The sequence below is a fragment of the Rousettus aegyptiacus genome, unplaced genomic scaffold (assembly GCF_014176215.1).
Source record: "Rousettus aegyptiacus isolate mRouAeg1 unplaced genomic scaffold, mRouAeg1.p scaffold_m13_p_3, whole genome shotgun sequence".
Lineage (NCBI taxonomy): Eukaryota > Metazoa > Chordata > Mammalia > Chiroptera > Pteropodidae > Rousettus > Rousettus aegyptiacus.
In genome coordinates, this window is record NW_023416306.1 from 25,761,865 (window position 1) to 26,050,222 (window position 288,358).

Below are 288,358 nucleotides of genomic sequence, written 5' to 3' on the forward strand. Positions count from 1 at the left end.
GAAATTCCTTAAATATAAATCATATGAATAATTCTGGCTAGAGGTCACATATAGGGGACCAGAATGTTTTGAAAAAAAAAAAAACATAACATTTTTTAAAAAAATTTATATTCAATAACCTGGAGAGGATTCTGAGGTGTGATGCACGTATGTGACTTTGAGAAACTCCCATACCCAATTCCCTTCTTAGGTAGATCGGAAAATCCTATTCTACAATTACCTTAGAATATAAAAAAGGATTTCCTCCTCTACACGCAAAAAAACTTTCTGCAAAAAAAAAAAAAAAAAAAAAAAAAGAACATTGAAGAAAAGGGTGGACAGCCTAGCTGCTTTTTTCTCCACCAATAGTCACAAGCTGAGAATGTTCCTTTCTGGCATCTCCTTTCTGCACACCTTGCCAAAAGCAGACCTTCCCATCCTGTGCCACAGCAATCAACTGCCTAAACTAAAGGGATCTAACAGGGGCCGGCGAATCTCTTATTTGGGTATGCAAAAAAAACAATTAGCTTAGTTCTGATTTGCCTGGTTTCTTCTAGAACATAAAGAAACTGAAAGGAACATCCACTATCTTTACATGAAATATTTCGTCAGAAAGAGGATCTGTGGAAAATGTAGTTTATTGTTTAAAATTTACAAAACCAATTAGCGCAATTCTGACTTAGCCATGTCTGAGCATTTACAAACTCATAAATAAGCCAAACCATCCATGCCAAGACTATTTCTTGAATTGAAAGGTAAATAGCTACAGGGCCTTTGATTGGTATCATGACAAATGAAGTAATTAGTATAACAGTAACTTAATAGTTGTGCTATGGGAAAACATGCTAAGAAACTACAAGGAATTTACATCCTGTATGCCTATATTTTCCACTTTAAAAAGAACAGATATAACATTCTTAAATGTGTTATTCCTGAAATGAGTTAATGAGTTATGTGGGTACAACCTCCAAAAAATTTCATATCATTTTGCCCAGCATGTTTGGCTCTTGGAAAGACAGGTCTATCCCCCGAAGGTCAAATCACAACTTTTTATGAGAAGTCAACTGAATGCTAACCAGATATGAAGCCTTCTAAACAGTTTTTATCCCTCTAGACCAGATGTCCCCCAATTTTGTCTTAAAGGGTCAGATAGCAATTTTTTTTGGCTTTGCAGAACCTATGGTCTATGTCACAACTAAAGGTTGATAATGTGTCAACAAATGGATGTAACTATTTCAATTAAATTTATTTACACAAAGAGGCAGAGTGCCAGATTTGGCACTAGGGCCATAGCTTGCTAACCCCTCCTCTAAACCTTTCCTCTAGAACTCACAGTTAATGCAAAACAAAGTGTGAAGAGAAGGGCAATAAACACTCTCCTCCACTGCTCCCCAGCCCCATGTCCCTGAATCAGGGCTCAGAGTTCCTGTGGTTTTCTAAAGAGTATAAGAGCCAGCCCCTTAGGCAAGCCAATAAGAATCTCTCCTTTGTTCTTGCCATTTGGTATCCCAGGTTGTTCCTCAGAGTCAGTGAAGAAGCTAAGATGCAGAGGACATTTTCAAAGAAATCTTCTGTAGTGTGTGACTCAATCTCACTTCAAAGGAATTCCCTTCTGCCTCAGAGAAGGGCATTTTAATCTGAAGTACCACTTCTTTCGCAAAGAAAATGAAAAAAACAGAGTTTCTTAGCCTGCCATCTTGTGGCAAATTGGAGTCTGGAAAGGGAAATCACTGGACCAAAACAACTGGAATAAGCTAGACTGTCTCTGCTTTGTAACAGGCACTCTGTAAGCAGTGCTGAACACTGTGCTATGCAAGGAGCCAGAAGAGCAACAGTCTCTTTCTCTCAAGGAGTTTACAATCTGTAGGGGAGGAGACAGATGTCAATCCAAAACAATTACAAAAACATTATGTAAAATCTCAGCCATGAAACAATGCTCTGAGGGAGCCTTACATGGTGCTCTGACAGTGAGTCAAAGTGATTCAACCTAGGCAGGGAAGGCGAAGCAAGCATTCATGAGAATGAGATTAAACTGAGGCCTGAAGATGAGTAGGGGTTTACCAGGTGAATGCAGGAAGATGATTTCAGAAAGAGATCGGTGTCTGTAAAGACACTGCATGCAGGCGGAGGAAAACATGGAGGACTCGGGTATGGGACAAAGGCGAGATCAACAGGAGCCAGATTGTGCAGGGCCTCAGAAACCATGAAAATGTTTTTTTTTTTTTTTCTTTATCTTATAAGCAGAGTGAAGCCATAAAAAGGTTTTAAGGAGGAATGGCAAAATCAGATTTACAAGTCAAAAAGACCACACTGTGTAACGGTCAGGGTTCAATCGGGAGACAGAAACTACACAGCAATTTGGGATGTTTAATATCAAGAATTATTAACTATTTAAAAGATTGGAGTAACAGGAGATGGCTCTGTAAGAAATAGAGAACTCTAAAAATATAAGCATAGTCAATATAAAGCGCAACCACTCCCCAGGGAAAAGCTTCCCATTCACAGAGCTGAGACCCAGAGGGAACCATGTGGCTCCCTGGATGGCAGAGATGTCTCACTGGTGGACCTTCCTGAATATCCCTATTCTAGGGTACTGAGGGAAGCCATTCATTCAAAGGGAGGTAAGTCTCTGGGGTCGCTCTGCTGTGAAACCACACAAGAGAGGCATCATGAGAAGCTGCTGGGTGCCGCTGACCACAGTGCACGCACTGCGGGAGCTGTGCTCAGGAGAAGCCAGGCCCTGGAAAGCCATGCACACAGAGGAGCCTGGGCAGAGCAGTACATCTCAACTAGAAAAGTCTCTCCAGTGTCTCTCCAGTGCCCTCTGCTGACAAAGTTATCATAATGCAGCTGGCAAAGGAAGCATATTTTAAAGGACCCAGCAATGCACAGTGGACTTTAGCTGAGAGGTCATAACTTGATAACCAGTACACATTGACCTCTATGTGGAGAGCCTTCTAAGAAGATGAAGAGTGGATGCAAATAGACCAGATGGGAGGTACTTAAGTAATTCAGGAGAGAGAGGGAAAAGTAATAATCTATAAGATGCTACACAAAATACACTAGCAAGTTCTCTGTGGGCTATGGGAAAAACACCAAATTGCATGGTTTATGTCCCTGTGCTCACTGGACTTGCAGAAGAGCTGCCTCAGAAGCCATGGCTAAGAGAGCAAGGAGTATCAGCGGTCACGGATCGTAAGACCAGAGATTGGTAGCACCAGCTGTACTGAGTCAATTCTTTGTATACGAAAGGCACAGGAATGGTATTGCTCCCAAGAGACAGACTTGCCAGGCTTAACAAGCACATCCTGTGCAGTCAAGGCTGCACCTGATCTATACAAACACTATCACAGCCAGGCTTGCAGGAGCAGGCCTTTGGGTCTAAAAAGTTACTAGAGAAAAGTTAGCATAACTTGTGACAAACCATCGCCCCTATTTTCAAAAAGACTTGAATGAAATCCTTTAATTAAAATCCAGCAAACTTGGTGCTTCATACGGGCCTTCAACTTGAGACCTGCTATCTCGAGATCATCAGAGGGGTGAGGTCCAGGTGAAGGGGTTAAAGTGCCCCAGCTTGTCTATAAAAAAAGAGTCACCCTTCTATCTCCAAAACATTAACATCATGAGGTGGTAGAAGCTCAGTGCCACCTGAGAAGGCAGGGTTGAAGTAAAGTTGTCAACAGCTAAAACTTGTTACCTAAACACAAAGCCAAACACGAGTTTATAATGACTCTCTCTGGGCAGTGGGACTGAGTATGGGACAGGAGTGGAGCAGGTGACTGTTGCTTTTCAAATAAATGCTTCTATGTGGTTCGATTTTTTTTTTTTTTCAGTCAGCGAAGGTGTACAGCAGCTTTCAAGTGGATGAGAAAAAAACTGCTATAGCATTATGATCCTGGACTGAAATTTTAATTTCTCAAAGATCACAGTTGGGTCTGAAAGTGACACAAGAATTTTTTTACTATCCAAGAGTGACTAAAGACGTTTTAGGGTCCGCCTGAGATAGTCAGTAGGGAGAGAACATAGTTCCCCTCTGCGGACACCCCTTTAAATCCAGCTTTCTCAATATAATGCCATGCATAAGAAGTGAGTTGAGAAAGAACTACTTGGAGTTGAGCTCGGCTTGTTTGATGGAACCAGGAGTTGGATATGTCTAGAAGTAACTTTGGTTTCTGACATAGAATTGAACAAGCTCTTCTATGAAAGTTTTGCTTGTTTCTTGCAGATTGACTTTGATAATGCTGCAGCATCAAACCAAAACTCTTCCTGTTTGAGGCATGAATCAATATATCAAAATGAGTAGCGAAACAGACAATCCTGGTGGATTTGCAGAGAAGGACTTGGCCGAAAACATCTTGAATCCATCATCCTGACCGTAAAGAAGATATGAAAGGGTAAGAATAGAGGTGGGAAGGGGGCAGGGTGGAAGATTTCTTCAGAAAGCCTGCTAATCCTCCAACCAACAGGTGGTGGGTATGAGAGGCCTGCCTCTGACGTCAAGCTTAGTGAAGAGGACTTCTGTAGGACCACTCAGCTTACAGTCCAGGATTGCTATCTGGCTCCCACCTAGGAAATCTGAACACCAGTGGCATATTCTTGCGGCTGACTCTTCTTCTTGTGGAGCATTTTCAGAGGTTCTTCCTGTAATGCCTCTCCTCCAGCAAGCCCCTGACAACCAAAGCCCTCAACTTCTGCATCTAACAGTGCAGCTCTAGGCCCTTTTTGTTTGGGTCTCCTCACCTCTGGGAGAAGGCCCTTTTAAGGGGAGTTATTTTCCAAGTTCTTGTCCAGCCCCCTACCATAGACCCACTTGACCCAGAGAAAACTCACTAATCATTGCCCTTCTCTCATTATAACAACTTGTTCCTAAATCTAATTTGACCCAAGAGAAAAAAATCAAAACTCATTTGTCCCACCTGCAAATCTTTGATTAACAGCTTCACTGCCAGCCACAAATAACAGTTCAAGGAGAGAATATCGGTATTTTGACTGTAAAAATACAAAAATTTTAAAAAATTATTTCCAGTTTGTGTGGGTGGGGCTATAAAATATTCCATATGTACATAACCATACTTTAACAAATTCCCTATTGATAGTTAGACTGCGACCAAGTTTTTTTGCTTATTAGCACAAAGTCCTAGAAATCAAATTGCAGAGTATCAACGGATGTCTTTGGTGCCAATTCAACACCAACAGGAATCCCCAATTTGGGGTGCAGCTAAAAAGGAAACTTTATTCAGTGCAAAGAGCTCAATTTGTGATACAGCGTGGCTGTGGAAAAATTCAAGTGTTACAGCTTAATTACGAGACAGCACAGCTGCCGTGGCCCTCAAGTGAGGCCCTTCTCCAACCAGGCAGCTCTGCTCTGGTCTAGCTAGATGGCTTCGGTGTTTCAACTTGGACCAAGGAAATGCAACCTCCAGTTGAATGGAAAAGTGTGATCTCTGAACTAGAGGGGAGCCGATTAAAATAGAGAGAAGTCCCTGCCCCTGATCCCTGATTGGCCAATCCTCATGCAAATGAAACTCCAAGTCCTTACATTTTGATTGGTCCAAAAAGCACTGTCCCGAGCACAGCCGGTTGAAGATGTTAATGGTGATATAGCTGCACAGCTTTGATAGGATGGGGGAAGTCTCAGTCCTATTGATTGAAATACTATTCCAGGAACTCCTGGAATAGTATAAGGGTTGACTCAGCTGACAGGACCAGAGTGCAGGCTGGGAATTCAGTGCCTCTCCCTGAAGTGTAGCTTGCATGAGAAGCCCTTGTTTAACATCAGCTGCTAGGCTTTGTTTGTAAATTTGAGTCCAATTAGCTACAGAGCCCTTATTGATGGTATTTTCTTGGAGTCAACAGGAGTTACGTGGAACTCCAGTCAGGCACACAACTGGGATTGGAAGGGGGGTGGGGGCCATGCCAGGTAGGCCTTGGAGCCCACACACTGGAGCCAGCTCTGCCACAATCACGTCTGCAACGAGCATGCATCACCCATTCAGCTTTTCATGGCCATCTTACCTGTTCCCATATGCCTCCTCTGGGAAATAGTCTTCGCTGTTCCTCCTTCCTTTCAGAACCTGTTTCTAGATGGTTGGGGGTTCTTCCGGAAACTTCCAGCACTGGAGAGCACGCCCCGCCACAGCCACCCACCTACCCTGATGCCTGCCTGCATTCACTCCCTACCTGGGTACTGGGAGGGACTCCAAGGAAGGAGGGAGCCTATCAGAGCCTAGGCCCTGCCCCCTTCACACCACTAGCTCCGGCCAGGTAGGGTGGTATTCTACTTGAAGATTTGTTGTTATAAAAAGTACTTAAAGTTCTTGATGATTAAAGAGCATAAAGAAACTGCAGCTATTGTCACCTGCCTCCATGTCCATTCATCTTTCTTCTGGTGTCGGTAGCGGTTTGGCTCTGCCTCTCCGAGGCTCACTCCATGTGCTCAATCATCTTTCATCTCAGGATCTAACCAGTTGCCACTACTGTGGCCTTCGCTTGGTCCCTTTCTAACTCGACATTCTCTTTCACCCCATCTCCCCCATCATTTACACACTAACATCCTCCTGTTCTCTTGGCTCCTCACGGCTATATCTACCCCTCCTTGTCTCTCCTCCTACCTCATGAAAAGTATAAAAGGTTATCACAGCTGTCTCTTCTTCTTCCCTCCCAGCCCATCCTCTTCACTGGACTCTGTCTTCTTCCATCTGCTCCACTAGAACTGCTCCTAGCAAGGCCTTCGGTGGTGGTGACATTAAACCCACTGAACACTTCCCATGCTGTTCTCTACAGCACCTGACATGTCTGCCTGTATCGGCTGCAAACCCCTCTGCTGCTCCTTCTGGTAGTCACAATGCACACACTCCTGGCACCCCTGCCTCTCGGGTCACACTTCACCTGCTGTGAGTGTCTTCCTTGCCCTGCCTCCCTCCCTCTGCTGGTTCCCAGGTCACACTAGTCCTGTTTCTTTCATTCTCCACATTTTCATGGGTGAGCTCTTTCATGTCACTGTCTTGATGTACCAAGGACTCCATGCCTCTACCTCTAGCCCAGACCTTTCTTCTAAGCTTCGACTCCTGGCTATCCCACAGGAACCTCAGACTTAGCACCTCTAAAACTTATCTTTTCCAGCTTGCTTTGACTGTACATTGTCTTTCTCTTGTGTTCATCTCAATGGATGGCATCATTTGCTGTCTCAAATCAGAAATCGAGGAGCTACCTCAGCTTCCTCCTTTTCCATTATGCCCAGTTGTGGGCCAGGTTCCCTAGGAAACAGACTCAGACTTGTTTGCAGGTGGTTTATGGGGCGGGGGGCGGGGCTCTCAGGAACAGCATCTGTGAGGGATCGAGGAGGGAGGATAGGGTGGTGGAGGAAGCTGTACAGTTGTTGGATGCATTTCGAACAGTGGTCTCAGCCATTCCTATGAACAGCTCTGGACCTGGGATGGACCTTTAGAATCGTTCCACGTTGAGGCAAGGGGTGGGACACATAACCTCCAATCAACCTGGCACTGGATGTGGGCTCCTCTTAGGAGGCAGCATATCCTTGGATGATGTAGTTCTCTTTGCTGATGGCAATTCCTGTAGAGAAACTAGACTGAGAAGCATCAGCCATCAAAACTCCCAGCAACTCTAAGTGTTTTACCTATTTCTACATTTCAATTTTCAAGTAAGATCCCTCTCTCTTCAGACTACTCTATTTACTATTCAAGAAATACCTGAAGGTCTAAATGCACCAGACACTGTGACAGGGACAGAGCATAGGGTCAAACAGCCAGTTCCAGCCTTCAGAATGCTTGCAACCTAATTGAGGAGTGAATCATCATCCAAATATACACTCTGAAACTACAAATGTTTCAAAGTATATGTTTGGATGCAGAAAAATTAAAAGTGCACAATGCTATGAGATCATGTAACGAGAGAGGTTTGCCCAGTGGGGAGTAGGGTAGAGGCAGAGAAAGCTTCCCTGAAGAAATGCCATTTGAACCTGAATCTGAAAGACAAATGGGCGTTAACCAGGTGTATCGGCTTGGTTGTTGGGGTGGGTGGGGTGGGAATGGGAGAGGTGTGAACAGGCTAAGGGAACTGCCTATGCCAAGGTTCTGAAGCAGGTGTGACAAGGTACTGGAGAACCTGGAAGGCGGCCAGCAAGTCTGGGATGCAGAAACTGAGGGGAAAGAATAATAAGTGATGAGGATCAAGAGGCAGGCAAGAGCCAGATCCTGCAGAACTAAATATTTGGGTCTTTTTTCCTAAAAGTAATGCAAGCCACTAAATAGTTTTAATATTTATGCAATATAAATGATATATCTTAGTTAAGCAGAATATTCGACTACCCCTAATTAATACAGATTAAATGGATCATAGAGATATACAAAAGAGTTAAAAGATAAATTCTTTTAAGTGCTGGGGGCAAAAAAAGTGTGTGTGTGTGTATGTGTGTGTGTGTGTGTTTAAATGCAGATACTATTATTACTACATAGCCTATTTCTCTACCTCCAATTGCTACTGTGGTTCTTCCAAGCAATAATACCTAGCTATTACAGACTGCTTCTAAATGCTACTGGGCTAAGTGCTTTGCATAAATTATCTGACTTAATAAAACATCTATTTAAAAACAACTTGCCCAAGTTCTCAGTCAGTAAATGGCAGAATAAGACACAGAGCCAGATGTCCAATTATAAAGCTAATGCTCTTGACTCTACATTGAAATACCCCTACCTAGGTTTTGGGAAACACTCAACCTCACCTGAGTTTGAACATTTCCACACTGCCTTGCACTTCCTCCCACCATGCCCTTATTTACCAGATCACACTCCTTTTATAACTCAGTGCTAACCTGACTCAAGCCAGGTTTAGAACACACACACCCTTAGACACCACACAACAAACTACTGACTACCTTTGGAGGGCCACTCCTGAAGTAACATCACTTCCTCCCTGTTGATCCCACCTGGTCCTGACTTATTATCCCCTTACCAGCCCATCACTTTGATACTCCAATCTTCTGGAAGCTAAACTCACCAGTTTTAATGGATATACACTAAAGAAATGCAAACTTACCTGAATTTGAGCCAAAGCAAAACAAGGAGGCAAATCTACTCTAATATTCTAATAACATTGTTATTGTTCTGTCATCCTGTTTGTGATGTTAAAGTTCGCCCTCTATTCTTAAGAGCGGGAATGTTCCAAACTTTATGTTCATAAACAATTATGAAAGTGTCCACTAGATGTCAGCCTTGAGCCGCAGTGGGTTTCCTGGGACAAGGAGTAAGCATTAAGCAACAAACGTCTGAAGTCTGGGTGATTTCCTTTGCAATGTGAGCTAAGACAGTAACTGTAGTTAGCTTTTTGTATGAACACCTTGGTTTGATTTTTTCCAATGAATATAACTAATTAGGTCAATAAATTATATCATCTCCCTGCTCAACAAGCTCCAACGCGTCCTTCTCAATCAGAATATAAAAATCAAAGTCCTTACCACATCTTATAACACCCCACTCCTCCCGCTCTTCCATCTTCACCCACTTCAGCCTCACTGTCCCCAGATCACACTGAAACTTTTTTCCCAGAAACACCTGCATTGGTCGACTCTCATTAGATTCAGGACATTGTGCTCACCTTCCCACAGAGGCCTTCAAGACACCCTAAAATGGCATCACTACCCCACCCATAATGCCCTACCCTCTAACCCTGACTTTTTTTCATTCTTAACACTTATCACCACCTGACGTAGTATATTTACTTACTTCTTGTTAGTCTCTCTCTGGAATGTTAGCTCTCTGAGAGCAAGGACTTTGTCCTGTTGCCATTTTATTCCCAGTACCAGGCTTACAGGAGGTAAAAATAAAACCAAATTTATAAATGCCCTTAATTCAAAGATCTTCAAAGATATCATAGTTCAGAGTCATTTTCAATACTTAATACAATTTACTAAATACCTAATATAAAGAAAACGTCAAATTATGAGAGGTACAAGAGACACTACACTGTCTTATCAATGAGAAGCACAGTAAGACACTCGTCTTAACTTACAGAATCTCAGAGAGAATACATGCACAGTATAGAACGGTTTACAAAAAGAACGATGTGAATATGACACTCACGGCTGCCCACTGTAAACAGACTTTACCAAAAGAGCTATATGAATATGATACTCATGGCTGCCCATTATGAAAAACTACAAAACTGACTCAGACATTCATCTCCAGGTACTTAATTTACTACGCTACTTCCAAAAGAAGATTGTTCCATTTTTAAGCCCTCTCTGGAAGGAAGTGTTTCTGCAGAGTAGAAAGAAGCCTTTCTTTGTGGGGAACCCAAATCCCTTCCCCTACATTTGAAACCCATTTTCGCTTTCTCGTCAGTGACAACAGATACCCTTCTTCTCTGGATGCCTCAACAGGCACTATTTAAAGATTTTCCTGGCTTTGAGCTTTAATTCGTTGTTTTTTGCCTCAGAAGACCGTGATGAAGTTTCATGATTTCCATGTCCCTTCTCCCCATTTGTACACCTCATGCCCTTAGGGGAGAAAAATGTAATCATCATATCCATTCTGCACAAAATTGTAAGAGAAAGTTAAGAAAAATAATCTACTTTATGCATATGGCCTGGTTTTCATCAAACCTAAGAGGACATTACAGGCTCCTTTGGATCCCAACCAATTATTTAGCCTCTTTCCAGCCTTGCTCCCTTCATAGATGCTGTCATTCTGGAGAGGAGGGGAAAAGAGAAGAGAAGAGAAGAGAGAGACAGAGACAGAGAGAGACAGAGAGACAGAGAGACAGAGACAGAGAGAGAGATTTAAGATTATCATTGGAGGGTGATAACGTTTTAAGAATTTGGGAGAATAAATAGTAAATCTTGGGTGATTTTACTCTCCAACATAGGTTTTCCTATAATGCCAATGATCTCTTTTTATGTAAGAAAGATGCATGAATTTCAAGTACAGAATATTTTGTGCACCTTCCTCATAGATCTATATCCTGTGGTTTGTTTGAAAATTTTCTCTCCTGTTTCTTTGCAGTTAACGAGCATATGCATGTTTCCCACTAAAATATTCTGCATTACTTTGAACTAGAGCCAAGTACATCCCATGCATAATCCTGTTAATTTCTTTCTTCTCCTTATGGAAACATTCCAAATAAACACGGGCACTTGAAAGATGCTAATACAATTAAAGTGACAAACTCATTTCAATGGATGTTATTTTACCCTAAAGCAACATATCTAAGTAGCCAGTTTGAGGATTTAAAGCTTATTCAGATAAAAGGCCTTAATGAGACTCTGATATCAAAGTTATGAATATCAGCCCATGAGATTATCAGGGTAACTTGGCTGCTTTACAAGATTATGCTATGGGCAAACTTCAGCCAGGAGTAAATACCTCACTGAATCACAGCAAGAAACTGAACCCAACCCTCCAGATTATAATGTAGTTCTAAATTTAAGCTTAGAACAATATAGAATGTTTCTCTTATCTTAAAGTGAAATTGTATCAGGGAAGTCTGGAAAACAGTGTCTGATAGAGAATTCTCACCCTTTCAAAGGTAAGGATAGTAACAGAGTGATCAGGAGAAAACTCTTGAAATGTGAACCCAAGAAAAAATGTTGAGAATTATAGCTTAATTTAGAAGTTAGCCAACTTCCTTATCAATTCCTATCTTCAAACTGCCTGAACTGTCTCATAAAAACCCACGATTTCACTTAACTGAACTTCATCTAATATGTTTCTCCCGCTCTCTCAGGTGGGGTGTGATATGTAATATCCAAATTGCCCACCCCTGACCTGGTGTTCACTGAAGATTAGCACAAATCAAGGTATTCAAACCAGGCCACAGAGGAGCAGCAGCTGTCTTCACTGGGCTACATTTAACTGTCCCTTTAAGGTCATAACAACATGAACCAGGCTATGGCTTCAAATTAGACCCTCCATTCTGGTGTGGTGGGTTTTCTGGCTCATGGCCTCTCTGCCTCCCTTCTCTTGCTACCTGTCTACCTATCTAGGTTACTCAGAGGAGAGGCCTCCATTCTCACCGTTCGTCCTGATGAGTATATGGGACAGGCCAGTGGGCTTCACGGCTAGCTGAGAAAATGGATTCTGCTTCTGCTCCACAAACCTCACTCTCCCTACAGCCACGTCAGAGCATGCAGGTCCCCAGGGGGAGACAAGAGGATCTGTCTCCTACCTTAAGTCTAAGCCACATTCTCCAAGAGAATTTACCAGAGGAATTTATTGGGCATTTGCCTAACCAGTAATAAAGATGACTTCAGTCTTCATTTTGCTGGTGACCCTTATGTGAACTCTTCTATCAAGAACCTTGGAGAAGAATGGGTTTCATCAAATCCTACTTTGGACCCCTAACTCATTTGTGATGCCATGCCTCAGATCTAACACAACAGACACCAAGAGATGAGATTTGAAACCAAAGTGCCCTGAGGAGATGGAGGCTCCTGCTGTAACCATGGCAGCTGACGTGAGTCACTACATGAACATGGGAAATTGGCCTCAGACAATGTACCAGGTTACAGCAGCTTTTACTGTAGTGTCAGCTGCAAAATCAAGCACAGCTTTGGCAGGAATCCTCAGGTGCCAAACAACAGCTGAGCTTAGAGAGGGTAAAATCCATTCTAAGAATCAGGAATAGCTCTTCTTCGGAGCACGCGATGAGCAAGCAGATATCTGGCCTTGAGCAAAGCCAGAGATGGGAAAGAAGTTGTTACAAAGGCCTTAGACCTGAAAGCTAATTCTGCTTCTAAATCCTGGCAGAGAAGGCAAGGCACTTGCTAGAGCCCAGAATGAATCAGTCCAAGTCAGGCTTTCCTTCGGGCACAGGTGAGAGCCACGATGGCTAGACGAGCAGGCCCCTAGTGTGGGAGCGTCTGGAGGCTCCTCTTTTGTCTCTCAGATTATGGTGAGGGACTGAGCAACCAAGGCCGTTGAGAGCATAAAGTAAAAGGAGCACTGGGAGAGTGGTATTCTAGAATCCCCAGACAGAATATTGTATTTCCTATCTCAGTAAATGACATAGCCATTTGCCCAAGTCAGAAATTGTCTATCATTTGCTTCCCATCACAATCCACATCCAAGTTTACCCTGTCGAGGGCTCTGTTAACACTTCAGGTCAGGTACTGATCTCTTACCTGGAAATGCAAGAGCCCAAAGAACCGGTCTCTCTGCCTCTGGTGTGTTAAACGGAGCGACCATTCCAAAAAAAAAAAAAGTAAATCTTAGCACTCCTTGGCTTAAAACCCCTTGATGACTGTTGCCTTTGATGTAAAACTCAAAACACCTTCACAGAACCTTTCTAGCTACATCTTGCCTTGAATTCTATGTTATTAGGCTGACTCCTGATTGGTCTTCATATGCCAACTTTAGCATCACTTGCTCTAGTTATCCCTGACGACCCTTCCCCAGCTTATTAGATGCTCTTCCTCTATGCACACACCATCCTTTCTTAAATCTGAAGTTCAACATATTGCACAAAGATGCTGAGTTACATATCTATCTCCTCCACCAGTGGAAAAGCTCCTTAAGTGTTAAGGACCATGTCCTCCTCCGGATTCATGGTATCTAACGATAGCTCTCCAAGTGCTGGTGACCCGAATATGAATACGGTTCCTGACCTTGAGAAGCAAAGTCTAGTAGAGAAGACAGTTACACAAACTAGAATACGAGGCAAGTGCTACGACAGATGCAATGATCAAAATCCTACATAACCATCTTCTATCTCTACAGTTCCATCATCTTATACACAGCACTCGTCACGACTGCAAGCCCGAGACGGGTTGGGAGGGGGCAAAGGGTCAGGGAGAGGGGTGAAAAAGACAGTGTTCTATTCATCTTTGAATCTTCAGTGCCTCACATAGAATCTGGCAGATAAAGGTGCTGCTATATACATTGAATATATGAAGTAATTAATCATGCCCCTTCCTAGAGGGTGGGAGGTGACCAAAGAAAGTGAAAATGAGAAATATGACATTATCACTGAACTTGCAAGTCGACTCCCAGAATAAAAGAAACAAATGGCATGAGCAAAGGCATCAAGTAGCAGGACAGTCTGGCAAGGGCCCTTGATGAGCACAGCTGATTTTAGGAAGACGCGCAGAGTACATTCAAAGCCTGAAGATATCTGCTACTCCATTCTATCCTCTCGAGGATCCGTGGAAGTCCTAAGAGACTCACAGTGAAGGGATAGTTATCCTAGATCGCCTATCCACTTACAAAACACACTGAGGGATTCTGACCTGGTAAGGACAGCTATAAATCCTCAGAAGCGGTCACAAGAACAACGCACATAACTCAGAAATGGTCACGAGAACACCACAAAATTCAGCACTGAGGTTCTCTCATTTTTCATTCACTACAAACCAAGTACTAGCATGCCCCAAATTCAAACAGAATTGAGGATGAGACCACAGTGATCATTCTCCTAATCTTGGCTCAAATATGCCAGAGTAATTTATTTTGGGATCATAATCTAATTTTTTAGCAGGTTTCAATAAAAGCAGCTATAGAAAACATGCCCAATTACTTTATGTAATGGAATTAAATGTACAGTTAACAATGATTCTGTGGAATATTTTATATGACATGACCCATGCTTTCCGGCCGACAGACTCAGTGACCCTCAAGCCTTGTTCTAAAGCAAAACCTTAAATGTGCCTGAAGACAAAGAATAAAGTCGAAATGAAAATACCGTATTTCGGTTTGTGTTTTTAACTGATGAAAACTTGTTCAAGGGAGTGCACATACCACAGCCTCAGCAAGCTGAATTTCCATGCACTTCTTATCACTGCTTCACACTTGGCCTTGTTTCTCTAACCTACGAGCCAGAACCAGGTCACCATGAACTCCCAGAGGAAAGCTCTGGGTCTTCATGTGCAGGACACAGAACTGCACTTCCCCACTCCGCTCTGTCCACTCGGTAGAAGAGCTCAGCTTGCGAGTGGGCTCCAAGCCCTCGCTGTCTAAGGATGTCACCTTGTTCTGCCTCATACAAAGAAGAGAGGATAAATCCTGCCAATGGTTTTATTTGAATAAATTGTTTAAAATCTAACACATACTCATTTCAAAAGCAGAGAAGAGTAAAATAAGCGGAAAATCTGTTCTGTGTCTGAAACTTTAAAAATAAGCAATATTGTTTAGAATATTTCTTGCATTAAGTGGAGATGTGATTTTGCAACCCACTATATTAACATCAAGAAAATGGGGAAAAAGAGAAAAAATATGAATCCAGAACTAAGAAATGGCCTAAATATGAGGAAAAATGTCAAGAGATAGATAAAAATGATGCGAAGGGAAAAATCCTAGTTCGAGAGAGCAGGACAAGGTCACAATGAATCTTTGGGGGCATGACATTGTTTTAGAGTTTCTGGGTTTGCACAAAGTCTACCATGAAGGGATGACTGGGTTATAACTCTTTTCTTATCAAAACTCAAATATTTCTATATCAGAAATGTTCCATAACACATCAAGTCCCATTATATAATGAACCAGGAAGCAAAAAGACATTACAAAAATACCTTGATAGGAATATTTGCAGAAAAATATTTCAGCCCAATTGATATTTACTCTGCACAGGGCTAGAAATGGAGAAAAAGCTTATAACGTCTTCTCATTCTTCTCAACCCGGAAACATATCTATTATTAAAAGGGTAACTATATCAAATTCATACCATGCTATTTGTATTCTTTATTAGTAACAACGTTTACAAACAGGACACTGACATCAAACTTTGTAATAATGTTTTTAAATGTAAATTTATTATGGCTTTAAGGAACTATGAAATTAGGCATCCAAGCTTTTTTTAAACGATGAGTTTAATTATTCATTTCAAAGTACTGTTCAATGTTGTATACACTTTCATTTTCAATATAAAAAAAATGAGAACAATTTGTGATTTTATGTATTCATACAGTGAATAAGAAATGATGGCGAATCAAACTCCCAACCCAAATATCTGGGTAATCGAATCAAATATTTTAAAATTGATTTGTTGTGTGTCTGTCTCTGTGTGTGTCTGTCTGCGCATACCTTTATTATAATTAACGACTACGTGAGCATCTAAAACTGATCTGAGCTCTTATTGTTGCCCAAACCCTTCAAATTTAACAATTTTATCATTTCTTCCCTATTACAAAACCTTCTGATTTAAACATTACCAGAAGTGCTGAACCAGTATGACTGTTTCTCTCTTTCTTCAGTAATAATATCTACTTCTGGATTAGCTAGATCTAAAGCTAAGAGTGGAATCTGGCTTCCTCCCAAAGAAGCTACGATGAACTCCTATGAACACTATTTTGTACAGTTGCACCCTGAGGAGTTCATTCTGTAAAACAGAAATATCCGAGGTTATTCCCAAACCCACTCCACTAGGGCTGACTTTAGAAAGGCCTCTTGAAGATATAGTCACAGTTTAATGCTTCACAGCAGTACATTTTGAATTTAGATAGGTCTAAATCCAAAGAAAATTAGAAAAAAATTTTCCAGGAAGCCTTTTAACATTAAACCCAACTTAAAGCTAAGGTGTGCGGTTTTAGTCTTTGACAAAAAAAAGATGTCTCCCAAACATGTATTTTTTTATTCCTGATTCTGTGAAAAGGCTTCTGAAGACTAACTTTCATTTCCATCCAACCAAGGCTCTTACCACTTGGTGCTCGGGGCTGTGTAATTATTTTGATTTTAGTGTTAAAGACTGAGTGGGGCGTGTTTTCTCTGGATGCGTTTTACGTTCTTCCAGAACATACAGCGCTTCCTTCAACCCTCCACGAGAGTCTCGAGATGGGCTGCACAGGCAAACCCTCTCCATTTTGCTGAAGAGCTTCTTGGCCAACCACTTGCCAAGTTGGCTGGTTCTAAGTAAAGCTGTTGATACCAGAACCAAATGCTCAAGTCCAGGACTTCCATATTTTTTATGCAAAAGCATCAAAAAGGTGTGTGGTTCCTCATTTACTAATGAACCTGTTGATTTTGAACATATGAATGAAATAATCCACACATGAGTTTTTAACCCTGGAGGTCAGCCACATTAATCTGTACCGAAATTGAGAGATCACTTGCAAACAATGACCACAAAAATTGGCCCTCCACTTGTTTTAGACGACTAAGCACCTAATCGGCCCTCATGGGCAACTGTTTTTCTGGTGGGTGAAAGAAAGGAACTTAAAAACCCACAGCTGTCATAAGAGTGACGTGAGAGAAAGTCGCTAGAATCGTATAAGTCTGGGGGAGGAAAAAAGAATTCCCAAGGAAATTACTAGGAGATGTAGGTAATATTTGTATAACTGTTTAGATTTTAAACTAAGAAATGAAATGGTCATACCATTTATTATTCCTATACGGCATAAAAATGTAAATGTACTATACTATTTAAAGTGGAATTGTGTAATTAAAGAAGTTTACACTTAAAATATACTTCATTTCTCTTTAGGATGACTGCTTTAAATCTAGCAAAAGAGATTCGTCATCATCTACTTTCACGTGGGGTTTAAAAGTAACTTTTAAAGGCTCAGGGGTTGAGCTCTCCCCTCCTTCTTGGGGAGGATACGCTGCCCTGGCCTCCTTGGGGTCTGTCTCACTGAGTTCCTCAGTGTAGAGCTCACTGACAGGACCCAGAGACTGGCTCCTGGCAATGACGTCCACGCCCATCTCCCTGACCTCTTCGGGACCTTCAGTCACAGTTCCATCTTTAGCTTTCCGAAGGCCAGGCATCTTAAAAGTTTCCCTTGAGGGAGCAGCATTAGAGATAGATTTCTTAAATCTCTCCCCCGACTGTTTGAGCCTCTCCCCTGACTGTTTGAGCCTCTCCCCCGACTGTTTGAGCCTCTCTCCCCCCGACTGCCTCAACCTCTCTCCTGACTGCCGCAACCTCTCTCCTGACTGCTTCAACCTCTCTCCTGACTGCCTTAGCCTTTCTCTCCTCTCCGGGGTCACTATTCTAGTTCTAATTCTGTTGACTTTCTTGTCAAAATTCTGCCGTGTCTTCTGCATGTTTTCTTTGGAAAATGCCTTTTTGATATTATCAATGCGCTCCTTGCCTGACTTTCTAAGCCTGGAAGATCTGCTTTCTTCAACGTAATATTCTTCATCCGAAGACAGCTCTATTGGGGGATCAAAGATCTCCTCCTCCTCCTCCTCCTCTTGATTCTCAGTTAAGTTTTTGTCTTTAACAACAGACAGGGATGTCGGACACCGAATCTCCTCCTGAAGGAGAGAAAAAGAAAGCATGGTAGAGATCAGTTCTTTTACCTTCTGCCACAGCTTTTAAATCTCCTCCACAGGCTGTTTATCCTCTGTCCTCTCCTAAATGTTAGTATTTCATTGTGTTTCTCTCTCCTTGGCCCTTTTTTCTTCTTCATCTCCCAAGCTCATCCCCTCAGCAAACTTATCCACTCCTCCGCCTTCGGATCCAACTGTTAGCAAACTTACAAATATTTTTTCTTCACCTCTGTTCTTCTCCTAAGATAAAAACACATTTTTAAATAATGCACAGACTGCTCCATTCAGATATAACACATCTCAAACTTACCATGTCCAAACCTCAAGGTGCATCATTATTCTCTTCACGGCGACTCCTTTTCCTCGACCTCTCGACACCAATACCCAGCTGCCACCTAGCTAGAAACCCCAGAACCATCATCCCAGAGATTTCATCTCCTCCTCAGCCCATATCCAACTGCTTACTGAGTACTGTCTATAATACTGCTTAATATTCCTCTGTTCCCTCTTCCTTCCTCCTGCCCTCTACCAATGTCTTAATTCAGGCCCTTTTCACCTGGGGCCTGAAATCGTGCAATCCCTCTACCTCCAAAACACCATGTAAGCATTTCCTGAGGAACACTTCTAAAGCACAGTTCTGATCACTTCCTTTCTCTACTTTAAAACTTTGGGGGAGCTCATCAATACTCAAAAGGATTGCATTCGAATTCTTCGGTATGATTAGAAGGCTCTTCAGTGTGAGCTAAACCACTTTCCCGCTCCTCCAGTCCAGCAAAACACGGCTGCTCTCAAGGCCTCAGACATACAACAAAAACACTGTATACACGGTTCTTGCTACTGTAAGTGTCCCTTCGCCTCTTTTCAGCTTTGTAAAGAAAAAAATATCTTTCTTCAAGAATGGATTCAATGTCCCCAACTTCCCCCAAGAGGCCAATTCTGTCTCCAATTTACACCAAAATGTCATGTGCATACCTCTATTTATAGCATTTATCACAGTTTGAATTGAATTGGAACTCAACTTATTTATAAATGTCTCTCTGAGGCTTTCACTCAATGGTAAATTCCATAAAAGCAGAGATGTGTCGTATTTATGTTTTATGCCCAGCATGACTGTTGGATCAAGTAAAGAGGCTTAAGCCTTCATCCAGCAAATAGTTACTAAGCACCTGCCATGGCACCAGTCAATGTTCTAGGAACTGAGACCCTCCTCTGGAAAAAAAAAAAAAAAAAACCCAAAGGAAAAAGAGCTTTTAGTCTTGGAGAAATAAATATCAATGAGTTAAAAATAAAGCATGTTGGATGATGCTAAGTGTTAAGGTAGAAAAAATAAATAAAAAAGCAAGGGAAAGGGATATATAGTGAGTGACTGGGGAGGATTCTCAGAAAGGCCTCACTAAAAAGGTGACATCCTAGCCCAGACCTGAAGGTAATGCATGTATCTGGGAAGGAGGGAGAAACAGCGAGGAAGGCAGTGTGGCTGAAGCAGTGATCGAGGGGCAAGAGGAGGAGGAGAGGGGACAAGAGAGGTGGCAGGAGGGCCAGACCATGTAAGGGCTCTATCCAGTATCAAAGACGATGGCTCTTATTTTGAGTGGGAGAGGAAGCCTTTAAAAGAGTTTTGAGGAGAGTAGTGACATGACTTGACCTGTGTTGTAAAAGGCCCACTCTCCTGAAAAGAGGCAAGATAAGAAGCAAGGAGAACAGGTGGAGACCACTGAGATTAGTCAGATGAGAGATGGATCAGGGCGTTGGCAGAAGTGGTGGTGAGAAGTGGTCTGGTTCTCCATCCACTCTGAAGGGAGGAGCCAGCAGGATTTGCTGCTAGATTTGGATGTGGAGTGTTAGAGAGTGTCAGGGATAATTCTCAAGCACATGGCCTAAGCAAGTGAAGGGCAGATTTGCCATTAAATGAGAAAGAAAGCAGGAGGAAGAGACTGGAGGGTGAGCATGGGATCTGAACATGATGACTGTGAGATGCCCAAGGACATCCAGCAGAGATGTCAAGTATGTAGCTGAGTATGTAAGTCTGGAATTCAGAAGGGAGGCTATACCAGAAGGGAAAACTTAGGAGTCATTAGCATAAAGATGAAATTAGAAATCATGAGACTAAGATGAAAGACACCTCCAAAATATTGGGTGAATAGGTCTATACTTTGCTATTCAAAATTCTTGTATATTTTCAAGCAATGCCTCCGATGAGAGCCTAATATCCAAAATATATAAAGAACTCACACAACTCAATCACAACAAAAAAACAAAGGATCCAATCAAAAAATGGACAGAGGATCTGAATAAAATTCTTGACACCAAGGTGTGTTTCAGAATTCAGAATATTTCAGATTTGGAGAAAATGTGATATATAACATTCTCAGTAAGATCTTGGGGACAAATATTTTTATAGCAGGAAATATGAATATTAAATCTAAGGGAGAATTAAAGACTGTAAACAGCCTTATGCTATTTTGGGTCAGATTTTGCCACCAAATGAGTTCAGGTCAAGCTAGGTCTTGCTGCCAAATAAGATACGAATTATTTTTTACTTTAAGAAATGTTTGTATTTTGGTGTTATAAATATATTTTGGACTTGTAGATAAGAAGAAAGATGAGAAAGAATCAAAAGGAGAAATATCAGCCAGTGAGGTTGGAGGAAATCTGAGAGAGAGAAGCACCTCCCAGAAGCCAAAAAGAAAACAAGTTTCAAGAAGAGAGAAAGGACCAACTGTCAAGTGTGTCAAAAGGATAAGGATAAGAACTGAACTTGGGAACATGGCAGATACTTGTCACTTTGAGAACCAGCACAGAAACATAGCTGCTAAAGGAACCCAAATCACTATTTAGTGATTATTTCTAAAACTAAACATTTAAAGATCATGAGACTTTTAACTAAGCCCATGAGTTGAAATTTCTAAAAGAAACTGTGCTCCTACTTAAGATCCAGATTAAATGTGTTAGAAAAAAAAAAATGAGCAAGGATGTAAGAAATACACTTACATGTATTTTGAAACCTATCAGCATAATAGTCAAGAAGGTACCCTTGGAACCTTATTTCTTTGGATATATATTTAAAATTAAATTCTTTGGCTACAGGATTGGAGAGTTTAGGACCTTTAAAAAGAAAAAAAAAACAAAAACAAAAAAAGGAGGGTGGGTGTCTCATAGCTCTCTGATGAATCAGAAGCAGCAAAATTATTCCTCTCCTTTCCTGACACCTGCTGCAGGGCATAGCTTCAACAACGCCAAGTGGGCTGGTATGGCCCACGAAGGTATAATTAGAAAAAGAAAGAGCCATAGAATAATTACTGCTTGGTAGAAGGGAAACACCTCAGGATCCTTCTGCGAGATCAGATAGAGCTTAACTCAGAAATCACATACACTTTTTCAATTGCACAACAACATATACAAAAGCAGTCTTAAAAACAAAACAAAAGAGGCAGAGTCAGAGAAAGTACTTGTTATGTGGATCTATTTGTTGCAACCCTTGTGAGTCAGAGATGCCATGAGTCAATGATGAACATACTGTAATAATAATTGAAGAATACAAGGTTGAATCATAGTTGATTTCCAAGTATAATTATTATATGTAAAATGATGATTTTCATAACAAAATGAGTACTTTTGGTCAGGTAAAGAGGCTGTGATTGAACATCATAGTAATATAGTTAGAGGAATTTGGAATATATAGATGTCTGGAACTTATTATTAGGGAATGGCCAAATATCTCTTTTGGCAACCATGGTCATGTAGTTAGTAAGCTAAATTGTTAGAAGATAAGGCAAGACTCTGGGCTTGCACGATGAGAAGGTAATCAAGGTGAAAAAGTATGTTCAAAGAGAATTGATAACTGTATGAGAAAAAGTAAATAGTTTTTTAAATGCTGATGTCCAGGAGTAGGTGAGAGCTCAGCTTTACACAACTTTGGGAGATAAAATGCCAAGAAAGAATGCCACCAAAAGATACACCCAGGGATATCTTTTTGAGGAAAGACCCAAATGGAAATGAACATACACTACAGCTGAATTAGTCAGCTTCAAGTTAATTTTAGTTAAAAGGGGCATTCTCAATATAACTACTTATACATATTAACTATGAGAATGAATTATAAGAATTAACTTTAAGAATAACCATGTGAATACTGTATGGTGTTCTAACATCTCATGAATCATCAAATCCGAGTTCTATACCCATTGTAATTTCCTTTATCTTTGCTCTACAAGCTCTCCCAGTTATCACAGACAGCAAGTGCTTATTGATGAACTGGACTTTCTCTGAACAACTTAATTTTACAGAATGCTCAAAACATTCTATCTTACAAAAAAAGAGATCGGACCTAAACTAGTACCTTTCAGTTGCCTTTTTATACTATCCTCTACTGGATCAAGTAATTATGGGAGCTCAAAGAAATGAGAGAAATAGCAAGTTTCTGGGAATTAAAGGGTGAATATAGAAACATTTTAACTTTACAAACGAGAATTATGTCAATAGACAAACAAGAGTCAATTCGAACTTTTTAGAAACCTCTTTGCTCTAGCCTCTCTAAATCTTGATGGGAACCTGGTCCAATCCTGGCAAAAAGATTCTCAGGAAAAATGCTGGATACCAAGACTGTTTGCTAGTATGTCTCATGCAAGTTCAGGGTGACATATGTCCATTACTGTTAAGGCCCTTGGAGAGTGAATCAAAGAATAGATACTGCATTCTCCAATAACAAATCTAGATCCCCGGGACACAAACTAACACTGGACTGGCCTCTAGAGTAATATGACTGATTTCTTTCAGATTTTTAAGTCTATAGTAGGGCTTCCAGGGACCTGGAAGGAAATGGACTTCAAATGGCATAGTCCAACCTATTTACCTTTGAAATAAGCAATACTGCTCTCTCCCCCCTATTCTTCTTCCTAAATAACTCATAGCCTCTTTAAAAAAAAAAAAAAAATCTAGTCCAAAATACCACTCACTATCAGTCGACAGAGGGCTATGGAAAATTGACTAATGTGTAAAGAATTGCTGTGGGGAGTTATCGCCCACATCCTTAGTGTCTTACAAATATCTGCCTACAGAATCCAGCTGTGTTCCTATTGCATTTTGTATTTATTCTTCTAGGTTTATTTCCTATGCATATGGATCGCAACCCATTTTAAAAATACAGTGTGATAACACTGTATATGTACACCAACGAACATCCCTGAATACATTACCAATTTTATATTTAGAACAAATTCTTTGACATGAAATTTTTGGTCCAAAAGGTTTGTGAAGTTTTAAGGTTCTTAATACACACTCACAAAACTGCCCTCCAGAAATGTTGTACCAATTAATACTCCTATCAGCAGAACACTGAAGTGCTCTGTTTTCTCACCCTTAACCTTTGAGTATATATTTAAGTAATTGCAAACATTTAAAGAAGTGAAAGTGAAATTCTGCTCATTTATTTTGTCTTTTGTGAACTGTCTGATCATGACTTTCTCATTTTTCTACCATGACAGGAGAGTTTAACTTTTTCCTTTTGATTCATAAGAGTTTTAAAATATATTATAGATACTATGCACTTCCCATGAATATGCTCCTATTTCAAAAAATATGCGTGTCAATGGTACAGTAATATAGGAACTTAGCTCAATATACAATACTATACAAAAACCGTTAAATCAGCTAAGTAAAATGACTTTGTAATCAAAACAAGGAATCACTTATGTGTCTCCTATGTTTGTATAACTATAATAAGAAAAATAACAATTGCCTGATTCACTATGAAACAGTTTATTATTGTGACTCATATCTAAAAATCCCAACACGTAGATTGTGAAAAGCTTATGTATTACTGTTCAGGGCTTTCCTGACTCTCTATAATAATAATAAAAACACATACACTCTGGAGCTACTCGTCCTTAGTTTCCTTCTTTATACAGTTCAAAGGTGTTTTAAACTAGAGGCTTCTCAGGTCTCTTCTAGTTCCAACATTCCAAAGTCTCTGATAGGGCATCATGCTAATATGGCTAATATGCTGAAAGAACCTTACCAATATTAAGTTTCAAAGGCAAGAAATAGCTTCGGCCATGACCCACAAGAGTTCATATTACACAAAATGGTTCAGAGGTTCAAAATGCTGATGATAGTATGTTAGTCAACATAGAAATGGATTTATACTGAGGTCTCTGTTGATACAGAATTCCACTACATGAATACATACATATACATATATACACATATACATATATACATATACATAGTTTAAGATCCAACATTGGAAACCTTGGATAGGACTTTTTGGCAATTAAAAAAGCTGAGGGACTGCAGGAGCAATTAGGGTAAACTCAAATGCAGGCTTACCTGGAAGATCACCACACGGAATTTGTTCTTCTTCATTATCTCCTCTTGCTTCGTTTCAACTTTTTGAACGTGAACTTGCTGCTTCTCCACCCGGGCCTTCACATCTTTGATGTGAGCGCTGACTTTTCGGGTTTTTTCAAACAACTTGTTAATGACATAGCCTGTATTGCTGTGTGACTGTGAAAACTTCAACAGGTCGATCTGGACAGATTTGATGGCATTTTCCATTCCCCTGTGTCTCTCCTCTATTCTCTTCTGGCTTGCCTGCACGCTGTCCACAATGGCGGCAACTTTGTCCAGCACAGTCACGATGGTAAGGGCAGCGTCTTGGTCTTCATCGTCTGTTACACTCGACAGGCGATTCTGGTGGATCTTATCAGCACTTGAAGCAGACCCGTTATGTTCCATTTTATTTATTTCTCAGTGAAAGGTGGCCTACCACGATCAATGCTGGCACTTGGAGCAAAAAGTTAGCTTAAACAGGTGACAGGGTTGTTTAAAGAGCTGGAAGCCCCACCCCTGGAGACTGGTCAAGTATTTATAACTACAAATACCCATACGTGACTGTTCTGCAACATGAACCCTTGCAAAGCACTGGGGACTGTTCCAAACATGCTTACTGACTGACTAAGGGACTCAAATAAGACTGCGTGGATGGAAGAGGAAAGCTTTTTTCAAAAAAGTTCACTAAAGCCACCATGTTACTAACATTAAGCATAGAAGCCAAATGACCAAAACTGTGAACTCCAAATGTTGGGTGAAGTTTCTGTCTTTAGATAATTTCCAGCAGTATTTGTAAAAGCAAAGGGGAATTTTGAACTAAAATCTGCTTTTTCTATTAATTTCATATACTAAATGCGCTGACATATCAATATCAAAGAATGTAGTAAATAAACACACCAAAACAGAGACCATGTAGTGAAAACATTATATTATGACATGCTTTTCCAAATCAAATATTAAAATTAATATTTAATTTTGAACATATTCTTAAATTCTACATGCATACTTCTGAATATCTAAACTACACGTTAAACAGCTGAATACACTCTACTCACACTTCAGATCTTTAAACATCACTATCGATTAATATAGCTATTACTTACTACAGGATGAATTTAGATAGAGGTCTTAGGTAATTTTTAAGCTCACTTCAAGAGCACCAATCATTAACGATCATTTTTGTATTTTATTCACAAACACTGATACAATTTATTTATGTTAAAACAAGTATTTTCTTTAAAAATTATTGTGTATTAAAGTGGTTTAACTGATAGAGTAGGCTTTATTCCCATCTGTTTGTTAAACAAACTATTTCCACAATATCTAAATCTACTTTTCAGTGATCTCTGTTCCATCATTACTATCAGATACTTTTTTGAATTATCAGAATTATTTTTCAAAGAGAGGAATAATCAAATTCCAGTCCATACATCTTATAAATATTTTACATCTAACACACACGGCTTTACAGTTCATGCGATAGGCAGTGTCTAAAAAATCAGTTACTAAATCTCAAAAACATTTAAATGTTTATTTAAACACAGTGTCTTCTAAATTTTGTTTTGTAAGAAAAGTAATCTGTAAACATCTTTACCTTTAGTTCATGCTTGGTCATTTGCTGTGGTCATTGTGGAAGAAGTGGGTATGACTTTGTAACCATTTGTGAAGTGGTCCATCTTTGCAAAAATATTACATTCCATGGGTAAAGAACAAGTCTTAGAATTACCATGTGGTACAAATTTGTGAAATCAACTTTTGTATTTAAAAACAGAAAACAAACTCTACTAAACAGTCTGAAACTGTCGTAGCTGAATATTCTAAATACAAGCCAACAGTACTACACTAAAAATGTCCAAAAATAAGGCCTCTGAAATAAATATTTCCATTCTTTAAAAAAAGACATAATAAATGTACATCACATGGTCAGTGTAAATATAAAAGTCATCATTTTAAACCATTCTGGATGACGTATCTGAAGTAAAATGACCTAAGTTTTGCTTCTGTCGTCGTCCTCTATTATTTTTAGGGCATTTTCTGTTGAGTTAAAAAAGAAGAAGATAAGAAAATATCATTTTGTTTAGGATATTTCAAATGTTTCCAAAGTAGTGTACATTTCACACACAAAGCTAGCATGTCATCACATGAAAAGGAAACAAGATGCTATTTGATATAAGACAAGGTGAGGCCCAACAAATCAAATTGCCATCCTCTGGACAAAGCTGGAAGATGAGAGGGTTAGATACATGATGCAGGTATGGACAAAAGCAAAATTCATTTCTGGGGTCTCTACTGCTGACTTGCATCCCAAGAGGAATCCTCACTCTTCCCGTAGCCCGGCAAGCCCCCCACCACAGTGACTGATAACATATAAACCCGTGACAGTAGAGAAGAACATGGCCTACATACTTTCCTCCCGAGATGACAAGAACAGCTTAGAGGAAAGGAGAAATCAGGAAGAAATATGCTTATTTAACCTCCGATATGAATACATAGGAAATACCTAAAGATTGTAGACAATGACTCAAAAGAAGTCCTTCTACATCCCGCTTTGTGGGCAAACCACGAAACCCAATAAAGAACAGCCGTGCTGGGGATAAGTAAGGGCTATTCCTGGACTCTGTTCTCACTTTACCGTGCATGCCTCTCTACCGTGGTATAAATCTCATGGTGTTGTGGCTGCACTTGTACCTGCCCCATAGAATGCAAACATATGAGCTCTTACTATGCACAAAGCGCTGTGCTACACCACATGGAATAGAGAGACTGAGGTGACGCCTAACAATTCTGAGCTTGAGCTCTGCTAAAAACTAGCTGTGCAACCTCCTTTTCCTACATATAAAATATTAAGAGTTGGACCAACCTCGCCAGCAAGGAATTTATAAACTAATGAAATTAAATCTTGAGATGGTGAGTACTCCTACTCTAAAGTTCCATGGTTTTATTCAAAGAACATTGCTTTGCCTTGATTTAAAAGTGCTGATGGTAATAGTGCTGTTTTATACATTGTTTCTCACAAATTTTACCTAATTCTCATAAAAATACTTGGAGGGAAAAGTGCTGGAATGATGTCTATTTTAAAAATGGGGAAACTGGTCGAGAGGTCAAGCGACCTCTTTAACTGTCACTAATTTGTCATGACCTTGGAAAAGTCCCACCTTCCTGGGGCCATGGTTTTTCATCTATAAATTAAGGGCTCGGATGGTATTCAAGGTTCCTGCCAATCTGTTATTCTGAGTCTAAAAACATGAAAGAAGATTCCAAACCTAAAAGATGAAAAGTTTACTCATGCGGCCTTGTTAAGTGGGTCAGTGGGAACATCCTTTTTAAAGGAAGATTCCTCACATGTATAAGTGAACAGCTGTTCTGTAATGGACTGCGTGGGAGAGGCACTCCTTAAACATTCATAATTATCATATTCTAAATTCAAGACAGCAAGATATTCTAGGGGAGAAAATACCACAATAATAAGGCGGGCATCAAGGAAAGATCTATGATAAACTCAATGAGATGACCCTTCAGTCATGGAGACGGTGGGCGGTGAAAATACCGTAACACAGTTAATAATATCCTGTGATGTACAAAGGTCTGTGAAGACAGCAAATGGGTTTGGGGTACAAACTGCAGAGTACTAACTTGATGACTACCCATCAGGTCATTTTAATTTAGTACTTGAGGATTATAGCACACTGAGAACAGAAGCACAGAGCTGGATAAAAGGCTGGGTTGGGCTTTGTAAAAGGGCTTAACCATCTCTACGGTCTTGGGTAAGGTACTTCCCGTCCCAGGGCTTGTCTCCTCACTCCTCTAGAATGAAGGAGTTGAACTCATAAGTTGCATCTCGCTGACTCTAACATCCTTTAACCTTCTTAAAGACGGCACTACCACATGGCCTCAAAATCTTCCCTTACCTTCACCTTATTTCTTTCACCTTCCAAATCATTTATTACTCTACTCCTGCTTTACTCTAAGTATGTCCTAAATGGTCTCCCCGACCTCACATTTCCTTTCCTCCATTGATTTTTGCAAATGACCCTCAAATTAATGCTCTGAAAAAAATGTTTCATGTGAAATTCCTCCCCTGTTCAAAACCCTGAATTGCCACAAAACCAAGTGTGAGTCTTGCTCTCATGCAGTGGTCACACTTGGCAAATCTATTTCCCAACATGACACAACATGGACCTTCCACTTGATGGTTCAGTGAAAAGAAAAATGGTTTGGGAATCAGGCAGCACTGCATTCAGGCCCAGGGACTTCCACTTACTGGTGTGGATGAGCACACGCAAATGACCATACACAAATTCCTTAACCTCTGAGCCTATATTAAACAGCCACGGGCAGGCCTGCTGTTGTATGTTTTTTCTATCTCCTCTTTCTGCTGTCATTACTTTTTATATCATTACGTCCCTACTTTTAATTGACTGCCCAATTTTATACTCAATAGTCTTGCCTAAGGGCACATCTTCTGTTCTATGAAGTCCACTGACTTCAGTGCCTAAATTTTATAACAAATATCTGTTACTCAGAGAACAATTTTTTTTTTTATCATTTCTAGATTTATCATTTCAGCTCCAGATGGCTGAGACTCCTGGAGGTCTGGCTTCTATCCAGCCTTGGAGAGAAGAGCCATAAATCCATTGTGGCCTGCCAATATCTGCACTTGATGTACTCCAATCTCCTTCCCAGAATAATGCAGAAGAGTATACAGATGTTGTTTATGGGATTTCTAAACCAAACCTTAAAGGAGGTAAGGAAGAGGCAAGCAAGAAGAGACATGAGGCTGGAAAGAATAAAGACAATATGAACTCAATTTGCTTTGACTTTTCTCAGGTCCAGTTCAGTTCTGACTTAGATCTATTTCTACTCAGTATGGAAAATACCTGTTTTATGCCAAATGCACTCTAAGTAGCCTAATTTGGTGTTTTAGTTATGAGAAACTCCAATGGTTTTAGTTAAGATAGAGAATTTTAAAGCTGAATAGTTATGACTGTATTCCAGAAAATGAAATAATATTAAGACAATGATACAACAAGAAAAGTAGTTTTCTTTAACCTCTGGTTTCTTCCTTTCTTATTGTATTTACTATGAATAAAGTATATTCTTAGGGCATTAAACATCTTGCAGGGCTTAAAAACTTTCAACGTGGCTCTTCAGTGCATGTGTAGACTAATCTAAAAATTCTGCTACTAGTATTATTGTCCCTGAATGCAGTTCTCAGAACTACCACACAGTTCTAAGATCCCTGAATTCTTTTATGCCACGGAATATTCTCATGCTCTCTCTCTACCTGCAGCCTAGATAGATCTGTAACCCTGGAAATGAGTTCTTGCCCATCTTCTAAAGAAGCAAGATATGGAGAGGTCAGATCCACATGGAACGTCAATGAACTGATACTAGGATTTTTTTAATAGACTGGTGGACTTGAAGCCCCTACCAGTTTGAGTGTGTTTCAAGGTTCTTCTTTAATTTAACAGCTACCCATACCTCTGATTTAAAGTTATTATTTCTTAGGTCATCACCTACCTTGTTATGCACATGACAATTGCTACTATAATGGCGATCTGTACAGCTCCAATAATTGCTGCAATAAGAACATGAGTGAGCTTTTGCCTACTTGGCACTACATAGAGAATACTAAAGTCTGTCTTTTCACAGTGCTGTCCAGTGTAACCAGATTCACATCTGAAAAGGGAAAAAAAAAAAAGAAAGATTCCTGTGAGAATTACAAATTTCAATAATTCTAGATTTTAAAATTAAAAGATACAAAATAATAATTTTAAACAGGAATAGAAAATCAGGCACTCTCTCGCCATCTGAAAAAAACTGCCGTTTCTGTTATTTCCTTTCATCCTTTTTGATATGTCTATTTTACACATGCTTCTTTCCTCCATCATTATATCACAGTAAAGTTGCTCAATAGTCTTTATTACCTTCATTCAAAAATCGATGCATAATCTACTACTATTCAGTGGCTAAAATAGAGCTAACTTATTTATCCCTTGTTATAAATTCAGGAATAAATTATTTTTCATTTTTCACAATTATAAATTAGGTGTGGTGAATGTGTACTTTTTTCTTTTTCTTTTTTAACCATTTAACTTGCTTTAATGTTTCTTCATAAATGGTGAAAAATACTGAAGTACAGACAAGGAATAATCATAATGTTGTGGCCAACATTATAAATATGAAATTATAAATTTAAAACATTTTCTGGTTTAAAAAACAAATCTGGTTGTCAGTGCAGCTCTGTGGGGTCTCTGCATCGAACAGGGCCGGCCTCGGTGTTCCTGACGGTGCTCGTCTTTCTTATACATTTTTCCAGGTCCTCCATGCCCGCCTCTTCCTCCCATCTGTTCCATTAAAGGTCCAGGGGTACCCCCAGGGGCACCTCATCTTCCTCCACCAAAGCCACATCAGTCCATGCCCCGGCCATCACAGAAGCCACCTCTGTCTCCACCATGGCCACTTCTGAACATTCCACCAGGACCCGCCTTGGTCCATGAGGCCACCTCTTCCTCCCTGCATGCCACCGGGGCCACCTGTGCCTCGGTTACCACCTGGGGGTAGAAAGGGTGGCGGGAGGAAGCCTTCAGGCTTTGGGGCCTTACACTAGTTGCATTTTGTTCTCCAGGCGAGGTTCTGGCTTCCACACCCAGATTAGGGCACTGCCAGGCTCCAGCTCGGTGCTGAGTTTCCTCCTGCAGAGGAGTTGCCCCAGGAGCCTCAGGGACCTCTTGTGGGGAAGCCTCCTTTCTCCTCCATGACCCCCCATGCAACCCATGGGTCCCCTGGGACATCCTAGGGCCCTGGACTCTACAGAGCCGAGGTGGCATCTCCCCGCCCTCACGGGGCGGCGGGGGGGGGGGGCACATTCCCCCGCATGCTGCTCATTGGCAGCAGCTTCTAAGCAAGAGAAACTTTAAGTTTGATCCCTTGAAAATCTTTTCCATCAAACCAATCCACAGCAACCTTGGCAGTCAGTGGGTCTTTAAAAGACACTGTAGCATCACCTTTGGGCTTTCCTTGTCCAAGTAGATATGGATCATGGGATGTCTGGTTCTCTTGTTCATCTTAACAACTCCACACTGCTTAAAGAAGTCTGCCAGATCATCTAGAGTCACAATGTCATTTAATCCTTGCACATAAATTGCACTGTTGTCAAGAGTTTTCATCTGGATCAACAGATGGGCTAGATCAAGATCTGGTCCTTCGTCCATGGGTCCTCCAGGCTTATCCAAGCCACCTCACTCTCCAGTGCTGCCCATTCCACCGTGTCCTCCTCCCCGCCCACCTCGGCTCACGCCTCCGCCATCAAATCCTCCTCTTCCCCTGCCCCAGTTATCAGGGCCACTCACACTCCAGGTTCTCTCCTGGTCTGGAAAATCCTGCAGACTCCTGCCCATAAACACTCATGCTACTGGGGTGGTCCTGTCCGAATGAACTCTGCTGCCCGTAGCTGCTGCTCTCTTGGCTATGTTGACTTGGAGCCTGGCTGTAGGATCCAGTTTGCGGAAAGAAGGGATGACTGACTAGTGGGCAGCTGCTGCCCATAGCCACTTTGTTGTCCATAGCTGCTCAGCTGCCCATGGGTGTTCTGCTGTGAGAAACTGCACTGGTCATAGCTAGTCAGCTGTGTAGAGGAACAGCTGGTAGGAGGATAGGATGGTGGTGCCGTGACTGGCTGCACGCAGCGGCTCCCAGGTACCTGAGGATAACCGCAGTTACTCTGTCCATACCCCAGGCTGGCCTGGTTGTAAACCCATGTGCTAAACTGAGGCTGACTAGTCGCAGCAGATTTGTCACTATCCTGTGGTCCTGCAGGAGCAGTGGCTGCTGGCTGTTGCCCATAAGCCGAGCAAGCAGGCTGAGTGGCACATGCAGAATGAGCTGCATAGGAAGCCTGGGTGGTAGTTACCACAGTAGTAGTGGTATCATAAGCACCAGTGCCAGACCCCTGGACGAGCTGACTGGATGCCTGGGCAGGGGCAACTGAAGTAGTATAATCTGTGGGAGGCTCTGCATAAGACATTGCACTGGCTGCGTGCCCTTACGTCACAGGTCTGAGCCTGCGTATAGCTGACATCAGTGGGCTGTCCAGAGGTTCCATAACTTTGTTGCCCATATGCCTGGCTGGTCTGTGCACATCCTTGAGTGGACTGGGCCGTATGAGCACTATAGCCCTGCTGGGCTGCAGCTTGGCTACAGGTACTGAAAATCCATGGACGCCATTTTCTCTCCTTGTACTTTTCAATATTTAGTGTTATTCCTTAGGCTAGAAACTTGGAAATGAGATTACTGAATAAATAGGTATAAACATTTACAGTTCTTTGAACATAGTACCAAATTATATTCAAGACACCTTTCAGTGTACATAATGTAATCATTTAAGATGCAGGCAGGAGATGAAAATAAGTTATTAATGACAGAAATGGAGACAAGCAGTCAAGTAGGTGTTAATCTTAGAAATTATCTAATTCCAATTAAAAGTAAATTAAAAGGCAACAACATAAGCTGATAATAATAATACGATAGGAGAAAACATTTAAGATGTTTAACAGAAAATTTACAATTTTAACTGACAGAAGTACAATGTATAAATTAGCCAGCTTTCAGATGGAACTGATTAACAGAAGTGTAAGGATAGTGTATGTACTGATGTCCCACACTTCATTACCTGCCCCCCCCCCCCCAAAAAAGCCTTTTCATAAAGCATATGTAACAACAAAAAAACCTGCGGGCAGGGATGAAACAGGGGAAGCCAAGGATAACAGGAGTCCACCAATCTCATCCCTGAGGTTCCTATACGCCTGCCAGAAGGTTTCACACTGAGCTCGAAGTTCCCCAGCAAACAAAAAAAGAAAAGTAGTAAGGTAGATATATACACCATAGACTAAAATTGAGAACCCAGAAATACACTCAGACATCTACGGCCAACTGAGTTTTGACAAGGGTGGTAAGATAAAACAATGGGGGAAAAAACAATCTCTTCAACAAATAGTACTGGGACAACTGGACATCCACATACAAATAAAGGAAGTTGGACCTCTTCTTCACACCATATGCAAAAATTAACTCAAAATGGATCATAGGTCTAAATGTAAGAGCTAAAACCATGAAACTTAGAAAACAAAAGAAGTCTTCATAACTCTAGATTAGGCAATGATTTCATAGCCAGGATGCCAAAAGCATAAGCAGCAGGAACAAAAAACTTAAATTGAACTAAATTAAAATCTTTTGTGCGTAAGGACACCATCAAGAAGGTAAAAAGATAACTCAGAATGGGAGAAAAATTTTGCAAATTATATATATGATAAGAGACATATCTAGAATACATAAAAAACTGTAACAACTCATTAACAAAAGACCAAAAATATTACAAAATGGGCAAAAGATATGAACAGACATTTCTCCAAATAAGATATACAAATGGCAAATAAGCACACAAAAAGATAGCAGCATCATTAGTCATCGTGGAAATGTAAATCAAAACCACAGAAAGATACCACTTCATACTCAATAGAATGGCCAGAATCAATAAGTCGGAGAATAACAACCGTTGGCAAGGATACTGTAAGAAATATAAAACGGTGTAGCCGCTTCTGAAAATAACCTAGAATTTCCTCAAAAAGTTAAATATATAGTTACCATTTGGCCCAGAAATTCCATTCCTAGGCATTTACCCAAGTGAAATTAAAAGATATATCCATACAAAACCTGCAACCAATTATTCAGGGCAGCATTATTATTATTAGACAAAAAGTATAAACAATCCAAATAGTCATCAACTGGTGAGTTAAAAGATGTGGTATAAATACTTGAAACTAATTGAAATAAATACATTTTTTTCTAAAACTAATGTGGTATAATCCATTCAATGGAATGTTATTTAGCCGTAAAAAGGAATGAAGTACTGATACATGCCACAACACAGATAAACCTTGAAAACATGCTAAGTGAAAGAAGCCGAACACAGAAGACTACATATTATATGAATCCACTTAAATGAAACTTCTAGAATAGGTAAATCTAGAGAAAAAAAAGTAGATTAGTGGCTGTCTAAAACTGGGGAGGATGGGGAAATTTGGGAGTAATAGCTAAACGGAATGGAGCTTGTTCTTGGGGTGATGAAATGTTCTAAAATTGAGTGTGGTGATTGCAGCACTTTGCGAATATACTAAACACCGCCGGATTATTTAAAAAAAAAAAAGAAAAAAGAATGAAAGAAAAGAAAGTGATAAGATCGCTGACACAAAATACAATCTCCACGAAATAAAATCAAACCAGTTGTTCAAAAGAACCACAGTTACTATTGTTATTTAATTAAAGGGAACTTTATCTCACTGGTCCTCATTAAAAGGGCACCTTCTGATATAGAGAACATCACCCTCAACAACACAGTTACATTAAAGTCCCACAGAAGTTTTAAAATAATGTCTTTCATGGTAGGCTACTGGCCAAAACTCAAAGCTCAGTAAAATAAAAACAGTTCCACAGGGAGCTATAACAATGTCCTAGATTTGCAGCTCTCTGAGTTAAGCTTAATCCAAAGATTAAAATCAGAATATCGAAAAGAATGGATAAGCCTTATATCATTCAGGCAATCCTCCCTGGATATTATTTTCTGCAACTGAATTTGGGATATACTCTCTACATATCTAGAGTATTAACTTACAAGTTATTACTTCTTCATCTGCTGTTTATTAAAGGCAGAGCCAAGCATTTGGTACCCTACCCGCTATCCTTCATCCCACATATCCTTCACAGTAATCTCATTCACTCCGATTGCCTCAAGTGCCAATTCATTCACTTATCCATTTAACACATTTATTGAGCACCTGGCCTGTGCCTGGTACTGTAGGGAGCATTTGGGATACATCAGTGAACAAAATAGATACAGATCCCTGTCTGTTTGCCCTCTAGCTGGAAGAAAGAGGATCAATAAACATGAGAAGTTAATACATATTATTAACAGAGAGAAAATGAAGGGAAATTACAAGTGTCAGGTATGAGCCAGAAAGGGAGGATTGCAATTTTAAATAAGACAGTCAGGGTTGGACTCACTAAGAAGGTAACATGTGAGTAAAGATGTGAAGGGGGTGAGGGCATCTGCCACGTGGAAAACTGGGAGGAGAGCATATCGGGCAAAGGAAGTTAGTGCAAAGGCCCTGAGGTAGAAGCATGAGTGCATGGTGTCTCCAAGGAATAGCAAGTGTGTCTGAGCGGGCTAGACAATGGGGAGAGAAGCTGGGGACCAAGACAGAGGCGAAAGGGCCAAACTGTGTTGGGGTTCTGCACTCAGTGAGATGGAGGAGCGAGCCACTGAAAGGGTTTTAGCAGAGGAATGACATGAATTGACCTTTATTTTTAAATAAAGGCCAGCTGCTGTGCTGAATATTGACCATGGGATACAATCAGGGAGGCTATTGCAATAATTCCAGAGAGAAAAAATGATGGCCTGGACTAAGAAGAAGAGAAGTGGCAATGGTGAGAAGTAATCAAACTCTGGATATATTCCGGAACAGAGCTAGTAGGATTTCCCAACTGACTGGATATGGGGAATGAGAGAAGTCAAAGATGTATCAGAGGTATTTTGACTGAGCAAATGAAAAGATGGATTTGGCATGAACTGAGATGGAAAAGGCTGAAGGTGAAGCAGGTTGAGGGGAGGGGGATTCAGATCAGGAGATCAGCTTAGGTCCTGCTGAACCTGACATGTTGGACATCCATGTGAAAATGTTAAGGAGGGAGAGGGATCAATAAGTCACACTGAGGAGAGGTCTGGGACTTAAATTAGAAGTCAGCAGCATTCGTCATGTAAAACCCTGAGACTGGATGGAATCACTACAGAAGAGGAGCAGGAATGCACCTGGTTCACGCCAACCATAAATGGTCAGGGAGCAAAAGAGGACCAGCCAAAAAGACCTAAAGGAATGGCCAGTGAGGTAGAAGAAAACCGAGAGAGAGAGAAATCACTGAAGCCCAGTGAAGCATGTGTATGGCACAGGAGGGATCCATCGTGTCAGATGCTACTGGATCCTTCAAAAGAAATTTAAAACTAGGAACTGACCACTGAATTTAGCAACAAAAACATTCTCAGTGAAGTGTTGAGGACAAAAGCTTACCTACTGGGTAGCTTCAAGAGAGCTAAGAAATGAGGAACTAAAGAAGAGTAGACAACTCACATGAGTTCTTCTACAAAGGAAAGAAATGGACAGTAACTGGTGGGAATAAGAACGTGGGGTTTTTTTTTTTGCAAGATAGAAGAAATAAAAATGTATTTATAAATATATGTAAAAATATATTTATACATTTATATATGATATGAAGAAAAGAAGAAGTAACAGTAGGTGATAGTGAAAAGCATATGGAAGTTCTCTACATATTGCTTCAGTTTTCTCAGAGGACGTAGAAACGAGATCGTCAGCCAAGAGTAGTGAGGATGAGAGAGGAGGTACTGACAATCGGAAAAGAGGGGTGAAGGTATAAAGCAGACACCTAGGCAAGGAGGAGAACGAATGGACCACAGTTACAGAATGACTGCCTGGCAGCATGTAGGTTCCGCTTTGACTATAAACATCAGTGACACGAGTTAAGCTGGTGGTTTGCTTTTCAACAATAGCCATGTTCGGCTGTATGGGTAGAGGAATGCAGTAGATGGGAGGTTGGAATAGGCCAGGATTATAGTTTTGTCAAGTGAGTGGGATGAAGCAAGGGACTATAATGACTGACCATGGAATTAAAGCTGAACAAGGCAGGGATGAGGCCGGGCAGGGGGTGAGGGACGCTGAAAGGTTATAGGATCAATAAATTGGAGGCCTACAGGGGTGGAAGGACCGCAGGGTAGGAACTAGAATAAATATGCTAGAGATGAAATGATTCCTGAATGGATGTCTTCAACCAACATCCGTCTCATGAGTCCTAAAACCAATATATAACCAGTAGTCTACTAGACAGCCATAAGTGGATACCCCACAGGCACCTGAAATCAAGCATATTAAACCGAACACATCATTCCCCACCAAAATCTCTTCTTTCTTCCCGTTGTATTTCCTCACTCAATTTTGCCTTAGTCCAGGAAACTCTCTTGGTTCTTCCTCCCCACTACACTCCACCAACCTCCACATTCCCATTCTCACACTCAACTGGTCACCAAAACCTATGGATTCCACCACCTTACTGTCTCTCTGCAATGTATCTACTTATCTCAGTCCCACTACAACTCCTTCACTGAGTTCAGGCTCTCACTTCTTACTAATACATAGTCTCATAACTTTCAGTCTCCTAATCCATTTTCCACAAAGCCAGCAGAGTGGCTTTCAGATCTGATCACATCTTTCTTACTTAAATCCTTAAATGGCTCCTCACTGCCTTTAAAATAAAGGACAAGTTCCTGGGCTCGCACAAATGGTCCTGTAAGACCAGCCCCTCCTCCCATAATGTCCCCCATCTCCTTGAGCAGTCCCAAATCATCTCATGTATATCTATATAATAGCATGTTTCATAATACATTTTAATTGCTAATTACTCACCAATCTCTTCTACCAGCCTGCATGTTTTTTTCGAAGCAGTTTCCCTGGATCCCTGACACATTCAAATTTGAAACCCCAGTGCCAGGCAAAATTTGTTACAAAGCAAACAATAACAAACCAACAAACGGAATAATGCTAGAAGACTTTAACCAAATAATAGGGCTGTGGCTAAGTTTGTCCATCCCTGCCCGTTTACTGTGGCCCAAATATACCCACCTACTAGTGAAAATGCATGTAATGTTATTTATTCTTGGAGATACTGTAAATACTCAAATGAAAGAAAAAGGTCAAGTGCTTTTTAGGGGTTATAAGTATGCAGAAAGAGATTTTTTAAGAAACACCTCTGGTCTGGAAAAAAGGGAAAAGTTAATTATTATCACATGTCACTCAAAAAAAGTGTTACTGAGTAGCTGCTGGGCTAGGTTCTTTGCTAGGCATGGGGCAGAGTCCCTAATCTAATGGTGAGTATGGTCTAATAACATCACTATTTATTAAATACATACTGTGTTTCAGGCATCGTGCTAAGCACCTGACATATTATCTCACTTAATTTTACCAACGGTAGGAAGTGCTATTATTATTATAATTTTAGAAATTAGGAAAACAAGGCTTAGAAATTTTAAGTAACTTCCAAAAGGTATAGCCAATAATTGGCCCATCTGGTGTATCTGATTCTAATGCTTTTAACCACTGTACTATTCAATCCTCTTTCTGTCAATTGCTAAAATACTAAAAGCGACCTGGTTATCACTTCATTATCAGGACATCAAACTCTCTTATTCCTCACTTAGGTATCTTAAAAGATGTCCCATCCTAACAGGACAATACAATCTGAACTATCAAGATATGTATGCCACAGTGAGACACTCAAGGAATCCATTGTAAGATTTTGTTTTAAAACTGGTCTAATGTTATACATCAATTATATCTCAATTTTAAGTAATTCATTTTTAAAACTGGCCTGTTCTTGTCTGTGTAGCTGTATTTTTTAAATTTCAGGGACGCGGTGGGGAAGCTAGGCTCTTTCAAAGACCAGGAGAACTTTCAATCAGGAAAAATTCTTAAAGCTTACATTTAATGAATAACTATTTAATAGTTTTGTGTGTTTTGTTTTGTTTTTTAATCAAGAGGAAAATGAAAGAGTCAGAAAGGGGCTAGAGAAGTAAAAGGAAGGCAACCGGATTTCAAACAGCCTCTTCTACCTCTCAGAGAGAAAGATTCACTGGTTTCTAAGTTGATAGAACAAAATAAAGAGTATATGTCTCCATGTTTTGATGTTTTGACAAACTGAAAGAGGCAGGAGTGGGCAGAATAACAGCAATCTCCCCTTGTCTATGGAAACTGTACCTGCCTAACAGACCAACCTGAGGGAGAGGAGTTGTACTATCAGTAAGAAGTATCGTCAGTAGACAGAATAGCAAAAAGCACTAAGGTCATTAGGTTGAGTATCAGGAAATCAGCTCTAGTTTTGCCCCTGCTCTATTTCCAACTCATTCCTGACCTTAAACAAGTCACATAAACTCTCTGGAATCAGACAGGTTTACACCTTTTCCATTTCTATCTCGCACATCACACCTGGTTCTACATCCTTATCCTCTTATTTTTAGAAATCTATTCTAGTATATAATTCGAGTTACATGTTCTCTGTTCTTAACACATTCTTTAGTCCCTCAACCACTCTGTAACAGATTGCCCAAAAACCAAAATAGTGTTGAAATATGGCATATTTATTTTTATATTTAAAAATATGTTCTATTAAAAATGTTAATTCCATATTCTCAAATCCCTAATATATAGTTTTTGCAGATTATTTGCCAATTTTTTCCAAATGATGCTAATTAATTTTTTTTACCTCTCTACTACAGATAAACACTACATTTAGTCCATATGTCAGAGCAGCGACCACTGATGAAAAAATGTATCACCTCTGATCTGGAGGTACTGACTTACCTGCAAGAAGCCTTCTGAGTAGCATAGATAAATTCGCATTTTCCATGGATGCAGTAACCATTGAGGTTTTCAGGGCAAGGCATGTGGTTTCCAATATAAACATCTTCTCTTTGATCACTAGCATCTTAAAAGAATATAAACCAGGTCAGTAAGCAGTGAAATGCAAATTGAGAAAGAAATATGGACTTTTCAAAGGTTCTGAGACAACAAATAAATTCACTACCCTGCTGGGTAATTTGGAAAGGAAATTTATCAGATAGGGGCCCGAATAAGAAAGAATCAAGGTCCCATTATGCTACAAACAAAGCAGGTAGATTGTTTAGACTTCTAAGCATCTGCAAATATTTGCAGGATGTGACCACTATGAGCTACTGCTGTTTAAAAACAATCTGCTAAAAATTAAAAAAAAAAAAACTAAACATTTTTGTTAAAGAAATAAATGCTAGTTCTAGAAGAAAGCTCACCTCTGTGACAGAGAGATGATATATATATAACATTGGCATTTGGAGGATTGACTTACTCTCATCGTTTACCTGGGGGCTATGAAATTGAGGCCAAAAAACACTGGAATGGTCGAGAGCAAGGTATGGTATGCTGAAATTTTAGGATGAAAGGATTATCTTTGGAATGAAAACTAACAAGGATACCAATTTTTTTCCAAATGAGAATAGCTTTGCTATTCTTTTTACATAGTTTTTCTTAGTATACGCTAATGTAAAAAAATTCAAATAATATAGAGGACAGAAAAAAAATTTAAATCACCTGAGATCCCTCTATCCAAAGAAAACCACTGTAAACATACTGATGTACATCTGTTCAGACTTAGGTACATTGATTTGAACTGAACAGAGTTGAAGTGAAGAAAATGCAAGTGTAGTGAATAATTCCACTGTCAGAAATGGGAAGAGGGTCAGGAAGGAAAGACAGAAAGGGACAGGAAAGATGAAGAAGACATAGGGACCCAGTGTTCAAAATCGGTCAGAATCATTCATTCATTCTCTCTCTATCCTTCTCTGTCTCTCTCTCTCACATACTATGCACATACTCGTTCACACACTTTGGAATGGATTTTTGTCCTTTTCTTTCTGGCATGTACACAAACACATTAATCCTCAACTGTACGGTCACAGAGCTCTCTAACGTTTACAGGCCTGTGCATGTGTGGGAAAAATTCCCAGGCCTCCTGCTGTTTCGATCTACAGTTCCATTTACAGATTCTGTGCATTAGCAGCTGCGTGACCTTGAACATACCGCTCTCTAAGCCTGAGATTCCATAACTGTAAAATTAGGTGGTTTTGAGAGGATTATGTGAGATAATACATGCACAGGAGCACTGAAACAACCAGCTAACACATCATGTAACAGCGAGGACTTATCTCCCCAAAATACAAATAAATTGTGCTAATATAATGAAGAATGTTAATGGAAACAAAAAAAGGAATGAAATAGGAGGCTCTGTGTGTGTGTGTGTGTCATGTATGTACATGTGTAAGCGTGTATGTAAAAGGAGAAGAGCAAGGGAGGAGTGGGTACAAAGGTGTCAAGTGGTGGGAGGACTGAGAAGTAAAAATGTAGATTCCCCCCCCAGATCAAAATTTACATATAAAAAGGAAAAATTTTAATAATCATTAACCTCATTGACAGGATAACTAAAGCAGAAATTATGTCATCCCTAACAAGACCAAACCGATGCCATTTTACTTCAAAATTTATGTATTTATATTGTACTAATTTATGCCTAGGAAAAAAACGATGCTAGAATTTAAGAACTCAAACATGTAAATTCTCAATTTTAAGGATATCTCTATTTTGTGACCTTGTTCAAATCACTTCTAACGGAGTTAAATGAGATCAGCATTATCCAACAGAAGTATAATATGAGACATATATGTAATTTTTACATTTTCTAGTAACCATATTTTATAAAAGTAAAAATAGGTGAATTAATTTTAATCATATATTTTATTTAACCCAATATATCAAATAAAGATCATTTCAACATATAATCAATATTAATTTAAAAATTGGTATTTTATACTTTTTTCTTAAATAAGTCTTCAAAATCCAGTGAGCACTTTACACTCACAACACATCTCAATTCAGACTCATCACATTTCAAGTATTCAATATCCACATGCAGCTAGTCGCTACCACACTGGGCAACACAGAATAGCTGACTTATTCATTTATCATTTATTGATCATCTTCCATATAATATGCAAGGCGCTCTGCTAGGTGCTGGCGATAGAAAAATAATTAAGACATATCCTGTCATCGAAGTGCTTAGAAGGCCTCCTCCAGCTCCCAAACTGTAATTCTGCCATGACAGAAGAAATCAAGCCCTCCTTTGGGCTGCTATGCTCCTGAACACCTACAAGTCTATTACAATATTCATGAGACTATTGTCTTGTAACTATCTGGGTTTTTTAAACAGTATCTACCATGAGACTATGAGCTCCTTTGAGAATCTAGACGTTTGTATTATTCATTTCTGTATGACTCCTAACACTTAGAATGCAGTGCTTTCCTTGCTATGGTTTCAAGCTCAAAGTGCTATTCAATGTTTGCAATTAAGCCATAGTGACTTAAGGAATGAAACTGTCTCCCACAGCACTCATCCTGCAACTTCTCAGAACATAGTACTTTCCTGGTGTGATACACCATGAAGTATATAATAATGGGACTGCAGAGACTGAGGTTATGTACCAACCTATAAAAATAAAGTCCTATAATGTGCTTAACAATAGGACTGTATAGGTCTCTAGAGGCTGTGATAATGTACTAATCTAACATAAGAAAGTTCTATAAACAGCAGGAAATTTCAAGAATGATGCAAAGCTAAAAGCTATCAGAGAATTCAGCTACATGACAGCAATAAGGAAAAGGTAACTAATTGAAGAACAGGGTTTTGAGAAATTAATAGACAAAGTATGGTACCAACAGCTCTTACTGAATGAATTAATAAAAGAGTGTGGAAGAATGTGGCATCAAGCTCTAAACAAAGCAAAGTCATATAAAACATGGACATGTCAAAAAAGACTATGAAGTCTGTGGCTGTCACAGAATCCAAATTCAGTCGTCTTCTCAACACCAACACTATTCATTCCATTATACTTGCATACTATTTCTGTGCACAGCCATATGCTCAGCAAAGCTACAGAAAAAATATTTTTTTAAAAGCATACATGGTATCTGCCCTTCAGAGGCTTATAATCAATTTAGGAAATCAACGTACACATGAAAAGCTGAATAATACAAGGAAAGGGGTTCGCCATGGCAGTTTATAATTAAATGTCAAAAGGTTTTACAATATTAGGTGCTATGAAGTCCAAGTTGAAAGGACAACTAGCTTTATTTTCTTTTATTTATTTATTTATTTGGACAACTCACTTTAGAAGACATTAAGAAAGGATTCATAGAAAAGGTAGGACTTAAACTAGGTCTCAAAGCATAGATAGATTTAGATAGAGGAATAACAGAAATCAAAGGGAAGGCAGTAGATGAACCTACAAAGATGAACCCCCATTCTGATGGGGGAACAGTATGAGTCAAAGTTGGAAAAATAAGGTGAAATAAGATTATGGAAAAACTTTAACTCCAGGTGAGAAATGTTCTCTTAATCATATGGGCAAGAAAGACCCTAGAGGCCTTCTAGCTGGAGAGCAACACAATGACAACCACGTTTTACATAAAAAATTGAGAGTGGTTGCCTATCACTGGTGATTAGGGGGATGGGGAGTGACTGCTAATGGGTGTGAGGTTTCTTTTGGGGCTAACAAAAACAATCTAAAATTAGATTATGGTGATGCTTGTGCAACTCTTGTAAATGTACTAAAAACACACTGAATTATACTTTAACATAATGGTTTGTAAAGACTTAAAAAGCTGTTGAAAAGACTGGATAGCAACATGTTAGATATAGGGGCAGGAGAACCAGAAAGACCGGGTGACCAATTAGGTTACTACATAATCCAAACTTGTGACAAAGAAAAGCTAAGGTCAGAGCTCAGCAGTAGGAATAGATATTAGAGATGCAGAAAAAATAAACATGGCTTGAAGATACTTTTGAAAAGCACTCAAAAACTCGGATCTGGAAGGGCCCTTGGAGGCCACCTGGTCTGATAAAAGAATCCTTTTAGTATTAACCCCCAAATCCTCTTTCTCCTTCAACACTTCCAGAGGTAAGAAACTCAACATAATACAGTTAATTCCAATATTGTCAAATTTTCCATATGTTAAATGAAATATCTTTCTTCAACTTTGCATATATTTTCCCATGTCTATCCACCCCCTGAGTCATGGCCCACCGATTTTTTTTTCTTAAGGTCACACTTCCCCAGGCCCATCCTTTAGATAGTTTGCAACAATCATCTTTAAGAGTGGTGCCCAGCACTAACTCTAGTACATTTAAGCATTTAGTAGAAGAGAACTGCCCCCTTTATTGAAGATGCTCTTAATACAGAATTATATAAAATGACTCTGCTCCAAGATATACAAATGGTCAATAAACACAAGAAAAGATGTTCAACATCACTAATTATTAGAAAAATGCAAATCAAAACTACAAGATAGTACCTCACCCCTTAGGTGCTATCCAAAAACCAGAAAATTACAAGTGTTTGCAAGGATGTGGAGAAATCAAAAGCCTTGCAGGCTGTGGGCAAGAATGTGTAATGATACAGTCACTGTGGAAAAGAGTATGGTGTTCCCTCAAAAAATTAAAAACAGAATTTCCATATGACTCAGCAATTCCACCTCTGGGTATATACTCAAATGAACTGAAAGCAGGGTCTCAAAGAAACAGCTATAAACCCACATTCGTAGCAGCATTGTTCACAGTAGCAAAAACGTGGGAGCAACCCAAGTGTCCATCAATAGATGAATGGATAAACAAAATGTGGTATATACAATGGAATATTATTTAGCCTTAAAAAGGAAGGAAATTCTGACATAAGCTACAAGATGGAGAAACCTTGAGTGCATTATGTTAACTGAAATAAGTTACAAAAAGACAAACACTGCGTGATGCCACTTACATGAGGTACTCAGAGTGGTCAAAATCACAGAAACAAAAAGTGGAATGGTGGCTGCCAGGGCAGAAGGCGGGGGAAAATGGGAATTAATGTTTTATGGGTGTAGATGGTAAATTTTATGCTTATTTTACCACAATTTTAAAATCGGGGGGGGGGGGGAAGCTAAATGTGAGCCTAATATCAGGAGGTTCAATAGAGGGAATGTAGTAAGTTGAGATCAAATTTAGACCTATGGTCATCTAAAAAGTATTTTTTTAGCGCCTGTTAAGTTCTCTGCACTATTGTAGTTCTTGGAGTTTCAGGCAATGGCAATATAAACAAAATGTAAGTGAAAAAGAGCCACTGAAAATATAAAACTAGCACTTAAATAAAGATTGAGGCTAGAGAACAAATTTTCGCCAAGGTGAGAGAGCCGAGAAGAGATTAAATATTCTCAAGGAAATTAAGTAAGGAAAGGAAGGGAGCAGAACAGAATTCTGGAAGAGCTACCAGAGAAAGAGCACCAGGGCTGAGAAGTCAGAAAGTCTGAATCCTAGTCCTTGCTCTGCCATCGTACAGAAGCCACAAAATCTCAGCTTCAGCTTCTTCATCTGTGATGAATATTAAATAACACAAACATGTGAATGCACCTGGCACATAGTAGGGTGTTCAACTGATAACTGTCAAATGAGTCGATATCCTAGTGAAGTTACTCATGAACCCTATTAAACATGCTGTAGACAGAAAGACTTTTGAGCACAGCCAGGCTATCAACAAAAGAAAAGTATTAACAATCACCATAATAACATCAATAAGGAATTTGGCATTATAGCATTTAATATTCAGAGAACTCCTAGGCAGTAGCTATCACTGCCCCACTTTACAGATGTGATGACTGAGGCTCAGAGAAATCAGGCCACCCAGCCTTTAACTGTCAACCAAGTCTGGCTCCAGAACACAAGCTCTTACCCATCACACTATTATTCCACCCAGCTTCCCTGGGAAGTGCGTACAGAAAAGACAAAGGCAGAATGTCCAAGCACCTGCTCTCGAGGCCAAGTAAATTAATCACTTCAATTAAAAAAAAAAAAAAGGCTTTAAAAATATCATAAAGCAAGGTTTCAGAAACCACGGCAGGACTGGGCACAGAATGGTCCCATCTGAACAATGCCCCCAGGCAAGTGGTGACAGGCTCCGGGAACAACAGCTGCAACTGCTAGTCTCTGAACAGTGTTTGTGTGTGTGCAGTACACTGAGTGTACTTGGTCACCCCGTGGCTCCTTCCACCCACAGAAGTATTCAGAAACAAATCCGCCACCAGCCGCAGTGTTTTCAAATACAAAGGAGAGCACAGTCTAAATGATGATGTTGTAAGAAAACCCAGCACCAGATGGCTGATTTGCAAAGGCATGTTCCACTGGCTATCTGGTCTATCAGTGTATGACTCAAATAAAGCAAGAAGAGGTATATTAACAACCAAGACATGTACCTAGAAGGTCAAATGCTGAGGCCACAACTACTACATTAATACTGCATCAGTAACTCTCTAGGGTTCATTATTTGTACAAATCCCTACAGTTAAAAAATCCAACATGCTCTTCCCTGCTTCCACTATACTACACTGCACCCCAAGATTCATCACTAACATATCCCTCCATTCTTCCTTCCCTAACCCCAATCATCTCAGACCCCGTCAAAGGATTAACTACCTACGTATAAAATGCTACCTTCCCTTCAAACATCTCCCACTCTCTCATTTCTAAATCCTGTTTTCCACACCAACCCTAACTCTTCCTTTCCTAGCCCTTCCGCTCTGCTTGTGAAACATTTTTTTGATGTGAATAAACTCATCCGCCTCAGCTATTCCCTTTGAAATAAATACTCCTCTCTGATATACCGAGATTACTTCCTACATCCCCTTTCCTTTCACCTTCCCCTGCTGTGCTTACCACCTGTGCCATCCACCTACAGCCTTATAACCATCCTCACCATGACGCTCCACCATGCTCCACAACACACACCTTCAGACTTCCTTCAAGGATGTTAGCAAATGGCTCAGTCTTACCTTTGGATGGGGCAAAATTCAATACCATTTTTAAAAGGGCGTGTTAGAAGAATTGTATTAAAAATATATAAACAACAGTCACCTAGTAATGGAAATAGCGATATAGATATCTCAGTATTTCTGCTATTCCTGGTCAGCAGGAGTAGGGATTATTGAGAGAATGAGGTCATAGGCAGGGCGAATTGAAGTCCAGGAAAGAAGCAAAAATATATTGATACTAAAAAGGTGTTACGGCTGTATGGAAATATCTTTAGATAAAAACGCCACATTAAAATGTCATATGCCACAAAGGAACTTCCTGGGTGGATGGAAATAATACAGATTGTGATAAGGTATAGTGTCAAAGCTGATAGCTTAATATTTGTGCATTTCAGTATATGTAAATTATACCTCAAAAAAATGCCTGTAAAATAAGAATAATGATAATCAAGTGGGTAAAGGCATACAGACGAAACAAGAATGAGAGTGCTGATTAACTGCTGAAGGTGGGTATCGGTTACACGAAGGTTCATTACGCTATTCTGTTCTTAGATGTTTGAAATTTTATATAAATCAAGGCTTCTAAATGTCACATAACCCCGTCTCCCACACACCTCATGCTCAACCTCGTGCCCTTTATGACTTCGACTTCAACAACGAAGCTTTGAACACTGTAATTTCAATATTTACCAATGGTTTTTTCCTACGGCCCAAGAAAAGTACTAATTCAGCCATCGTGCTGGACATTCAAATGCTCCATCCATTTCATGAGCTCTCTTCCCCAAGGGCTCAACTTTAAAAGGCCTTTCTTGCTGAGCGCTGTCTTAAAATTGTTCCAGCGACCTGCCAATGCTGTGCTCCTGCTTTTCACTTTGTAGCCTCCATCCCTAGATCCTTGCCTGACTACCTAGTCTCGGTTGTGTACTGGGGACACGAATATCTACTGAGAGCCTCCTACAAATGTGCACGAGTACAAAAAGATAAAATAAAAGTAAATGGTTTAAAGATACAAAATAGAATTAGTTACCTTTTGATCTCTATTCCTTAGTATGAGAACATTTCTTAAGTCTCACAATTTGGGTTTTGCCTTTTTAACTCTACAGAAAATCCTTGGTCCAAGACTACTATTCAAATTCAATGCTCATCCTCTAATACCTGTATGCAGTATTATAAACCACTAGCCTAGCTTTCCTTTGGCTTCTGTGTGACTCTATTCTTCATGGTTTCTTCCTCTGGATTCTCCTTCTGCTTCAACCTAAGTTAGGCCTCCCTGACTTTCCAAACGGCAATGCTGTCTGACAGAACTTTCTGCAACTCTGGACAGGATCTATATTTGTGCTGCCCAATATCACAGTCACTGGTCACGTGTGGCCACTGAATACGTAAAATAGGACCAGTATTACTGAGAAACAAAATCTTTCATTTTATTTCATTTTAATTGATTTAAATAGCCACATGCCGCTACTATACTAGACAATGGAGTTCTATCGTATCTCTCACTCACACCTCTATATCCAAGAACTGCCTCGTAAATTTATTCTGAACAAAGTTACCTCTCAAGCACCCTAATCTCCAGCCAAAAAAGGATTCCTTACCATTCTCCGATATATCCTATCGTGTTTATATCCAAACTTCTATTCATGCTGTTTCATACTCCTTAAAATATCCTTTTAACCTGTTTAAAACTTAACCATCCTTCAAGGTTCAGCTCAAATTCCACCTCTTCCATAAAGTTTCTCAGATGCTCACTACCTCCCTGCCTCCACCACCAAATCGTAATCTCTTCTTTTCTGAATCCCCTTTACACTTTTAACCACAAATTTATGACAATAGCCAATTTCTACTTTGACAGAAGTAGGTAATATTCATTTCTCATTATAACATAAGCTCTTTAAAGATGGATGTCATGCATAAGAGGGTATCCCACTAATTAAAATAACTTTCTATCCACCAATAATGACCAATATAAAGTAGGCACATAATAAATTATATCTGATTATGATAATTTCACTTGAATTAGTTATAGATCAATCCTTACATATAAAGAACTTTTAGTATCTCAAGTGTCCTAGGCACTAAATTATCCCTGTGATTTTATCGAAGGCAGATGAGTATTTTAGGCATACATAATTCTCCGAATTGCCTAAAATATGAGCTTTTACCTACTGAAAAATAGCCTTCCTATTACCTGTACTATCAGTGTAGAGAATAAAACCAGGGCTGATCTATTATTTCTCCTATAGAGAATTCAGGAGATTTCCCATTTTAAATATAGTACTTTGTATCAACATAGGAAACTGGTATTTCAGGGGCTCACGGGATATAACTGATTCAGGTTTGATATGATTCAAATGAGGAAAATAACAAATTATTCAATGATAATAATAGCCACGATTTATTGAGCACTTAGGAGTATGGCAGATCTTTATAAAACTCTGTGAGATAGGTACCATGATTATTACCATTTTACATATTTTTTTAGAAAGTAGGCTTACAAGGTAGATCAGACATCTAAAGAAATGTGTGCATTACTATAACCAAACAAATGATGCATTTGGGGAAGTGCAATTCTACAGAAGCCTGGTCTAGGAGCCCCAAGATCTAGGCCTGCTCTGGTTCACTAGACATAACCTCACCGAGCCTCAATGTTCCCAACAGTCCTTACCCCTCAGAGTGGTTGTAAGAATCAAATAAAATAATGGATATGGAAAAGAAAAGTGAAAAAGCACTAGACTGAGGTCAAGGGACATGGAATCTAATCTCTGCTCTGACCTTTACTACGTGTAAGACTTCGTGCAAATACATCCCACAGCTTCTTTGAGCTGCATCCATTCTGCTGACAAGTATGAGGCACCTACGCACGTGCCAGACATTCTGCTAAGAGTTAGGACTACAGACGTAAACATGAGAGATACAGTTTCCTGTCCTCGCAGAACTCACAGCCCAGAGGGGTATACAAATGAGTGATAAAAAGACAATCAGAGTGGCTCAAGTGCTTGGATATGGAGGCACATAAGAGGGGTAATCTAGATGTAAGGGTCAAGGAGTACCTCCTAAAAGGAAATGACTTCTAAGCTGAGACTGAAAGGATGAATATTAGGCAAAGAGTTCAGGCAGAGAGGGCAAGTGTAGTTTCTAGAGAAATAAACAGTAGGTTCTAGAGCAGTAAAGAAGATTTTAAAAGCAAATATGAGGGTACTTTCTACAGACTTTCTTAGAACTGCATGTGAATCTACAATTATTTCAATAAAAATTTTAATTTAAAAAAAGCATATGTGAGAGCACTCTGTAAAATGAGAAGCATCTTAGCTATTTCAGTTAATATTATTACTAATAATCAATTGTACAACATATATTGCTACACAGAGCAAAGTTAGAAGGGTAGTTATAATAGAAATAGAACTACTAAGGACAGCTTGTGACCATATTTCAATAGTAAGCCCAAAATTTTGAAAATCATGCTTCAGTACCTTTCACATCTGGTCGATATTGTAGTCCATCTTCTTTCTTTCCCAACAAACTAGTGTTATCTGTGTCTATAAGAGAAAAGTTTTCAAATTAAGATACAGATGGTGTTAAAAGTCACACTACTAAACTCCCAAATATTCCAAACGCGCCAGGTCTTTCCACTTATCCTGCTCACATTTTCCACCATTCTCTTGATCTATTGTGCAATTTCTACCTCAAGCCTCAAGGCATCCCAGATGTGCACGTGCTTTGCATGATAAACAGTCTAATTCCATTTAGACTTCAGCTCAAATGTCATCTCTTTAAAGCCTTCCCTGTGTAAACAAAAATAACACATACCCTGAAGAGAAAGGATTAATCCTTTCTCCAAGTGACAAAGGTCTCAAGATTTACCTTCTACCACTGTTTCCTTGGAAACATAACAGATTAAGATAAATGTGGAATCTCGGCTGTGTTGTCAGACAAATTTACTATAAAAATGACCACTGACTGGTGAATTGTATTTGGACTGAGAAGACTGTAAATGAACCATAAATATCTGTTGGGAAGCACCAGCTCCACCTTTCCAATACAGAGTGGGGTAGGAAAGGGAAGGCATAGTTAGGCATGGATGGAAATATTATAAAAGGACCAAGCAAGATAAAAGTTACGGCCCAACAATTCCAAAGGATTCTAAATCTGTATACATTTCAATTAACAAAATTCTCAAGCTTTGCCAAGTATTCTGAATTTGAAATTTCAGGTAGTACCATAAACGACATACCAGCTCCTTTGAAAAAATAGTCTTTCTCTAAGCTACTCTTTAAACCTAGGTTCTAAATGCCACCCCGTGAAAGAAAATAACCATGCTACTTCTTCAAGATCAAAGCTAAGTGGACTGTCTATTTATAAGGGGTCCATATCAGCAAATGGTTTCCTCTGCCTTACCCACCCCTGACCTCGACCTGGAAATCCTCAGATGAGTTTCTTGGGAATTCTTTGGTAGATAAGACCAGAAGTATTGCAATCTGTTGTGCTGTATTTCACAAATAATTTGTTACCAGTGTAAAGTACCAAACTTTGGCTTACAACTTTATTCCCTTACGGCAGATAAAAACATATCCTTTTAATTAGTCCAAATGAGGGAGGGGCTGAAGAGAGGGTTATTAGACCTAGTACACAAGAACAATTTACAGTCCTAGTCCAGGAGAACCTGCCCGGCCCCCCTGTGTTACTAGAAAATGATACATTATCCCAGCCCATGCGCGTATTACTAAGGAAAGGAGGTTTGAGAACCTCTGCCTTTATTTCTAGGAGGGATGGAAAAAAAATGCATTTAGTTGGTATCATGGTTTCTAAACTATGGCAAAAAGCAAAAAGGATGAAAATAACTTTTAACTGAAGATAATAATTTCTCCTTACATTCTATGATTTCACACCAAAAGCTCTAATGCACAATATGTAGGGGCAAAAACTACAGAGAGAATGTGAAAATGAACTATTATGCTCTAGAAAAAAAGTCGAAGAAATATACGGCAATATTTATAGTTTTGCTACACTCAAAATAAATTGACTAATTCTTAAACAGCTATAATCATTACAAATTTGAGACAATCTTTAAGAACTATAAATACATCTATAAATCTAGTAACTAAATAAACAACCAAAAAGCATGGTTTCTGCCTTGAAAAGATGAAAAAAAACCCACTAAATTAGTAACGACACAGAAATTCTAAAGTGTAATGAAAGAAAATAAAGCATCAAAGATTTCTCATTTTACAAATATGGAACACTACCAAAGTGTACAAATAAGATTACACACATATAATATTAAGGACAGGTCAATGAATAAGTAAACGGGATTTTACCTGTGCAATGACCAAGGTGCCTTATGTCAATTTGTTCTTGCTTTATACAAGATGCTTCTCGAACAAAGCAGGGATTGTTATAGGAACTCCCATCAGAAGCACACACAGGATTAAAACTATATCCACTGCAATCTATATTACATACACACCTATAGGAAAAGACAAAAATTAGCTATATTTTACAACAAATATATTTCACAATGCTACAACAGCAAAGAAGAGAAATTATTTTTTTTCTGCTTTCTGTAACAGAAGTCAACATATTGTTTTAAGTCACCGATAAAAGTTTAAGCAAAGTGAATGCTTGGCTAACAATTTCTTTCGGGTGAGAATTTATAGATAAATTCATCCAGATATTATTAATCCAGTAGTTGCTCTAGAATTTTCATATCTATATACAATTATCAGGAGATACCAAATGTCAACAACATTAATTAAAAAGCAACACAGATGAAAGTCATGAATCTAAATCCTAGACTAATTACCAGATTTATGTCCAGAGTCTTCCTCTAAGTCTTAGCTTACTGTAAAAAAAAAAGAGTTGATAATAATATGCTAAACTCACCTAATAATTGGAAAGATTAAAAATATAATAGATATAAAACATGTAAAATGGAAGCCCTCAAAAGTTGTACATCTACCTATATAAGTGAGTGTCCACTGAACACTGAGACTGCATTACAGAGAAGGCCAAGGGAGTCCCAGGTACAGCCACTCCTCGTAAGAAGAGTAAAATCTAGTTAGGAATATAAAAATAATAAATACACTATGGCCGTGCTACCCTAAACAAGCCCAATCCCATCTGATCTCAGAAGCTAAGCCAGGGTTGAACCTGGTTAGTACTTGGATGGGAGACCAATTAGGAAGACCAGATACTATAGACGTAAAAAATAAAAAAAAAATTAAAAAATAAGGGATTGTAAATTGACAAGGTCTTTGCAATCTGTGACGTCAACCAAAGGCTGCCTCGCTTAAAAAATATATATATATTTAATAAACACAGAGACACTTTTGTTTCTAGAAACATACTGGACTCAGAGTCTAAACTAACTCTCCTGCTGAAATAAAAAATATCGGATAAAATATTTTTAAACATTTTCTCGAATGCATTTGTAAGTTGGCAAGAAAGCAAGAAATATGCATGATGTAAGTTAAATGAAGACAGGAACAGAGAAAGGTCAACTGAGGTTTGGTAAAGCTGATTTTCACCTTGAAGGTATTTGCCAAACTGGGTAAATTCAATTATCAACATTTTTGGCTTTGCACGCCCCTGGAAACAGAAGACAAAGAATACTGACCTAGGTAAGGTGGAGAGTCTAGAGATCCTAGAAAACCTGGTATCTCAAAAAGCTACAGCCTTCAGCATGAGGGCATAAAATAAAAATGAGTTGCCACAGTTCATGGGGACTTTTTAAAGAGAGTGGAAAAAGCACTGGCTTGAGCCAAAGCATTGAAGAGTGGGAAGAAAAGCACATCCCCTAAGAATTCAAAACCATTGGCCAGCCTTCACATGGGTAAACTACAATTTAAAATACTACTTGGGTGTTCTTAAAAACCTCAAGCCCAGAATTTATTTTAAGAGTCAAAGAGTGCAAGGGGCCCCAGGCAACTGACAGAAGCAAATGCAATCTCCTCTGGAGAAATTCAATTTTATTATCCTAGACCACAAACATTTTCCAAGATACAGTTCCGAGAAAAATACACAGCTCACACACAAAATCACTCACATACCCACAAAAAAACAAGGAGTTAGAACACCAGGAGGAAAGCAAGCCAGTTTTTAAAAGAACCAAACAGAACTTCTAACAAATAACATATTAGTAGAAATTTTTAAAAATTGAATGACCAGATTTAACAGCAGATTAGATGAAGTAAATGTAGATTAGTAAACTGTAGGATAGATCAGAGGAAATTACCTGGATCACAGCAGTGAGTCAGAGAGACAGAACATTGGTGGGGGGTCGGGGGGAGCAGCGATTAAGAGACATAGAAGATAAAGTCACAAGATCTAATGAAAATCTGATTGGAGTTCCAAGAGTTAAAGGAATGAAGCAAGGGCAATATTCTCAGCAATTTCTCTTCAAACTTTCTAAAACTAAAAAAAGATCATCTAAATATCCAAGAATCTTAATAAATTCCAAATGAGATTATTAAAAAAGAACCTAGACACTGAAATATCACAGTGAAAATTTATAACGACAAAAATATCTTAAAAGCAGCCCAAAAGAGAAAGATTACCTTCAAAGAAGCAAGAATAAGAGGGACAAGTATCTTCAAAAACAATACTAAAGCCAGATTGCCAAAAAGACAGTGAAATATACCTACAATGTTCTGAGATAAAACAAAGTTCTATATAAAATGAAATGCCTTTCATGAATGAGGGTAAAATAAAAGTAATTAGGAAGAAATAAAAACTTTAGAGTTTGTCACCTGCTGTCAGTAAAAAAAAAAAAAAAAAAATTCTAAAGGCAGTAGAAAATGATCCTATAAGGAAAATTTGAAATACAAACACAAATGAAAGACAAAAGTATAAATATGTGGGTGGTTAAATATTTTTAAAACAGGAAATTAAAATATATTATAATGATAGCCTCCAAATTGAGGGACTGAAATTATAGTGTTTTAAGAAAAACAAAGATATTGATGAACTTTAGACTGTTGAATATGCACAGTAAAATTGCTAAGATTACCCCTGAAAGAAGGAACACTTATGACGCTGAAACTAAGAGAGAGAAAAAATCCAACAGAAGGCAAGAAAGGAGAAAGGAATAAAGAAAGATCAATACGAAAGCATAAAATAATAGAAAAAAACAAATACATCAGTATCTATAATATATTTAAGTGAACTAAATTTATGAGTTAAGAAACAAAGGCTGGATAAAAATACAAAAGCCAGCTACGTGCTGTTTATAAGATACATGTTAAAATGTAATGATATGGGAAGTTGCCACAGGCTAGAGTAAAGGAGAAATGGCGGGGTATTTTTTAATAGGTAGAGTTTCAGTTTTACAAGAGGAAAAGAGTTTTGGAGGTAAATGATAGTACAATATCACATTAAGAATATATTTAATACCACCAACCTGTACACTTAAAAATAGTCGACATGGTAAATTTTGTTATGTTTATTTTACCACAGTAAAAAAATTGAAAAGAAATTTAATGATGCAAAAAGTTGAAAATAAAAGGATGAGAGATATACCATACCTGGAATAGAAAAAACCTGATATACCTATTATCAGACATAAGAGACTACAGAGTAAAAAGGATTGAGAAAATTAGGTCCCCTCATAATAGTAAAAAATTCCATTGACAAGGAAGATAGAATAATCTAAACATTTTAAGATAGCCTCAAAATCTATAAAGCGAAAACTGATAAAACTATAATGAAAAATAGCTAACTGCACCATAGTAAATTTTAACATGCCTCTCTGCAGTCATAAATCAAGCAGATATAATATCGGTAAAGCCAAAATATTTACAATAGAAAAGATATGATGCCGATAATTTGCTTTAAAAATACTTCCCCAAAAAATGTGGGGAGGGAAGAACAGATGAAACAAATTAGACATTTTGAAGCTGAGTGATGGATATATGGGAAGAGGGTCCACTTTAGTTATTTATTTATTTTTCTTTTCTGTATGTTTGAAGATTTCCATAATCCCTGGTGAATTAAAGACCTACATTTGAAAGGTAAAATTACAAAAGACTTAGAAGATCAAACATAAGAGACTGATAAATTTAACTTTGAAATAAAGAATATCAAAATAAAAGCTATAAACCAAAAAATCAGTATAACCCAATAACTAACAAATAATCGGTATCCAGACTCTATAAATAAAAATTAATTTTAAAAATGTATATAACTTAATAGGTTAAGGGGAGGAAGCCATAAATAGGAAATAAACAGAAATAAATATGAATAAAAGAAGAAGCTTATAAGGATAACATATGTGAAAAGATGTTTGTTCGACTGCTCAATGATCAGGAAATGCAAATTAAAACCACAATGAGATACTAAACATTCACTAAAAAAACAAAAACTGAGAATAAGGTCAATACCAAGTATTGGCAAAGATAAGGACAGAAAGTAATTCTCTTCCTCTGCTGAGAGAGCGCTTACTGGTACAACCACTTTGGAAAACAGGCCTTAAGATGAAAAGCTAGACTTGCACATCCCAACAAATTCACTACTAAGTAAGGCCCCTGAAAATCTCTTACACATGTGTACCAGGAGACATGAGTAAGAATGTTCACAACAGCATTATTTGTGAGAAAACACAAATGTCCATCAACAGTAAAACTGACTATAAAAATATCTGGTATAGTCAACTGAATTCAATAAACAGCAAAGTCGAATGAACTACTGCTATGTGCACTGATATGAACGAATCTCAAAAAAATAACCATGAGCAAAAGAAGGTGCACACAGTATGATTCCACTTACGCAAAGTTCAAAATCAATCAAAAGCCAGTGATATGTTATTATGAAATTTACCTCATGTGCTAAAACTATAAAGAAAGCAAACAAATGATTTACATAAAATGCAGAATAGCAGGTGGGTGGCAAAGATGCAACTGGAAAGGGAAACTGGGGCGACATCTCTGAAGTACTGATAATATTCTATTTCTGGCTTGAGAGGCACGATTCGCTAAAGTTTGTTTCATTTTTGTGCATTAAACCAAATGTCTACGTTTTTCATAAACTTCTGAAAACATGCTCTTTTTCATGATTTAAAAATTAAGGCACCAAAAAAATTAAAAATTCATAGGAAGAATATTTACTAGCTTAAGTCAAAAATGCCTTTTACATTTTTAAAGAGTTGGTGGCGGGGGAATATGTGACAGAGATCACACGTGGCCTGCAAGGCATAAAATATTTCATCTGGTCCTTTATAGAAAAACTTTGCCAACCCCAGGTTTAAGAGATATAAGTGGGTAAAACTGGGATGACAATAAAATAGACGTGGCGGCTAATGGATAAAGTTATTATAGAACTGTTTCAGAAATAAGAAAAGGCTCAGGAACAAAAGCAAGATGCCATTCCGATTCAATGAGGAGGAAGAAGTGATTCAGCAGTGGGCACTGCAGCTCAAACAGGAACCGCCCTGATCAAGCCTATGGAAAAAGCCGCCATTCCTCAGCGGGGTGGCGCGCTGCCCGGAAGACCAGGAACTGTGAGAACAAACCATCACTACGTTTTCAATGCCACATAAGGAAAGAAAATGAAGTTAACACCTCAAGGAAAGTCTAGCTTAGTGACACAATGAGCAGAGAACAATATCAGACTCCAGAGGCCACTGATACCGCTGATGACAGCAACTACAGGCTTTTGCAGACCCGCAACAGTTAGTCGAGAGCAGGTGCCCAAAGCTCAGGAGTGTGCACTAAAGTGGAAGGAAACCACTTCAGTAAATATGACAAATTCTAAACATTTAACAACCATTTACTCTGCACCTGCTGTGCGGGAATAGTCACATGTGCCTCATTTAATCCTGACTGAAACAAACTATGAATAGGGAGACTGAATGTGAAGGAAGTTAAAAAAGGCCAAAATCACAAAACCAGTGAGTGGCTGAGACAGTGTTCTCTCTTCCCCTCATGGCCGTTACATAAAATAGGTATCTTGGCACAGAAAGTGACAAATGAAAGTAGAAGTTATTTTTCACATTATATATCGCGAAAGGCCTTTTCACTAAACTGGCCTCACTTTTCTCTCAAACGTGCCAGGGATACACCTGCTCCAGGGCTTCTGCTCCTTCTAGAACACTTTTCCCTTAAATATCCACTTGGCTCCAACCCTCATTTCCTTCATGTTTTTTTCTCAAATCTTAAAAGAATGGCTGGAAATTAAATCACTGAGCATTCACTTAATGAACTAGAACAATGGCATAAATCCAGTGGAAAAAAGGGAGGGAGATAACATAAACGATACAGATATGAACATGGATATAAACATAAATATATACAGATATAGCTCAGCAAAAACGGAAAACAAAGTTGCAGCGAAGACCAATAAAGCCAAAAGTCGGTCCTTTGAAAAAGACTTTTAAATTGACAAAGCAGGATGAGAAAAAAGAAGAGAAAAAAACCATTACTAGAATGAAAAAGATGTGAGGTTCAATGGGGATTATGGATTAAAAGATAATAGTGATTATAAACAACCTTATGCCAGGCAAGTCTGAAAACAGGTGAAATCAGTAACTTTTTGAAAATATTAACTTTCAAATTTTACCAAAAAAGAAATAGAAGCTGAATGGTACTGTAACTATTAAAGAAATGAAATTAGTTGTTTAAAAAAAAAAATCCCTCAAAGATAGCATCAGATCCAGGTGTTTTTTTAAAAGAAAATTCATGAACCCATTCATTCCAATCATTTGAGAAACATAATTCTATTATTACGTTAAGTCATCCAGAGGATAGAAAAGAACACTCCTTAATTTATTTTATAAGGCCACATAACCTTAAATAAACAAAAGTACAGATTATAACTTACTGAATAAAAATGAATAAGAGAAAAATCTCATCCTTACAGCAGACAGAATACCAACTAATAATGCACAGGCACAAAAAAAGATATTACAATCATAAAACAACAATAGGGTGCTTATAAAAAAGGATCACCATGAGGACAAAAATGAGCTCTTGGAAATTAAAAATTATAGTAGATATGAAAAACCCAAAAGAGTACCAAAAGATAAAGAAGAAGAAATCTCTCAGAAAGCACAGCAAAAAAACAATTTTTAAGAGAAAATAGGAGAGAAAAGCAAATTAAAGAACTAATTGAGGATGCCCAACATCCAAGTAACAGAAGTACCGGAAATAAAAAGAGAGGAAAGGAAATCATCAAAGAACTAACTCGAGATTTTCTCAAATCAGAAGTCACCAAGTTTTTAGAAAAGGGCATAACACTTTGAGCTTTCATGACACAGAGGACCAAACGAAGCTGCTGCGATAGACAAATCAGACACAAACGGTCAGAAAACGAAATTGCTTCAGACTTCAGCAATAACTTGGGAAGCTAGAAGACAACAGAGCAATGCCTTCACAATCCTGAGGGGAAACACTCTCTCACCTAGAAATACACACTTGCCAAGCTATAGTATTAAGTGTAGGATAAAAACACTTTCAAACAAATAGACTCGAAAATTTTTTACATCTTGTACCCTTTCTCAACAAGCTACTAAAAGATATGCTAAAATAGAAGAGTAAAACCAAGAAGTTAAAGGCAAAAAAAGTACAAGAAACAGAGTGTCCTGTACAGGAGAAAGGTAAAGGAATTTACAGGAATATTTGTGGCATAACGAAATATATATTTGGTCTTTGTCCTCTGTTTCTGGCACAGAGCTCCTAAATACTTGGAACTTTGAGTTCCCTCAAAAGGAAAGAGTCTTCTGTATGCTATTAAGATAACTCACAGCTCTTTCCTCAGTCCATAAGGAACCTCCCTGAGGGGAGGTTGGGAGAACCTCCAAATTAGTAGTACGCTGGGCAGAAGTGCAAGGGGCCTCATTCACGGCTAGTGTCTAAAGTGGAGACAGTCTTGTGGGTCTGAGCCCTTAACCTGTGGGGTCTAATGTTAACTACAAGTAGATAGAACTGAATTGAACTGAAATGAACTGTAGGACATCCAGTTAGTATAGAATTGGAGAATTGATCGTTGTTAGAAAACACAAAACACTTGAGGAAGATCCTGGGGAGATAGCTATAAGGGCAACCAGTGCACAATGAAATCGTTTCACTCTGTAGACAGTCGTGTTGCTGGCCATTATCAAGCCATCTAGTGCAACTCTGCCATCTTTTAAGCCAAGGCACAGAATGCCCAGGTAAGCCTGGTCCAGACTCGGATCTGTACTTGGTTTATCTTGACCAGATGGTAATGAAGTTCCTACTTTCTCCTCCGCGTCCTACTGCCAGAACCAAATGAGCACACTCATTTAATTGGCATCCTCCTGAGCGCTAGCTGGAAGTCAGCTATGGTGAGATCAGAAGTAGAAAACACTAAACAGTCCACTCTGATGACATTTCTGTCAGTCATCCATACCTGGTAATACTGGAATCCTTACAGGTGTCTCAACTTATAGTGAGCCTTATGTTTCCCATGAGTCACTCATGGTCTTGCCTACTGACTATCCCGGAAGGGAATCTTGAAACTCTCTGGAAAGCCAAAGGCCAGACTATGGCCCAATACTGTTCAATGTATCATCTTCTATAAACCTTCATGTTAACAGCAGCACTACTGGCCTTTCTTTCTATGCCTGAGTTAATGTTTGGTACTGGTAACGTGGCAATATTCTACTGTGTACTCCAGGTGTTAGGTATATAGATATAGTATTCTTTAAATTACATGTGTATGTTTTAAACACTTCTGTATGCAATGTACATTTTATAATAAAAGTTTTAGTTAAAGAGTAGACCAATATGTATAGTGTGCTTTCATTAGCTTAAAAATAAAAAGCAAAGATAGAAAATATATTTACATATTTGCTTGCTCTTAACATAAAATATCTCTGGGAAATTAAATAAGAAATAGATCATAGTAACTGCCTCTAGCAAAGGCAACTGGGTGGCTGGGGAACAGAGTAGAAAACAGACCTTTTTAGTGTACTGCCTTTTAAAGTTTTTGAATTTCTAATACTATGAATTTCAAAGGCATGAATGCATACATACATAAATGATTCAATGACTTCTATGATTTAACTCTAAGATTTTGGCAAATCACAAGTCTGAGTCTTTAAAATAGGGATAATACCTTGTAACACCGGTGAAAGAATCAAATAAGCTTTTGTAAAAAACCCTTTGAAGTCACCAAATACTATGCACATCTGAAGGTATTATTATTATTATTATTATTATTGAAAAATACCTATCCTTTCCTTTCCCTTTCTCCTTGCCCTACATAGAAAGTGCTAATCCTCTCAATATGGTAAGTTTAGCAGTATGAAAAACACTGGCTTAAAATAATTCATGTGAAGTTATTCAACAAACATCGAACAAAGCCTGCAACAAGTTCGGTACAATACTAGTCTTTTTTTAACGCATATTAAATCCTCAAAATGATCCAGTGTGCAGCTCTAAGTGAATAATAAAGCCATAGTGTGAATTACCAGGAGTTCACTAAAGACCCTAATATACCCAACCTTATGGCAAATTCATCCAATATAGAAGTCAGCAGGACGAAGTTCCTGTCCTCGGGGAGCCCACAACCTACTATTGATCTCAACAGTATAAAAAGTGCTATGCAGAGATTGTTTCTCAAGACCAAGGACAGATGCAGAATAAGGCCACCTAACTCATAGGGGCTGCAGAAGAGAGCAAGAGAGGCTTCCAAGAAAGGTGCTGACTTCTAACCTAAGTCACACTTCATCCAAGTCTAGAAGGAAGAATAGGAATTAAACAAGTAGATAAACAGGGTTGGGACTCCAGGAAGAAGAAATAACACAGGCAAGGTATCAAAGAGTAACAGAGCATTCAGAAAATGGCAAGAGGTTATGGGGATATTGCATTTTAAAAACAAACATCTCAAAGGAAATCTTTACTGGCAGCTGTGTAGAGCTATAGGAAGATAATTCTGGACAAAGGAGTCTGTCATTGCTAACATCCAATTTATGCTTTATATAAAATAAAGTCTGATAGCGTCTATTTTCTGTTACCGGAAGGAAAAAAACAGCATACAATTATTTTTCCATTATAATTTAGGGGCCACGGTAGGAGTTTATGAAACTTAGTTTTAAAAGTCTACTATTCTATATACCCAGAGTAAGGCAGTTAAATGACAAAAATTACTGTCATCTCTGATTGGGAAGAAATAAGAATAGAAGAGTAGATAATGGTAGAAAAGATACTTCTTTGGTTCTTTTTTTTTTTTTTTTTTTTTTTTTCAGAAAATAGGACATAATGGAGGATGGAGATATATAACCTAACTCTCACTGTTTAAACATGGGAAAAGACTACATTGCACCTTCTGAGGGACAGACTCATCAGACTGTGATACTGACCAACAATCTGCGTCAAAACAGACAATTGTACTAAAAAAAATGGCAGAGATGCCCAAATGGTGGATTAACTGCTTATCGGTGTTGTCTGTCATATTGCACACCTACATGATTCTCTGAGTGACTCTGAGATCTGACATCGCTCAGGGGAAAAACTGGAAAAAGCGCCTCCAAAGAGACTGACATCAAAGAGGCAAAAAAGCAGAAGCTATTTCCATAAAGTGAACTGCAGACAAAGTTCAAAAGAAATAATGTGAGGATTTTTAGAACTCACCTGTACTGACATCATGCCTGATGATTCTACAGACTCCTCAAACCATTCATTGGCAGGGGAGTTAGGTCAGATATTTAAGAGGTACTGATGTGAAGGGCTCCTATGATTATTTGGCCCCACTGTCCAGACAAATAGCCGATGGCTATCTTGCAACAATAACTTCAGCACTGGACAGATTAGAAATACTGTTTAGTAAATAAGGGGATGTGATTGCTAAGAACATATAGTTTAAGAAACATAACTTCTTGTAAAGGAGGTACTGTTTCCAACTTTTAAAACTAAGTAGAAAGTCTATCCACTGTATTCTACAATGGTCACAATGGAATCCTGAAACCTCACCTATCTTTCAATTTCTTGGAACCCCGCCCTACATATAAATTGAAAAGGTAAAGCTAATAAAGGTAGCCATCGCGAACCAATGCAAAGCCAATAATGTCACTTGAGAGACACAGTGCAGTTCAGGAAGGAAGGGAAAAGGCCTCTCAGAGGCCAAAATAATTCAAATTATAAAAAATTTAAAATAGTCACTGAGCAGATGAGAGAGCAAATACATATAATTAATAAAGTTCAAGTACTTCACTCAGAAGAACCTATTTACTCAGATATTACATTTGGAACTTCTTCTTACATTACAGTTCCTACAGGCATTTTGTTTCCTGTTCCATAGAGCAGAAAAGCACATTAAAAGTTGAGGTCATCTACAGTCAGGCTCACTGACAAGGCACACTGGCAGCACCCAGAAGCTGCAGCTTAGAGCCTGACTTGGGAGAAGAAACATTATTTTTAAAAACCAGATATAAGAGCCCAAAACACAAAGCAGAACGGAGCCTTACATGTAGGGGTGAAACCACCACCAGTAAGAATGTCGGTGGCCTCTGAGATCATCATGGTATTACTACACCTGAGTGCACAACATAATGGATAAATTCCTTGTTGTAAGACCTGTGTACTCTGGTTCTGCTGCTTAATTGCAAGCCATTCAGCCTCTCTGACCTCAGCTTCCCCTGTAAAACCAGGGTAACACTTCCTTGACCTACCCATCACACAGAACTGCCATAAAGAGCTAAAAAATAATTTATTTAACAATGTCTGAAAACTATACACATAATAAGTAACAATAATATTGTTAAAATATGTTCTGTATACTCTGTACAGGAAGACTATATTTAAATCAATTTCCAATTAAGTAGCTAAATAAAAACTCAGCACTTCTCTTATCAGCAGAAAATTAACCTACATGGTACCACGTATCCCTCCCCCAGAAATGCCAGATTTTTAAAAACTATTAGTAAGAAAATAAGTTTCTTAAAGTAAGAGAAAGAGTTTAGCTGCCCTTTGGGAACCAGATAAGTTATAATATTTCTTCTGACAGGAAAAGACATTTCAAAATGAGGAAAGACAAAATACTTTGAAATGAACACTCATAGCTAAAAGAATAACATGAAATACCATATCTGTTATAGTTATATAACAGAGCAGTATTTTTCAAACCAGCAGATTATGAAGTCAATTTGGTGAATAACTAGTAGCACTTTTAAGAAAACAGGATATAAAATATTAGAGTATACTGCATTTAATAAAGGTAAACATTATTTCACAGAATATTGTGTTACTTAATATGTATTACCACGTGTATCTGTACATGAGTGCTAGGGTCACCATGTAAATGCATTTCTTACATGAAGTTGTGGTCAAAAAAGTCTGAAAGTCACTAATAAAACCAATAAACTGGCATGTGGTAGTCTAGATAAAAACTAAACAAAGAATTTAAAAGCACCCAATACTCAGAGTGACCAGAAGATGATAAAGAATTCACAGTTGGGACCAGGCTGCAGAAGAAGGCACTGTTTTTCAAAAAGTTTATCAAGCAGTCCATGACACAGGAAAAAGGTAACAGCTTTCCTTCTAGGTATAAAAAAGAGAAATATGGGGAGGCAGATGGTAAGAAAAATGGTATTCGTACTTAGGAGAATCCACCTTGTAAAACCCTTTGACTTTAATCCTCAGTTTTCTCGTATGTAAAGGGAGAGGATTAGACTAGAAGATAAAGTTTAAGAGCCTATTAAACCTTAACATTCTCCAATTCTGGTAGAGTTTATAATAATTAAGTCATACTACAAGTACTTGGTTTATAAGTAAGATCTTTTGTATTTAATAACTAAAATTTTATCTTTTAATAAAAAAACTATATAATACCTTCTTAAATAATAGGCTTTTCTATAAAAATCAAGGCTTAATAACTGAAGACACATTTTAGTATCTCTCGCTTTTCTCTACATAAAGATCTAGCTGGCGGGGTCAAAATAACCCTTAGACAAGCATGGTACTATTTACCTGGTGACAAGAGAGTACACAGAAGGTGCCTTGAAGAAGTTACATATCTTTCGTATAGCTTTCCCGGTGCTATGGCCCATTTAAAACGTTTTTTTTTTTTTTTAATTACAAGAACCATTGAGATACATTTACATTGTTAAACCCAACCCGCAATCAGTAATAAATGTTTCATAGCCTAAAAGATCAGATGTTCCTAATATTTCCTTTTATCTCCTTCCAAAATAGGATCAACCATTTTAGCTTACTCACTTATTGTCTAGGTAAAGGTACTAACTGCTTCCTTAATGTTTTCCTGTTATTGCATTAATTTCCTAGCCTGGATATGGCTGCCTGCCCCAGTCCATGTGCTCCTTAGCCTGCATGTTCTTTAATACTGGTAAGCCCTCCCCTGGTCTGTGCCCACTCCCTTACGCTTGGAGCCTGTATCTGCAACAACAGTGGCTACAAGCTCTCAAATAAAGAGACAAACACACACAAAAAATGAATTTAGTACACAGGCTACCTATTATTTCATAAGGAGGTGATCATAGAAAGATGCGTATTTTACACATATAGATGTCATATTTGGGGCCGCCTCTGAGACTAAGTGAGATCTATTCTACTTCTAAACAACAGATCTCTTTCAATTTAGGGATAAAAAATGACAGCAGAGAAATGTATAAAATAGGGCTGAATAGAGGTACTGTCAAAGGAATAAAAACAGATCAATAGAACAAGCCAATCAATCCTGACTGCTATTTTGACTCTGAGTACTACTATAAAACAGTCCTAAGGAAAAACACTGAAAAGAACAAAATCTTGACACACACACACACACACACACACTCTCTCTCTCTCTCTCTCTCTCTCTCACACACACACACACACACACACATACACACACAATATGGTGTATGATTGTGCCATATCATTACTACAAAGAGAGAAATGAACACATCACCTATTACCTGTTCTCTGCAAGTCCATATTGCTCATTTCTCTCTTGTCCTACACACTAATATCTACTTTGGAAGACATGTTTTTCCAACTCAAACCACTCTGGTTGAAATGCATGGACACAGTCAACCAAAGGACCATCATGCAAAAACAGAGCAAATTTAGGTTGTGCTGAATTGACTTTTTACTGAATTACTGGTCTTTTGCCAATTATCACCTAGTTTGAAATATATAACAAGTAAATTATCAGACATTAATTTTACCAAGTACCATCCAAGTAGCTAATTTTGAACATTACTTAATACTAAAAATGGTGTGATCACTTTGGGCATGAATGCTAATTAAAGCACATGCTGTTCAGTGAAAGGCTCAGATATGCATTTAAGGCTGAATAAAACATAAGACTGGAAAATACAAAGTGGAAATATGTATGAGTAAAGAAGAGCAAATCTCTATAAAATGTTTTAAAATAGGCACTAAGGGGAAATTCAGAAAGTGAAGATCCATTTGTGCTATACGGTCCTGAAGTCGGCCTTTAAAGCTTTTGGAATCAACTATGCAAAAGGCAAGCGCCACAGGGAAATGAAAGAAGGTTGAGACTTGGAACAAACAGGAACCTGATGAAAGGAAGAAAAAACATGAATGTGTTGATGTTATTGTTACTATTACACCAAGCTTCACCATTTCTTATAGGGAATGACTGGAAAATTGGACAGACAGACAATGCTGTCCAGCTACAAAACCTACCTTAGTTAAAGGCTGGACTTGAATGAGAATATAAAACAACATAACGTCAGTCTGTGTACCTGGGATTGCTAGAAAAAAGTTTTACTTAGTAGATAATATGTACTTACTATGATCGAAAATATCGAAACAGTTTTGGATTTTTTTACTATACTGAAATATAAGAAATTTTTGTGTGAAAAGAAACTTTACTATTGAAACTAGTTGAAAGTATAATAGAAGGATAATGCAAAATAAGAGTATTTCTGGTGAATAAAATTAGCCCTTGGTATGAAATATATAAAATTACCAATGAAAAAAATAGGCAGAAGTATAACCAAAAAAATTATAAATGGGTTCTCATTCTAAATTATAACACTTAAAAAAGTAATTATAAAACACTTAAACTGACTTAAATGACTACAGTATTATATTAATCTTAAGAGATAAGTCAATAGGCTAGTATCAAACAAAAAAATTTAGAAGGCAAACATAAAATATATAGAAGCAGGTTAAATACCTTTCCGCAATATAATAAAGCTGATGATTAACCTCCAAGTTTATCCCTTGTCCTCAATCAACTCACCCAACATTTTCTGCATCTTCATCACATTCAGCTTTATATTTGCAAGGTCCACACTTGGAGTGTTTTCTGTGAACTTCTGCCCCTGACCCTTCCTCTTCTGTTTAAAAAGAAAAATTAAATTTTCAATCAAAAGTTGGGATCCTTTCCCAGTATGCTTCATGTTTTCAGCAGCTATTATTCTATTTCTGGGGGAAATGTACCCGAGCTCTTGAAAACAATCACTTTCCAAATCTATTCAAAAATGTTGCCAATACTGAGTATAGCAAATTGTGAGGAAAACAATTATTGAAGCTAGCAAAAAAAAAAAAAAAAAAAAAAAAATCCCTTAACCTATGCACAAAGAAACAACATGGTAGGTTTTAATAATTAACTGCCTTAAAGAGAATTACCATATAACATTATCTAAGGGGGGGAGGGAGAAACATGAGCAATAATTTTAGTCCATTACTAAATTTCGATTACTCTATGAAATAGCCTATGCAAGGCTGGTTAGCGAATAAGTGATTAAACACAGAAGAGTACAACCATCACCTTTTCCTCACATCTGTTTCATACCTGCCTTTCTAACTGCATAGAAACAGTAATTCCAGAGTTGTTTTTTTTTTTTTAATTTCCAAAAGGGGTCCCTTTACAAAGGATTTGCCCCTTTTTCTGCTTTGCCACTTAGCACAGACAAAAATCCCCTCAATGCAGAAGTGTGTGGTACTCCTATGATCCAGCACAAAAAAACCAGTGCTTATCACCAGCCCCCAGCTTAGCACGTGTCCCACATTTTAGGGAACCCTTCATTTGTGGGTCTCACCTTGAGTGAACCCTAACCTGATCAGTTCAAACTGGGCAGGGAGATCAGTTCTGAGGCCAGTTTAGGGATTATAGTTTACTCAAGAAATTTCTCAGTCTGGTTTAGGAAAGAATACCTTATTCAGGTGGCATCAATCAGTAGGAGAAGGTATTAAAAGGCAAGTACACAGACCTAATATGTCTGTTTGGTAATACTTCTAAACTTGCAATTCTTGGTGTCCGCCTATGCTTTAAGTAGAAATCCTCCCAAAATTCTTATGAACTCCCAAATAGATTCTAGGGATCATAATCCTAAGTAATTCTACCAAAGACCTCAGAAACATCATGAGATCTTGAAATTATACAGCCACCATAAACTCACTAATATTTGTGTATTAATCTGAGCAAACCACTCAGCCTTTCTAACTCATACTCCCTAAAAAAAAAAAATTGTCAACCTACATCTGCAGGGCAAGACATCCAGTGTTCGTACTATTAAGCAAATTTTGAGAACAACTTCCACTTCTTTAATGACAGTTTCTTAAGTGAATATCTGACCACAGGGGCCAGACCACATTATCTCAAAATCCTTTACAGCTCTAAGATCTAAAACTTGTAATCTGATCCCTTCACATATGACGTTTCTGCTTGAACATGTCCATTTAAATCAAACTGTATTGTTGGATAGTTTTAATCATTTTTTTAAAGCTGAAACTGTCATCCCTGAACTTCTTCAGGACAGTTATTCTACTCTCTTGGTGACTGTTAAAGCCCCCACCAACTCTGAAATTTTAGGATTCCACGAACTGTGGAAGTATGGAGTAAGGTTTCAGATAGTGCTGAAAAAAATCTTAACTGTAGTTTTAATTTGTATAAGTGAGCTTTTACCAAGTAAGTTTTCTTTTACTGTACTCCCATAGTACCTCAAAGGTTATTTTGCATACAGTACATACCCATTAAGAATTACGGTCTCATTAAATTACAAAATAGGTAAGTCATCCCTAATTCTGATAACCTAGAGTAAACTTTGTTAGATGCTATTGCCAAATATTAGCTTTTCAAACAGCAGAAATAATTCATATACTTGTAAAATAAAACGGAAAACAAACAGCAAAATTTCAATGGTTCAAATTAAACTCTAGATTCCACTAGAGTTGCTCTAAAAGTCTTCTCTTTGCTGTGCACAACTCACTCTAGAGTTTTTCTAATATGGTACCCCTGAAAATTCCTTATGAGCAAAAATTTGTAAACAAGGGGTGGGAGAGAGTCATAAATACTCTGGTCCAAACTAATGTCACCTGTGGGTATGATACTACGGAGAGGGCACTTTAGTGCAAGTTCAATTTAACAGGAGCAATATTTCCTCTTCGTCTGACAGCAAACCTTTAGTGAAAAATAACTGCATCAAACAAAGAAGGCCAGGGCTAAGGGGGGACCGAGGGGTTGGGGTGATGGCTAACGGATATAGGGCTTCTTTCTAGGGTAATGAAAATGTTCTAAAATGGACCACAGTCATGAATGTACAAATCTGTGAATGTACTAAAAGCCATTGAATTATACACTTTAAATGGGCAAACCGTATGGTATGTGAATTTTATCTCGATAAAGCTATTTTTAAAAAAGTGAAAGAGAAGAAATGTCCTTTAAGGGGTACTTCAAACTTACCTCCTTCTCCAGATCCAGAGCCATTATCTAAGAAGAAAAACAAAAAGTAAATATGAATACTTTTCCTAGAAATTTTGTCTTTATCAAATAGTAAAATTTCTTATCAAAAATCAAACTGGGATAGCCATTCTCATGTAGCCCTTTTCTCATTTTTCTGTGATAGCTAACAGTTTATTCTTATATATCTATTTTGTGCCTTTTTCCAAATATAAATTCCTTGGATACATAATCATCTACACCTCATACATTGTTGTAGCCAATTCGAAAAATATTCAGGCGCCTTGCACAGAGTAAAGACCAATAAATATTGTAAAGTAAATGGCTAAATACAAAATATTTTAATTAACTCACTTAAAAGGTAGAAGAAAAATTTAATTTTGTTAAAGCTTGAGAGGAATAATGTATAAGCTGCTTTTATTAGAAAGGGAAGAAAAAGAGCTTTGGGTCTTGCTCTAAAGATCTTCTTAATGAAAAATGTGGATAAAAACCCAAAGCCAAAAGTTAAGAAAGGCCTCAAGGTTCAGAAGCAAAGAACCTCAGGGGTGAGGTTTTCTACTATGGATGAAATTAACATCCTCCAGAAAACCTAACCAGAAGGAATCTTACCAAGATGTAGGTGGGAGACATGTTATGAGTGAAATTAAAGAGCTTCCCTCAAAGTTACCAACAAGGAGCCAGCCTAAAATATAAAGAATGTAAAATATTTATTTTATCATCTTAAAAGAACCAACATATGGCATAGAGCATACTGAAATGAGAGTACTGCTGCACACCATCAGCGCACAGCAGTAAAAAAAAGCAGAGATGGCAAGTGAAGAACTTGATGCTTTATCCAGCACTTCCCAGGGAGAGGATATCCTAGAGAACCCACTTCAGTTCTTCAAATAGTTCTCTAGAGTGGGGGACAATACCCCTAACAATGTTGTTCCTCCCTTCCCTTCGAGCTCCTTCAGACAATCATTCCATTTCCAGGTATGGCAGAAATAGGAGGAACTGGAAAAATACATATTTTATGTAGTACTCATTGCAAAATCTTCTCAGAATTTTATAGAAAGTCTTAAATTACATTCAAGTTTGGTTAAACAATCATAAAAAAAATTATATATTCTCTGAGTAGTAAGATAAAGAATGAAAGAATAGGAAAAAAAGAGAAGATGAGAACTCAATTGAAATTGTTTTGATGACCAAAATTTTCTTAGAAAACACTCCCTTTTTCCTTCTATTCCACATACACTGACTGGTACATAGTACACACTAGACAACATGGTAAATGCCAGGAATAAAGTGATAAGTTATAATACAGTCACAGTGCATGAGATGCTTACTCCCAACCTTTTTCTCAATCTATGTCCAATTTTTAAAAATATAATATTTCACACTTTCCTTTAATGTCATTTAAAATTCCAAAATAAATTAAATATTGTTGGAACCGCAGAACCAACTCAGACTAGTCTTATCCTGCTTCTAACCAAATACTGAATTGTTTTTCAGAAACCACAGAACAAAACTGTTAAGTCATGCAGCTGAAGCATGTGCTGAGGAGAGAATTTTGACCTTCAATAACACCAGAAGCAACATTTCATGTTCCCCCAAGGAACCAAAGTGCTGGGACTCGAAAGGAACTCCATCACCGGAATCTTTTCAGAAGCAAAGGGTCTGTTATCCAGGAAAATCCATTGCTAAAGCCTGCCAGCCAGAACTTCCACACGCCACCAGCCCATTCTTCCTTGACCCCAAACCCTTGATCAGGAAGAGATTTGAACCTTGTCTCCTGTCTCCTTGCCAGTCCACCTCACAATAAACCCCTGTCTTTTCTCAAGAGCTGACGTCATAGTACTGGCTTCTCTGCAGGTCAAGCAGAGAGCCTTTGCTGGGTAACTGTGTGACTACTCTGATAACGAGGTTGAGTTTCTTCATGTAGATTCTATTTTCCCTGTACACACAACTCCCTCTCCCACACAACCATACCCCAAACCTGGGATTATGATGTACCTCCCTAGGCAGGGCATATTGCCCTCTTGTTGAGAAGACTGATCTGGATAGAAACAGATATGTCAGAGAAGTAAAATACAGGAGCATATATACATAGAGAAATGCACAAAATATGAATAAACTTTGCCAGGAGAAGCCATGGAAGAAAGATATCACAGAGGAAAAAGGCTTAAACTCAATCTTAAATCATAAAAAAGGAGTTTTCAAGTAAGCAAAAGAGAGTGTTATTTCTAGCACAGGGCACACAACAAATCAGAGAGCAAATGACATAAACACTGGCTACTCAGTAAAAAACAAGATCAGTGTTGCACTTTACAGCTTACTTAGTAATTTCAATACTCATTAAGAACGCCAGGAGATGATATCCGTTTAACAATTCTGATTAATTGGAACTCGAAGCAGCTAAGTGACTTGTCCAAGGTCATACAGTAAATAAGAGCTAGAGTTAAAGACAGGTCTTTTAACCCTGGTGCAAGCACTTTTTCCAGTCTACCACTCTGCCTTTTAATGTTTAACATTTACTGCCTATCAAAGCAGTTGGTGTCTCAAACACATACTCCTCCAAAAATGAGGCAGAATTAATCTGACATTGTAAAGAATTCCATATTCCATTTTTGTCTTAAAATCAAATCTCTGAAATAATGTACTTAGGGAAGCATGCAATGACCACACCAAATGATAGTTGATTGGCCTAAGAACATAATAATTTCACGAAGCACCTAATTATCTAGTGTATGGAAAAGAATTTGGCCTTGGCCAAAGACAAGTCTGGCCTTTGTCCTCAGCTTCTGGAAGGTAATCTATGTCATACCTGGTCAAAATGTCTTGTTTAGGGAGGGTGCTGACCACATCAGATCTTAGGTGGGGCTAGCCACACTAGTCTTAGGGTGAAAGACCAACTATGTAATCTAAAGTGGTGGCTTTGATTCATGTGATATTAGTGAACCTGGAGTTTGAGATCAACTGCATGGACAATCAATCACTTATGTATTGGAGCCCCCAATAAAATCTGTGAACACAGTCACTGCAATACAGAGGAAGAAAGGAAATGGGAGCGCATCATATAAGAATAGTTTCAACGTATTGTTAACCTTCACACAATTATTTTAAATACCACACCCTCATCACTGCCCCCAAATACAAATGCAAGTAAAAAACTGACATTAATGCCTTCCAAAATTAACCACTACCAACTCAGAAAGGAAAAGAGAAGGAAGTAAATACAAACAACTGGGAGAAGGTGGGTGACAAGGGTTGGCTGACAGAAAACTGAAGATATAAAAAAAGAAGAGCTGGGGAAGAGACACATCCTGGGATGCCACCTGTGTTCCTTAATCAAAAAATAAAAATCAACAAAATGGGTCCCAGGTCATTTCCCACCCCAAATCTTAACTCTAACAGTCAAACCATAGGCAAAAGAAATGCAAAGTCCCCACAAAAAAAGGCATTAAGCATTAAAACTATACTGAGAAATAACACGTCAATAACGAGACCACCAGGGGTTAAAAAATGACGTGAAATGGTGACGAAAAAGAGTTCTCCATTCTCCACACGACCACCGCCAATCCATACAGCAGTTCTGGGATTACACCTCTGACTGGTTAACTTCCTTTTAGATGTTATGGCGGAACCGCTTCTAACATTTATTCAGAAGAATATCACACGTACCAGAGTAGCACGGCCCTCTTGCTACTACTGTTATCTCTTTCTGGTGCTTACAAGCAGCCCTTCTGAGAAAGCATTCATTTTGATAAGTGTCCCCATTTGATCCACAGACAGGAATGTAATTTGTATGGCACTGCGAAAGAAACAAAAATAAATTCTCAGAACTAGGCATGAATATTAATAGTTTTATTTCATATTCATGAATGCACTACCATAGTATTATGACATACTTCTACTACAGAAGAGTTGTTCTTTTATTTGGCTTTAAAAAGGGAGAGTTATACTGTTTTTTCACACTTTTTTCCACATTCACAATGAAAATAACTATCAAGTAGCCATAAAAATGAGAATGAAAATCCCTATCCTATCCACTTCATTTGCTTGCTATAAAGATCCAGTGAGATAAAACAAGAGGAAATTCTTGAAAATGTTTGTAAAAAGTACTAATTATGAAATGTCATTTTAGCATGATCAAAATCCACTTATTCAATACCTCTAGTACACAAAGTCCCAAGGTAAATACTATAGAAGACACAAAGAAATCCAAGATCTCTGTTCTCAGAGACCTTACAATCTTGTTAGAGAACCATACAAACAGAAAAAAAAAAATTAAATGACACTGGATCTGTAGGTTTAAAAAACTTTAAAACTTCTATATATCAAAAAGATCATAAACAACTAGTTTTAAAATCTGCAGAAAACATTATAATATGCCACAAGTTATCATTACTAAAAAAAGATAATACAAATTATTTCTAAAAATGGACAAAAGGCAATTTACAGAAAAATTATAAATGGCCAATGAATATGTTAAAAACGCTGACCTTCGCAAGTAATCAGAGTTATACTAAAATGATGTGCTACTTTTAGTTTATAAAATTGGCTATTAAACAAACAAATTTTCAATTTGGTGGGCGTATACACCTGTTGTGGTAACCTAAATTGGTTCAACAATTAAAATTTTTTTTCAATTACAGCTGACATTCAATATTATATTAGTTTCAGGTGTACAACATAGAGGTTAGACATTTATATACCTTACCAAGTGACCCCCCCCATAAGTCTAGTATCCACCTGACAACTATACAGTTATTACAATATTAGTGACTATATTCCTTATGCTGTACTTTATGTCGCCATGACAATTATGAGACTGCCCATTTGTACTTCTTAATCCCTTTACCTTTTTTCACCCAGCCTCAAACCCCTGTTCCATCTGGCAAGCATCAGTTTGTTCTCTGTATCTACAAGTTTGTTTCTTTTGTTTATTCATTTACTTTGTTTTTTAGATTCCACTTATAAGTGAAACCATATGGTATTTGCCTTTCTCTGTCTTATTTTGCTTAGCATAATAACCTCTAGGTTCATCTGTGGTTAAGCCTTTCAAAAATGTAATTTAGCAGTATATTTCAAGAGTCCTGAAAAGGAAAGTAGTTTTTGATTCAGAATTACTTATTTAGGGGTCTATCTGAAAGAAATTATTGTAGACAAAAATTTATTACAACCATTTCAACCGGAAATGTATTAATATCAAAAACAGAGAAACAACTAAATATCCAAAAAACATGTTCTATCTGTTCAAGAAATTAATATTGCAGCCATTGAGAATTACCTTGTAAAAGAACACTGTGTGACAGGAAAAGATAATGTGATATTAGGTGAAAATTAGACAATAATACCACATATATAACTTTTGAGAATTCTGTGCCATTTTTAAAAGTATCATTTAGCCCACAAAACTGAATGCAAATTAAAAAAACGACATAAAAATACAGAAAAAATAAATTACATATAAAATCTCAATTATTTAGAAAAAATAAATATTCATAAATTAAACTGTAGAATAAAACATCAATCAATTTTTCACAGTACTTGTCATGGTTTTTTAGTTCCACAATTTTCTGTGTTTCTCAATTTTTCTCCAATGAATAAGATTTTTTATCATTTAAGGGGCTGATTTACTTTATGAACCATAAATATGACATGTTACCACAGGTCAAGCACTGGTAAAAACAATTTTTAATAGAATATTTCATAACCAAGTTAACTTGCTATACATTATTAGCACATCTACATCAACTTTAATTAAAATTAAAATTTAACTTTAGAAAAGCGTTTCAATATTGCTCCAATTTTCCATGGATCACGTTCCTTGATTCTCTTTCTCTAAAATGTATACAATAACTTGTATTATGTCTGCATGAGTCAGCATGTTACTTTGTAATTATACAATGCATAATTAGCAAAGAAGACCATAAGCCCATAAGCACGAAGACATCAAGCGCTACCTCCATGGGCTATTCAACCAAACCCTGGTCAACTAATGCTTAATGATGTTCTTACTGGAGTGCTCTCGAAGATGCGAATATCATCCCCAAGGCATGGGTGCCCCAATGAGATTTTTCTGGTTGTCGTAATGATAAAAGAACATTATTGTTATTTAGCAGATGGATTCCAAGGATACCAGATGTACTACAAAGGGAAGGACAGTTCTACACAACAAAGACATACATACCACACAATTTTTGAATGCTTCTCTAGCCATTCACGTAGAAACTATGGTAACACTTACCATATACAAATAAGCTTGCTCTGTTATAACACATCCTAATAACAGTTTTTATTCTAGCATCCACCATAACTCTACTTTTTTGTTTTCAAGTATTTCTGGTACGAAATTGCACTGATCTTTATTAAATCCAAACATTCATTATAAGTAGATATAATAAGCATCTATCATATTGTCTTCTAGTGTAATAATCCCAAAGCATTTATATTTTGAATAATTTATAGTAAAATGATTTATTTTAATTATTTATAGTAAAATGATTTATTTTAATTATTTATAGTAAAATGGTTTATTTTACTATATATTTTTATTTCTCCTTTACATTGCAATTATACATCATATTTTTTTAATTATATGTTTATGTAGGTTACATATTCTACAAATTTCATTAAAGAATAGTAAAAAAAATGAATACTAATTGTTGGTTATAAAAAAGGGTCATTAAGTCTAGTAAGGCTGAGGATCTCTAAGGTAATAGCGAACATTATTCAAGAGTTTCTATCTAGTAAACAGTGGCTACAATTTCCAATGTCTTATCTAACTTAAATATAACAATCTCATGAGGCACATGATTTAGTGCCGAGACTTGGGCTCAGAAGTGGATGTTGAGTTCAAGTCCTGGGTCCACCACCCATATGACTCTGGGTTAGTGCCATATTCTCAATCTGTAAAATGGTAATTATAATATTATCAACTAATAAAGTTGTTATGAGGATTAAGTAAGAGAAATTCACCTTGAGCATTTATATCTAGCCACGGTAAATTCTCAATAAACATTAGCTGGTTTTGGTAATTGCTGTGATCATTTCTAAGTTTTAAGTAGTTGTCCCAGGGTCATAGCTAACAAGTAGAAGAGCTACAATCCATTACAAGCGAGTACTCTAACCACGACACACTCAAGTCATGTCAATTGGTGGTAGTGAGCAAGAAGCTTAAAATAGTCCAGGCAATGTCCCTGAAATCCTACCTACCAAGCACATACCTGGGAGTGAGCATGAAATGGGAGAAGAAGACTTGCCGTTCCTTGGTCAGTCTGCTTCCAGGGGGTCTCTCTATGGAACCTCTCATTATACTATGGGCAAATTAAGGGAGTTGGGCAATTTTAACAACATGCGAGTCATGATTTAGGCACTGCCTTTAACCTAAGGTACTGACTCTAATCTAAGGTCTCCCTCTTCTATACTGCCACACTTGCTGGTGGAAAGAACTCCTCTATATCTTCTCTTTAGCTAGAAGAATGTGATTCGAAGTACTTTTTAAAGGTGCAGCAGTGTACAACTCTGGAGATACTTACCGTGTACCTACTGTGTATCAGGAACTATGCTGAATACATGAAATAAGAAAAAGAGGCTAGGATGGATAACTTAATGTGTCAACTTGACCGGACCCCTGGGTGATCAGATTAAACATTATTTCTAGATGTGTCTCTGAGGGTGTTTCTGGATGAGATTAGCATTTGAATCACTAAACTGAGTAAATGACCTCCCCAATGTGATTAGGATCCTCCAATCCTTTGAGGGTCTGAATAGAATGAAAAGGTGGAGAAGTAAAGAATTAATTCACTCTCAGTTTAACTGTTGAACTGGAACAATGGTCTTCTCCTAGTTCACCAGCCTTCAGACTCAGACTGGGACTTAACATAATCAGCTCACCTGATTCTCAGACCTTCAGACTTGAACTGGAACTACACCACCAACTCTCCTGGGCCTCCAGCTTGCAGACACCAGATTGTGGGACTTCTCAGCCTCCATAATCAATCAACCAACCAATCAACCAACCAACCAACCAATCTCTCCCCCGCCCCCAACACACACACAACACACACACATAGTGAGAGTAGGCACTGATAAATTCAAGAAGAAAGGAATATAGTCCAGAGGACTCCAGATAAAAGAATGAAGAGAAAGAAAGAAAACAGAAAAAAAGTTATAGGTACTCCTCTTTGTGTATTACCCATGTTTTAATGGAAAGATCCAATATTGATCATTTTCTTTGTAGAAAATTAACAGAAGTAGCTTTGTTTATATAATGTGGCAAGGTATAATAGCTCTTATTCACAGACTGAAAATAAATAATTTTAGACTACTTAAAATCCTGTTATTTGTTAAAATATGTTAAAAGTACATCCCAGAAAGCTTATATTAACACTGAAAGCATGCCGAATCATAAGCAAAATTTTTAAATGAATTGAAAGATATTGCTGAAGCGCCCTGATGTTTAATGGGCTTATGATGAGGCCATTGTTCTTAAACTGGCAAAAACCTTTATAAGCTTATAAGAAAGCAAAGTAGTCAAAAGAAGGTTCACTCAGCAGTAGGATCAAATCATGCTGTAAGCCCTTAGGCAGTTGCTCCTACAAGGCAGAGGACTTACCTTTAAACATCTTTATATCCTTGGCAGCTAGCCAAGCAACTAGCAACAGATAAGCACTGAAGAAATGTCTACTGATCTCAACTCCTCTAACTTTTTTTTCCCTTTCCTGCTTTGCCACAAGGTAAGAATGCAAGGGAGTCAGATCATGACAGGGTTTCTAGCTGTTCGAGTATGTTTTAAAAGGTCAAAAATGCTATTTCTTCGCAGGGAAAGACTTTCAAAGAATAAAAAGCAGAATCATAAAGACAAAGACATAAATATGATGTGAAAATTTTAAGCTTTATATCAAAAAAATTAAAATGACACTAGGATAATTTCTTTAAAATACAAAATTCTTTTTTTTGTGATCTATATAAACTGAAAAGGAACCATCTCTAAGGTAAATTCTATTACATGACTTAGTACTTAAAAGGGAAATTAAACACATATATGTCTGTATAAGATGCAGACTATTTCTAGAAGGAAATATAAGAAATAACAGATGTTGCCTCTAAAAAGAGCAATTGGTAGTATGTAGTGCAAGGAAGACCTTTTTTCATTATATTACATATATTCTTATAATACTGTTCAAGTTGTTTACTCTGAGCATATATTATTCTTTTAAAAATATCAAATTAGTACATATATCATAGATTCTCATGAAATTTTATGAATTATATAAACTTATATATAGTATATATAAAATGTTTAGAACAGTTAATGAATATAAAATGCTCAGCACAGTAAATAATACAGGTACCCAAATAATGTACTATATATCATGTACAACAAATACATATACATATACATACATACATCTCTACAAATCAACATAAGGAAAAAGAAAATACTTCAAAAACAGGCAAAGAATATGAAATATTGATTCATAAAAAAGTAGCCTATAATGCATGAAACATTTTCAGTATCTCTGGTAATCAAATGCAAATTAAAAAAATATTTTTGCTTTTTAGATCTACAGAATTTAAAAGGATTGACAAAATCCATTACCAACAGGCTGAGAGGAAACAAACAGTCTAATATAGTCTTACTGGTGAGCACATTAATTTGCACATGAGCATCCCACTGACCCAACAATTCCACATCGAGAAATTTAACCTAAGGAAATACAAGACAGTTGGAAGAGGGTGACAGTCCCAGGCTTCCTGGCACAGGGTAGTCAAAATAATAATAAAAAACCTACAACTTTTCTGGGTTGAAGAACCAGAGGGAAGAGTTCAGGGCCACCAGGGCCATTAGAAAGTGAGAGAGAAAATCTCCCAAAAAGGAGAGTATCAGTGGGAACTTCCAGATTCTGGGTATAAATTCGGACCAAATTTCTGGCTAACTTCTGAACCACTCATGGGCAGCCAAACAGCTCAGCTAAGGCTAAAAGAAATGAACTGATATTTGTGTTGCTGCCACAAAAGGGAAGACAGTTTGCCACTGAGTTCAGCCAAATTAACTGTTTCGAAAATGACAATACTCTCCAGGGTAACAAAACAGAATTCAAACACTCTAAAACATATCTATCATAAACAACATGTAGAATAAATTCAAACTTATTCTAATACCAAAAGTTAAAAAAGAAAACAGAAAACACAATCTATTCTAAAATGAAAAGAACAACAGAGATGATCCCTGAGATGTCCCAGATGTTTAAATTCACTAACAATGATTTTAAAGCAACAATAATATCTGTGCGCATGGAAAATACATTTGCAACGAATGAAAAGACTATAATATCAGATGAATAGTAACTATAAACTCTTGCAATAAAACATTTGAAGTTAAAAACTCCCGGGATGAGAAGAATGGACTTGACAGAAGGATTTACTGATGTAACCTGAAGATAGATCAATAAGAATTATCTAACATAAAAAAAAACAGAAAGTAAAAGTTGATGAGAGCTTGGTATACACTGCATACCAACACCTTTTAAGGAAAGAAGTCCACTTTAGTTACCATCTTTGTTAAGAGGGTTTGGGGGAGGAAACAGGGCAGCCAGACACAGCATACTGGCCAGACTATTGCATAAGTAACCATGTAGGTAGGGGTGAACATAAGATCAGCTAGCCACATCAAAGGTGGCTTTGTAAATAAATAATGGATTGTAAAGCCAGTTTTGACCATGGAGAACATCTCTGATTGGACAATAGCATACCTACACTCCCTATTTCCTTTAATAAAAGTAAACAATATGATAGATCATATTTTTCGGAGGTTCCATATGTAAGCTCTCTTTCTTTCTACTTTTGATTCTCATTACAATATCATAAGAAAGGGTAGGAAATATGCCTTCTCTTTTCTGATGGATTATACAGAAACTTGCCTGAAGTTACAGTTAGTGGCTCTCCTATGCTTTATCCCTGATCTCTGTACCTTTTCCTTCCCTTAAAATTCAAATGGCGGGTATGATTAGAACAAGATCATGAGTGGAAAAAATTTCTAGTTCTTTCTTTGTCTCATCTCAAATCTTGAATCAGGGACCACCTTGTGAGCAACATTCTAAAGCCAGACTCTAATTCAATCACAGACAATGAACAAAAAGAAAGAACTGAATGCAGCACACATTCTGCTTCCCTTCTTTTGACTTCTTTTTAGACAACAGAATCGCAACTAAAACAGTACCTGAAAAGCAAAGAGGCATCAAGTCAGTCATGTTCTTCAGCCTAAAAAGATGAGACAGCAGCAAATAACAATGGAAGGGAAAGAGACTTTTAGAAAGAGAAGGGAGAAAAAAGTCAACATTTTACATAAGACAATCTACTGCACCTTGCACCTTATTTCTTTTCAGTTGCAATTATACCTTACGTTTGAATAAGAACTTTAATATGTTTTTCAAAGTATTTTCACATCTATTATTGCTATTCTGACCTCTAAGTTCAAGCAAAGAAGCATGGAAAAAGGTACAAATAACAGTACTTCACCAAACAGAAAAAGAACTAGTGGGCTGTGAACTCAATTTCTTTATGGGATTCGAGGTGTTTTAAGTTTTTTAATTTGAAAAATGTAGAATTATAAAATATGAGAAATGTAAAATTGTTCAAAATAGGTTGGGTTTCCTTACCTGAAATTGACATGCACATTTCAACCCATCTCCTTCTTCTTTACAGACTCCTCCATATTTACATGATGATTCATCACAAACTCTTACATCAGACTCCCTCACATTTAATTCTGTAAAAGAGGAAAAATTGTTTCTCATATATATGTCTGTCTGTATCCAAATATACATGTAGAAATAATTTTTTCAAAATCCTTAAAATGTTAAGCATCTCATTCACAAGTATAATAATAAGTAAGACATAATATACAAATCACAAGTTCCATAGGTTACAAAATGTTCAGGATTCCCCAATGAGAATATGCTTAAAAGTAACCCAAGCCAAAATAAAACTCAAAATATCAGGACTTCAAGGAATTTCAAAAGGTAAATCTACAGAATTTTTCTATTTTGGTCCCCCGAGATCTTAAGATAATCTTCTTACTACTGTTTTACTCAACCTTTTAGATTATTTTTCTAGTGATTGCTACTTTTAAGGATAACAAATAAAAATAACTATACAATGTATATAAATATTGAATCATTATGTTGTATACCTGAAACCAATAGAATGTTATATATCCATTAAACCTCAATAAGAAAAGAAAAAAGAAAAAGCAAGTCACATCCAGAATGATGCCATTCATACGAAGCTCAAAACCATGAAACCCAAACAATATTTTGTTTAGGAGTGTTATTTTGTTTATATAAAATATTATATGATAAAGGATTTTAAGTACTTTCAGTTATCACTTCAGAAGTCAAAAAAGATATTGAAGAAAAAGAATAACTAGTCTACGGCCATACTACCCTGAACACGCCTGATCTCGTCTAATCTCAGAAGCTAAGCAGGGTCGGGCTCAGTTAGTACTTGGATGGGAGACCGCCTAGGAAGACCAGGTGCTGTAGGCACTAAAAAAAAGAAGAAGAACTAAAAGGAATCTTAACTCTTTTGGTACCTAGAATAAAGTCTAGGTGATCGGTATTCATTCTGTAGACAAACTTTTAATTATAAAAGAATTATAAAGTGAATATAAATTTCGTATAATAAATATATATGGAGCATGTATGTGTACAAAATGAAAGAGATTCAAAATCTTACTAGACTTAAAATTTTTAAATGACCAGTTTAGTTTTATCCTACCACAGGAAGCAGAGCCAATCAACAATGCTGGCATTCTGCGGTCATTTGCTCCTGCCCCAAGACTGTCTTGCTCTGGAAGCACCAAATTAAGTTTTCTAAGAAACCTAATAAAGTGCTTCACAATAACACTAAGTAAAGCTGCCAATCATGTGGAATTGGGTAAAAACCCCTACAAAGCAATTTTCACATCTTCCGTATGTGGAATGAGAGCTACAACAGATGTCTTTATGCAAACAAAAATCAAATGATCGCTTTAAAAACCCATCCCAATGTAGTGGTGAACACAGGAGAGTGAGAGCAGAGAATGCTAAGTTAGCTTCTGACTGCTACCCAACACCTAAGAGACTAGGAAGACCATATGGTTTCCTGTAGCTCTAGATCAAGATGAGGTCTTGGCAAGCAGATCTCGGGAGCATTTTCTCGTGATCCTCGTCCCTGTTTGTCTATCTCCTTTAGATTTCAAAGCAGGACTCGTCAGTGGACTGGGTCAAGGAAGTTCTGTAACTAGTGACATCTGTCCTAGTGACATTTCATTGCCTCGCTCTTCCCTGCTTGTTCTCACTGCTCTGGAATGGTGTTTTGGGTCTCCTACTCTTAGCTGACCCTCCAGAGAGCTAGCCATCAAGTACCTAAATACCCAAGGAGCTGACAGTCAACAGTGCTTATTCGAGTAACCACTCTGAACCAAACACTGCACTAGAGCTGGTAGACATAGTTTATATACCTAGAGGTTACAAAAATTTGTTTTCTTTTTTCTTAAATGGATCTCAGGTGCACAGAACTGGATTACTCTAAAGTTTAAGCGTACATGAAAAAAAAAGACACGAGCAGAAACTCAAAACAACAGGAAACTAATATCCCTGTTTTGTTGTTCTCACTGCTTTACAAACTTTCCCAGGCACGGATGACCATCTTTTAGTTCCTTTCACCTTGGCAATGCAGGCTTTATGTTCTTGGTCCTGTTCATCTCCCAATTTTTGCTCAGTCATCCCTTTCTCCCTTTAGCACTTGAATTAGCTCTTGAGGCTCAATCCAAAGTGTAAGGTGTGCTTTTTTTCTATCTACCTTCAGTCCTACTGGGAACTTACACAGGTTTGCTTCTAATTACTGTCTAAAGTACATCTTGAAACCTAAGGAAGATAACTAAATGTTATTAAAGAACCATTCTGGAAAAGAGCATAGGAATGTATAATGCATTTGCTCAACTATAGGCTTAACCAATTATAAGAATTTAATAATTTCAAAATTAAACAGTGCATTTCTCTCTATTCTTTGTAGCCTTAAATTCGCACGGTGCATTTCTCTCTTTTCTTTGCAGCCTTAAGATTGTTTCAAAACAATCAGACATATAAAACAAGAATAAGCAAAGTTTTTGTTTAGTCTATGGGTCAAGATCATGCTCTAAGTTACAACTTTCTACTTTGGCTTGAGATTCTTTGAGTTACAATATGCTTTAACCTATAGTATTTGAAAAAAAAAAAAAATGGGATTCAACCTAGAGCCTAAGCCATCCCCACCACTAGGATTCATCTGTGTCTGGACGCCTAGGGTTGCTCAACTACCTGTTTGCATGAGGGACTAAAAAACATGTGGGAGAATACTTGTCCTTACTAAAGTGAGGCAGAGAAGCTTGGCCCAAAAAGCAAAGCCTTGTGTGGTAGAAGTGTCCTAAGCACAGGGTGGTGTCTATCACTCGGGCTGCTCCCACAGCCCGGCCCCAAAGGCCCATCACGACAGAGACAGGGGTTACGATGAAACTAAAGAATGATTTTCACTAAAAGATCTGAAGCAACAAGATATAAAGAGCCTCTGCTTTGATGTCCACATAACGAGATATAACAACAGGAGAGAAAAGGGGCTGGGACACCTCAATGGCCCCAGCATATCAGCAGCACACCTGGAGCACAAGGCCAAGGTGACAGTATCAGGCACAGAGGTATTTCTGAGATCTAAAGGAAGGTAGCACTATGCAACTACAAGGCAGCAAACATTACAAGAAGAAAAAGATGTGCCATGTGGTAGTGGCCAAAATACATTAGTGAGCCCACACATGAAACGCCCTTTGTTGAATCCAAGAATAAACCCGAGAGAGAGGTATTCTGGGGGACCTAGAGGTCCTATATTAATAGGAAAGGGTGAGAGTCATGAAATTCTGATTACACTGATTAGTCATGTTTTACTTTATGCATATCTTGCTATCAAATCCACGTTATATGTGTGTTAATGTGTTAAATATGATTATTTAGTTAATCAGAGGCAGGTAAGTACCTACTATGTATCTAATCCTATGACAGTAATCTGGGACACACAGAAAAATACATAGAGGGAGCTTATGATCTTGCTAACATATGGAACAATTAGTGGTAAATTCAATATGGTCCATAATTAAGAGAAGAATTGTGTTGTACAGGCTATGATTGCTCTAGGAATTTCAAGAAGAAGATAAAAATAGATTTGAAGCATAGGGTCCAATGTCAAGTCAAAGATGGTAAGATTTGGGAAGACCTTGAAAAATTAATTAAGACCCTTTTTTCTGATTTTATAAGACTAATATAGGATCATTATGCGACATTCAGAAAAGATATTTTAAAATAATGTTTTAATTGCCCACAACATGTGAAATATATCAAAAGTAACAGGAGAAAGGAGAATGTTCTTATCTAGGGAAATAGTATTAGTGAAAGTAGAGACACATGTCATTTAATGGTACACACAAATATTAGTATCAGTGATTCTCAAACCACATTCCATAGGGAAACTGGGGTTCTAGACTAGAGTGTGCCTTCATTAAAATATGAATTTCATTTTCTCATTTGCAAGGGGAAAAAAGTCAGTGGAAAGAATTTTCTCATTTTAAGCATTTTCTTCACTTACATGTCTTAAACTTTCAAAATCTGAGATTACTTCCTTGCTATCAACAAAATTTTTCAATGAATGTAAAGAATATGAACAGAAAAATTCTAACAGTAGTTTATAAAAATGAATGCCACACATTCATGGATGTATATTTTTAAATGTTTCATTATTGTGGCAGTCATTACTAACACCCTAGTTTGAATCTATTCTCTCCTTCTTACTTAGTAAGGGAACCACAATTGCATTCAGGAAAGCAAGGTACTCAGCTAAATAATCCATATTTCCCTGACTTCCTCACTCCATGCCATAGTTCATATAGCATTGTCCTTTCCTCCTTCATTCTTCCATTATTTTCCTGCCTGGAGAGAAAACCCATACCCAAGGTTATAACAGCTATCTTACATGCATGAACATGAAAGTTACAAGCTAAAGATGATAAACAACCAAGCCTAAAGAGATTCACTGAAGACTGAAAGACAAACACAGACTGAAAGTAAAGGGATGAAAAAATACATTTCATGAAAATGGAAAGGAAAAATGAAAAGCTGAAGTAGCAATACTTATACCAGACAAAACAGACTTTAAAACAAAGGCTATACCAAGAAACAAAGAAGAACCTAGCAATTTTACTTCCAGGCACTTATCCAAAGAACCTCAAAACACTAATTCAAAAAGACGTATGCATCCATATGTCCACTGTAGCATTATTTACAATAGCCAAGATATGGAAGCAACCTAAGTGTTTATCAACAGATGAAAGGATAAAGAAGTGGTGTGTGTGTGTGTGTGTGTGTGTGTATGTGTGTGTGTATCATAGCCTATTACTTATTCATAAAAAAGAATGAAATCTTACTATCTGCAACAACATGAATGAACCTAGAGGGTATTATGCTAAGTGAAATAAGTTAGACAAAGAAAGACAAATATCACATCATTTCACTTACATGTGGAATCTAAAAATCAAAATAAAGGAACAAACAAAACATAAACAAACCCATAGATACAGAGAATACTTTGATGGTTGCCAGATGGGAGGGGGTTCGGGGTAGGGTTGGGTGATAAGGGGGAAGGGATTAAGAAGTGCAAATTGGTAGTTGTAAAATAATCACAGGGATGTAAATTATAGCATAGAGAATACAGTGGATAATATTGTAATAACTATGTCTGGGTACTAGATTTATCAGGGTGATCACTTTGTAAGTTTTATAAATACCTAATCACTATGTTGTACACCTTAAACTAACATGATATTGTACATCAATTGTAATTAAAAATAAAAAAATAAATAAAGATGGCAGACCAAAAAGACAGGAATAAGAATCTGGAAAGAGACAAGAATTATGGAATCACCATACCTATCGTGGATTTCATCCCTCCAGACTTACTTATAATAAACAAACACATAAAGAAAGCTCTTATCATTTAAGCCACTACTAGCCAGATCATTGACACATGTAATTAAACACAATCCTGATATAATGATTGCATGTAAATTTAATTAAGTATTTCTAAGCAAAAGTCTGTAATAATTTTGTGCTACATCATAGTCCACGTGATAAAATTAATTTCTCAAGAGCATCATGACTTCCCGGTGCTCTGACTCCTCTCAAATTTGAGAACCACTATCTTAGCTCGAACTCACTACAGAGGAATTCTATTTTGGGATCATCTTCTGAATGTTATTTCTTTTCAAGTATTCTGTACAGTACCTGGCATCAAGAGGGTACTCTACTACCTGTCAATGATGATGATGATTACACACCTGCCTTTCTGAGCCCAAGATGGAAGTTCAGCAAAATGGATGAGCCATTACCAAGGCCCTCAAAAAACAGTTTTCCAAATAGAAATATTTTACACAAAGAAGCACTCAGGAGGGTGGCTCAAACGGAAAATATTTTGCTCTAGTTGCAAATCTGCCCATCACACAATTCTCTAAATGTAAAACTTGTCTCAATTTTCATTGACATTTCAAAGGTGGGAAACAATACACACTAGGAAAAGGAACCCTACTTACTATGAACCTGAAATGCCAAAATCCCCAACTTTTGGCAGCACTAACTACGGTCAGGCTTCAGTTCAAAGTGAGACCCATTAGCCCTCCAGAACGATAACGACTTTTCTACTTTCCTGTCCATTAAACAGAAGGTAGTTCTGAGGATCTTACGACTAAGCTAACATTTATGGCAAGCCAAGAGTGAATAAACTTTGCAAGATGTTAAGATCAAACTCAGGGCTTCTCAACCTCGGCACTACTGACATTCTAGGCTAAATAATTCTTTGCTGTAGAGATCTACCCTGTGCACAGGAGGATGTTTAGCAAACATCTCTGGCCTCTACCCACCAGATGTCAGTAGGTAGCACTGCTAGAGCAACAGACGTCTTCAGACATGACCAAATGTCCCCTGAAGGGCAAAATCAGCCCCCAGCCCCCGTTGAGAGCCACTATAAAAGAAGAAACCAAGGACTGTATATTTAATTCTCTAACACAAACACTATAAAGAAAATGAGTCAAATCTCCAAGATCTCTGCACATTCCCATGGCTACTTTTCATTTCAACAGAATGACCTAAATATATTGCCTCCAAGTTTATGTCTAGTCCTTGCTCTGAGTGGGTGCCCTACCTTTAATAATGCCTTAGCCTCCAGCAATTCTGTCTTCCCCCCACCCCTTTCTAACAAAACTCTTTTTTAAAGATCTAATAGCTTTTTTTCCCAGTCTTCCAAGTCTTTTCTTGACCCTTCCACAGCAGTTGATACTCCTGGCCTCTCCTTCCAACCTAATCATCTTGATTAAACCCTCAACTCTCCGATGACATCTCATTTACTCACTCTTTTTCTCTCTTTTTTTTTTTTTTAAACAATTTTGAAAGCCATTTCCAGGCTCAAATGAATTTTATTGGTTTCAAGTTTTTTTTAAAAATTAAAATAAGATACAGCGGGAATACTGTCTTTGAGAAAAGAATTGAAATTAAATTTAAATGTACCACTTAACAATTATTTTCAAAAGCCAGATGATTTTGAATAAAACCACCAGCACAGCACTCTTAAAACTTATCTCCAACTTAACTCTCCAGATTAACCAAAGTGTGCTGTTCTCTGTAAAACATATCAGCCAATGCCCATGATAGAATGAATCCTCAAGGTTACTCTCTACCTCAAGGTCACTTTCTAAGCTTCAATCAGGGGAATTGCTGTTGTGCTTAAAGAGTCAGTTATAGATGTTATCTAGCCTGTGGTTGCCAAATGTATTTGTTACTGTATGTGGTTTCAACATTTCATAAAATGAATGCTATGAAAGAAAACATAGGTACCAAAAAACATAGGTACTAAACTCGTGGACCTTGGATTTAGAGAGGATTTTATGAATTTGACCTCGAAGGCAAGGGAAATAAAAGCAAAAAAAAAAAAAAAAAACTAGGACTATATTAAACTCAAAAGTTTCTACATACCAAAAGAAACCATCGACAAAACAAAGAGGCAACCAACTGAATGGGAGAATATATTTGCAAACGAAACCTCCAATAAGGGGCTAATATCCAAAATATATGAAGAATTCAAACCTAATTATCATACCTAAGAATTCTATGAAAGAATGCTTTGGAATTATGAAATGTGAGTTGCTTTTAAATATCGCTGTTGCATTAGGTGCAAAAATCTAAAATTCTGAATCCACAAGTCTTTCAGTTCCTTTTTAAAGATATTAAAACCAGATTTGTAATCAATGTATTAGAAATGTAGTTTATTCAAGAAAGGAGAAATTCCAACTATTCTCAAAGAAAAATGGGGGCCTTCATTCAAAATGTTGTTTAATAAATTTATGGTTTTAAGTTAAAATGCTACATGCATTTATGAATCTTTTTGTGACTCCCCACTTCAAATAACTTTCTTGATTAACCAACCAACTACCAGAATCTTATTGGCACCCAGACAAGGAGGCTCTTACTATATGTAAAAATGTCCTGCCTTCAGCCATCTCAATAGCATCTCATCTTATTTCTTCTCTCTCAGCAGTCTCATCCACTCCCACCACTGCCAGCCTTCAAACTGGGTTTTCTCCAACCTTCTTAAAGACATCTCATGCTTTTGCCAGTGCCATTCCAGTCTTCAGACCACAGCTGGGCAAAGTCCTATAAATTAATACTTACCAACAGTACTTACCAACATGTGAAATCTTTAGTTTATCTCTAGACGATTTCTTATTGGCTCCCCATAAGATATGTTCAAACATTTCACCTTGTTCTTAAGAATAACCCAGTTTCAATGGGTTTATACTCATTGTCTACATGTTAATAGTTTTTGGGAAACCTTCCCTTTTTTAGAAAAGCACACCAATCCAACCTGGCAGGACCTCTGCTAGATGGTTTCACTCCTCAAACAAGCTCAGCTTGCTTGTCCCTGATTCTGCATCCAAAACTGTCTATAAAATAGTTGTACAATCTCTACATTGAAAGTATATGTAAAATATTTAAACATTTAAAATATCCCACACCAGGAAATGGTATGGTACAGTCATGGAATATTATATAGCTACTTAAAAGGCTGTGTATATTTTATGTGGCAATAAGGAAATAGAATGATGACTGTCAAGTGGAAAAACACGACAAAACATAACACACACACTATGATTGTACATAAAAGGCACATATAGGAAAGTTCAGAAAGTAAGAGGGGCTGTGTTTACATCAAATGAACAAGGGATGATTTCTTCCTCTTTGTAAATGGCTATATTTAATGGGGCGGGGGCAGGGGGGACTCAATGTGATTTCTAACAGAACTCCAGAAACAGTTTGGAACATGATGGACAAAGCATTAGTATGGGGGTCAGTCAGGGCCTGGTTCACATGTTAGTTCCTCACCTTTTAGAATAATAATACCTTCCCTAGATATTGTAAAGATTAAATATGTACTAAAAAGCAAGAGTGCCTAGAATGAACGATTTATTTATTTTCTTTCTCCAGACCAATCTGAGGGACACCCTTACTGACACAAATCACTGAAAATACATTCCAGGGTAAAATCAAATGATAAATTTAGTAAATGTTGACTTCAGTCCCAGCAAATGAGATGAATTAGAAATCAAATTCCCTTCAACTTGTGTACTAAATTAACCATATTAGTTATCTCCTACTATAAAGATATGAGGGGGGAAATAAACTATATTTGATATTCCATGACACACAACTAAAAGGAGTTTACATTAATATTAAAAGGCACTAACAGCAGAGATGACTAAAACTTCTCTAAGCTATATTTAACAAAAGAAATTTCACATATGCCCCACACTTGTCTGACTCCGATACTTTTCATCCCATTCTACATACTACTGCCAAACTAACCTTTGTTAAACGCCACTTTGATGCTGTCAATTCTCCATCCCAACACCCACTTCAGTTCTAAATGCCACTGTGTCGAGACACGCATCCCATCTACTGCAGGGCCAGAAAGAAAAAAGGACCTAGATCCCTAGCTGGGTATTAAATGTACTCAGGTTCTTTCTAGCCCTATTCGGCCCTAACCAAAGGTCTTGAACTGCAATACCCTGTCCCTTACTCCTATTTCTGACAAGCTGGGTAAACCTGTGTGTTTCCTTCTCACAGACCCATACACTAAATATGTTATATTGCCGTTATTTAAAAAATGATGAATCTCCACATTCCCTGACTTGATACATTAAGCTTTTCTTTAAAAAAAAAAAAAAAAAAAGCAGATTTTCAAAAATATATAAAACATCTTATTTTTTTTTAATACTTATCAAAAAAATTTGGAAGGTATATATATCAAAATATGAACCACAGTTATCTCTTGGTAGAATTTAACTTTCCTTCCTTAATTCTATATTTTTCTGAATTCTTTGAGTTTTACAATGAACTTGTATTATTTTTTAAATCAGATTAAAAAAATTACATACTATATGTAACACATAAGAATCTTGAAAGTATATGTTAAGTGGAAGAAGCCAGACACAAAAGGCCACATACTATTTGAGTCCATTTATATAAAATGTCCAGAATAGGTAAGTCCATAAAGACACAAAGTCTGTATGTGGTTGCCAGAGTATTGGGACTGACTATAAATAGGTATGGAAATTTCTTTTCGGGTAAAGAAAATGCTCTGTAATTAGACAGCAGATAGTGGTGACAGTTGCACAACATATTGAATATATTTAAAATGACTGAATTACTTTAAAATATACTTTAAAATGGCAAATTTTATGTTGTGACTACCTCGATAAAACAAAAAAATAATTTTAAATATCAGATAAATCATATTAAATTTTTAAAAAATGAAACAAAAAAACCAGGAGGCATTATAACTTGGTTTTTAAAAGGCAAACCATAGAACCAGACCACCGAGATCAGTATCCTGGCTCTGTCACTTATCAGCTTTGCGACATTAGTAATCAACCACTCTCTCCGTGCCTCCATTCCCCTACCTGTAAAATGGTGATAACAACAGTAATCTATCTTATACTATTAATGGAGCATTAAATAAAGATATGGAAAGCACGCAGAACTGTACATAACACATTATAAGTGTTATATTAAGGATCGGCTATTATTTTTTTTTTAATTAACACCAGTGCTGGAGAAGGTGTGGAAAAATGAGCACTCAACCCAACTCTGAGACTATAAATTGGCAGAACCTCTCATGGAATAATTGGCAGTACATACTGAAATTGTAATTGTCTTTATCCTTTAACCCAACAATTCTATTTCTAGGAAATGATGATAGGGATAGAAGAAAAACACATAAAAATATATGTACCAGATTGTTAACATCAAAATTTTTTATAACGATGAAATGGAAAATGAGCTGTGTTGGGAATTAAATAAATTACTGATGAAATACTATGCAGCCATTAAAATTAAAGTATATGGTAGAAACATATTGATAAGATCACGATCCATTGTAAAGCAAAAAAATAATACTGAGAGTTATAATCTAGTTTATATTTTACAACATATACATGTTTACATATGTATTTTAAGATTTTGCAAGTACATTCAACATATTTCCTGAATCAAAATTTTTAAATATCAATAAATAAATCTAAGAATATCGTCCTCTGGCTCTATTTCTAACAACTATTCCTTAGTGTCTGCAACACTAAGTGGAATAGGAGGTAGCCAGAATTCAGAGAAGTCACCCGCAAAGATGAACATCTACAAAAATACCTGCAAGTTAGCACTAGAGAACCTGATACTTATACTTTTTAAAGAGAACCTAAAACTGACTTCACAAAACTCTGGTGAATCAGAAGGAGCTCTGACTTGAGGAAGTTCCAATTATTTGATTAAGTAACTATATGACCTTGGTAAAGCACTAAATGTCTCTGAGAAATCCCAGTTTTCTGGAGTAAAAATGGGTATAATAATCCCACCTAGTATTGCAAAGACTAAGTGAGAGCTTTACAAAAGAGCAATAAAAAATACTTCTAGCTTTGGATGAAACAACTAAAAGCAAAACTTTAAAACGACAACCTTAAACCCCAGCAAATAGCTGTAAAACAGTGAAGAATTAAAAAGAAACCCGGGTAACTAGGATTCACTTATGGTCTGAACTAAAAGAAGGAAATGATAATGGTTGACAAAACTGCACTATCCAAAAATTATCTCAAACCATTTTAAAGAGAAAAAATACTATGAAAAATTAACAAGGAACACTAAAAGACTGAGCTGACTCGTGAACAACAGAGATTCCAAATACATCAATTACAATCCAGCAATCCCTCTATTGGGTATTTACCCCCAAAGACTTGAAAACTCATATCTATAAAGATATTTGCACACCAATGTTCATAGCACCATTATTCACAGCAGCCAGGACATGGAAGCAACCACATTGCCCTACGACAGATGACTGGCTAAAGAAGCCATGGTACATATATAATGGAATATTACTCAGTCATAAGAAGAAATGAAATACTGCCATTTACGACAACATAGATGGACCTTATGATAATCATGCTAAGCGAAATATGCCAGACACAAAAAGTTGAAAATCATATAATATCACTTATATGTAGGATATAACCTAAAAGCAACAAATGAGTAGCACAAATAAACAGAGACTCATGGACATGGACAACAGACTAGTGGTTACCAGAGAGCAATAGAATAGTGGTTACTAGTGAGGCAGAGGAGAAGGGGGGAGGTAGACAGGGTAAATAGGGACAAAAATAGGAGGGTAGAGGAAGGGTAAAGTGGGTAAAGGGGATCAAATATATGGTAGCTGGAGGAAACTGGACTTTGGGTGGTGAACACACAACAGAATATACAGATGTCAAACGATAATGTGCACATGAAAATTATATGATTGTATTAGCCAATATTACCCCAATAAACTTAATTTAAAAAATAAATAAATACACACACTCACATACATCAATTACACTACAATAAACCAGAACCAATACAGAAATATCGGTAGTTCAGATTCATTTGCAAACAATATTAGACTAAAGCTGACAAGGTGAAATAAACTGAACTTAAAAATTCCAAAGGGAGATCCAATCTGTGAAAACCAGTGTCTCCAGGTTAAACAAAAAAGCTAAAGCAAACACTAATGTCAAGAAAATAGTTCAAAATTTTTCTAATAGAAAATGAAATAATCAGCATAAATGTTAAGTAGCATAGACTAGAATGGCAATCATCACATTTACATTTTCCTAGATTCTTCAAGTTTTTTATATCCAACAAACAGTGCTTTTATAACAAAGAAAAAAGGTGTGCTTTTTTCTTTCTTTGTTTAAACTACGGAAAAGAAAGACTCAGATTACCTGCACAAAAATGAGAGAAATGGAGCTGTGACTGAAAACATAATACCTGCCAAAGTTTTTGAAGGCAGAATATGTTAAGAACTTTAGAACCTGAAATGACTTTTCAAAAAAATGATGAAACAACTGAGCCATGAAAAATACATGACACTTGTAAAAAAGAAATATATTCAAATAGTGACAAAGGATTAAAATCATCTAATAAACTAAAAGCAAATACTGAGGAAATTTTACGATTTAAACATAGAATTTCAAAGTGCATGAGAAGTAGGCCAACTCCTAAATGTCTCATTTCTCCCATGAGAAATGCTAATAATGGAATAATAGTAGGAATAATGAAAATCGTTCTATTAAAACAATGTTTCTAACAATGGAAAAAAGAGGGAGAAGGAGGAAGGGAGTAAATGGGTTGACATTATCTTCCAACCTAGCTTAAAAGAAATTGAGAATTCAAATCCCATTAAAGAAACCACATACATATACAGGGAAACTGAGAGAGAGATAAACAATATGAACTTATAAAAACAAGGTTGGTTATAATTTTTCAAAAGATAACAAATAATAGCTAAGATGTAGAGAAATTGGAAGCCTCAGACATTGCTGATGAAAATATACAATGGTACAGCCACTCTGGAAAACAGTTTGGTAGTTTCTCAAAATGTTAAACGCAGAGTTACCATGTGGACCCAGTAATTCTCCTAGGTATAAACCCAAGAGAACTGAAAACATGTCCACACAAAAGCCTGTACAGAATGTTCATAGCATTATTCATAGTAGACAAAAAATGGAAACATCACAAATGTCCGTCAGCTGATAGATGAATAAACAAAATGAGGTGTGTGTGTGTGTGTATGCATGCAATGGAAAATTATTGGGACTTAAAAAGGAATGAAATTCTGATACATGTTACAACATGGATAAAACCTGAAAACATGATGCTAAGAGAAAGAAACCAATCACAATAGGCCACATATTATATGACTCCATTGATATGAAATGTCCAGAATAGGCAAATATACAGCAAAAGATTAATTAGTGGTTGCCTAGGGCTGGGGAAGTGGGGTTTGGAAACTGACTGCTAAACAACATGAAGTTTCTTTGAGGGAGGAAGAAAATGTTATAAAATTGTGGTGATGCTTGCACAACCTGTGGCTATACTAAAAAATACTGGATTGTATACCCTAAAGAATGATGATAATGATGGTCAGTAGCACAAATATCAAAATTGCTTCATTTAAAATAAACAGTTAAAAGCAAAATAGTCTATAGCTGTGTTGGGAGACAAATCCTAATACTTAAAAACTAAAAGACAAATACAAATCCAGAAAAGGATGGGTATCGTTATGACTTGAGGAGATACTTTAAATCTACCCTACACAAAAATAAAGAGTACAACAAAAAAAAGGAACAAAAAAAAATTCAATGCTTATGTCCCAAACAGAATTAACCAAAATAGAAGATACACTGAAAAACTGAATAATAAATGTAATCATCGTAACTGGAGATGACAGAACAAAGAAGAGACTGATATAAAGTATAAATTAAACCATTGCCCTCAGTAGGGGCCAACTGGGCAGAGTCGGGCTTAGAAGGAAAAAAAAAAAAATAGACAGACAGACAGACAGATACAGAAAGAAGACTATAAGGTAAATCTGGTAAAATCTTAACTACTGGGAAACCTGAGTACACTATTGTAACTTTTCTCTCAGTTTGAAATTAATTCAAAATAAGAAGTTTTAAGTAAAATTAATAGTTATATAATTGAAAACTGAGGAGCCAAGGAAATAACGCTTTCTTTTCTGGAGTACAAGGATCTGCCACCTAATTTGTTCTCGTACTAGGACCCAGAGACACATCTAGTTTTAACACAAAAACCTAGAAATTCCACAACACATTCTTAGACCATAATACAGAAGCACAAAACAAACTATCTAAACCTATCTAAGTCCATATGTTTTATAACAATGATGAGAGGAATTTTATCGAAAATGCCTGTAGTGAAAAGGAAAAAGAAACATAATGACCTAGCTCCACCTAAAGAATTTAGAACGGGAAAAATAACGAAAGCTGAAAAAGGGGAATTACTAAAACTAAGATATAAAATAAAGGAAAACTGACATAAACATCATTAGAGGGTATTTCAAGGAAATGGGATAATCAGAAATAGCAGGGTAGCTTTCAAATACGAAGAGGTAGGAGATGGATTCGAGGAAAGGGTTGAAGAGAACAGTGCAGTAGAAGTTGCAAGGAGTTCGGACAGAAGGGGTGTTCAGGCAGGAAGGGCTGGGCACTGCAGAAACAAGGATTTGCATCCAACTTGGTGAATAATAGGCATACGGGAAGAGACACACACCAATTGGACTCTCTTCCAAACAGGCTCTCCACCCCAAATTAAGCTCATCACAATTAGCCCCGCCTCCTACAGCAGGAGATCCAGAAGTGAAGAGAGAAAAATATCAATGAAAGGCTAGCTGGGTGAGGACAGGCAAAGAGCTCATGCCCCGCTGGACCGCTCTAGCTGACTTAAGCGATGCAGAAACAAGAGCCCAATGTTGCCAATGCCTCTAAGTTTAGAAGGAAAGACTAAAATCCAGATTTTTAAGTGGAACCTCCAGATTTTTAATGATTAATAACCAATGCAATTTTTTAAAACACTGTGCAGGCCAAATAAGTCCTCTTTTCCACAGTTATCTTTCACCATGTTCCCTGTCTCTTGCCTTCTTTTCCTCTTCATCAATTTCAGACTTTGCTATCTAAAACCCCGGAGTCATTCAAATCCTTTTAAAAGTTTCATTTGATCTTCAGAGTGTCAAATCTCCAGCTCAGCCTTCAAGGCCTTCCACTAATGTGGTGGCAAGGTGTGACTCTCCTGCCTTAATCCCCACATCCCAGTATCCCATAACATTCTTTTCACTGCCTCATCTTTGTGATTTTTCTAACACATTCCCTCAGCCTAGAATACCCTTCTCAACTCTCCTCAGCTTCTGTGTTCAATCAGCCATTAATTCATTGTATGTACATGAAATACGTAACCTAACTTTGTGCCAGACACCATTCAGGGCACAGTGGATACAGCAGTGAACACACGGACAAAACCCCTGCCCTCACATTGCTACATGGAGGAGGCATCACACGTCACACAGGAGAAGGTGCTTTACAGCAGGACAAAAACATAAATGAAGACAGGGTTGGAGAGGTGCAGAGGGGGTAAATGGTGGAAAAGGCTGCAATTTAAAGGCATCTTTTGAAAGAGACCTTAAAAACCTGAAAGAGCTGAGGGGTCAGTAACTGGGACAAGAAGTTTCCAGGAAAAAGGTCCATCAACAGCAAAGGCCTTGGGAGGTGTGCCTGGTGTTTCAAACTCGCATTACACTCTGCCTGTAAAGCTCTGCTCAAGTGCCACTTACCCAGGGAAACTGTTTTTGATTCCTACAAACAGAATTACTCATTGGCTCAGCACCATGTCATATCTTCCTTAGGGCACATGTACAGAGGAAACCCTCTTTTCAAACATATACAAAAGTAATCACTGATCAATTAATCAAAAAAGTCAGCTAACGCAGGAAATCGTTTTGAAATGATATGTACATATTTTACCATTTTTAACTCCAAACATATAAATATACATTCATTTCCCCCATGCAGCACCTAGACCTTTTCTTTGAGTGAAGGTCTGCAAAATGCAGTTAAGCCACATCCATAATCCATTATCTACAATGTCTATTTTCCTTTCCTTTAAAGTGGACTGGGGACTGTAAAAAAAAAATACTTGTAAAGTTTTCTAGGAGCAGAATCCTTCCAGATATTTACAAAGTTTCTCCACCCTCTTTCAGTCGTCTTGACCATGAATCTAATTCACTGAAATGCAATTTTTCAGTCTCTTGCCTTTATTAAGTCCTTACAAAGTAGTTCATAAAATCAACTCTTTCTACATTCATATTTAATCAATTTCAGTAATACTTATCAATTAATACTCACAAGTACCCCTGGTATAAATAACTTTGAGAAGAAATACAATTGACTCTTTCTTGGTAAGCAGAGAAATCACATGAGACACAGACAAACCAGAGATAAGCTACCATTCTGAGCATGTGTGCTGTGGGAATTGGTTAATATAGTTTACTAAAGGCATATTTAATTTAGAGTGTTAAAATCACACCCAATAAAGGATGTGAGTTGACATTTCTCCAAATAAGGTATTCATTCATATGTCCATTTATATGGTCAATAAGTACATGAAAATGTGTTCAACATCAATAGTAATTAGGGAAATGAAAATCAAAACCACACTGATATGCAACTTCACATCCACTGGGATGACTATAGATGAAAACACCCCAACACCAGGAGGCAGACCTATAATAATAGTCAGTTGCCTGTTAGGAACCAGTCCTCATAGTAGGAGGTGAGCAGCAGGCAAGTGAGCAAAGAAGCTTCATCTGTATTTGCAGCCACTCCCCAGCACTAGCATCACTACCTCCGCTCCACCTCAGATCATCGGGCTTTAGATTCTCATAGGAGCTCTGGTCCCTGATGCCAAAACAGTTGGGGGACCACTGCCCTAAAGCCAAAAGGAATAATTATCATTACCTTCATGTTACAAATGAGAAAAAAATGTCAATGTCTAAGGTCACCTCTCTTCAAAGTTCATCTTTCGTCACATGAACCATGTATTTCCAACTCTTCTCTCTTTAAATGGACAGGGAACTTTCTAAGAAGTTAGATTTTAAAAGAATAAGCACGAATAAGATAAAAAACCAAAGCAATAAGTACAAAGTCCAGAATGACTGAAGGGCTGGGGCAAGAGGACAATTTTAAAAAAAAAAGAAAAGAAAAGCTGGTTTAGAACAATAAGAGCTAAACAAAGGGCCTGCTGCTTAGGGGAAGATGTACTATCAAGAGATGACAGAGACAAATGCAGACTCATTTAGCTTCTTTGCTCTGGTTATCTTCATCAAGGAGCATGATCTTCAAACTGGGAAAGGTAGAACTCTTAGAAAAGGAAGCTAACATTTAAGGCAAGTGGCATGGAGAGTGGACAGTAACAGAATACAGAGCTAGCTCAAAGGAATTTGCTTTCTGATTCAAACAAATCACACTCCATGATACAGAAGAAACTTTTAGTTCTGACTGCTGATTATCTAAGCTATCTTGACAAAGTGCCAAAAAGACCAAAATGAAAGAATGCATTCTCAATTTTCAGTAAAGAAGAAATGTGAATCCAGAAAAACATCTACGGGTAAACTTGGCACATACTCCCTGAAAATTTCTAGAATAGGTAAAAATACGTTTCTGGACATAATAAAAAGAAAAAGCCACTGTGGTGTCTTTACTAAAGCAGCCTATGCCGCCTTTGCTGCTAGACAGGATTACTAAAATGGAAAAAGGGAGAAACCACAGACATATACATTTGATTCTAAAGGGGCGATTTGACAGAATCTTTTAATAACAAGCTAGTGAAAAAAATGGGAAAATGTTGACTAGCAGAATCGAAAATCTTTTAAATCTCTACTAAGAGGATGCGTAGCTTGTTGAATATCTGGTTGATTAATGCATCAACATCAACCAATTTGATTAATGCACCAACATCAACCAATTTGGAAGGAAGTCTCCAATAACATATCACAGAATTCCATCCTTTCCCATGATCTACACAGCTTCTAATAATTTAATAAAGCCAAAGACCTGCTCTTCACATTTGCAAGGGCCACAAATCTGTGAGTGACCTGACAGAATCAGGCTCCAGAAAGGTTAGAGTAGGCTGAAATGAGGGTCCAAAGCCAAAAATGAAAATCGACAGGGAATCAAGGCCAGCACTTAGGTTTTAAACCTCAAATATACAAAGGAGTGAACTATAGTTTATGTGGGAAATACCTGGATATTAAAAGCTACAAAAAATCTACATACAGTCTCAAAATGTTAATAGATGCATATGTCCAGACCAGATTACTATAGTTCTTAATTAACCAATTTAAAAAAAAATACTTTTTTTGTATGAATCATTCCCAGATCTTCATCCTAAAACCAGTTATAACAAAAATCTATGCCTGTCATTTAGTTAAAACTCTAGCTTTAGACTCAGTTATTCAAGTGTATCTTAGCGTTAGAAAACATTTTTTTGATGATTCTAATTTGCTGACATTTGTATCGATATTTGAATTTATCCTTGAAAGAAGGCTAAGATATTAAGTCCAAGTCCTTCTTTTAGAGAAGAGGAAACTAAAAAAAATTAAGTAACTTGATCCAAATAACACGGCTGCTTAGCAAGGTCCATGATTCTCAAATCAGTCACCTTTTCCCATACCACATGGGTTTCCAGCCCTCTTTGTCCTTTCTTAAAATCTGTACTATTCACTAAAGAGTCAGAAGACATACACAAAAACATCCATCAACACTATTATTTTGCTAAGGTACAAACAGCTTAGCAAGAAGACATAACCAAAGCACATTAGCCAATAAAATATTTTGACATGGTATAATCACAAATTTGATAACCAATATTTGTTACCAAAAAGCACTCTAAAATATAAATGGTTTTTATTCTCAGCCACTACTGTGTGATTACTTATTAAAGCATTATCCCATATCCCATTTAACATTAGAAAAATAAAGTAAAAGTTATTACATGAATGGAAAAGCTTTTAATGGACATGCTATTGTTCAATGCGCTCAAAATCCCTTCCCCATCATAAAGCATACCACTATGAAAATTACTGAGGTTTTAGACCTTCAAACCTAAACAGCAGGCCAAAGGTTTTCTTCATTTAGGGTAGCATAAGAGTCTATGTTGAAGCCTTCTTGATCCCTCCACTCCCCCAGAAACAATGCCCCTTCAGTATCCCAAAGGTATAAAGGTTGTCTGGCAGGCAGGCCAGAGGATCCTCTGTGGCCTAAAGTCCATCCTCCCCTTTCCTCTCCCATGCCTCTTCTCCCACCCTCTTAAAGAAGACAAATAGAAAACTGAGAATTGATAAAAAGGGAAGTTTCCAAGGCAGTGGCTTAGGATCACTAGCATCTGTTAGGCCAGCTCCAAGAGGACCCACCCACCGCTAAAAGAGACCAGGATGTCCCTCCTAGCCTCAGGGCTCCTCTGAGATCCTTTCTGAATGGAAGAGGGAACTTAACTGCCCTAATACCCTCCTCCCCAGTCTCATCCATTAGAGCCCCAGCAGGCTCTTTGTTTCCAACAGCTGGCGGGAGGTGGGGGGGGGGGGTCCTTAGACTGAGAGGAGAGGTCACTCCCTTGCTCCCTTTGCTGCCAATCTTACTGCCCTCCAACAAAACTAATAACACATATACAGGATCATTCCCTCGGAACTGGTCTCCTCTTTCCACACACCTTAATAACCCAGGATTATACTTTGCTACACAGAGGCAATCCCCAAGATCTAATTCTCTCTTTCTACTACCCAAACCCTACACAGGATGACTCTAGTTCGCTCCCTCTGAATCGACACAAACAGGGCTCATTTTAGGACCCCCCCCCCCCCCCGCCCATCCTTCCTCCCCAATGCATATCCCAGGGCATATCCCTGAGCTCTAGGCTTGACCCACGGCACAACAAACAAAAACATAGGGTCATTTCCTGGGCCCCAGGACTATTCGCTGCTCAAATCCACAGACTCGAGCTCACTCCGAGCCCCCCGCGTGCCCACCTCTACACCCAAAGAACATATATACACGTACGTACACACAAACACACAGCGACTCTACATCGCCAATCCGTCTCCTCTGAATCTCCGGTTCCCTTTACTCACACGACCCCTCCGAGTCACCAGCGCCCTCCCCAGCACACGGTCACTCCCCTGGCCCTCAGCCTAGCCCCGCACCGTCTCTGTCCCTGTCTCTGTCTCTCTGTCTCTCTGTCTCTCTGTCTCTCTCTCTCTCTCTCTCTCTCTCTCTCTCTCTCTCTCTCTCTCACACACACACACACACACACACACACACACACACAATCCCGGCCTGGGGCAGCCTTCCCTCCCCTGAGCTTTCACAACACGAACACGCGCTCCCGCGTACACACCCACGATCACACGGCGAGCCTCGGCCGGCTGTCTACGCCTCGCTGGGTCCCGGCCTCGCCACCTCCCAACACGCCGGGCCACCCTCGCTCTGCTACTCGACACACATGGACGCACGCACGGCCACTCCCCATGCCCAGCGCCGGTCCCCAAGCCCGCACCGCGCGCTCGCACCCTGCCCTCCGCCCTCGCTCGCCCTCGGGCCCAGCTCCCCGGGACCCTCGCGCCGGGGCCTTTCCCAGCCTGGCCGCGGTAATCGGGACGAAGAAGGGGCAGGGGCAGGCACCGGCCGGTCCTACCTGAGCAGTTGATGCTCTTGCCTTTGCCGCCGGGACACTCCCCGCCGCCGCCGCTGCCGCCACCCGCGGGCTGGTTGGACGCGCGGCTCCCGGGCAGAGAGAAGGCGAAGAGCAGAAGCACCGACGTGTAGCAGCAGAAGGCGAGCGGGGGCGCGGCAGGCAGCCGGAGCGGCGCCTCAGCGGCCGCGGCACCCATGACTAGCTCCCCTGGACGGCGGGAAGCGCAGGGGGCCGTAGGCCCGGGGCATCCAGCCGCGCTCAGGGCCCCGCCGCTGCCTCGGCGCCTCCTAGAAGCCGCGCCGCTGCGCCCGGGAGCAGACCCTCAGCATCCCCGCCCCATCCGCAGCGCCCGCCAGGCCACGGCCAGCCGCGCTCGGGACGGAGTCGGAGGGTCCGGGCGCGTGCGAGGGTCGCGGGCGCGCGGGGATGCGCGCGAGGGTGCGAGCCACGTAGGGGAGACCGAGCCTAGGGGAGCGAGCGGGTGCGCGCGCGGCGGGCGGGGGTCGCGGGGCGGGGGCGGAGGCGGTCTCAGCCCCTCACTCGCCTTCTCGCCTTCCCTTTGTGTCCGCGGCCGTAGCCACCGCGTCACAAAGACCCCAGCCCGCCCGGTGAGGGGCGCGTGACAGAGCCGCCGGCGGGAGGGGTGGCTGCGACCCCGCCCCGCTCACACCCCCAGCGCCCACGCAGACAGCTCCGCCTCCGCCCGTGGCCAGCGCCGCCTCCGGGGGAGCTATTGTTCCTGCGGCGGGGCGGGAGCACGGAGGGCGGGGGTCGCGATCGCCCCTTGGTGCGGCCCCGGTGGGCTGGCCGGCGCCAAGGATGCTCTGGAGGCATTACTCTAACAGACATTTTGCTGTCCTTTGAAAGCATTTCTGAAGCGTTTCTTTCGCCCAGCAGCTGACTGGGAAAGAAGGGCAGGTGGTCTATTATCTATTCTCTAGGTGAAGAAACTGAGCTGTGGAGAGGTGAAGGTGACTTGTCCAAGGTCACATGCCAAGAAACGGGCAAGACCAAAATTGGAACCCAAGTTCTGACTCCAGCTATGTTTTTTTTAGAAACGGGGGTAAATGGCTAAATTTCTTGGATCTCCACTCCTACCCTATTTACACATAAACCAACTGAACTTAAAATCCTGTTTTAAAGTAAGGAATAGAGTGCAGAAATAAAGGGGAGTCTCTGTAGTCAAACTACTAAATTACTAAAATCGAGTACATTGAAGTATGAGAAAAAGATTCTGTTCTTGTTTTAACCAGTCCAGGAACTTAAACTTTTGAACTTTCCAGTCCTGGGTAGAGATTTATGCCAAAGCTACAGATTACCCTTTGATTACCACCTGACGGACTAAGGAAAGACTATTTATGTATCCAGAATGTCACATAACCTTATATCTATTATTCAGACTACTGGTCATCTAAAGGATTAGCATCTAAAACCAATCCAGGGCTGAGTCTTCTCAAGAATGTACTTTTTACTATAAGAACCCTCAATTTTTCTTTCTTCTTTGGATCACTGTTGTTGGTATTGCCTAGTTGTTGTTCTGGTTTGCAGATCCTGAGAACCTTGAATAACTGTTTATCCTTTATTTCTACCCAAAGCCTTCTGATTTCATTTGTGCTGCCAACAAGTGATTCTATAGTTGCCTCTCCCACTAATAATAGCTAATACAGAGAGAGGATTTGCTACATAGGACCTGAAAAAAGCTCTTTACCTGCATTCTTTCCCATTCTTTTTTGCAGCCTTATGGGGGAATTGTCATTCTCATCCCATTCTACAGTTGAAGAAGTTGAGACCCAGACAGGTAAAGTGATCTGATTCCCTGTCCAGTGCTGTTCCTAGCACATCATGATAAGTGAGACCCAGCCATAAGCGGTAAGATTATGGATCAAATTGTTTAAAAGTCCTCTGCCTTTTTCATTCTATTAATCTGCCACTCACCTCAGATAGAATTTTTAACTCTCATTGAAAACATAAATTTAACTCATAAAATTTTTAAATGTGTGAAAAGTCACCAAAAGCAAAGCCACATTAGGGAAAATATTTTCAGTGTAAATAAGAGACAATATACTTAATATAAAGAAGTACTATAAATCAAAAAGAAAATGTTAACATAGTAAATAAATGAGAAACTGACTTTTTTTAGCACATAAAATACAGACAATATATAAAAAAAATTTAGGCCCATTAGTAATTAAAAGCACATTTTTTTCCTGTGGATGATTAACCATAGTAAAAAGAATTGACAAAACCTAGAACAATTAATTTATACATTTTGGAAGAGCAATTCAACCATGTATCAAAAAATTTTTAGATAGGTTGACCCCTTAATCTAGCAATTCCACATATTGGAATTTACCCTAAAGAAATAATTGGACAAGCACACAAAAATGTATATATGGATGTTCAGCACAACCTTTCATAATAGTATATATAATCTATATGTCCATCTATGGGAAAAATAAAGTATGGTACCTCTTTGTACAATGGACTATTATGCAGCTTTAACAATGATGACTGAGTTAGTGTTTACAGTCATGGAGAAAAGCAGGATACTAATGAATAGGTATAAGACAATCCTATTTTCCTAAAATATCCATATGTGTGTACACATCCATGGGAAAAACGTCAAGAAGAATAATACAGCAATATATTAACACTGATTACTCCAAAATGTGGGCTTATGAATAATAGGTACTTGTCCTTTATATTTTTCTATAATGTCTGATTTTTTTGCAAAGAAAATTTTTATTGTTATATTTTAAAAAGCCATTTTCTTTTAAATTATACTTTCATGATGCTTTTATATAAATTCACATCTTTAACATTTTATTAAGATTTGCCTCAAACCTCAAAACTGTTAGCAGTGGCATGGCAGTTATTAAAACAAAAATTCAACTTCTGGGTTCTGAATCAGATGTGATCCCAGGTTCCTGACCGCTAAGCCACAGCCGAGAGCTCCTTCTCAGACCACTCTTTCAGCAGCTTCTCTGGTCAGCTTGACCTCCCCTGAGGTGCTTTCCTGCCCTGTGACTTGGCTCTCCCAGCCCCTGTAGTCTGCCTTTAATTTTCATTTGACTGCTAACCACAGCCCAAGCAAAAATACTAAAAGGAGACAACCCTTAAATAAAAAGCAAAAACTCCTATGGCCATAAATCAAAAAATAATTTATATCTGCATCTTTCTCCAAATTAGGTAAGAAAAATTTAACACAGATTTCTCAAAAATTTTCAAATTGAAAAAAGACTGTACTTCAGAAACAGGATTTCTCTAATTTCAATCATCCAATGTCAAAGAAGAAAAAAATCTTAGTAGTCATCTAATACTATCCCCATCACATGCTTTAATATTGGTAACCCCAAAATGTCAGATAGCAAAGAGCATGAGGCTTGCTACATAAAACCACCCAGAGTATTTTAAAGAATGTAGAGTTCTGAATATCACTCCAGACATTCTGGGGGAAACTCAAGTATCCCTTATTTATAGTAAAGTTCTCCAAGTAACTCAGATGTGCTGCCGATTTAGAAACCTCTGACTTAATCTTGATCAGTTGGTCATTGCTTCTTAATAAACAACCACAAAATGTCAGCTGAGTGCCAGAATAAACATTCATTTCTTGTAGATCTGGGGTTGACTGATCTAGGCTCAGGCTTAACTGAACGGCTGTGCTTCAAGCTGTAGATCCTGCTGGGCTTGGCTCCTGTATGCAGGTTGAACTTTGATCTTCTCCAGTATTATTCATTTTAGGGCTTGGCTGAAGTGGGAGACAGCTACCCAGGGGGGAACTCTTCTTATGGAGATGGCAGTGGTGCAAGGGGACATCCCCAACTTTGTAAGCACTTTTCCCACCCTTGCCTTGTACATGTCTGCTTACATGCCACTGGCTAAAGCAAGTCTCATAGCTGGGCTCAAAGACGGAGTAGGGAAGTCTACTTGAGATGAGTGAGAGGGAGTGAATACGGAATGAATATTTTTGAATGATAACCCATCGGAAATTCTATACTTGAACACCATTATTTATGCTCTGTCAGAATGTTTTCAGTTCCAAGTAACAGAAAACCCAACTCAAATTAAACAAGAGATTTATTGGCTCAGCTGTTTTTTAAAAGCCAAAGGTAGTGCCCTCTCCTATGAGTTGGTTTTTGTCCTAAATAAAGCTCTGCTCATGGAAAACGCTGCATTCCTGCAAGAAAGTTTTGTGAGCATCTGCTGCATGCTGGACAACACAGTATCCTCTGGGGACAAGAGAGAATCCTGCCTTGACGACTAGAAGGGAGGGATATCTGAAAATTAACAATCACAACTCAGTGTGATAAACACTAAATAGAAATGGAGCATGTGTGAGCATGTGTGTGCATGTGTGTCTGCGGGGTGTGAGGGAGGAGTAAATGGCAAATCCTACACCACACTCCCTGCCCAGACAAAATTATGGCTTTTTAGAACCTCCTACTGGAGGGTCTAGCTCCATTATGAAGCCCCAATAAATGATAATGAGACAAATGGGGACTGAAAAATTGGCCTTGGTTGGAGAAAGTCATAGAACTTGAGCTCAGTCAAGAAATACCGGGATGAAATACCTGGTGCAAACCTGGGGTTGACTCCTGGCCCAGCTTGAGATATTGGACCCCACTTCCTAGAGAGAGAGGTCTTTAAAAAAAAAAAAAAAAAAAAAAAGGAAAGCATGGATGAAGACATTCATTCATTCATTCAGTAAGTTTGTATTGAAGGCCTACACCTAGTCCCTGAGAATACATTGGTGAGTATAACAGACCTGGTCCCTGTCCTTACGATGTTTACAGTCAAATATTAAACAATTATATAAATAAAAGTAAAATTGCAGCAATGTTGTTAAAGGCTATGAAGGCAAAGTTCGGAGGTTTACCTGTTAGAGTGACACCTGTACTGAGATCAGAAGGGTGAGTAGAAGTTAACCAAGTGAAGAGGGCGTGTAGCAGGCAGAGGGAACACCATGAACAAAAGGCCTGTGAGGAGAAGGATCTGCATGTTGTTCAGTGTGGTAAGGACAGAGGGCGAGGTCAACTTGTTTTAAACTTCATGCATTGATTCGACGAATACTTAATGAGCACCTACTATGACCCAGGCACTGTTCTAGATGCAGAGAAACAGCAGTGAACAAAACAAAGTTCCAGCTTCTCACAGGACTTACAGTCTAGTAGGGGAGACCCCATGATAATAATATTGATGGGAGAAACTAAATGTTGGATCAAGCCATTACAAAAGTAACTAATTCACCGAAGACCTGCTACATCCCAGGTACTGCCAGGCACTTCATATTTTTTGTCACTAATCTTTCCCCCCACCCTGTTGGTAGGTATTATTTCCATTTTTTAGATGAAGTTCATGAGCCAAACTTCAAAGCCAGGAAGTTAGAGTCACCTGGCTCCATCTAATTCCAAAGCTCCACCACATCACTGACATGAGCAGGTGAAGAAACATCATCACCTGATACAAGATAGAGCAAAGACTGGCACCACTAAGACCACAGCCGCCAAGGAGTGTGCACAAGCCATCCTGAGCCCCCTTACCAACACAGCAGGAGATTTTTGTGGAGGCTTCTTTTGATTGCATGCATGGATTATTGTGATCACATTGCTACCCACATCCCCTTAATGGCCCTCAATTGCATTCTTAGGCAGAGGCCAAGGAGGCAAAGATTCCTGATATCTGAACAAAAAGTGCCGTGGAATCCAGGGAGGTAGCCTCCTTCTGCCTGGAGGAGGACAGGCATCACCACTGTAATTCTGTCAGTTTGAAAGACTTCTCACCCAAACGGTCCCTCTGAGCAGGTAGAGAGACCAAGGAGGCATCTCTGGGTTTTTCCTGCAGGCCTTCTTGTCATTCAATTGTTCAGTATTGCTCTGAATAAAGAATTAAGGTATTTCTCTATCTTTCAGCAAATGGAAATTTTCAGCTGCAATTCAAAAATTTCTCCAAGGGCTTAACTTATAGAAGATTGTACCAAAGAAATAGCTTCTCTTACAAAGACAATCACACGTAAATGGGAAGAGGTATAGCATAGTAATTAAGAGCATAAGCTCTGGAACTGAACCATCTGGTTGTGCATCTTAACTCTGCCACTTGCTAGCTCTATGACCTTGGTCAGGTTACTTAACTTCTCTATGCCTTAGCTTCATAATCTGTAACATGGAGATAAAAATTTTATCTACTTAATAGGGTTATTGTAGAGATAAAAGGGGTTTGTATAGGTAAAGTGCTTAAAACCATGTTTAGTACATTGTAAGTACTCAATAAATAATTGCCTAGAAGTAACCATGGATTAGTAAGCACATAATGTTAGCTATTATTAGTAGCAGTAGCCATTAACTGCATGTATGTACTAGGCTAAAAGCTCCATATGTATCACCTAATTAATGCTCCCAAAAACCTAATGGGGAAGGTTCAACTACCATCTTAATTCTGTAGACAAGAATTTTTGCCCAAAGTTACACAGCAAATGGGCAGCAGGTCTGGGATTCAAACTGAGAAGTTTGTCTGACTACAAAGCCTATAGTCCAAAACAAAACCCAAGCAGTTAAAGTCAGCTGGCAAAAGGGCTCATCTGAGCTGGCTGGCTGCTAGACGCTGCAGGAGGCCAGCCTGAGGCTGGCAGAGGCAGCCAAAGTACTGGGAGGAAAAGTTGCAGCAAACTGCCTGGTAGGTCAAAGGGAAGGACGCGAGGTTAGAGCCAAGAGCCTGGCACCCACTGAGCTAAGGATCATGAAAGCGGGATGAAGCAAAGAGCTAAGTACCTGGAGGATTTAGAGTGAGTCAAATGGAGCTAAATAATTTTACCACTGTGTGTATTTAAGCATGTCAGCTTGCCTCTGTATGTATACATATGTACTGAGCATATGTCATTTGCCTGCATGTGTACATATGTAATGAGTATATCAGCTTGCCTCTGTACATATGCATAAGTGCCAAGCATATGTCATTTTACACTCTGCGTACATATGTAAGGAATGAGTATATATCACGTTGCCTCTGAAAGTATGTGTGCATGCATATTTGAGTGTGACAGCTGAGCCCTGTGTTTGTACATGCACGCTTACATGTGCGTATCCATCCACACATTACTGTATATAGCAACTCATCTCTGCAGTACATGTGAACTTGAATTATGTCACCTGTTTTCTAACTTTTCTCCCTGGACTCCCAGTTAAAAATTATTCCCTACAGTCTGACAGCCCCAGGACTCAGCATCAGAGTCAATACAGTTAGACTCGGCACTTAGTCTGGGTTCCTGATTAAGGGAGTTGTAACGATGAAACAGCAAACCATATTCTGAAAGCTGTTCCTTTCAACAGAACAATCGTGGTTAAGACTTGGGGCAGCTCTGGCAGTTGTGGCTTCAACAATAATGGGAACAGGGATCAGGGCAGGGTGTGGATAGTGTCAGTAGCACTATTCATCCAACATTCATCCAACAGTGTTTATGTTACGTGTGCCAGGCAACTGTGTGAGGCAGTGAGGATGCAGAGGTCAACAAGATAGACACAGTCCCTGTCCTATAGTCTAACAGGAAGTCAGACTTTAAACAATCATAATTGCGAAGGATGTGCAAAAGCATCAGACAGGGACCCTCTAATGGACCAGTGGTTGGAGGTATTAAGGAAACTCTCCCAAAGAAGTGACATTTAAGCTAAGGTGGGAAGACTAATGAAGAGTTAGAAGGAGCTTAATGGAAAACAGTATTCCATGAAGAAAATTCCACACTCAAAAATGAAATAAAAAATATGGCAAGAAACAGAAAAGGCAGCTGTGGCTGAACCCTGGAGAGTGAGGAGGCGAATGACACAAAATAATGAAGTTGAAGACCCCAGGAAGCAAAAGCTGATCATACAAGGGCCTTTTAAGCCATAATATAGATTTAGACTTGATCTTTAAATTATAAACAGGAAATAACCTGCTCAGAATTGTGTTTTTAAAAGATCATTTGGTTCCATGCATGAACTGTAAAGTATGTTAATTATATCTCAATGAAGCTGTTAAAAAAAAATAGCTTGGGCTGCAGTGTGCAGAATCATGTGAGAGCAATTCAGTAGTCTAGGTGATGATTGTGGCTTAGACTAGGGAAGATGGGGACAAGCAAATTAATTAGATTAAGTAGTTAAAATCAACAAAATTTGGTGACTAACGATGTGGGAGGTGAAAGAGAGAAAGTGTCAAGCCAGGGTTATCCCCAGGTTCAGTGGGATTTACTAAAATATTCATCTCTTGAGAAAAAGTAGGCTTGGGCAGAGGACGATGAGTTCAGTTGTAGGTATATTGAGTTTGAGGGGCCATTGAGGCAGCAGAACTGAGCTGTCCAGTAGCAGCTTGATTTCTAAGTCTGGTACTCATAGGAATTTACACTAGACATAAAAGTGTGGGAATCACCAGAAGATGAATTCACTGAAGTCATGGAAGTGGGTGTGATGACTTCATGAGATACTATAAAATTAGAAGAGAAGAGGGCCTATGCTGAAGCCCTGAGGAACTGCAGTGGAGGGAATTTTGAAAGAACTGCCTGAAAATAGGAGGAAAACCAGGGAAAAAGTGTCACAGGGACCAGGGAACAAAAAGTGTTTCAAAAAGCAGGTCAAACGCTGGTCAAATGCTGCTGAGAGGTCAGGCAAGATGATTACTGAATAGTGTTCAACAGATATAGTCACTTGAAGTCATAGGGGATCCTAGCAAGAGCCATTTGGTAAAATGGCAGGGGCAGAATCCAGAGTTTGAGACATGAGTAGGAGTAGGAAGTAGAGACAGAATGTTTAGACAGCTTGGCTGGAAAGAAAAGAAACAAAGCTAGAGTTGACTGTGGGTTGAGGAGGGATGTTTTAATGAGACTAAAATATTTAAATGCTGATAATAAAGATCTAGTGGGGTGGGGGGAGTTGAATACACAACATAGGAAAAAAAGGTAATCAGTAGTATAAGATTCTTGAGAAGACAGGAAGGGGTGGAATTTAAAGCACAGATGGAAGGATGAATTTTTAAGTGAAGGCATCTTCTTCTTTGTAACAAGATGGAAGGTAGAAAGAATGGAGGCTGATGAAGATGGGTTTGTAGATATAATATTGAGATACTGAGGAAATTACTGGATTCTGTCCTTTGTGATCTCTGAAGAGAAAGGAAGATAGGGTGGATTGGGAATAGCGGGTGCGGATAGTGGCTGCATCAAAAGATAACTTAAAGCAGCTTTAGTGCCACCATAATCTCCACCAGTTCCCTCTTAGCCTTTCCACCCCACTCTTCATCATTGTCTTTCATGTGGGCAAATGCTCTCACTCTTATATAAAAAGTTACTTTTTTGAAAAAAACTGATTTAGAACAGGCAATATATATAACAGATACCAGGTCAAGTACCCCAGCCCCTCCCTTTCAACCAGATTACTGCCCCCCACGTCTCTACTACACAGAAGTTTGGGGTCAGATTTTAAAAAGGTAGAAAAAAATTGAAGTGATCATTGGTGATCAGGAGAGAGAAAGCATGTGATTTTTCACAGCAGAGCTCAGTAGAGATGGACCAGAGACAGACACCAGAGAAGCACAGGTGCTGAGGAGAATAAAGTTAGGAGCCTTTTCTCTCAGGTGGCCATTTATCAGCATTGGAGAAAAAACTACCCTTCCTACTACTCACCTCCAGCAAAGGGGTTCTAGGGAAGATGGCTTCTCAAGAAAGTTGGGCCAAATGGAGACTTTGCTTTCCAGACATCTTCTTTCTATATGAATGCTGGCAAGTGGTAAAAATTGATTTAATCACCATTTTGCAATCCCCATGAAATAACAATTATGAATAATCATCAGTAGATGCTAAAACCATTGGGTGAAAGGTTGTTGGAGACAGGATATTCATGGAATCTTCAGGTATTCCCCCACAGGTAACCTATTAACTATGAGTAAAAAAAATAATAACTTTATAATGGAGAGAGCTAGCAGACATCGCCTTTGCCAGGTGATCAAATTTAACCTCGCCAATATGGTAGAACAGCTTTCGACCACTTGACTCCTGAACTGATGCAATGACAGGTATGTGACATTATCTATCTGATAGTCTTGCCAAAGGACTTTAACCTGAATCTAATCACAAGGAAGTAATCAAATAAATTCAGAATGTAGGGCATATTGACAAGGCCTGGACTAAAAGAAACTTAATGTCATGACAAGCAAAATATGAGAAGTTTGTTCTAAATTAAATTAGACTTAAGAGACAAAACACCCAAATGCAATAAACCTTGATTGGAACCAAGAAAATAAAGAGCAATAAAGGCGTTCTTAAGACAACTGGAGAAATGTGAATATAGGCTACATATAGATGGTATTGAGTTAATATTAATTTTCTTAGATGTGATAATGGCATTGTAGTGGTGTGGGAGAATGTTCTTAGTATATACATGCTGAAGGATTTAGAGGTGAATGTCATAATATCTGCAACTTTCAAATGGTTAAAAGAGAGAAAAGCAAACCGTTAACACGTGATATATATCCAGATGAAAAAACATATTTAAAAAAACTCAGTGCAGTCTATTTCTTCATTATTTCAAACATTTATTTTGCCATGACCTTGGATAGCTTTATGCTTATAAGAATAAACAGTGCTTCTTAATGTGCTAAATTAGATTGAAATTATTAAAAGCATCATAGTAAGAAAATTGTTATGCAAAGCTTTTTAACATAAAAGAACTCTAATTTGTGTAGAAGTATAAGTGAAGATATGGTAAAGTGGAAGAGAGATCTATGAAATAATACAAAGAACTTTCCTGAGAGTCAGAAGGTCTTTGGGTCCAGCACTTAGCCACTAGAGATGTCAATTTCCTCATCTGCAAAGTGAAGCTAATGGTATCCCCTTCATTAGCCTGCTGTACAGGTACAGGAGAAACAGTATGTAAAAGGCTTTATAAACTGAATATTTGGGGATGCAAGTAAATTGATTTTGTCACCAGGCCACGGCGATGTCCTATTAGCAGTGGTTCTTGGACTTTAGGAACTGGGAAGCTTGGTAAAAGTATAGATTCCCATCCTGCCCTCAGTTTCTGATTCAGTAGGTCTGGGTTGGGGCTCAGGATTTGCTTTATGAAAACACCCCTGACTCTCCCTTGCAAGAGATCTGAAAACGACACTTGGAGAGCTGCCACAGGGGTAACTGTTATCTAAAACCCTTGCTACTCAATGTTTGATCCATGAACGGGCAATACCATGAGTACCTGGGACCTTGTTAAATACAAAATCTAACCCCATCCCACACTGAATCTGAATCTGCATTTTTTTAAACAAGCTACCCAGGCGATTCCAATGCACATTATTATTTGAGAAACAATAATTTAAATGGTAAGACTGATCGGTGACCTCTCTTTTTTAACCAAGGTCACTGATTCTCTACCTGCTGTCAGACGAAACTAGGATGCCACCTTTGCCGTTGCTGACGCCTTTGACCTCACTTAGCTCTTTTCTCTGCTTCTCCTTGTTTCTGGCTCCACAGTCCCAGCAGATCTTGACGAACATAACCAGCCCATCGAAGTGTTTATTTTCTCCCATGCCATGAAGAGATGAACCAAAGCACACAGACTTGGGATCTAAATCTAGTTAAGCTAAGTATGTGATTTTTTTTTCTTTCTTATTGTGATAAAATAACATATATTTTACCATTTTACCCATTTTTAAGTGTATGGTTCAGTGACATTATGTACATTCACACTGCTGTGCAACCAGCTCCAGAACTTTGGGTATGTGATTTTGAGTAAGTCACTTAACCTCTCTAAGTTTCATTTCCTTATCTTTAAAATATGGACAATATTACCTACTCCTGCAGAGTATTTTAAAAATTAAATGAAAGAATAAACAAATATGCCTAGGACCCATAGACTATGTTAAATAAATGCTAACCTACTTCTTTCTATCCTTCCATTTGAAGTAGGTTTTTAGACAGCCCCAGATGTTTAAAAACAAATATCATCTATTAAAATCAATGGATAAGAATTTTAAAAAGATATACAAAAATCTACATATTCTGGGCATATTATTGCCTTAGAACAGGGCAATTTGTAAAAAAAAAAAAAAAAGAAGTATTCTATATTCTATAGAACTGGGCAATTTGAAACAGCTAAACAGCAGCTAATTACTTTCTGTTTGGAAAATTATATTTTAAAAAACAACAACTCCTTTATGCCCATTATATAGAAGTTCTTGTATTGACTATATTTAGATTGTTTTATAAACTGTTTTAAGTACAATCATTATGGTAATATCAATAACTTGCACAAATGGTGCTTTCAACATTGGGCTGATGCACTTGGATGAAGCATTTGAATTCCATTTGTGTACACATTATCTTTTAAGGAAAATGCTAAATTGAAAACTCGGGTTGTATGAGGTAGATTGAAAAGATTAGTTTAACTTCGGAATTGGACTATTTAGAACAGGGGAAGGGAATTTAGAGATCCTCTCCTCCAAAAAGGAAATTAATATCCAGAGAGACCTAGTAACTTGCCCTCAATCACATGGTGAGTTACCAGCAAAGCTGGGACCAGAACCCACGTTCCAGGAGTGTGTCCTGGTGTCACTTGACCTTAAACGATAGGTGACGCTTCATCAGCGTAGGTGATGGGAAGGGGTTGTAGAGAGGCTGAGGGTACTGCAGGTGGAGGGATCAACAGAAGTAATTTCACAGAGCCTGGCTCTGAAACCCAGAGACTGCAAAGTGTGTTCAGGGAGGGTCAGCGTGCGGAGGCTGGAAGGAGAGATTAAGATGAAGTTTTGTGCTGGGAGAAGAGAGTCTTGGATTCTCTTGTAACAGAATATCAGAAGAGAGGTTTAGGGATTGTGGGGAGTGACTGTTTAGTTTATATGACTTCCATATTTGTATTCTCATGTAGTCATTATAGCAATCACGGAAAGTAGGTATTTCACAGATGATGGTCTAACATTCGTGAGGTCATGTTCTTTGCAAAATAAAGATTTTAATTTGGGCTCTGAATAGAAAGACCGTGTATTCTGATTCTTAATAGCGTGGATTTTTAATCCAGAACCAGGCCACTTGGGTTCAAATTGCTCTGGCCCCATTTAGAAGCTGATATGACTTGAAAGAAAACAACAACAACAACAAGTGTTTACGTGCTACTAGGCACTATTTTAAATACACAGAACTAAATATATTTCACTCATTTAATTCAACATCCCTATGACATATATTCTATCATTATAACTATTTTAAAGCCCCCCTCTCCCCCAAAAAAGAGAAATAAAGAAGAAGGGGTATCTCAGTAAAAGATAAGAAACAGGGATACATTAACACCCTTACCCCAGATTCCCTGTTCCTTGATTTATAATATAGTCTCAGCTCCTTGGTATCCCACTAGTTCCCTTTCTACCTTTCTACTTGTGATACTGTGATAGATTCAATTATTGTGCAAAAATATTCATGTCCTCACCTCACCTTTTCAGGAGAAATCTACTTCTCTCCCCTTGACTTTGTCCTCAGCCATGAGACTTGCGTTGGCCAAGGAGATATTAGCAGATATAACACTGAAATTTGAAATGTGCTGGTTGGGCTTGCCTGCTTGTACTTCTGCAGTCACAATGAGATCTTCCCCTGGATAGCTCCCACCCCTTTAGCCTGGGGCTCAGAATAGTCTACATGAGAGTACATGTGCCCCAGCTACCTTCTAGATTTCCCAGTGGCTGAGTGACTAGAGCGTCATCCTTCAGGCCTCTAGGAAGTATAATACCAGCCCACCTAGAGACACTCTTTGAGACTCAAGGATAAGAATCTAGATCCACATGCACCTCGCCAGCAGAGAACCAGCCTCTGAGTTTTCTTCTTGGTTACTCTGGAAGCTGAACCATATGATGGGACAGAAAAGGAACTAGAATCTTACCTTCTCCTGCTACTGGCAGCATTTCCACTATAACAAATATCCTTTTGATTAAAACTAACCAATTTCTTAAATGACAGAATTTGGAATTTTTTCCCCCAACAAACCCATTCCAATTGACAACAACAGTGAGAGAAAATTCACAATTTGGGCATCTGGATAATGTAGAAATTGAAGTTTTCTATCTATTGATGATAAACTTTACCATTAGATTAATATTCAGCTTGTAAATCCAACAATTATATTGGGTAATATAATAGATGTGTTCTTTTAAAATCTTATGTAAATTACTCTTCTCTAAATTGAATCTCTAAATGCACCAAAGGGTTATTTAAGGAAATGCCATATTGAAATTTTTCACAAAGAAAATAATCACACTTTGTATGTTATAGAACTTTTCCATACTGGGGGTTCCTAAACTATGGTATACCTAAGTAATTCCCCCACAGGGCAGCATCTCTACAAGAGGGCATCCATATCACAATAACAACAATAATGTTAAAATGCTTTACATCACTCTTTATTTCAAAAGTGCTTTGCTAACAGACTACTCTTCACAACATTCAAGGGAGGTAGATAAGTATTACACCACTTTCACAGATGCAGAAACTGAGGCAAAGATTAGTGAATTGTGTTGAAGAGCATTAACATATGGCATGATTAGAAAAAGAATGTGCTGTGGTCACAGATCACTGGCGACCTTTCCCACGGCTTCTGAGTCCCACCAACACAAAAACAGCAGATGCGGCATTGACGCAAGTCATCAATAGTCTGGCCAATCTAAGGCTACATATCACCTTGTTGATACCAGATGTTGAATATGCTGTCCTTTGGCAAGTATTTCCCTCACATGACTATACCTCTGAAACAGGGAAGACTGGGGTCATTGTAGGTACAGAAGAAGAGGGTTAGAGAAACAGGGCTGGGAAGGAGGAAGACAAAAGAAAACACATGAACTAATATCAAAATGAGGTTGAGGAGGAACAGGAGGACCGCCTGGTAAGCAGCCCTACAGAAAGGAAAGCCACAGCAGAAAAGAAGTGTCGTTCCATTTGAAAAGCTCAGACATCCAGAAATGCTATTAAAAGGGTAATTCTTAGCAATGACATTACAGAGCCACTCTTCATGACTTTGCCAAATGTAATTATCAGGTCCTTCTGACATTCCCAGGAGGCAGTGCCATTCCTTTCCCCTGGTCCAGGCCAAGCGCTGATGTGATTGACCTGACACTGTGGAAGCTGTTGATAACTCACATGCACTCTCCCACTATGCCGTCTCTCTCCCTCTAGTCTCTGTCTTCTTAAAAAAAAAAAAAAAAGAAAAAAGAAAAAAAAAAAGCCAATGCATATTACGATTCTGCCTGAAAAATTCCTAAAATCGTTCCTAAATTTTTGATGCATAATAGGGTAGGAGTCCATGTCTGATTTTTGTAAAGGGGCTGCAATAGGCAGACATAGGAGTTAACAGCCCCTCTCGGCCAGTGCTCCTTTATACAATATGGGAGATTTCAAAAACAAACAAAAAACTAAAATTCATGGATGCCAATTGTCTATAAAAGAATTGAAGCTAAAAGTAAAGAAATAATATTTTATGATCTTTCTAGTGCAAAGCCATTGTAACAGCCAGTGACTGATGTGCCACCAGCTGCAATGGAGGTACTTATGGCAGAGGCAGTACCACATGAGTGGGGTGACAAGGACCCAGCAGGGAGGGGCTACAGTGTCAGATGAACAGGTGGAAGAGGCACCAGCAGCTGAAGAGAAAGAAGTCAGAGCAAAGAGGCAACAGCCAAAAAGAAGATGAGAGGAGGTGCTGGCATTTGAGGCTGAGTGTGAGGTTAATTGCACTAGTTTGGGTCTAGGCCTCTCTTCAGACAGGTCAGAGCCAGAAATGCACCCTTTCTTCCTTTATTTCAAGTGGCAGCATCATTCTTTCAGGCATGTAGCTTTAAAACTTCACCCCTCCTCTCCAACAAAAGCAATCAACTGCCAAGCCTGATTCCACTTCTGCATTGCCCTTCGCATTGGTCTCCCTCGTTTTTACTATAGCTTTCCTCAGGTTCCTCCCATCATCTCATCCCAACCAGGGCGAACTCTCCTACCTTGTCTCTCAGACTCCAGATTTCTCTAAACTTGGCTCCATCCTCTAATCTTCCTTCTGGAGCACGGTTTTCATCGTTACTGCTCCATGTTCTCAATTAGGTCTCACATCTTGAATGGTCAACAGGTCCTTGCATCTAGCAAAGTTCCTCTCCTTTCCAAATCTCCACCTGCCAAAATGCCCACTCTAAAGACTTAGCTTAAATGCCGCCTCCTCCAGGAGGCCTTTCTTCGAGTTTCTTAGCTCTCTGCTCTGAGAGACATGCACTAATCAAGTACAACTGTGTACAAGCCTTACCTCTCCTATCAGGCTACGGTGTGATGATTTGGCAGGGTGTAAAAAACTGCTCAAAAGTGAAATGAATTGGGATGTATTTGTGCATGAATGGAGGCAGAACAAGTACCCTGTAGGTGTGATACGACTCTAGGACAACACAAATCCACAGTATAGCTTTGAGGGATGGAGTGGGGGCAGGTAGATGGGACTATTTGTTTCTGAGTCAAGAGACCTGGGATAGAGGTCCTGCTTTGCCATTCACTAGCTAAGGACCTGGTACCAGGTGGTTTTTCTCTGAACACTATTTTCTCACTTCTGCATTACCTCACAGGAGTAAGGATCATTTGAGACACATCTGTGAACTCTACAATAGTGGTTCTCAATCTCAATTATGTATCATAATCCCCTAAAAAACTGCTGACAACCATAGCAGACCAGGCCCCAACCCAAGGCAACTGAATCAAGCCTCTGGTAGCAGGACCCAGTGAGATTAATTATTCATAAAATACTGTTTCTAATACATAGCCAAGGTTGAAAACTACTGTTAGAAACTCATAAATACCACTAACAGTAGAACAAGGTGCTTTAGGCTGCCGGCTTAATTATCCTTGATTTCTTCAGTTAGGAATTAGTTTGATGCTTTTATAGTTCCATTATATGTGTGAGCATTTTTGTTTTGTTCTACATTGTTGTTTATGTGCTTAAGTGGTCAATTCTGAGAGAATAATATCCAGCACACTGCCGTACTCAAAAATGTGCCTAACGCCTCAATGTTTGTTTTTTTTTTTTTGCTTTTTTTTTTTTTTTTTTTCAGAATAAGTAAAAACAGCATTGGGTCCTCTAAAACCGTGCTACACAGAAGTGTGGTGACCAGACAAGCCAAACGGGCACAACCTGGGCGCTTGTTTAAAATGCAAAATCTCAGACCCCACTCTGGAATCTGCATAGTAACAAGATTTGCAGATGAACCAATAGGTGAAGCAAAGGCAAACTTTTCAGTTCACACCTATGTTCCTGAGGAGGTAAGGGCATGGAGAGTCACATTCTGTCTCCTATTAACCACTGAAGCTTGGGACTTTATCCAGATGCTTCTTCACTAAAGCATCCATTTGGTAAAAACTAAGAACACAAATCCTTACAAAAGTATCCTTTCTTTCAAAAAAGACCAGTCTTCACAGGGTTTCTCTAAATAATCAGTTCCTCTAAGATATTTAAAATATGATCAATGTCTAAAATAAATCGATAGCCATTTAACTTTTATACAGTGCATAAATAACAAGTATTTGTGTATCTGACTAAACTTAACAGTCCCTAAAACCCAAATTCCAAAATTATGAAGGACAGAAGCTTAGCCAACACAGGAAATAACCGTTCCCTGTTGCTCCAAGTCCTCAGACAACTATGCTGTTTGCAGGACCCAAGACTATGCAAACCACGCTGTAGTCAAGGAGTTGTAGCAGATTCTGAACATTCTCTAGACCAAGTCCCTTGTTCTAGGAAGAGGAAAGACCACAACCACAGATTAAAAGGAGTTACCCAAGGTCACTGAGCACTTGAGGCAGAACCAAGCTCAGAACTCAGACCCTGACTCCTAGTCCTACACTTCCTGTATGGCCTCTGCCACATGTACTGCTCCTTCCCCACTGCATGGCCTGAAATTTCATTCTCAGAAATTGCCTTGGCCTTTATGTGTCACTTTGCTTCTGCCAGCTATTGTTGTGCCAAAATCCCGGGGCTGTCCTTAACAGTAGGCTACAGGAGAAGCTATATCACAGCCTAACCAGAATATCCATTTATCAATCTGTATTCCTAAAATATGTTGGGAATAGAGTCCGTAAAAGCCCAGTGCTGACTGCATAATGTAAACTACATAGCATTACTATTAGTCGGCACCAGGAGCACGGTGAGGGAAGGGCAACCATTAACTCAATGGGAAGGCAAACCATTAACAGAGGGAAGGCAGCACCTTTAAAAAACATACACAGTGTGACTATAAAATTACACGTCTTTCATTTTAATGAAACAAACATGACAGAATGTAGAAATCTAGATAAACATTTCTCCCTCTAAGTAGCTACATCCCTAGTTCCAACAGAGCTACTTTTGTCGGTGAGATATTTGAACTTCTCTTTGGGGAAAGTACTTAAAAGGCAGTTATTGAACCACATTAGCAAATATCCTTTTGAATACTGGGCTGTTAAAAATCAGAAAATCCACACTGAGAGGATGCCACTGGAAAAAAAAAAATGAACAAGGTGCTGCAGCTCTCATGGAGGGTCTCTAAAGACCTCTAGCAAGTTCTGAGCAACAGCTTCACCCACTGGAGAAACACGTGTCCTCCTGGGACAGCCACTTCCAATGGGAGGGCTTTTGTTGGAATAGAAAAGGTCTGCTATTAAAAAAAAAAAAAAAAATCAGCCACACTCCTTGATAGCCACACTTGTTGCATCTGATCAAAAAAAAAAAAAAAAAAAATACAACGACACTCACACATGGTTCTTGTATAAATTCTAATTAAGAGACATTACATTCAGAATTATAGCACTCATCGTGATAATTTTCAGAAGACTATAACAGCTTCTTTGCCACTTGAGGGGTACATAGGGTGCAGCTGTTTACCTGAATGTATTCTTAAATAAATGACTACTACCATTCTAATTTTCCTAGTCGTAGCTCTGTAACAGGTTACTGACCGCAAGTTCATGTTCCAGACTTTCTTTGCCAACACAGATTAATTACAAGGGAGCCACCCCCACAGTCTTAGGGTGAATTGGGAAAGGGCCGGTTAAATGAGGAAACAGGCCATTCCTTGGTAAAAGTTTGCAGTTTTCTTTCCCAATACATCTTCTTTTTATTGAGAACTTCCATTTTTATCCTGTGTTCCTCCTCTGCCATCTCACACTCTCGCTCTATCTGCTGGATTTTGGCCACATGCACCTCATTCATTTGTATCAGCTGCAGTTGTAAGATGGACATTTGTTGATGGTGTTCTTCCTCATGCATCTTTTTTAAAGCACCTTCCTGAGAGGTTTTGCTCCTGTAGTTTTTATTGGCTGTTATTCTGACAGCTGAACACGAGGGTTCAGGTTGAGAAGTCCCCTCACATACTGGAAAATGTATGAACTCTTTCTCATCATCGCACAGTTCTCTATTTGAAACAGCAAATGATTCTGAAAAACAGTAGCAGAAAACATATGTTCAAAGATTTTACAGGCAGAGAGTAAATCATCCTATTTCAATGACAGGGTCCCCCAGTACAAGATGTATCTGAAATAGCACCTGCTTTGGCCTGCATGTCTACAGGTACCCTTGCCACACCTGACTTTTTTAAAACCCATAAATCCAAGGCAGTTTTCCCTTAAGAAGTAAAGATAAAGTGTTTCATCATGTCATTTCTAGAACTGCGAAGTACGGGAACAGTGGATCGTGCTTATGGAGAATTGGAGAACCTTGCTATGTTGTTGTGAGTTCTGAACTGAAGTGCACAAGACTCCAAAAGAGCAGAAGACCACAGTGCAAGGCCAATGGTGGGTATTCACATTAAGTTCTCCCTTTCTCACTTTTTTATTCCGCCACAAATACTTATGATGCGTGTCCACAAGGGCACCACTGCTCTGTTTCCTGGTCCCAAGTCTTAACCCTTCCCCTGGACAGTCACCTTATAAATGTTCTTTCTTGATGGATGAGTCTACACTTCCTGGCTTAACTTCCTCAGCACAACATTTCTCTTCAGTCCCCTCCATCTGGCAACCACCTCTACCTCTGCCATCTAAGGGTCAATATTCAGATCCCGAAGACACTTTATATTGTCCCTCTTATATCACCTCTCCCTAGCACTTGATGATCTTTGAATTTTCTTTCCCTCTATTAACTTATGAACTGTCACTCTCTCCTAAATTTTCTACAGCCTCCTCTCTGATTGCTCCCTCTCAAGTCTCCTTTCAGGGCTCAGACTCTTGTTCCACCCACCTCTTACCTTTTAATATTCCCCCGAGATTAACTTTGGCTGTTTTCAATCCGCCCTAAGTAACCCTCCTAATCTGGATCCAACCTTCCTTTATCTTTCTTGTCTTACTCTTCCAAATACCCTGTGCACCCTTCAGCTCTACCAACGATTACTAACAGTCCTAAAGGCCATGCTTGTTTCCATAATTCTGACTCACCATCCCTTCAGCCTGGAACTGGGCTCACTGTTTGGCACCCACCCCCTCACTCAACCAAACACTCTTACTCCGGTCTCCCTTTTTCAAACTCCCCCCAACTCCTACTTCATTCAGGATCAATGCCACCTGCTCTGTGAAACCTCAGCTCTCTCCTCCGTTCTCTGTACTTACGCTTCTGTTGCAGCACTTAACACATATTAGTATTCTTTGGGGACTGTGCCTTATTCATTTCTTTTATCCTTGGGACCAATTACTTTGCTTTGTACATAGTGAATGCCTGATAAATATTTACTGGCTGAAGCCTAGAACAAAAAGGGAAAAGAACATATGGGTACGGAAGAATGCTACTTTCGATGGTGCCACATTTATACTACTATTTTAATAGGGCAATGACATTAGTATCAATTAGGGAGTTTCAACAAGGAAACCACTAACTCCACTAACCCGCGGAGTCTTCTAGCTGTGAAACCAAGGCTTTCTGGAGAAGCTTTACACTTCCAATAATGAGAATCGGCCCCTTGGAGAAAAATAATATCAATTTATACACAAGAGTTGATTACATTATTATGTCCACTCCATTATTGCAGAAGATGGGATGCTGGGAACGGTAATGGCTACTGGGGGAAACCTAACTCATAGTACTCTGTTAATAAAAGGAAAATGGCTACTGTTTATATTATTTCACTCCAAGGCGTTAGGTAACAACCATAACTAGTCCTTAATCAAGGTTAAAGAAAAGGTAAAAATCTTACTTTTGAAAGAGAGAGTTAAAGAGTACTTCTTTGTCACCCAGAGACAATGGAAATATCTCCCTAGGACTCTTTCCCAACTACAATGGTTCTGGCTTCAATTATGTGTCCTTCCTTCATGCTGCCATGGCCTCCTGGGCCTACCCACTGGCAGAGAACTTGTTAAAAACTGGGGGTTTAATTACCCCCTCTTCAGGTCTCTAAATACTTTGAAGACAGAGACTACACCTCTTATTCATCCGCGCAGAGAACCCAGCACAGGGCCTGGTCCACTGCTGGGCATGTGAGAAAGGCGTGGGGGATGAATCTGCTGCATTGGGTCACATCCCTCCCAACACAGCATAACTGTGTAGACAGAACAATGTTTGGAGTGTATAGCTGAGGTACAGGACAAAGGAACGGGAAAGGCTTAACGCTTAAGAACAGGGTCCCTTAGACAGGAGCATTAACTGCAAATAGGGTTACCTCATCATTCTCCTTTCTAGTCTCAGATCTGAAACTGCATTCTTTGAAGACTAGACAGATATTTTTTTTGGTGCCTTTAGCCTCTTTTCTCTTTGATTTCATTCCAAAGGATACTCCTGAGTTCATGAACTCACAGTTCTTCTCATCTCTCCCAATTTCTAAATGCTCATTTTTATCTCGACAATTCTAAGCTTTAGGGACCTGATGATGATGATGTTGATGACAGCAGCTACTATTTTGGGGGTAGCTAGCCAGGCACTAGGCTAGTGCTTTACAGATATTACCTCATTTAATCCTTACAACAACCCTCTGCAGAAGGTATTCTTTATGGAAAACAAACACAATATCCAAAGTCATTTGGCAAGTTGAAGAACCAAGATTCTAACCCAGTTCTTCTTCATTCCCAAGTCCAAGCTCAACTACAACGCCAGCCTCTCACTCCTTTACTTGCTCAACTGATCACTTACGTGTCTTAAAATGCAGCCTCCAAGTTGTATCCACTACGAGACCACCTATTATTAAGAATATGGGTGTATATTCCAAACTTGGATCTCCATACTTCTCTGTAGAGCTATGAACATGAAGACAGTATGTCCATGTCTGGGAGTAGAGAAATGACTGTACTTTAAAAATGATTCTTTTTAGTTTAAATGTGTGCTAACACACAGATTTTAAAGAAAAATAGTCAGGCCTCTTAAGAAGACTGGCAAAAGCTGAGGCTTAAAACTAGAGAAGCTCAATGGAGTTGTTAATTAACTTTTATATAAATATTAGCTCCAATGCATGGAAACTAGTGTTTAGATGGGGAGAATCTTCCCTTAATTGGAAAAAGGCTATCCTGGGAATGGCAACCTGCTGCAAACACACACCGTGTAATCTCTCTCCCAGGTAAAACAAAGCCACCCAGAGTAAAAAACAAGTTAGTCTTGTGCAAAATGAATATGAAGGCCTAAGGGCTTTCCTGGGAAGGAAGAACACAGTCAAGGGGGTCATTTGGACAATTCGAGTAAATTTAATCTCTGCAGGAAAAACCTTGCATGACAGTAAAAGAATGGGAAGAAAACTGCTCAGGCCAGACCTAACTCTTCTCAACAGAACAAAGGAAATAGGACTGACTGAGAGAACAGGTAAGTTAGATGTGGTAGAAGCATACTCCAGAATATTATGCACCAACTAAAACAAATTAGTTTTACATACTGCAATGGGGATAGATCTGAGAAAACTATTCTAAGTGCACAAAAGGCACACATAAAAGAATGGTGTATTGTTTACCGATGTCACAACAAACAAATAAGTAAATAAACGAACAAATAGATAAATAAAAGGAGTGTAACTGATTAAAAAAAAGAATGATATGTAGCACAATTTTTAATCTATGTAAATTAAAATATATGCATACAAAAAAAAAAGCAACGCGTGCTTTCAAAAAGAACACATGAGAGAATACACAACCACATTGGGATGATTACGGTGTAGGAGAAGATAATGAAAGTGGTGAATGGAAATAAAAAGAGAATAACCATATCGGTAACACAAAAAGGGGGCTTCTCACAGATCAATGATGCTACTGTGCCATGACTGGAAATACTACTCAGTGCCCTGTACTCAAATTGTCACCCCAAAAGAACAGGGTTGGAATGATTGTGTTGTTTAATTGTAGCTTTGAGTTCCCATGTTTGCATTATTCGAGTATCATTTTATAGTAAACAATGGCATATGAAATTAAATGTAAGTTCTCTTAAGATATTTGAGTACAATTTGAAAGATTAGTTTGCTTAAATATATTTGATATTTAGTCATCCTACCCTCCTGACCACTTCCAGCAAATTTTGTTGGTTCCCTTAGTTTGTTTCGCAAACCTGTTCTCCGAAGATAATCACACTTGTCTTAAAATGAAAGATAAGTGTCAAAATTATCACATATTATAAATCTGTAGGCTATAAAGTATTTTAATATATGTAAAGGGAAAACATGGGTTTTTTTGCAAATACATTCCTAAGTGTTAAACTTACGTTTTTAAAACTACTGTGTTCAAATACATATGTTCAAGTACATTTCAAGAAAATCACTGACAAAGCTAACAATATCCAGGGTACAGTGATCAAAGTGACTAGGTTGAAATCATCTCACACACACACAAAAAATAGTTGGAGGGAGGCCTCTAGTGGAATAGTGCTAGGCTCTATTCTGGTTAAACTCCAACAAATTTCTGAGCACCTAATTTAGGTACTCTGTAATAGGTACTCTGTAAGGTATTATAACAGTGCTGTCCAATAGAACTATAATACAAGCTACATATGTGAGTTTTCATATAGCCACATTAAAGAAGTAAAAACAGGAGAAATTAATTATAGCAATATATTTTTAAATCTAATATACCTAAAATATTATCATTTCAACATGTAATCAATATAAAAAATATTAGTAAGATATTTTACATTCCTTTTTGGTTAACTTACGTCTTCAAGAAATGGTGTATATACTTAAAGCACATCTCAATTTGGTCTACTCACATTTCAAGGGCTTACCAGCCTCATGTGGCTTGTGGCTACCATATTGGACAGTGCAGTGTTAGCGAAACTAACTAAAGTAAAACACCACACACACACACACACACACACAGATTCCATGTGTCCAAATACACACAATGTAATGAGAGCCGTAACACTATTGCAGGTTTTCAACCTTTTCTCCACCAAGACCCAGAAGGGATAATTGACAATTCCAGTTTTCTTTTCCTTCTTGAAAGTAAATTAAATACGAAATGAGTTGGGTAAACTAAAAGCTGTTTTAATATATAGAAAGAGTTCCAGTACCTTATCTACTACCAGTGTTATCAAATTATTTTGGACACACTTCCCAGCTGACAATGCACCAAGATTCTCCAATGCCCTCCAGGTTTGACCTGGAAAAAGGAACAGGCAGCCTCTGGCTATTCGTTAATAATCACCAGGAAAAAGGGAAGCCTCATGTGTCATATATGTACAAACATCAAATTTAAAATAAACCTCTTTTACAAGTGAGTCTCTAGCAAATATCACTACAAGGACACTAAGAATCCATATTTATTCTCTTCTTGCCAAAAATTTATATATTGTGTTTTGAATAAATGAATTATATCATTTCCTCCAAAAAGAAAAAAAAAATTGTGGAATGAACTTTCTAGATCTTACCCTAAAATTTCAAAATGGGGAAAGAAAACTGTCCCTTTAGAATAATTCTACAAAATCAATACACAATAATCCAGATCAAAGATTTGCAAAGTGAACTGAAAGTGTTCCACACCAACATCTTCCTCAGCAACATCTCCCAGGGAACAACAGCAATTTGAAAAGCGGTCCTGTTGATTCACCAGCCTCCTTCCCCCAGCACCAGTCCCTTCATTGTCTCACAGAGACTGGATGGGTCTAAGGCAAGCAAGATGGAAAGTCACTGGCTGAAGCTATAAACACCTCCAAAGCAATCAGCAGTGGGCCCCATCTGCCACAGAGGGTGCAAGGAAGAGGGGTAAGAGAGACAGTTAGCCGTGCCTATGAAACACTGTCTGCTGGGAGGTACCCTGACTTGGGAACTCATGAATTGATACTCAGATACAGGTTCCCTACACTGGAAAATGATGCATGAGGTTTATGACATTAACTCCTATGGACGCCCAACTATTTTCCTGCACTGAATCTTGGTCAGATGATCAGCAAGCAAACCCTTGACCATAATTTAGGTTCCCAGAATGATCTGCCTACAGGGGTAGAAATGTGGTCATCCAAATGTGCATTCAGTTCACTTGGTTATCTTTTTCACTCCACATGGATAACATTCTTGGTTTTAGACAGTTTCTTGTGACTATTAAGCCAGTCTGCTCTGGGGACACTAATAAGTGAATGTCTCATCTTGAAGCCAAAAATCAGATTTTCCTAGACAAATGCTTGCTGAGTCCTTGGAGCACCTTACAAGCAGCCCTCTGGCCTCCCCAGGAATATTTCTCGGCTTCGAGATGTGTCTTCTGCAAACTACAGTGAATCTTTATATTAACTGGCCATCCTTAGCTAACTGGCAATTTATCTATATGCATGCCAACCCTCATCTTGCCTGGAGACATTTCAATAGCTGCTTAATTTCCAACCTTTTAAAGCTATGACGCACTACCATGACATCCTTGATTGTATGATAATCTTTTCATTCTCTAAGAATTCGATTTCTCTTTTCAATGAAAGTATATTAAAACCAAAGTAAAATTTTTCTAGAATTTCTCAAGTTCCCTGGAGTGCCACAAACCAAAAAAAAAAAAAAACAGTGGATAACGATATTATAACGGGTAGAAATGCTAGTTCTTAACCTGCGTGAATGCTAAATGGGTGACTGCTCTTTTAGTCTCAGTACTTTTCTTAAGTTTGAAATAGTTCACTCTTTTAACGTGGCCTTTAGAATGATTTAATGCAAAACTTTGCACATTATAGGTCCTCAAGAGAAACATTTTTTGAAAAAAATAAGACTGAGTGAATGAAATAAATCTTCAAAAAAAATCTACTTTAATATATTTGAGATAAGCTGAGATGAGCAATTAAGGTACTTCATTAATAACAACTTGTTAATATAGTCCTATTCTTCCTTATTCCTCAGTAATAATAGAGAAAAAAAGAGCTCTAACAGACAGCTCAAGGATATAGACACGGACTTCTGTTTTATGTACTGTATGATCTGAACGTTCTACGTAATCTGAAGATTTTCAGTTGGGAAAGTCAAGGTTGTTATGAAAAATTTCTTTTGAATAAAGTCCCTGAAAATTAAGGATTTTAAAATTAAAATGTCAAACGGGTACCCAGTGATAACATGCAAGCCGGGCCCAGGAACCGATACCTTGGGCTGTGGCATCGGGGTGGTACTCTGGCTCTTCTTCCGGAGGGCTCTGCAGGAAGTAGAGCTGATCCGGCAGCATGTTGGCGATCTTCTCCTTCCCTAGGACGTGCGTGCTCAGAAGTGGGCTGACGCTCCGTTTCACTTTCTCCCTCCTTTCATGGGCCATAATTTTTTTGGTCCGAGCCTTGATGTTCTCCCAGCACTTCTTCAGCTGTTTGAAATCCCGCAGCGACACACTGGGCTGAGAGTTGTACTCGTGGGCCAGCGCCTGCCACGTACGCTGCTTGAGGGCAATAGTTCGCGCATCGCTTTTCTTACATTCCAGCACATACTTGTACTTTTCGACTAAAGCAAGCAGGATGCTCTTTTCCAATTCTGAGAAGTATTTGGCAGGTTTTATAATTTCGTTGTTTTGCATTTTCCACTGTATTTCTCCTGGCCCTTAGCTATCCTGTAAAAGGAAGTTTGAAACAATAATTACAAACTCCGGCAATAAAAAATGCAAGCAAATTGCTTAAAAGTCGTAATCCCCAGCTTGATTCCCTTGTCTGAAACACAGTAGTACTTTCTTTTCCATTAGTGTTGACTTATGGTATTCTCAGGAAAACATTCTAAAGTTTACTAGGAATGGGGTTTTTTTATTTCAAAGTAGATGTTCAAGGAGGTCCTTTGTTGTAGGTTCTTGGCTATTCTGTGAATACCTGGTATGTAACAGCAAAGAAAAGCAAAGTTGAGGATCTTTTGTGGAACTTCAATGTATAATTCTAATTTGTTAATTTATGTCTGCTTCGTGTTAGGGAACCGATTATTCCCCAAATTCAGAAATGTTAGGCAGCTCTTTAACAGCTTTCTCAGTTTGTCACAGCTGAAACCAGAGAAGCCACTGTGCAACCAAATATAACAGATGATGTAGACACTGTCGAGACATCAGAATCATCTAGAAATCACCCCAAAACATTTGACATTTCCATCACTGTCTCTGTGACCTTGGATATGTCCATGCTCTTAGAGGAACTTGTTTCTCTTTTTTTTTTTAAATTAAAAATTGTTGGGAGTGACCAAGATCAACAAACTCCAATACGTTTCAAGTGTACAATTCATCAGCACATTGTATATGTATTGCATTGTGTGTTCATGACCCAGAGTTAGGTTTCCTTCCATCACCGAATATTTGACCCCCTTTTACTCCTATTTACTTGCCACCTCCCCCACATTTTTTCTGGTAACCACTAATTCACTGGCTATGTCCATGAGTCTCTGTTTGCTTGTCATGTTTGTTTGTTGCTTTTAGATTTATATCCCACATATAAGAGATATCATGTGGTTTTCAACTTTTCTGACTTATTTGCTTAGTATGATTATCTTCATCTTTAAAATGAGGGCTTGGAGTCTGTGATCCTTAAGGTCTAAGGGCCACTTTTAAAAGTGCAGTCCTACATAAATAATGTATATGATTTCAGAAGTGAAAGGGCCTGGGCGCTTAGAGATTAAATCCAACACCCCTCTTTTATTTTTTCCTGGGCATTTCCTGTAAATGGAATTATACAATATGAGGTCTTTCCTGACTGGCTTCTTTGACTTAACATTATGTTTTCAAGATGTAGCTACATTGTAGCATGTATCAATACTTCATTCCTTTTCATTGCCAAATATTCCATTTTATGGACATAGCAATTCTATTTATCCATTCATGAATATTTATTGAGATATAATTGATATATAACATTAGTTTCAGGTGTATAACATAATGATTCGACATATATATGTGAAATCAACACAAGAAGTCTAGTTAACATCCATCACACCACATAGTGACAGTTGTTTTTCTTGTGATGAGAACTTTTAAGATCCACTCTCTTAGCAACATTAAAATAAACAATACAGTATTAAATAACTCTAGTCACCATGCTGTACATTACATCCCCAGGACTTATCTTTGTAACAAGAAGTCTGTACCTCTGGACTGCCTTCACTCATTTGCCTACCTTCCACACCTCCCCCTCTGGCAACCACCAATCTGTCCTCTGGATCTATGAATTCCTTGTTTTTTTTTAGATTCCACTTATAAGTGAGATCGTATTTGTCTTTCTCTGCTTATTTTGCTTAGCATAATGCCCTCAAAATCCATTCATGTTGTCAAAAATGGCAGGATTTCCTTTTTTTGTGTTTCTGAATAATACACGTACACATGTGATATGTATATAATATACATATCACATTTTCTTTATCCCTCATTTCAGCTGAGGGAACTAAGGGCCAGTTAAAGTGAAATGGATTGTCCAACATCACAAAGATGACAACTTGAGAAGGCAAGAACCTGGACTGTCCTAATAGTCTGGTATTTCTATTTTTCTCCCTTGACGCAGCAACTAATAGCCATTTTTATTATGCATGGCCCTTTAATATCTTTGTTCATTTCGTTAACCAATGTCACCATAAAATATAAATTAATTAATTTTTTAAAACAAAGTCTTTGTTCATATAAGTTATCAATTATATATTTTAAAATACAAAATGACATTATATTTTCTCCATTATTAAAGTCTACATACCTTTTTACATTTTTAATAAAAATTTTATGTGTTTAACATACATAAATTTGATTTGGTATACATATACATATGTACGAATACTAAAGTCAGGCTAATTAACATACCATGTCCTTACATAATCACCTTTTTGTGTGTGATGAGAGCACCTGAAATGGACTCTCTTAGATTATTTCCAATATTCAATACAGAATTATTAACTACAGTCATTGTGGCTGCACATTAGATCTCTAGATTTATTCATCCGACATAATTTCAACTTTGTACTCTTTGTCCAATATCTCCCCATTTCTCTCACCCTCCACCTCAGGAGGTAAGCACCCTTCTACTCTGCTTCTGTGAGTTCGAATAGTCTGGTATTCTCAGTATCATTTCACAACTATCTCCTTGGGTAACTCAGCCATGACTCCCTTAGGTCATGTTGCTATCCTCCCCATTGCGAAACCAGCATCTTTCCCACAATAGGTACTTAGTAAATATCTTATTCCAGTGAACCTTTGTGCTTTTTGTGACCCCACACTTTTCTCACATCTTTTATTCACTAGAAGCTTCCTATCAAATCTCTCAAACACATTATGATCAGAATGTCCCCAAGTGACAATGAATACAGATATGAAGAAAGCGTTGCATGTTTCCATTTGTGAAAAGAACCAGTATGCTCCAGTCCTTATGTTGTCCAAGCCTCTGATTTTTCAGAATAACAGGTAACCATCAAGATACTGATGATATAGTCCATTTAAAACTGACCAACCCATATCAAAAGAATTAGAAACTTGAAAGGAGTCCCATTGGCCAAAAACAGGACATTTAAAGATCAACAAGAGTGAAGGATAGACAAAAATTCATCAAATTATTCTCTTGATCATTTTGCATGTTCGAAAAGCTTCATAATAAAAAGTTAAGGGGAAGAAAACGGCTGTGGCTTTTAAATGCATGGTACACTAATTTAAAAATCATATTATTACAAGCCAGCTATTCACATACTGTTTCTGGGGAGGGGTTACTGAAGATGTGACCAGGTGAAATCAGTTAGGCCTGAGACCAGAGGGGACCAGGCCAGATCAAAGAGCCTTGAAATTGAGATCAAGGAGTATGAGCTTTACATGAGGGCAACAGAAGCTGATCAGGGTCTCCCACAATGCACCACCTCCTCCCTAAAGTGAAGGTTAAAATGAACTGCTGCGGTCAGCGTGTCTACATACCAGATACCCTGCCTCACCTTCATCGTGAGCATATCCGGCATCAAAGCTCGAGATACTTAGACACATGTCAAAGGTGGTCTGGCCCTCAGGTCTTGGCCAAAGCTAAATGAGGGAAAATTTATCTTTGGAGATGTGTCCCTACACCCCTAAATTCTCAGGGCTGTGCTTCAATCATATAGTTCTAATGTTCTTTCAATGACCTAATCCATGCTCTTTCGTCCCCAAAGGTCCAAAGTAAATTTTTTGCCTTCGTCGAGACTATTTCCTATAAATCAGTGTTCCCCCAAACTGAAATTTACTAACACCCATCCCCCTATATCTCTTCTGTATTATCTCTACCTTCCGCGATGTCTATGTCCAACTTTACTTTCCATCATTTTTATTATATCAATAGGTATAATGAACATTCTCTTAAACCACACAGCTCCCAGAGCAGATTCTGATCCCCCCCACACCCCATGTCAATATGCCTACTGTGCCCCATGTCCCCACCCTTTTTAAGAATTACTGCTATAAGGATTTAGTATCCGATTCACAAATGAAAAAGGGATTGTTCTCTGTTTTGTTCTATTATAGGTAATGCTATTTTATATATAATAAGATATATGATTTTGTTATATATAAAATATGTATTATATGTGTTTTCTTTCTAAATAAATCTTTTTTTTTTTTGTCTATCTTTGATTATTCCTTCAAGGTAAATTTGTAGAAGAGGAATGGTTGGTTGCCACAAAAGATGAAAACACTTAAGACTTCTGTTACATCACCACCTGTCCTCCAGAAATCATGTACCAATTTACATTCCTACTAACAGCACAAAAGCCATGTCTGTTTCCCCACTTTATTTACTCTTTTGCCATCAACACTTTTAAAAACCCATGCCAACTGTGGAGGTAAAAAATGTCACTTCATTGTTTAATGATATATGAATTGAAGCTCTCAGGCAAATAAGCCACACTCTGAACAAAGTTCCTGTTATACTTGTAGAATTCAAACTACATGGAATTACAAGCAATTTAATAATTCTTCCTCACAATATGTGCAGTACCAATAGTTGCCACCAGGTGGTGGTGAGCTCGTGGGGAATCTACATTCACAAAGGATCTTGCCCTAAGTATGATCAGTTGAGTCTCTAACAGCAATAATAGCAGATAACTTTTACTGAGCCTTACACTGTGGGTTAGACACTATCCTAGGTGCTTAATATGCACTATATTATTTAATCCTCCCCAAAATAGATCCTAAGAGTATCATTTGTTACACTACACTATTTTCTGTTAAAAAAAAAAAAAACTTTATTAAAGTACCAGATGAAATTACACAACTGCCCTTCAAAGGCAAACACTCAGAATTACCAACACCTAGGGACCATTAATAGCCTATTAACTAAACTGTTATTTAATCACTAGTTAAGTAAATCCAGAGTTACCAATTTACTTTACTTCATTTTGTAGAGCAGCAGGCCTCCCTGGGCCATGTGGTTACACTCCGCAGGGCTATAAAGGAATTCTGGTATGAGACAGTGTACCCTAAACATCCCCTATGGAGTCCCAGAAGTCTAGTGAAGTAGGCTGTTTATCTCCACTAACCAATTATTATTCCTATTTCCCAGATCAGAAAAGTGAGGCTCAGTGATTTGCCTGTGGTCACACAAATAACAAGCAGCAGGACCAGGATTCCAACCCAGGTCTTACTCCGATGCCCTTGCTGCTCTCTCTGCTCTGCTTAGCTCTTTTCTTTCAGACCTAGTGACAGCCTCTAGAACCCTGCTCAAAGTACGTGTCAAATAACATAGCAATCTGTCAACAGGGGAGGGTCCAAGGGGAGAGCAGCCTATTGGGAGCAGTGCCTGCTTCTGTCTGGCTCCGTTCAGGGGCTTGTCCCCTCCCTTCCCCGCCCATCACCTCTTCTCACTATGTCTCAAACCTAGAGCCCATATAGACCCCCTCCCAGGAGTACCTCTCTCACCAGAGCTCTGAAATAATTTCCACTGTTGATCTCATAAGAATATACGTTTGAAAAGTATCTGTAGAGATAATATGGAGCTTTAATATGGTCCATCCCTCAGGGGGCCACTGACACTGTGCTTGAGCACCTGACTGGTAGTCCTAAGTAAACAAGCACATCACAAAGGAGTCTCCGAGTGAAGCTTATTAATAGAAACGTCGAGGCTAGAAAGCATATTCTAGCTAAAAACTACTCAGCAATGTCCATAATTGGTTATATAACAATATAACAAGCCTTCCCTGCTGCATCAGCTTTTGGTAGAGAGAGACTGGCCTTCCCCACCCCACAACCCTGCTCATATGTATCATCTTTTTCCTCTGCTGTTCTGTCAGGCAGAGTGCTACCCGTTCTCATGCATGGTTGCAGTCCAAGGAGCAGCCCACGACCCTCACACAGTGGGCCTTCAGCAAACACTTAGTGAATGAATACATTCTGATACAGGCGTAAAACTGCCCACTATGCACTGAATGAGCTATGATGCATGATAAAACAGTAGTACACTAAAAACTGCATTAAGGTAAAATGGTCAAATAAAATAGCAAAATCCAAATGCAATGGAAATTCCTCCTTGAGCTAGGCAAACATCCATGGACAGGGCTAAATAAAAGATCATGATTCCAATAGGATAAAAGAACAAAGAGGAAATAACCAGCACAATTTCTTAAATCGCTAACATTGACTAAACCACTAAAAGAATGTAATAAGTACATTTACCATCCACCTAGTATAAAAATCTATCTTTGTAACTGAATGTTTGTATTCCTCCAAAGCTTATATGTTGAAGTCCTAACCCCTATGGTGGTTGTATTTGGATATTAGGCCTCTAAGGAAGTCATTAAGGTTAAATAAGGTCATAAGGCTGTTTGGAAGAGATTAGTGCCCTCCTAAGAAAAGACACCAGAGAGGCTGTTCTCCCCCAAGTCTCAGAGCTCACAAAGAGGTCATGTGAGCACACAGAGAGATGGCAGCCACCTACAAGCCAAGAGAAGTGGCCTCAGAATAAAACCTACCTTGCTGGCACCTTGGTCTTGGACTTCCAGCCTCCAAAGCTGTGAGAAATATGTTTCTGTTCTTTAAGCCACCTAGTCTATGGTATTTTATTATGACAACCCAAGGGAACTAATACACCATCTAATGATATTTTAAATCCATGAAGGTTTAAACTAAATCCCAAAGTTTGAGTAAAGGCTAGAGAAACTTGGCCAGATTTTACTTCTCCTTTCCTTCCTGAAAGAGGGAGGAGTTCTTTGAAGTCAACATTCAGAATGGGAACCAGGACTGAAGATCTGTGGCACTGAGACTATGGACAGATACCAGGGCACTAACGAACTACCACTCTTAAAGTGAAATGAAATGAACCAAGACACTGGATGAAGAAAACTTGGGCTCAAATCCCAACTTCGGCACCCACTTAACTGTGATTTTGGGCAAGTCAGTTAACCTGCAATTCTTCATCTGTAAAATGGGATTAATAGCCTCTACTGTGCCTTATTCTCTCTGCACAGCTGCCATGCAATGGGAGTAAGAAAGAAGCATAGACCAGAGCTTCAATAAATTTAATTCTTTCCACTCCTCCCGCCCATACTAAACTGCTTCCAAAAGTAGAATAGTGGACTATACACAATATATAGGTGCCTTGACTTATGATGGGATTATAGTCCAATAAACTTACTGTAAGTTAAAATATCATTAGTCGAAAATGCATTTAATACACCTAACCTACCAAGCATCGTAGCTTAGCCTCGCCTACCTTAACACGCTCACGACACTTACATTAGCCTGCCATTGGGCAATTATCTTGAGTTTCATTCCAAGAGTAATTGCTTTCCTCTTGTCACCAGCAGCAGGAGACACAGATGGGTGTTTTGCAGACAGGATGGGATATCAAAACACAAAATACAATATCCAAAAAACGCTGGTAACACAGTACGCTGTAGGGTATTGGAGATTTACCCTTTACCCTTGTGATTGAATGGTTGAGGGTAGCCGAGGCTCACTGCTGCCATCCAGCATCGAGAGAGAGTATCATATCGCAGATTGCTAGCCCAGGAAAAGATCAAAATTCAAAATTCAAAGTACAGTTTCCGCCGAATGCTTACTGCTTTCGCACCACGGTAAAGTCAAAAAAAAAAAAAATCATCATTAGGTTGGAGACTGTCTCTATACTCAAATACTTACTAGATCTTTTATTTCTTAGTCACACAATTCAACACACACGTAATAAACCCCTGCTAGAAGGTTCAGTCCTGTCCTAAAATATGTGGGAGATACAAAGACAAGCTGAACCCTATGGCCCGGAAGAAGCATTGCCATGCAGAAACTAATAACTAAAATGCCAGGCGCACTGAAACAGACACCATAATAGAGGTCGAAGGGCCTTGGGCATTCAGAGGAGGGAAGAAGTTACTTGCATTCTTCAAGAAGAAGTTTGAACTAGATTGTTAAGAATGTGTAGGATACAAACAGAGAAGTAAAAGAGATCACTGAGATAAATAATTGATAAGAAAGGGCCTGGACTCTGAGTAGTTAGGATGATAATGCAAAAAAGGAGGTGCACACCAGAGGCTGTTTCAAAGCAAGAAATGACCGGGACATATGTAGATCCACACTAGGGTAGGAGATCAAGAGAAAGCAGAAACAAAGAGGACACATGAAGATTAACCTAGCACCAAATGTGCAGGCACCAGAGGGGTATTCCTTAACATCAAGGAGATCCTAGTGCAATGAAGACACAACAGAACACAGCAGACTGTGGAGGGCCTAGTGACAAGGCAGTGTGATAACCACAGTGGCAAAGATGTGCCCAGGAACACTCCTCCAGGATTGAGGGATCTAGGACAAGAACCTTATTCCCATTAGAATAGATTGGCATTAGAAGAGAGCAGGGCCACTGCTTGGGAAAGGTTGAAAGAGAGAAAGGACACAAAATAATGGCACCGATTCCCTGAAGGGAGACCTGGCAATGGGTTATGGGTGATCAACTTGCTCTAAAGAGATGAAAGGCTATTTCCTATCCTGATCTGTTGACTCTGTCTCCTGACTTAGCATCCCCCAAACAATCTTTTGGGGGAGCAACATAGATCCTAACCTGCTGTAACTAAAAAGGGACCTACCTCAGTCCAATCCTCTAACTTTACAGATGAGGAAACTGTGAATCAGAGAAAAATAGGGGGATTCCTGGGGACCCAGTAACAGAGGAGAGCCTAAAAGTGAAATTTCACTGTATGTTTTCAGCCCTGCCCCCACATCTTCTCTTTGGATGCCTCTCACTGTGAAGATGCCCTTTTGCTAGGGATCCGCAAGCCTTCCCCCACTATTCCATTTGAAAACTCAAGGGCACTGCTCTCAATTCCGACACTCGTTTTGCAATGTTAGGCAAGTCCCCTCTCTTTCCTGTGGATCTGCCATCTCTCAGCACTGCTGTTACAATGGTTTTTCTGCAACCTGATTTCCACAGTTCTCTCCCAAATATGCATAGATGGTATTTCTGATTCTGGAGCTCCTAGCCAATGAAGGAGACCACTGCAACAGGATAAAGTGATCTCAGCACTTTACCAGTGGTCTCCAAACTTTTGGGAAGCAGGGACCAGAGCCCCATGAGAATCTAATGCCTGATGAGCTGACGTGGGGCTGAGACAGTGATGCTAGCTCCGGGGAGTGGCTGCAAACACAGATGAAGCTTAGCTCACTTGCCTGCCGCTCACCTCACGCTGTGCGAAACAGGCCACGGACAGGTACAGGTCTGCAGGCCGGGGGTTGGGGGACCTCTGCTTTAGTCAATGTAAGGCCCATACCCAGGTTTAACTCTGAAGGTTAAGTAGTTCCAGGTGAAATGCCTAAAGCAGGTGATCAGATCTCTTGTTCACTACTGTAGCCCCAGCTCCTTGAAGACGGCCTGGTACACAATAGGCACTCAATAAATTTTTGTGGAATATATGTTGAAACTAACCTGCTTGCCATTTGCATTTTTTTATTAATTATGTTTAGATGTTCTGCTATCTTAAACTTCTCCTTTCACACGGGATTTATCATAACAAAAATCATTTCCTGGCTTCTTCTTGTAAATACTCTTGCACTGTGTTCCAGATTTTTAAGAGCCTCACTACAGCTCTGACGCCTTCATGACTTCATGTTATCCACAGGAGTGACCAGGCACGACTTTCTATGCACACCCTCAGGTACCCGCTCTCGCATGTTCAGACCTGTCTACCCAGGATGGTCACCTATGCCCTCTCCCGCCATCTTTCTTTCCTTCGGAGGTGCTTTCCAGTCTAAAATCTAGCGTGGAACTTGCTTCCTCTAATGTGCTGCCTCCCCTTCCCCTTCACCACCCACTCCAGACGGTCCTGTAACTTGGAAGTGTTTATTTTTACCATCTGTGTCTAAGTGTGACTGTGAGCAGAACCAGCCTTGTGTTTAAGGCAAAAGCTCCCACCTCCCATCCTTCCACTCTCACAGTTTCCTCTATCAGCCAGATGATGGTTCTTAAACGCCCTGACCCATCCCTTCCCTCCCCTCCCCAACAGCTCCATCCTAAACCATCTCCACGCCCTGACCCCAGCCTCTCCGAAATTCCTTCGGAATCGTTATTGAAGCATTCTCCACAGAAAGCGCTTTTACAATACAGAAAGTCCCCTTATGTGGGCGCTCCCACTCCAGCCTGCTCCTCAGCCATGAGGACTCTTTTACTCCCACCACTTCGGCAACAACCATCAGCTTTCAAATCTCTGGGCCAAGGGCCCCAAGTGTTTACTTCTTACTGTAGTACTCAGAACTACTCTGTACTGCGACCTATCCATACCCGCAGGGTCTCCCTTGCCTGAGGCAGAGCTCCTGAGGCTTGGAAACATGTTTTATTTGTCTCTTCAGCACTCAGTAGATTCTCGGGATTTTTTCAAAGTAAGAAGAGATGTGAGCCCCATGCTGTGTCCTCAGCACTACACGCATTTCCTGTTGCCTACTAGCCACCTCTATCTAGCTATCCACTGTGAGCGCCTCAGAAATCTCCAGTTCTCCATAGCCAAAAGCAAATTAATTATTCCCCTACCCCCAAAGCTCCTGATTTCTGATGATTTAGGCCACATCAACTTAGCGTCCTAAAGCAGACACCACAGTGTGCGGTTGATTCACATATAACCAATCAAGATCTTCTATATGTTTTACCTTAATACCTATTCTGTCCTCTCCCATCCTCACTGCCCATATCTAAGATCAGGTCCTAGTCTCCCAAAATGATCTCTCAAACTTCCAGCCCCTCTTCCACACAGTTACCAGAGGGATCCTCAAAAACCACAACGACCATGCCACAGTCTGGCATGCAAACCTCTGACATCTCCCCCACTGCCTAAGTGATAAGGTCCAAACTCCCCACATGGCATTCAAGGCCTTTCCAGATTTGGCCCTGATTACAGTGCCCTCCACCCCACCCTCTCCATAGAGCTTTCAACCCAGCCAGACCCAGCTGACCTTCATGCCCTTGACCCTGCCATGTCCTCCTAGCCTCTGTACATAGGGGCTTCCCCTGACTGGAATCCTTTACCCCAAGGTCCACAAAGGGCTCATTTTCATTCCTCAAGGTCCAACCCCTGTGTAATTTTTGTAAAGCCTTTCTCAACTAATGCTCAGGCTGTTATGTGTATTATATTTGTAAAAGCTTCCTTCTAAAATGAATTTGAGGCAACTTAAAAACTATGCACACATTGCAACTAGACTTTTTTTTTTAAGAGAAAGAATATCAGGGCAAAGACAAGATAAAGGTAAAAAAGATAAAAGCTAGGGGTAGTGTAGCATTCAAAATCTCAATCATAAGGTCTCATACTCATCTTGTTAGAGGTAGATTGGCCCTGAGTTTTCTATACAAAATGAGTTAGTTACTCCTCTGTGAGCTCACTGCCAGCTGTATATGACTAAACTGCAGCACTCCCCATATTTTGTAATTTGCTCTTTGTGTCCATTTCCCCCACTGGACTGGAGAATTCCTAAGGGAATACATAATTTCTGACACATCTCCGTATCCCCAGCATGAAGCATATGACTCAGCAGATGTAAGTTGAACAAATGTCACCATGGACAGGGAAAAGGGTACTCGTGCTTGCTGAACTCCCTACCAGGCATTTGAAAAAAGCATTGTTTTATATTCACACAAAAAATAACTACATGGCTGAGAAGTGGCAGAGCTAGGATTCAAACCCCAAACTACTTCTATCTCAAAAGCAACTGCTCTTTCCACTATGAATGCTGCTCTTTACCTTCATCATCACCATATGCCCAAAGATTCCTTCCTTCAAGCCTGGTTTTAAAATAACCCTTCTCCAACAAGCCTTTCCTGCTTACTCAGGAGAAAAGTGAGCCTGAGTCCAACCTTGACCTTCCACAATACTCAAGTAAGAAATGGTCACAGATCAGGATAGGAAAGGATGCCTGCTTGGGAGCTGAGAGCTGAGCAGTCTGCTCAGGTATTCTGCAGATGGTCTTGTGAAGTCCTCAGCTCCTCCTTCTACTCTCCTTCCCCTTCGTACAGTCCCTAGGGCTTCTTGCTTTCCTCTTCCTTCTTCAGGGTCCAAAGTCTTCCAGTTCTCCCTATTCTAAACTGAACCCTAAAATAATCTCCTCAGGCTCAGTGCTTCTCTAACCAAATGAACTTTGTTCACAACTCACTCATTTGCAACATCAGTTAGATCTATACTTTAAGCATTTTATCAAACTTTAGGGTTAGTGGTTGTCTCAATATCCTCAAACACATTAAAAGAATTTCAAGAATCACAAGAAGGGACAAGACATTTCAGGAGACCCAATCACCTGGCTCTCAACCCATCTAAATCCTTTTGGAGTGGCCTGGGCATAGGAAGAGACAAACCATTCTTGCCCCAGCATCCCTCCTCTTGTTTACTCACCTCTACCCTTGACCCCCAAACTCTCAACACCATGCTTGGTCTCTAAGGGCAGGATGGAATCTTGGTCCAGAATGATGCTGGGGTGGTGGACCCTACTCCCTTCCTCCACATCCTCTTCCAGAGATTCAGAATCCTTTCCTCTCCCCCCCAATCCACCCCTTGTCTTTCTCTGGCACTAAACGCCCAATGCAGCCCTCAATACTAACTCAGGAACTATGCTTTTGAATTTAACATTCAGCAATTTCCTTGGTAACACAACCGACTTATCCGAAATGCTGATATTGTCCTACCTCCGTTTTTTAATGTGTAATAAATATATCCCTGCGTCTTATAGCCACTCTCCTGATACTGCAGGAACATCTGTAATCTTAAATGTTACCACACCTAAGAAACACCCAACCTTCTGAAGCAGAACAGGGATACTAAATTCTTCAGTTTACTACTCCTAAATAAAGATGAAATATGCAATTTACAGTAACTAATCATAGCTCCAGTGTGATGATTTAATTAGATAACTCATGCCAACTGTTTAGTACCTAGGGCCTGGTACATAGAAAGTGCTCAAATTTAGCTATATTTATTTACCTACATTCTCTCCCACAATAGCACCTGGGAGTAGGTATTACAACACGCACTCCATCCCCACCCCACTGCTCCCCCATTTACAAAAGCAGAGCGAAGGCTCTGAGGAAAGGAGCTTTCCCAAGGTCAGGCGAGCAAAAATGTGATGTTGGGCCCTCGGCCTCCGAAGGAGGGACCCCTCCCATTACACCCTTGGACGGGGCACAAGGGGTCTTAAATGAGACAAGTATGGAAAAGAGAGCACAGCGCCCGGCATACAGCGGGGAATGGTAAGATCCAGGCTCTGCGGATCACTTAGATTCCTCCCAAGTGGCTCCCCCGGCCCGAGGGTCCCGAATCCCCGACGCCGGGTGCACGTTCGCATCTCCCCGAGGTCCGCGCCCCGCGGCTTTGTACGCCGCAGGCCGACCCCACTCACCGAGTCCCATCACGGTGCGCGAAGGCGACCGCCCGGCCTGCAGGGCAGAGGGAGCGGCGGCTCAGCCCGGACGCCCGCCATGCCGGCCCGCGGTCCCCGCACGCCCGGCCCGCGCCCCGCACCCCCGCCCCCGTCCCCGCCCGCAGCGACCCGGCCGGCGGGGCAGCCTCCTACCTGCAGCGGCGGCGGCGCGGCGGCCGCGGCGACCCGAGGAGGGGCCGGCGGTGCGCGAGCGCGGGCGGCCTCCACTCCTCTCGCGGGCTGGGCCTCCGGGAGGGCCGTGGGCTCCGGAGCGCCGGGCGGCGGCGGCGGCGCGCCCCCGGCCGGCCAGGCCCCGCCGCGCGCGCCGCGGCCACAAAGCCCGGGAGCCGCCGCCCCCTCGCGGGCCGCCAGCCTCTGCGGTGCGGTCCGCGCCGAGCAGGGCGGGAGCGCGGCCCCGCGCCGTCGCCACCTCCCCGAGCTGCGGCCGCCGGCCTCCCCGGAGGCTCGGGGCGGGGCGCGGGGGTGTCCCCCGCCTTCCCCACCCTCGTTCTCTGTGCTGACATCCTTGTGCTGATTGAGTTCCCTTCCCCACCTTTGCGGAGGAGCTCCTGAAAAACTGTTTCCTTTCCATGAACAACAAAAGAATGCATCTGTCACAAGAGATTTGGCGGCTGTGGACACGAGTTAGGTCACTCCAAGGCTGAAATAGGCCCCTTTTCTTTTGGGACTCCATGCTACTTGCAACGGCCAACCCTCCTATGCTGGGTTCATCGCGGAGTTTTGTTTTGTTTTGTGTTTAATTTGCGGGATGTGTCTCCCCCTAGGCTGTGAGCTCCCGAGGGCAGAAACCTAAGGAAATCTGAACATGGTGTATGAGCTTCAGTTAATAATAATGTTATCAGTGTTTCTCTTCCCAGCTCCAAGCTAGATATAGAAAAAGAAAGATATTCTGACTGCAGGACAGAGAACAAATTGGGTATAATAATAATAATAATAATAATAATAATAATAATAATAATAATAATAAATATTTGTAAATAATAATTTATCAACATTTGTTCATTAATGTGACAAAGGTTCCATACTAATATAAGAGATTAACAGTAGGAGAAACTCTGTGTGTTGGGGGGGAGGTTCTATGGGAACATTGTACTTACTATCTTTAGTTCAGTGTGACCTTGACAGCAAAAGTATTAGGTATTTTATGGATGTCTCTGAGTTTTTCTTAACGTTAGACTAGGGTTATGGGTTTGGGGGAGCACAATAGCTATTAGCATTTTAAAATGTGCAATTTTAGGTATCTAGAGAATACTCTTTGCACATAGGGAAAAAGGGGGCATGAACTTTGCTAAAGCATTATTTGAAAAAAAAGTAAAAACATCTATTAATAGAGATGCGGAGCAGGCTTTGGCTTTGTGGAATGAATAGGGGACACTAGGCTTTTTGTGGGGAAGGAGCAGCAAGAAGTTTCCACTGCACAAGTGTTTCATCCCGGATCTATTTATTCCAGAAATATGTGTTAGTGACTACTATGTGTGGGGACCTGGCATGAAGACTGTCTTTTCTGGGCTCTTCACTTGATAGATACAACAGAACATGCAACAGTGATGGACTGGGAGATGTGAGAGATGTTCCCTGAACCGCCCCCCACCCCCAACCCCAAACCCCAAACATTTATACAGGAGAATACATAATGCAGTAGCCTAAGTCAGGGTTCAAGTCTGCACCTATCAGGGCAATGGTACCCAGGTTGTCTCTGGGCTTGCCGTTGCATTCTCTTCTATTTTCCAGGCACTTGTATTTAACCCCATCTGCACTTATGTCAGGGTTATGTCCGTCCTGCTTTCCAGAAGCTTACACTCTAGTGGGTTAGAATACTCCATCATAATGTGAGGAAAGGGGGCACTCCACAGAGAGGCAAAAGCTAGGGGTGGGTCTGTTGAAGGCAGGCAATTAATCCCTATGCTAGTCCCCAGGATTATCACTGGTTCAAAGTAACTAGGTAATGACAGACCCAACATATTCAGAATACTTGAGAAAGAGGGCCATCACTCAGAAAGCTCACAAGCTTTATTTAAAAAAAAAAAAACAAAATTAAAGAATGGAAACAAGAGGCTGCGTTATTACCTAGAAGAAAACAAAATAAATAATGAATACAAAAGTATTTTTGTTTTGTTTGCTTATTTGTATTTTTGCGACAAAGTATTTTTATTGCAATTCTATTTTTTGCAAAGTTGAAGAGTTTCTCAGATCTGCAGCAATCTAAGCCATTTTGGCATAAATTCTCTCAATATCTGCTTCATGTCAACCCTCTGCCCTCCCTCCCAGTTCTTCCTCTCCAAGCCTATCGCTTTCCCCTAATAATTGTTTATCAAATCCTAAATCGTAGAAATGGTTTCCGCTCCCATTGTTCAGCTTCTAAACCAACTTCCTTTATTTCTGAAACATAGTCTTTAATTCATTAATATAACAACCAAACTTTTCTTTCTTTCTTTCTTTCTTTCTTTCTTTGTTTCTTTCTTTGTTTCTTTCTTTGTTTCTTTCTTTCTTTCTTTCTTTCTTTCTTTCTTTCTTTCTTTCTTTCTTTCTTTCTTTCTTTCTTTCTTTCTTTCTTTCCTTCTTTACTTTATTGACTACTATAATTTCCCAGTTCCCAAAAGCTTTTCTTTCCCTTTGCTCCATTGTCCCTTCAGTTCCTTAAACACTCCCTCCCTCCTCAGGTACTTTGCATCTGCTTTTCCCACTGCCTAGTGTATTCTTTTCTTTACTACATTCCTTTTAAAATCGAAATTTTTTTTCCTACTTTATTGAGGAATAATTGACACATATATTTGTACATATTTAAAGTGCACATGATGATTCAATGTACATAAATATTGTGAAATGATTACTAATATCAAGATAATCAACATATCTATCACCCTCACGTGGTTAACTCTTTTTGTGTATATGTGGTGAGAAAGCTTAAGATCTACTCTCAGCAGCTTTCAAGTATGCAACAACTTATTAACTAGAGTCACCATGCTGTACATTAGACCCTCAGAACTTATAACTGAAAGTTTACACCCTTTTACCTACACCTCCTCGTTTTCCCCTCCCCCAGCTCTTAACAACCACCTTTCTATTCTCTGATTCTGTAAAATGGGCTTTCTTTTCTTTTTATTTTTTTAGGTTCCACACATGAATGATACCATATGGTATTTCTCTTTCTGTTGAATACTGCCCTCCAACTTCATCCATGTTGTCACAATTAAAAGGATTTCCAACATTTTTTTTTTTTGTATATATTAGACATTTCTTTTTCCATTCGTTCATTAACAGACCTTTAGGTTGCTTCGTTATCTTGATGATAATGAATAATGCTGCAATGAACAAGGGTAGCCTATATCTCTTTGAATGTAAGGTAAACGTGTGACACACTGAGAGAAGTTTTAAAAGCAAGCCTTTATTGCGAGAGGGCTCCCGGGCGAGTTTCACTGGTCTGCAGAGGAGAGGAGCCGAGCCAGAGAAGTTGCGCCCTGAGACAGGAAGGCGTAGTTTTTAAAAGGTTATATGGGGGTAGGGTATAGAATGGGAGTGTCAGTTGAGCATCTGGGTTGGGGTAGTGGCGCCAGGGCTTTAGGGTGGGCCCTTATCAGTTGGACATCGGGATTCCAATGTCAGGCTGGGAGGTCTGGATTCCGATATCAGGCTGGGAAGTCTCCAGGTATGCATCTGGCTGGCCCTCCCCCGCTGACCTAACATTGAGGTACTGATTTTTTTTTTCCTTTGGGTATATATCCAGAATTGGGGCTGCCGGATCATGTGGTAGTTTTGTTTTTGCTGTCTGCTCCTTCAACCAAGCTCTTACTACAGCTTCTATCAGGCAAGGGTCTTCACCAAGTTTTCTTTGTTTCAGATTTAAGTACTGCTCTCTCCTCTTTCCTCATGCCCATAGGCTAATGGGCAGCAACAGGATCACATACTACATTACTACTTGTGGTTTCCCTAATCCCTATGCACTAAAGGAACTTTGTAAATAGATCTTGTGTTAAGCCATCTTCAAATTACTCTTCTAAAATGTGCCATCTGTTTTCCCCAGGGACCTTAATTGAGACATTGCCCCAGAGAATTTTTCCTGTAACTTAAATGTGCATCAATGGTCCCAAACTTTTTTATGGCCAACAATAAGAAATTTTCTAATCTTTTACAAAATTGAATGCTATTTGGTTATCGAACAATCATATTTTTATGACATGGAAATAGGATACAAAGAATATGTTGACTTTGATCTCAATTTTATAAAAGGACAACACAAATGTGTGTGTACAAGAGATTCAACAGGTAATGCTCCACACATGGTAATGATCACTCTCAGAGTATCAGAAGTATTTTTTCTTTATGATTTTCTATGTTCTCCTAATTTCCGGCAATAATACTACATTATTATTATAATGAAATGGAATATAGATATAATGTTATTTTAAAGCATTCCTATTTGATCTAATTATACAAATTGTAAAAATTATTAATTAATTAAAGTGTAAGTTAAATGACACAATGAAAGCATATTGCCTAGGACGTTACTTGGCACAGAGTCAGCATTCAATACGTCAATAATAATTTATTGTTTAAAAATTGGTGTTTGATATTGTATGGGTTCAGAAGGAGCCACTCCAAGGTGTGCCTCAGTGGTATGCAGACTTTGAGTGAAAGGCAACTTTAGCCTCAGGCTTAAGAGAAACTTCCGGTCTTCCCTTTTACTACCTAGAAGAATTTCAATCAGAAGCCTTACCCATAAGCAATAACCAGAAATAACTTCCTTTGACCTGTCTATAGGGCAGGGCAAACTTCTACTTACTAATTGTCTGTTCTTATCATCCTGCAATGACCCTTTGAAGCTTTCAAGGTACATCACCTCATCCCTATCTCAGAATGTCTCATATACCTCAATCCCTGTTTTTATCTTTGAACCTCTCTTGCATATGGGGTCTCTAGCTCTCTCATGTATGTGGGGTTCCCATACATATGTATGTATTAAATTTGGTTATTTTTTCTTGCTAATCTGCCTCATATCCATTTGATTATTAGCCAGAAGAAACTTGAGGGTAGAGGAAAGTTTGTTCCTTCCCACAATATACTTCTTTCCCTTATGAAACAAAATAGAATAGAAATAAATCTTTTCTGGATGATTTGGGAATATTAATTATTGCATTGTACTTTAATAGCATGATGCTCTGAACTCAGTTCAATACTACTGAAACTGGCAGTTAACAGTAAACATTTTGATATTAGATCATAGAGTCTAGAGATGTAGGTATAGGCTTTAAATAAATGTTTCAAAGGTTAATAAAGTATGTTAGTCATGTCCTGAAGGACTCCCTGTAGAGCAAGTTCCAGGAGAAAACTATTTAAAAGTACACTTAGCTTGAGAGAGTAGAAAAATATAGTTAGTTAAGCATAAAACAATGAAGCTTAAACAAAAACAAAGGTCACAAGATATTTAGTTTCTGCTTTTTCTTTAAAGATAAATTCATGGATCCATAATTATGAATGGTTTTGCATAATCTTAGTTCTTTAACCCAGTTAGATAACATCAGGAATTTAATCAGACTAAGGAAAACTGCCGAAGCTTGCTCAAGAACTAACCAAACAGCTTCTCCAGTGATCCCTAACCCCTAAACTTCCATCTTTACCTCTAAAACCCCTTGATTAAAAACCATCCAGGAGTTCAGATTTTGAGTGCTAGTTCACAGGTCTCCTGGCTTGGCGCCCTGCCAATAAACTACCTTAATTTCTCCACTGCTAAACTCAATGTTTAGTGTTTGGCTCTGCTGTACCCCAGTGGGCAGACTCTCTTCGGTTAGGTAACACTGTTATTTAACATACAAGAAAATCTGCAAAATGGAATCATCCCCAGAGAGATTAAGTGACTTCCCTGAGGTCATATACAACTAATTAGTGCTCTCAACTCACCTCTCTAAAGACTTCCTCCTACCTTCTCTCTGAAGAAACACTTCTTTTCCTGTATTTGTCACTACCAAAGATTTAGGTAATCCTGTTACAGGTTTTTTTCATTAAGTAATTAAGTCTATATTATAGTACATCATGTACAATTTTTCCCCTCTCTCCTTGTCTCAGTTCTGTTTTGATTCTAGAAATAGAACTAATCAGGTGAAATGACTGACTACTAGTGATAGAACACAGTGAAAGGAAAGCAGAAAGTTTCAGAAGAATTGCTCAAGAATTGTCCAGAGATTTTCGCAAAGAATAAATTTCTGGGGTTTGCTCTATCAGAGATTAAAACAGTCTATAAGGATATGTACTATAGAGAAACAGACAATTATAACAAAGGAACAAAATAGAGTTCAAGTAAAAAGTAGGAATATTAGTAGTAAAAGTAAGAATATTAAGGGGAAAGAATATACAAGTCCATAAAGAGTATGGAAACAGCTATCATCTACACCCATGCTACCCTAAACAGGCCTGATCCCGTCTGATCTCAGAAGCTAAGCAGGGTTGGGGCTGGTTAGTACTTGGAAGGGAGACCACATAGGAAGACCAGATACTGAAGGTGTAAAAGAAAAAAAAAAAAGAAAGAAACAGCTATCTATCCATTTGAAAAGAAATCAAATCCTCACCATACACTAAGATGAAAATAAATTCCAGATAGATCACGGAGCTTAACCATAAGAAATTATACAAGTACTAAAAGCAAATATAAGAACTTTGTTTAGAATCTTGATGAATGCCTTATGCAAATACAAAAGAATGGCAATTAACTATGTAAAAATTGTCTTCTGCATAAAATCATAAGCAAAATTAAAAGACAAGCAAACTAAATGAGATAACATTTTTCAGATTCGGATTAGCAAAAAAATGTATTAATAAAAAAGCACCTATTATATGACAAAATGGATACTCTGATACATTCATTATTAGTGTCCACTTAAATTGATATAACCTTTTTAGAGGACATTATCTGTTAGTTGTATTTCAACTGTGTAATCCTTTCAACCTAGAAATTCCTCTCCTATGTATCTATTCTAGAGTAATACTTATACACGCACACCGAAAGGCAAGTATAAGAGAGTTTATTAGGGCATTAATATTGATAAATATGAAAAAGCTATAACATTAACATACCATGTAATAAAATATTATATTAACTCTAATATGACACCAGTTGTAAGACTCATCATTTTGTTTGTCAATAAAAAAAAAATGCTTACAATCAAATCATGACACAATGCTTTCTTATTACGTAGAATTTATATTTAGTAAAATAAATCATTTTGACTTATTTGACACTTTATGCACTTTTAGAAAAGAAAATATAAAGAAAATAAATAGGTTAAAGAATTCTTAAAACAACTTCATCTTGAGAGTCTGACTCTGCATCAGTTTTGAGTCAGAATCAACAGTGATGAGCTTTTTCTCATCAAGTTGTATTGTGTGCCTGCTGAAATGTAAATTTCTTCAAAGTGTCCCTCTGTTATACTTTCTGGGATTTTCTACCAAGCCCCTCACCCTCAAACTCATTCTCAGGATTTGATACATATGTAAAGTCAGTTTTAAGAGGTGTTCACATTAAAATGTAAAAAATTGTGTATTTAAAATTAATGAATATGTGTGTTATGCAGCAAGGTCTCTTGTAGTACATATTAAATGAAAACAGCAATTTGTAAAAAGTACGTAAAATATAATTCCGTTTATAAAATTAAGTGTTTCTGTGCCAGCACACTCATTCCCTGCTCCTGACTGTTAGCTGCTAAGGCTCACAGATGCACCCTTCTCCAAAGGATTGCTTTTGGCCCAATGGGAGCTGCCTCATTAGGGTGATTACCTTCCACCCCAAGGTGTACCCCACAGCCAATGATTGACCCGATGCAGTTGTATAAAAAGCTGCTCCTTTGCCTCAGGTGGGGCCAACTCTGGGTGGCAATTTTTGCTCCTGCTTCCACAGTGTGATCAGGTAGAGGCAACATTCTTTCTCAGTTGCTTCTGCTTTAGCCTGCTTTCCTTGTTCCCTTTCCCCTGGAAGCACTCTCTCAGTAAGCTGCATGCATACTGTTTCCTATTTCAGGCTCTGCTTCCAGAGAACTTGACTCCAACAATTATACAATGAAATGGGGTTGTCAGTAATGGAAGCAGTGACCTCTCAACTTGCTTTGGCCTGGTAAGTTCTCTCTAAGATACGTTGTGAAAAGAAGGAAAAAGACTGGAACATAACATACACACATACTTGCTATATTAAACTGCATGTTTTAGTATATTGGTAGGTCTAGTGTACAAATTTCCTCTTGTATGCCAACTGTCAAGTGTATTGCATAGGGAAAGATTCTGAAGCCTAACCTGGGCTTAGTATGAAAGAGTGCTGTTTGATATGAGATGTTTGCTTTAGGCAAGAGATAATACCAAGGAGATGGTGATGGATAATTTTAGTTTCGTTTGCTGTTAAAACAAATTCTCTTAACATTATTACATTTCAGTCATATTTTTGGTGCCAAACATAATGTGGTAAATTCCTCAGTAATTCCATTTCAAAGTAAATAAGTATATGATATTTGAAAGACACTGTGCTGTAGTGGTTAAAAGCACAAGCACAAAGACAAATGGCCTCGGATGAATTTTGGCTCCTCCATTTATAAATTATGTGACCTTGAACAATTTACTTACTTTTGGTTTCTGAGTCTGGGAAACTACAATAATAGTAGCTTTCTCATAGAATTTTTGAGAATTAAATTGACTATAAGCTCTTATTATTTTCATTGAATGATTTGAAAGGAGTAAAGTCATCGTCAGTGAGTGATTCTTAGAATGTTTTTTTTTTTAAATCAGATAATTGGTTACTCATGCTAATTTAAGAAAAAAATCTTTATACTCTAGAATTATCATTTCTATGCCATGAAATGCAGCGACTTAAACTTTTATATGAACAATCAATTTAATAAGGCTCTTGATGACTTAATTATCTATGGTCAGTCAGGTTAAGGTTAGGGAATTTGATTCCTTCTGCTAGCTACAAGTGCTTATGACCTTAGGGAAAGCAGTGAAGGAGCAAGTCAAATTGAAAGCAATTTAGAATTAGAGATTGCAGTTCTTAGAAATATTGATTAGAAGAAAGAACTTTTTAAATGAGGTTTTTTTTCACCTTTGGAAGTTATTTACATGTTGATTTATATGATTCACTCTTTTTGACTGCCATTTAAACAATGTCTATTCATCAAAAAATATTTTCTAAATGCCTTAATGTCAGGTATCGGTAAATATACCACATATGAATGCCTTATGAAGACCAAAAGAATGTAAACAAAGTTAATTTTAGACTGTAGTAAAAAATTAAAAGCATTTATTTGAACATAAATAGTTATAGACTGGGAGACATAAATTCAGGTAGCAACTTAAATTGTGCTACACTGAGATAAAAGAAGACTCAGTGTTTTATAAAGTTCCCACCCAAGTTCTTAATTTGGTCTGTTTAACACAAATGAGTTTTCCAAATTGTGCAGTTCTGCTTGGTCTGTATAGATATGCAAATGAGGATACAAGTCGTGTTGTTTTGATTGGATGGGGCAGGTCTCAGTCCACTAGTGGAAAGACAAAACCAGGGCTTCCCTGCTGTGGTTGACCCAGAAGACAGAAACAGGCAAGGCTTAATGCAGGAGGCTGAAATCTCAGTCTGGTGCTGTTGCTGAAACTCAGAGTATGTGAGAGGCCTCTGTCAGCAATGGTTGCTGAACTCTGGATATGAATCTGGGCCCAGGTAATCGTGAGGAGTCCATTTTGAGATATATATTTCTGCTTGGGGTTCATAACCATGATTTAAAATGGTTACTGTGTCTTTTGTAAATGTTTGTACAGTGTGCAAATGGCTTGAAATGATGATAATGCAAAAATGCTGTAATATAGTTGGGTTAATGGGTTTTTAGATGAAAAATGACACATTGTTATTCCTGAGAGAAACCAGAAAGAATTTGGGATGCTGCTATCTTAGACAAGTGCTAATGTGGCTATTATCGGTCTGAGGAGGAAGGTACTAGAAAATCATTACGCAAATAGTTTTTGCATTTAACAGTGATTTTTTTTTTCAAGCTACATTTTAAATCCCATTATGGTGAATATCTAATTGTAACCAAAAAAAAAAAAGGCTACATTTGCACTAGTATACCCCAAATAACACCTAATTGATACACGAATTTCATTGAAAGGCAATATTCCCACTTTATTAACATACTTGCTATAAAAATTCTATGATAAAATAATTAAACAAATTTTAAATAAAAGTTAATAGCTAAGTTTATTGTGCTGAAGAGTGTTGTGGGTTCAAGAAATAGTCATGGAAAAACTAGTTTTATGTGTTTTAAAAATATATCTCCTATAATCACCATTCATTTTTACATGCACCATAATTGATTTAAAAAAGGAGTATAAATGCTTTTTTTTATTAACTGAAGATATCCTAGTCTTTTATGTTGACTGAGTTAATTATAACAAGATCTGTAAAGTCATAGTAGCTAGTTCCATATTCCAATAGTAATGAGTAAATTTAAAGTTAATTTCTCTTAATACACATATAATGAATAGATCATTTTTCCTACGCCGAACAAGGAAACAAACACTACAATCTGAAGAATTATGTAACAAATAACTCTTGATATTAAAGTAGACTGTCCCAGAGAGTTTGGCATAAAGTATACTCTTGGCAAATGTCAATTTAATTCCTTTCTTCTTCTCTCTAGTATATTGAATTTTCTTTAGTAAATGTGTTATATTTTTGTTTGATTTAAAGAAGAAAAATTTTCAGCAGGCATTGAATACACATATGATTACCATTCAGTCTTTCAATCTTCCTGGATGACCCACACTGAAGCGAACACAACATAATACCTCAGAAAGGAGGGGAAGTGAACTGTAGAGTAATAGGGCAGGCAACTGTTTCAACCAATCCTCAGGCAAATTGCAGATGTAAAACAGGGATTTAAACCCTTTCTCCAACAACATTTCAATGTAATTTTATTAAATTCACACTAGTTGATTATATAGAGAAAGAAAAGAAAATATAGTTCAGAATTTATTTTTGAATTACATCTTTTGTATTACTGTGATCTTGAATTACAACCAGACCTGAGAAGAATGCTTTAGACTAGAGAATGTGAAAGTCCAAAACTTGTAGTTTGTGTGTTCAGTAGTTTTTCTTTTTAAACATTCTCACTAGTACTTCACAATGAAAACTTTGAGTTTTCAAAATTTGCTTAGTTCCAAAATATAATTGTTTACTATTTACAGAGAAGAGAAGAAAGTAGAAAAGTATGTATATTCAGAAGGGGCTTATAATCTAAATTCATGAAAAACATAAAAAAATCAAAGTTCTTTATCCAAGAGATCAAAGTAATTAGATACAAAATAAATAGATAAGTCACATAAGAGTGATCACAGCAGAGCTGGCTTGGTCAGGGGAGATTTTCTGAAATGGTAATTGTGAGCCATTTTCTCATATACTACTTTCCTTTCAAGAATTTCTTTAATTGTGTTTATTTTCAATTATAATATTTTTTAAATTTAGTAAAACATACAAACATAAAATTTACCACTTAACCATTTTTAAGTGTTCAGTTCAGTAGTGTTAAGTACATTCACATTGTTATGATTATTCTCAACCAATCCTGAGAGTAATTTTCATCTTGTAAAACTAAAACTCTGTGTTCATTAAACAACTTGATTCCCTCCTTTCCCTACCCCTGGTAATCACCATTCTACCTTCTGTCTTTATGAATCTGACTACTCTAGTTACCGCATATGAGTGGAATCATACATTTGTTTTTTCATGACTTTCATTTCAATTAACATAATGGCCTTAAGATTCATCCATGTTGTAGCATATGTCAGAATTTCTTCCTTTTTCTTAAGGCTAAATAAGATCCCATTCTATTTATATATCTCATTTTGTTTAATCATTCATCCATTAATGAACATAGGTTGCTTCTGAAACCTTTTGGCTATTGTGAGGAATGCTGTTATGAACATGAATATGTAAATATCTCTCAAGACCTTGCTTTCAGTTCTTTTAGATATTTATCCAGAAGTAGAATTGCTGAATCATATGGTAATTCTATTTTTAATTTTTAAGGAACTATCGAACTGTGGCTGTACCATTTTACATTCTCACCTAAAGTGCACAAGGGTTCTAATTTCACCACATCCTCACTAACATTTGATATTTTCTGGTGTTTTTAGATAGTAGCCATCTTAATCAGTGTGAAGTGGTATCTCATTGTGGTTTCGATTTTCACTTTCCTACTGATTAGCAATATCAAGCATCTTTTTATTTTCAATTTTAATTTCTCAAACAGTACCTGTTAATTTAGAAAACTAGAAATTATCTAAACAAAAATGAAGAAAAGAAAATCACCTTTAATCATACAAGCATAGATAACTACCCCTAACATTTTTGTGAAATTTTATCCAGACCGTTTTCTACATATTTATAAAAGTGAATGGAAACATTCTATACTAAATGTGTTTTAACTTTTAAAGATTTTAATATCACTCTTAACTTTTCATTTTAATAAGTAGTATATACATTATAATTTGAAATCACTGCAGAATATTTCCTTGTACGAATTTACTATAATCAATTTAACCAAGCTCCTATTGCTGAGCAGTTAGGTTGTTTTTAAATTTGGGGCATTATAAATAGCCTACAATTCTATTTAGGGTGGAGGAGAAGCAGGGAATAATCTTTTAGAAATATTTTAAAATGTCCAGTGTACCCTGACTCAAAACAAAAAAAAAAATGTTGAGAGCCTTCCACGCCTTTCTCTATTTTAAATCATTACATAGGACTTGCATTCTTTTGTCTATTATTATTATTATTATTATTATTTCAATAGTTGGGTCTATTCCTTATCACTAATGTCTCTTGTTTGTTTATCAAGTTTCTCCAATGTCTCTAGAATTGTATTCCTATTCCTATTCTTTTTTTCTTCCCTAGAAATTAATTGTATGTGGGTATGTCTCTAATAATTTTTGAAAAATTTTAGTTAACTTGTGGGAATAGAAGTCTCCTTACTCAAAGCCCAGTAGTGGGCTAAAGAAATGTCAGCATTTGAAGACATTTGAAGATGAAGCAATCATGTCGAGTGTATTTTATAAATATCTCCATATATTTTCTTCACCTACTCCCTGAACCTGTCACAGATATTCATTATCTCTTACCTAAGTTATCAAAATAGTCCTATTTCTAGGGTCGCTCTCTGACTCCCATCCTGCATTAGCAAAGATGGCTGCGTTAAAGGAAAACAATAGACTGCCAAAATTCAGTAGCTTAAAGAACAATAAGTTTATTTCTGATCTCATTTCAGCGTAGGCTTCCAAGTCAGCAGGTGACTCTCCTTCATATAGTAATTTAGAGGTCCAAACTCCTTCCACCCTTTGTCTCTGCCATCTGCTAGGACATTTTCCTTATTTGTACAATTGAGGCAGAGTCATCATGTCCATATTTAAGCTGGTAGAAAGAGAAAGTCAGAAAAGATTCAGCCTGCTCTGAAGGTGCTGATGTAGGAGAGGTAGGCATCACTTCCATCCAACATTCCTTTGGATAGAACATACTTACATGCCATACCTAACTTAAGAGAGGCTGAGAAATGTAGTCCAGGTATATGCTCAGGAATAGAAGGAGACTGGGTTTTGATAGACAGCTCTGTCTGCCACATCCTCTCAGCCTTCTTCATCCTCCACACTGCTGTCAATGCTAGTTATCTGAATCCCAAATCTGACCATGTCATTGCCCTGCTAAAAAAAATATTCAGTGCTTTCCTATCATTGAACAACAGATATTTTTACTGAGTACCTACTATGTGCTGAACATTGTAGATATAATAAGGAAAATAAAAATTCTATATTTGTCCTCCTGTAGCTTATAGAGGACCTCCACTCCTGGGAACCACATGTAGTTCTGACTTCTCTCTCACCACTATTCCCAGTCCATCATGAATATCTGCAAATTCCACATATATCCAAAGTACCACTCTGTACCCTTCTTCCTCTATTTCCCACCAGTGTCACTATTCTAGGGATTTTTTTAAAATCCTAAATTACATAGCTTATACATAACCAGACATAGAGGGCTTTATCAAGTGAGCCATGAATGTACAGTGTGGATGAAAATGAAGCATTTAATTTTAACTAATTTGTTGGCGTTATCTATTTTTACGTTTATTCTCACTCTGTTCTCTCTTAAAAGTCTGAAGGAACTGTTCCATTGCAGAATGACTAGGTTTTTATCTTTGTGGACAATGAGATTTCTTCTTCTATTCTTACAAAAAAATTCCCTTTAATTTGGGTTGCTTGAGTGGCTTTCTGCTCCTGGCCTCCAAAAGATCCTTTAGTAAAACATTATTTTCATTTTTTGAAAAGTATATGTAACATCTAATGTGGGTATTGCATGTCACTAGGTGTTAGGGGACTACCGTATCATCCTTTAAAATAGTGAAGTGCTTCGGCAGTGCTCATGCCCAGTTTGAAGATGTCTGTAATACTTTTATATTGCTGCTGTAATCAATTATCACAAATGTAGTGGCTTAAAATAATACCTATGTATTATCTCATGGTTCTGTAGGTCAGAAGTCTGAAATTATGTCAAAATTAAAAAAAAAAAATTTGAGTACACCTGACAGTGAACTTCAATTAACATGATTTCTTCTGATCGTGGAATTGAATTGTAAACTCAGTCTAAAGCAAGGAAGAGAGGGTAACATTGTAAGTGATGAGGCCTCAAACCACAGCGACATCTCTTACTAATTGTGTGACCTTGGCTAGGCTATTTAACCTTTCCTAGCAATACATAATATATTGCTGTATAGTAATAATAATAATATCTAATCATAGATTCATTATAAGATTAAATGAGGGTGCTTGTAACAAGGTGTATGTGAAACTGCTTGGCATAAAGTAAATGATTAATAAATGTTAAATAAGTATTTTTTTAATTAAGGAAATGAAGTAGCTGTTTAATCCATACAGATAGAACTCTTTTTAGCTTTTAAAACAGTGAAATGCACAGATCGTAAGAGAATGATTTGATGAATTTTGATAAATGTCCCTGTATAACCTATATCCTAGTCAAGGTACAGACATTTTCAGCCACCCTAGAAGGTCTCCTAGACCCCTTTCAAGTCAATCCTTCCTGTCCTGTGAGAGGTAACCACTGTTCAGTCTCTAAAATTTAGTTCTGCTTGTTCTTTAATTCATGTAAATGGAACAATGCAGTATATAGTCTTTAGTATCTGACTTCCTTTGGTTGAAATAATGTCTGTGAGATTTATCCATGTTGTTGTTTCAATTCATTCCTTTATGTTATATGAACATATAACAATTTGTTTATTCATTTTCCTATTGGTGGACATTTGGGTTGTTTCCAGTTATGAATAAAGCTGCTATGAGCATTCTTGAACAAAATGTCTCATAATTTCTCTTGTGTAAATACCCAGGAGTAGAATTGCTGGGTCAAATGTTAAATATATATTAAACTTGATTAGAAACTGAAGAATAGTTTTCAAAAGTGGGCATACCATTTATAGTCCTACCAGCAAACTATAAGATACTCCACCGTGGGTGGTGGACATACAATACAATATATATATGCCTTACTGTTAAATTGTACACTTGAAACTTATTGGATTTTGTTAACCAATGTCACCATAATAATAAGTAAAAATAAAAGATAAAAAAAAGATACTCCACTTCCTTGCCACCATTTGATGTTGGCATATTACACAACAGTGAAGGAAATCAGAATATGCCACCCAAAATATGCCACTTGAGCCATTGGTTATTTTTTTCCTTCCAGTTTAATTGAGATATAATTGACATATAATGCTAAGTTTAAGGTGTACAGGATAATGACTTGGCATACTGTATTTTTTGAAATGATTAATAATAAATTTAGTTAACATTCATCACCTCATATAGTTACACAAAAAGGAACTTAAGAAACAACAGTTGCAAAGACACTGTGACCTTCCTTTTTCTTTCTGGAAGCGGGAGATAGAACTCTACTGTGAAAGGTAGTCTTTCTATACAGGAGGAAAGAAGACATTCCGATCAGCCCAGAGATGCCACCAGACAAATCTGCAAACAAATCTTACTCTATTGGTTTCCTCCCATATATTTACCTTCCCATAGTTTGCAGACCTTGGAAGCATAAAGTTCCTTTTCTTTGTCCTATCATTTCCCTACACATTAATTGTGCTTTGTTAAGAATGCTATATAAGCCAGAATTCTAAGCTGCCATTTTGAGTTATTTTTTGTCTAGGAACAACACATTAACAAAATGTTTTTCTCTTGTTAATATTTTTCTTAGAGTCCCAAGTTAAAACCTGAGATGAGTAGAGGTAAAGTTTTGCCTCTTTTATGACATGGACTATACCCAATTTCCTCTCTCTCTCTCTCTCTCCCCCTCTCCTCCTCTCCCTGCCCCCCCCTGCCACATCCACACAATGATCTGATAAGTACTAATATCACTCAAATTGTATAGATGAGAAGAAACTGAAGTGCAGAAATAAAGTCACATTACCTTCAAATTGTGGTGCAGGGAATTTTACCTGCCTCCGACACTGCTGTCTCACTCATTACATACAACTTCTTCAGATATAGTTTATGTAGAGAGAGCTACTATATGTATGTGTGTGTATACATACATATATATATACTGTAACTATATATATATGCTGTTACCGTATTTTATGTCCTATTTAATATGTAATATAGTTTATGTGATCCACTTCACTCTTATGCACAAATAAAAAAAATTAGCCTGAATATATGATCTTATAAATTTGGCACTTGTGCCTTTGCTTTTCCTAAACTTCCTGGTTATTTTTTAAACTTTGAATGTTTAGGTATAATTTTCTGTTCTGGGTCATGGAGATGATTCCAAAGGAGGAAGGAGGACTGAAGAATAATCCTCGTGTTAGGGCAGAGTGACAATATTCTTAGGTCTCTCAACTCCAAACATTTAATTTATTGCTTTACAAAGAAAGTAGCTGCTGTATAAATAGAAAATATCTGTGAACCATTTGAATGACAAGGTAGATTTCTTAATTTGTAATTATTAGTCCCTAGTAATTACATATGCAATCATACATAATGTGATATATGTGTGTGATATAATCGTATGTAATATAAATAGGTAATCATTTCGCACAAAAAGAATAACTAGTATGAAAAATGAAAAACATGAGTTTGAAATATTTTTTCTAGTTTTAGATTGCAACTGATATAAATGTGCATATATTTATGAGTATGTGAATGTGTGTATGCGTTGATTTACTTAACTCAAAAATGTTTTGCTTGAAGATTATCTTTGTCCTTTCATATATTCTGTGAGGACAAATGAGAGCATTTGTATTTTCTATTATCTGAAGTCCACACTGAAAGCAGAATCAAAATTTACAATTTAGATAAATAAATAAAAGTGTTAAGATTAATAATTTATAAAGATGTTCTTACAAGGCCTCAGAAGTTCTAAGACAATCTTATGTCTCACAATAAAATCAATTTGGTTTGCCTAAATATACAAAAGGAAACTTTTTAAATTAAATTTATTGGGACAACATTGGTTAATAAAATTATATAGGTTTCAAGTGTATAGTTCTATAATATATAAGCTGTATATTGCATTGTGTGTTTACCCCCCAAAGGCAAATCTTCTTCCATCACCACATATTTGACCCCCTTTACTGTTACCTCTTTCTCCCTCTTCCCTCTGATAACCACTAAACTACTGTCTGTGTCTATGAGTTTTTGCTTGTTTGTCTTGAGCCTTTGTTGCTTTCAGTTTTATATTCCACATGTGAGTGAACTTATGTGGTTCTCAACTTTTTCTGTTTCAACTTTTTCATGTTGTTGCAAATGGCAGTATTTCATCCCTTCTTATAGCTGAGTAATAGTTGTATATATGTACCACACCTTCTTTATCCAGTCATCTATCAAAGGACACTTTGGGTTGTTTCCATGTCTTGGCTACTGTGAATAATGCTGCCATGAACACTGAGGTGCAAATATCTTTATGGATAAATGTTTTCAAATTTTTTCTGGGTAGATACCCAGAAGAGGGGTTTCTGGGTCATATGGTAATCCTATTCTTAATTTTTTGAGGAACCTCCATACTATTTTTCATAATGGCTGTACCAATTTACATATATTTCCACAACCTCTCCAATACTTGTTATTGTCGATAATAGCCACTCCAACAGGTGTGAGGTTGTATCTCATTGTAGTTTTGATTTGCATTTTCCTAACAGCTAGTGAAGTTGATCATCATTTCACATATCTGTTGGCCATCAAAAGGAAACTTTTCATTCTCAATTCTGGTTTTGTATAATTAATAGTGACAATCATGTTATAGGGGCAGATTTCTGTGTATGTGGAGATGGCCATGATAGGAAGGCCCAAATAGAAATCATACATAAGGGGGAAAAATTCTATTTTTTAGAATTTTAAGTACAATTTATACTGGTTTCAAGGAGGAATATGTCAGTTGAAAAGAAAAGCTTCTAGGACTGCATGACTGAAGCTAAAATTGAATTTATTTTTATAGCTAAAGAATGTGTCCATCAGAAGAGGAATTGATTAGTTTTTTAAACAAAAGAAAAAGGAAATCCCTGAAGAAAATTTTGGCTGTGCTCACTTAGCATTGCTTAGAAGAAGAAACTTACTTGGAAAACTTTAGATCACTTTCTCAGTGGCAAATCGAATCCAGTTTTGAAAGCAGGTGCATCAGGTCTCTTATAAATACTCATTCAGGTTATTTGACTTAGTCCTTTTGTTCCATTTCCATGTCCACTATTGAACCTTGTAGTCATAATTTTTCTTTCTTCCCATGGAGGTGTGCCCATTACGAGAGAATGCGATAGGCTCATTAACTTTAGTTTTCTGTTCTCTGTAGTGGGTATATTTTTATTATCAATCCAAACATTCACACTTAGCCTTTATGCACTAGCCTCTTTAAGCTTGGTTAATGCTAGCTTATTCTAAGCCTGCCCAAGCAAGCCTTTAAAACTTCAGAGGTTAAGAATCAGACCTTACAGTAATCAGACCTTTAGTAAAGTAATCGAGGTAATGGCACAAATTACCAGCATTTTCCGAAAAAAGACCTCCTCGTCACTGAGCTCAGTTTTCTTTCAAAACATCAACACAGTTGCTGCTCACTTCAATAATTCATTGAGGTATTGTGAAATAATATTTACAGAGAGCTTTTCTCTCCTAGAACAGAAAAAAGATTTCCATTTGTTAATTTTACCGAATCAAATTTATAGCAACACAAATATCTTTCTATCTTCCAGATAGAATGACCTGTAATGATGAAAAGGAAGACCATATCTTTAAAATGGTTCTAAAAATTAGGTGAAGATAAAATTAATAAAATATTTAAACTCAAACTTAAAATTAATAAAATATTTTTTAAATACCTGCAATGAAATCGATTAGTTGGGAGGCAAGTTTCAAAAACTATTTAAATGTTTTGAAATGAACAGATAAGAAAATTTTAAATTAAACTATTTTGCAATTGCTATATAGAAAATTTAAAAATATATATTGTAAATATCCTTAAGGATAATATCCAAATTTGACTCTTGTATAACAAATCAAACTCTGAGAACCTCCAATAGGTTCATTTGTTGGAGATAAAGTAAATTTGTCAGAAGCTTACTTGTAAATGCAATGGTAATTTCAGGTAAAACTAAGAAATAACAGTACATTAACTAATATTTAAAACTAATATTTCCTTTGTGTCTCAGAAATTTGGTCTTTCTAATAGTTCTTATTTATAGATGAGACACCTAGGACCTCGAGAGATTAAGTAAGGTTTCCAGAGTCACATGGCAAAAAGTGGTAGAACAGGGATTTCCATATCATTTCAAACATCAGTGATTCAGTATGTTTTTCTAAAACATGGACATTCTTTTGAAAAATAATTGCAATTTCTTTATCACTATTCATTTTTCTTTAATATTATCAATTATCAAGTATTCATATTTGCCTGACTGCTGTGTATATATACACACACATACATGCATATAAAATTTACGATTTCTTTGTGTGAATCAGGATCCTTGGAAAATCCATATATTGCAATTGGTTGTTGCATGGTTTAAGATTCTCTTAATCTATAGCTTCATACTCAGTCTATTTTTATTGGTTCTTTAAAAGGAACCAAGTTGTTCGGTTGAAGTTCCTGCATCCAGATTGGGCTGATTGCATTGCTATGGTGCAGTTACTAGCTCCTCTGCCCTTAATTTTCATAAACTGGTATGAGATCTAGACTTGATCAGATTTGGTTTTGAATTTTTCAGCAAGACTTTTTAAGAGGTAGTATTTTGGACTTTCATAATAAGGTATATAATGTCTGTTTTATGGTCTGTGATTTAGCAACTATAGATGATTATTGCCTAGATCCATTTGCTTCCTAAGTGTTGTAAAATGGTAATGTCTTAATTCTATAATTCCCTTTTCATTTATTAGCTGAACTATTTTTACAAGAAGAAAATTCCTCTAATCAATTTTTTTGTCCATTTTTCCCACTGAAGTTTTCCCCATAACCTTAAATATTCTTTAAAAATACTCTTTTTAAAGATTTTAGTGTATTTTCTTCTTACAGATTTGCTGTGGTATATATAACCATTCCTTAAGTGCGGGACATTTAGACTGTGTCTGATTTTTCACTCTGTAAACATTGATGGGATCAACATTCTTGTATGTTTTTAATACATAAATCTTTATTTGCATATATGGTTATTCCTTTAGAATAGATTCTTAATAGTGGAAGTCCAAGGTGTAAACAGTTTTGTAGCTTTTTAATGCATATCGAAAGGTATCTTCCTGAAAAGCACCAGTTTATACTCTCCACCAATCTATTCCTTTAGAATAGATTCTTAATAGTGGAAGTCTAAGGTGTAAACAGTTTTGTAGCTTTTTAATGCATATCAAAAGGTATCTTCCTGAAAAGCACCAGTTTGTACTCTCTACCAGTAAGAGTGACTGTTTTACCTATATATCCTTACCATTCTCACGCATTTATTGTGTTTGTATTCCATGTTTTATATTAAATGTAAATTGTAACAACTGAATTAGGAAGGCATCTACTATAAACACAGTAAGAATATTCAAAGCTCATTATTTTATTTTATGTAAGGCTTACAAGAAAATGCAATTGTTTACATGTAAGAAAATTAAAAATTAATCTTTGAATTTCAAAACCGTGTAGAACTATTGAACAAATTGGTGGGCTTAATATTTATTCACCTATTGTTCTCAAGAAATAATACTAGAGTAGCTTTGTGTGTAATTTATTGTTCTAAAATTTATGATGTAATATTTTAAAAAGTAAATTTCTATAAATTATCTTATTTTAATTTGCATTACTCTATATGACTCAGGTTGAATATCTTTTGTGTAAGAATGATTTATTTTTTTCTGTAAACAGTCTGGAAATAAATATTTTTCTATCAGTACTTGATCTTTTTTCTTAGTTTCTAGTTCTTTATATACTAGCAAAATTAATCCTTTACCTATGATGAGCTGAAAATAATTTTTTCCCAAGTTTGTCTTATCTTTTGACTTTACTTCCATCTCTCTCTCTCACTCCCCTCTCATTTATTTATTTATTTATTTATTTAGGCCATGTAGAAGATTTCTAAAAGTTTTGGGAAAAGACTATAATCAAATTTTCAAAACTCTTTTTTTTTCCTGGCATTTAAATTTTAAGTTTTAGTAGAACTCCAAAGTCAAAAATAACTCATCTATTTTGTTTTCTAAGACATTTATGGATTCTCTTTTTTAATTTATTTATTTTAATTAGTTTCAAGTATACAGTACATTGGTTAGACATCTATATAGTTGGTACAATGATCCCCCTAGTTGCTCCCTCCCTCCCTTGACCCTCCACCTAGCCAACATATTTATGCTAATTGCATTCCCTTTGCTGTGCTCCCCATCCTCGTGACCATCCATCAGTTACTTATTTGTACTTCTTTAACCCTTCACCCCATTCTCCCAGCCCCCAAACCCCCCTTCCCTCTATCCATCACCAAATTGTGCACTATATTTATGAGTCTGTTTTTGATTAGTTTCTTCTTTTTATTCCTTAGATTCAGCATATAAGTGAAATCATATAGTACTTATCTCTCTCTGTCTGACTTAAATACCTTCCAAGTCCATTAAAGCAATATCTTTTTCCATCCCCTTCTTTATCATATTAGAAGTTTTATTTTCTTATCCTTTCAGCCACTCTTTCTTTTGGTTGGAGCACTTAATTCTTTTCTATTTAAGGTACTTATTGATAGGTATATAGTTGTTACCATTCTTTACTCCTGTTTTTGATACGTGTCTTTTCCTCTTAAATAGGTGCGTCCAACATTTCCTGTAATACTGGCTTGGTGGTGATAAATTCCTTTAGCTTATTTTTGTCTGAGAAGCTCTTTATTTGTCCTTTGACGCTAAATGATAGCTTTGCTGGATAAATTATTCTTGGTTGTAAATCCTAGGTCTTCATCCTGTTAAATATTTTTTTGTCAAGCCCTTCTTATGGGTGTTCCCATATAAGTAACTATCTATTTTTCTCTTTGTATTTAACCTTTGGCATTTTAATTATGATGTGTCTTGGTGTGGGCCTCTTTGGATTCCTGACTTTCGAAATTCTCTGAACTTCCTGGGGTTTTATGTCCATTTCCTTCAACAGGTTAGGGAAGTTTTCCATCATTATTTCTTTAAAAAGCTGTTCAACATCTTAATTTTCTTCAGTTATGCCAATCAGACGGATATTGGGACCCTTAATAGTGTCCCATATGCTCCTTAAATTATTTTTATAGTCTTGACATCTTACCTCTTGCCATTCTGTTTGCATGTCCTTGGCTGTCCCGTCCTCTACATAGGGCATTTGTTCCTCTTCTTTATTCACTTTGTTTATTCTTTTGTTTATTCCATTTAATATACTTCTTATCTCAGATAATGTGCTCTTCATTTTAGCCTGGTTCTCTTTTATAATTTCCATTTCCATTTTTATGTTTTTTTTCTTTGTTGACATTCTCACTGAATTTAATCAAAAGTTCGTTGAGCATCTTTATAATCAGTGTTTTGAATTCTGCATCTATTAGATTACTTGACTCCATTATATCTGGATTTCTGTTCCGTTCGCTCATATGGTTTCTGCTTCTTTGTCTTCCCATTTTGGCTGCCTTTCTGTATCTGTTTTTATGTACTAAGCAAAGCAGCTAAGTCTCCCGGTCATATTGGTGTGGATTTGTGAAGTAGGTGTCCAGTGGCACAGTCCTGAGAGGGATTCTGCTGAAGGCCAAATTTAGCCCAAGCCTCTGCCCCTCCGGAGCTACCTGGTAAGATTCAGCAAGCAATCACAGATGCTGTGCTTATAGTTGCCTCAAAAGGCCGCACCAGAAACCAAAGCCAGCTGCGTCCAGTGTGAGTCTAAGTGTTACTCAGCGAGGGGAACCTGACTAAGCGAGGACATACTTGGATGTGGCTTGGGTGGTGCCGTTAGTTGGGCTGGTGGGGTTTCAGGGAATCCTCTGGGCTGCGTGACCTCTGTTATCCAGTTTGATGACGTCTGGGCTATGGCGCCACTATATCCATCCACTGGGAGAGGGGAGGGCTCAATAGAGAACAATGGATACTGCTGGCACTTCTACACAGAGCGAGTCTTGCTTGGGCCCTCACTCCCTGAAAGTCCTTGGTGCCCCTGCATACAGCTGAATTGGCATTGGTGCTCAGAGCGAGCAGGTCCATCGCAGTGAAAATCCACTCATAGACATGGCCCCTTTAAGAGACTTCTGCTGCTGCTGCTGCTGCTGCTGCCGCCGCAGCCTCCGCCTCACTCAGCTACTGGAGACTGGGCAGCCCTGTATTCTTGCCCTGTCCTACCTTCTGCCATTGCAGGGTGATTTCTTAGATTTCTCCCTACTTGTATGGCTTGTTCATCTAGATTCCAGGCAATTTTTCCTTGCTGCTTCTCCTTTCTGTCACAACTTTGCTTTGGTTGCCTGAGGGATGAACAGAGCCTCTATCATCTATGCCATTTTTTGCTGGATTTGTTTTTTAAACTTGTGTCTTTTAATGTAATGTGAAGTATGGACCCAACTTTATTTTTTCCAAATATCTCCCTATTTGTGCAAACCATTTATCTTTTACCATTGATATGAGATGTTGTCTTTGTAATACACTAAATTCTTATATTTCTTTGGTTTTATTTCTAGACTTTGTGAGGTGAGGCAATGGCACAAGTTAACATTGGTCTGTCTATTCATATGCCAAAACCACATTTTAAATTATTGAAGTTTTATAATATATTTTCATATCTAATAGGACTACCCCCCATTCCTTTTCTTTTTCAAAAGATATTGGCTATTCTTGCTCATTTAATTATTCATATACAAATTTCAAACAGCTTGTGTAGGCCTAGGAAAAAACCCTATTGACATATTTATTCAGATCTCATTCAATTTACCAATAAATTTAAGGAGATTGACATATTTAGGATGTTGAGTATCCTAATCCAACTTTTAATTCAGTGTTAGGAATTTTATGTTCTGATTGGTATTGTAAATGGGACCTCCTTCTCAATCGTATTGTCTACCTGGTTATTGTCTGTGTATGTGTAGTCTATTGATTTCTAAATGTTAATTTCATATTGCCTTACCCTTTCTGAATTCTCTTATTGTATATAGTAGCTTTTCAGTTGATATTTTTTCAGGTATACAATCATATTTGCAAATGGAGATCATTTTACTTCCTCGTTTCCAATTTTTATGTGTTGGATAGTTGTTGTGGTGTAACGATGGTTGTACTCCTGGCTCTTGGTTGGTCTCTCTCCTTCCTGTCATTTTCCAAACCTGAAGAAGACAGCCTTCCTGACCATCCATGTTACTCAATATTCTCTAAATAAATTTCTTTTAATTTAAAAGCAGAACTGGTTTCCTGTTACTTTATCTAGGAAACCTGACTAAAAGTTTCATTTTGTACAGAGAGGGCCCAATGATACATCATCAATAGTGATATCAATTGTCATTTTTTGAGGGCTTAATGATGTTCGAGACATTGTTCCAAGTAATTTGCATATATCATATCAATAAATTCCTAGAGAATGTGCTTTGAATTTTTGTCCCTGGTTAAAGTACCAAATTTGACTCATTTTATCCTTTTCAGCTTTCTTCAAAGAGTCTGTGGAAACATAAGAGTCAGTTTAATATGTTTATGCTTTTATTTGCCTTGACATCATAAAATCAAGTTTATTATTTTATTTCAATCTTTTTAGCAGTGGTACTCAATTTCCAAATCAAATATTAACTGGAATCCCAGTATAAAAACAGAGAAGCTGCAAAGGTTAGGTAGACAGTGTGGTAGTAAGTTACTTAATCTAGAATCTCGTGATGCTTCTGAGCATAGACAGAAAAGAGAGGATGTTCAGGTGATGAAATATAGGCATTTCTGAACACAGATCGTGGTGGCCATTATGGGTTGAATTGTGTTTCTCCAAAAAGGTATGTTGATGTCTTAACCCTTAGTACCTCAGAAGGTGGGTGACCTTATTTATTTTATGGAGGTAGTCAAGTTAAAATGAGATCATTAGGGTGGGGCCTAATATAACTGGGGTTCTTTAAAAAAGAAGAAATTTGGACACAGATACACACAGAGGGAAGATGATGTGAAGACACAGAGAGAACACTGTCTACAAACCAAGGAACATCTAAGGCTACCAGGAGCTAGGAGAGAGGCATGGAACAGATTCTCCTTCAGAGCTCTCAGACGGAACCAATCTTTCCAACACTTTGATTTCAGACTTCTAGTCTCCAGAACTGCGAGCCAATAGGTTTCTGTTGTTCAAGCCTCCTAGTCTGTGGCATTTTTTTTTTACAGTGGCCCCAGGACACTAATATAGTGTTTTGTGTGGACAATTTGACAGATTTTGGAGGTGGAATATCCTACACATTCTAGAAAGCATGTTCACTGTACTTGCTTTTCTGGCATGGGTCAAAGACCTTGATTAGTTATATACTTATTATCAGAGATCTATTCTGGCTCAGCTAAGCAGACAATCTTTATAATTATTGAATTTATATCTTAGAGTTGGAAAAAGCCTATTTTTATGTACATACTTTTCATCCTTCTTAAAAATATTTTGTTTGGCCCACACAGTATTTTAAAGTAGGACACTAAATGTATTTGCTTACCAATTTTTAAGGATCAGATTTCTTATAAACATTCCTGGATTTGTTTTTATTTTTATTTTTTTCTTGAAAATGAGACTTTATGGCAAGAGTTGGCTATTGCTAAAGACAGGCTTCTTCCTTTGGCCAGGTCACCAGTCTTTCTGTGAGCTATATCACCCCTAGGCCTACTTCACCAAGGGCAAAGAAGCAAGGGTGGCTGGAGCAGAATGAAAAAGGAGAGAGTGGTAGGAAGAGTACCCAGAGGAATACAGTAGACCTTGAGGCCATCATAAGGACTCTGGCTTTTACTGCAAATGAAATGGGGAGCTATTGAGAGGTTTGGAGCCAAAGAGTGACTTGACCTGACCTAGATTTTAAATAATCACACAGCTGCTCTGCTGGTATTAGACTGAAGGGAGAACACACTAGAATGCAATGATGGAAGCAGGGACACTTGTCGAGAGGCTCTTTACAGCAATCATGAGATGGCCTGGATCATGATGGCAGCCAGAGAAGTGGTGTTAAGTGGTGGAAGTCAGGATGTGTTGAACATAGGGTCAACAGAATCTCCCGATGGATTAAAAATGAGATACGAAAGAAGCCAGGCCAAAACCCCAAACGTTTTGGCCTGAGTGATTGGAAGGATGGAGTTGCTATTTGAGATGAAGAAGCTGGAGAAAGAGTAGATTTCAGGGGGAAATTCAGAGTTCCATTTTGGACATGGTTACCTTGATAGGTATAGTGATATCCAAGGGATAATTTGAATAAGCTGTTAAATATGAGTCTGGAGTTCAGGGTACATGTCTGGATGGCAAGAAACCTCTCATCTTCTGATGCAGTCTCATAATTTTTAATACCAGATAATGCTGATGACCCTCAGATGTTTATGGGAATTCAAGCAGATTGTGGTCGTATGGCTGTGTTGCCAGGGAAGGGAGAGATAGGCATCTTGGTCTGCTTCTTTATCTCTTATCAAAGAATAGGCATAGTTTTAGTTGCAGTGCTTGGGTCTCCCAGGTACCTCAGGTATCACTGCTCTGAATGCCTACCCAGTAAACTGAGGGTGATTCGGTCGTTGGCTTTATTGAGTCATATTTAGTAAGCTGTAGAGATAAATTGAATCAAGGTCTAAAATTCATGCCTGACACTCTTTCCTCCAAGCCATCTGCCAGTGTGGCAAGGCTATCTTTCAAAGACCCATTCTCCTTGCTTTCTCATTACCTTTCCAAGCATTTTAATCCCTCCCTTCATAACCCCGAACCCCCTTAATTTCAGTAGTAGGAATATTAGTGCTGAGAAACTGAAGTATTAGGGAAAATCCTCAACTAAGACTCCAGCTACTGGGTGTATTTTGCCCACTGTCAATTAATTCTTAATTGCTCCATCCAGGTTAATGTTCTCAGGAATTCTATGGTCCCTCTCTCAATTCAACTTAATATTCTTCTTTGAATGTGCCTTTAGGTCTGAAGAACCGTGGTCTAGCGTAGGGAGAAAAGGCATGCAGTCAACCAGCTGTAACCAAGACGACACGACCACACAGGTCTGAGAATTTCGGGCTGGACCTAGGACCTAGCTTTATCCTCCGGCTCGTCCTAGAGTCCTGCGCAGTCCTTCCTCGCGTTCCCAAGTGACAGGGGTTTCCGGCTAAGGCCCCCTCCTCCCAGGGGCGGGGCCTGCAGTCCCCGGAGCCCCTCCTCCTCGGCTGCGCGCGGCTGCGGGCCCGGGTCACGTGAGCGCGGGGCCGCGGAGGAGGGGCCCTGATTTCCGGGCAGCGGAAGGAGACGCGGCCGCGTGAGAACGAGGCGATTTGAAAACACGCTGCGGGAGCGAGAGGCTGTGGCCGGCGGGGCACGCTGTCGCTCCCTGGGCTTCTGCTCGGACGCTCTTCTCTGCCTCTGCGCTCCTGTCCCGGCGAGGCCCTCAGGTGAGCAGCCGCCGCCCGTCGGGGCCAGGCCCTCCCGGGGCGCGGGACAGTGCGCGGGGCCGTCGTACCCCTGTCCGCGGCCCAGGCGTGCAGGGCCGGCCGGAGTTATCCTGCGTCCCCCCGGGGGTTGGGACACCGCACCGCAGAGGAGCAGGGCCTGGGTGCGGAGCGGGGCAGTGCGGAGGCGGGCGCCCGCGGGCTTTTGAAGCGCGTTAAAATGACTGGGCAGGTCCGAGCGGTTTCAGGTCTGAAAGACTTTCAGGCCGGCGCGTGTTGATTGGGCCCCAGTTCCCCAACGGTGGTCCTGACTGAGGTCCGCGAGAGCAGAAGAAAAGAGTGAAGATAGTTTTTTAAAACCCACAGGTCTTCACTTCTGGGATGCGGAACTGAAGACGGGGTGGGGATGAGCAGTCGTTTCCTGGTCGGCCCTCTTGCCATCCAGGTGTTGAGTAGAACTGGACCACAGGTTCTATCGGGTCGCCCCTCTTTGGGGCATTTGCTTTAGGGAAGTCTGGTTTCCCCGATTGGCCCCTTCAATAGAGTTTAAAGGAACTCATGAGCGTAAAAGGGATTGGAGAAGAAATTTTCAAAGACTAAGTGCAATGTGCTTTCTCCTTGATTTTTTTTTTTTTTTTTGAAGGGAAAAAATTTGGAAATTAGGGAGGATGATGAGGTGGCAAACAAATTAGCTGGAATTTGGTTCGGTCAAAATCCTTATACTCCAAGATGTCTTGAAATTAGAAGACCCCCAGTTGGCATATCAGTTTCAGTTTTAAAACTTTTGGGGCTCACCTGTGTAGGTCCAGAGATGTGAGAGTTCAGCCCCTGAGGCTGGAGTGCCTACCTTCTTTTCAATACTGGCTAATGCGAACGTGGCTTAGTTGGACTATTTGATTTGATGTGCTATGAAAACTTGTACTTTAAGTGAAAATAACAAATTGCTAATAGAACTTTGAGTTCCTAGTATAAAAATATTCACTGTGTACCATAAAAATAACCTAACCAGCTTTTTTGAAAAAAGGTAAAGGGCTATAAACCCTCCTAATTTTCCTAACAGAGGGAAAACATTATGACAAATACAGAGTGATGGATAATATGGCATAAGCTTGACGGTGTTTTAGACACTTATCAGGTAATTAGTGGCCAAAGATAGTAGAGGATTGCAGAGTGGAGGGTTGATTCATTAGATTTTTCTGATTTATTTTTCTTTCTGGTACGCTAGTAATAAAATTGTAGGGAAAGCTCACCAAGAGTGCTTGCTTAATTAAGTAAAACCATTTTTATGTTAAGAGGCCAGGTGAGTATCAGGGCCTTCTTTTTAAAAGATGTTGCTTTCAGACTAGAATAACTAGAGTTGTGGGTGGGATGAAAACTTGGGACTGGGATAAATGAAATAAGGTGAGCCATTCTGCCACTCAGTTTTCCAATCCTCATCTTAATTCCATTTTAATGTATAACATAGAGCTGGTTTTGCAGAGCTCTGTTTTGTGTATGAATTCCTCATCAACTCCTTAATAAATGACTGACAGATCTTTCTGAGCCATGTCTTTAAAATGGATTTGGTTCACCATCCTCACAAGGTTCTGAGGGAATTTAATGTTGATATATATATATATATATATATATATATATATATATATATATAAAATGCATCTAATGTGCTTGGTATGCATTAGTTCTGAGATTTTAATAAAATATACACGTCTGTGCTCATAGGTTGTACATTTATCAGTGTGCCAAGCAGTTCTGAGTATTTTTACAAATAATGAGTTATCCCTATTTTGTAGATAAAAACGAAGCACAGTGGTTAAACTATAGCTAGAAAGTTGTAGAGTAATTAGTCTGGCTCTAGAATCTGTTCCTAACCTATGTAGCCGAATCCTACCTATAGGGCTCTAATGTAGTAAAACCTTGCAATTGTGTGAATTTGAATATAATGTCATATGTGATTGACTTCTGGATTTCTGGAACTCAGGCAAGGTGCCTGAGCTTGCATCAGCTATTATTGTTCACAATAAGGCAAACCTTTATTTTACTCAATTTTTTTTTGTGTAGCGTTGTGACTTTTGAAAGAATAGCTGGAGATAGGATAATTATGGTAGACCAGGAGAAGTTTTATTTATTCCACAGATACTTAACCTACTCTAGTGGGTGTGCAGTGGAAGGTAGAATTCATTATTTGGAAAAGGAAAAGACTTCAAGAAGAGCTGAGTTCCAGGTATAGGAGGCTGTTTTTTAGTTTGAGTTTAGCTTGTATTGTTTTTCAGATTGAGGTTAGCTTGTAAGAAGATAAAGCTGGAGAGGCAGTTGGGAAGGACCTGGTATGTCTAGCTAAGAAGTTTACTGTAAGGGAGCCCCTGAAAAGCTCCTGAGCCTGGTCAGATCTGTGTTTGGAAATAGCTCTCTGGTGATTCTCTAGAAAATGGACAAGAGTATACAGTAGAGACAAGGCAAGAATACCAGTGGGAAACTATTGAACAGTCTAAAGTAGAAATAAAGAACTTAAGAAGTGGCCTGGGAATGGGTAGGAAACATAGATCAAAGAGTGTGTGTTTAAGTGGGAAGATTTGGATGAAGAGCAAGATGACATAGTTATGCCTGAGTTATAATTGTGTCCTAGCAGGTCTTGTTTCTTATCCTTTTGTTACACTTTATTATTGCTTCCTTTTGTACTGCTTTTTATCCTGGCTTTTTTCTTTTTTGTGGAAACTCTTTTCTGTTTGTTTAATCTGAACTTTTCCTGCTGTTCAAAGGCTGGTATCTTCATTTTTGCCTATACCAGGCTTATCCCCTACTCTTGATCTGTACCGTTTTCCTTGTTCATGAAATGCTCATTAACTCTGCTTGCAGCATATCTGAATCTTACCCATTTTTCAAGTACTTAGCTTAGTTTCATGAAACTTTTCATAACTATTACAGGTTGCATTAAATAACATTTGTTTTCAAACTTTGTTTTACTAGAGGTTCCTCAGGGGCTTTTAGGGGCCAGGAGCTTCCCAGTAGATACACGGTATATACCGTATATCTCTAGCAACTCTATGCTGCTTTCCAGCCCACCCTCTCAGTCCTACTCTCTAAAAAATTTTTCAAAATGTTTCCAGTAGTAAATTGCTTGACAACAGGTCCATCGCTCAGAAACCTTGATAAATCAGCGGCAAGCCTGTTGCCTTCCTGTTAATTACTCTGCTTTATAATCTGCTTTTTTTTTTTTTTGGTACTTTGTAAAGGTATTTTTCACTTAATATTTTAGTCCTTTGGTATAGTCACCATTGGCCTTGATTCTCTATTCGAAATACATGGTAGTGTAAGTGCTGAAAAATACCTTCTTTGAAATTTTATAATTTATCCTTGTCTTCGTCCATTTTTAAAAATTAATTCTTTTCATTCAGCACTCAAGAATGACCAAAAAAAGAAAACGCCAAGATGATTTTCAAAAAGTAAAACTAAAAGTTGGTAAAAAGAAGCCCAAATTAGAAAATGCTACTATCACAAACTTTAAAACAAAGACTATACATCTGCCTGAGCAACTCAAAGAGGATGGAACACTTCCAACAAACAATAGAAAACTTAACATAAAGGTAAATAAATCATATATATTATTTTGATAAAATTAGATTTCCTTTGAAGTCATCTAGAATGTTAGTGTTTTTTTTTGAAAAGTTATTTTAACTCCAGGTTTATCGATAGGTGAAGTTTGAAGTTCATTTGTTACCTAAATCTGATGTTGCTACTGCAGCTTTCTCACCTCCAGAAAGACTTCCTCAGCTAAATCCACATGATTTCTCCCTTGTATACTTACTTGGTGATTTAATATATCATCTGGAAATATCATGCATTTAACTTTTTGATGTGTTTAATGTGTCAAGTTGTTGATCTTTCAGTTTCCTGCTGTTTTGTGGTTCGTTGAGATAAGATCCTGTCTTACTCATTTTTGAACCCTTATAGCACATAGTTTATTATAGGTTCATAGTAAATGTACAAAGTTGATGTTTGATTAGTAGCTTTGCTTAAAAATTTAACAGCTTTATTAAAATGTAACTTACACATAATAAAATTCATCCATTTAAAGTGTATAACTTAGTGGTTTTTGAAATATTTATAGTTATGCTACTATCACCATAATCTAATTTTAGAACATTTTTATCATTTCAGAAAGAAATCCTATGCCTATTAGAAGTCAGTCCCTATTCTTTCCCCCTAGGCAGCCACTATATACTTTCTATTTGTATAGATTTGCTTTTTTTTGGATATTTTATATAAATGGAATCATATAATATCCAGTGTTTTTTTTTTACCAGTCTTTGACTTAGCATGTTTTTGATGTTCATGCATGTTATAGCATGTATCAGGGCAGTATTTCATTTCTTTGTGTTGTCAAATAGTATTCTAGTGCATGGTTAGGTCACACTTTATTATTCATCAGTTGATGGACATTTGGTTGTTCCCACTTTTTGACTCTTACGAATAATGCTGTTGTGTATAATAGTGAACAAGTCTGTGAGTATATACATTTTCTATTTTTGCTTTTAAGCTCCAGAGGTTAAATAATATCAAAAAGGTATTTGACGTCGTTTTTTTTCAGATTATGTAAATTATTCCACAAATAAAATTGTCAAGTGTAATACTCTGAAAAAAATTCTTAAACATCCTGGAAAAACCATATAAAAAAGGCAGAAAGGGCCTGTGAAATTAAGGGTATACAAATGTAACTACCACATATTTGGTGTACAGTAGTTCTTTAAATAGTGATGATGATTATTGTTACTTTAAATGATACTGTGTCTAAGCGCCTAAGCCTGCATGCTGGTTATTTTCACAAAGAGAAAATTCTAACCAAAAATTATGAATATTTTTTTTAAGCTAAAACTATTTTAAAGATAAAACAATGTTTCTGATCTTAATAAAAGCTGAGTAACGTTTAGAAATACTCATGGAAGCAGTTTCCCCAAGGAGTGTCACTTAATTGGCATAGTTTTAGTTAGCGTGCTTTTTTGAAAATGATATAATATGTGTGTGTATCTTTGTGTGTATATACCTTAAATCTGTATTTTTATTTTTATTTATAGGATTTGCTATCACAGATGCATCACTACAATGCTGGGGTTAAACAAAGTGCTCTTCTTGGACTTAAAGACCTTTTGTCTCAGTACCCTCTTATAATTGATGCACACCTTTCAAACATATTAAGTGAAGTGACTGCTGTGTTTACAGATAAAGATGCTAATGTACGATTAGCAGCAGTTCAACTTCTTCAATTCCTGGCCCCCCAAATACGAGCTGAACAAATTTCTCCATTTTTTCCTTTGGTAAGTGCCCATCTCTCTAGTGCCATGACTCACATTACTGAAGGAATTCAGGAAGACTCTTTAAAAGTTTTGGACATTCTGCTGGAACAGTATCCAGATCTAATTACTGGCCGTAGCAGTATATTGCTTAAGAATTTTGTAGAACTTATTTCTCATCAGCAGCTGTCCAAAGGACTGGTAAATAGAGACAGATCCCAGTCCTGGATACTTTCTGTAAATCCTAATCGGAGACTCACTTCTCAGCAGTGGAGGCTGAAAGTCTTAGTGAGACTAAGTAAATTCCTTCAGGCCTTGGCAGATGGATCCAGTAGGTTGAGAGAAAGTGAAGGACTTCAGGAACAAAAAGAAAATAACCATGCCACTAGCAAGTCCATTTTTATCAACTGGAAGGAACATGCCAACGACCAGCAACACATCCAGGTTTATGAAAATGGGGGTTCACAGCCAAATGTCAGTTCACAGTTCAGGCTACGGTAAGAAGGATTTCAGTTATGTCCACACTCAGTTTTCTTATATTGAATTATAACTGCTGACCATTGATGACTAATGATGGGAAGACACATAGTTGTCTTCCATGTTTTCATACAGTTACTCATGATTTGATTTTATTTACTGATGGGAGGAGTCATTTAAAAATATTAATTCATTACTAGCAAAGCCTAACGAGAAGTAAAACTTAATAGTCTCTTGGCTTTGTCATCTTAGAATTCTGTTTTTCTTACTAGTCTTGATTAATATAATTATCAATTCATGGTGCTTCATTTTACTCATACTTTAAGATTTAAGGAGTAATAATTTTTAATCATTAAATTTCTTTTCATTTTCACCCTTCCTTATTAGGTACCTGGTTGGAGGACTAGGCAATGTGGACGAAGGCTTGTCATCTACTGAAAACTTGAAAGGATTCATTGAGATAATAATTCCGTTGCTAATCGAGTGCTGGATTGAAGCTGTGCCTCCACAATTAGCTGCTTCTGTTGGAAATGGTATAGAACGAGAACCGCTGCAGGTTATGCAGCAAGTTCTTAATATTATTTCCCTTCTGTGGAAACTCTCTAAACAACATGATGAAACCCATAAATTGGTAAGAACTAATGTGATCTTTATTTTCTTAGTAATGCCTTTTATCATAAATGGACAGATTAGATATCAGCATATTATTAATTGGTTATGCATTTTCCAAAACATTCCCAGCGTTTAACTATAAACTTGTTTCTTACTTTTGCCCCAAATTACAAATTAAAATAGTTTTATGAGATTGTTATCAGAATATTTTTAAAAATTTAAATGTATAACAATATGCTTGATTTCATTTGTTTTAGATATAATTCACAGTGGGGTTACAATTTATTGTTTATGGTATATTGATTATGTAGGAACATTCTACTTTCTGGAGGCCTCTTTTAGGATTAAAAAAGTTGCTTATTAAGTAGTCTCTTCCAGTTTGTGCCATACTGCCGAGTTTAGCAGAAATGAATCAAACCGAAGATCTCATAGCCAACCCTGAGTTGTTTTTAAACTACTATGTTTTAGAGAAGCTACACACAGACTTGCTTAGTGTATGCTTTTTTGTTTTGATAAAGGATATTAGGTCAGAAAACATTCTAAAAGTTACCTTTACTGTAGGTAAGCTATGGTTATAGGTTATTATTTTAGAGACAGTATGAATATATATCTTGTATAGGTGATGTTAAAATTCATTTTAGTTTATTTTTTGATACTATTCCCACTGTTAGTTCCCCTCTGTCCTTTACCTTCAGTTGGGCTTCTGTACTAATAGCCTCAGGGTCAGTATAGAAATTTTGTCGTGTCTTAGCTTTGTCTTTAATGCTTGCAACTTTTTTTGTTTATATGTCTCATTGCTGTTGTCTTTTTCCCATAAGGATTAGAATTTGTGAAGAACAGTCAGGTACAATCATGTATCAAAGATTTTTGAGCATCTATAAATATGGCTATTTAAATTAATTAAAATTCAATTCCTCAGCCACACTAGCCACATAGTAAGTGTTCAGTAGCTCCGTGTGGCTAGTGGCTACTATATTGGACAACACAGATATAGAACAATTCTGTTGTTAAAGAAATGCCTGTTCAGCACTGCTCTGTAGTGTGCCAGGTGCTGGTGTAGGCTCTGGAAATACAGAGATAAGCATGACTGACAAGGTGCTTGTCTTCATAGAACTTATCATCTGGTGGGGTTGACATATGGTAAACATATGTGTGATGTCTATACTAGGAAGAAAGATGAAAGTAAAGCAGGGTAAAGAGAGAATATGTGGAATAGAGTGAGGGGGAGCTATTTAAAAGTGGTAAGGAAATGATTTCATGATATTTGAATTCCACTGAATGAAGGAGCAAGTCTTGTTAAGACCTGTGGGAAGAACCTTTTAGGTAAAGGGAACAACAAGTACAAAGGCACTGAATTGAGAACAAATATGACATATTTGAGGAATAGCAGGAAGGCCTGTGCAAGTGAAGTACTGGGAGAATAGCAGAAGGTGAGGGTGAAAAAGTGAGCGAGCTCATGTGGGACCCTGTGGTCCATGGTAAGGAGTTTGGATTTTAATTCCTTACCTTGTGGTGAAAAGACTTTGGAGGGTTTTGAGCACAGGAGTGGCACGGTCTGAATTGTGTTTACTTAATATTTTGAATTTACAAATAGAACACTAATAAAGTCAAATGTGCTCACCATTCAGTTCTAGCAAATTCGTGAAGCCCATATCATCTCATGGATGACCATTCCTGCTCTACCTACACACCTATTCTCTTTCTCCTTTCTTGTGTTATTTTGAAGCATGATTTATGTTTTAAAAGATCACTCTGGCTGCTTTGTAAGAGGAAAAGCAGAGATACCAGTTAGGCTGTTGCAGTAAGCTAGGTAAGAGATAAAGATAGTTTGGAGTAGAATGGTAGTTAGTGTTTGAAGTGATGAGAAGCAGCTGTATTCTGTTAAAGCCAGCAAGACTGCTGGTGTGCATAGTGAAGGAAAGAGGAGCAAAGATGAGGCCTGTGTTATGGTCCAAATGACAGGTCAGTTTATTCATGTTAAATTTAAGATGCCTTTTAGAAGTCTGAGAGATGTCGAGACTACATTTATAGGAAAAAGAGAAGAATCCAGTTAAGGATACTAAGGAGTTGTATGGTCACTAGCTATTTTCACACCTTCAAGTCCCACATCTCAAGAAACCCCGTTCCCTGGAAAAATGGAATGGTTAGTCCTCTGGATTGGAAGAAATAAGAGGGTTGTAATCTGGAATTAGACTGTTTCAAGCAGAAGAGAATGGTACATTCACAAATACTGCTAAAGAATTTTAGAGGAGTTCATTGCTTTGTGAAAGTGTTGAATACCTTTAATGGGAAATTATGGAATTGCTGGGGAATAGAGTTATGGTAAAAATAGAACATGAGGTAGAAGACTTTATTGTATATTTTATAAATATTGCATTATTGATTCAAGTTCAGGATTTTCTTAAATCTTCTTTATGCTCTCCCTTTTTCTTCTCTTAAACAGTAGATAAAATGCAAGTAGTTACTAAGCACCAAAAAGATCTGTGGGTGAAAAGTGGATATCCTAATAGTTTATTCTGATTTCAAAATTTATTTACATGTTATGTCATAGCAAGTATATTATAATGGTAAATTTATAGTTGAATATTGACAAATTGTCAAATTTCTGCTTAAAGTTTTTTTTCTGCTTAAAGTTTTAATGGTTATTTAAAATTTTTTCTAGTAAGTTTTCTAATCTTTGCTTATTTTAATAGGAGTCATGGCTTCGAAAGAATTATCTTATTGATTTCAGACATCATTTTATGAGTCATTTTCCATACTCCTTAAAAGAAATAACCAAACATAGAAGGAAAGAGACAAATAAAAGGTATTGTAATTCTTTGCCATCGTACGGTCTTAAAAAATGTTTAACTTGAAGTCATCAGAAAATAATTAGCCTTAAACCGCAACTTTCTATACTATGAGGTGTTTATATTTTGTGAAATAAAAATAAAAGTAGCAATGGTTTGGTCGATATTGAGCAAGTCACTTTGAGCCTTGGGAATTTTTTCCCCCAGTTTTTTTTTTTTTTTTTTGAAACCTGTAAAATGAATGTTTTGTGATAAATGAGCGTCAAATTTCAAATTATAGAAATGTGATTTTAATAAAATTTGCTGAGGTTGGTGGTTTATTTGGGAGAGGCACTGGTTAACTATCTCTAACCAAGAGAGTATCTTAAAGGTCATCAAATTGTCTCATTTATATATGAGGAAGCTGGGAATGAAACTAATATCAGTATTAGTATGTTATCAGTCACATAGCGTGAAGGAAGAGTGGTAATTGGAGAAAAAAGGTTTGTGTTTTACAAAAATAGAAAGGGTTGTGGATTAGAAGGTGGAGTTTTAAAAAAATTAAGCCTAGAAACTATTTAAAATGTTTACCTCAAGTGAGAGTAGATAATTAAAAAACAAGTTATCTAATAAAACTAGATAAGCAGGTACAAGCTAGATCACTAAAAATGCAGTTCCCCCAAATGAGCAAACACTTGAAGGGATCTCAAAATCTGTCAAAAGGTTCTTAAATTTACCAATAGGAAGAAACTACCTGGAGAATCAGTGAGACTGTTTGAGCAGGGTTCAAAGGGTATGCTCAGAAGTGATAAGGCAAATTTGCAGGAAGATGAGCTTTTTATTCATTCACCAAATATTTATTTTGGTCGTTTAATACAAATGAAATCTCATGATAGAGGTAATCAGATGTCTTAAGGTATACTCTTTGTTCTAAGCGATTTCATAAAATCAGTAAAATTGGTAAAAGTCATAAAATTGGTAGAAGGAGTGTCATTGTCCAGTGAAGAGGCAGAAACCACACAGTGATTGTAACAGAATGTGATATTAAAGTTGCCAACTAGGTATTAACAAACTGAACAGACAAGAGAACAGTAAGGTACTGTGGAGGTAGCAACTGCAGGAAGCGGCTGGTGTGTCGAGGACTGGGAGAACGGAGAACAGGGGAAGAAGTTTGTAGGAAAGACTGTGGAGCCAAAACTCAGACCGCTGGGAAGGGATTGGTGGTCAGCTGGGCTAATGTCTTTGAGATCAGAAGAGGGGCCCTTTGGGGCTGGGGTCCAGAACTCAGCAAAGGAGGTTCTGACTAGCTGGTGCTAGTGTTTCTTAGAGGCATGATGATGATATCCATCCTCTATCAGAAAAATTTCCAATTCTAATCAACCGTGGCTGCTAGACTTAACTGCTGCTGGCCTGAAGAAGAGTTACTGGGTTGCACTGGCAGCAAAAGGAAGCAAAAACAGGACTAGGAAGCAAACAGAAAGGAGAGCATCCCTTCCTCCTATAGCTTTTCAGTTTTTTTTCTATTACCGTTTTATTGGCATAGCCTAACAAGTCAGCTGCAAAGGAGAAAAGATGTGGCTCACAGAGTCCTAGTGCCAGGATCACAAAGCAGAGAGTAGAAAGGTGGATTTGAAGCTGAGAAACAATAGCTCAAAAAACTGTTAGGAGGAAAAGTAAATTTACATATGTAACATAAGGCAGTATACAAATGTCCATATATAGGAAGTACTCTAGGAATTCATAGAAGAGACAGATCATTATTAGGATAAACAGACAAACTATATTGAAGAGTAATTGGGCATGAATATGATTTTAGCAGGCAGAAATGGAGTCAGGGATGAGAGATTATACCACCTAGAGGAGATAGCCTACAAGAAAGCTATAGGATTAGGTAAGGGAGAGCATGGGGACAGATCTGGGTCAAATCTGGTTTCTGCTATTCACTAGCCTTGATACCGAAAGTAATTTGTCTCGAATTCATTTATCTTTCAGCCTTGATCCTTTTGTCATTGAAGACTTTTGGTTGGATCAAAACTATATTTTAGAAAGATTAATTTAAGGAGTATCGAGTTGGAGAGGACAGAGAATCAAATAGGGAAATATTTTCTTGAGCAAGATGTTAGGTTTTTTCCCTCCCACATACAATGTTCTTATTAGAGCAAAAGTTTTTAATCAGGTCCATGGTTAAGTTTCAAAAGTCTTTGAACTCTTGAATAGAATTTTGTGGGTTTGTTTTTTGTTTTTTGTTTTTTCTTGGTAAGAGTTTTCGTATATAATTTTCATCTAAATGAGATTAGGATGTTTGGAGTTTAGTAGGCCATTAAATACAAGAAAATTATCAAAGAGTATATGGTCAAGCCATCATTATTCAATAAATTTATCGGACTCAGTATTTGCAAGGCACTTACTATTACATGCTGAGCATTTAGTGGTAAGGAGATAGAGTACTAGTTCTCATGGATACAGTTTAATGAGGGAGACATACTTATCGTCTGTGATTCTTTAATCAATGATCAGCTGTGATAAATTTAATGAAGAGTTTAGGGTAATATAAGAGTTTGTAATAAATAGCCAGTCCTGATATTTTTATAGGGGAAGTAGAGTCCAAGGGAAAGCTGCCCTGGAGTGATTTGTGACAAAATATAAAAGGCGAATAAGGAGTTAATGAAGAGGCTGAGATAGTGAAATTGTGGACTTTTTAGCAAAAATGGATTTGCAGTATAACTTATTCTTTTTAAGATTCCCCCGTGATTCATTTTTAGGGACTACAGGCTGCTTTTGTACTTCATGAGGAAATGAACTGAATATTTAGCAGTTAGCCTGTGGGGGCAACTGAAGTTAAATTGGGGGAGTCAACAATGGTCTAAGCCAGTGGTCTTCACACTTATTCATGTACCCCTAGTTAATTCTTGACCTGATATCTAAATTTTTCATAGTATGTTGAATTACAGAATTACAAAGGATATTATTTACTTTCATTGTGGCAAAATATACATAACGTAGAATTTACCATTTTAACCATTTTTAAACATGAAGTTTAGTGGCATTCAGTACATCGTTCGTACAACTGTTACTACCATTCATTTCCAGAAGTTTTTCATCTTCCCAAATGAAACTTTGTACTCATTAAATAATTACTCCCCGTGCTCCCTGCCTCCCAGCTCTTGGGAACTACTGTTTTATTTTTTGTTTCAATTAGTTTGACTATTCTAGAGATCTCACATAAGTAGAATCACACAATTTTCATCCTTTTTTTGTCCTGCTTACTTTCACTTAGCATAATGATTTCATCCATGTTGTGTATATACAAACATTTCATTTTTTTTTAATGGACTATTTTTCAGAGCAGTTTTAGGTTCATAGTACAATTGATCAGAAGTACCAAGTTCCTATATACTCTGGCTTCCCAAAATGCATAGCCTCCCTCACTGTCAGCATTCCACATCAGAGTTATACGTTTGTTACATTGACACATCATTATAACCCAGAATCCATAGTTTACATTAGGTTTAACTCTTAGTATACATTCTATGAATTTTGACGTGTGTGTGGTAACATGTATCCATTATGATAATATTATAGGGGATAGTTACACTGTCCTAAAAATGTTCTGTCCTCTGGCTACTCATCTTTCCCTCTCCCATTATAGCCAGCTTACTCATGTCATTTATCTAAGATAGCAGTTCTCAAAATGTGGTCTGTGGCCCCTGGATCCACTAGGTTAGAACTATTTTCACAATTATATTAAGACATTATTTGTGTTTTTCATTGTTCTGACATTTGCACTGATGATAGAAAAACAGTGGTGGGTAAAACTGCTGGTATCAGCATGAATTTAGGCAGTGGCACCAAAGTACTTGTAGTCATTGTATTCTTCATTACCATGCACTCACTGTTTAAAAGAACATGCCAGTCTCACTTAAAAATGTCCTTACTAAAGCAATAAAAATTACTAATTTTATTAAGGCAAGATCCTTGAGAACACATAATTTTAATATTAGCTTGCATAAAGTATTTCAGCTATATACCAAAGAATAATGATTGTCTGAAGGAAATACATTTGTTCAATTATACTACTCCTGAGTATTTTTCTGTGATGGATATGATTTAACTTGCAAGAATAACTAACAGACAAACTATGGTTATTTAGACATGGGTATTTGGTAAACATTTTCTCAAAAATAAAGTGACCCTATCAGTTCCAGGGAAACGACTGACAGTATTTGTGCCAATGATAAAATTTGAGTGTTCAAGCAAAAATTAATTATTTTGGAGCACTTATATCCACCACTTGAGCTCTATCCATGTATTGCCTCCCTTTTTTGCTCTTTATTTTTTTAATGTATCTCTGTTCATGTAGGATCATTAAGAATCTACTGGAGGGTGTGTGTGTGTTTGTGTAAAAGTACTATTTTTCCTAAAGAGTGTGTTAGCAGAACGTAGTACTCTATTTTTGGCAGTTTTCTTCGAGCACCCTGACAATTACACATTACTCTTCTGGTTTTCATTGCTGTGTTAAAAAGTCAGTTATATGTCTGTTGCTACTTTAAAAGATACCTGTTTTTTTTACTCCCCTAACATTTTTCTCTGTCTTTTCTGCAGTTTGATTTTCTGCAGGTGTGGTTTTCTTTTTTATTAATTGTCTTTGGGATTCAGTGGACATTGTAAATCTTGAGAGCTTGAATGAAATGTCTTTAAAGAGACCTGAAAAATTTTTATCTTGAAAAACATGCAGCGATCCCATTTCTCTTTTTGTGTTTAAAGACTAAATGTATGTTAGACCCACTTACTGAATCTTCTATCTATTTCTCTTATATCTTATATCTTTCAGGTTTTAATTATTTAGTTTTGCTTAAGTGTAGTCAAACAAATCAGTTCAGTATATTTTCTTTTTTTTTTTTTCAGTTCTAGAATTTGTCTAATTGTTCCAGCACTATTTGATGAAAAGACTGTTTTCTCCATTGAATTGCTTTTGATCTTTTGTCAAAAATCCGTTGACTATATTTTTGTGGGTCTGTTTTGCTCTTTAATTATCCTCTGTGTGTCTGTTCTTTCACCAACACCATGTCTTGACTACTGTAGTAGTATAAGTCTTGAAATTGAGTAGTATGAGTCCTCCGAGTTTGTTCTTTTTTAGTCTTGTGTTGGGTATTCTAAGTCTTTTGTTTTTCCATTATAAATTTTAGAATCAATTTATCAATAACTATAAAATAGCTTGCTGGGATTTTGATTGAAATTGCATTGAATCTAAGATCTAGTTGGGAGGAATTGTTACTTAAACTTCTGGGATGATGCTAACCTGGGATTGAGTTTTATCTAAGAGCTGTTTTTATTTCCAGTTCACCTTTACCCTGGAAGAGAAGCCTTTAAGGGTTCAGCTAGGGGTAGGGATAATAAAGTCCTGCAGGCCCTGGGCTTTGACTTTTCCCTGAGTCTACTAAAAGGTTGCTTCAGTTTTGCATCTTTGTCTTTGGTATTAGCATTTGCCCTCAGGACTAATCCTCGGGTTTTGGGATTTTGTTTTTTCCTAGATTTTGGAGCCCAGCAAATGTTCTCTATCTTACTAGCCTTTGCATGCTTGAGATTTTAAAAAACTATTACATCCAGTTTTTAAGGTTATTTTTAGGGAGGGGATTGGTTCTGATTACCTCCATTTTCATTACTAAGAATTGTAGTTTTCCCAGAGGCCTACCTCCCTCATAGAATTGATAGTTGGTATAGTTTTTAAATTTTTATATAAATTATTGAAGGAGCAGAATGAAGTCTTCCAAGTTTGCAGTGTCCTGTAAGGCTTTCCAGATAGTGATAGATTTTGCTGTTTGACATAAACTTAGGGTAGATCGTGAAGCTACTTGTGATGAAGAAATGTTGTAATTCAGTTTGCATGTGGTATAGTTTAAAACGTGCCTCAGTTTTGGATGCTGAGCAGTTTGGCAAATAACCTATTAGTAATTTGGGGTTTGTGGCATAGACTGCTAGTCATCTGACCTAGGTTTCATCTCTCCTTTCTTAATGATAGAATCCCCAGTTTTTAGCTGGGTATATGACTACACAAAATAGAAACTAGATTTGATTTCCTAGCTTCTTTTGCAGCTAGGAGTGATGGTGTGGGTAATTTCTATTAAGTAGTTCCAACTTCTTCCAGCATCAGACTTCTTTACTGAGTTGTCTGTACCTGAATTTATACCGGGGACACTTTACGCTCAACGTATCAAAAGTGGAATTAGTTTTCTCAATCTCTGCTCCTCTCTCTGCTATGTCAGTCATCTCTATTTACCCAGTCACCAGTGCAGAACCCTTGATTTCTCCAGTACATACCATCTCATAACTCACACGTATACCTTTAAGCAAACTTCAAATCCAGCTAATTTTCATTCTTCCTAACTGTCCCCAATATAGACCCTGCTTCTTGCATTTGCCATCTCTTGCCCGGATTGCTACAAATAGCCATATAACTGTTTGCTTATAGTTTTATAACTCATTTTTTCTTTTCCATCCATAGAATCATCTGACAGACGTTTTCAACCATGTTACTCCTGTGCCTACAGAATTAATTTTAGTGTCCTTAGCCTTTTAACTCTTTGTATTTTAGTCCCATTTTACCTTTCCAGGCTCATTTGTTATTCCTAGCCCTACATTTGATGCTCTGATAGCACCAGATAACTTTTATTTCCCTTTCCATGTATTTGTGGGTCCTTCCTTGCTCATGCTTAATCCAGGATTAACGCTTTCCTTTTAAAATCGGTTAAGTTAGAGATATTTTTTTATTTTAATCAACTTAATATTTTTCTATACTTGAAATAAATAGGTTGTGCTGTTGAACATACTATAGTCTCAAATGAGTATTATAGTCTTAAGTTTGAGGTTTTTAAAAATTTCAGTTTTGGAGGAAAAGTGTTTAATTTATCTAGAAAAAACTGATTTTTGTATGTGAGTTACGAAATCAAATTGTTTCAGGATAGTGTTTATCTGGACCAGTCTTATTTCACATGTAAGGAAATGGAGAAATTAGTGATTCTGTTAACAGTCATGATTAGTTAGAAGCAGAGTCAAGATCTACTCTGACCTCCATTAAATATAAGTATCTGCTGCTTTAAACAAATCTGTGTATTTTCGAGTCTCATACTTCCAAGATTACCAAGCAGTGTTACAGGGACCCATACTTTCTGTGTGAATAACAACTTTAGTAATGAACTGAATAATATACACTCTGATTCATGACTTCTTAACAAGCTCATTCCATAATGTTTGGTTTATTTACAAAACAGTGTCCTAGAACTTGCCTACATACTTGTCATTTATTCTAGAAGGAAATACTGTTTTACTCATCGATAGATTATTTTAAGTATAGTAAATGAAACAGGCATGTAGATAGCACACTTTACAGATGTGTGTGTTTTTGTTTTTAGCTTCAAGCATTGCACGATTCTCTCTAATAATGTAGATCATCTCTTACTGAATTTAACACTGTCTGATATCATGGTCTCCCTGGCAAATGCCTCAACTTTGCAAAAGGATTCCAACTGGATAGAAATGATAAGGAAATTTGTGACAGAGACCCTTGAAGATGGCTCTAGGCTAAACAGTAAGCAGCTGAACAGATTGCTTGGAGTATCATGGAGGTTAATGCAGATACAACCAAACAGAGGTAGGTGAAACTACTTTATCTTTGTTTAAGAGAGGACCTCTCATGCATGATGTTTAGGGTCTAGCTTTGAATTGGTAACTTTCAAACACTCCATGTAGTCAAGTTAATTATATTCAAGTCATAAAAGGTAGCTAGCATAATTGTAAAGGACTCTCTACTTGAACACAAATTGTTTATGGTTCCGAGCATTTTTTTGCAAATGGATGGGTCCATTCTGAAGTAAATTGATAAGATTTTTAGTAGATTACAGAACTGGCGTAAAAGGAAGTAGGTATTAAGAGGAAATGCCATCAAGCCTAATGATGAAAAAATACCCTCTTCTGATCTAGTTTAACTAGAATTTGAGAGGTTTTTCCTTGCTCCTTATGGAATGAATCCTGTCTGTCTCTCCTAGCTTGAAGTTATGTCACATTGTCAGTTTTTAGTGTGACTTATTAATTCTCTTATTAAAAAACAAAGCTTTCCTGTTTGGTTTCCATCTTATTCACCTTTTTAAGATCCTGATTTTTGTGATTCCTACTTAGATTTGTTGTCCCTTAGGAAAATTTATACTGTAATCTGTGGTTGGTTTGGCTTTCATATTAGTCAGGGTATTGCTATGGGACTTTTGTGATAGCAGTTTGTGGCTGAGATCTGCTTTGTATAGGAATGAAGAAAACTACTGTGCTTTTAGAGGAATTTTGAGGCTGGGGAAGAAACATTTTTGATTCATATGTAGTTGTTTTTTTCTCTGTTTTTAGAGGTTACAGAGTCTCTCATCAGGGCAGTTTATGCATTGTATCAGCAGAGGGGCCTTCTCCTTCCAGTTCGGACTTTGTTACTAAAGTTTTTTAGTAAAATCTATCAACAAGAAGAACTGAGGTCTTACAGAGTCAGGTAAAGTTTTATATATTTTGCCTTTTTTCTCACTGAGTTATTTTGTAGCCTATTTAAATAAGATGATAGGGTGAGTAAATCTTTGGAAACGTTCACTCTTATTATCCTAGTTGGTTGCATTTAACAAGAGAGATAAAATTTTATGAAGAAGCCTACATAATAGTACCAGTAATCATTACGCATAACTAAGCAGTTAAAGGCCTCTTTGAGCATGTTTCCACTTGTCCACTTACTATAGCAGTCCCAGCCTTTTACTTCCCATAAAAATTACGGTGGTTGAACCACTAGCCCTTAGTGACATATTGGAGCATATGGTATAAGAATGAAGGCAATACAAGATGACAGTTTTTGGCTTGGCTTGGTGCTGTCAGATGAGACAGATAACAAAATATAGATAGAACTAGGGAATTAATTTTTTGATACGGTGAGTTTGAGGTTTATTTGAGACAGGAAGTTGTGTTAGGCTAGAAGATAGAGATTTGGGATACCTCGGCATACACAGGGAGTTGTTGGAACATGTTGAATCTTTACTATAAACCAGGTGTTTTTCATAATTTATCTAAATAATTTCCATGCTACTACCATGAAGTGTAGGAACTGTTAACTCTGATTTTACAGAAGAAAAAAAGCTTAGGTTAAATAATTTGGTGAGTGTCATACAACTAATGGGTAAAAGAGCTAGCTGAGATTTAAATTCAGGTCTTTGTGACAACAGAATTTAGTGCTTATACCACTAAATTCTTGGAGGTCAGCAAAAGTGATCGCCATTACCTGAGTAAGGGGACATTAAGAGCTTTAGCAAGTATACTAAAGAACTGCAATGACATAAATTCAAAGCCATTAGTTGTGGGGATACCCCACATTGAATGCATCAATAAGTTAATATAGTATAATAATTAACAGTTAAGTAGTGTTTGTGTCCTTTAAGATAAAAAATACAATTTAGATTGTGTCCCACATTACATGAACTTTTAGTGGGTAAAAACTTAGAAAATGCTACCGCTGAATAAATGATGCTAGCAATCTCTTAGGCTTTCAAATAATTAAATGAGTAAATATAGTGTTATTGGTGGATGACTTGTCACTTTGTGGTACATTTAAGTTTTTTTGTTTAAATTTATGTCTCTTGTCTTTGAAATTATACTTTATTTTGTTCTTCCTTGGCCTTTCTTAGATATCGTAGTAAAGTGTTATCCCGTTGGTTGGCTGGTTTACCATTGCAACTTGCACATCTTGGCTCCCGAAACCCTGAGCTCTCAGCACAGCTTATTGATATCATCCATACTGCTGCAGCAAGAGCACATAAAGAATTACTAAAAAGCTTACAAGCTACTGCTCTCCGAATCTATGGTAAGAGTTTAACTGTGTAGATAATCATTGGTCTTCCCCACTTTAGGAAAGAAGTTTCTAAGAGAAGCTTACTAGATTTGCCTTTCCTTTAAATTATTATAAATTAGTTATACCACGATTAAATTGACAAAACCAAACATTGAACAGTTAATCTGTTTTCAATAGTAAGTATTTTTTATTAGAGTAGTTTTAGAAGGTTAATGGTTTTAGGTGCTACTTGCATTATTAAATTGCCTTTTAAACCATCTGCTATTCACAAATTTAAAAATCCAGGTATTAAAAAAATTCCTTTGAATCTTTGGTGCAGAATTACTTATTTAATTATAATGAGTGTCTTGTGTGACTTTTATACATAAATACTTCTTACTCATTCTTGGAACTATTTCATATTTTAAGCAAAAATATCAAAAGCATTCTGGGATATATACATATATAATTTATTATTGAAATATAATTCACATACCATAAAATTTGCCATTTTACAATGTAGAATTCAGTGATTTTTAATATATTTCCAAGGTTGTATAATCATCACCACTAATCGAAAAATATTTTATCATCCCCAAAAGAAACTACCCATGAGTAGTCCCTCCCTATTTCTTCCTTTCCCAGCTCCTGTCAGTCACTAACCTACATTTTTGTCTTTGGATCTGGACATTTCTTATAAATGGAATTGTATAATACGAGGCCTTTTGAGTCTGCCTTCTTTCACATAGCGTAATGTTTTCAGGATTCATCCATGTTGACGCATATATCAGTATTTTCTTTTTATTGCTGAGTAATATTTTATTGTACAGAAATAAACATTTATCCATTTATTAAGTGATGTACATTTGGTTTGTTTCTGTCTTTCAAAGGTATATTTTTATATGTAGGTAGTGTGTGTGCGTATACAGATACACAAAACAGGTTTTTTGTTTTAGATTAGGTTAATACTATAATTGTCACTGTTTAGCAAAAGTGCTTGTTTTTACTGTTCTACTTTTTTGTGTCCAATCCCTTTACTTCCATCAGAGTTCTTATTTCAAACAAGACACTTGGATGTTAGGAAGTTATTACAATGTTAAAGAACTATATCTTCAAATAAATAATGGCTTTGTTTTACTTTAGAAAGTAGTTTAAGCTGTACATATATGCTTCATGGTAAAACTTTAATATGTTGGAATTCAGCATAACTGAAAATAATTATTTAATCTGCTTTATTTAATCTCTGATTTGTATATCTTTCATAGTTGAATTTAATATTTCTACCTACCCTACTAGATCCACAAGAAGGAACTGTGGTGGTTCTTCCAGTAGAGTCTCAGCAGTGTTTGGTCCAGCTTGTATATTTTCTACCCAGTCTGCCTGCAGATTTGCTTTCTCGATTAAGTCGTTGCTGTGTTATGGGAAGACTCAGTTCAAGTTTGGCTGCCATGCTTGTTGGGATACTACACATGAGGTAGCATGCTCAAGTGAGCTGTATTTTAAGTATAATCCTTTCCCCCTATCCCTTCTTCTGTGATTCGTGAAGTACAGAACACTTTCAAAACCACATGTTGCCATTACCGTTATTTGCTCTTAATGCAATATTAAAACTGTTGCTATTATTGCTAGATAAAGATCAGTAGAGCAAGACTGTTTCAAATTATTTAGAGATTTCTGTAGGTAGATTGGAATGAGGGTTGAAATTAGCAAAAGCATATGGTAAGGATTCAATGGCAGGTGAGAGTACTGGGCTTAAAACTTTTAATGTTATGAATTGTGACACAGACCTAACTTTCAGAGCTCAGAATTTAATGTATCTGTTGAAATAAATAAGTTTGTGGACTCACAAGAAGTCATTTGAAATCTCAGGTGTGTGTATGTTAAAATATACATAATAGAATTTACCATTTTTAGCGGTTTTAAGTGGACAGCTAAAACTGTAGAGTGGTATTAAATACATTCACATTGTGTAACCAATACCACTTATTTATCTCCTAAACTTTTTCATCATCCCAAACTGAAAGTCTGTATCCATTGTGTAATAACTCCTCATTTACCTTGTCCCTCTCAGCCAGTAGTAAATGTTGTTATGTCTTCATGATTTTGATTATTCTAGGTACCTCATATAAGTGGAATCATACAATATTTGTCCTTTTCTGTCTTGCTTATTTCATTCAGCACAACTCTTCAAGGTTCATCCATGTTGTAGCATGTGTCAGAATTTCCTTTCTTTTTAAGGTGGAATAATACTCCATTGTATGTAGACACTACATTTTGTTTATCTATTCATCTTTTGACAGACACTTGATTGTTTCTACCTTTTGGCTATTGTAAATAATGCTGCTATAAAATTGGTGACTAGATACGTGTTTGAGTTCTTTTAATTTTGGCTATATATGCAGAAGTAGAGTTGCTGGATCATATGATAATTCTCTAACTTTTCAAGGAACTGTCATTCTGTTTTCAACAGTGGCTTTACCATTTTACTATGTAAGATTTTATAATTAAGTGTTTCATATTGCGAGTGTTCAAAGAATCCTTAAACACCTTATGCTTATATTATCAGGCATAGTATTTTAGTATTCAGTAATATTTATTACCGAGTGTGGCTCATGGATGGGCTTTGATATGGTTAGGCAGAAATTGAGATCTGGGCAGCAGCTGTCAAGTTTAAAGACTAGCTTCCTTATGGCTGTAGATCCCCTATCCCAGTTAAATAGAAGTAGCTCACTTTGTTAGTAGACTTTATCTTTGTTTGCCAGTATTTTCATACTAGTATAGGTCATATATGTGAATCTGTTCATCCAAATTGTGCTTCATAACCTTTCCTTTTAGCAGAGGAGTTATTTGCAATGTGGTGTTTATATGTGAAAATTTCAAGGTTTATTTTGTGTGTATGTGCATTAGAGAGACTTGGTCTTACTAAGTCTTTTAAACATTTTTTAGTTTCCCATGTTTTTGTTTCTTAGAAATTAAAAGAAAACCCAGCTTTTTAGCTAGTGCAAGCAGTTATTTAATGCTAACCTTTAAAAAAAATTAAATATTATTTTTTTTTCTATAACTGTAGTCATTTTGTGTTGATTATCTTCCAGTAGAGGGCACTCTATTCCTTTAATATAACTAATGAAGGGTCTGTTTTAACATTCAGCTAAAATCACCTTTCAAACACTTCCCTTTGAAATTGATTTTCTTTGGAAGGTATATCATCTTTATTAACATCAGTTACACTTATGCTTAACTTTCGTCAAGGATTTTTTTCAAAATTTTTTGTGGAGATTTGTAGTGTTGAGAAATATATTAATTTACAGATAATGGTAATAAGGGTTGGATAATCATTAAATTAAAAGCTGAGTATCTTTGTAGTTGAAATTCCACCAAGTTAAATTTTGCTTTTTTATATTTGCACAGTCTGTTAACCTTCTCTTTCTGTAGATTTATTGTTCCCATTCAAACTTATCTTTTTAAAAACATAATACTAAAAAGTAGGACTTTTCAACTTTTTCGGACCAATGGCATTACCATTGTATCACTTTTCCTAGATTCAGAATTTAAGAATAATGTTTAAGTTCCTTTCAGCATACACTGGAGTTATTTCATATTTAGTTTTCTCTTCAAAATATCCCCTTCTCTCCTTGACCAGTGACTATAAACTAGCCAGCTTTTTCATTATCTATTTTTAGAGTAGTCTTGCTTAACAATTTCATCTATTTCGTGCACTGTTGCCTGATTAATTTTCCTGAAAATAGTCCTTTAATCATTTCTGAGTTTCATTTGTTACATTAATTGGACTGTGAGATCAAATTTCAATTCAGGTTTTAGAGGTTTGATGCCCTACCATCTATCAGAGAGAGTTTATATAAGAGCAGGATACTGCCTAGAGTTTGACTTTTTCCTCATACCATTATACTTGGGTTCCACTGTCCTTTGCTCAGTCCTATTCTCTCTGCCCCTAGTTTATTAACAGCTGGATTGGGAAACATAAGATATAAACGTTAGATGAAAATCTCTAAGAAGGGAGAAAGTCTTGGACTAAGAGATTTGGCTTGGTTTTAAGTAGGGTGACTATATGACCTGGTCTACGAGAAGGAGTTCCAGTTTATTTCTTTTGACCCAGCATAATTAGTACTAGCATCCCCTTTTGCTCTTGGAAGTGTTTTGGCTTGTGCAGTGTATGTGGGCATCATCATTTTAAGGACAGTTTGATCATATTGCATGTCTTTTGTCCAAAATAGACTCTTAAATGGATTTGCTACCCCTTTTAGCCACTGGATTGATAGTTAGTTCCTATTTTCACTGGATTAAATACAATCAACAGTGTAAAAAAAAAAAGTTTATTAAGTGTTTCTAGTTGAATTTAGAGACTCTTAATTTTGGCTGACATTCAAATTTCTGTGATAGAATTTGTAGTCTCAGCTTGTTGGATTTGATCATTCTCAGCCTTTTCTGCTATATTTCTGGTTGACATTTGCTCTCTTCTTAGCTACACCTTGAGAGTTTTTAAAGGGGTTACTAGAAAATCTCATAGTAGGAACCAGATAATTCACATTAAATGAAGAGCTGCTTTACATTTAGCTATTCCTTTGAGTCCCCTTCCAATACTTTAGTTGCCCTATGGTTAAGTAGACCTAGTTACAGCTTTGCAAAGTATAGGAACACATAGCTATCTTAGAGTGGCTTTAAGTGAAAGTATTCTTCACCTAATTAAGATACTTTGGTTTTGGTAGGAAGCTGGAACTTTTTTAAAGTAAGCGAGGTAAGACTATAAAAATCAGCTAGTAAATACATAGCAGGTGAAACTACTGAAAAGCAAAACTTAATCTTGGCTCCTTGGAGTCTGATTTTCAAGTTATACTATAATTTTATAAGTTATACTATGTATGTGGACCAATTATACCTTGTAATGAAACTTTACATAAAAATAAATATGTTAGAAGTTAAATTTTACATATTATGGTACTTGAGCCCTTATGTATAAAGTTAATACATACTATGGGTTTTGTTTAAGCTATTAAATCAGACTTGTTTTCAATAAAAAAATGGTTGTATTCTTGAGTCTTCAAGTTGGTCACTTCTGGTAATAGTTCTCCCATTGTTTATTATAGATCCTCATTTTCTGGATGGAAGTATTCAGTTAAAGACTGGTTGATGAGTGATGTGGACTATTTTAGCTTCTTATTTTCAACACTTACAGGTAACCACACTCACCTGCCAAGTTTAGGAGAGGAAAAAAACCTAGTATAAAGATTATCCTCAAATTTACTGTCATATGTCTGGTTCAAAGTTTTGAAGATATCAAATCTATTTTAGAATGATTTTTATTTATTAATAAGTGGAAGTCTTTGAAGGAATAGTTGCACCCTATATTGTCAGGCTTTTGAGGCAGGGAGCTACATGATTCATTTTGAAATCTATGATAGTACAAGAACCAAAAACTTGTGGATATTTGAATGTTACATGATTACTTCTTCATTTTCTTCTTCGTCTTATTTCTCAACTTCTTATCTTTGTTAAGTGGACATACTTGACTTTTATTTAGTCAGAAGCCACATTGCATATTTAAAAAAATTGAACAGAATATTCATTTTAAACATATTTAAAATGTTCAACTTGATAGGAAGAGTATCAGATTTTAGTTGTTTTCTGCATTCCATTTGCCGTCAAAGCAAAATTAATGAGTCTAGAAATATCATAATTAGATGTATAAGTATTATTACTGTTGTTTTAAATGATTGTACTACGGCCATGCTACCCTGAATGGGCCCAATCTTGTCTGACCTCAGAAGCTAAGCAGTTTTGGGCCTGGTTATTACTTGGATGGGATACCACCTTGGAATACCAGGTGCTATAGGCATTTTTTTTAAAAAAGAAAAGAAAACAATTAAATGATTGTACTAGTTCACCATTTCAGTTTTATACTTAGGTGATGAAGATGAGATTCTTTGAAACTTTCTGAAGACTTATAATTAGGAAACTTAATTCATATAAAGACAGAATCCAAAAAGAACTTGACGAGTTCTGATAATGAGCTGAATCCAGCAAGATAAACATTACATAAAAGATAAACGTAGATTCCCACATGTTTAATAGTTTCAGTTGTACACGTGCGAAGGTGTTTTAACAGTACCCATCAAAGGGTTTTGTAATTTTCAAAAGCTCGTTAGGAGTTAGTAATGTGATGTGGCTTTCAAACTAGATGATGCCTCTTTAGGCTGTGTTCATGGAAATATAGTGATCTGAACATCAAAGCAGATAGCTAAAGTCAGCCCACATCTGGTATTCTGATCATTCTGAGAGCTACCTTTCAGGAGGGACTTTGACAAATTGTCTGTGTAGGTCAGGTCAATTGTAATAGGGTCATGTAAGGTGTAGTTGAAGGAATTACATAGGTATTGTCAAAAAGATCTAGGAGGGAAAGAGAGTTTTAAAATGTTTGAAGAGCTATTTAAAGTATAGTGCATATGTGAAGAAATATATTTGTTCATTTGCTTTTTTTAAACCTACTATTAGTTGCAAGGTTATGCCTTTCTAATCTTTTTAGGTACATGTGGAAAAGCCCTCTATATAAGGGGTAAAACCTGTTTATTGCTGTGTTATAGATTGGGTTAGAGCACATCAGTTGTGTAAATATATGAATTTTATTGCCTCCATTGTAGCAATTCATTAAAAAAGTCCATGAAATGCAGAAATTCAGAGAAAAGGTAGCTTTAAGGAACAATTTATCTTGAAGGCACATGTAATCTCTTTTTAAAAAAATTATGAAGAATGTCACTTGCGTTTTACTTTTTTAATTTGAATTTCTTTGTACTCACATTAGGGTTTTCAAAAGAGGAGTTGACTTGGCTTCAGAGCCTTCGAGGAGTCCCTCACGTCATCCAGACACAGCTTTCCCCTGTGCTTCTTTACCTTACAGACTTGGATCAGTTTTTACACCATTGGGATGTAACAGAGGTAATAGTGCATTTAAAAATAAATTTGTGGTTATTAAAATTCAGTTCATCAACCACCATTGGTCAGTAAAGATTAGGATTGCCTTGTATGTGATATTCTTAGAGGTACAGAGTAGTATAAGACATGATCCATGTTCTGAAAGCACTTAGCTTGGGTAGGAGATGTATTTTTCTAAAGGAGGAGTGTTTTTCATTATAAATTATACAACTAGAATGAAATAAACTAGCAGTTTGAATGATAGAGACAAATTTATTTTATTTAGTATTTGACAGATAAGATAGATACATCTATGGAAAAGAGGAAAGGCTTCATAGAAAAGGAAGAATTTGACCTAGGTATTGATGGCTGAGTAGGACTTAAGTAGGATTTAGTATCCTTGAAGGTGAGATTTTTCTTTTTTAAAACAAACGAAAAAAAACCCACCAGCAGTTCCTTTGGTTTTAAGAATTAATCTGTAGTTTTTTAAAGTTAAATTTAAAACCCTAATTTTTTATTAGGCTTTCAGTTTTAACTTACAAATCTTATTAGATAAATATAGTAAATTTAAGCAGTCATTTTAAAAGAGGACTTTGATTATATTGTATTTTACAAAATTAAATTTCAACTGTTTATAATTTTTAATATATTCACTGTTTGACAGTGCATTTTCTGACAAACCTTCACAAATATTAAAGTAAATCTTAAATATCTAAAAAATTAAACTTAAATATGATGAATTTTAATATCTTATGGTTTGGTACTGTTTATAGAGAAATTCAAATTAAAATCACTAGTCTAATTAGTGACGTTTTAAATTAGAATTAAAAAGCTGATTTTTTTCATCTAAATAGGCAAAATTGTCTTATCTGTTACAGATATATAAATTAAATATGCAAAGACATTGTAAACATTAATATTAAGGATTTGAATCTCTAAAATATTTCTATATTGTTTTTTATTTCATTTTCTTTCCTTGTATTGGAAGGTACTTGGTCAATAGGAATGCAGTTATATCATCCCAAAATATTTTAGTTTGAACCTTGAAAATTCTGAGGCTGCCTAATCTGCTGACTTATTTTCTTTTAATGATTCAGAAGGCCTCTGGCTAGGACAATGACTATATTCTATCCTTATAACTCCTGATTGCCAGGCCAAAAGTCTTAGTTTTTTAAAAACTCTGTTTCTCAATAGAGTAGTCTCTAGATTCAAGTTACAACCTTCTTCTGTTGTTCCGTCAAGTGATTTTATTTACTTCTCTTCTTTCATTCTATTCTGTGTTCTATTCATGTTCTTCCCATACCTTAGGGTTATACCTTTTGTAGATATTCAGCAGAATTCTCTCATGGTTTTATTTGACTCTGATCACAATACTTAGATCATGCCAATGACATTTTTCTTCTCTTTATTACACTAGTGCGTGGTACTGTGTTTATATGTAAGTTCTTCAAAAATACTGGATTTTAAAAAGTAAAAAGAAGTAATGACTCGGGTAACCAACCTAATTGCTTAATACCTAAAATTTTACCTTAATTCCATGGTAAATAAAGCGTGCTTAGAAAGACAGTCTGTGGTTAAGGCTTTAAGTACTAGATTGTAGAGTTTGGGTTTGCAAACAGCAGTTAAGAGTAGTTGTTTTAAAGGACAGATTGTTCCTAATGTGTTTAAACTGCCATGATGTATTGGAGAAAGCATCAGTCCCAGATTTCAAGCATAGATTTGCTATTGTCTAGTTTGGTAACTTGGACAACTCATATAACCTTTATCTGATAATTTAAAATTTTCATAAGCACATCATTGTGTAAAGCCAAGACAAAATTGTCATGAAAATGTAATCAGTTATATTTCTGAAGTGAACATTTGGCAAGGACAAGTATTAAACTTCAAGGTTGCTGTCTTTGAAATGTTAAGATACAAGTTAGGTAAAATCTGAAAGTCTCATTTTTAGTTTTTGAAGGTCTTAAGGGAAGATTCCAATTTTCTTTGGGATAAACTTTGCTATATTTAAGTTGGCCTTTTCATGTGAAAGTATACATTGGAAATTACATAGTTTTTGATGTCAGTATAAAAACATATTTTTCTAATTTCAAGTTATTAGTTGGTAGAGTTGGATTTTCTTGGTTGTTTTGTTGTACTTTTATCTGCCTAGGCCGAAGTGATTTTTTTTAAATCAAGACTTTCTTTTTGGGTAGGTATTATTTACAAAGTTTAATTCAGAAGAACAGAAGGTTAATAATAAAAAGTCCTCTTCCATTTTCTATTTCAGTTTTTTTACCTTTTTTAAAAAATTTATTATTTTTTTGGTGACATTGGTTAACGAAATCCAATTAATTTCAGGTGTAGAATTTAACAGTAAGGCATATATATATTTAATTGCATTGTGTTCCCCTCCCATAGTTAGATTTCTTTCTGTCACCACATATTTGACCCTTTTGCCCCATGTACCTCAATTGTCCCTCCTTCCCCACTACCCTCTGGTAACCACTAGTCTGTTGTCCATGTCATGAGTTTCTGTTCGTCCTGTTCGTTTGTTGCTTTTAGGTTTATATCCCACATGTAAGTGATATATGATTTTCAGCTTTTTCTGTCTGGCTTATTTCACTTAGCATCATTATCTCAGGATCCATCCATGTTGTCGCAAATGGCAGTATTTTCTCTCTTCTTATGGCTGAGTAGTATTCCATTGTTTATATGTACCACAGCTTCTTTAGCCAGTCATGTATCGTAGGACACTTTGGTTGCTTCCATGCCCTGGCCACTGCGAATAATGCTGCTGTGAACATTGGTGTGCAAATATTTTTTCAGATACGAGTTTTCAAGTCTTTGGGGTAAATACTCAGTAGAGGGATTGCTGGATCATATGGTAGATCAATTCTTAATTTTTTAAGGAACCTCCATATTGTTTTTCAGAGTGGCTGTACCAAATTGCAGTCCCACCAGCAGTGTAAGAGGGTTCCTTTTTCTCTGCATTCTCTCCAACATTTGTTATTACTTGTCCTCTTGATAACAGCTATTCTAACAGGTGTGAGATGGTATCTCATTGTGGTTTTGCTTTGCATTTCTCTAATAGCTGATGATGATGAGCATCTTTTCATATGTTTGTTGGCCGTTTGTACATCTTCTTGGGAGATTTCCTTAGCCATCTCTTTTCTTTCTCCAGTTTCTAAATGTATTCTTTCAGATGTCTTCTGTGTCTTCACAAATTACTACATACGTTCTTTTGTTTTTTCCTTTTTATAGAAATAACATACTCTATACAGTAATTTGGAACTTGCTGTTAATGGTGGAAACAGTAGTTAACTGAGAAAGATCACAAAGGGAAAAGAAATCTCTGGACAGAGATACATTTCCCAGATGGAGATTTCTATTCCAGAGCCAGTGAAAGATTTTAAGTAATGTTAATTGTCATTTATAACATACTGAATCGTTGTAAAAGAATATTTTTAAATGGATAAGCTCTGAAGAAGAATAATCAAACATAAGTCCAGTTTAAGAAACATTTTCCATTATTTTTGAATACCTAGTGTGCCTTTCTCATCTCCCTTTAGAGTAACATTATCTTAAATTTTATCATATTCTTCTTCATAATTTTACCATGTTAGCATGTAGCTCCAAACTATATAGTTTTACTTTATTGAGCTTTTTAAAAGTGAACATTTTTTTGAGTAATTTGCTTTTTTAAAGTTTACTCTTTAACTTAACACATCCTACCTTCAAATTATACTATGCCACTTCATACCATAATGTAATGTGTAATGAATAAGTGAGGTCATTCTTTTCTTTGTTTTTCTATGTGTAATCTGTCTTTCCATGCTTTTTCACCCTATTTTTTTTTAAAGATTTTCCTTTTATCAATTTTTCAGTACTTCAATTATGTCTTGGTATTATTTTCTTTGTTTTTTTTTTTTTCTTAGCTTGATGTTTGTGGATTGTTTTATTAGGTTTATAGTTTATTGTGTTGGGGAAAAAATGTCAGCTTTTCTTTCAAAGATCTTTTTGTTCCCTTTGGAATTCCAATTTACATATGTTAGACCACTTGATACTATCCTGCAGGCCTTTAAGGCTGTTTATTAACCTTTTTTTTTCCTGTCTTATTTCAGAAAGTACACCGTGTCTTCAAGTTTATGGATTTTTTTTACCACTTGATACTATCCTGCAGGCCTTTAAGACTGTTTATTAACCTTTTTTTTTCCTATTTCAAAAAGTACACTGTCTTTAAGTTTACTGATTTTTTTTCTTCAGTATATAATCTGCTCTTAAATTCGACCAAAGAATTTTTTTAAATTAAGTATTTTTAGAGCAGCCTTAGGTTTATAGTAAAGTTGAAGGGAACAGATATTTCATATATATCCCTCCCCCCCTTGCTTAGCTTCCTCCATTATTAACATCCCCTAAATGTCAAAGTGGTACATTTGTTACAGTTAAATGAGTCTACGTTGATATAATTACCCAGAATCCATAGTTCACATTATAGTTCATTCTTGGTATTGTACATTCTGTGGGTTTGGACAAATGTATAATGACATGTATCTATCATTATAGGATAGCAGAGTATTTTCACTGCCCCTAAATCCTCTGTGCTCTGCCTATTCAAATCTCAGCCCTGGCAGCCAGTGATAGTTTTGCTGTCTCTGCCTTTTCCAGAATTTCATATATTTGGAACCATATAGTATACAGCTGTTTCAGATTGTATTTTTTTAATGGCTTCATAGCTCATTTCTTTTTTGTGCTGAATAATATTCCATTGTCTGTACCAGATTTTCATCCATTCACCTACTGTAGGACATCTTGGTGGTTTCCAGATTTTGGCAATTATCAATAAAGCTGCAGTAAACATCATGTGTAGGTTTTCATGTGGACATGTTTTCAACTCCTCTGTCTATAATCGATCTCTTTTTGGTGCCACCCCTCTCTCATGCCAGTATCTTCCTCACCCCATTTGAATTCTACCTCTCAGGGACAGTCTGCCTCTGTTCATGGATAGTCTGGTCTAGGCCACTGCAGTTCTCCCACCCACTGTACTGCTGATGGTTACCTAGCTTGGCACCACCCAACGCCTTTAGAACTGAATTTTCAGGGAAGGAAGGAGAGGCAGAAGGGAAGGTATTAAGTGGTCATTTATTGTTGAATGGACCTTTTCAAACATGGTTTACTTTTTGATAATGAAAATATTCACTATACTTATTCTGAAGTAAGAAGATGGTATTGGAAATATATTGTTTACATTGTTACGTACAGGTATAAAAGATAAGAAAAATTGCCATGTGGAAACTGAGTAGTTTCAGTCTACCAGAGGTTTAAAAGAGAAATAATGCACAGAGCTGTTGATTTTTGAATGTAGCTTGACTCTCCTCTCCTTAGAGTGATGTTCTTTCCATCATTTTTATTTTTCTCTCTCCTTGCAATTTTTCTGCATATTTCATTTTTGGCACTACATCCGCTTCTGGAGTTCTCTTATGATGTCTCTGGGAACTTGATGCTGTCCTTCCATCTTGTTTCCTTGAGTACTTAGAAAATTAAATATATTAGAGATTTGACTCGTATACCTCCCTCATAGTTTTTTTTTCTTTTCCTATAAACCATTTTCTTTTACCTTTGGGAAATACCAGGCAGTGTTACAGTTAATTTGAACAGGGTATTAGTATTTTCTGGATTGTAAGTATTTTTGCATGACTTCTTTTTCCACCAAATGGGAAAAAGGCATTTGTCAGCCCTTTGTTAACACCACTCTGATCTTTTTATTGTAGTGCTTAATAAAAATATAGTCTCCACCATGGTAAATTATAAGCTACTTGAGGCTGGGAGAGACAAGAGTTTCATTCTCCCTTACCTGTGCATTGCATTTAAAAGGACTAACTCAGTGCTCAGTAAATGTTTTAATACATGGATTATTTGGAAAATTAGCTCTTACGTGAGATTCGATTGTTTTGACTTTTGATGTTTGCATCTTCAGAGTCTTTTTTTTCCCCTTAACTTTCTAGTTAATATGTAGAGGATGTAGATTAAAAAAAATCTGTTGGACTTGTTTCTGACCTAAGATGTTCCGTTTTGATTACTGATTTTCTCCTTTTCTGACAGACAGTTTGTCACAGTTTCTTGGTTATCCCTGCCCGAAGCCAGAGCTTTGACATCCTGCAGAGTGCCATCAGTAAGCATTTGGTAAATATACTTAAACTTTTTTTCTGTCACACAAAACATACAGATTCATTGAATAAGACCAGGTTTGCCATAGCCAAGGAGAGAATGAGAATTCTAAGCCAAATAACCTCTCACAGTACGATATTGTGGTGAGAACCAGGGAATCTTGGTGTTTTTCCTAGCTTTGGTAACTACTTTGAGCTTTGGAAAATCTCTTGTTATGTCAAGGACCTTTCTACATCTGTGCAGTGAAAGACCTTAAAATTATGCCTCAGGTTCTTCTGACTTGGAATGATTTAACTAACATGGCCGGGTGTTAGTGTCTTGGGAATCCAGCATCCAGAAGAGGGTCTAATTCCCACCTAGAAGATCTGGGGTCTGAAGCATGGATATCACCTAACTGGCTCGAGGCCTCATCACTGGAGGCAGTGAGCTCAGCCATGAGACAAACTTGCCTTCTGGCCAATGGGTGTCTCTTATTCCCATTGGTATTGAATTCACATTAGGTATGCCTAGGTTTTTGCTTTTAACTTCCTTCAATGTTTATACTTGGACCTTTGGCTTTTATTATAATTATTATAGTGCAAGGAAAGGATCCCACATTTTATCTTCCAGGAACTCTTACTTGTTTACATAATTTTATAGGCACATCCACACCTCCTTTTCTTCAATATGTTATTTCCCTTGAATTGGAAAAATACTGCTTTAATTCCCAGTACTCTTTTCTCCCTGCTATAAAACTTCAATCCTTACCCTTTGTGTTTTCAGAGATCTCACCTTTTTCTTTTTCACCTCTACTCCGGAAATGAATGCCCTCCTTTTAACTATATTACCCTAGTAAAAGATCAAATGCCATTCAGTCCAGGCCACTATTTTCAGACAGCCTGATGAAAGGGTACAACCTCAGAGCCTACAGACTTTGATTAGTTTGTAGATTTAAACCCTATATAGTTAAAAGTTAGAGTCTACCTTAATGACAATTTATACAGTAGAGTCCAGATAAATTAGGATACCTTGATATCTGTTATCTGGATCTTGGGGCAGTGAGGAAGTCAAGTGTTAAGAGTAGTAACTGACTTCTTGACGAAAGGTAGTTTCCTTAGTTATGTCCAAATGACTAGCAAGATCAAAGGACAGAGAAAGCTGATTGCAAAAATAAACTGTTTTGTAAGGGGGGGATGCCAGATATAGCATTTTCCAGTCTGAATAATCAATCTAAAGGTCATATAAGTGTGATTGTTGGTATCAAGATTTTCTTTAGATGCATGAAATAATCCTCTTAAATTATATTTTCTGAACAGTAATAGAAACTGTAACATCTAGAAAATTTTAGAAGAATTTGTCACAAAGGAAAAACAGTGGATTGGATTAATAGTATCTCTTGAGTTAGCTTGTTTTCAGAGTCATTTAACATAGAGATTAACTTCTCAGAGGAAAACAGAACCTCAAGGTGTGGCAGGTGACATGTATTATGTATATATTATTTTTCAGTAGAAGTGAGGTAAGGTTAACTATCCAGTTAATGAGGTTTGCCTTTTTTCTGGGGAGAGGGACTGTTATGAAGAGGTCATTAATCTCATTTTTCTCTGCCTAGGTTGGGTTGACTGTAATTCCCGACAGCACAGCTGGCTGTATTTTGGGTGTTATCTGTAAGCTCCTGGATCATACATGTGTACTTAGTGAGACTCTACTGCCATTTCTGGCTTCTTGTTGCTACAGTCTTCTGTATTTTCTGCTCACTTTAGAGAAGGAAGAACCAGAACATCTAAGCAAGAGGTAACAGTTTTTGTATTCTTCAACTTTAATTTTTTTTCCTACCTGTTCCACTCCCTCCATTATTCATCAGTTAATAAATTGAGTGAAAGAGGATTAAATTTAGAAATGTCCTAAATTCTCTTTCAGAGTTTATATAAACCTAGCTAGCTTTTTCTTTGCTCTTTCATGAATCTCCTTTGCATTTTGAGAATTTTTAGTTTTTATTTTTTCCTTTAAACTACAAATTTGAAAAGTTAGAGGGCATTGTAAAGTTTCTGGATAGCTTTCCTTATTAACATTGCTATGGATCTATCAAGAAAAAAAAAATCCTACCTTTCGAAGGATGAACCTTTGTATTTTGTTTTGGGCTTCATTAGAACTAGCCAGAGTGGAATTTAAGGAAAATTGTTCTAAGAGGCTAGTGTTTATAATTAGTCCGTACTTTAGCTTCTACATGAAATTCAGACTAAAACTGCTAGGATAGTTTGGAAGACCTCACTTTAATTTTTAAAAAGTATTCTCCTGCTATGTTCTTATTGGTATGCCTGTTAAAATTCTTTGTAGAAGGTTTTTAAAAAATCCAACAGATAAGCAAATATAAGACTAAAAATTATTCTATCCCTGTTAATATTTTGATGTTTGTCTATCTAGTTTTTGAACTTTTAAAGGCACAAAAATGTAATGATTGTATGAAACATATAGTTCAAAGAGTAAGTATGAACTGAACATCCATTTAACCAACCTCAAGGTTCAGAAATAGAACATCAGCAACACATCCTCCATATAGAGCCTCAAGTTACATTTTTCTTCTTCAGAGTGATACCCCAGATATCACTTTGTTATTTCCTTGCCTTTTTATTTACATATTTTATGTGCATTTGTAAACAATACCACTTTTTGTGATTCGATTCTCATCTTTTCTGAGTCATTCATGTTGATTCAGAAATGTATTTTGTTCATTTTTGTTTCTCTATATCAGGGTTCAGCAAGTTTCTTTCTGTATAGAAAGTCAGATAATAAATATTTTAGGTTTCCAGCACTATAACATCTCATCAGAACTTTTCAACCCTTCCCTAGTGTGAAAGCAGCAAGGAGTAATAGGTCTATGAATAGGTGTGGCTGTGTTCCAATAAAATTTTATTTGCAGGTTTAGGCAGTGAGCTGGATTGGCTGTGGTCGCTAGTACCCTTGCTCTATAATAACACTTTGATAAGAAGTTTCAGAGATCTTTGGTAAAGTTTCTTTAGAGGAACATCATGTTTTAACTTTATGTGACTGGACTGAACTGAACAAAATACTTTTTTGCCTGTTTAAAATGAATAGTTTTAAAAGTGTTTTATACCTGGTATTGGAAAGGTTGATGTTACCAGAACTCTATGCATCTTTTGGGATGACATTAGTCACAAGGAAATGCTGGCAACCAGAGTCTTAGGTACAGGTTTCCCTCGCGGTGTGAAAGTAGAACATTCCTGTGAAAACTTTCATAAGCCAAAATGGCATAAAGCGAAGAAGCAGTCACCATTAACTTATATGGAAGATGTTTTGAGTGTTCCCAGACCCATAATTCAACATGTGCAAAAGCACAATCAAAATGTTGTTTATATATTCAGTTTACACTAAGCATAACATTTTAGGCTTTTCTGATACCTTGGGACATATCTTGCTAATGGATACACAAAATAAATCAAGATAAAGCACAGATGCTCATAGAAACAATTTAAAGCTCTGGCAGTTTGATGCTAAGATGTTGTGTGTTTCCCCAGAAGGAGCTTGGCAGGGCCACTCTTGGCGCTCGGGTTGCAGCTGCCTCTGTTATGCCTGCTGCGTAACAAATGCTGAATGCTATTTTGTTTTTTGTGCTTTTTCATAAAAGCAAAAATCCTCTAGATATCTTTCATTTAGTGAAAACAGGTACAATGTTAAGTCTTTTATAACAGTGAAGTGGTGTCATACGAACTTTGGAAAAGTGGGGTATATTCGTAAATTTCCTTTTCAGGCTACTCTTACCCTCTTACACAAGGTGGTTGTGAGATTAAAAATAACAAGTGCCAGTCAGATTACTGGGACCCTTTTTTATTTACATGCTGGCCCCAAAATTCAGGTTTTACCAATGTGAGTTGTTCAAAATTGTGGCTACTGTACTCTGAAGAAACTATTCTGTTTTCCTGACTTGTAATGAAAAATCTTCTGTTCAGCTGAGCCCTCTTGGCTTTTACTATTTTCTCTTTATCTTTGTTGTGTTGCAAATCAGGATGTGTCCTAGTAAACACTTAGTGTGCTCCTTTATTGGAAGACTCATATTTTTTTTTCTTCAGCTCTGGGAAATACTGTTATTTCTGTTATCTCCCCCATTGTTTCTATTCTCCCCTTCTAAAACTTCCTTTTAAACATGGGGAGTATCCCATTCTGTCCTCCATCTTTTAACATCTGCTTTGCTAATTCTTTTATTTAACCCGCTTAACTGAGCTTTTATTTCACCATATTGTTTCCTTTGATCTAATTTGGGATTTTTACTTGGCTCTGTCATTCTTACTTGTTTGATTTATTATTAAAGTTCTCTGTCAGTTTGTTCTGGTTCCCCCCCCCCCCTTTGGTGTGAGAATTCTCTTATTTTGAGGAGCAGGTGGGCTCTGGAGATTGTCTTTCATGGGGTTGAACAAACTCATATTTTGGGATGTTACTTTTTCTCTGAGTACATCTTTTTACGAGAGTTCTAAGGAGGTTGGAGAGATCTCCGTATGAGACAGTTTCATTTTCCTCACTTCCAGCGGTATAAAGGGAGCCCAGTTCTAGTTCCCTGCCTTCCACACCTATTACCTAAAGTCTCAGCTTCCAACACTGTTAGCAGTTGAAAACCCGCCCTAAAATCCCACATCCAGTTCTCTACTTCTGTGGGGCATCTTTATGTGTGTTCTGTCATAGTTTCTGGCATTTAAGAGAGTTCAACTGTTCTGTCTTTTAAGCTTGGCTGCGCATGTGATGTGTGTGTGTGTGTGTGTGTGTGTGTGTAATATTTTATCTGTATTTCTCTATTTTTGGAGTAGAAGGGGAAGTTGGCATTATCTGACCAGAATATATCAGAAGTTTGTGGAGTTAGGTGAATTCACAAGTTTATGCAAAATACCGAAATTTCATCAGTTTCTTTAGAGTGGTTTAGAACCACTGCTTTTATGTTAATTAAGCTGAAACCTCAACTTCATTGGTCCCAGCTCTATACTTTAGTTTATATAGTCAGTAAAATTATTCTTGTACGTGACAACTTGTAGAAAACCCAAAATATATCTGTTCATGTGTTATTTCTTCTATCACTTGTAGTACCCAGGTCTCTTGTACTTCTCTTTGGCTTGACAGTTTTCTGTAGTTGTGTGTGAACGTGGAATTCTAAACTTTACTCATCTATTAATATACTTAAATTTGGTATGGTATAAGCCCTTTCATAAGCCCATCCATAAGCCCTTTCAGCACAGTTTTGGTCAGTGAAGAAAATGAATATATTGGAACATTTCAGGAATAACTTTTAAAACCCAAGAGCTAGTAATTGTGAAAGTAGGAATTTGAAATGCAGCAAGAACCAAAGTAGTTTTCTGCTTTTTCTTTTAGATTGTGTAGTCTTTCTCTCTGTGCCTTTGCTTCATTATTAGCTATGTCTATAGGCTGGTTTTCCCTTTTCTTCTTGCACATGGCTATCCTAGCCTTGCTGTGCACATGAATCAACAAGCTGAATAAAGTCTCCTGAAATAAGAGTTAGAATGGATTCAATATCCATCTTTGATGTATTTGCCATATGTGAAGTTGAGGTTGGTCCTACATCTGGAGGTAGTCAGGTTCAATTAGACTTGGGGCCTGGGAGGATTTTGCATTCTTGGTATAGAAATTCTAACAGACTGATGTCAGAGCCTTTAGCAGCCAGTGGATCTTCCTCTAAAAGGATATCGTTTCATTTAATTGACATTCTTCTAGAATGTGGTTAGGTTAGTTAGCTACAAGCCTACTTTTTTCATAAAACATTTTTGTTTCTGTTCTATAAAGATAAAGAGAATGATTCTTACTGAAATTTGGATTTACCATCTCCGGCCTTCCATGACCTCATAGTGTATAACAGCTCCCTTACTGGCTACTTTCTGAAATTCATTTTGGTTCCTTGTGAGCCCATCTTTCTTTGCAAACATGACCTATACAGAAACATTGAAGAGGCTCATAATCCAGGTCATAGGCTTAAAGTTTTGTGAAGTTCTCATTTTACCAGTGGTATATTTTTACTTTTTCGATATTTGGTGTTGTATAATAGGTGAATAATGTCCAGTGGTAGAGAATGGTATGCATTTGTAGATCATTCTGCTCTCTGGCTATTTCTTTGTTATATAATATCACTAGGGCTTCAAGAATGTCTTGTTAAGCCCAGGACAATGCTGGTTACTAGGCTTCCTGGAACCCATTAAATTGGGGGAGAACAGCAAATTCATTGGATTTGCTTAGTTAGCCCTGAGGAAATCCAGTTCTTACTGGTTTTGGTTTGTGAGGTTTTACAGAAAACATTTTTTTTTTTTTTTTTAGGCGAGGCAACCCTTGGTTGACCTTACAGAGTGCAAGGACCTTGTTAGTTTACAATTCCTTATTTTTTTATTTTTATGCCTATAGCAGCTGGTATTCCTAGGTGGTCTTCCATCTAAGTACTAACCAGGCCCAATCCTGCTTAGCTTCCAAGAGAAAACATTTCTTAAAAGGACATTTTCAGAATGTCCTTTGGGACATTGGGAAATATAGAAAGGGTGTTTTTCCTGTATGTGTTGGCTCACGGACTCCTTTCTGTCTCCATTACTGCAGGGACAAGCTGTGGGGGGTCTGTGTCTCAACCCTGGCTCTCCTGCCTCGCGTCCTCAGATTGATGCTGCAGAGCCTACGGGTGAATAGAGCTGGGCCTGAGGAGCTGCCTGTTGTGGGCCAGCTGCTTCGCCTGCTGCTTCAGCATGCACCCCTGAGGACTCACATGTTGACCAATGCCATCTTGGTGCAGCAGATCATCAAGAATATCACGGTAAGAAGCACAGAAACATGGCCCTGGCCTTTTTGTACTACAGAGGGTTCATGGGCAGGGCATGAGGGGTACTCTTGGGAGGTCAGAGTTCCTGTGCATTGTCTGACTCCTGGAATTAAGCCCAGTGTGGAGATTTCCCAGGCTTCTGCTGCACTCTAGTGCCTGACTCTCACTTAACCAGGGGGGGATGCCTTTGATCCCACAATCAGCTGTAAAGGCCTTAAAATACTCAAACTGAATTAATGTAGCAGGCAGCTTAGTTGAAAAAGGTGCGGGTGTCAGAGTCACAGCTGCCTGGATTCTAATAGATTTTATTGGATAGGTTTTTAAAAAAACGTGCCAAACTATCAGTTAACCAGATTTGTTTTATTACCTGTAGGAATGGAACTAATAGTAATTTCGTTGGGTTTTGGTGACCATTAAATGAGATCAACCAAGTAAAGTTTTTAGTGTAGCTTATGTTAAGTGCTCAACAAATGTTAGCTGTCATTTGGAAATTATTTAGTAGGAATAAAGTTCAGGCCAATTTCTAGTTCATTTACTAGAGATGTAGTTAAAAGAAGGAAGCTGCAGACTTCAGCTCTAATGGTTGGCTCTGTGTGTTCAGCTGTTTTGGGGGGCAGTTTTTTTGTCTAGGATTGCCTTGATGTTTTTAGTATGGGAGAGTTAGGGAGGTTTTTTTTTCATATAGGTATTTGCTGGGGCGTGGTGGTTATTAATTGGTATATGTAATAGTAATTCAGAAATAAAAGGGATGAAGGCCAAGAATTTGGATTATTCTGAGGTTGGAGAATCAACCCACCTCCATAAGGAAGAGAGTAACAGAAGTTGTCAGTCAGCCCTGTAACCTTCTCAGTTGATGTTAGTACAAAGATCTGGAGACTCTAGAATGCTGAGGGGAGGAAGTGGAGGGTAGGAATGGTGGATTGTAAAATTTTGTCTCTAGCGGGAGGGAACAAACCCGAGAAACCCATAGCACTCCTGCTTGAGGATCTACCTGTGGCAATGCCTAATTAATAAATCCTTTTCCATTAAGATTTTCTGTGGTGGTTAATAGATGAGATACTGTTGTATTGGCTCTGAGATCTTGTTAGATGTGAAAACACTTCAGATAGCATAGCAATTTTGGCAGAATTCTCAAATTACTTGTTTTTCTCTGCAGACATTGAAGAGTGGAGGTGTTCAGGAACAGTGGCTCACAGACTTACATTACTGCTTCAACGTGTATGTCACTGGACATCCGCAGGGGCCCAGCACGTTGAATACAGTGTATTAAAGAGGCTCCTTGTGTGAAATTGTTATTCATATCTAATTTTGAATAGACTGAGGTAATAAATGTTTGTCATTAAAGCCGAACTTTTAAAGAAGTTGTTCATGAACTTTCCTTTGCACTAAGGTAGGAAAATAATGCAAGCTGGCTTCCTGAACTCGTATGTGATATGTGGTAGTATATTTTACATTTCATTAGGAAATTTTTACAATATTTACAAAAGAGTGATAATATGGTACCTTGTGTTATTTAACAAGAAATTAGCTAAAAGTCTTTGTGATCGCATGTAGGCAAACCTTATTCTTTCTTTCCTCAGTTCCAGTTCAGACAGCAACAGAAACCAGTATTCGGTTTTGTTCGGGAGTGGCTGCCCTTCTCCATTGTGCTTTTTATAGAAGTTTTGGAGCCCACTGTGCAGGGGCAAGATTTCAAGGCAGTACTGCAGTTTCAGATTTTCGTATACATAAAGATGGTTGGTCTGATTGAAAAAACTACTTTCAAAGTGATTTTCTACTAATAATCCATTATCGTTTTTTTAAAAAAGTAGTAGCTATAGTTATTCCTATATTTTCATAATTATGAAATTTAATTAACAAACTAAAAATCATGGTAATGAACACTATTGCTCCTGTCTGTTCCTGACAGGACAAGTAATGGCAGTAATCTTAAAATGGAATTGGTCTTAGAAATATTCCTTGAGCTTGTGTTACTATTTGTGCTTCCTGTCTACATTCTTGCATTAGCTTTGCCTTAAAAATGTGAAAAGGCCCCAGTTACTAGATTTCATTTAAAACAGGTATTCTTACAGAGCTAGAATGTGTGTAGTTAGCAGTTTCCCATCAACAGGAGTGGCATTTTGATAAGATTGCTTGCCCCTGCAGTCAGGCAGAAAATACAAGTGGAATGTTAAAGGCTGAACTGCTACCTTGTACATAGATGGTCTGGTTTGTACACCTGCCTGTCTGGTTCCTTTGCCGTGATACCAGTAACGCTGTTCAGAGAGGACGTGGCAGCAACCTGTGGCTTTGAGGCCAACACGAACTGTAAAATATAAGTCTACAGAGATGAACAGAGCACCAATTACGGTCTTAACAGGTAATTACCAAAAACAAATTCTGGGTCATGATTCTGGTCTTTCTGGTCTACAACTTAAAACTGATAATGTTGAAGTAATAGGATGTGGTGTCTTTAATGAAGTTTGTTGCATTAGATTCCAGAAAAGCCGTGAAATGAAGGTCGTTGCTGTAGGACAGGCTCCTCCCCATCTCATTTAGCTTCTTCATGGGAGCCGAAAGACCAGGCCTACACCACCAGCTGGATGGCAGAAATCTCAGCCCGGCAGCTCTTTTAGCACTCATGTTCTTAGTTTTACTTGGACTTTCCTGTCAATTATAAATTCTCCTTTCCAGCCATACTGACCGAGGTGAAGGCAGGTTATGATAATTTACAAAACAGTGCTGTATAGGACCAGAAAGAAAACATTCTGACATTTTTTTCACTTGTTACCCCTTTTTCAGGCCAATAAGGCATCAGGCATGGATATTAAAGTTTTCCCAAGATGTAAAAGATAATCGGCAAGGAAGAGGATCTCTGCACTAGCTATTGCAGTTACCCCGGACAGTCCTCCTCTGTTGGCGGTCGAGGCTTTGTTTTCCTTTTCAATTGAGTAGCTGATTGCAGGTTATAAGAAAAGTTCTTTGATCTTCCACTGTTCTCAAGGAGGTGTATACACTGCAAATTGCTCACTGTTAAAAACAAATACCAGATAAACATTCAGGTTATTAATTTTAATGGTGAAGGGAAGAATTCATTGGCGGTAAGGAAAAAAGGGTTTAATTTTAGATGGTCCATGGTGCTGATAAGGTAGAGACCAGATGATTTATTGGCCTTGCATTTTCTACCGTCTCAAAGATAATGTGATATCTCTCAAGGAAGAACCTTGAGTGGGAGGGGCAGGTGCTTGAGGAGCTAGGATTAGAACCTTGGTCTTGATTTTGCCTGGAATAACTGGTATATCTTTCTCTGTGCATCTCTTAATATAACAGACATATACATGTATCTTTTATCCCCATGTGCCACACACTTGGCTATAGTCCATTCTAGAAGACAGGTTCATTTGAAAATTATTCAGATGATAGACTGATAGGCATATCAAACTTGAAATGGATTTTTTTAGGCCTTTTTATGACTCTGAAATTACAAAATTATAGGATACCACAGTTGGAAAAACAACAGTGGTATACTCAACCCTCACATTTAACAAGTGAGGATACCGACGCCCCAAATGGTTAAGAAGTGTTGCTGAGGCCATATTCTCCTTTCTATGGAGCAAAGAAACAAACATTAAAGGTGAGTAGTTTTTAAAAAGTTAGAAACATATGTCTTTTTCTTTTTGGTTTTATTACTCCAGTTATTTTAAAGTGAACTACTGTTTTGGAACTCTGGTGTGGTTTTGGCTGTATCATGTCTTGCGTTGTCATCTGCACACCACTCTGTAGGTGGGCAAGAATATTCTGCACTCATACGAGGGGTACCATTACTAGTAGTCACGTAAGCCATAGTTATTGATTCAGTGGAATGGTTTTTAAGAGTTTTTTTTAAAGAGCTGGGCCCCAAAATTTAGGGGGGTGTGTGCGCGCACACATATATACACTCTATTACTATGCTGCTATTCTTTGTGGGTGGTTGCCAGTGGTGGGTGTGGAAGACGAGAGAGAGCAGAGATTGTTAAACTGTCTCCTGCATACATGGAGAGAAACAGTCAAAGGCTTTTGCTCTGCTACGTCCAGCTCACTTTCTGCTCTAAGAGATAAAGCCTCTCCTTAATTTGGAGGTTGGGAGCAACAATCTCCACTTATATATTTCAGTACCTGTAATGTGCCAAACAGTTTCCTAAAGCTAAACAGAACAGTAAACAAAATCAGAAGATCCTTAAGCCCATGAAATGCTCAAAGCAAAAAATGAGCTAACATTTTTAGTCAAGGTTTGAAGGCCAAGATGAACTATTTCTTCTTTGAAGTTCACTTTGGCCTCTGATTTCACATTGCAGAAACGTTTATGTATGTTAAAGTCATACCCATTTCATGGAAATTATTTAGACATGTTTTGTGTATAAAATTTACAGGCTTCAGCTAAACTGTAGCTAGCAGCTAGGACCATCTGCCTTATTCACTGATTAATAGGTTATTGGGCGTGGGTGGGCTTAATAAAACCGTGTGTTGTCCCAAGTTTATCCTTAGAAGAAGATTCTTTTCAATCCTCATCCATTTTCAAGCCAGCCAGAATTGCATGTGTAGAACAGGCTGTTCTATGAAGTCCTAAGAAACCATTATGCATTTCTTTGAATTTGTTTATTCTGTCCTTTGTGAGTCCTTTTAAAAACCTTTTATGCTGCTAAACCATTTTTAAAGACTTCTGATAGTACTGGATTTTTCTCCTGAGACAAAGTAAAAATGCTCTGATTATCTAATTTATAATATTTGATTATCTAACTGCTATATCCTGGTAGTTATATCTGACAGTTTTTTTTTTTTTTTTTTTTTTAAACTATTCAGTTCACTCAAGTATGTTTTTTCTTCAACATGGAACTATGGGCTTTGATTACTTTGAAAATTTCCAGCTACCCCACCCAGCATTCCCTAATCATCTTGCCTATATTACATGAGTAGCCTAACTCTTCTAAAGATTTGGCAGTAATTACTCTCCCCCTACCTCCAGGTTTCCCCCCATCAGAAACTAAATGAATGTTAAAGTTCATGCTGACAGTCATTGTTCACCTTCCCAGCTGCACTCTGTTCCTGCAGCATGACTGTAGATCAGGGAGGGTGGGGGAGCCTGTTGCCATAGCCACCCACAAGAAACACTGGACCTGGCATTAACTGCTGACAGCACTGAACTTATCACCCAAATTTAATGCTGGTGTGGATGAAGGGGCCCTGAGTAAAAACACTCTTGTTTTGCAGCTGAAAAGTTCCCTGAGCTGCTCCTGTATGAGTGAAAGTGTTCACAGTTGAGCCTGAGCTAGATAGACTTAAATATTAATGTCTTCCTTATGGGGCCCTAAAAAGCAAGAGCCAGAATTTGTGGTTAAGGACCTTCTTCCCATCTTTAAGTTAAGTTGAGGATCTTAATATGAAACCAAAATGGAACAAGAACTCTCAAGGATTACTTTGAAGAATAACAGTATTTTCATTTCCCCCTTTTACGTGAACAAGTAAAGGTGATCAACAGAAGCTAACACTTAGTGTTTCTACTGCAGGTAATGTTAATACCTTTAGGTTATAAAAATAACTTTCCTCTGATGGGAATAGATGTTGACTGCAGTAATTCCATGAAAGGGGGATGAAAAACACATGCATACTTGAAATCAAATGACCATTGGAAACCCCTGTTCTAATGTTTTCTATCTTTGGTGATGAAACAAAGGAAAAATGTTTTTCAAATCTGTTGCCAGTGCAGTGGCTGCCTTACCTGAGTTGAGACTTAGCACAGAATGGGCTTTTGAAGATCTTGTGGGATGATGTACTTTCCCTTCTTGAGAACAACCTGGAATCAACCAACAATGATCATCTATCGCTGACCAATGACAGCTGCGGCCTGACCAAGTTCTGAATTCCTTGAGGTGAAGGCTTGAGCTTCCAAGTGTTGGCCAACATAAATTAAGTGTGGTGTGGAAAGAACATGTAGGTCCAGGGGAAGGTCCTGAGATTTTGCTGCCTAGGCCACAGATTTGTTTCTTAAGGTGCCTTGGCTCAACTTTTTTCTGTTGGAGAACTAGCCAGGCTTGTTCTGGGCTGAGTTTATTATTTGGATGGGCTCTTTCTAGAGCTGAAAACATACTATCTTAGTATAAGAAGAGTCAAAGTGAGACAGGGTGTGCCTGTGCTTGGGGTCCTCCAAATTGGTCATGTAAGGGGAGGACCCAAGTAGCAGCCTGAAGAGGTTACAACTGTGAGGCTTTCAGTTATGAAGTCCAGCAGAGAATCTCTTGGCCAGAATGATCTCTGGGTTGAGATGATGGAGATCTGGACTGCCTCATCAAACGAATCCTGACTCAGAATTGCTGGGAGGGAGGTATCAAGTGTGGTGCTGAGAATTCTCTTGGTGCCTAGAAGTATAATAAAGTTCCTACATGAATGGAGGTCTGCCCCATGCAATTAAACCCCATTTCAGATTCTGATGTGACACTGGAAATGCTTGTCATAAACTACAAGGTACCCGGAAAGACAGTTACCGTAGATTTGCTTGAGCACTGAGTGCCTGTTGGACTTTGTGCCTGAGCTGCTCTTGGATGGATTCTTGGTGATCCTGCTTACGGTGGTGGTCTTTGGGGATTTCAGTTCCAGTTCCTTCCTCCAAACCTGGAGGAGCAATGTTAAGCACTCTCGGTTCCATCTGTCCTTATCTCTGGCTCCACGCTGTTTCATAAGCAGAAGATGGGACAGGTGCTTCCGGAGCTGGTAGCTGATGGGGTTAGAGGAAAGGAGAGGCGTTCAGCTCATAGTACTGAGAAAACCAAATTTCCTTAAGGTTCCTAGAAGCTATAGGGATAGTATTTGCTGAACTCTCTTGGGAGATTCATCTTCGTTCCTATTCCTAATTTCAACAGGAATATGTTGAACGCTGAACTCTGTCCTTTTCCATCAAGTACTTCCTGAACTAGGAATCAGTCAGATGAGTCCTTGCCCTGAAGATGGGACAGACCAATGTGTAAACAATAAATGCAATATTAGAAATACTATATGAGAGCAAGAAGCTAGATGGCAGGAGACAGGTGGACTGATACTTTGTGGTGGCTTGGTAAGGCTTTACAAGGCTGACATTTGTGCAGGGTTTTAAAGGATGAGAAGGAGCTTACCAGTCAGAAGAGCATTGTAGGCAGAACTGACATGAACAGAGGTGTGGACATTTGTGCAGGAAAGTCAGTAATGAAGTGTGTATGAAGCATTGTGTATTTGGTACAGGCTGGGCTACACTGTGGAGGAAGCCGATATTTGTTCAGAGCCTGTTGCATACCAGGCACTTAGGATTAAGCCTGAAAATAAATCTGTGAGGCAGACTATAAATCTGGTAAAGGCTGAGTAGAGGTAATGTCACCAACATGGTGACATATGTCATTCCTGGCTTTATTCTCCCTCACAAGAAGAACAACTGTTCATGGACAAGCCACCACTGAGAATCCTAGAATGTGAGGATGAGGCTGAAGCATCCCCCTGTATGACAGACCAAGTTAGACCACATGTGAAGTGGTAAGAACAGCTACCTGATGACAGCACTGCCCCTCCCCTGGGCCCGTACAGTACCACACTGAGAGACCTACAGTTCCTCCATGGGAGAAAGTTTAGAGAGGACATCTAGCTCCCCTAGCACTTGGGTTGCTTCTTGGGAGCCCACACTCCAGTTTCACCCCCTGAGGATTGTGGGAGAATCTGTGTGGCTTAAACACTGAGAATCTGACTACGACATAAGAGGGGAGGGACTTGCAACAATCAGCATGTAGACCTTTGCAGACTGAGTTCCTACCCTCAGCATCCAAGTAGTAATTCCAATCAGTGCCTTTGCTCATCTTCAGAGCCAAGACAACGAGTCTGACTAGGGAACTCAGCAGCATGCAGGTCTGCCTGATTCAGGTCCTTAAAGAGCCCTGCTGGTGCTGAAGGCCAGTGTGACCTTGCCCAGGCAGGGGAGCTGTTATATAGCTCAACTCACTGAGTACAGCTCCTGGCCCCCACCTAGTCAGAGAGGCTGGCCAGACCACCTGGAAGCTGCATAGCCTAATGACACTCGAGCAGACAGTATGGAAGGCAGAACTGATCATTTGCAGAGTAAAGCAGTAGCACCACTTTGCCAGGGAACTTAGAGAGCAGGACTGCTTGAATCAAGATCACAAAGAACCTTGCTGCATTTGGAAATTGGTTCTTTCACTCTGCCTGGGCAGGGAAAGTAATTCATAGCTCTGGCCATTGCTGAATACAGCCTTCAGCCTGTCCTACCAGGAAACCTAACCAGAGCACACAGGAAGATGCATAGTTCATCCGACAGCCCTTATTACAGTGATACCTGAACAGAGCATAGCCCTTGGCTTTCCTCATCTGTAGACCAAAACTGGTGGCTGTGTCTAGCCAGGGAATGGAGTGCACTGTCTTCCCCGATTCAAGTACCCAGATGTCAAGCTGCGCAGGCACTGGGGCCCATCCTGCTGTTATACCAGGGCACGTAAGCTAATTACAGTTCTGTCTGTTGCTTAGTACCCAGTCCCAACTGTCTGTCTATCTGATCAGAGAACCCAGCAATCCTATCTGAGCCAGTAGCACTGATCCACACCCCGCAAACTACACTTGGTCTCAGAGCTTGGGCAGTGAGTGGCTAGCAAGCCTCACCCGCCCAAGAATATTATCAGCAGACATGTCCAGAAACTCAAACTGAACTGACTGGTGAAGAACTGGAAAAGGAGACTGCATACTCAAATGTACAGATACCAACTTAAGGAATCAAGGATCATGAAAAATCAGGTAAACATGACACCACCAAAGGAAACTAAAAAAGCTCTGATAACTGACCTTAAAGAAACGGAGATCTATGAACTGACAATTCAGAATAATCCTCTTAAAAAAGTTACAGTGAACTACAAGAATACACACAACTAAATGAAATTAGGAAAACAATGCATGGACAAAATGAGAAGTTCAACAAATAGAAACCACCCAGAAAAGCACTAAACAAATCCTAGAGCTAAAAAATACAATGACCAAACTGAAGAATTCAATAAAGAATTGAACTGAAACTGAAGAATTCAAAATCAGACTTGACTATGCAGACAATAGAGTCAGTGACCTAGAAGACAGGACATTTGAAATTATCCAGTTAGAAAGGAGGAAAAAAAGAACAACAAAACAGTAATCATTTAAAAAAAAAAGCCTTTAGGACTTATGGGACACAATCGAAAGAAACAATATATACATTATGGGCATTTGAGAAGAAAAAGGGGCAGAAAGTATATTTAAAGCAATAATGACTGCAAACTTCCAAAACCTGGCAAGGGAAATAAATGGATATCCATCCAGATTCATTAGGCCCAAAGGGCTTCAGATAGGTTGAACCTGAATAGAGCTGCACTAATGGTTAAAAGTCAAAGACAATGTTGAAAGTAACAAGAGAAAAGAGAAGTTACATAAAAGGGAACGCCTATAAGATTACTGGCAGAATTTTCAAAAGAAATGTCATAAACCAGAATGAGATGATATGTTTGAATTACTGTAAGAAAACGAAAAAAACCTGTCAAACCAAAATTCTATACCCAGAAAAGCTGTCCTTCAGAAATTAAGAGATGAACACTTTGCTGAACGAAAAAGATCTTATAAGAAATGGCAAAGGGAGTTAGTTCTTTGAGTGGAAGTAAAAAGATGCTAATTAACATCATAGAAACCTAAGAAGCTAATTTACAGTTCACTGGTTATGATAAACATATAGTCAATGTTAAATTCTATAACAGGGTAACAGTGGTACATAATCACTTACAGCTAGTTTAAAAGTTAAACAAATGTAGTCTTGATTACACAAAGAATAGTGATATCAATGACTAAGAATCAGTGATTTATTACAGTAACTAAATGAAATTATGAATGTAAAAACATGGTTAAGTTACAAATTTTGCTTATTTTATGTACAAATGTGCTATGATTTTAAAAATGGATGTCAATAAAAAGACTTCAAAAAGAAATAATTCTAAGTGAAAAGAATGTAGGAAAAATAATCATATTACAATAATCCATTATTGGATACACAATATAAAAATATGCAAACTATAACATCAATAACCTTAAATGTGAGGGGGGTGAGAGAAGTAAAAGTGTAAAGTTTAGAAATGCTATAGAAGTCACCAGTTTAAAATAGTGTTATAATTTTATTTTTATGTAAGCCCATGGTAACCACAAAGGAAAAACCTGAACTAATTACATAAAAATAATAAAGAAGTCAAAGCATATTGATACCAAAAAGCATCAAAGCAAAAAAGGACAACAGGATGAGAAATTAGGAACAATGGATCTACAAAGCACTAAGAAAACAATTAAAATGGCAATTGTGAGTCTTTACCCATCAATTATTAAATGTAAATAGATTGAATCTCTCATTCAAAGGCATGGAATGGTTACGTGGATAAAAAAACAAGATCTAGTAATATGCTGCCTACTAGAGAGTCACTTTGGATTCAGAAACACACACAGACTGAGAGTGAATGGATGGAAAAAGATATTTCGAGCAAATGGTAACCAAAAAAACCAGGGGTGGCTATACTTGCATCAGATAAAACAGACTTTAAAAATGGTAAAAAGAGAAAAAGACGTTATATAATAATAAAGGGGTCAATCCATCAAGACGTTGCGACAATTGTAAATATTTGTACAGCCCACATGAGAGCACCTAAATATATAAAGCAAAAACAGCTAACAAATAAACAGCAATACTATAATAGCTGGTGAATTTAATACCCTACACTCAACGAATAGATCATCCTGACAGAATCAAGGAAAAAGTGGATTTGAGCAACACTATGGACCAAAGGACCAGACAGACAGAGAACTTTCTACCTGACCACACCAGTAGACACAATCTTAAAAACACATGGAATATCTCCTAGAATGTATCATACATTTTAGGCCACAAAACATGTCTTAGCAAATTTAAGAAGACTGAAATATTTTCAGGTATCTTCTCTGACCATAATGGTATAAAACTAGAAAACTTTAACAGAAGGAAAACTGGAAATCTCATGAAAATTAATTGGAAAACTGTAACAGAAGGGAAACTGGAAAACTCATGGAAATTAAGTAAGACGCTGTCAAACAACCAATGTATCAAAGAAGAAATTGAAGGAGAAGCAGGAAAGCATCTTGAGACAAACATAAATGGAAACAAACATACTAAAACTTATGGGATGCAGCAAAAGCTGCTTGGCACACACTAGACCATGGAAATAACCAAAGCATCCACTGAACATGATTGGATAAAGAAGTTGTGATACATATAGACAATGGAATTCCTGCCATTTGTGACAACATGGATGAACCCTGAGGGAATTAATGTTAAATGACATAAGAGAAAGACACATACTGTATTATCTCACTGACAAATGAAATCTTTAAAACAAAAACTCAGATCAGATTTGTGGCTATCATAGACAGGGTGGGGGAGAGGAAATTGGGTGAAGGTGGTCAAAGGTACAAATCTGCAGTTATGAGATAAATAAGTACTGGTGATATATCAGCGGTCCCCAACTTTTTTGGCACTGGGGATAGGACGTGTGCTCCTATGAGAATCTGATGCCTGAGGATCTGAGGGGGAGCTGAGGCGGTGATGCTCGTGCTGGGGAGCGGCTGCAAATACAGATGAAGCTTCACTCGCTGGCCCCCTGCTCACCTCCTGCTGTGCGGCCCGGTTCCTAACAGGCCACAGACCGGTACCTGTCTGTGGCCTGGGCGTTGGGACCCCTGATGAACAACATAACTAATCAAAACTATAGTTAACACTGCTTCCTGGTATATGTGAAAGTTGCTGAGAGTAAATCCTGAGTTCTCATCACAAGAAAATAAAAACATTTTTCTTTTTAAAAAATAGATGATGAATGTTCATTAAACTCACTGTGGTTATCATTCCACAATATATGTAAGTCAAATCATTCACACCTTAAACATATATAGTACTGTATGCCAATTATATCTCAAAACTAGGGAGGAAAAGGCTAAGTAACTTGCAGAAGGTCACATAGCTAAAGCCAGGAGAGACCAACATTTAAACTCAGTGCTGTCTGGTCCAACAGCCAAATACTGTTAAGGACTTGGTCTGTACTCTTCTTGGTAGGGACCCAAAGAGGTTTTCAAGAATAGTGACAAAGGTAAGAGCTGTGTTGTACTAAGATCTTTCTGCTGGGAGGTGGAACCTGGGGTGGGAGAAGCCAGGGACAAACGGATCATTTACGGGCAGAGTTTATTTGGTGTTTATCACAAATGCAGGCCCAAACTTTTTATTGAACACAGCTGTTTTGGAGCCGCCCAAGGAAAGCTGCAACAGTGTTCATTATCTGTAGCTGATTAACTGCTGGTGAGCCTATAAGGTGCTGCAGAGAGCAGCAGGCCCCAGGCCTGATTTTAGGGTATGCGAAATAACCATCTTTCTAAATCTGTTAAAAGCTCTTTGCAGTGCCTGGTACGGGCCCTCCCTCCTGCCCTACAGGCTGATTTCAGACAAGATTCCTGTCTCTTCCTGGAGTGACAAACAGTGCCATCCCTCTACTAGATGTACCACACTTCCCAAAAGCCAACTGTAGAGAAAAGATGTTACGGGGCAGTGCCACTCCACAGTTCAGTTTCTTTTATTTGAGAAGCCAAGCGTCTTCCACATCCTCTGCTCTGCGGACAGGAACTCACTGGCTGAAGCTGTAACAGCTCCGGCTTTAAGTGGGCACAACTGCTACCTCATTGACTCTGGTGTGGAGACGGAGTCTGTGTCCGATGGTCCCAGAGGTCTGAGGAACAGCCTCTGTGCCCCCATTCTCCTGGTTTGTTGAGAAACCTAACATGCCCAATTGTCCTTTCAGCCCTGGGCTCCAGGTTCTCACAGTCCAGCCTATCCTTGCTTATTCACCTCTAAACATTTTGGAGAAGAACGGATGGACAGAAGGTGGCTTACACAGTTTTAGGCAAAAAGGGAAGTTTTACACAGCAACTGCTTGTAGACAGCAACTTTCCAGCCCAGTTTAGCCTGTTTGGTATCTGATTTCAACCTTTAAAATAGTCAGCTCTTGACTGATAATAAAACTCATGCTTTAAAGCCGAGCTTCATTTCCTCTGGGCCCAAGGTTCAATCTGCTCAACCTATCCCTGCACACTTTCCAGTTTGCCTTTCTCTCTCCTCGATGTGTTTCCTCTAACAACAGCCTGCTCGGAATGGGCACTTGTGTGCCAAGCCCCGTTCCCCACCCCGCCCCTTGGTGTTCCTTAGGTTTGGTGTCAGACACCACACACTGTCCCAGGACAGCATTCTAGGCTCCTGCACTGAAGGTGGAAGATCTATTAGGCTATAACCAAATCAATAAGTGTTTTTATCACCAGACATTCAACTTACCACAACTTGCAGCTTCCCAGAAGCCCTTTGGGAGTTGATGTCCCAGGTCTCAGAACTGCACGACGGTGCAGCCTGTGTAGTTGCCTCCCCAGGTGGGTACACAGACTATGAGCCCACTGTTCTTGGGGGGTATGACAGAAAGCTCATTTGCTGCTATGGGCTCTTACTGACAGGACCTGTCAGCTCCTGACTCTTCAAAGGAGTCAGAACAGTCTGACAGGAAGGCATTTCAGCGAGGGAGCAGCTGTGGGGGCCTGACGTGGTAAGACTCGCTGCCTTGTTTAGATCCTAGGTTTCAGCTGAAATACTTAACAAAAAGTTCCTCTGGGATGGCAGCCGTGCACGTCCTGGCAGAATTCCCTGGGGAGAGCAAGGACCATTCGCAACCGTGGCTTCAGAGGCAGACTGTCTCAGCTCAAAGCCAGCTCTGTAACCCTGGCGGGTTGATTAGCCTCTCCATGTTCCAGCTTCCTTATCTTCAGCATGGGGATAAGAGTATCTACCTCACAGGGTTATTTTGAAGATTAATGAATTAGTACTACATGTAAAACTCCTTAGAACAGAGTTTGGCACAGGTGCCCAATAAATGCCAACTACTAGCATCAACAGTAGCAGTAACTTCGGCATTACCTTGATGACCGTGAGTGCCGTCCAGGCAGCTCTTTGTCCTCCGCCTGCTCTGAGGTGAAGAGCACAGGGCCCACCTCCACCTCCGCCTCCATCACCTTGACCACAGCAAACACTACCTTTGCTGAGAATGTAAGGGAAAGGCCCTTGGACTTGATTGAAGCAGCCTCAACTTCTAGTGCTGGACCTGCACCACTAGGATAAGTCATTTTTCCTCTCTGAGACCATTTGCTCATCTGAAAATGGGAACACTAATCCCTCTCACGATGGCTTCCTGGTGTGGCTGGCAGAGCAAAGGTATAGCATGACTTTGTAAACAGCCCAGAGCTTGCACCGACTTAAGGATGCTCTGTAGCGCAGGCTGGGTCAGACAGTCTTTGGCACACCAGACCCTGAGGCCGCTGCCTGCATCTCACAAGAACCGCTCTCTCACCGTCTCTTCTCTCTCTGCCAACGTTAGGTGCTCTCCAGCCCTTTTATCTCCTGACAGGGCCGTTGATATGCGGCACACCTGTACTCCCACTGATTTGCTTGCTTTGTTCCCCCACCAACCTTCCTTTCTCTGGAGATGGAGGCCACATGACTCCCATCTGTTGGCAATGTGTCCAGCCCTCCCCCGGGCACTGGTCATCACCGTAAGGCCTAACCTGGAATTAGGGCCCGTGGGGCCTGCAGTGTGAAGGAGATTATGGAATATGTGAAAACTCACAGCAAAGGACTCTTCCAGGCTCTGCATAATAGCTGACGGTGTTAGGCTCAGTATTTTAGGAAGCCTCCACCCCTCCTCCCAGCGCCTACTACCCTACGTTCTGAGTGTGGTAGATGCTTACACAGGTTTTTGTAATGAATTTCAGTCAGTCCACTATATCTAGGCCCTGGTATAGGTGTTTGGGGTAGGACTAATATCTGGGTAATAAAAAAAGAAAAACAAAACACCTTACATGTGTAGGGCTTTAGAATTTATGAAGCACACATTATCTCATACGAACAGGATCAGTGCAGCCATTGTTAAACCTCACTTCCCAGATGAGAAAACTGAGGGTCAGGGAGGCCACGTGATTCGCCCAAGGTCAGATAACCTGTGGGAGCTTCACCTGGAACTCAGGCTTCCTGGTTACAAACTGAGGGCTTTGTCCTTTACATCAGGCTATCACAGGTGCTTTCCTATCTTTCTTGAGAAAAACGCCTTCCAAATAGCTCATCTGGTGTAAATTACTAGGATCTGCACCTGTGTAAATTTCATGGGTAGGCTCAATTAAATTGGCCTCATCACCTAGCACATGGAATTCACCAGAAATATCGCAGCGCTCAGGGGGTGGCGTGTTAGGGGTAGCGGCACCCCACCTCCTTACCTTCTCCAGGCCCGCTGGATGATCGCTGCTGCCTTGTTTTTTGTGCGAAAGAGCTCTTTCCTGCTTCTTTCTTTCTGGATTATCTGCAGCCGCAGCTCTACAGGGAGAAGGTCGATATTCACACTCTGTACAGAGTGAGGACCAGGAGCTGGATCAGTCTCCTTAGGTACCTGAGCATCCTCAGACAAGGTGGATATCCCCAACTTCCTGACTCTCGACCTCAACACCTCTGTGCTCTGTGGCAAATCTGAGTGCATTTCTCCTTCAAGCTTGTCCTGTGTCACCTTGTTTCTTGCTGTCCGATGGTGAAGAGGATTCTGCCCAGCATGAACCACCTCTCCCTTGGCACTGCCAGGCCGGCTAGAACCAGCTGGGGAGCACCTTCCTCCTCTGAGCTCTTGAATGCGCCTTTTCTGGGAGGCACATTTGGCTTTAGGTGCTGTGTCGTGCCGCCTGCTGGGCTTCCGGTGGCCATCCTGCTGTTGAAGGCTTGCAGCTGCCCAACTGGACTCCTCTCCATTTTCATCTGGCCCAGCCACCCTGACACAGGAAGGCTGTTTCAAGAAGCCTTTCCCCTTGTCACAATGCTGCTCGCCAACTGTCTCACCTCTGGATTTGTCAACAGAGGAGACTCCTGGACACCTGGTGCCATCACTGCCTTCACTGGGGCTAAAGTGGACACAGGAAGATCGGCCTTTAGAATGTTCTCTAGATGTTTCTTGAGGAAACAAGGAAAAGGGAAAAGGATATTTATTGTCCAAAACTTGCAATAGTAGGGCAAGTTTGCTCATCTGTTCATATAAAATATTCAGACCCATCCTATAGCATCACCATGATAGTTACCTAGGTAACCAATATTGTGATCACTGCTGTAAGAAAGATGTGATGGTATGATTCTTGGCCTTAATTATAATTCGGTATGGCTGGCACATAGTGTGAGCTCAAAAACATACCTGTTGAATGAATGCATGAATAAATGATTTAGTGAACGGAGGAGAAGGAAAGCTTTGGCATAAAAACAGGACTCTTACAAAAATCATGATTATGCTCAGTGAATGCTTTGCATGTCATGTTTAACAACTTGTCTTCCATCTCTGAATCTCAAGCATCTAGCTAGTACCATACAGCTACACATTCAACAAATACTTACTGGGTGTTAGGGATACAGAAGAGACACATTACTCCTTATGAAATTTAAGGGCCAAAGGGTCTTCCCACCCCAGTATGCACTCACCTTTGAAATGTGATTTTGTAACACCTCCTCTCTACAAGCGGAGTCTATGTCTCCACCCCCTTGAATCTGGGCTGGCCTTGTGACACGCTCTGACGAACAGAATGTGGTAGCAGTGATGTGAAAGTTGTGGAGCCTAGCCCTCACGAACTCTTGCAGCACTTGCCTTCTCTTTCTCAGAGCACCGCCCTGAGGACAGTACGCAAGGAAGATGGTCTAACGTGCTGGAGGATGAAAGGTCATGGAGAAGAGAACTGACCTTAGCCAACTGCCAGCACCAACCGCCAGACACATGACGGAAGCCATCTGGAACTTTCCAGCCCACCAACCTTTCGGTAGCCACATGTGTAAGCCCAGGTGATCTAGGAGAGGAACTACCCAGCCAACCCGCAGAATTGTGTAAAATAATAAATCGTTTTTGTTTTATGCCACTTAGTTTTGTGGGTGGTGTGTAATGTCACAAGAGATAATCAACACAGGAACGGATACCTAAAAAACAGAGGTGCTGCCCTAACCAAAATCTAAAACCCACGGCAATGACTTTGGGACTGGTTGGTGAGCAGCGGCTGGAAAGGTGATGAAAAGACCATCACTGAAGGCTGGAAGAGCAGAAAGTAAATTGCCGCTGAAGTCTGGAGAAAGGGGAACTGTGCTACTCAGTGGCAGAATACTTGGCACTATTGATTCATATAAATAGAGAACAGAATTTTAGTTCAAATTTAAATTTGCTTAAAAAAATAATTTTAATGTAAATTCAGATACTCATCATAAACTATATAGTCTGTAGACACAGGATATAATCTTTATATATTACATGCAAAGTCCTCAAGCTAAGAACTTGAAGAAATTCAACATGGCTGTCACATCATGGTAGTTTCGTGAATGCTGGTTGAATAAATAAATTAATGAGCAAAGGATCACACTATCCTTAAGGGATACATCGCTGATGCACTGTCTCTGTAAAGTGGGTTATGGAATTATAGCCTGGAAATGTTTGTGGCTGTTGATGTATACTTTTATGTGGTTGTTCTTGGCTAGATCAGCAGTGTGGTTTAATAGTAGTTACTGAAGACCTACTATGAGTCATGGTCTGTAACAAGTACTCAACATTATTTTATTTCTATTCAAAACTGCCTTGCAGTGTGGAGATTATACCCCCATTTTTATAGCTAAGAAAACTGAGGTCCAGAGTGACAGACTGAATTATCTAAGTCCTGAATTAGGTGATCCCAGAGACGCTTGCTGGGATCCACAAGGTCAAAACTATTTTCATAACAATACTAAGACATTATTTGACTTTTTCACTTTGTTGGCATTTGCACTTAGATATCTGGAGGGCTCTCATCATTCCCTACCTAATAAGAATGGCTCAATGTGCTTAAATTGCTTTGTACAAATAATATATTTATGCTCAATACCTCCTTTCCTTCTTGGAATCTGGAATTTTGGTATACGCTAAGTAGAAGGGACTTACATGACCGACCCCTGATAAAAATCTTGGAGTCCTTGCTTTAGGTCACTTTCCTGGTAGAAAAATGTTGTCTAACTGGTTGTCACAATTCACTGCGGGAAGATGTGCATGTGTCCTGTGTGCCTCATCCAGGAGAGGACTTTAGGAAGTTTGCGCCTTTGCTCCATGTGCCTTTTCCCTTTGCTGATTTTGTTTTGAATCCTTTTGTTATAATAAATCATAGCCATGAGTACAACTATATACTGAGCCTTGTCAGTCCTCCTAGCAAATTACTGAACCTAGGGGAGGTTTTGGGCACCCTCGACATACTAAGTAAACTCCAAACAGGATTCAACTCCAAAAATCCATGCCAAGACACGTCATACCAACTAAACTTTTGAAAACTGAAGATAAAGAAAAAGTCTTGAGAGCAGCCAGAGAGAAATGACATGTTACCTAGGAACATTACTGAGGAACACAGTTCAAATGACAGTGAATTTCTCATCTGAAACCATGGAAGGCAGAAGGAAGTGGCACCGATTTTTCGAAGTGCTGAAAGAAAACTGCCCACCGTGAATTCTGTATCCACCGTAACAATTCTTCAGGAATAAAATAAAAATATTCAGACAAAGGAAAACCGAAAGAATTTGTTGTTAGCAGACCCACCTCTAAATTGGCTAGAGAAAGTTCTTCAAACAGAAAGGAAATGATAAAAGAAGACATTTGAGCATTAGGAAGACAAAACATCAGAAAAAAATATGAGTACATAAAATAGACTATCATTTCCCTCATGAGTTTTATAAATTATATTTGAGGAGTGAAAATTATAAAACCACCCATGAAATGATATTTTAAAAAAGGGAAGGTTAATGTACCTAAATGCAAGTGGGTTTCCACATTTCACTCAATATGGAAGATGCTGATACCAGTAGACTGTTTAAGTCACTTGTATATATTGTAATACTCAAAGCAATCACCACAAAAGCTATAGAAAGAGGTATACTCAAAAATGCTATAAATCACTCAAGACGGAATCCTAAAAGATGTCTCAGTAACCCAGAGGAAGGGAAGAAAAGAGAAACAGGGATGAGAACCAGAGGAAATAAATAGAAACGAACAATAAAATGGTAGATTCAGTGCTGACCTAATTAATCAAATGTAAGTGGTCTAAATACACCAGTCCAAAGAGCCTGCAGTCCATGGTTTGGCATGAGATAACAAAGGCAACACACTTACCGTTTGGCTTTCTGGGTTCTCTTCTCTGCAAGTCTGGGGAAAGATGCTGCTCCTTCTGGAGGGCTCTGCTTGGAGACCTTCTGCCAGGAGACCCTCTGGAGGCCCTCTGCTCAGGGCCCTGGGCTGTGTTGCTGGCAGGAGGCTGTTTGCTGGGGCCCCCGCTCTGCCTGCGGGGCTCAGTGTGGGTGCTGGGAGGGGCGTGGGGCCTGCAAGGATCTGGGCTCAGCCTCCCCTTCTGCTGCTCTGCTTCTCTCCGCTTGTTTTCTTCCTCTCGCTTCCTGGAAGCAAAGCCAAGGAAGAAGAGGAAAAAAATTAGGACTGTCACCCGCTCAAGTGTTCCTGAGTGAGATTTAAATAAGAGGAGCTACCACATCACAGGAGGGATTTAGAAATTCACATTTTCCAGGAGCAGTCTTTTCTCCAAGCTTTATAGCTCTAAGATGATGGAACTGAAAAGAAACTTAACAGGTCAGCCTTTGTCCTGTTGAGATACATATGACAGATAACTAGCGAACTTTTTGTGAGATATAACACAATCCCAAGGTGTATGTCCCCAAGCCTTTCTCCTGTTTCAGAAAGAAACTGAGAATGACAGTTATAAGGGCAACCTTTCACTTTCTCTATTAAAATGATCATTAGCAAATCTTAATATCATATGAAAAAATTACAAAGCACCTCACAACTGATCATGACACACTTGTGGTTGTAACCCATCGAGAGCTCTAGCTAATGAGCTAGATGAGGTCCAGAAGGTAGGATGATTTTCAAAAAGCCTTTGGAGTCAAATTCACGAGAACACCTCTGAGACCAATGTCCAGAAGTTTAGTGGTTTCTTTTCAATATGTTCACTTCTAAATATCTGTGTTTTCTTCTATGATAAAGGGAGTCAAATATATGAAGATGATGGGAAATTAGACTTGGTGGTGAGTATGCAGTAGAGTATACAGGTATCGAGTTATAATGTACAACTGAAATTTATGTTATTAACTAGTGTTACCTCAATAAATTTAATAATAAAAAAAAAGAAAGAAAATATTACCCAAAAAGAAAGGTCACATACTAGTAATTGGTGGCTAAGCTGGAACCTTTGGAGAGCCACAGAACAGAAGGCCAGATCTAGAAATGAGCGGCAGTGTGAAGCCGATGGCCTGAGGCAGCCCAGGTCCAAGAAGGGGCTGAGTTAAGGGCAGGGTTTATTTGACAGGCACCATGAACACAGAAGCATTTCCAAGGGAAAGAAAGGAGGGAGAAAACTCGCATTCCGAGCCTCTCCTGTGTGGGCACCGACGGCACAGCGAGGAGGTCCTCAGAGTCCAGCCCTCTTTTGAGGGACCTTCTACTCAGAGGAGAACAGCTAGGAAAACAAAGGCCTGACATAGAACGGAAGAAATGTTTTAAGAGTGCTTGCGCAGGGAAAGTTGTAATTAATGTTGTCTGGAGAATCCCGTAGTCTCAGCTGTTGATCCTCAAAGCCGTGTAGGAGTGCGCCAGGCACCTAGGCGGGAATGAATGAGGGTTTCAGTCTGAGGGAGCAGCACGGGCAAAGGCAAGCAGTACGGAAAAACTGGGCCCGTTTCGCCTCTTCTGATCTTTGATCAGTGCCTGCTACTCACAGCAGGCGCCCAATACATATTTGCTACCCAGATGCGTTGGTGACTAGGCGGGAAGAGAATCTGAATCCACTTAAAGGCTCAGTTACAAGTAGAATGATCAGGGGCGTAGTGGAGAGAAGCTTGCACTGGGAGGTATTAAGAACTCTTCTGGTCCTGCCTCTGCCAATAACCACAAAATGCCCTCCAACAAGTAACTTTCCTGCCGAGAATCAGTTTCCTGGTCTAACATTTACGTGACAGTTTAAAGTCCTGAATTGATTTAGGGGTCTGTTTGGAAACGATGTGCCTTTACAAAATACGGGTATCTTTTGTAACAAGATGGTGAGATTTCTTTTATCAAAGTAGCTGGTATCAGAGTCCCTATCAGAAGGGGATCTTGATTAGATAAATACTTTATTAAGGTTGGGGACAGGATTGAGGGCTGGTAGGAGGTGAGACCTCCGGGGCCTAGGTGGTGACTAAGTAGTTCCAGAGAAGAGAGCTGCTCTGCCACGACACAAAGAATTTGTATGCAGCTCCTGACAGGGAGGACGGGATGAGAGAACGAGAGAGAGAGAGAGAGAGAGAGAGAGAGAAAGGAGGGGGAAGATGGAGATGAGGGACTGGGTACTGCACAGAGCCAGAGCCGGGGCGAAGCGAATCCACCCATGGTGAGGTGACAAACAAGGACTTCAGTAGATCTGTGCTCCTCACACTGTAATGAACTGAATCTCAAGACCTTGCTGAAATCTAGATTCCGATTCAGCAAGCCTGGGGTGGGGCTCGAGCTTCTGCATTTCTAACTCGCATCCAGGTTCTGCAGGTGCTGCTCCTCTGACCACACCTGAGTACAAAGCTAAGAGAACAGGAAAGTCTAGTCCATACCATGAGACACGAGATGTGATTCTCCTCGATGACACTCACTTTTTCTAAGACCTACCATGCTCATACGTGCCGTTACAAAATTATTATTTTTTATAAGCAGCCTGACAAGTCGCAGAGCTAAGATACCAGACACGGAAGCAAGAACCGAGGCAGTGACCCTAAGCCCCTAAGAAGTCCTAGAATTCGGATTTCCACACACTGTGGAATTCGTAGCAAAACTTATTTAGATCTCAAGGGACAGGGAAGAGCCAGAGGACAGCTATCTGAGTCTTTGATATGAAACCCAGTCAACTTAACTTCCCCTTCTGAAGATCTTTCTTCCTGTGGGTCCTGATCTGAGGTCCATACTTGCTCACCTAATAGTTTTGCACTGAGTCCCTTCCTGGAGAAAGCGGCCAGACAGGTTGTTGCTAACACCTGTACAGCTCTCATACTTTTATTCAAACCTGGTTTTGTTACATGTTTTGCCAACTGCTGACACTGGAGTGCGCTGCACTGCAGTCGGCAGGCCGGCTGGACAACCTGTCGCCGCTGGTACTTGAGATTCATGGAGATGCTAGCAGGTACCATTTCAGCGGGATCTGTCCGGGAAAAGGCTGCTTTTCAGAAGGAGGTGGCAGCATCTGGGTGGTGAAGCGCTGCTAATTGATCGAAGAGCCTTGTTCCTGACAGGCGGAGGGGGTGCTGCTCTGTACCAGCACCGATGAGGACTGCTGCAAGAGAGAACGCTGGTCCTTCAGACAGACGCGTGCGCGCACTTGTCTGGCTTGGCATCTACGTGGGACTCATTGCCATTAAAAAGGCCTTTGAGGTGATAAACTAGACTTGGTTATATGAGCGGTCATTCTTCTTTATTTCAGAAAACCGAACAGCTTTCCTTTTCAATTCTAAGAAGTCACTGTACGATCAGCCCCTAGGCAAACCTTGTCACTGTGGACCTTTCTAGGCCCACGACAAAGGCAGCCGCAGGATGAAAAGAGCATCCGGCCTCTTAAGAGTGATCGGGCTGGCCAGAAAACAAGGGGGCTCTGCCTTGCGAAGACTTTTTGGAGGGGGAGGTTTGTTTTTCATTTTGGTAGAACTGCATATGCAGATTTGGGAGAAAGGATGTTATCAGAAAATATAATTAGACCCTCAACTTATGAACATAAGTATATCAATGTTTTTTAAGAAACGGATGCATTTTAAATTTTAAAAAATCTTCTAGGTGGCACAGAGCCCAGTTGTGTAGTTCTCTTAGAACTGGGAATTGTGCATAACCTGGATCCTATTTTATCTATTCTTCTACCTTCAAACAAAAACAGCAATGATAACCACACACACACACACACACACACACACACACACACACGATACGGCTCCTGAGAGTAGAACATGATCCCACATGTATGTGTCTCCCTGGGGAATAAAAAGGTCCAGAATCACTGCTCACAGTCTAGAAGGCTGAAGGAACCTCAGTTTACTGAGGATGACGCTCATTTGGCAGATAAGGAAACTGAGGCAGAGAGGTAAGAGACGTACATAAGACTACATGGTAAACTATGCACAGAGCTGTTTTATTTCTCCCTGTAAAATTCAATCTCGATGACAAATTTTTTAAAAAAATTTCACTCAATCTTCTATCATTTAAAAAATTAATTGGGTCAAAAGAAGAAACTGATAATATCACATCAAAGTAACCATTAACAGCATTTCAAACTAGCTTCCAGTGTGGCTTTTAGTCCTAAATCCTAGGCTCAATAACTGTCCTAAAATTTAAGTGTTTTTTCCTTCAACTAACTTATTACAGAATGCCAGCTTATTACAGAATGGTGGGCTATGCTATAAACTTGTCCTATTTTGGGAAAGTTTAGGAAATGCATATAGGAAAAGAACCAATGTTATTCTAGTTTATATGAAAATTTAAAAAGAAAAAAAAATATCCTGTGCATGACACAACAAGTAACATTTTAGCAGGAAATCTATTAACATGGCAGAATCTTAAAGTATGAAATAGTCACACATTTTACTCTTTCTTTTCTATTATCTTAAGGGAAATTGGCCAGGGAGCAGCTTGTGACAACAGTTTATACTGTCTTTTCTACAGCAATTTTTGCAGCTCGCTGTATATCAGGGCTCACAGTATAACAAGGGGAAAAAGTCACCTGGGATCAGAGCCTTGACAACATCTACTTTGGGTCCTGTGCAGCTCCAAATGATGGACTGAAGGAACCAGGACTGTTCGCCCAGGAAAGAAGAGAGTTAAAGGGCACATCATCCTGTAAACCTCTGAAGGGTTATTGTAGGACAGAGAGGTACCCTGGCGTGTCCCCAAGCCCCTCGTCCCAAATCAGATCTAAGACTCCAGGATGGGGATTTCTATAAATCAGTAGCTTAGGAACCCAGAAAAAAATTTTAAAACATTTATCCATGAAGACCTATGCACCCCTATGTTCACTGCAGCATTATTCATGGTGGCCAAGACATGGAAACAACCAAAGTGCCGTAAGATAGATGAGTGAATAAAGAAGCTGTGGTACAGATGTACAATGGAATATTGCTCAGCCACGAGAAAAGATGAAATACTGCCAGTGCGACAAATGGATGGATCTCGAGATTATCCTGAGTGAAATAAGTCAGAGACAGTAAAAGCTGAGAACCATATGATTTCACTTATACATGGGATATAAAACTGAAAGCAACAAACAATACAAATGAAAACATAGATACAGATAACAGTTTAGCGGCTACCAGAGGAGAGTGAGGAGGTGGGGAGGTAGAAAGGGGTGAAGGGGTCATATATATGGTGATGGAAGATCTGACTTTGGTGAACACACAATGCAATACACAGACTTTGGTGAACACACAATGCAATACACAGATGCTGTATTATAGAACTGTACACTTCAAACCTATGATTTTATTAACCAATGTCACCTCAATAAACTTAATTTAAAAAATTAGTAGCCTAGAATAGGGGTCCCCAAACCCCGGGCTGTGAACCTGTACCGGTCTGGTCCATGGCCTGTTAAGGAACCAGGCCGCACAGCAAGAGATGAGTGGTGGGTGAATGAAGCTTCATCTGTATTTGCAGCCGCTCCCCAGCGCTAGCATCACCGCCTCAGCTCCACCTCAGATCATCAGGCATTAGATTCTCATAGGGGCACTGGTCCCTGGTGCCAAAGAGTTTGGGGACCACTGGCCTAGAAGACAACTGAAAAAACAAGTGCCAATAAGAAACTAACTGATCAAAAGATTGCTTGATGTGTAGAGAACCAGAGCAAGGGCAGTAACTTAAATGGCTTGAACGTCCAGTGGCTTCAGCATCTCACCACTGGAGGCGACAGCTTGCATAACATGGCACAGACCTGCCTCTGGACCGAGAAAGTTTGAGACCCAGAAGTTGACATTCTTTTTCTACTCTATTATGTGGCTTCTACAGAAGAGCTGTATTTGCCCAGTTTTGACAGAAGAAATTAATTCTCACACTGCAGAAATAAGCAGTCTCCTTCTCATTCAAAGAGTACTTAAGTTTCCATTGCCATGAGTACAGGACCTAGGAGAGGTTAGAGAGAGGTGATTAAAATGGCTCCACAGAAAGGGGAGGTCTAATTAGTGTGTCCTGTTGTCGAATTGATTTAACCTGGCTTTGCCCTAGTGCCATTCTTGTTTATAAACGTGTAGACGTGGGGCCAACTAATCTTCTTAACTTTCTTAAGGATTTGGGAGGTTAGTGGTATGCTCTGCTGTTGCTCTGAGAACAGGAAACTCTGTTATTGGACTGTGTTGCGGAATCGATGACCGAGGCTGGGCACCACTGCCTTAACAATCACTGGAAACGACACTGGCACAAATGAATAAGCACTGGATTAGCAGCAAAGCTGACCTGAGGGCCTGGTTCTGCCACCAGCAGTTACACTTATGGGTACAAGTCAGAAAAAAAGAAGCCAGGGCCGGTCCGTGCTGGCCTATCAGACGGGTCCATCTGGACACAGCATAAGCACGGCTGGCGGGATGATTCCCCCGAAGCACAGAATGGTGCGAACCCTGGCTTCGGGCAGGGCTGAGACCCACGTGCCAGCTCCCTCCCTAACTAGCTGTGTGATTTCAGGCAAGTTAACCTCTGTGTTATTTTCCCATCTGTGAAATGAGATTAAGGATTGTTGCTCTATTTTATCTGGTTATTATCTGGATTTAATGAATTAATGTGTAAGAACTTTGTAAGCTGTAAAGCAGTCTATAATTGTAAGTAAGCAGTTTTACTTTTATCTAGAGGCAAAGCTGGTAAGATAAGCCACCCTGTGACTGATCCGGTTAGAAGTGAAGAGATCTGGGTATGGCACTAGTGCCCTGTAGTCTAAGGGCTGTGGGGCTGGGCCTAAGGATATTTTTAGAAAAGGCTCCTTGTTAAAACCACACAACTCCCTTTTCTGTGGGAGCCATTTTAATCACATCTCTCAAACCTCTCCTAGGTCCTGTACTCATGGCAATGGAAAATTGAATATTCGTGGGATGCGGTGTCTCACAGGATTAATTTCTTCTTGTCAAAACTGGGCAAATACAACTCTGTGGAAGCCACATAATGTGGTCTATGGTTTAAGTATATGCAGTGGTAAATGCCTTTGCTCATGTGTTTTTTTTTTTTTTAAATCATAAACCTGTGAAATAGTAATTTGCTCATGATAAATATGGATGGAGTGGGAAAACCAAATGTACAAATATATAAGTGTTGGCAGGGGTTGTGAGGATAAATGGTACATAAATGTGTTTGCTGCATAAGTAAAGCAAGCAAACAAGTAAGGTCAGCGAGGTAAAGCAACACACTTACTGAGATTCACCATTCTAGAATTAAAGGAGACCTAAGAGAGTATCTGGCCCGACACTTCCATTTGATAGAGGGGAAAACTAAGGCCTAGAATGATAAATGACTTATGCAAGGTCTTAGACCCAGTGTAGGGTCAATTATTGAACATTTATCATTAAATGCTCACCATGTATCAAGCACTCTAAAGCACTGGAGATACGGAGATAGATAACACAATCCCTGCTCTCAAGGAGCTGATGATCTAGTGGGAAATTGAACCCATACATTCCTCCAGGTACTGAGTTCTAGAAGTGATGAGTGCTAAAATAGAGGCATCTATATAGAGCTTCGGGAGGATGCGGGAGACTGATTAAACTGGAAGAGAAAAAAAAGGCTACACAGAACATCAAAATGAGAAAGAAGGGAAGTGAGAGAATATTATTTCAGGCAGAGAGAAGAGAATAAGCAAAGACATGCAATCTAGCGCTCACAGAATCTTTGACTCAGAAGAGATCTTAGAGACGAGCTCTTTATATAATTAAAAAAATTCCTTATATATTATCCTAGAGAATGATAATTCAATTTCTGCTGGGGCATTTCCAGTGAGAGGAAACTGATTACCTCATCAGACAGAAAAGGTTTAGGTCTAACCTTTTCAGTTGGTATTGCACTGTATGTACGGGTTCTGTCAGATTTTCTGTCTTCATTGTCGCTGAATAACAGACCTGGTAATATTTGGTCTTTCACTTCCTCTCAAGGGAATAAGAAAATGTCATTTGTTTTAGGACCTTTGACTTACAGAATGGTAGAGCTGTGAGGGACCTCAGATATCATTTAATCCATTTTTTAAAAAACTTCTTTGTGACTCATGGACCCTGAGAATGTCACAGAAATCTATAGATCGTCTCCCCCAAAATTCACTTATGCTTCTGACACATGAAATGCTACATACAGTTTCATGGCACTCATGGAGTACCTGGATTAAGAAATCTTCTTTTTATTTTATTGATTTTATTTATGTATTTTATTAAACCAGAGGCTCAGAGAAATGGAATGCATGAAGCGGGGTGATGGAAGTGGTTCCCCAGGGGTCGGACCACGGTAATGAGCAGGAGTCATATCTATGGGTCAGCTCTGGAGAAAGGCACTGACAAGCGGAACGTGTTCAGGGAGCAGGCTGCAATGGGACCCACCATACGGCATAAAGGAGACCTGGGGTAGGTGTGGGAGTGTGATGAGCATTTTCATTAATTGTCTGAAAGCTAGTTTATGGAAAAGGATGTAGACTTTTCTCTTTTGCTTCAAGGGCTAGCCAAAAACGAAAAGGTAGGAAAGAACTTCTGCCAGACAGAACTGTTCACTGATGGAATACACTGACTGAGAGGTACAGAATTCCTTGTCATTTGAATTTTTGAGGACACAGAAGAACTTCCTATAAGAGGGATTTAAGCATCACAAGAGTGTGAACTGGGTGACCAAAACTGGACTTGATTATGTAACTTGGGATGGCTGAGACCTCAAGCGTGAGGGTGTGGGAGGGTGGTAGCAGTGGAGAGAAACGAGACTTGGAGACAGATATAAGCGGAAGAAAAATGTTGAAGGGTCTGATATTGCATCACGGCTGGTATTCAAGAATGGTGGCCTGCACGGAGTGGTGGGACAGGGAATGAAAGCAAAAGGACATGGAAGTACATTTCAAAAGAGGAATGAACAGACTCAGTGGTGGCAGCGCTAGCCAGGAAAGAAGGAGGCAAGAAGAGAGAGGTTGTGGCGATGAGCTGTAGGTTTTACACGGTGAGTCTGAAGTGATACTGACAATAAGACATGCAAATGGAAATGCCCAGTAATCCGAAACGTTGGCAAGTAACTAAAAGGAAGTGCCCAGTAGGCAACTGATGAGTTGAGATTAGAGTGTCAGGAGGTTAAGATGTGAGACAGATTAAGAGGTTATCTACAGAGATAAAGTAATTTAAGTATTAAGAATAAGTATATTTTTAATGAAAAAAAAATACAGCAAGAATAGAAGTCTAAGGAGTTAGCCCATAGGGCTGACCTCAGTGTGAAGATGGCATAATTAAAAAGACATGAGAAGGAAGAGTCAAAGAGGAGATTGGAGATTAGAGAGTGAAATAAAAACCTGGCAAAAAGGAAGCTTCACAAAGAAGAGTGATCAACATAAATATGGTCTTATTTTAGTGTGCATTCAACTGTGTGCTTTGGCAGGTAAATTATAGTAATGTTCATTTTGGCAATAACATAGGTGGTACAGAATGAGTCATAAAGTGCTTTTAAATGGATTATAAGTATCCCTTAAATAATATTTTCTTAAAAACATGCCTTAGAAAATGTGACTAAAACTTCTCCCAATTTCTGTATCAGTAAATAAACATCATTTTAAGTTTAATAAGTTCCTTTCACATCCTTACTTCAAGGAAGGTGATTTCTGCCATCCTATAGTGATCAACTGGGAAAGGTACACTGAGGTAACATGATACGACTAGGCCACCTTCGTCAACAAGGCAGCAGCGGCATGAACTGAATCTAACATTCTGATTTCTGCTCATTAAAACAAAAACCAAACACAAAATAAAACACTGACTCAGATTTTCAGAAATAACTTTTGAGAAATAAAATGAAAACAGATTAAATCGGTTTCTTTAATATTTAAATATTTCCCTTAGAGATCTATGCTACATGACAAAAGAGGTGATCATTACAGCGAAAGAAACTCATTTCTTTCCAATAATGACACTCAGAGAGAGATAGAAAAGACTGTGATTGAGGAAAAGGAGATTATAATTTTTCAGTTTTGGCAATTTCAAATACTATCACAGTAAACACAGCTCCCATTTAAAAGGGTTTTTAAAAATGAACGTTGGCACCCAAAGTCAAATCTCCTTATACTTGATCCCCATATATTTGATCCCCTTCATCCTTTACTATCTCTTCACCTCCTCGCTTTCCTTCCGGTAGGTAACCACTAAACTGTTGTCTGTGCCTGAGTTTTCGTCTGTCTCATTCTTTTGTTGCTTTCAGTTTTATGTCCCACATATGAGTGAAATCACATGGTTCTCAGCTTTTACTGTCTGACTTATTTCACTTAGCATGATGATATCAAGATCCATCCATGCTGTCGCAAATGGCAGTATTTCATCAATCTCATGGCTGAGTAATATTACATTGTGCGTGTGTGGATGTATGTATGTTATGTATGTATGTATGTATGTATGTATGTATGTATGTATGTATCTATCTCACATTTTCTTTATCTAATCATCTATTGCAGGACACTTTGGTTGTTTCCATGTCTTGGCCACGATGAATGATATTTATGGATAAAGGTTTTCAAATTTAGTTGAAATTGCTGGGTCATATTCTTAATTTTTTTGAGGAACTTCCACTGCTTCCATAGTGGCTGTACCAATTTACATTCCCTCCAGCAGTGTATGAGGGTTTCTTTTCCCCCACAATCTCTCCAGCACTTGTTATTACTTGTCTTGTTGATAAGACATTCTTACAGGTGGGAGGCGGTATCTCATTGTATTCTTGATTTGCATTCCCCTAGTAAGACGGAAGGAAATTTGACTTTGGGTGGTGAACACACAATGCAATATATATATATGACGTATTATTGAATTGTACACTTGAAGCCTACATAATTTATTAACTAATGTCACCCCAATAAATTTAATAGTAAAAAAGATGTAAAAGCCAAAAAAATAAAAAAGAACTTAAGAAACCAAGAATTAAGAACAAAGAGTACCTATCTTTCAAAATATTGAAACTAATTGAGATAACAAGCAAAAGGGTAAAAGGTGCGGGGTGGTGAATTAGGTGTTCCCCAAACCTCCTTGTCATTTCAAAACCTCTGGGCTGGGATTTACAAAAGTCCACATTAGGGAAAAAAATTTTTCAAACCATTATGTACTCTGTCTAAATGTCATTTTTTGAAACCCCTCCCTCTGTAGAGACCACCTTCTGACAAAAGTATTCTTAGTTCCTGCCTCTACACTGAATCCAAACCCTTAGCCCCAGGTATACAGCCTCTGGGCAGCACCTGGGCAAAGGAGAGGAAGAGGAGGCTGAGATCACTAACAGTGAAGACCTGGGCGTCCCCACAGAACTGGAGAATGCCTAGAAATCAACTGGTTGAATCTGCCATGTTTTAATAGATGAAGAAACTGAGGCCCAGAGAGAGAGAGAGAGAGAGATGCTGTGTTCAATTCATCCCAAGTAAATATCAGAGACTGGATTTGAACTCAGGTCTTCTTTCTACTCTGTCATAACCCTTTTACTCTGCTAGAGAGGGAGTCTGGGGGAAAGAAGGACTTCAGGGCTCCCTCTCTCCAGAAACGAAGTGGAATGTGTTTAGGTTAACACATGACTTTTGGGGGACAAAGTCAGTCACATTGCCTTTGAAGCCTCCCACCTCATATTCAGTTAGATATGACTTCAGACTCTGACAAAAAAGATTCTCACGCATTAATCTGGAGTTTGGAGAAACATCAGAAGAAGGAAATGCAATATTCTGTCCTTTGCAAAAAATATTTACTTGCAACTCAGGTTGATTTGGCATATATGTATTACCCATTTACATTTGTCACTCACATGCAGAGAACGTCTATAAGAAGGCTGGAAAAAGAGGCATGTAGAGCCTTTAGGTTAATCCTGGATTCTTGGCAAAAGTGAAGAAAGCCTCGTTAAGAGAACAGTGCAAAATATTTCCTAGGATGCTTCAGAGTCACAGAAAATAATGTTTCTGTCAGTCTTGACTAGCGAAGGCTGATATGACATTAGCATTCCAGTTCACGGTGGTATTTAACTTCTAGCTCACATGGTTTATCCTGACTTTTATTATTTTTAATTGTTATTTATTACACTTACGCTTCCCTCTTGTGGGCAAGATATGGAAGGATTCAAGAGTTGGAAGGACCCAAGATTTGGAAACTTTCAAGATGTGGCCTAGGAAGACACCCGCCTCAGGAAACTGTCTGTCTTCACATTTTCATCAGGAGTTTGCGGATCTATACTTGCTAATACAATGCTCTCCTGTATTTAAAGTACCCAACAGAGGTATCAAAGAAAAGGCAAACCAAAGCATAATCTAAAATTAACCATTTGTGGTATCACAATGTATAATAGGCACAAATGACTATTTTGCACATTTTGTAACATTATCCAAGAAAGTGTGAGGTCCTTGAAGCAAGTATTTTGCTTTTAGTTACTCTTTTCTCTGTAGGTTTCAGCTAATAGTTCTGTATTTATGTTAAGAATTCAATTAATGTTTCTCGAATAAATTACATTATTTAGTACCTATTTGTTAAGGAACAGGTTGGGGAAAGCAAGTTCTTTACACAAGTTGATTGCTTTAATCAAATCAAAACCAGACTGCAATCATCTGGTGAAAGCAGGCTAGATACTGGTGTAAGTTTCTCTTGGAAAGGCAGGAAAGGTGAGAAGACCAGTTACCTACCTCTTTGTAGCTCACTGTGGGTGGTGCTCCCACCCTCCAACTACCTGCCACGGGTGGGCGTGGCAGTGGTTTGTCCCTGGGTTATAACGTCAAGGACTAAACTAGAGGAACAGCCATGAAGTAGAGAGTAGGCCTTCATGCTGAAGGACTGGTGAGCAGAAGGGGAGATGATGTGGATACAGGGCTCAAAATGATTTCCGATTCTCTCCCGAGTCCCTCTCCTGGCCACACCCCCCACCCCCGCCGCCCCGCCCCTCCAACCTGATTCTGAGTTGTGAGAACAGAATCTACAGCTCAGACTTACTTGGCAGCAGCATCTTTTCTCAACTGTTCATGCTTCATGAGGAGATTCTTCCGGTCTCGGAAAGCTTTCCTGACCTTGTACCCTTTGTAGACAGCTTGGATTTTGAAGGCGGCAATGTCTTGTATAGCTGCGATGGACAGGGCACCGTGCTCTAACATGAACTGGATCACTTCGTGGCGCTCACCGAGCAAAGCATAATCAAGGGGAGTGTACCTGAAACAGGAAGGGTTCTTTTTTTTGTTTTGTTTTGTTTTAAGTGTTGGCATGTAATTCAAGGCACAGTTAAACTGGCAGCATTACACAGTAAAAGGAAACTTCATTCTAAGATGTGAAATATTCTCAGGCAACGCTATCTCCTTACTCCAGGGCTGTTCCCTTTTCTCTCTGAGGGTCATAAAACACGGGTGAAGCTGGGGTCAGGTGCTCTGTGCTGCTGAACATGTCCATTCCTGGGTTTTGCTCACTGGCTCACAAACTGGGGGCTGTGAGAACACAGGATCACTTTTCTTCTTCTCTATATTCCAAATAGTACCTAGCTCCTCTCTGAAAAAAAGGTACTGCAAATAATATTCTGTGAGATTCATAAGTTTGAGTCCATGATTATCTATACTTAATACTTATGGAATAAAAAGTATATCTATAAATGGAGAGATTTAGTGTATGATAAGAATGGCCTATTAAATCACTGCAGAAAGAATAGATTATTAAATAGTGTTGGGACAACTAGCTAGCCATGTGGGAAAAAAAGATTCTTACAAAATATGAATTCTCCAAATTCATAGACACACACACACACATACTCTCTCTCTCTCTCTCTCTCTCTCTCTTTCTCTCACCCTCACAATTAACCACAAATAATATCTTGGCAGAAATGCTTTCCTTTTGTAAAAAGAAAAATAACTACTTGGTAAAATTGACACATTTTAAGATTTCAAACAATGCAAAAAGTGTGTGTGTGTGTGTATATATATATATATATATATATATATAAATAAACTGTGAAAAGTATTAGATGAAATCATGAAAGTTTTTAAAATTGAAGTGAGAGGTCTTTTTTGTTTTTTTTTAAAAAAATACAAAACTTATAAACCTTAAGATTGATAAATCTAACTACATGAAACCAAAAATTTGTAGGGTATATTGCTCAGCCATAGACGAGATGAAATACTACCATTTGTGACAACATGGATGGACCTCAAGATAATCATGCTAAGTGAAATAAGCCAGACAGAAAAAGTTGAAAATTACATGATATCACTTATATGTGGGATATAAACCTAAAAGCAACAAATGAACAGAACAAACAGAGACTCATGGACACGGACTATAGACTAGCGGTTATTAGAAGGTAGGAGGTGGGGGTGGGGAGTGGTAGACAGGGTAAAGGGGTCAAATATGTGGTGACAGAAAGAAATCTAACTATGAGAGGTGAACGCACAGTGTAAATGTATATGTGCCTTACTGTTAAAGTGTACAGCTGAAACTTATTTGATTTCATTAACCAATGGCACCCACAAAATAAATAATTAATTAATTAATAAAATTTGCAGGGAAAAACCACCAAAAAACAAAGACAAAAGATAATTCCCCAGACAGGAAATACTAAAGGCTCCTAAACATGTCCAAATCCACTCATTTAACAGAAATACAAATTAGGACTCATATAAGATTAGCAAAAATCAAAAATTTTAAGAACGTACTGTGGCGGCAAGGATGGAGGAAGACGGCCTCTCTTATATACTACATTAATCTTCTGGGAGAACAATTTGGCAATATCTATCAAAATAATTCATGCTTTTGCCCTTCAATGCAGCCATTTCACTTACAGGCATTTATCTTACAGATCTGCTCTTATGTGTGGAATGCTTTATGTACAAGGATACTCATAAAAGTACAGTTTGAAAATAGTGAAAGAAACAACCTCAATATCCATCCACAGAGGTCTGTTTAAATAAAGCAGAGGCCAGCTACACAATAAAGTCATCTGTATGATGCAGCCATTACTGTGGTGTATGAATAAATAAGAAACAGTCTCCAGGATGGCTTGCTAAATGAAGAAAAGGGAAAAAGCAAAAAACAACAGTATTATGGTGTGCTCCATTTGTACAAAGACTATATCTCTGTATGCTTATCTATGTCAAATGTAACTCCAGAAGTTTCCCAAGAGACTGCTAACAGTGAGAGGGAAACTGCTGTCTCAGAGGCAGGGGTAGGAGGGACATTCAGTTTTCACTGAATGCCCTTTTATGCCTTTTAAATTTTATACAGGGTGCATCTAGCACCTTTTTGATAAATCTATCGTTTAGAAAGGACGGGTATTATTGTCATATAGTCAGTTATATGTTGAAATATCAACTGGCTACTTTCTAGATGTATGATCTCAGGCAATTTCCTTTTTAAAAATATATCTTCTATTTTTAGAAATATAAAATAAATTGGATCAATACACAGAAAAAAATAACAGTTATATATATCCCTACCCTCACAATTAACAACTGATAATATCTTGGCAGATATGCTTTCCTTTTTTAAAAAGAAAAATGACTGCTTAGCAAAAATGACAGATTTTAAGAATTCAAACACTACAAAAAGTAAAAAAATTAAAGTAAAAAACCCCCAAATTCTACCATCCAACAAGGTAATGATGACTGTTACCTCTTAAAGAACTTAACCTGATGTTTCTAGGCTCCAGTTTTCCTCATCAGAGTCAGCATGAGGAAAGAATGAATAAATGTCAAGTCTGACATGGTATCAGGAAGGAATTCATAAATGTCAGCTAGTATTGTTATTATTATAGGACATACACTGCCGTATGATTTGTCATACTATAGTCACTTATCATAAATACTATTTCCACAGGACCCAAACGAGTATTTATAACCACCTGATGGCTGCCACTGGATCTGATTCCTCTTTGAGTGACTGTTACTAATTCAATGCAATAAGAGGTGTCAGGAGGAAATAATCAGCTAATTTCTGAGGTGGAAAAAAATGATGATTATATAGATGTATAATTAGATGCAGAAAATCATTTAATGATCATGGGAAAAAAATGATCTCTCTTCAAAATTCACCTAACAGTCATAGCAAGACATAAAGGATGAGGTTTTCAGTATAAACAAAGGGTGGTTTGGTCACTTCAGTAAGGAAATTCTGAATTCAGAAGGAAGCCCAAATGCTAAAACTAAGGAATCCCCATTTTAGGACAGCTCAATTTGCCATTACTGTTTAGGGACCAGAAGGCTATAAGGAGAGGTGCCTATATAAAGTTTAAAACATTATTTATAAGTAGATAATGTTTAATAAATTCAGAAGAACTTTAAAAAATTTAACTACATATTTAATGGAAAAGATGATCTGAGTCAGAGAACCACACAACAGTCTCATGGATTTTAGAGAACATTTACTATAATAAAATGAATAAACAGACTCAGAAAAATTAAACAACTTGCTGAAGATAATATAACTAGTTACTTGCAGAATCTAGACTAGAACTAAGATCGCATGATTCCCTGTTCAATGCATGTTCCCTGTTCGATAATCCTTCCATGACACATCTATCAATTATTAAGTATGTCTCCTATAGAATGAAACTTCTAAAATCAACATGCAAATAACATATATTTAGTAAGCTTGATCATTTCTTCCATAATTAAAATGTAGTGTCTTTCATATAGTATACAAGCAGGATCATCAACATCTGGTTTATGAAAGTAAGGCCCAAACTATGACTTTACTTACAAATATGACAAAAGGAAATAACAGGGAACATAATATACCCTTAAAAAATGCTGACCTAGGAGCCAGCATCAGCAGGCCCATGGGACCCGGGCATTCTCTTCACTTCTGTTTTCTCATTTGTAAAAGTTGAAAAGAAGGAGGAAAAAATAACTAGATCTCTCAGGCTGCTTCTGGATGGAAAATTGCACTTCAAATATTTTAAATATTTTTATTACAAAAATATTATATGTTTTTATGAGAAAATTCAAGCATAAACAGAAGTGGAGAAAAAACACAAGAATCCTTTAAATATTCATTACCCAAATTTAACAATTAGCAAGATTTTGCCACATTATTTCAGCAAGGTCCTTCCTCTTTATTTTTGCTAAAGCATTTTAAAGCAAATTTCAGAACTCCTGTCATTTCATCTCTCTGCATTTCAGTATTCATCTATAAATAATATGGATATAACCATAATGTCATTATTGTGTAACAAAATTAACAGGAATTCCTTAGCATGATCTAATGCCCAATCCACATTCAAATTTTCCCAATTTTCTCAAAAACATCTTTTTTTTTTTTTTTTAAGTGGTACATTCAGGATTCTTCTCAGTCAATTTTTGATCAAGGAGACACAATCCAAATATCTAGCAAGGTTTTAAGACTGAAGTTTATACCCAGAGTTTAAGCAACTGAGCATATTGTGATTATTCCTACTAAATCTTTCTTCATCCCCAATTCAATTTAGAAACATTCAAGTGCTGTGAATATTACCATCAATGTCAGAGTGTGGCTGTCAGATAGTTATTGACTGAAAGCCAGATGTAGCTGGCAAAAATTATGTCTATGCTGTGCACATCGAGTGGTTAGTGTCAATGCATGATAAGTAAAAATTAGCACTACATTGATGGTAACCAGTCAAGAAGCAATGTAGATAAAGACAAGAGACAAGATACAATTGGACCTGCCATGCGGGAATGGTCTGGTGGGATGAGCAGAATGCCTAAACCAGAATGTCAATAAACATAAGAGGCAGTGCCAAGTTCTGACATTTGTACATCAAGGTGCATTGCTGATGAAACATTAAAGGAGCCTGGAATATTGCCACTGTCTCTTTTCATCTATAGATTGGCAAGTACAGTTAGGAGGATCTTTCCCGAGGTCTTTTGGTCTGTAATTAATATGTGTTTACTCCAGGAGGCAGTAAGCACCTTAATTCACAGGCTTACTTAGGTCTGAAACACAAGGCATAGCATATAAATAGGAACTGAATTTATACACACACACAGTATGTGTATATACATATATATTTACTGTTTCTTAAAAAAACAGTAGTAAACACTGTTATAGAATAAACCCCTTATAGAAATAAATCATCGCTAATTCTTAGGATTTGTAAACTTTCTTTCTTCTTTTTTGTTTTTAGGATTTCAAAGGGAGACGTCTTTAGCTTTCTTATGTATCTGCTTTAATGTCAAAACCTCAGCCTTGAGGATTCCACTTAGCTTTCCAGCTTCCTTAAATGTCCAACCTCCTAAACCTTCAAATCTTTTTTGTTTTGCAGTTGTCATTTGACTATAGTAGAGAGGGAGTTCTTTATTTAACTGTCCCTGAAGTAAGCTATACTAGTCTTCTTTATCTAATTCTGCATGTGCTTTAAGAATTTCAAAAGTTTCTAATGCAACTGGTATGAAGCAGGGTCATACTACTAGAAGTCTGAAAACGCCAAGTTGACAATGCAAGTTATTTACTGAGCATCTGCTTCATGAAGAGCACTGTGAGTAATACGAAGATGACCATGAGTCAGGAGTTCTCAGCTAACAGAGAGGACGAAGTATACAGAATTATAATACAGAGTGAAAGGTGCCGGGTGCTATAAAAATATATTTAAAAAGTGTAGGGGAGAACAAAGTTTGGCACACACAATGGTGGGATCAGAACAATCTCCTTAGACTATATATGAAGAAAGGAAGGACATGACTAATACTTACGTTGGAAATATGACTTAGGAAGGCTACCTTGGAAGTAGATGAATGAGGAAAAATCAAAGGAGAAAAAACAGCAAGGAGACATTGCGATAGTCCCAGAAAGAGTCAAGAGGGCTTGATTTAGAAATGGTGCTGGTAATGGAGAGGAGATGACAGTGTGAACCAGGGAGAGATACTGAGTCTGAAATATAGGTTTAGAACGCATCAGCGCCCAGGGGGACTGCTGAAACCTCGGTGGCAGGTGGGATCGCCAAAGGAAACAGGCGGAGAGAAGAGATCCATTCCTTGAAGCATGTTTATATTTGAAGAACAAAAAGTGGAAGTGGAGCCAAAAGAAATAGAGAAGGAGCAGAGACGATTAGAAAAGGATCAGGAAAATAATACTGTCACAGAAGCTTAGAGAAGACACGGTCTCCATAAAGTAAAGAAGAGGAGGCGACAGAACCAGGTGACGGAGAAAGGCCAATGAGAGTGAAAAAGAGGACGACACGTGATTTTTCGACTAGGAACTGGTCGGTGACCATTCGGACACAGATTTCAGCATAAATGTGAGGACGGAAGCCGGACTGCGAAGGCATGAGTGGTGAGGATGAGGAAATGGAGGCAGTTAAGACAGTCTGAGAGAAAAGACTGTATAGGCAAAGAAGACAAATTTCAGAAAAAAGTGAGGGAAAATAATGGATGGAAGCTATAACTAATAGGGAAGAGTTCTGAAAAAAGTGAGAAAAATGAAGGCATTGGCTCCAGAAAGGAGGATCATGATTCCTCTGAGACAGCTGGCTTAGAGAAAGTCCCTCCTTCTCCTCAAAGTTTCCTATCTCCTGAGAGAAAGAAAGAATTGGTGGTAGCTAAGAAGGTGGGGATGGTATCATTTTAGTCAGAATATCTAGAAACATAAAAAGCAAAGCATAGGCCCGGGCTCAGAGGAGCTCAAGTATGGAATCTGACCATAAACTTAGTTGCTACCTACAAATTACTGGAATCTTCCTAGATTCAAGCCTGCCAAGAGTCTCTTCTGCTTAGATTTTATGTTATGTCTGGTCTTTTTACTAGATCCTTGGGGAACAACCTGAGCCTAACTCTGTGGATCTCATATTATTCATGACATCTGTATTTAGACTGAATCTTAGCTTCTCCTCACTTTTTCAAGATGTATGGTGGTGCCTCTTGTCCACTAACTGATAATGTCCTCTTCACCAAGAGCAACTTATAACACATTCCACTGGCCTAACTGAACTCCTCGTCTTGGTCAGTCAAGAACCCCCTGACTTCATGCTAGTCAACAGCCAGAAGAAGTTTCCTCTTCTGTAAAATGTGAGCTTGCCCTATGTAATATCTAAAGTTCTAAAATAGCTTTAACTTAGAATCCCATGATTCTAAGTCAACATTGCATGGAACCTTTGCTCTTTTCTTCTGATTCAGGATTTCTTAGTACTGTAGTGTTTCCTTGAGTATACTTAATATTTCTGAACCACTATCTATCTTGAGATTTTTTAATGTAGTAGCAAGGATGTAAGATGAACCACAGTACGGTTTTTTTTTCTTTTTTATCAACACTTTACTTACCTCTCTTCATTGTTTTCCATCTGATTTGGAAAAGCAGCAAAGTCTAGTAGTAATTTAATGGCATCAAGGTATCCATTGTTACAGGACCAGTGCAAAGCTGTTCTTCCCTACAAGAATGAGCAAAAATCAAGTATATCATGGAGAACGTATTTTTGGACATATGGTTATTTATGCTAACTCAAAAATATAAACAAACCTCTCTCCAAATTGCTTAATTACAGAAAGGGATAATATTAAGTATAAAGTAGAAAAATGGATTGTATCTTAACCAAGTGATCAAAATTAGCACTATGTGACAGGGCATCACATGTCTCCAGAAGGGAGAAGATATCCTGAGAAACATTCAATATCACTTATGTAATATTCCAACCAAAAGTGTAAAGCTTGAATCTAATTATGATGAATCATAAGGTAAACCCAAATTGAGTAAAATTCTATAAAAGAAATGGCCTGCATTCTTAAAAATTTTCAATGTCATAAAAGATAAAGAAGGCATGAAGCATTGCTAGAGATACAGAGGGATATTGCATAGTGTTAAAGCAGTCAAAAAGGAAGATATCACAATCCTAAATCTATATGCACCTAATCACAGCTTCTAAGCATAGAGACTTGAAATTGACAAAATTAAAAGAGGAGAGCGTCAAATCCATCATTACAGTGGAAGATTTTTAACCTATCTTTTACCATAGTCGATAGAACAAACAAATAAAAGAGCAGGGGAGACACAGACGATCTCAACAATACAATGCAAAAGTTGACCTAAGTGATAATACACAAAATATTGCATCTAATGACAAAAGTAGTACTCTTTTCAAGTGTACGTAGAACATTTACCCATATCAACCATATGCTGGGCCATAAAGAAAGCCTCAAAATATTTTGAAACGCTAAAATAATTCAGAGCATATTTTCAGACTACAGTAAAATTTAAGCTACAAATCAGTGCGGTAAACAGAATAATGTACCTATTTCCTTGCAAAGATGTCTACACTCTAATTTCTGGAATCTATAACTATGGTACATTACAGAGAAAGGGGGAATTAAGGCTGTAGATAGAATTAAGGTTGCTAATCATCTGACCTTGAGATGGGGAGATTATCCAGGTCAGCCCAATGTAACAACAGGGGTTCTTAAAAGCCAAAGGGAGGCGAGAGGGAGAGTGTCAGAGTGATGCGGTGTGAGAAAGACTTAGCCAGTCGTTATTAGCTCTGAGGATGGAGGAATGGAGCCCACACCAAGGAATGAGGGCCACATCTAGAAGCTGGAAAACTCGGAGAAACGGGTTCTCCCCTCGAGCCTCCAAAAGGACCATAGTCCTGCCAATACCTTGATCTTAACCCAGTGAGACCCATTTTGGTCTTCTGACATCCAGATCAGTAAGAAAACAATTCGTGTTGTCCTAAGCCACTAAATCCGTGATAATTTGTTACAGCAGCAACAGGAAATTAAAGCAGTCAACAACAAAAAGATAAGAAAATGCCTAACTGCCTAGAAATTAAACAGTACACTTCTAAATAATCTCTGGGTCAAATAATAAATCAAACCAAAATTAGAAAATCTTTGAGTTGAATGATGGTGATGGTATAACTTATTCAAACTTGTAGGATACAGTTAAGCAGTACTTAGAAGAAGAAGCCTGCTTAAATACATATATTGGAAAAAAATATTGAAGAAAATCAATGATTTAAATGTTCTTCAAAAGAATCTTTAAAAAAATAACTCAAACCTGAGGAAAGTGGATGTAGAAAATAATAAAAAGTAAATAGCAATGAAATAACAAAAAACCCCAAAAAACTAAAATATAGAAATCAACAAAGACAGAAGTAAGTCCTTTGGAAAGGCGAATAAGTAAAATGAAAATTTTTTTTAAGGAGATGACACACATTCCCAATACGTGGAATGAGTAAGAGAAAATCACTACAGGTCTCATAGACATAAAAAAAACAATCAGGAGCATATATAACCAGATTTATGCATAAACATTTGACTTTTTAAATACAGTGAATAAATTTCTTAAAAATTCAACTTACTAAATCAAAAAAGAAAAATAATTAGAAAATCTCATTTGTAATTATCAACAGAACTGAAGCGGTTATTAACAACTTTTGCACAAAGGAAACCCCTAGACCTGATGACTTTACCAGGGAATCCTTCTAAACATTTAAGGAAGAAATAACACCAATCTTACACAAATTTGTTAGGAGAATAAAAAAAGAGGTATTATAATATATTATAATTTTGTTAAATTATATAGACATATAGACAAGGACTTAAAGAGAACACGGACAAATAAAAATCATTTTTAATTAACAGATTTGTGAGTGATCTCTTCATTTGGTAAATAGTCATTTTAACAGAATTTTAGTTAACAAAAAAAAAATACTTTAAACATTTATAGAAACGACCCAGAATTTCTACCTCTTTGTCTTGAATGTTAGGGTCTGCATTATTTTCCATGAGTACTGCCATGCAGTTGATGTATCCCCCATATGCGGCACACTGCAAAGGGGTCCTTCCCGCATAATCTTGCACATTTGGATTGATCTTGTTTTCTATCAGTATCTGGCAAACATCAGCATTTCCTCCCAGCGCTGCCCAATGTAGAAGAGAATGTCCATCTTGGTCAACTAGATCTACCCTTGCTCCACCTGAAAAAGCAAAAATATAATGACAATGTTTAATATAGAAAGCATTTACCAAAAAGAATAGAAGTTTAAAAAATGTAATGACAGCCCCTCAAATGCTTTTTCACTCTTAGCAAAATGCTTCCACGTATATCATCTACTTCAGATTTTTACAATAAGCATGTGAGTTGATCAGGTTAGGCATCATTTATTTCCCTTCTACATAAAATAAAGCTGAAGATCAGGTATATAGAGTGATTTTTTTCCAAAATCACACAACTACCAACAGATGGAGCTAGGACCTCGAGTTTCCTGACGCCAGGTGTGGCGCTCTTCCCTCCACCCTTCCACCCAGGCGGCTCTGCTGTGTCCCGCTGTGCATTTCAAATCACGAATGCAAGAACTCCTGCCTTTTGTAATAACTAACCTTTAATAAGCGTCTGAATCACATCTTTATGTCCCATCTCACAGGCTCGGAAAAGTGGAGTGTGTTTCATGACATCGGTAGCGTCTACTTGAGCATTATTTTCCAATAATAACTTCACGGTGCTGACATGGCCAGAAAGGGCAGCAGCGTGTAAAGCTAAAAAGGGAGCAAAAGAAAGTGATGAACTCTTTATTAACAACTTTACCTCTTTATTATGCTAACCATGTCTCTTTTCCTCTTTAGCTTTCCCCACCATTTTGGCTAAATGTAATCTAATCTTAAGAATTCTCTATTTTCCATTTTTGAAGATTTCTATCTTCCTTTCTACTTATAGGTATTATTTATACTTTTTCCCTTTCCTTCTACCTTTCTTGTCTCACTGTTTTCTTCCTTTCCATCCTGTTGGCCTGAAACGGTCCCTTCTTCTCAGTTGCTAGTTTATCATCTTTTCCTCTTTCTGAGAGGGCAAGAGAACAAAAAATGAAAAAGAGAAATAACTTAAGTGATGCAGGCAATTCTACTCACCAATCCACTCAATAAGCATATGCCCCTGAGAGATCGTGTGACAGGAGATATCAGTCTACTGTTCCTTCAGTTGGTTACACAAGCCATTCTTGCAGCTGGTCTATGTACCCACGTGGTACTGAAAGTTTGTGCATCTTACTTCATTGAGTGTATTTTTCATACAACATGACTCCAAAGGCAAGCCAGCTATTTCCTCAGGGCCCAATTTAAGAAACAGCAATTTGTTTCAACATTGGAGAAAACACTGAGATGGAATGTGGTCTCTTCTCTGGTGCTTTGTAAGGGGTTTGAAAGAGTAATTGTGACGATATGTGAGTTTCGTATTATGCTGACCACTGCCTGTTACTCCACTCCAGTGCTTGACTTACGCTATCACTTTTTAGATTACTCTGTAAATTCTATTTAAATTAATCACTTTTTACATTCTCCTGAATTTGCTAAGTTAACTATCTAGAGGCCCAGGCCAGTTCCTTCTCAGTATTATGGCTCTATATTGCCCGGAACAATATTTCTGTCATAAAATGTGATCCATGGACCAAACCTGAGATATCCATAAAAATGAGGATTCCTGGAGATGTGTTGAGCGCCTGCTATGAACTGGTATTAATGTAGTGATGGGATTTCACCAGGGAACAAAACAGATGTTACAGCCCAGTAGGGGAAGCAAAAAAAAAAAAAAAAAACCCAAAAAACAAACAAACAAAAAACACCCAAATATAATAACAAGAAAGTACTTAGTAGTGATAGATGGTATAATTAAAGTAGTAAAAGGTATTTTGATTTGTAGAGTGACTGGGGGACAACTTTTTATTGGTGGTAAGGGGAAGCCTTGCTAAGAAGCTGACATTTAAGTTGAGACTTAAATCATAAAAAAGAGAATGCAATGTGGAGATCTGGAAAGAGAGTAATTTGAGCAAAGGGAATGGTTAGTATAAGGACAGGGATGAATTCATATGTTTAAGGAAGGCAAGGAAGCCTCAGTACAATAAGTAGACAAGGTGAAATCATAAATGGTCATACAGATCAGAGTACTGGAAGATACTGAAGGGCTTTAAATAGGTAAGTGATATTACCTAATTTATGGTTTAAACAGAACACTCTAGCTGTTATGAGGAAAATGCATTGTAGTATATTAGAATATAAGCAGGGAGATCAGTTAAGACTATTGCAGTAGACTGGGTAAAAAGTGATCGCTTGAACAAGAGTAACAGGAAAGGAGATAAAGAGAAGTAGAAAGACTTAGAATACATTTTGGAGATGGAGTCAATAGGACTTGTTGACGGAATTTGAAATAGGATCTCTGTCATATATTCTGTATAGTCTAATTCTGAAATTCTGCATTTTGTGATAAGGCATCGGGATACAAAAGACACTCTTCATATAAATATCAATGTCAAATAAAAAAATAGACAAAATGTCAATTAAGCAAGATAGAACAAATAATCTTATTAAAGGAAATTCCCGATTTCTGACTATTTGCATTTACTTTATGTTAAAATAATCTTAGACTTAACTACCGTTGCTCCCTCTTTGAAAAAGTACCACAAGTTTACGTAGAAGTGCTATTTTTTTTTTGTAAACTCTAACTTGATATTATTGAAAATTTCAAACATATTCAAAAGAAAAGAGAATAGTCCAGTAAACTCAATATAGCCACCACTGAGCTTCAGCAATTACCAGTACATGGCTAATCTTGTTTCATCTAACTGCTAACTATTCATCCACTTCTGATCATTTTGAATAAAACTCTAGAGGTGTATCCTTCCATTTGTAAATATTTTGCTAACAATATCTGAAAGACATGTGTTTATTTTTAGAAACACAACCACTGTATCAGTTAGGGTTCAATTAGGAGACAGAAACCAGGCCAGACACTTTAACAGAGAGAATTCAGTATAAGGAATTGTTGACATCTACTGAAGAACTGAAAAAGCAAAAAAGGAACACGAAGGTATCATAGAAGTAGTAAATGCAGGAAGCAGCTTCAAATTCTAGGACTGGGGGAACAGAAACAAGAGGATGGAATTATTAACACTTAAAAGCTGAGAAGAGGACCCCTGCGGGGCTGAAACTCAGACCTCTTGAGAAGAGGCTGCGCTTGGCTGGTGCTGGTTCCTATGAAGGGGGTGCTCTGAGGCTGGTACCGAGAGTGATGGAAAAATGCAAAGTGAAACTGACTGTTGCCATCAGAACACAGTGTCAGTGCGGCGTTGAAGATTGACTAGGGTGATGCTGCCAGGAACAGGAAGCAAACACACAGAATAGTAAGCAGAGAGAAAGATGGAATCCCTTGCTCCTCTTTCAGCTTTCCGGTCTCCTACTGCCACATAAGGGCTGATTCTAACAGGGCACCTGCTGACAAGGGGGAAATGTGTTTCGCAGAGCCCCAGCCCCAGCATTGCAAAGAAAGGATAATCCTATGTGCCTGATGGCTTTATCGTTTTTTTATAGTTTATTTATTTGAATCAAGATCCAAATAATGTCTGTATATTGCTGTTGATAAGAACTTTTTTTTTCCCCAGTGGGAAGGGAAAAAAACCCTGTAGAGAGATGACGAAGAGAAACTCACTTTCATAGACAAAAAATGTCAGGAAGTATCTCTGACATATAATAAAATCTCCCTAGGAGAAAGAGCCCGGGGAATTAATGTATCTGAGAAGAATTTACGTCTGAATTCCAACCATAGTGTACATCAGAAAGACAACTTTGGTCAAAAGGATTCATATATCCTCACCTATACTTTATTAAAATACATGAAAAAGTTAAACTAAAAGGCTAGTGATAAATTAAAATACTGCATACTAATGGAAGTCAGACAAAAATTAAATGTTCAGGCTACTTATAAACTAAATGTCCTACATGTCTGCACTTACCTCTTAAGAAGCTTAAGGTCTACTACAAGGCTTTGATAAAGAAATACTTTCGAAAGTCAAAGCCTTTATCAAAATTGGCATTACCTTAAAATTATTTGTTAAGAGTTCTTAACAAATAACTTAGAGGGTAAGGTGGGGTAGGTACAGGGAAAGTGAATACTAGCTGTAGCGACTTCCTTTCCACTCGACCACTCGTTGCTGGATCAATAGTTTTGGTGGCCAAGAAAGATCTTATCCAGGACAATAGGTAGCTGCAAATGGTCTAGTATGTTTCTATAAGTAAGAAAAAATAACACTGAGAAGCTGAGTTTTTATTCTATTCAGTGATATTGTGCTGTAGTGTGAATTTTCTTCCCATTCAGATACAGAACACAAGGAATAAACCTCCAAGTTGACGATGAGTGCTAAAAAACTTATACTTCTCTTATTAACCAACACGTAGTTAAAAGGCTCTCTTATGAGAGAAAGAGACCGAAAGAAGCATCTAGTTAAGACCTTTAGATACAAAGCTGACTTGAAGCTTTGAAGCTTCTAGAGTCAAGGGAGTCCATCTCTAAAATGGCAGATTTAGGATAAGGTAATTCTATTCGAACCTGAGAAAAGAGCATATTAAATACGTACAGTTTTAGAATACAAGTTTATGCATTTGTTTGTTTGTTTGTTTGTTTGTTTGTTTTTTTACACAGAGATAATCAGAGGAGTTCCCATAATCAAGTCTAAGAAGCGACCAAGGTCTTAAACCAAATGCCTTCATTTACTAGGTAGAAACATAGGCTAATTCTAGTCATAATACCTGCAGGAAACAAAGCTTTGGAGTGATCCTGGCAACCTAAACTGGAATAGTGAAGATGAAAGTCTAACAACATTAAATTAGGAATAACGATTTTAAGGTACTATTGTACAAGTTTTACAGCACCATCTCCACTTTGGAACCAAATTGATCGTGTCCACCAGTTCTTACCTGTACCTCCATATTTGTCTGCCATGTTAATATCAATGTCAGATTTTAAACTCAGCATAGTCCTAAGGACATCATCACTGCCTTTCCCAGCGGCCCACATAAAGGAAGTTCTTCCTTCGAGGTCTGAATCATCTTTTACTGAAGGATGTTTTAAAAAGACTTTAACTGTTTCCTGTAAGAAAATTTCATTTAAAAATTTGAGACAAGAGAGTAATATTTTTTATGATAACAAAACCACTGTTATATGTGACCTCAAATAAGAAGCAAAGTATTTTTATCTGCTTTCGAATCAAATGAAATTATTGTGGGGTTTTGTTGTTGTTGTTTGCTGATATTTTTCAAAAAGAGAACTCTTGTAACTTAATAGAGTCTAAGAAAGTCAAGGGGCTTGGAACTGAGCTTAGAAAATTTGCATAATTATTAAAAAAACCATCTCTAGGATTGGCTGCTTATCTAAAGCGAGTATTTCTTTGAATAAGCATCCACGATGTTCTACCATTCTTTCTTACTATCCTTAGCACAGTTACTTAATTACTGGTAACTGTACACATTAAATTTGGAGTCTAAAACTTAGGTTCAAGATTTTCGGCAAGTGATTTAATCTCTTGGAACCCTGGTTTCTTCAACTGTAAATAGGGGTAACATGTTTTATCTCATAGGCTTGTGTTGAAACATGGACTGAGTTCTGATTTCCACAGACTGACTCGACTGGGCCAACTGAACTTCTTATGTGTTTGTAACAAGATCCTCATCAAAATCTATTTTGTATTTTTCTGAGATCTTGGAAGCTAAAAGAAGATAATGACTTACCAAAACTCTAGGTGATAAATAAAATCAATTTTTATGAATGCCAAGAAGGAAAGACTATAGCTATAGTTGTTCTGAGCACCAGAGAGAAAGAAGGGTAGGAAATAAGATATTTTAGCCTTCTGAGTACTCAAGATATTCAATGGTGCATTTGGTAAGGTCAGGAAGATGGAATTATACTCTGCTGAAGATAGCATTCTTATAATTTAATGACGCCAAGGGTTTCGCCATGCACATCATGTAAAAGACAGCAAAATCAACCTTGGCTGCTTTAATGTGTGCCTCTATGGATAAGTCTGTGGTTCTTGGTGGCCACTCATTCTCAGGAAACTGAAGCAGCCTAGAGACGATCATGTTGTTGGCTGAATAGAGTGACATAATGGATGAGAAAGTGCTTTGTAAACTATAAAGGTGATAAGGGAAGAACTGTTAATAATATTCAATATCTTTGGAAATACCAATAATTCATATTATTGCTTTCTCAGATGTGTAATATACATAATTAACACTAGTAACCATATGAATGCATTCTGTTTTTTGAGTACCTGCTCAATGCCAAGGACTAACCTAGGCACTTGCCACAAATTTTCTCTAATTCTGAGAACAATCCTGAAAGGAAAGGTATAATTATGCTCAATTTACACATGAAGAAACTAAGACTCAGAATGGTTGAGAAGCTTGTGCAAGGTTACACAGCTAGCAAATTGCACAGTCAAGATTCCAGCCAAGGTCTGTCTAGTTCTAAAGCTTTGCCACACTGCCTTCAGGATAAGTATAGATTGCTGAACACTAAGTTGTCTTCAGTGCTATAAAGTAACAAAAAGATGTAGTATACTTATGGTAAAACAAAATGTTACACCTAACAGTTAAAATAAAAACTGTATAAAACTTCACATGTGACTAACAATTTTACAAAAACTCAAGACTATCAGTTAACAGTATGAGCAATTGTTGAAAGATAACTGCTGTACAAACATCCACAAATGAGTTCATGTTAAATGGTGAAATTTGAATAAGGTCAGTGGATTACATAAATGTCAATTTTCTGTTTATGATATTGTATTATACTTTTGCAAGATATTACCATTGGGGTAAATAGGGTGAAGGATACATGGGATCTCACGGTTTCATTTTTACAAATGCAAATAAATTTACAATTGTATCAAAATTAAAATTTAATCAAGAAAAAAAGATAACTGCCATGTTTTACTTACAGCAAAGTTACTCTGAGCTGCATAGTGCAAGGGTGTTGCTCCTTGGCTGTCGGAAGGGATGGTTCCAGATTTATTTCTTTCTAAAAGGAGATGAACAATCTGTGCATGGCCTGAAGTAGACAAAACAAGGTAGCTGTCACATACCAAAGACATTAATTAATTTATAATCTATTTAAAAGAAAGGGGTAAGCAAAGTCACTAGCACATGGTTTCTGAATAGCCGCCCTCAGTGCAGCCTCTTACTTCTCTTAAAATACTATGATAATATAGAACAAAGGCAAAAACTTACAACACTAAAAACTTAAATGTTCAATCAGGAAGGAAATAACATTAATTATTATTGCCGGATTGAAAAAAAGGCGACACTAGGTATCAGCTCATTGCATTCCCGGGCTTCACTTTATAAAACTGCCTATAAGAAAGGAGGAAGGTGCGTTAAAAGCCAGCCCCTCTCAGTCGTCAGTGCCCGCAGCCTCCAGGTTCCCACTGCACAACCACCCAGAACTGCACGCCTGCTCCCTCCTACTGTTCCGGAGGACAAACTACAATTCCATCTCCTGAATCTCCGAGGTCTCCTATCCCTCTCCTCTAATCTCCTTCTTCCAATATTTTAACATCTAGGCAGTGAGTTCAAATCATAGGGAACAAATGTGCAGGAATGATGTGGTGGTGAAGAAAATATTCTACAGTACAATCTGGAGGATGTGGTCTCCACAAGTGAGGAACTGATGAAAGGATCAAAGAATGAACAAACCTGTCAGTATTATATTTAGGAAACCTGAATTTCATAAATTCTCTTGCTTCAGCATATTGGGGAACCAGGCAATGAAGAAGATGTCACATTAACCGAGCAAGTAGAACTGTATGCGAGCCAGGCAGAACAACAGAATTTAGTGAGAGTTCTCATCTACCTGCTCTCTACCCATAGTTTGAGATTGAGTTCTCCAAAACACAAATGGGTGAAAGTAGGATCAAATGCAATCCATGTCACATAGTCAACTGAAACATATCTTACTTTGTTTGAAGGATAAAAAGAAGCATTCAGTAAAGGCTATATGAAAACATACTATAGGACAGGGGAAAAGGAACACCATCAGAAAGATAAGAGCATACCTCAGAAAATTATTTAGAGAAGGATCCAGAGGAAAATTTCAAGAAACTGTTTGGTAACCTTGGTTTAGTGCAAAGAGATGGTGGCCTCTATGCAGTGAAACAGAACATCCTGAGAAGAAAACAGACTGAAACGAAAAGGTAATGGAATGAGGTAAAGGGGGATATAGACCGAGATAAAAGGAAAAATGGATGAGAGAAGGAAATCAAATAAAATATGTTAGGGACAGAAAGAAAGCAGAACTTATGGAACAGAAAGTCAATTTAGTGACATGGAGATAAATTTGTGAAGTCCTCCTAGAATGCAGAAAGAAAGAAAAAAGGGATGAAACGGCACATTGAAATGAGCTCTAAATAACAATTATAAATCTGACTATAAAACTGAATGCAAATGTAAAAATCATTTTCACAAGAGACAATGCATGATTTAAAAACTAAGACTATAATAATAATCAGGGAAAAACCTCAGGCCATATTAACAAATACTAGAAGAATATTAAGTAAAAGTGTGCTAAATTCCTCATTTTAAATAGGTTAGAATCAACAGATACAGTTTTGTTTTTTGATTCTGATTCGAGTTTGAAAAAGTTTTTGATCAATTTAAAAGTAACCACTAATAAACCTTAAAAACCTCCTAAAGCATTAGGCAATTCGTACTAAATAACAACAAACCTAATCCATACATTAAAAGGCAGAAAGCAAAGGAAACAAGAAAACAAAAGCAAAAAACAAAAAAGAAACAAACAAAAAAACCCAAAACACTAACAGTATTCAAACACAGAATAGCAGGAAAAAGATCAAATTATATATCTTCTAACAATGACTTTCGATGGGTAAAACGCCTTCACTAAGAGAGAGGACTCTCAGATTGCCCCTTCAAAGCAGACATATACACATATGTGACTCTCTCATCTAAAAAAGGGATCCCCAAAAAGGTTACATAAAAGGCATATTAGTAAAACAGGAAGAAAAAAAATCGAAGATATCTGTACATAAAATTAAAGCCCTTCTCCCTAAAAATACACTGAATATAAAAAAAAGGATTATTTTACATTTATATTTGTAAATGAATTTACATTACTTTTAAATAAAAATTAAATTCTAAGACATGATATTGAAATTAAAACAAATCTAAAACAGAGATTACATTTATATTAATAAAATTTAGGCATAAACGGATGGATTTAGGTGTAAAATAATGTCACATAATTAAAATAATTAAACAGGAGATGGAACCTAGGGGAACAGAAGTCATGGAAAGCTTCCTATACTCATGCAGTTCCTCCTCCTACTGATCTTTTGATTCACATTGAACTCACCTAGTAAAGCTGCCCAGTGAAGTGGGGTTCGAAATAAGTTATCATAAGATGTTATATTGCAGCTTTCATATGAGGTCAAGACATCAACCACCGTCAGGTTCCCATCGGCGACTGCAAAGTGAAGAGGTGTCCGACCCTCGTAGTCTTGCCAGTTCAGTAAAGACTCTGTTGGAGCAGCATCCTGTTTTTAAGGAACCGGGACTTCAGACAGACATTGACTTCTCAATAAGTCACATTTGCTATAAATATTAACTGAGCAGTTTTCTAAACCTCTATAATCTTTCAGCACAAGTAAAGTATAAAATTTAGGAAAAAAGTATACATCTAAAACTTTAAAAATATTTTTGTATTTAACTGTGAAAAGTACAGAAAAGATTAAACACCATGTACTATCTAGATTAAACAGGTATCAGTATTTTGCCTAATGTACTTTTGTATCTGTTATGAATTGAGCTACAGCTGTATGTTTTGTTATTTTGCTAAAAATATATGAGTTCATAAATAATACATAAATTTCATGTGTTTTTAACATTTACACTTATGAATTATACTATGTATATTCTTTGGCAATTTTTTCCTTCAACACTATGCTTTTGAGTATACTAGTTCATTTGTTAAACCACAACTTAGGTATCCATTCTCCTACTAAGGGACATTTAGGCTATTTATATATTTTCCCACTATTAACAATTATGCTGCAATAAACATATTTCCTTTACTTGTCTCCTTGTAGCACATTTGTGAGATTTTTCTCTAGCTAGACCTGTAAAATGGGAATTGAGGGGTTGAAGGAGATCTGCATCTTCAATTGGATATTGTAAAACTGTTCTCCAAATGGTTGTACCAATTAACATGTCCATGTCAATGTATAAAAGTGTTTACCTCTCCAAATGCTGGTACAAATAAGTCATTTGGTATTATCAAGCTTACTACATTTTCCCCTTATAGGTATGAAAGATATTTCACTGGTGTTTTAATTTGTATTTATTTTATACATGAGGTTGAATTTTTTTTAAATCATATATTAATTGGCTATTCGGTTTTATTTCTCTGTAAAATGACAGTTCATAACATTTATCATTTTTCTACTGGATCTTTGTAGCAAATAGTATGATACAATGCTTAGGTCCCCCTTCAACACTAAAGAACTTATTTCCCCCACTGCTGGGAGTATTGCCAGCAGATGACCCTAAATGGCCAGCCTTCTGGAACTGCTTCAATTACAGAGAGTTACCTCACCCAATGTCATGTTCCTTCCCATATTAGGCCATAACTAAGGGCAAGACCTCTTGTCTCTATCTGAGAACTCTGAAGGGCCATCCCAGATTTAAGGCTGCCTATACAGTTAGCCTATTTTACAAAAAAAAAAAAAAAAGAAAAAAAAAAGAAAAGAGAGAAAGAAACAAAAGAAAGAAAGAATAAAAGAAAATAAAAAAGAAAAAAGAAAAGAAAGAAAAAAGACAGGTATTATAAACACTTCAAAAAAAGATGTAGCATATTACCATGATGATATTTCAGGCCCTTAAGTTTCCCAAGGACTAAGATATGTTTACAAAGAAAAAAAAAGACAAATCTGTGAGGAAATAAGATATTATGAGTGAGAATTATCCTAGGATTTCACACATAAAGAATATACAATAGCTATGCAAACAAAACCATGAGAAGAGAATTTTGGACAAGCCTTTTCCCAACTAACAGCTTGAATGTGCTTTGGGAATACTAATATGATTTTTTAATTAACATTAATTCTGCTTAGCTTCAACTATGAAAAAAATGGGGTTTCTTCAAACATCAATTAACAAAGTAAACCCCAATAAAGGAAAAATACTCTCTCCCCACTTACAGCTCACAGCAGGAAATTCCTCTGCTGAGTCTTCCCCAAGGTCTCTCTATATAAAGTCTTTCTGATGATCTTGCTAGAGTCTTAATGAGAATGAATCAGTACATATTTTCCACCATATGAACAGACATATTTACTTTCATGAAAGGGGACCGCATGCTTGACTCTCCCCAGCCCACCACATTATATCTTCAGTTTTCCTCCTCCTTCAATATTTATTTCTCATAGTATTTTCATTAGAGTAATTCCTTAAGGTTTCCCAAACCTGAGGACTATAACTAAACATCATAGATTTAAAAAAAAGAAAAAAAAGAATACAAAGTAACTATCAATAAAATATGTAAATATGTACAAAAATAAAAAAAATGAAATAAAAAGTGAGCAAGGAAGAAAAACTATCAAAACAACTAGGCAGATTTGAAAAAGAACAAAATAGAACTTCTAGAAGTGAAAATATAATTACTAAGATTAAAGAGCCAATGAATATGGTAAACAAGTGGTTGGACTCAGCTGAAGAAAGACTTAGTAAACTGGAAGACAGAGCAAAGATAGGAAGAGAGAGACAGAGCGAGAGAGAGAGAGACAGAGACAGACAGAGAGAGACAGAGAGAGAGAGAGAGACAAGATAATGAAAATGTAAAAGAGAAGTTAAGAGACATGGAGAATAAAATGAAAAGGTCTAAAATATGTATAAGTAGAGAACATAAAGGCAAGAATAGAGACAATGAAAAAGAGTCAATATTTAAAAAGATAATGCCTATATATTTTCCAGAACTGAGATTCAATAATCAGAATGCATATCAAACAGAAAGGAAAAAAGCCACACCTACACATACTGTAGCAAACATTGTAGAATGTCATATAGAGAAAGACTTAAAAGCAGCCTAAGAAGAAAGATGAATTAACTCTAAAAAAATGACAATTAGACTAAGAGAAACAATAATAGGCAGAAAGCAGCAAAATAACAGTCTGAAAGAGTTGAGAAAAGTAACTGCCTGCAATTTTCTGTATATAGAAAAGTATGTATTTGAGTGCAACAGAGAAATACAAACATTCTTATTTTAAAAAAGAAAGAGTTTAACACCAATAGATAGACAATAAAGGAAGTTCTAAGAATTATATTTCAGGAAGGTAACTTTAGGAAAAAAAATTGAGATTCAAGAACAAATGCAGAGCAAAGAAATTAGTAAACCTGTACATAAAAATAAATAATTATTGTAAATACAAAATAATAACTTTAAACATCTAATTTATATTGCACAAAAATAGGACAAAATATTAAATTGCCATAGTGCATAAGCAGAAATTTGGGAACAAGTGATCGTAAAACCTCAAAACAATCTACTGATAAATAGCCAAAACCAATAAAAAAAAGTATACCAAGTTCGTTATATAGTCAATGGACAAAAATATCAATTGCATTTCTATACACTTTAACCAGTTAAATATATACCCATGGATATGCTAAAAAAAAAAAGTTCAAAGCCACAATGTTTATAAATAGCAAAAAAACTGGAATCAGTTCCAAATGTTTGTCAATAACAAAATGAATAACGTGTGGTTTATTCATAAAATGAGGTACTATGTAGCCATAAAAGTTAATATATTATAGCTACACAAATCAATATAGATAAAATCACCAGCATGATGTTGAACAAGAAAATCATGTTGCAAAAAAATACATAAAATATGACTCTATGTATTAAAATTCAAAAACATTAAAAAATAAACAATATATTGTTTAGGGACATGAATATATGTGGTAAAACTATAATGAAAATCAGTGGAATGATATACACAAAATTGAGGCTAGTGGTAGCCTCTGAGAAAGGAGAGAATCCAATGGTACTGGGAGGTACCCAGGGAACTTGAAAGGTAATAACAGTAATGTACTTTTACTTAATCTCAGTGATGAGTACATGAATATTTGTTGTTTCCCTATTCTTAATATCTTACAACGTGTATTTTACAAATGACCACTGATATCTATTCACTATTTAATAAAAACAAGTATACAATGAAGTCAGGGAGTGATAAATAGAAATTCAGGAAAGTAGGTGATGGAGAACAGGAATGAGCATGGGGAGAGAATGCATTTGGAAACTGGCATGCGGAAAACTTCTATGTGGTCATAGAATGGTATTAAAATGTTCTATTTCTTGAGTGATGGGTTCACATTTGTTGTATTTTTTTCCTTCATAATTTGCTCGTGTGGCATATACAGTATATAGTTTTGTGTATATCACGTATTTCACAGGAAAAAAAAAATTGGAAAGGCCATCGAGGTCTAGCAGCATCACGGTACTCACCAGAATACACCGCGCTGTGTGAACAGCACTGGGATCTTTGTGGTTGGCTGCCCAGTGAAGTGGGATCTTGCCTTCGACATCAGGAATCCCAATGTTGGAATCATGCTTGATAAGCAGCTTCACGTGCTCGGGGTTATTGTAGTAGGCACTCCAGTGCAGAGCCGTTTGCTGCAAAATTGAGATTCTCAAACCAATGATGACAGTAACAGTAACAATACAATAACAAATGTTCCCCAAGCTTTTACTGTGTAATAGGCACTGTTGTACGAGTCTTATCTCATGTAGTTGTCATGATAACTCTGGGAGATAAATACTCTTGAATTTATATATGATTGATAAGGAAAATGAGCACAAGGAGGATAAGTAATCTGCTCAAGGACATAAAGGTAGTAAGTAGCCAAATTGAGATTTTTAACCCAGGCAGTCTGACTCCAGAATCTTCCCTCTTAATCTGACAGGCATTTAGGTCACCAGATACTACTAACTGATAATACTGAGAAAGAGAAAAGCAGCCCGATAATTTATGAATAATTATCAACAAAGTAAATGATGATGTTGATATGCCAAGTATCTTAAAAATTTGATAGAATGTTTTGAATTTTAATGTTTATCAAAAAGAAGATCCATGCATAGGAAATAACAGACCTGGAATCCGTTTTTTAGTTCAAAGGATAAATATAACTATAATTTTACCAGATAAATTGTTAGACCTACTTACTAATGAAAGATACAATTTAAAGATTTGCTTTATTTTAGATAAAGTTAAAAGTGAACATCCTGAACTTGTTGACATTGCTTTGAAATCGCTTCTGCATTCTCATCAACATACTTCAGTGAGGCTGCTGTCCCTACCGGGAGAGTTATTAAGGAGACACAGAGAAATAGTTTAGATATACATTATCCTTTCGAGTGTCAGTTATCTATCAGATCTAGAATTAGATCATTTAACAGCAGGAACCAAACTCACTTGTCACATTAAAAATTTAAAATATTGACACACACGGTATTCATTCAATATGTACCTACAGGCGTTAATATGAAGAGTCACCATTTAACTTATTACTTTTTATTTAGTAATAACTGCAAGAAAAAAGTCACAGACGTAATAGCAATTAATTGCCTATAACTACATTTTCAATATACAACATGTACAGTTTCTGTAATTCTTTTTTCCCATGTTCTGTTTGTTCTGAATATTTTTACTGAAATGTAACATTATGTCTGTTGAGTCTAACAGTAAAAAGTTTGGGGTTGTATTTTCTACATCTCTGTTTTTTTTTATTTTTCTAGTAATTTTCTCTCTTTTTGTACTGTGATGAAATATACATAAAATTTCCCATTTTAGCTGTTTTTACGTATACATGTAGTTCAGAAGCATTAAGTACATTCGCCCTGCCGTGCCACCATCAGCACCATCCATCCCCACTATTTTTCCTCTTCCCGAACTGAAACTCCATACTCATTTAACAATAACTCCCAATTCTCACCTCCTCCCAGCCCTTGGCTAGGTATCTCATAAGTAGAATCATATGATATTTATCCTTTCGTGCTTATCTCACTTGGCTTAATGCCTCCAAAGTTCATCCATGTTGTAGCACGTGTCAGAATTTCATTCCTTTGAAGGCTGAATAATATCCTACTGTAGGTATATACTACATTTTATTTTCTAGCCATCTGTAAACGGACATCTGCGTTGTTTCCATTTTTTTGGCTATTGTGAATAATGTTGATATGAACATGGATGTACAAATACCTCTCCTAGTTTCTGATTTCAATTCTTAAAGAATTACTAGATCATATGGTAATTCTATGCTTAATTTTTTGAGGAACTGCCATACTGTTTTCCACAATGGCTGTACCATTTTATATTCCTACCAGCATTGCACAAGGGTTCAAATTTCTTTATATTCTCACCAGCACTTGTTGGGGGGGGGTGTGTGTGTGTGTGTGTGTGTGTGTGTGTGTGTGTGTGTGTGTGTGTGTGTGTGTGATACTAGCGTCCTAAAGGGTGTGAAGTAGTATGCCATGGTGGTTTTAATTTGCATTTCTTTAATGATTAGTGATGTTGAACATTTTTTCAAGTGTTTGCTGGCTATTTGTATAACTCCTTTGGAGAAATAAATGTCTATTCAAGTTCTTGGTCCAGTTTTTAATTGTGTTGTTCTTTTTTTGTTGTTTATTTTTAATGTACATTATATAATTATTGGTCTGTGACTGATTGGAAATTAAAAGACAAACTGATCTTTTCCCTCAGATACTTTGACAAACACTGCTCTAGGCTTTTGTTTTGCTCTCTTCTCTGTGTCTGCCTGGACTGTGTAGATCCACTTTTCATCTGTCTGACTGGATAACCTCCCAGCTCTGTTCAATATGGAAGAATATATAGATGCTGGAAGACAGTAGAAAGTTTCTAGACTATCTGGGGAAGACATTATAAAGCTCAAAGACATTTGTAGCTTCTTGTATGATTAACAAGTATTTGTGGATTTATCAAAGTGCTCTTTTCAGTGAAATATTAGCACTAGAAATGTTGGGTTAGGAATATTTTAGTTTACAAAAGCTGTAAAATAAAGTTGATTATAAAACTCTGGGTTATGTGAGTGACTACTAAACAAAATCTGAAAACTACATAAAGAACACTATGAGAGGATTATTGAATATATACCCAGTGGATTTAATCATAAGAGTTTTAATTACATGGGAGTGTTAGAGTTAGCGAGACTCTATAATTAAGTGCCTGGTGAAAATGAAGAGGATTATTGCACTTGTCTAACTGAAGACCACATTTTTTCCCCCTATGTAGAATGATGAGAGCAATAAACAGCCAATTAAAGGAATGACCAATGTGTATAATATATTAAAATTCAAGGGTAAGAAAGATAGTAGATCTTAGCAACAAATGCCAAAGTGATATTAGAACTGAAATGAAACTAATAATAATTATTTTATAGCTAATATTTGTTGAGAGCATACTCTGCACTATATTATCTTCTTTAAATATATTAGAAAATTGAGGAATAAAGGAGTAGAGTAATTTGTCCAAGGACACAGAACAAGTAAGTGGCAATTTACTTGCTGAAACCCAAAGAAGTGTGATGCTAAAGCCCAGGCCATGCACTCAGTGCACTGCCCCGGGCACTGGCCACCATAGACCTAACCACCGCGGTCACTATCACAACTCACTGTCAAATGGGTTTGGGGGTTAGACAGGCCTGGGTTGAAAGCTAGTATTGCCACTGGAATCTTGGACAGGATTTTAATCTTCCTGAGTTTTAGTTTCCCCATCTGTAAAAAGGAGATGATACTACTTACCAAATGTGGTTGCTAGAAGGATTAAACAACAGAATTTAAGTGACATATTTTACTAGAGTATGGCAACTTGGGATTGTTCCACCATGTATATGGGTGGTAATTTAGGCCTTCTTCCTTGAGGTTTCGCAGCATAAAAGGATGCATTTGCTTTTTGCTCTTATTTGTCTTTGATTTTGGCAGTCCGTTACCTTGTTTTTATCCTGTGTATCCACTTCTCCTGGTGCCATAAACTTCAGCAGAAGCGCCAAACACTTCGGGCTCTTGTGCCGAGTGGTCAAGTGCAAAGGAGTCATCTCTTCCAGATCCTTTTGCATCCAATTTGCTCTACGTGTTAGCAAGAGTTTCATGAAACGATAATTTCCCTAAAAAAAAACAAGAGATGGTAAGAAGAAATTTAGTTTGGAGCCATTTTTTTTTTTTAATTTTAAAATGTCTTAATTATTTTGCTAGAAAAATAAAATTCGGATAAATAAAAGGAAAAATCCTTATAATTCTACTACTTATCATTTTTTTCATATTTCCTTCCAACTAATTTCTATATGCATATAGTTTACATGGTAGCTAGTCGATATTTCATTGTGTTAAAGCAACATATTTTATTTAACCATTCTAATACTGTTTTTAATATTTTCTTTATAAAAATGCTATAATGTACATCTCTTTTCACATAGCCTTTTTCTTAATTTTTTTCTTTAGAGTAAAATATCAGGAACCAATTTACTGGGTCAAAGGAGTTTTATGGTTTTTGGTGTATTCTCCAGATTGCTTTCAAGTAGCAGCAACAAGCATATTAGTTTTAGCACATTCTGACCAACACGGCACACACTATTTATATTCAAAATAACTTTGTGAAATAAGCCCTCAGTATGCTTGAGACAACAGATATTTCAAAGTCGACATGACCCAGCTGTATTGCATGATCAAGTTCTCTGCCTATTTCATGCCTATTTTCTCTCTCCATTCAAACCACAGTGGGCAGGGTCATCTGTCCTTGTCATTTTCTGAGATCCTCTCCATCCCTTAACTGTGTTGGAAATGTGGTCTTTTGGCATTATAATGCATTGATGTTCTCCTATGAGGGGATATCAGAATCAGCAACAAAGAACTTTGTTAATTAAGCAGCCGTCCTACCCTCTACTGTGAGGACTATGAGGCTCAAAGGTAAAGGGGACTAGCTAGAACAATGAGGTACAGAAGGATGAATGAGAGTTGACTGCTGCCCACAGGGGCACAGACAGGACTCAATTCAGCTCAAGGGTTAGGGCAGAGATAAGAAAGAACAAATCTAGAAAAGGAGCCCAGAAGACTGTCTATATTAGATGGGCAGATTTGAAATGGACTGAAACCAAACTGAATCAGCTCAGTTATTTCTTCTCAGAGGCTTGTCCTTGACTATCCTAAGTAGAATTTATTTTGCTCTTTATTCTAGCACCAACATAGCATTCATTTTATTTTTTTCAGTTTGTACTTACATATATTTTTGTTTTTTCCCTTCACCGTGGTCTCTCTCACAAGTTATAAGCTACATGAAAGCAGAGACTATGTTTTAGTGGCTCCTGTGCTTGGCATAGTTCCTGGCATAAAACAGGTGCTTAATAAATATCACTTGAAAGACTGAGTAAATAAGAAGAAATGAAATATATTCTAGGGGTTTTGTTTCTATTTAAAAATTCTTATTAACAGTTACCACATTAGGTCATAACAGTTAACAATTCTCAGATATCTGCTATGTTGTTACTCTTACTTTTTAATGTTTTATGTATCCGGGCTTCATTCACAGTGGACATCATTTATCTGGACTTCTAATTTCACCCAGTGTCAGCTTTTGAGACAAAAAGTGCTAAAATTTCCTCAAGAGGGCACCCTGCTCTAAATCTCTTGTTATCTTTTCTTTGAAAACAGAAAGAGTACCCAGGAAAAACAAATCTATGTGGTACTTCATACTAAAAAAAATAAGGTTTGACCTTTCTGAGCATAACATTTCAAATATTACAGAATAATTCATCATGACCTTTTAAAGATATTAAACCAGACAATCATTTTGATTCTGAAATTTACAGGAAAAGGGAAGGAAAAGGAAACTAGAACACGCTGGTGGAGGGGGAGAGACTACTGAGTTACAGAGTGCTGAATGTATTTACGTTTTACATTATTCTGAGGATTCTACCTATATAAAACACGGTACACCTCAGTGATAATTTATTTACTTGTTCATTCAACAAACATTCAACAAGCCTTGTTCTGAAGCAGCCAACAGTAAAATGTTTGCACTTCACTTATCACAAAGCTCTTTGACATAGATTTCATCTTTGCTCCTCACAGAAGTGTCGTGGAGAATTTTTACAGATTAAATAAAGTATCTTCATACGCCTCTATTGCCTCATCTGTAAACTAGAAATAACAGTACCTCGGATTACTGTGCATATGAAGTGGTCAAGATAATATTGGTAAAGTACTTAGAAAAGTGCACAAAGCAAATGATCGGCAAATGTCTGCTGGTTTTATTACGAACAGTTTTCCAGTGCAGCGGAGGCAAGAAAACGTAGATGTTCAAGTGGAACCATGAGTGGCCCACGATAGAGGGCATGCAGATGGAAAGATGTACCACACTTAGTATACATAGGTCAGCTAGTCATTAAGGAAAGAATCAAGGTTAGGGATAGGTAAAAGTAAAAAAATAGGCGGAATGTTATAAATAGTCTTTCTGACTTTTTTTTTTTTTTTTTTACATTGAGAAAGATGTCTATACTCTACCTACAAATAATGATGATATAGAAGCAACCAGGGCATACCTAATAGGAATTTAGCTGATATATGATCAGGCCAGCTTCTCCTATTCTAAAGGACAGAGAAACATCAGAATGCTGGAACTAGAAACAACATAATCCATTTGGACCAAGGCCAACCTCCTTGATCTCATGCATAAGCACTTATTAAATGCTCAGGGTATGCAAACTCAATTCAAGGAATGAGCAGAGGGGACAGAGAACTTTTACAGCTAAAATCAGGAGAATATTTCTACTGTCAGTGCAAAAGGAGAGATATTAGTTTGAGGCAGCAAGCCAATTTGGTATCTTTCTGAGGGCTGTATGACTCTGGGGACCCATGTTACAAGCTACCTTGCTTCCTGTAAAGCCCCCTCAATACAAAAGCAAACAAACAAAATGTCTAAACATTTCCTCACTATTGTTTGAAATTAGGACTTCTTAAGTTTTCTCGCTAATTATTATGATACAAATACTTTGGGGAGGATTCGGAAGTAAATCACTCAGTATCATCTCTTAGGGCCACATAGAAACTGATTCTGAGGTATAGACTGTTTTAGGATCTGCTTTTATAATTTCTGGCGAGGTAGAAAGTATAAGAGTAAAGGATATAACAGATCAAGAGTGTATATTCTTAAGAAAACTGATGGTTAAGTGAGCAGAAGTGAGGGAGCTGAAGTTACAGAAAAGTCTTGATTTAGTCACTGAAAGGACATTAACTGATATGATCAGGTCTATTATGCCACTAAAATGGGAAAAAATTTCCCAATGTCTCTAAAACAGTGAATGTTTCGTTTTGTTTTTGTTAGGGAGTCATAATCCTCATCTGAATATTCTTGTAATTATTAACACAAAGAGCTTCTTTTGTAAATGATTATAACATTTGGATGTTCTCCAAATGCATGAAAGGAGTACAATATCTAAGAAGATAAAAGAGAATGGAAAGTTCTCTGACCTGGAGACTAGAACTTGAAATGAATCTAGGAAGCAAATCAACCCAAAATGACACTTTTAACCTTATATAGTATTTTTGTGTGTTCGGTCCTCTAAGCTAAATTCCTTTTTTAGAAAATAACACAAAGGCATGAAATCTTAATAACAATAACATGAAAGTTTTGAGTGAAATACCTTGATATTTTGCTTTAGGTTTCTCATTTTTAAAGAAATAAAACATAACAGATTTGGTTAATGTTCCCTGTTTGCCCTTCCCCAATTCCATTAACTTCTCTCCTTCTTAAGAGACCAGTAACCCGAATTTGTGTTTATTATTTCATGAATGTTTTAATAATTTTATTTCTTATAAATATGTGTATCCATAAGCTACACAGTATGGTTTTACACATTTCTAATCTTTGTATACATAGTACTGCATGAGTCACTTGTCACCTTTTACTCAAATAAATGTTTTTTTAAGATTTATCCAAGTTGCTTTGGTTCATACATTTTCACTGGAGAAAGTATTCTGTCGTATGAAAATAATATACTTATTTTCTAGAGGAATATTTAGCATGTTTCTCATTTTTTACTATTATAGACAATACTGTGATAAATTTTCTTACACACGTCTCCCTGGTAAATGTGCAAGAACGTCTGAAACTTGCTCAATTGTTGGGCTGAAGTTGTTCATAGAGTAGCTACTCTGGTTCACATTTCCACCAGTAATGTATGAGAATTCTTATTTCTCCACACCCTTGCCACCCTTGGTTTTGTCAGACTTGCTAACTTTGCCAATAAAATGGGTATACAATTGTGTTTTACCATGGATTTGATTTTCATTTCCCTGATTGAAGAGAAATGTTTTTATATATTTGTTGGCTATTTATTTCTTCTTTCTGTGAATAACTTTTTTGTATTGTTTACTCATTTCCCATCTTAGCTATTTGTCTTTTCTTACTTATCTGTAGGAGTCATTTACATATTCTGGAAACTAATTCTTGGTTGATTTTGCAAATATCTTCTCTGTGTGGTTTGTCTTTTTGCCTCAGTTATGTTCTTCCACTAGTAATGAATTCATGATCTGAATGGCGATGTTAGCTTTTTAAGCATTAGATTTCTTTGTGTACTCTGGAATTTCTGTTGGCATGCTTATTTTAAAGAGAAGATTGTTTGCTGCTGTTTTTCTTTTTTTCTCTTTGCTCACCTTTATAGCTGCTAACACGGAGCTCCTAGTCCAAGATGAATAGGTTCTTATAGTGATCTTTTGCAGCCCTATGTCTAGGGATATGAGGGATATCATCAGTTAATGTCACTGAGCAAGAGGGTTGCTTCCTGGTCCTGACACTTGATCTCTGTCCTGCCCCTGCTACATCTTTAGACAAACAGCTTCTTCTAAAGCTATGGCCTCATATTAAGGCAAAGAATATCTCCAAATTCTAAGTATTTTCTTGATATTTAGAACCCATTATTTTTAGTGTGAATATGATCACTTTTCACTCAGTAGAAAAACAGGGAGTATATCTCTGAACCAGACATATCTAAAATCATATTCTACCGAACTGTTGTCTGTTCCTGGTAAATGCCCTAATCATTAACTTCCAGATAACTTGGAGGTGATTTTGAAAACACTCTGGATTCCTACCGCTATGTTTTACTCAAAATGGCTACCATAGCTTCCGTAACTGGCTCCTAGGACCCTTTGTTATTTGCTTCTTCTTCAGCTGAAACAATTACTTTAACAGATTCCAATGCTTAAGACTTAGTCAGCTCTGCCTACGGCAGCCCCATTCCCCACAGGAACACCATGTATACCCCAAACCAATATTTTGGGATATACATATTTTCTTTGCATTTTTGTTCTCTCTCTGTTGTCAGCACTTGTATTTATTCTCATTGTAGGTGAGGAGAAAACAATTGTTTGCTATATATACAAATGTTCACTACATTTTTTTGTTCACTTATAGATATGTGTATAATTTTCTCATGAAAATATTACGACTATACATAATAGCACATATGAATGTAAGGGAGGCACTCTGCCATATTTCATTCTGAATCCTAATCATATTAGGTACCAAAAGATATCACTTAAAACAGAAAAGGAAATAATAGAAACAATTTGTTATGAATTCTAATGTTATCTACATAATTACATATTTATAAACTCTTAAGGCATTTGCCATATTAATTTTTTAAAAGAATCACTACCCCTAGGAAGTATATAGGTCACAAATGTCAGTAATCTCATTATATCAAACTTTTCTGTAATGGCTGCAGACACAAACGAGCCTAGGAAATACCACAATAGTATTGGGAGAGGCAATCTGCCATGGCCCTGAGTGGCCCTGCATGTACTTACAGGGTATACCAAGAATGCAAAGCCTTGACTCTTCTTTACCGGGACCATTTTTCATAGTTGGGTTTGCAGCGAGCAATCTTCAGGAATGAGGTAATATTGCCCTCTTGTACGTTAGACAAAGAGCAGGCTTGCCTATTACATACTGAGAGTCCCAAAATTCAGCATCCCTCAAATGTAAATCCACTGTGTGCTCAGTGTCCATCTGGGCCCTCTGCATTGTCCCCCATGGTTCTTGGAGGTAAGGGAATCCGATGTAAACAGGAAAGTGCTTGTGCCACTTACTGTGCTATCAAGAAAGAGTAATATTTTTTTTTTTTAGTCTCTTAATGTAGTCTTCTACCAGTACTCATATCAAATTTATTACCTTGTAGTAAGTTAATATATACAAAAGAAAAAAGTAGGGTAAAATTAAATTCAAGACCTGTCAGTGCAGGGCATGAGGGTAGGATGCTGACAGAGACATAGTTTTCTTGAAGAGTAAAGACATGGACTCTGAAGGGTCAGGTTCAGAGAGGAGACTCCCTGTGATCATGCCCGAGTGGTGGGCAAGGCTGGGGAGGGAAGGGACCCCAGTGTCCTATCTATTAATGAGTGTTAATGATGAGGAGTAGGATTAAAACAACGAGCTCTAATGATGTCTCTGGGCAGGCAGAGGAAGGGATGTTAGCATAACGATGGGGCAGCAAGCTGAAGAGGTGATAACAATGAGGTGATGGCTGCTGAGCCCAGGAATCTGCAAAGTGGAAACAAATGGTGAGAGTAATTGATAAAGACCTTGCTCTTTGATACAGAACTTTGGGCGGACCAAAAACATTAGAAGTGTACTTGGTTGAGACATGTGAACAGCTGCTCCAAAGTGAAAGCGAATGCAAAGCCTAGCACAGAGCCAACTGTACTATGTGCCTGATCCCCACTGCAGCCTGACTTGTCTGACTCGTCTGGCAATGAGGACAAAGTACAGGGGTAGAGGTGGCCACTGTCTGAAGCATAGCTGCTGGCTTAATGGTGCCTTTGATGCACAGAAGTTCCTCTGAATGGCTTGCCCTGGTTTGCTGATGATCTGGCTAAGTTAAAACCCAAAGGTGTCCATTGGGAGGCAGTCCAACATAAAATGGGCGGCAGTCCATCCTCCGTGACAACTCTGGAAGAATGCCTACAGTAAGGGCAAGTCAGCCCAGTGGGCTGAAAAGAAAGCTGTCATCCTCACCTTAGACACTACTCCTTAGGATGGGGCCTGTTTTTACTAACTCCTGGGCTGCTGCCAGTGCCCATCTTCTGGTCCGCCACTCGTTAAGACTACAGCTGGTAGATTAAGAACACCCCTCTTCAGAGACAAAAATAGTGGAAACAAATTGTAGCTGCAAATCAAACAGTCTGGGTTACTCACATAGATGCCCACAGGAAGGGTCTATCCTTTGATAAGACTGACTGCAATAAGATCGCTGAATAAGCCTACATTGCCCAGGTCACTGGCCATTTGCCACCTGGATCTATGACTGCACCGAACATGACAATGAATCCATCATCATAGGCTGGCACAAAGTAAAAGGTATGTGTTTTTAATATAAATTAATATAAATTTTACTATTAAATATAATTTTTATTTCAGAAAATAGTAAATGTATTTAATACAATACATTTATTGTTTATTTATTAAATGTATAAATTTAATAGAGAATATTTTATTTTACATTATTTAATATAAAATATAAGCTTTGATTAAAATATAAGTTAATATTTAGTTTAAAAATAATATAATGATTTAAATATATATTTAGTAGTCTGCCATGGCGAAGTAACCGCTTGAGCTAAAGCCGACCCTTCAACATATATTTAGATGTCAAGCTTACATACCAGACTTGTGTATTCTTCTAAGTTGGCTTATTTTTCCTGCACTGAAGGAGGTCACATTATTGCACAGGGCACTGTGCTCACCTGTTCCCGGCAGGGACTTCTGATCACTGCCTCTCAGGGTCACCTTGCGCAATGAGGTCCACCTCACTGCAGAAGATTTTCAGGTTACACTGCTGCTGTTCCATCCTGATTACCCTAACCGCCCACATCATTGAGGCCCTTGAAACTAAATTGTTTCACGTTTTTAGGTTTCATACTTTCTGACTATCATAGTCTGACTATGGAGTGCCTTTGTCATAAAGACTATGCAACAATGGGCCCATAGCTAAAGTATTTGATGGATGTTCTATGCTCCCTACCATGTTCAGGCAACAAAACTGTCAAGAGCTGGCATGGCCTCCTTGAAAATAAACTCAAGAAGATTTCTGACTCTATCTCAGTTACCTCCTCCCGGTCCACACATCTAAGTGAGGCAGCTTCATTACTGGTTGTGGCACCCCCAGAAAGAGCTCATCTGCCCTTAGCAGCCTCCTGGGAAATAATCAGGACAAAAGGATGGGGGATTATACACACCTATTTTGAAAATTCTGCCCCGCCCATTCCTGGTTATAATATTTCTTCCTTTTCCTTAAGAGCAATCCCAGCTGGCCTGGTTGGATGACAACCTGGCCAAAAGGGGGGTTAGAGAGTTAAATTTAATTATAGTTCAGTCATTTGGACATGTCTTTTTCAAATGACATAGTCCTAGATCATTAACATTCATCATGACCACTTGATTGAGTACACTGCTCACCAAGTCTTCCCATAATGTTTATATGGGCTAAGGTAAGGGATATAAAGGGTAAACTTGTCCCATATGCACCTACCATTCCTGATGAAGGACTATGGGTGCAATTAGGGGATGACCGGAGAAAAGGTGAAGAGTTGTAACTATGGGACACAATGATTTTGTGGCTAAGGAGAGAAAGCAACGACTTCAGTACCTGAGAAGGGCACCCCTTAAACAATGGAAAGTAAAAGGAGGGAAATGACAATTAATGCTCTCTTTGTCCTCTGGAGCCAGTACTGCATCCTGGGGTTAAAAAAAAGAAAGATTGTGTTTGCTGCTTGAATCAAACGGCAGCTGAGGCTAGCGATCTGATTTGCTTCTGTATTTGTCATCCCCATTCACATGCTATGAAACAGAAAAATTAATGGCAACTCTTGAACCTGGACCCCTTGTACATGGAGAAACACAGACGCTGGCACGACCTTATTTTAATCTGATGCATACAGATTAATATGCTCCTTCTGATGTGTGAGGAGCCCTGGGTTATGCTATGTAAGACTACTGAAGCTGTAGGTACTTGGTGTTACTGCCTGTGGCTTAGCCGAACCAGTGGAATAATGATACAAGTTTAACAGCTAATCCTGAACTAAAGTGACTTGTTCCTCTTCAGGTTATATGTTTGTATGTGGTGGAGAGTGGGCCATGAAATACTCCTTCACTGGGTTTGGTTTGCTTTTTGGTCCATCTAGTGTCTCCTGTAATTAGTGGCAATGACAGCAAAGATCAGCAAGCCAGTCGGTCTTACTTGCATTGAGTCATCATAGATAACGGACTAGCCTTAGAGTATATACTGGTTGTAGAAAATAAGACGTACTGTTTCCTTTGGCGCTTATTCACAGTTGATTTAGTCTAGGATACTAAGGGGCATAGGTGAAGTCAATATTGCAGGTTGTTCTCATCCCACTGCTTGGAGTCCTATTAATTAAATGCATGAGACATATTAAACAGATTTGCTCCTGGCCTCTATTGGTCAGATTAATCAGAGTAGCTGATGGAATGGCATGCTCATGTCAAGAAAATGTAAGGCTAAGCGATAGATTGTTGGAAGAGGCAATTTACCATGAGTCCTGGTCACCCCTGCGTGTTCTTATGCCAAGAGTGCGAAGTCTTGACCGCTCCACCTAGGCAACTTCTTAAGGCTGTGTTTGCGCTAACAGTTTGAGGGATGAGGTCATGTTTTCCTGTGGGCTTACTTACTGCTTACTATTAAAGCAGTTAATTCTGGAAATTCAATGTTCCTCAGATGTGATGGAGACCCACTGTGTATGCAGTATCCATTTGGGACTTTCGCAACTCCTCCATGGTTCTTGGGGGCAAGGGAAACCAATGGGAACATACAGGTACTGACACTTTTTTGTTATTCTGTGAGTAGTAAACTCATTTGTCTCATGTTTATCGTCAGCATCCAGGAAACACTAAGACGAACTTATTAGAGAGTAAAATCCAATCCCAGATGGAAGGGAAAATAGGAACGGGGATAAAGATTTATGAGTTCTGTTTTTTTAACATGTGGAGTTTGGGGCATGTGAGGAAAATCTATATAAAGATGTCTAGCAAAGAAAGTATATATATGGATCTAAAGATTTGGAGAGAGAGCTAGATTCAAGATATAGAGTTATGAGTCATCTATATTAATAGTTGCTTCAACCGTTTTATCTAAATACAGCAATTTCTGGGATAAATGAAAGTGCATAAAACTGGAAAAATGATCCTCTACGTACTAACTGAAATATAATTTAAATATACACAAAAATAGCTCAGTACAATGCAATCTAGTATTATTGTTCTTTTACCTAGACCATGAGATGCCATTACCATCTCAAATACAGAGTATAAATGAATTAGAAAGGAGAAGAGCCTTTCCTCATTATTCTTATCTGCTTGGATCATTTTGTTGTCTGAATTGGTTTAGGTGCCTGGTTGTACTCTGGTTTCTTGGTCTTTTATTTAACAGAAATCTTTATAGGAAAGCAAATAGTTACAAAAAGCAAGTTTTTAAATGACACTGAACTCACTGAGCTTGATAAATGACATTGTGTCTGCATTGCTTTTACCAGTCACAGACATTCTCTCTTTTTCCTTAAATTTCTGATTGTCAAGCCTAAATTTCTGGGTTTGCATCTAAATTTTTTAATTACTCAAGAACTATGATGGCAATCACATTTCTAACCTGCCATCTTAAGCTAATCTTTAAAAACTTTATTTTTAAATATTATTATTTATTTATTTTTTAGCTATTTGACAATTCTTTAAGGGAAAGCTAAGAATGGCACTTCAAAGACAGAAAAGGAGCTTTATTTGTTATTTTCCAAGTTTAAGATGTTCATCCATCTGGCAGAGCAGCTAGACAATACATCAGCCAAGAACATCTCTCTGGCTTAAAACAGATTCTGGCTCTCAAACGGGATTTGACTGAAGGAAAGGCAACATCTTTAGTTGCTTCGTGGCTGAACTCTTCTAATATTTCTCCCCAATGCCTCCTCCAAGCCTTGGCTCTATCCACTAACTTGGTTTCCATAGGAATAGACAAAGCTATCAAGTGACACATAGCCAAACGACACAACAGAAAGAGAAAATGTTACTGTCCAAATAAAGTAGATAGGCTTTTATCTACAAAGCTATGGAAAGGTATCCTTGACTCTGAAGCTTCCATATCCAATGCCAGACTTTTCATATGCTTTTCCCGCCTAATATAGCCTATTTTATTTAGATTATTATGAAAATTATTACAAAGAGCATTTCATGCAAAAAGTAAAATACTTTAAAAAGTTATAAAACACTACAATGCTTATTTCCACAAGTACAATTCCATTGTGCTTGTGATGTATTCTCATTTATTTATAATGGTCATTTAAATTGGTACAATCTTTTGGGATGATTACAAAAGGTATTTTGATTCTCACAGTTGATATTTTATTTTTAGGAATACCTTTATCTTAAATCAGTTCTCAAACTCTAACATGCCTCAAGATTATCTGGAGGGCTCGAAAACACAGATCGCTGAGGTCTTCCCTCAGCGTTTTTCATTCACCAGCTCTGGTGTAGAGGCCCAAGAATTTACAGTCCCAAAATGTTTCTAGATGCTGGTGCTGCTAGGTCCAGGAGTCCACACTTTGAGATTCATTATTTAGACAAAAAACCTAATGTCAGAGATTTCAACCTTGAAGAGCTTAACACAATAACAATAAAACCACTACAACAACCCGCCCCCTCTGCCCCGCCCCCAACAAAAGAATGCCTGTTCCATCTCAGGTCAATGATGTCAGAATTTCTGAAGCATATTATTCAAAGCTTTTATTCTAATCTTTGGAGTTAATCTAGACTTCGGAATTAATATTTTCTAAATGCTCTGCAGGTGATTTGAAAATGGTATCAAGGTTGAGAAGTACTGACTTAATCATTCATTCAACCTTCACTAGTTATTTACTGTGTAATTAATTACTCTGAATCAGACACTATGTAACAGGTTTTGGAAGCTTTACGAAAATAATTAAAATACAGTTATACATTCATATACCATACAATATACAGTTCAAGCAAGGGAGGGGGAGTAAGTGCATAAAAAACACAAAATGAACCATAGACAGGCAGGAAAGAGGATGTGCTTTCAGCCTTTTGTGAGGAGGGGAAAAGGTTAAATCAGAAAAAGAATCCACAAAGAAGTTGGCAGTTGAGCTGGATCTTGATTTGGAATCAACAGTAGCACCCCTTCGTGTCTCCATCTTGTTCTGCCTTCCCATTTCTTTGAAGTGCTAAACAAAGATAGCTTTGGGTCTTATTCTCTCCCATCCCTTCCAATTAATTTGTCCGCATAAGCTCCTCCTATACAGAAATTCTGAAGCCAACATTAGTTGGGCATATCAAGTCTCTTGTATCCAATTATTGCACTATTACACAGTGCAATAATTCCCACCTTATCTCTCACTTTGTCCATAACAGACAGTAAAGCCATCTTCAAACGTTACTCACTGTTGTAATATAATGAATGAGATCAGTCCTATGTCAGGACACACAGTAATAAGAACTCTGGAGAGGGGCCCCAAAATCAGACTAGAGGGGCCAGTGAAAGCTTCTTGGAGAAAACAGTGCCTGTGCTGCATCTCAAAGTGTGTACTCAGTCAAGCCAGTGAGAAGGAAACTGAATGTGCAAGGGCATTGCGTGTGGAGAATAAGGGTAAGGAAGAAGTGATTAGAATAAAAGCTTTAAATAGTATGCCCGAGGATAGAATAGAAAGGGGGATACATGAAGCTGAAGCCGAAAGGCAAGCAAGGAGTAGATGATGATGAAAGGTGCTAGGCTAAGGACTTTGGATTTCTTCCTTGAGGTTTCTGAAGCAGTCCCGGAGGATTTAAGTAAGGCAGTGACACCAGTGAGGTCTCAGCCAAATCGCCCTTACCCACTAAATTCCTCCTCACCTCAGTTTTCTCCCACATGGAAAACGAGAAGGTTGGATTATGATCTAAAGACCCATCCAGCTTTACGTGCTGACTCTATGAATCTAAGAAACAAGAAGATCCACTCTTTGTAGCTACTTCAAAACTAAATGTTTTTATTCTAGCTGCCTCAAGAATAACTTTATTTCTAAGAATTCCACAGGGTAATAGTTTTTGAGTCTGTTTCCTTTTTCTTGATACAAAAATTCATATTCCTAGCATAAAGATGTTCAGGCTGTAGGGGAACCAGAAATGCTACCCATGGAAAAGCAGCATGATACAATTAAATGAGAATATATTTTAGAACCAGTTAGATCAGAGTTAATACTGGTTATATTAACCATAACCATGTTACTGCTTAAAGCCTCAGATTCCCCTTTGGTAAAAACAAACAAACAAACAAACAAACAAACAAACAAACAAACAAACCCCATAGTGACTGGTTCACAGAAAGGGCTTAATAAATATTGGTTTCTTCCTGATACAATTATGGTTCTTCTCTCATTATAAAAATAGTCTTTGTAAACAAAACATTTTTTTTTTTTTTTACCATGTTTGCTTTAGGTATAGAAAAAAATAAAAAAGTATTCGTTTCTAATGTTCTCATTGTTTGATGTCCATTATAATCTGCCTGGCTTATTCTCTTCACTGACCCAGATCAGCCTTCTGAGTTACATTGCAAACAGTTACTTTAAAACTCATATTTAAATATTACATTCAGAAACAATCTTGTTTACCTCCTGTTCCTTTGAAGCACCTCAAGTCTTGTGGTAGGTTCCATCTTTAGTTTTCCAATAATGTGCCTTAGTTTTATTGATACTAACATGCAGTTAAAAAAAAAATTATTTCAATTACTTGGCTAAGATATGTGCCTCTGGGGGAACTATTTCAAACAACTGATTGAATCCATCTGTTGCCTTCTTTACTTCAGTTCCACATTATGGATGGGATTTCTTAGATAGTGGAAAAGATAAATGTACACATAAATGTACAAATAAATTCAATTATACTCACAAATTCTTAACAAACCTCATTAAGGCTATGCATTAAAGGTTTTAATTAAAAGCACTAACTAAAAATCTGACTAGGTAACTATTACCTATTCTCAAAATGGTAGCCAAGGTCCTTGGAGTGGTAATATTTGAATCAAACCTGAGTCTTCTAGTCTCAAATCTAGCCATCTTTTAAAAATCATATCATAACCCACCTCTATCTTTAAGTCATTCTCTGAACTCTACTTCTCTTAACCCTTCTGCCACTATTCTACACTTTTTCTCTTTGAAAGAAGAGAGAAGCAACTGAGCTGGAAAAGCATAGCACCAAGGTTTAGTGGTTGAAGTGGGGAAGAAAGATTTGCAAATCAAAGGCTATTTTAGTTGTACCTTATCCCAGGATAGGTGGTCTGTTTGCAACGACTGACTATGTTTTAATTCTAGTCTAACAAGTGCTCTAAGTTCAAGCACATCACAATTCTTAAATCGACATCTTAGTAACTCGCTTAGCTTTTTATGGATCAATTGGAAATAAACAAACATACATTTTAGAAAGTCATTCAAAGTTATAAATTATATATTGTACAAGTGTTGAAAATTTGGAAAATTATTAAAAACTGGAAAAATAAAGTAAGAAGGAGATGACCTACAATTTCATTACCCTAAGATTAACATAAGCTCTGTTAGCATTTTGGTGTAATCTCTTCCATTCCTCTTCATCTTTTCTGTTTAACACAAGAGGTGATTTTCATTATTCCCATCAAACTACACATCTGATTTTATATCTGGAACTAGCAGTGATTTTAAGAATAACTTTTACCATTTGGTAACCATCATAACAGTAACTGATTCAAGTGGCCAAAGGATGTTAATGTTACGGGGTAAAAGTTTGAGGAATGATAGGATATTTACATAGTTTCAAATTGGCTCTCTACAAAATATTTATTGATCATAAAGGGGGAAAAAATAATGTACCAAATAATCAAAGTTAACACCACTACATGCTTTCTGATATGATGCACAGAGGAGAGCACATCACTCCTTTAGTATCACCAAAGTGTATAACCTGAATTCGCTTATGAGGAAACATCAGGTAAACCCAAAATAAGAGACAATAGAATTGGCCTGTATTAGAAAATGTCAATGTCATAAAGTATGTGCGCAGACACACACACACACACACACACACACACACATCCACATGGACCTGAGGAACAGTTGCAGATTAATGAAGACTAAAATGACATAACAATTGAATGCAGTGCCCAATCCTGGCTTTTCTTTTATATAGAATACATTATTGGTGAAATTTAAATCAGGTTCATGGATTAGATAATAGTATTTATGTTAAATGTCTGATTTTGATAATTAAATCTGGTTATATAAGAGAATGTCCTCTTTTTAGGAAATACGCATTAAAGATTTGGAGGCAAAGGAGTATCACATCCACATCTTTTCCTAAATGGTTCAGAAGACAATGTCTACACACTCACAATATACTGACAGAGTTTAGATAAAGCACATGTGGTTAAAGGTGCACACTTGGGGAATTTGGGTGAAGGACACATGAGAATTCTTCGTATTAATTATTCTTGCAACTTTTCTGTAAATCTAAAATTATGCCAATATATAAAGTTAAAAGAAAAAAGGGAAAAAAAGACTTCAATTTTTATTATAAAAGTAATGAGATTCATTAAAAACATTTCAAAAATGAAGAGAAATATAAAGAAGAAAGAGGTGACTAGCCTGCTTCTCACAAACCTGAGGTAACCATGGTTTACATTTTGATATACTCTCTCTGTCTCTTATCTCGAGAAATGTTTCTTATCCTTAGATTGCAGTTAAATTGTGAAACACTCCATAATAACATTTTAGTTAATATTCGAAATATCCTTGTTCTGGCAGCCAGAATTACTGTCACTCCATTGATGAGAAAACACACACTCAAAAAAATTACAGCATGAGTTTATTTTGAAAAGTTTATCAGTTTATATTATATAACAACAAAAAAAATAATGCTACTAAGTGGCTGGTTTACTGTGATTTACAAAATGGCTATGATTTAGTTCCTGTAAAATGATAAGTTTGGAGATGAATTCTGGGATCCCTTCTACACTAAAATGCTACAATTCTTATCTCTTGTATTATCACTAACTTTTTTTTTTGTAAACAGAATTTGTAGTGCCTAGAACACTACTTTTATGTATAGTGGGTACTGGATGAAATACTTTTTGAATGAATAACAAATGCATTTCAAATTATAAAATAGTTATGTTATAGAGATCTTGAAGATTAAATAATATAAAAGTTTTTATAAAGTATAACTTATAATAAACTGTTATTATTGATGATTTGGAATAGAAACAATATAAAACTAAATGTTCATCCTTAAATAGAGATTAAAGTTAAGAGATGCCACCCCACCTTTAAAAAAAAAAAGATATCTTTTTGTAGGAATATAGAAATTTACTATGAAGTTTATTTCTATATTACTCTTGTTTCAAGTATAATTCACCTTATTCTCATCAATAACCCATTTAACTGACTGTTTACAGACAGATGGAGAGACAAATGACAAATTAGTACTCCCCAGGTTTGTGGCATGGACATAAAAAGTGAATTTATTTCTCAAATACCTTTTATACCTATAGCCTTGCAAGTAGAAGACATCTTATCTGGTTTACTATTGATCCAAATGACAAAGCTGAGCATCAGATTAAGGATATGTCAGAAACCTGAAAGAAGGCTACCAACAGATACAGGAGGATGGTGGCTTCTTTCAAAATGATCTATTAAGGCTCCAGTGTTTACAAAGGCAGTTGAGAAAACGCAGCACAAGATACTGGGTTGTATCAACTAACTGGCAGAGTGCCCATAAAAAATTCTGATACTAACATGAGCCCCCATACACCAATCATGATACATTTTATTTCTAACAATAAAAACTATGTGCCGGTTTTTAATGATAAAATAATAGATACAGGGTTTTTTTCTTTATCCCACATCCCTTTCCTATTGTTATAGCTTCTTTCTCGGCAAATGGTAGCATTCCTAAGAGGTGATATGTCTTTAAGATGATGAGAGATACTATCTAATTTAAATCGACTGCCAGCCAGAAAGGTCAAGCACAATTCAAGAATTTAATTCTAAGATATCTTCTTTGGTGAGAGTGAAATATGAATGACCAAGAAATATCATGCCAAAATGGAGTACTGAAAAGTAAAAATTTCAAGAGTGTTTCTTATATATGCTACAATATTTTGTGGAAAAAAAAATCCAAACACTTTGGAGATAAAAAACAAAGCATGCTAAAAAAAAAAATTGAGCAAAACAAAATAAGAAACCTGATCACAGGTGGGAAAATCTGTCTTTTGTAATCACCTTGGGATTAGCACCTTTTTAAGGAAGATTCACTACTTTCTAGACTAGAATGAACTGAAGAACTTTGTAAGAATCATGGGAATAGAAAAAGCTTCAGAAAATTCCCCTTTCAGATGGCTTTAGAGAGACCTGAACTAGTTTTTCAAAACCCAGAGTGCTCTAACCAATTTCAAGGGGCAACATTTGGCATTGTTATAAAATAAAGAGATAAAGAATTGTAGTCTAAAACTATTTAAAATATCAGCAAACTATGCAACTTTTTAGTTTGCCTTTTTTTGTTTGTTTGTTTATATACACTTTATTTGTATGAAAATGACTTAATTTAATGTGACACCAGTAGACAATGGAATCTATCATGGGGAGAGGCAAAGTACTTTCACAGAGGAACAGTTTTAAAATATATCTTTAAAAAAGCCATAGATGCACTGATGCTTTACAAGCAGAAAACAACTCCATGGAGGAACACTAAAAAAAGAGAATAAACAAAACCAATTTTGTATAAAATATTAAAATGAAATACTTTTACTATGCTCTGGGTGTGATCGAAAGTAAGCATTCCTACCCTATACCTATTCATAGAAGGAAGAGAGTGGGTATGGGCGTAGGGCGACCTATTCCAAAAATGAGGCTGCATGGAGGTTGGGAATTAGAGATCCTGATAGGCAAACTTGAGACATTTGAGAGGGTCAAGAGTGTTGTGAAAATAATCGCTAGTGGAGAAATGAAGGTGATTTCCTCTATTTTTATTTTGGCCAAGATCTGGCCTAGATTTGATTTCATTCCAGGAAAAAAATTTTTCAGTGTTGTTCACAAAATTTATCTTAGCTCCATGTTAGTCAAGTGTGGTTTGTGGACCAGCAGCATTAGTGTCATTTGGGAACTTGTTATAAATGCAGAACTTCAAGGCCCCCTCCTCAGATCTACTCACTGAATGCAAACCTGCATTTTATAAGATTGCCAGGTGATTCTCATACACATTTAAGTTTGAGAAGCACTGATCTAGCTTATTGGTCTCATATAGCATTATTTACATAGTGAAAACTATATTTCTATGGCATAGGTGAAATTTGTGTAATTGTAATTCTCATTGGTATTGTGTAAAAAATAATATGCTTTTCAGTTTGCCTTTTGAGCTAGCATGTAACACTTTTTATAGCAATAAAATGTTTTTATTTGTCACCAGTGTAAATAGTGAATATAAGTTTAACTGTCTTAGCATTATGAAATGCTGTATGTAATTTAAGTATATAAGTATTAAGTATTAATATAAGTATTAAGTCTTGATCTTGGCTCTAACTCATTATCTAAACATAAGCACATCATTACTGAGCATCTACTTTGTGTAATGTAAGGCACTGCTTTTAGGTGTGATGAGCATGACAACTTTCTGGGCCTGTTTTCTCAACTGTGAAATAAAGGAATTCAATTAAGTTATAAACTAGTATTTACCGAAGTGTTTTGCAAATCACCATTTCCTTAAGATACTATTAGCTTATGCTAAAAAAATGTATTGAGATAAAATGATTATGAGAAATCCTGGATTAAAAAAAATAAACAAGTTTCTTTACTGTATGACTTTTCAGAGCCTTTAAGTTGTGAATATGCACTATAACTTTCCAAAAGAGAGCACACAGTATTTCCCAAACTTATTTGATCATGAGACTCATTTTTCACACAATATTTCATGAGAATATTGTGCTATGGAAGCAGTTTTGGGACGTGCTGCACAGAATTATTTTCAAGGTCCTTTTAAGCTTTTAAAATATATTGCTTTTTTAAAATTAGAAAGAGTTGCTTAATATCTAGTCTTATTTTTCTTGGATGGAATAAACTTGGGAAACTCTGCTTGAAAAAAAAAATTCTCACAAAGCCAAAGAGAAAGTTAATTGAGACTACAGTTAACAACACGTCCAACTACTGGGTAATAGGTAATATAAAATACTGAGAATGAATGCCAGAAAATGTGGCAGGAAAACAAAATTAGAAAAAAATTCCAAAAACAAACAAACAAACAAACAAAAAACCAGAACAAAAATCCCTGAAGCAGGGATTCTTTCCATCAAGCCTCCTTTTAAACCTACTTAATCAAAAGTAACTCGTAGGTACTTCGCGATAGCTCACCAAATGCTATAGATGTTAAACAAAGAGGTATTAGATTTTATGTTTTGTACCTTAGGAAATATAATTTGCCTATAGCTATGGTGTAATACCTCTCTTATTACCTCCAACATGTCATGCGTTCACCCTCTTCAAGTCCCTCACATTACTTTTATGCTCAAACTCCCAGTCACATCTTTAACTCTCCTCTGCCAATGGATAAGAGATATTGCTCTTATTAGAATCAGATGGCAGTAAACAGGATTGTAAAGCTCAGAGCTTCCAAGGGCAGTCAAGCACATCTGAGAAGGATGTCTGGTAGCCCACAATAAATCTAGTTAGTCCAAGG

The 288,358-nt window shown here is 37.8% G+C and overlaps 6 protein-coding genes and 3 pseudogenes across 14 annotated transcripts in view; 4 read left to right on the top strand and 5 right to left on the bottom strand.

The window, feature by feature from the left end:
- Window positions 1-15,648: 15,648 nt before the first annotated feature.
- CAVIN4 (caveolae associated protein 4) lies at window positions 15,649-25,327 on the bottom strand. Its single transcript, XM_036238758.1, has 2 exons — window positions 24,520-25,327; window positions 15,649-18,177 (listed from the first exon to the last, which is right to left on the bottom strand). The coding sequence occupies exons 1-2, from the start codon at window positions 24,925-24,927 to the stop codon at window positions 17,401-17,403; spliced, it is 1,185 nt and encodes a 394-aa protein (XP_036094651.1). The 5' UTR covers window positions 24,928-25,327; the 3' UTR covers window positions 15,649-17,400.
- A 108-nt stretch (window positions 25,328-25,435) lies between these two features.
- On the bottom strand, window positions 25,436-102,998 carry LOC107519692 (tomoregulin-1). Its single transcript, XM_036238759.1, has 10 exons — window positions 102,377-102,998; window positions 81,305-81,414; window positions 73,320-73,449; window positions 69,660-69,686; window positions 67,215-67,311; window positions 52,370-52,518; window positions 50,525-50,590; window positions 39,999-40,122; window positions 30,043-30,201; window positions 25,436-26,556 (listed from the first exon to the last, which is right to left on the bottom strand). Exons 1-10 carry the CDS (start codon window positions 102,570-102,572, stop codon window positions 26,472-26,474), a joined length of 1,143 nt encoding a protein of 380 aa, XP_036094652.1. The 5' UTR covers window positions 102,573-102,998; the 3' UTR covers window positions 25,436-26,471.
- Window positions 30,220-37,966, bottom strand: LOC107519669 (annotated as a pseudogene).
- On the top strand, window positions 82,074-82,192 carry LOC118601417 (annotated as a pseudogene).
- A 17,612-nt stretch (window positions 102,999-120,610) lies between the features above and the next one.
- Window positions 120,611-143,205, bottom strand: MSANTD3 (Myb/SANT DNA binding domain containing 3). 3 transcript variants are annotated; one of them, XM_036238761.1, is made up of 3 exons: window positions 143,080-143,205; window positions 128,855-129,305; window positions 120,611-121,793 (listed from the first exon to the last, which is right to left on the bottom strand). In XM_036238761.1, the coding sequence occupies exons 2-3, from the start codon at window positions 129,270-129,272 to the stop codon at window positions 121,384-121,386; spliced, it is 828 nt and encodes a 275-aa protein (XP_036094654.1). In that variant the 5' UTR covers window positions 129,273-129,305; window positions 143,080-143,205; the 3' UTR covers window positions 120,611-121,383. The 3 variants fall into 3 exon arrangements, with proteins under 3 accessions (XP_036094654.1, XP_036094653.1, XP_036094655.1); XM_036238760.1 differs by lacking the exon at window positions 143,080-143,205 and adding an exon at window positions 142,680-142,918; XM_036238762.1 differs by lacking the exon at window positions 143,080-143,205 and adding an exon at window positions 142,506-142,638.
- On the top strand, window positions 142,354-143,061 carry LOC118615070 (proline-rich protein 2-like). Its single transcript, XM_036239509.1, has one exon. The coding sequence runs from the start codon at window positions 142,354-142,356 to the stop codon at window positions 143,059-143,061; it is 708 nt and encodes a 235-aa protein (XP_036095402.1).
- A 5,719-nt stretch (window positions 143,206-148,924) lies between the features above and the next one.
- On the top strand, window positions 148,925-149,043 carry LOC118600775 (annotated as a pseudogene).
- A 21,391-nt stretch (window positions 149,044-170,434) lies between these two features.
- On the top strand, window positions 170,435-210,811 carry TEX10 (testis expressed 10). 3 transcript variants are annotated; one of them, XM_036238794.1, is made up of 16 exons: window positions 170,435-170,612; window positions 174,002-174,190; window positions 175,679-175,918; window positions 176,207-176,391; window positions 176,759-177,002; window positions 179,677-179,789; window positions 187,161-187,399; window positions 188,140-188,275; window positions 189,450-189,625; window positions 190,889-191,066; window positions 194,695-194,783; window positions 196,407-196,540; window positions 202,595-202,675; window positions 204,249-204,430; window positions 209,234-209,444; window positions 210,607-210,811. In XM_036238794.1, the coding sequence occupies exons 2-16, from the start codon at window positions 174,011-174,013 to the stop codon at window positions 210,718-210,720; spliced, it is 2,502 nt and encodes an 833-aa protein (XP_036094687.1). In that variant the 5' UTR covers window positions 170,435-170,612; window positions 174,002-174,010; the 3' UTR covers window positions 210,721-210,811. The 3 variants fall into 3 exon arrangements, with proteins under 3 accessions (XP_036094687.1, XP_016018068.2, XP_016018066.2); XM_016162582.2 differs by having other exon boundaries at window positions 175,679-176,391; XM_016162580.2 differs by lacking the exon at window positions 210,607-210,811 and having other exon boundaries at window positions 175,679-176,391; window positions 209,234-209,721.
- A 68-nt stretch (window positions 210,812-210,879) lies between these two features.
- The window catches only part of INVS (inversin), a 112,227-nt gene continuing 34,748 nt past the window's right edge, over window positions 210,880-288,358 (bottom strand). For 2 of the 5 annotated variants that reach the window (XM_016162574.2, XM_036238792.1), the window contains 14 exons: window positions 268,551-268,724; window positions 265,051-265,218; window positions 260,902-261,082; window positions 258,473-258,582; window positions 256,452-256,623; window positions 252,093-252,248; window positions 251,460-251,689; window positions 249,042-249,148; window positions 241,768-241,980; window positions 228,731-229,008; window positions 224,814-225,531; window positions 215,948-216,177; window positions 215,185-215,259; window positions 210,880-212,459 (listed from right to left, as the gene is read on the bottom strand). In XM_016162574.2, coding sequence (XP_016018060.2) covers window positions 212,323-212,459; window positions 215,185-215,259; window positions 215,948-216,177; window positions 224,814-225,531; window positions 228,731-229,008; window positions 241,768-241,980; window positions 249,042-249,148; window positions 251,460-251,689; window positions 252,093-252,248; window positions 256,452-256,623; window positions 258,473-258,582; window positions 260,902-261,082; window positions 265,051-265,218; window positions 268,551-268,724 — 2,949 coding nt within the window. In that variant the 3' untranslated portion in view covers window positions 210,880-212,322. The remainder of the gene's footprint in view (window positions 212,460-215,184; window positions 215,260-215,947; window positions 216,178-224,813; window positions 225,532-228,730; window positions 229,009-241,767; window positions 241,981-249,041; window positions 249,149-251,459; window positions 251,690-252,092; window positions 252,249-256,451; window positions 256,624-258,472; window positions 258,583-260,901; window positions 261,083-265,050; window positions 265,219-268,550; window positions 268,725-288,358) is intronic. The other 3 variants (XM_036238793.1, XM_016162575.2, XM_016162576.2) reach the window with 3 other exon arrangements.

What these genes read in the sequence shown, in the direction of transcription:
- CAVIN4 (XM_036238758.1), bottom strand. Translation starts at nt 24,927, where the DNA reads ATGGAACATAACGGGTCTGCTTCAAGTGCTGATAAGATCCACCAGAAT. An exon ending in TCCGTGTGGTGATCTTCCAG is followed by an intron (nt 18,178 to 24,519) that starts GTAAGCCTGCAT and finishes TCTCTCCTTCAG; the next exon opens with GAGGAGATTCGGTGTCCGAC.
- LOC107519692 (XM_036238759.1), bottom strand. Translation starts at nt 102,572, where the DNA reads ATGGGTGCCGCGGCCGCTGAGGCGCCGCTCCGGCTGCCTGCCGCGCCC. An exon ending in CTCTGGATCTGGAGAAGGAG is followed by an intron (nt 67,312 to 69,659) that starts GTAAGTTTGAAG and finishes CTTTTTAAACAG; the next exon opens with AAGAGGAAGGGTCAGGGGCA. An exon ending in GAAGATGCAGAAAATGTTGG is followed by an intron (nt 52,519 to 67,214) that starts GTGAGTTGATTG and finishes CTTTTCCTATAG; the next exon opens with GTGTGTATGTAATATAGATT.
- MSANTD3 (XM_036238761.1), bottom strand. Translation starts at nt 129,272, where the DNA reads ATGCAAAACAACGAAATTATAAAACCTGCCAAATACTTCTCAGAATTG. An exon ending in CCCCGATGCCACAGCCCAAG is followed by an intron (nt 121,794 to 128,854) that starts GTATCGGTTCCT and finishes ACTGTTTTTCAG; the next exon opens with AATCATTTGCTGTTTCAAAT.
- LOC118615070 (XM_036239509.1), top strand. Translation starts at nt 142,354, where the DNA reads ATGGTAAGATCCAGGCTCTGCGGATCACTTAGATTCCTCCCAAGTGGC.
- TEX10 (XM_016162580.2), top strand. Translation starts at nt 174,011, where the DNA reads ATGACCAAAAAAAGAAAACGCCAAGATGATTTTCAAAAAGTAAAACTA. An exon ending in CTGAGGTCTTACAGAGTCAG is followed by an intron (nt 188,276 to 189,449) that starts GTAAAGTTTTAT and finishes GGCCTTTCTTAG; the next exon opens with ATATCGTAGTAAAGTGTTAT. An exon ending in CTTATTTTCAACACTTACAG is followed by an intron (nt 194,784 to 196,406) that starts GTAACCACACTC and finishes TACTCACATTAG; the next exon opens with GGTTTTCAAAAGAGGAGTTG.